Source organism: Desmodus rotundus, chromosome 6, assembly GCF_022682495.2.
Source record: "Desmodus rotundus isolate HL8 chromosome 6, HLdesRot8A.1, whole genome shotgun sequence".
In the NCBI taxonomy this organism is placed as follows: Eukaryota; Metazoa; Chordata; class Mammalia; order Chiroptera; family Phyllostomidae; genus Desmodus; species Desmodus rotundus.
The window spans coordinates 116,826,090-117,109,638 of NC_071392.1; the positions used below are offsets into that span (position 1 = coordinate 116,826,090).

General features: G+C 48.3%; 7 protein-coding genes, 1 long non-coding RNA gene, 6 other non-coding genes and 1 pseudogene across 19 annotated transcripts; 11 read left to right on the forward strand and 4 right to left on the reverse strand.

Moving 5' to 3' along the window:
- Positions 1-35,129: 35,129 nt before the first annotated feature.
- On the forward strand, positions 35,130-63,776 carry TGM6 (transglutaminase 6). Its single transcript, XM_045194779.2, has 13 exons — positions 35,130-35,237; positions 44,345-44,518; positions 45,082-45,324; positions 46,086-46,204; positions 47,751-47,879; positions 48,096-48,273; positions 48,837-48,975; positions 52,454-52,557; positions 52,635-52,877; positions 56,509-56,850; positions 61,328-61,482; positions 61,756-61,889; positions 63,141-63,776. Exons 1-13 carry the CDS (start codon positions 35,231-35,233, stop codon positions 63,292-63,294), a joined length of 2,121 nt encoding a protein of 706 aa, XP_045050714.2. The 5' UTR covers positions 35,130-35,230; the 3' UTR covers positions 63,295-63,776.
- Positions 63,777-63,936: 160 nt separating this feature from the next.
- On the reverse strand, positions 63,937-70,832 carry LOC112303681 (intraflagellar transport protein 57 homolog; annotated as a pseudogene).
- Positions 70,833-77,641: 6,809 nt separating this feature from the next.
- On the reverse strand, positions 77,642-85,903 carry SNRPB (small nuclear ribonucleoprotein polypeptides B and B1). 2 transcript variants are annotated; one of them, XM_024559381.4, is made up of 7 exons: positions 85,786-85,903; positions 83,499-83,650; positions 81,583-81,694; positions 80,213-80,365; positions 79,580-79,718; positions 79,135-79,260; positions 77,642-77,788 (listed from the first exon to the last, which is right to left on the reverse strand). In XM_024559381.4, the coding sequence occupies exons 1-7, from the start codon at positions 85,786-85,788 to the stop codon at positions 77,751-77,753; spliced, it is 723 nt and encodes a 240-aa protein (XP_024415149.1). In that variant the 5' UTR covers positions 85,789-85,903; the 3' UTR covers positions 77,642-77,750. The 2 variants fall into 2 exon arrangements, with proteins under 2 accessions (XP_024415149.1, XP_024415150.1); XM_024559382.4 differs by having other exon boundaries at positions 77,642-77,960.
- An 8,226-nt stretch (positions 85,904-94,129) lies between these two features.
- On the reverse strand, positions 94,130-117,029 carry ZNF343 (zinc finger protein 343). The gene is made up of 7 exons (XM_071221840.1): positions 116,923-117,029; positions 115,173-115,296; positions 107,017-107,265; positions 106,768-106,826; positions 100,149-100,275; positions 95,360-96,681; positions 94,130-95,284 (listed from the first exon to the last, which is right to left on the reverse strand). Exons 3-7 carry the CDS (start codon positions 107,132-107,134, stop codon positions 94,868-94,870), a joined length of 2,043 nt encoding a protein of 680 aa, XP_071077941.1. The 5' UTR covers positions 107,135-107,265; positions 115,173-115,296; positions 116,923-117,029; the 3' UTR covers positions 94,130-94,867.
- A 544-nt stretch (positions 117,030-117,573) lies between these two features.
- On the forward strand, positions 117,574-122,938 carry LOC123479604 (uncharacterized). Its single transcript, XR_006655264.3, has 3 exons — positions 117,574-117,695; positions 118,938-119,006; positions 122,665-122,938. It is a non-coding gene; the product is annotated as an uncharacterized lncRNA (long non-coding RNA).
- An 18,013-nt stretch (positions 122,939-140,951) lies between these two features.
- On the forward strand, positions 140,952-197,301 carry TMC2 (transmembrane channel like 2). Its single transcript, XM_024559413.3, has 20 exons — positions 140,952-140,985; positions 141,604-141,651; positions 148,432-148,750; positions 151,415-151,567; positions 158,756-158,846; positions 161,907-161,988; positions 162,353-162,459; positions 168,250-168,348; positions 169,665-169,807; positions 171,629-171,776; positions 174,291-174,479; positions 176,768-176,947; positions 178,346-178,495; positions 180,550-180,678; positions 182,963-183,030; positions 183,832-184,071; positions 189,956-190,081; positions 193,169-193,247; positions 194,081-194,198; positions 197,084-197,301. Exons 1-20 carry the CDS (start codon positions 140,952-140,954, stop codon positions 197,299-197,301), a joined length of 2,721 nt encoding a protein of 906 aa, XP_024415181.2.
- LOC112304287 (U6 spliceosomal RNA) lies at positions 175,518-175,624 on the forward strand. The gene has a single exon (XR_002974730.2). It is a non-coding gene; the product is annotated as a U6 spliceosomal RNA (small nuclear RNA).
- An 8,101-nt stretch (positions 197,302-205,402) lies between the features above and the next one.
- On the forward strand, positions 205,403-210,567 carry NOP56 (NOP56 ribonucleoprotein). Its single transcript, XM_024559411.3, has 12 exons — positions 205,403-205,507; positions 205,672-205,761; positions 206,091-206,205; positions 206,785-206,946; positions 207,123-207,321; positions 207,652-207,839; positions 207,921-208,072; positions 208,241-208,341; positions 208,700-208,848; positions 209,065-209,186; positions 209,373-209,507; positions 210,133-210,567. The coding sequence occupies exons 1-12, from the start codon at positions 205,505-205,507 to the stop codon at positions 210,505-210,507; spliced, it is 1,791 nt and encodes a 596-aa protein (XP_024415179.2). The 5' UTR covers positions 205,403-205,504; the 3' UTR covers positions 210,508-210,567.
- On the forward strand, positions 206,564-206,631 carry LOC112304264 (small nucleolar RNA SNORD110). The gene has a single exon (XR_002974715.1). It is a non-coding gene; the product is annotated as a small nucleolar RNA SNORD110 (small nucleolar RNA).
- On the forward strand, positions 207,437-207,568 carry LOC112304311 (small nucleolar RNA SNORA51). The gene has a single exon (XR_002974753.2). It is a non-coding gene; the product is annotated as a small nucleolar RNA SNORA51 (small nucleolar RNA).
- On the forward strand, positions 208,404-208,493 carry LOC112304261 (small nucleolar RNA SNORD86). Its single transcript, XR_002974713.1, has one exon. It is a non-coding gene; the product is annotated as a small nucleolar RNA SNORD86 (small nucleolar RNA).
- LOC112304307 (small nucleolar RNA SNORD56) lies at positions 208,904-208,974 on the forward strand. The gene has a single exon (XR_002974750.1). It is a non-coding gene; the product is annotated as a small nucleolar RNA SNORD56 (small nucleolar RNA).
- On the forward strand, positions 209,232-209,302 carry LOC112304306 (small nucleolar RNA SNORD57). Its single transcript, XR_002974749.1, has one exon. It is a non-coding gene; the product is annotated as a small nucleolar RNA SNORD57 (small nucleolar RNA).
- A 1-nt stretch (position 210,568) lies between the features above and the next one.
- On the reverse strand, positions 210,569-215,384 carry IDH3B (isocitrate dehydrogenase (NAD(+)) 3 non-catalytic subunit beta). Of its 3 annotated transcripts, XR_002974688.3 has the most exons (13): positions 215,306-215,384; positions 215,113-215,193; positions 214,883-214,981; positions 214,663-214,783; positions 213,246-213,306; positions 213,036-213,168; positions 212,804-212,937; positions 212,609-212,711; positions 212,367-212,513; positions 212,074-212,168; positions 211,902-211,962; positions 210,783-210,983; positions 210,569-210,684 (listed from the first exon to the last, which is right to left on the reverse strand). XR_002974688.3 is itself a non-coding variant. In XM_045194609.2 (12 exons), the coding sequence occupies exons 1-12, from the start codon at positions 215,339-215,341 to the stop codon at positions 210,586-210,588; spliced, it is 1,170 nt and encodes a 389-aa protein (XP_045050544.1). In that variant the 5' UTR covers positions 215,342-215,384; the 3' UTR covers positions 210,569-210,585. The 3 variants fall into 3 exon arrangements, 2 of the variants coding, with proteins under 2 accessions (XP_045050544.1, XP_024415180.1); XM_045194609.2 differs by lacking the exon at positions 210,783-210,983; XM_024559412.3 differs by having other exon boundaries at positions 210,569-210,983.
- Positions 215,385-230,548: 15,164 nt separating this feature from the next.
- On the forward strand, positions 230,549-277,801 carry EBF4 (EBF family member 4). Of its 3 annotated transcripts, XM_053926528.1 has the most exons (18): positions 230,549-230,839; positions 231,347-231,468; positions 241,701-241,857; positions 242,077-242,140; positions 242,316-242,371; positions 243,998-244,071; positions 245,081-245,149; positions 268,802-268,883; positions 269,711-269,828; positions 269,928-270,061; positions 270,162-270,288; positions 271,573-271,661; positions 271,794-271,859; positions 271,960-272,137; positions 272,213-272,401; positions 275,295-275,492; positions 276,702-276,777; positions 277,000-277,801. In XM_053926528.1, exons 1-17 carry the CDS (start codon positions 230,549-230,551, stop codon positions 276,770-276,772), a joined length of 2,085 nt encoding a protein of 694 aa, XP_053782503.1. In that variant the 3' UTR covers positions 276,773-276,777; positions 277,000-277,801. The 3 variants fall into 3 exon arrangements, 2 of the variants coding, with proteins under 2 accessions (XP_053782503.1, XP_053782504.1); XR_008427097.2 differs by lacking the exon at positions 230,549-230,839 and having other exon boundaries at positions 231,100-231,468; positions 271,573-271,859; positions 275,411-275,492; XM_053926529.2 differs by lacking the exons at positions 230,549-230,839; positions 231,347-231,468 and adding an exon at positions 231,695-231,746 and having other exon boundaries at positions 271,573-271,859.
- The last annotated feature ends 5,748 nt before the right edge of the window (positions 277,802-283,549 follow it).

The window sequence follows — 283,549 nt, forward strand, 5'->3', positions numbered from 1 at the left end:
CCAGCTTCCCACCTCCAGGATGCCCTGGGGGAACAGCCAGCCCAAGAAGCTGAGTCTGTCCTTGCTCCCGGTGTCAAGGATCTCCCACCAGCTCTGATGTGTGGACGCAGCTGAGCCTCGCAGTCTCTGCGGCACAGTAAGCCTGCACGCGTTCTTGGGGCCCTGCCCCTGGACTTGGCCTGGAGACAGGGTGTTCCGTGCTTCCTCAGACCCTCTGTGCCAGTCCCAGCGAGGAGAGTTAGGGTGAAAGAGACAGACTTCTGCTCTGGTTTCTGACAGAAAGAGAGAAATCCAGAGGTTTCATTGCCTGCCATCCATGAGAGGCCTCGCCCGAGACCCTAATTCTCTCAAGCATCAGCCTTGTCAGCAGACATTTCCTGTGTGCTTACTCGGTGCCAGGCTCTGGGCTGAGCATGGGGTCCAAAGAGATTAAAAATCAACAACAGCAGGATTTGCAACTCCGAGGGCGACTCGAAGGTGTGACATTCAAAATCCATGTGGAGTTTTTAGTCAACCCCGGGCACACGCGTCTCTATCCAACGACACTCCTCCACTCCACTTGGGTTCTGAGAAACTTGAGCAATAAAACAAAGAAAACAGCAGACAGAGGCCGCAACACTACACTTACTCCTAGTAGAACGGAAGTGGGGGGCTGCCGCAGAGTGAGAGACGCAAGGGGCCCTGCGGGCGAGCCCCAGTGTAGGTAGCTTTGGTTAGAGTACACGCTCAGATGCCCCCACAGGGAACCCCAGCATGCCAGGGTCCCAAACGAGGCCGTTTTCCACTCTTTCTTGTGTAAGAGCCGCAGGAGGCAGTTCGGGAACCCAGGCGCCTTTGTCTCAAGAGTCTGCCGTCTTCCACTGGTAATTCCGCCTGGTGGGTCCAGGCAGCTATTCCAGCTCAGGCAAAATGCCCACAGTCCGTCCAACAAGAAGGAAATGGATGGGCACCTTTTTCCCACTAAAGGAACAGTCTGACAGCTGAAAGTTAAAATGACGCATTTCACTTCTGCTCACATCCTATTGGCATCTCTTAGGCCACATGTGCCAGGGAAGTTGGGAAAGGCGGTCATTAGCCTGGCGAACATTTACCCAGCTAATAGTCAGGGTTTCTATTACTATAGAAAGAAGGGGACTAGGTGTTAGGGGAGCCAGCAGTCTCCATTACCCTGACCCACCAAGACATGAGCCATGCAGGCGTAAGGTGACAACTATCCTCCATGGTGGCAGAAAACCCAGAGGAGCATGGAAGACCCTTGAGCCAGGAGTAGCAAAGGTGAAGATGAGTCTCACACACACACATACACACTCTTTCCTCTCCTCCCTGACCAGAGAATACATAGTTTAAATCATGCTGGTTGGGGAGATAGAGGACAGAGACCCAATTAACGCCAGTTGTGCTGGCTAACCCCAAGGACGGAGAAGTCAGGGGAACAAATAACAAAAACTCCATGAGAGCCAGACAAAGCCAAGATATAAGTTAAAACAGGAAAGCAGACCAAAGAATAATCCCAACCCTCCACCTGTATGTTCATTTTGATGCATCAGCAATATTTAAATACACCTGGAAAGCTAATGAATATTCTGCTGAGCCCTCCCCTAAGACTCTCACCTGCAGGAGAGAGAATAAAACCCTCAGGACAAAGGCCTGGGCAGCTCGTTCTAGAGCACGCTCTGGCCCCTCCCCAGGCAGGACCTTTTTACTTTCTCCTAGACTCTAAGGGTCCCCACAAGGCTTGCAGCCAGGGGAGCGGTGGGCACTGGGCAATGGCAACCCATCCTGGGCTTACCCCCGATCCTGTCTCCAAGACCATCTTTTCTCTCACTCTCCAGTGAGCTCACAGCAGCCCCCCACCTTGGCTCTCTCCTTTCCTATCACATTTCTAAGGAGCCAAGGCAGAGCACCGCCTGGGCCCTCTCCTGTTGCTTCTTCTACCCTAAGTCCTTCCTTCGTTTCACTGTCTCCAGCTGTAATAACTGCACCCTCAAAATCACCTGTGGAACCTTGCTGACACAAAGTCAAGAACCCACACACTGCTACAGGCTGGCCTGAGGCAAACCCACTCTGAGCTGGTCGCTGTCTGGTAACAAGCATGCTATAGGCAACACACTATAAGGGTCCCAGAGATGCTCCCCTACCCCCATCAGAGGATTATGGTCCATTGGAGGTCTCCAAGGATACACCCACCACTCACTAGGCCAACAGGAATGTGTTGGTGACAGATGCACTGACATCATTAACTCAGTGGTGGCTTTCTCTACATTTAAAGCAAAAGTAATAGCAATGTATTACGGGGCTTATAACATAGAAGTAATGTCATAAGTGTAAGTAATGTTATAAGTATAATGTATGAAAATAATAGCACAATGGCTGGAAGGGGAAATTGAACTATGCTGATATAAATCACTTACACTGTACACGACGTGATCAAACACCCTTTGAAGACAGATCGCTAAGTTAAAGACGTGCGCTATCAACCTAAAGCAGCCATTAAAAAACCAAAACAACAAAACCCCAAATATTTATGATTAATAAGCACCGAAGTGGATACAATGTGAGGAAAGAGTGAAGATGCTACAAATATAAAATGGAGTCATTTTAACCCACCTGCTAAATTATTAACATTGTGAAGTTTGAGACGTGTGGAAACAATTCTTTTTCTTGTCTTGATTAGCCTGGGACTCAAACGTGTGAACTGTCTGGGCCTGCGTCATCGGGAGATACGACAGTTTGTTGGGCATCAGTGCCTGGGGAGATATCAAAGCTGGAGATCACCCTTGGCTACTCTGTAAAGGACATAGGTCCACTTGGCACTCAGCTTCCGATCACCCGGCATCAGTCACCCAGCCTGCCTGGCATCTCACTGACAGCTGTCTTGTTCCAACCCAAGGGCTAGGGATGCAGGACTGCTAAGACTTCATTATAAGGACTCTTAGATTTTCTTTCTTCTCCAGAACTCTCTGGGCGTTGTCTAGTTGTGTTTCCAGTTTGCCGTCTCTAAGACTCTTGAATAAATCTTTGTCATTCATTTCTAACCAAAGTCTCCTGACTCTTTTTGAGTACATTTAACAAATAGTAAAGAATACTCAAATTCATTTAAAAAAGAAGGCAGAAAAAAAGGAAGGGGGGAAAGACTGACAGATGAGACAGATCAAAAAAATAAGTAACAAGATGATAAATTAAAACCCCAGCATGTTAATAATTATTTAATTATTATAATCAATAATGAAATGTAAATGGTCTAAACACCTCAATTAAAAGGCAAATATTGTCAGATTGGATTTCAAAAAGTGAAAAACCAAATATATTCTGCTATAAAATGCAACTTTAAGTATAAAGTAAAAAATAGGTTACATGTGAAAGGATGGGAAATGATATACCATGCAAATAGCAATAAAAGAAAACCAGAGTAGCTACACAAACATCGAACAAAGTAGAGGAAAACTGTCACAGAAAATAACATCTAGAAAAACGTATCTTATAATAATAAATGGTCAATCCATCAAGAAGAACAATTGTAAACAGTCTTAATGTTCTTTGACCACAAAGAAAGTAAATGAAAAGTCAGTAACGTACATCTGTCTGAAAATTCTCAAATATTTAGAAACCTAAGAAAAACCTTCTGAACAACCCATGAGTCAGAGAAGTTAAAAAGTGAATTATAAAATATTTTAAACTGGAAACACAACATGCAAAGACGTGTAGAATGCGGCTAAAGAGATGTTCAGAGGGAAATGTACAGCATCTAAATGCCTGCGTTACGAACAGAGAAAAACATCAATGAATTCAGACTCCACCTTAAAAAACTAAAAAAGCAGGAGGAAATTAAACCCAAAATTAGCAGAAGAAAAGAATGACACAGGGTATAAATCAATAGAACAGACAACAAGAAAACAGAAACAGTACAGCCATGGAACCAAAGGCGGGTTCTTCCAGAAGGAAACACTGACATACCTCCAGCCGGACTGATCAAGAAAAAAGCAGAGAAGACACGCATCACTAATTTCAAGAACAAGGGGCCGTACAGCAGCTATCTGAAGGACAATAAAGGAATGTCATGAACAGCTTTGTGCCAATAAACAGCTTAGATGAAATGGACAAATTCCTTGAATGACACACACTATCAAAATTTCATTCAAGAAAAATAGATACTCAGAATATCCCCATATCTATTAAGGAAACTAAATTTGAAGTAAAGACCAACATAAAACTGTCCAGCTGAGCCCAATCCAAGCCGCCAAGCCACAGAACTAGTTGTTTTGTTACTGCATTTTTGCACGATTTCTTATGCAGCGAGGAATATCAGTAACTATTTTTATTCTTTGTGTCCATGGAAACATTCAATTACTCTTTAGCATCCAGCTCAAATATTCTCTCTTCTAAATAACTCTCCCCACATTCTCCCACCATGCTGCATGCCAAGCACAGTTGGTCCTTTCTCTCTCTGTGCTTCCCTTCACGATGCACACGTCTTTTGAGACAACTTTGGCTTTTAAAACCAGCCGGGCCTGCCTCCCCCCTCCCTGCTCTTAGACTACGTGCTTGTCATAGGCAAAAACCACGTTTCCTTTAGCCCTTCACCCTCTACGCTTAGCACAGTGTCTGGTGTAGATTAAGCATTCATAAATATCCATGAAGGTTAAAGAAATGAATGGGATTGTAGATGAGAAATGAAGTGACGAATTGGAAGGACTGAAAAAATGTAATATCTAACATTCATTGAGAGTCTATAATCTGTTAGTCACTGTTCTAAGTATTTTTTAAAATTTACCGAGTGCCTACTATGTGCCAGATACTGCACTCAATTTTTCACATTCATCGTTTTTACTGAATTCTGTAACATTCCTGAGTAGCAATCAATGTTATTCATATTTTTGTCCTACTTTTTCTTTAAATAGACTTCTTTTTTAGCGTATTTTTAGGTTCACAGCAGAATAGAGCAGATGGTGCATAGATTCCTCATACACTGCTTGCCCCCACACGTGCACAGCCCTGCCCCCCATTATGGACACCCCTTGTTAGAACAGCATACTTGACTCCTTTGGTCAACCTGTGCTGACACATCATTATCCCTGAAATCCATTGTTAACTTAGGCTTCACTCTTGGAGCTGTACATGCTATGGGTTTGGACAGTTTTATGATGACATGTACCCACCATGACAGCATCATACAGACTAGTTTCGCTGCCCTAAGGGTCCTCTGTGCTCTGCCTATTGATCACCCCCCTCTCCTCTAGCCCCCCGAAACTACTGATCCTATTGTCTGCATGGTTTTGCCTTTTTCAGAATGTCATATGGTTGGAACCGTACAGTACACAGTCTTTTCAGCCTGGCTTCTTTCACTTAGTAATATACATTTAAGTTTTTTCTATCTGCCCTGGCTGGTGTGGCTCAGTGGGTTGAGCGCCAGCCTGAGAACCATAAAGGTTGCTGGTTCGATTCCTAGTCTGGGCACATGCCTGGGTTGTGGCAGGTCCCCAGTTGGGGGCGTGTGAGAGGCAACCCTCTCTTTTTCCCTCCCTTCCCCTCTCTCCAAAAATAAAATCTTTTTTTAAAGTTTTCTCTGTCTCTTTTCACAGTTTGATGACTCACTTCTTTTTAGCACTGAATCATATTCATTTGTCTAAATGTGCCACAATTTGTTTATACATCCACCCACTGGAGGACATCTTGGATGCTTCCAATTTGGGGCCATTATGAGTAGGTTGCTATAAATATCCCTGTACATATTTTTTCTGTGGACATAAGTTTTCATCTCTTTTGGGTAAATGCCAAGGAGTGTGACTGCTGGATTGTGTGGTAAGAGAAGGTTTCATTTTGTAAGAAACCACTGAACTATCTTCCTGTGTAGCTGTACCTTTTGCGTCCCCACCAGCCATGAGGGAGAGCCCCCCGTTGCTGCGAGTCCTCCCCAGCACTGGTGGCGTCCGTGTTCTGGACTGCGGCCGTTCTCCTCGATGTGTAATGGGACCTCGCTGTTGTTTTAATTTTCCTTTCTCTGATGACATACGATGCAGAGCATCTTTTCATATGCTTACTTACTATCTAATATATATATATGTATGTGTATGTATGTGTATGTATGTGTGTGTATGTGTGTGTGTGTATATATATGTATGTATATATATGTATGTATTTCTCTGCTTTGGTCTGTTTTTCAATCAGGTTGTGCTCTTCTCGCTGAGCTTTAAGAGTTCTTTGTATATTTTGGATAACGGGTCTTTATCAGGTATGTCACTTGCAAATATTTTCCACTAGTCTGTGACTTAGCTGTCCATTCTCTTGGAAGTGTCTTTTGTAGATGAGGAATTTTTAACCTTGATGAAGTCCAGTTTATTCATTCTTTCACAGATTATGCTTTCGGTGCTGCATCTAAAAAAAGTCCTTGCCAAGCCCAAGGTCATCTAGGTTTTCTTTTATGTTATCTTCCAGAAGTTTTATAGTTTTGCTTTTACATTAGGTCTGTGATTCATTTTGCATTAATTTTTGTGACAGTGTAAGGTCTGTGTCTAGATTCATTTTTTGCGTATAAATGTCCAGTTGTTCCAGCACATTTGTTGAAAATACTCTTTGTTCCCTGTATCGCTTTTACTCCTTCGTCAGAGATCAGTTGGCGATACTTACGTGGGTCTATTTCTGGGCCCTCCGTTCCATCCCACTGATCTATTAGTCTACTTTCTGATGCTGTGTGGTCGGGGTCGTGTAGAGTCAGTCCTCTGATGTTGCTCTTCTCCTCCAACGTCATGTTGGTTATTCCGGGTCTTCGGCTTCTCCGCATACGCTTTGGAACCAGTGTGTTGGTGTCCACAGAGTAACTCCATGGGGTTTTGACTGGGATTGCATTGACTGTAGATGGAGTTGGGAAGAATCGACGTCTTGACAATATCGAGTTTTCCTCTCCAGGAACATGGAGCGTCTGTCCTATATTTAGTGCTTTTTTTTTTTTCCATGAGAGTTTGCAGTGTTCCTTGTGTACAACTTATACATATTTCCTTAGAATTATACCTATTTCATTCTTATGGGTGCTAAAGTAAACAGTTACATCTTTTGTTTCAAAGTCTACTTGTTCATTGTTGGTATATTGGAAAATGATGGCCTTTGTCTATTAACCTTGAATCCTGAAACAGGATTCATCCTTGAGCCTTGCTATAACAGCTTATTAGCTGTGTTTTCCCCTCTCTACATGGAAGGCTAGTGAGGGCTAAAGTTGGCTATTTTCCTCCCCACCGTCAGCTAGGCTCTGACAAAAGCCCAGCGGGTTTGGCTCTAGTGAAATAGTTCTTCTGAAGGCAGGCCTTGGTAAGAGAAACAGGATGCTCTGGAGTATTTTTAAATAGCTGCTTATGCCTTGACCAGTGTGGCTCAGTTGGCTGAGCTTCATCCTGCACACTGAAGGGTCACCGGTTCGATTCCTGGTCAGGGCACATGCCTGGGTTGCAAGTTCCATCTCCAGCTGGGTGCGTACAGAAGGCAACTGATCAATGTTTCTCTCCCTTTCTCCCTCCTTTCACTTCTTTCTAAAAGTAAAAAATAAAATCTTTAAATACCTGCTTACCCTTTACCTGCCTGAAGCAAGAGGGGATTTTTCTCTGATCTTCACTGTGAGAACCAGATAGGGTTCCTGGATGTAAAACTCTCTAAATATGGGAGCTCCTCTATGGCTGGGTCCCCACGGAGTTTCGAACTCTCAGATTTGCCCACACTGAGCCTCCAGCAACTTGTCTATAACAGTTCAGGTCTCCCTGCCCCACCACTGGTCCCCATGGCTATTGCAGCTCATGGGTCTCTGCTCCCCGAAGTAGAGATTCTCTGTATTCACTTGTCAGTCTCTCCGATTTGGGGGGCAGCCCCCAACTCTATGTCCTCACTTCTCCTACAGTTCTAGGAAGTTGTTGATTTCTAAACTCATTCAGCATTTTACTGGCTGTTAGGAGAGAGTGGCAACTTCCAAGCTTCTTAGATCCTGGAAACCAGAAGTCTATTCTACACATTTTATAAGTGTTTATTTATCCTTTCCACAATCCTTGGAGGAAAGGATGAAAATTATCTTTATTTTTCAGACGTGGGAACTGAGGCTTAAGAGAATTAATTAGGTCACAGGAGAGCTAGCAAATGGCAGCATCGGTACCCAGGCAGACTGACTCCAGGGCCTAACCTCTGTGTCATGCAGTACTACCCACACAAATTCTAAAAAGGTACCCAGGGATAAGTGCCATCACAGGTTTGCAAAGAGACAGGAAAGCAAATGATGCAGAAACTCAAGGAATTCTGTCTCTGCTCCGGCGCCCAGCCCTCCAGAGGCATTCATGCACACCGCCCAGCCTGCTTTCCTGCAATAATTAGTGATTGGCTCTCTCGGTTCTGCACTGAGGAAGTGCCATCGGCAGGGAAACTAGGAGTCCTTCTTCCCAGAAGCAGCTGCTTCACGCACCCTGCTTCTGGCTCTAGGCCACCCCTTCTCCCAATCTTGATCACATCTCCCTAGGCGCCAGCCTCCAACAGCTGCACCCCACCAGCCTGTCCTGGAGGTTGCTCAGTAGTAGGGGCTCCTCCTGCCATTATGTCACTTCTCCTTTGAGCCACCTTTGAAGGCAGACACTACTTACCCACCCAGTACCAATGCGGAAATGGAGGCTTAGGGCGGGTTCCCTCCATTTTTTACTTTCATACCAGCTCAAACATACCTTTATAATAATCTCCAGCACTTTCTGCAATCACTTGTTTATCTGTCTGTGAATGCCAATCTACAGGTGGAAACAGGCAAATGTGCATAAAAATGATGTATTGATATCACATTAGAATATAGAATATTTTCAGGGGCATTACATGAGAAGTTCAATGTGTTTGAATTCTTGCACAGCCTAACTTGTGCTGTGCAAATGTGCAGTGAAATTGCAGTGTTAACGCCGTGGTTTCATTAACCCTGCACGCTGCCTCCGATGATCTGTGGCTCCGACTTTCACTGAATAAACCTGCTCCTTCAGCGTGCTGCGGAAGATGAAATCAAGGGGCTTTAATCTGGAACAAAATAAAATAACATCACTCTGTATTCTGACTTTATGGACACCGTGTCGTACATTGGCTTTCCCTCTTATAAAATAAAAAATTCTAAATATATGCAGACACATCTATGAAAATATTTTATACAAATATAGTCACAGTATAAAAATCCCTTAAGTACACAGCATATAAGAGAGTGAAAAAACAGACAGTTCTCCTTTCCCACTTTCCTTGCACTCGCTTTCCCAGAGACACCCAAGTTGTCAGGGACACCCAGTGCTCCCTTCCCAATATTTCTGGGCCCTTGAGGGATGAGAGTCAGGTGCCTCCTACTGTTCCATCATGGGAATTACAAGCTTTTGTAAAATCTTCTGGATAGTGCTTCAGACTGCAGACCTAGCCGTCCGTGCCTGTGGGGGCTGGGGGCTAACTCTACAGAAAGACTGTGGTGTTTTCGTGTGTGACACTGGCAATGCAACTCGCCTGATCCTGGAAGATGTGGCTTCTCAGGGTGACCAAGCCATCAGGCTCCGTGGCCAAGATTTCACTGAATCACACACAATTAATAAGCCCCTACTGTGACCGGACAATCTGTCTGGAAGTCTGTCATCACGGGGCAGGAGAGGTGTGGGGCTGGATGTGGGAAGGGAGATGATAAAATTAATAATGAAATGGAGACCAAATATAGGTCAGGATGGGGTGTGTGCTGGGGAGGGGCTGGGTGGGGCAGGCCCTCTGGCAGGTGATATTTGGGTAGAAACCTAACACGAACGATGAGGGCGAGCCATGTGAAGATCTAAAGGAGTGATTTCCAGGAACGTGGGGCAAGGCCTGAGGTGGGGGTTTCCCGGTGTGCATGTGGACCATAAAGGAAGTGAAGCGGGGAGGGTGAGGATAATCAAAATGAAGACAGAGAGGTGACGGGGCGGGGGGCCACGTCACCGACAGGACCTTGTAGGCTACTGTAAGGACATTAGCTTCTATTTTGCAAGAGATGGGGGGCCTGAGGAGGTTGTGAGCAGAGAGGTGACCACATCTGACTTGTGTTTTAAAAGAAACCTTCTGAATGGAACTTGGAGCAGCCACTACGGATAGCAGTATGGAAGAGGTTCCCTAAAACGCTAAACATAGAGCCACCATATTATCCCGCAATTCCGTTCTGGGCATTTACCCAAAGAAAACAAAAACACTAACTAGGAAAGATATAAGCACCCCTATGTTCACTGCAGCATTATTTACAATTGCTAACACATGGAAACAATCTAAGTGTCTACAGGTGGATAAATGGATAAGACCTTGTGGTATAAATACATGTACAAGGTCTGGCAGGAGTACCGCCTGCTCGAGTGTGGTCGGTAGGGTAATAATATGGGTGTAATAACTTATAGTTTTAATTTGAACATTTCACCTGAAATGTCATATGGTGTGCTTGAGCGTGATATCGTTATATTACAGTATTACATGCTTATGATTTTGTGATAAAGGATTTTGTGATAAAAAAGGGACACTATTTGTGTCAGACCCTGTGTGTGTACAATAGAATATTATTCAGCCATAAAAAATGAAATCTTGTTACCTGAGACAACATGGATGGACCTCAGGGGCATTATGCTAAGTGAAATAAATCAGACAGAGAGAGACACATATCATTTGGTTTCTCTAACATGTAGAATCTAAAAACAAAAAAACAAACAAAAACAAGATCATAGATGCAAAGAACAGATTGGTGGTTGCCAGAGGCAGAGGGTGGTGAGTAGTAGAAATGGGTGAAGGAATAAAAAGGTAAAAAAGAAAAAGGTCAAATTAAAATTAAAGAAAGAAATATCTGGTTCTGGCAGGGAGTCATGTGAGGAGGTAACACCCAGGTGGAGGTAACCACCCAGGTAATCACCCAGGTAGAGGTGAGGGTGACTCGGACCAGGATGGTGGCAGCAGGTCGGGTGAGAAGTGGTGGACAAAGCAGAACCCACCAGACGTCGTGAGTGGGACGTGAAGAAAGGAGTCATCACCTGACCCCAAAATCTGCTAGCCTGAGCAATTTGGTGATTCCAGGTCTCACCGAACACAGCTCTCAGATTCTTCCTCCACCAGGTGAGCCCTGGGGGATGTAAAGTGGGAGCTCTTTATCTCTCCCTCCAGGCTCAGTCCAGCCCCCAACAGCCACCTGTCTGTGTCTGACTCCCTAACTACTGTGTTGGGACCCTGGCTTAAGCCCAGGGAGCATCTTCAGTGGTGGAGGTCCCAGGTTCTCAGGGATCCACACCAGTCCTGCAATGAAGGAGCAGGTTTCAGAGGAAAGGGAGACTTGAGGTCCAGCTGGGAGGCTAGAGCAATCAGGGAGGACTTTCTCAGATGAGCTGGCTTTGAAGGATATTGAGATGTCCTCATTTTAGGGAAGGGGACTTGGACCCTGGCAGAGGGAGACATGAGAAGGGAAGATGCATTACTAAACCTGAGGGACAGCAGGCTGGAGAGGCAGGTGGATGAGGGCTGGGGAAAAGCCAGAGTAAATTTCAAGATGACCCAATAGAACAAGGGAAGGGGCCCTGAGGCAGATTATATTTCCCAAAAATGGCCATAGTAATAGTTCTGATTCCATATGCTCTCCCAGACTCAGTCGAAAGGTGAAATCTAATTTCCTTCCTTCTCAAAGGTTGTCCTTTGAGACTACCTTGATGTACACAGTGCAGCGGAGGTGATGCTGTGTGACTTCCAATAAATCATAGAAGACAACATGGCTTCTGCTTGCCTCGCTGTCCCAGGACACTCGCCTCAGACCCAGCCTCTGGGTTATGAGAAAGCCCAGACCACGTGGAAAAGTCCTGGGAAGTGTACCAGCCGAAAGTCTAGCTAAGATTCCTGCCACCAACCAGGTTCCACCGCCAACCAGCTGAGCAAATGAGCTTCGGGTAGCGTCGGCCCAGACGCTGAGTCACATCAAGCCTTCAAGCTGAGGCCCCAGACATGGTGGAGCAGAGGCAAGCCATCCCACCACGCCCTGTCGGAAATCCTCACTCATAGAAACAGCGAGCGTAGTTTGTTACGAAACAATAGTAACTAGAACAAGCTCCAACACATGTCAGCCTGGTGAATAATGTCCCACCATCATTAATTTCTCCCTATTATTTTCAGGGTTATCGATGTCTAAGTAGGCATTATACACAGGCATTAAAGCCAATTATAGCCTCTTACGTGAATATTATTTTATTGTTGTTCCGCATTGTGCTTGGCTGGTGCCTGTTTTTTGGGGAGGCAGACACTCCACCCAGGGCAGGGACAAGCATCGTGATTCTGTTTAAGAATCAGGTTTTCTCGTCATGATGCTCTCTCCTAGTCAATGATGCACCCGCTCATCTTGAAGGAAGACAAGCGGAGACTCCAGGTGACGCTGGAGGAAGGAATGTGACGGGAGGTAAGGGGTTATCTGTCCATCTGTGACCACCAGGTTAGCCCTGGCCCAACCCAAGCCTCTTTAACCATCCACGCATCTGCCAGTCATCTCTGCATCTATTCAGCCCATCACAATGATCTTGACACCCACTATGTATCAGGCTCTGCTCGGGACACACAAGAACACAGTGGTTCATAGCCTCATGGAGTTTCTAGCCTAAAGGGGAGCCACACAGAAGCAGATAAACAGAGGAAATACTGGCAGGTTGTGGTAAGTGCAATGAAGGAAAGGCTCGGGTGTTGTCCTGGGGAACACAGGCTACCTTTCCCTGTGGCCAGGGCAGCCTCTCTGAGGAGAGAGGGTTATCTATTCACTGGGACCTGAAGGAGCCAAGCACCGTCGACCTATCCGCGAGCAACGGAAACTGACTCTGGCTGGACCAAGGAGAGGAAAAATACTGAAAGGACATCAGGAAACTCATAGACTAAGGAGAGAACTTGGAAGATCAGGCTCGGAAAGTGGGCAGGAGCAAAGGGTAGCCATGCAGCCGGCATCACAGTCAAAACTGCATCGCAGAATCGATAGGGTGAGGTCCCAGCACTGCTTGACCTGAGGGTAATATGGCATCAGAATCCATTATGGCCACCAGAACACCGCCATCGTCCCCCGGAAAGGAGTCCCCATTGTCCCTGCTTCTTCTTGTCACCAGCTCCCAATTTAAAGTTCTAGGTAATGGTGAAGACATTATATAATATACAAATGAGGTTATTATACAATTGTACTTCTGAAACCTATATAATTTTATTAACCAATGTCACCCCAATAAATTCAATTTTAAAGGATTTAACTAAAAAATAAGCCCTGGCTGGTATGGCTCAGTGGATGGAGTGTCGGCCTGAGAACCAAGAAATCACTGGTTCAATTCCCTGTCGGGGCACGTGGCTGCGTTGCAGGACAGGTTCCCCTTTGGGGAGTGCAGGAGGCAACCAACTGATGTTTTTCTCACACGTCAATGTTTCTCTCCCTGTCTTTCTCCCTCCCTTCCCCTCTCTCAGAAAAGAAATACATTAAATATTTTTAAAAATAAAATAAAAAATAAAACCTTCCTCTTGAATGCACTGAAGTTTGTGGAATATGGTGGGATGGTGGCCAACATACCAAGGAAAAGGGTTCTATAGGCTATAGAAATAGTGGGCTATTATATTTATGGCAAAAGGGAGCTGCCTGTTGGAAAGTACCATATTTTTTGGACTATAAGATGCACTGGACCATAAGACACACCTAAGTTTTAGAGGAGGAAAATAGGAAAAAACAAACCCACTCCACTGCCACCCTACCCCCACCCCAGCGAGCCAGGTAAGTTACATTCAGACTATAAGACGCACCCCCATTTTCCTCCCAATGGGGGAGGGGGCAGTGCGTCTTATAGTCTGAAAAATACGGTAAATGCAGTTCCACTCACGTTTCCAGATATTTATTGTTCATATGAATCACTGAAATATAAGCTTATTAAAGGTAAAGATCTTCTCTGCTTTTTTTTTTTTTACTTCTCTAGCTTCACCAGCTAGAACATTGCCTAGAAATGATCAAGGTCACAATCAATATTTTGCATGAACAACACCAAAAAAAAAAAAAAAACCCTTAGGTGAGAACTTGTGCTTGGCTGATCGTAAATCATGGGACTACGCTCTGGCTGCAGCAAAGTCTGGGAACTTTGGACAAGATTCCTGGATCTGCAGCAGCCCTCTTGGGGCCATGAAACCACAAGCTGAAGAAGAAAAGCCAACAGCCAAGGTAGCAGAACAGAAAGCCTGAAAGAACAAGGTCAGGGGTGTCAGATTCACTTTCACCGGGGGCTGCATCAGCCTCGCGGTTGCCTTCAAAGGGCCAAGTGCAATGTTAGGACTGTGTACATGTAACTACTCCTTAACTAGGGGCGAGGAGCTCGGTGCTGCCGCTGGGTAGAAACGAGGCACCAGGCTGGATAAAACAAGGTGGAGACCGGATTCGGCCCGTAGGCGTTGTGTTTGCCACCTGCGAACTAGGCCCTCGATGGCACTGCTGAACTGCTGTGCCAGTCAAGGACCGTCTAATTCTGGGCATTTCACTAAATAAACAGTAAAGTTCTTCAGAATTTTAGCCACTACAGGCCCACCTTGCTTTATTGTACTTCACAGATGTTGTGGGGTTTGTTTTTGTTTTTAACAAATTGAAGGCAGGACCCTCCACTAGCGGAAACATTTTGATTCATTTCGTTGGGATACTCACTTCACTGCAGTGCCCTGGGACCAGACCCACAGTATCACCAAGGTTCGCTCGGGGCAGTTTTCTCCGTGGTGACTGTGCTGTAACGGGGGGGGGGGGGGGGGGGGGGGGCCAGGAAGGCTTTTCTCAAACTGCGCTGTGAGCCAGGGGTGCTTATGAAGATGCAGGTTCTCGAAGCCCATCCTCAAAGATGCTGCCTCAGAATCACGAGGCATGCGGCTTTTTATGGAATCCAAATTCATCCAGGCCGTCTGCTGGACATACTTGATGACCGCTGCCCACACCGGCGGCGCCTGGTTTAGGGGAGGAAAGTCTGCTCCATTCTCCTACTTCTCTCTGAGTCCCAACATCGCGTCTGCAAAGCTAAGTGAGATCGGCAGTGTCAAGCAGTGACCCTGGTCCCGGACATAGAACCAGTGTCAACAACGCTGTTTATTTATTTGTTTGTTTACGTATTTATTTATTTATTTATTTTTAATATCACCTCTGATTGGGGCTTCTATCATCAACCACTAACTCCTGTGCAGCAAAGGGGAGAGAGGATGGGCTATAACACTCAAAGGCAAGGTCATGACTAATCCAGTAAAGGTGTGTAAAAGGTGAATCCAAATCATTATGGTGTCTGTTCTCTAGCCTCTAATTAAATAATATTATACAGTGCACCAGACGGCCTGGGGGTCCCAGCTCTGCCTCTCAACTGACTGTCAGACAGGGTGAATTATGTCAACCCTCCGTGCCTCGGTTTCTTCATTTGTACAAAGCAGACGATCCTAGTGCCCACCTCACAGAGTTGGGCAGATCAGGGAGTTTGTTGTGTTGAGCTCTTAGAACAGAGCCGGGCCGAGGGTACAGGTTCAGTAAAGGGCAGCTTTCATTACTATTGCCGGGGCCAGTCCCTGCTCAAAGCGTCGTCTTCGTCAGAGAGGTTCCCCGCCCCACCTCACCGCACCAGGGTTTGGGGGGTACCAGGGGGCACACTATCATCCTGCCGGGAGGTCATCGGGAGGCCTTTGGAAAACAAGAGATTTGATTTCCCCTTTGGCCAGAAGCGGTTAACCAGGGCTGAGTCTGCAGCAGCAGGGAGAGACCTGGGCTGAGGCTCAGCTCAGCCGTGAGGGTTTGTCTAGAGGGGAGCAGAGGCCCACACCTCTGGGGAGTCACAGGGATAGACACTAAGAGGTGCAGCCTGGAAATTAAGGAAAAGACCCAAGGATGCTGAGGCCTGGACACAGCCTGCCGCAATCTTAAAGATAACCAACAGAGGGAGACCTAGACCAGAACCAGTCTCCAGAATTTAGCAATGAGCAAATGCCAGGCACAGGAAACCAGGTGATTCCAATGGGCACTCAAGACCCAACCAGCACCGCAGAGAGCGCGTTAAAAGCCCCTGAGGACCTTGTTATTACTGCATGTAATAATCCAGCATGGGAGGAGGAGGAGGGTGGAGTAGAACATAGGTGTGTATGGGATACATCAAACTCTCTTGGCCTCACCTGTCACTTGTCCCCATCACTACTGCAGTGACGTGGAGCTGACTCTGGCCTCCGACAGCACCTCCCCCTGTCCCTCCGCTTTAGACTCCTCCCTGTCTTTGACTTTCCCACTCAGGGCCCAGCTCAGCATCCACTGCACTCTGCACTTAATAATAGTTAAAATGGTCAATTTTATTTTATGTGTATTTTACCAACATTTTTTTAAATAAATAATTTTAAGAGACAATAGCATAAAACAATCATTACGACACTATGTTGATGTGTTTATAATGTGTAAAGAGGTCACTTGTATGACCGACAGTAATTACACAAGGGACTGGGGAGGAAGAGGAGCTATGTAGAAGTTGCCTAAAGCCACTCACAGCAAAGTGCTGTTCATTCCAGCTAGACCATTTCAAAGGAAGATGCTAATTGTAACCCCAGGGCAATCACTGAGAAAATAACTTTAAATTGTAGGGAAAGAACAACAAGAAAACTATACAGTTCCACTAAAAAGTATCTATTTAACCCAAAGTCAATAATAGAGGAACAATGATGCAAGACAGAAGACAAATACCAAAACGGCAGAGGCAGATCCTATATTAATGGCAATTACATTACATGTAAATGGGCTAAACTAACCAATTAAAAGGCAGAGGCTGGCAGAATGGATTGTAAAAGAAATGACCAAAGTTTATACTGTCTGCAAGAGACACACTTCAGATCCGAAGACACAAATATGTTGAAAGTAAAAGGGTGGGCAAATACACGCCATGCAAACAGCTACGGACAGAGGGCTGAAGCGGCCATACTAACGTTAGACAAAACAGACTCTGAGACCAAAATTCTCACTAGAGAGAAAATAATGAACGTTCCCTGGGCAGGATCTCTGTAGACAAAGCCACAAATTCATACACGTAACTTTCATTCCAGAAAGTTCTCCTGAACACTAGTGCTTAAGAAACTTTGGTGGGTATAGCAGGGCCAGGAAGGATTAAGTTTGTTCCACGGTTTATTTTTAAAGTGTTTGAATTTATTGTTAACATAAAAATTAGGAGATGGCATAATGGTCAAACTAGCTGCTTCTGGTATAAAGCCCGGCCACAGTGAGCCTGCATTTCTGCCTGATAAACACGGGCTCCACCTGAAACCAGCTTCCTTTCTAGATGGGCCTGTTGTCCAATTCTCCACAGTTCCCACCTGGAAGAGACGTGTTGCTTGACCAAGCCAACACTTTTCTGCACCCTCACCGCCTACTCTCGGTTCGTAGATGGGGAAACAGACCTAGCAAGGCAGGATATTGCCAAGGTCGACACAGGGAGGCTCAGGCAGGAGCAGGTCCTCTGTTCCTGGCCACCACCCCCCTCTCCGCAGCACTAGTCTGTCTCACCACAAAGAAGCAGAAATGCTGCCTTTGAACTCTTACCCATGACCTTGGGCCAATCTGGGCTCCTCCTTCACCCTTCCCTGTTGCCTGGGGTCTGCAGGTTCCTCCTCCCCTATCGCAGCCACTTTTGGAGACCCCCACAGTCACGATAACACTGAGAGGTCTGGTGTGAGTCAAACAAGTGACTAAGATTCCAATGCTGGAATTAGGGGTGTACGCTCAGACGTGTATTGCACAGGGGGCACGTACTGAATCTTCACATTAGTGCTGAATCAGCCTGTAAAGAGAAGTGTCTTTCAAGTGATTCACGTTGTAAAACCCTTTCTTCAAATCAAACAACGAATTGGACTTTAATGTATATAAATCAATCAGGGCAGTCCCATCATTTGGAGGGAGGGGGGCCAGGAGCCAGGTTCACTACACTTCCCCATGCAGTAGACACCTGCTAGACCACGCCTTCCCCTCAGCACAGTACGGCAGGGGGTGGGGGTGGGGTAGAGACCCATGCACCATTGCCGGGCTCCCACAGCAAGTGTATGCTGTGACATGTCTCTGCTCTGCTTTCCCACAGCTTCCTACAGCTGCTGAGCCATGTGCAGACACATTACAGAAGTGGGGGGTGGGGGGACATCTCTACTACCAGAAGAGACTGAAATCAGCCCTACCATCTCTTGGAGGGACAGTTCCAAGGTGTATCCATACCGTTCTTCAGAGAGTGCCCTGCAGGACTAAGCTCCCGTTGCCCATGGTAATCGTCTTAGTCCGTTCAGGCTGCTATAACAAAATACCATACACTGGATGACTTGTAAACAACAGAAATTTATTTCTCACAGTTCTGGAGGTGGGAAGTCTAAGGTCAGGGAGTGAGTAAGGTGAGGCTCTAGTGAGGCCCCTTCCAGGTTGCAGACTCCCGACTTATTATTGTCCTCACAAGGCGGAAAGAGGGAGGGAGCTCTGTGGGGGCTCACGATCGGGTCACCTCCCAGAGGCCCCACTTCCTAATGCCAGCACATCAGGAGCTGAATTTCAACACATGGATTTTGGGTGAGACACAAATATTCAGTCCGTGACAGTCACGTATTACCCACGTATTAACTCACACTTTATTTACATTCTTCCCTCGGCGTCACACTTAACGCTCCTTCCCTTCTGTCTCCTTGGAGCCCCTCCCGAATCAACTATTGGCACCCAAGCTCTTGCCTTTGGTTCTGCTTTCAGGGGAATCCAAATAAGACACCCCTAATCACGGCCCCCGACACGCCTCCCCGACGTGTCCAGGACTGCTGGGCGTGCTTGACAATCACAGCTCTGAGCATCTCCAGACCTCGGGCTTCTTGACGACTGTGGCTTTCCCCCCTTCGCCTCCCAGAAGCCCCCTGGACTCAGGAAGAAGAAGCCAAAAGGAAAATATCAACGCACTTGACTTTGTACATTTTAAATGCTTTATATAAAATTAGACCACAAATAGTCCGTGGTAGCTGGAAGTGGGAGTTGAGCAGATGGGGGGAGAGAAAAAGATTGGTTTGGGGCACACGTTTTTGGTGCCTGAGTGATATCTCTGCGGGGTTTCCTGTAGACATTAGTTACCGTTTCTGGAATTCTGGAGACAGATTTGAAAGACATCGAACTCTAAGTGATACTCAAAGTCGTGCACGCTGATGAGATCACTCAAGGTGAATGTCAAGAGCAGAAATTAAGGTGAAGAATCACTTGTGTAACTTAACCATGGTGACTTCTGAAGGAAGGGGCTTCAGTGGCAACAGAATGAAGGAACTTCTATTTTAACTTTAGACCCGTCTTTTCAGCTTTACTGAGGTGTAATTGGCAAACAAGATTGGGTAGCATTTAAAACGTGCCTTGTGACGACTTCGTACACGTACACACTAGGGAAGGGTTCCCACCATCTGGTTAATTGACACACCCATCACCTCACGTATTTGCCTCTTTTTTGGTGAGAATATTTAAGATCTGTTCTCTCAGCAATTTAAGTTTTGCAACAGTGTCGTCAACTGTAGTCACCACTTTTTACATTAGATTCTCATTCATATTCTATCTGAAAGTGTGTACCCTTTTACCCACCTGTCCCTCTCTTCCCCACTCCTCAGCCTCCTACCACCATTCTACTCTCTGTTTCTACGGGTTTGACTTTCTAATACACCTGTGATGTGTTGTTTTTTTACGTATTTATCCGTAGTAGTGGAGAGTGAGAGAGCCAGAGGTAGGGTCATGACGACCCCATGTGCCTGCTGGATGCTCCTCCTGACACCCTGTCAGCACCTGGGCCAGGGCGGGGGAGGGAACCAACCGCCAACACACGCCCCAGCTCAGGGCAGGTCAGTTCCATCCCCTTGATGCGGACTGTGCCAGGCCTGCCCAGAGCCCCCGACGCTGCACGCTGTGCGGTTTGCTCAAGGAGGCAGAGAGGGTGTATTTGTTCTTTATAGTCACGCCCTGACAGCTGCCAGGACCCCCGGGGCTGTTTCTGAAGGCAGCTCCCCACAACAGGCATCAGTCTGCTCTCCTGCTGAAGAGGGCCACCTATAAAATGCAGGATGGGACGCCAACTCCACCAAAGGCTTTGCCCCCCAGGAAGAGAGGCCCCACCCATGGCGCTGGTGGGCAGCCAGGGCCAGGACACAGAGATGGAGGAGAGCCAGGCAAAGTGGGAGTGAGGTGCACACGGGTCCCCATCCTGCCACGCAACACGGGCTCGGTCCTTGGCCGAAACACCCGCCCTCTGAGTCACAGTTTCTTTGTCTGTAAAATGGACATAATTACACATACATTTCAGCCTCTTTGAACAAAATCACACGAGATGATACATTTGGATTTTTTTTTTAATTGTTATGTGCTGAACACACTGACGAGGGACTGTTGTTGTCACTCTGACTGTTGTCACCAGGCAGTGCCTGCTCCCCACACAGGGATCCCCGGAGTCGCAGACAGGATGGCCCTGAAGGCCACCTACCCAAGAACCCCAAACTTCCGTCAACTGTGAACCGTCTTCACGACTTTCACCTTTCCCTGAGGGGCACTGCTTCTGCCATTTACTTCACGTTTTTCTGTAAATCCAAGGCCCTTCTTTTCAGCAGCATCCTCAGCAAATTAAGAACTTGAGGGGAAGACCTTGACGGCAGAGGAAGCTGGACCGGCCCCGCTGGGACCAGACCTCACCCTGCAGTGAGCACCCTGTCGCCGTCCTTGTGCCTGTCCTAAAAACACGCAAAGAAGAAGTGAAATGGAAATAAATTTCACTTTTCCAAATCTACTCACTAAACGGTGAGACAAGAAAAAGTGCTTTCTCTTTTATTTTATTTTTTTTTATCAGCATTTTATTTACATGCTCATCAGGCCTGCCCCTAGCATTTGCCATCTGGGGCAAGAACAGAAATGGAGGTGCATGCATTATGTATGTAAGTATTTAGAAGTCAGAAATCAAGGTAATAGGCTGCTAAAAAATACACATTTTCTCCTCTAGCCTTGACAAATACGTCTTTGAATGACCTAGAAATATTGTTCGGCCTTAAAAAGGAGGGAAATTCTGACACGTGCTTCAACGTGGATGAGCCTTGAGCATGTTATGCTGAGTGAAATAAGCCAGTCACCAAAAGACAAATACAGAAAGATTCTGCTTCGATGAGGTGCTCAGAGTAGTCAGATTCAGAGGCAGAAGGTAGAAAGGTAGTTGCCAGGGGTTGGGGATGGGCGGCAGGCGGGGCAGAGGCAATGGGGAGTGCCTAATGAACACGGAGTTTCAGTTTTACAAGATGAAAAGTTGTGCAGCTGGATGGCGGTGCTGGTTACACAACAATGGCAACAAACTCGACACCGATGAATTGTACACTTAAGAATGGTTAAGAGGGCCCCTGGCTGCTGTGGCTCAGTGGATTGAGTGCCAGCTGGCAAACCAAAGAGTCACTGGTTCTAATCGCAGTCAGGGCACATGCCTGGGTTGCAGGCCAGGCCACATCTCCAGTAGGGGGCGTGTGAGAGGCAACCACATACTGATATTTCTCTCCCTCTCTCCTTCTCTTCCCCCCTCTCTAAAACTAATAAATAAAATATATTTTTAAATGGTTAAGATGGTATTTTACCACAATTTTTATTTGTTTAAAACAATTACCTAGAAGTCCAGGCATGAATTTTTAATTAAATTTATTGGAGTAACATTGGTTGATAAATTACATAGGTTTCAGTGTGCACTTGTGTGTATGATACAGCCCCTGGCCACAGATCAGCTTCTTCTTCCTTCCCACCCATGGCCCCGCGCCACCCTTCAGAGTGCAAAAGGACAGCCCAGGACTCCCAATCCAATCAAGATGACGTGGACTTGATCTCCCTGCCCGTCCCCGCTCAGTACAACTATAAACTGTAGAAGTGACACAAGAGACAACCAAAGAAGAACCTTCCAGAAGAAAGGGGATAAGAGGAAGGTAAACTGGCTAGAGACCCGAGGGCCAGAGGAACAACACAACACAACAGCAGGATGTCTTACAACTCCCACCCAGCAGAAGAAAGCAACCCAGACCCACCGCAATGTAGCAACTGAAGGTGGCCCAGGTGGGCTCATTCCTCCCGGGACCGAATGCGGAGTCACTCCCACACCACCAGGCAGGTCCCAGCACTGACAAGGGGGACCATCCAGCCCCCAGTGAAAATAGGCAGCCAGGGAGGCACTCCGCTCCCCCCTCCACGCCTGAGACTTTCCTTCCCACCCAGAGACACCAGGCACTGAGTGGGGATTCTGCCCAGATAGATTCACTGGAAAATTCTACCAAACATTAAAGAAGAGTTAACATGAATTTTGTGCTACCTCTTGCAGAAAGTAGGGGGGTGAGGAGGAGTCTTCCCTGATTATATTTTTGTCCTGCCTTTTTCTGGGTTTGGTGCCAGAGTAATACTGACCTCCGAGTTGTGTGCTGTGTCCCAACAGTTCGTTCCTCCTTATTGCTGCGTAGAAGCCCAAGGCATGGATGTACCACAGGTTGCTAAACAATTCACCCACTGAAGGACTAGCTGTTTTCAGCTTTGGAGTGTTTTCAAATAAAACTGCTAAGGACGTTCATGTACACGTTTTTGTGCAAACATAAGTTTTCATTTCTCCGGGATAAATGCCAAAGAGTGTGATTGCTGGGTCAAAGGGGAATCGCATGTTTCATTTTATAAGAAGCTGCCGAACTCTTTCCAGAGCGACTGTGCCGTTCCACAGGGTTGCCTCCCGGATCCTCTGAGCGGTTCGGGTTCTCCACATCCTCGCCGCATTGGGAGCAAACTACTGATGCAAAAAACACCTTGGATTAGTCTCATGGGGATTATGCTGTGTGGGAAAGGGGGTGAAGTCTACCCCAACAGATTACGTACTGTGTGATCCTATTAATACAACAATCTTGAAACAACAGTATTATAGAAATGGAGAACAGCTCAGTAGGTGCCAGGGGTTGGAGATGGGGATCAGGGTGTGAGAGGGAGGTTGTCGTGTTTATAAAAGAGCAATCTTCTTATCACAGCACCCTAACAGTGATGGAAGTGTTCTGTATCTTTGCTGGAGAGGTGGAGTCACAAACTTACACGCAATAAAAATTTGCATAAAGTAAATACACACACATCAATATGAGTAAAATGGGAAATGAGGTGTCACCTTTGAGGGAAACTGGGTACCTGGGATCTCTGTGCGTTAGGTTTCACAACTGCGTGTGATTCTGGAATTACCTCAAATTCCAAGTTTAATGTAAAAATAGTGATCTCGGCCAACACACCCCAGTGCCATCTGCACCCATCTGCCGACAACCAGCCTTGGTCCCTTTGCCAGATTTAGGGCCGCACGCAGCAGTACCCAGTCCTCCAACAGACAGACAAGTCTGGGGAAGGGGCCCACTCAGGATTTAGATGCAGGCCTGGAGATTTTTGATGGGGGCATTCAGTGGTGCCGGAGTACGGTCTACATCAAATACAAGGTCACAGGCTCCATGTGGTCACAGCCTCTTGACCCCACAGAATTCTCTGCCTGTGAGGAGGAACATGGTGCATGGCCCAGGTCTATGAACAAATCCAGTATCTCAACAAGGTTTGTATGAAAATCACCCATTGTCCACTCCCTTCCCTTAATGCCTCCTCTCCAGTGGCCGCTTCCCCGCTTTCTGAGGGAGGCAGAATTCTCAGATGGCCCCTGCGATGATCAGTTTTATGTGTCAACTTGACTGAGCCACAAGGTGCTCAGATATTCGGTCAAACATTATTCTGAGTGTTTCCCCAAAAGTCTTTTTGGATGAGATTAACATCTAAACTGGTAAACTGAGTAAAGCAGATTGCTCCACCCCCCGTGTGTGCGGGCCTTATCCACTCGTCAAGTCCTGAATAGAACAAAAGGGTTGACCCTCCTGTGAGTCAGAGAGACTCCTCCTGCCTGACTCCCTTCCAGCTGGGACACTAGTTTTTCCTGCCTTCAGACTCACACTGAAGCACCGGCTCCTCCTGGGCCTCCAGGTCGCTGACTTTCAGACTGGAACCGCATCATCGTCTTTCCTGGGTCTCAGGCCTTCAGATGTGAACTAGAATTACGCGACTGGCTCTCTGGGTGCCCGGCCTGCCGATTCACTCTGTAGCTCTTGGGACTTGTCGGTCTCCATAATCACAGGAGCCAATTCCTTATAACTAATCTCTTCCTACCTCTGTCTATCTATTTATCTATCTATCTGTCTATCTACCTACCTATGTATCTTATTGGTCTGTTTCTCTGGCGAGCCCTGACTACTCCAACCACTAAAGACACTTGCCTTTATAAAAATCCCCTCTCCTCAGAGTGTGGATAGAAAGTATGAGTCCATCACTTCCATGACGGCGTTACATTATAGGGCAAAAGGGAAATGATTCTGGGTGGGCCTGGCATAACCAGGAGAGTCCTCTGAAAGCAAAGCGTTTTTCCACCTGGTTGCGGCCGGCCGAGGAAATCAGGAAGACCTGCTCTGGCCAGCCTGGAAGAAAGCGAACATTACAAACTGCCTTTGGGGCCACTTGACAAGTGACTGTGAATGGCTTCTAGGAGCTGAGAGCAGGCCCCAGCTACAGCTAGCAAGAAAACAAGGACCACAGTGCCACAGCTGCAGGGCTCAGCTAGGAAGAGGACCCCAAGCCTCCAGTGAGAGAGCAGCGCTGGCCGGCAGCATCTCGGTCACGCGGGGCCTCAGCAGAGAGTCTGGCTAAACTAAACCTAGACCTACAGAAACTGTGAAATAACAGGGGGCGGGGTTTTGTTGTGGTTGCTGTTTTGGTTGTTTTGTTTTTGGGGATTTTTTTTCTTCCAGAAACAGATTTTCCTTTCACATGCACAAGGTCATAATTTTTGGATATTCCTCCCCATGCTGGACAATGCAGACTTGTGGTATTTGCTGACTATTTAAGTTAAGGAGCCCAGAACATTTTCAGAAGGCACTAATAACGCACCCCTTCCTCCATTCTTTAACAGGAAGTGAGATTCTTCAAAAGGAAATGTACTACTCCATATTTTGGAATGGAATTAAATGGGAAAACAGAATGGAACAGCCAAAGAAGGAGGAAGAGGAGAAGGAGGAGGGAGGGAGGGAGGGAATAGGATGAGAAAGGGGGGAGGGGGAGGAGGAGAACGAAAATCATGTCATAATTCCACCTCACGGTAGCTTCTCTTCATCAGGTTAGAGGGCTGTTACACACTAACCCAGAACCACACTATACAATTAGATTATATAGGGCTTTTTTTATTGAAGCAAAATTCACATAAAATTAACCACTTTAAAGCGAACAATTCCATGGCATTTAGTACATTCACAATATTATGCAACCACCAGCTCTGTATAATTCTAAAACATTTCCATCCCCCAAACAAAAACCTCACACCCATTAAGCAGTCCCTCCCGCTCCTCCACCCTCCAGCCCTTGGCGGCCATCTGTCAGCCTTCTGTCTCTCTGGTCACCCATTCTGGATACTTCTCACGGAAGGAGTCGTTACAGTAAGCGACCTTTGGTTGTCCGGCTCCTTCCACTTAGCTCTATGGTTTATTCACATGCAGCCCGCACCAGCGCTGTGTTCCTCGTTATAGCTGAGTAATGTTCCATTGCGCATGTATCTCGCGGTTTGTTCACCCCTTGGTGCCCATCTGGGCCGTGTCCCCCTTTCTGCCACTGTGAGTCAGGCTGCACCAGCGGGGTTACGCATACTCGTCTGAGGACCTGCTTTCCATTCTTTTGAGCAGACAGCTAGGAGGGGACTTGCAGGGTTGTATGGTGATTTTATCTTTAACTTTTTGAGGAGCCGCCAAACTGTTTTCCATGGGTGCTGTTTTAAGCCATTGCCTGTGGTAATTTATTATGCAGAATTATAAAACAAATACACTTTTATGTTACCTGATTCTTTTTAAATGTATATTCATGTCTCCAAATAACATCCTCGGTTCATGTAATTGCTACTTTTTTTATATTTTTCAGAAATACGGTGACAACTGTCCAGCGACTTCCCACCGTGGAAAATGAATGTGAAGTCCCTTTAATTCCCACCACCGTCACCCAAGTGCACCCTCCCCAGCTCCGTCCTTCCGGCTGACTGTGTTGCAGCTTCGGGTAGATTGTTACGTGGCGCTTACGTTATTAATGCCCCATGTAGCTGAGCCTTTTTTTCTTTTCCTGCACAACATTTTGTTTTCCCTGGCATTAATGATTTAAAATCTAGACTTTACATTTGCTTCATTTTCCATATACTTATTACTATTTCAAAAACAAAACACTTTGGCCCTGACTGGTATAGCTCACTTGGTTGGGCATTGTCCTGAAAAGTGGAAGGTTGTGGGTTCGATTCCTGGTCAGGGCACCTGCCTGAGTTATAGGTTCAGTCCCTGGTGGGGGCATAAATGAGAGGCAATTGATCAATATTTCTCTGCCACTCTTTCTCTCTCCTTTCCCCTCTCTCTATAAATAAATAAAATCCTGGTGTGTTGTTTAAAAAACACTTTGCCGATTGTTGAAATAGCCTCTCAAAACTTTCAGACACACCAGGTATCCTATCAGCTCTAACCTGCTGGAGCAGATCCTCTCAGGACCTTCTGACCCCTGCTCCCCGAACTGGTTTCCCCTTTCAGCCGAGGCCCAGCTGGCCTCCTGGGTCTTCCCTTCGGAATCATCCTGGAATTTGCTCTTCTTCTATGTGGGAGCTCTTGTTTCCTATACCACATATATTTTCTCCTTACCTGGCTCACTCCCTTTTATGTGGCAGGGTATTCCCTAGTAAGTTTCCAAGACGTGGCCCCTGGAGGGAAACAAACGTCTTTATTTTAGCATCACACTTGGTATATAGTTTGGCTGGGTAGTGAAATCTAACCTGGAAAGTATTTTCCCTCAGGATTTTCTGCATTCTAGTGTTATTATTGTCTTAGTATTACGTAATGACTGGATTTAAAGACTTTGGTTCAAACAAAAACATGTACGTGAATGTTCAGATCAGCAATATTTACAATAGTCCAAATGGAAACACCTCACTGTCCATCCAATGATGAACAGCTAAACAAAACATGGCACGTCCATACAGTGGAATATTATTTGGCCGTAAAAAAGGAATGGAGTACTGGTACATGCTACCATGTGACAGAAATGTCCTGGAACGAGGCAGTGATGGTCGCACAACATTGTGAATGTACTAAATGCTACTGAACTGTACCCTTGAAAATGACTTAAATAACAGATTTTATGTTATGTGAATTTTATCTCAATTAAATAAAGATTTCGGGACATTTGTTAAAGTTTGGGATGTGGCATTCCAGGGTTACTGTTGAAAACAGTTGAGACCACTTTTGTCTCCAGTCCTTGTGTGGCATCTATTACGTCCCCCTGAAACCCTGGGACTCTCTCTTCGCTCTAGGATTATCTAATTTCGCAAGTCTTGCTGACTGTCCGTACTCACCCGCTATCCATTCTGCTCGGCCTTCAGTGAGTCCTTTCAACCCGAAAGTCATGTCCTTTGATTCCGAATTTTTTTCCTTAAAATATTTCATGGGTAATTTATCTCTATCTCTCTATTTCTTTCTGAAAATTCTATTGATCAGATGTTGGACCTTGTGGACCGGCCTTCGAATGTGCTCTTATCTTTTCCCACTTGTGCATTCTTGCTTGTTTTTCCTTTTACACTACCTACTGAGCAATAGATTCAGCTTTGTTTTCCAAGACTTATGTTCAAAGTTTTCACTTTGGCTATCATATTTGTAGTTTCCTAGAGCTTTTGTTTGTTTGTTTGTTTGTTTAGAACTTTTAAAAAATGTCATACCCTGTTTTTGTTTCATAGTTGTAATATCTTTTCACAGTTCGGAAAAGATCCAGAATAATTTATTTTCCTGGAATGTTTCTCTTCAAATAGGCTGTTTCCTCCAAGGTTCTTGTTTTGGTATGTCTATTTTTCCCTCTTTCTTTCATGTTAGAAGTTTTCTTCAGATGCCTGGTAACTCTTGTCTGTTCGTACTTAAGAGTGGGGCCTGCCAGCATCCTATGTGGAAAGTAAGAGAAGAAAGTAGAGGTGGGCTGGGCCAGCATCCCGACAGCCAGTATGTAAAATCCCCTCAGTACCCCTATTTTTAGGGCCGTACCCCAGTCATCAACTGTGCATGTTGTTATAGTCTTTGTTGTATTCCCTCCAAAGAATAAGGCTTCAGCCTTTCTTGGGTCGGGGGAAAGGAAGTCATTCAGCTCACGGAGTTGGGGAAGGGGCCTGGGACTGGCTCCTTCATAAAAAGACTTTCAACCAATTCTTTTTTTTTAACTTTTAAAAAAAGATTTTATTTATTTATTTTCAGAGAGAAGGGAAGGGAGGAAGAAAGAGAGGGAGAGAAACATCAATGTGTGGTTGCCTCTTACACACCCCTTACTGGGGACCTGGCCCACGACTGAGGCATGTGCCCTGACTGGGAATTGAACCGGTGACCCTTTAGTTCACAGGCCAGCACTCAACCCACAGAGCCACACCAGCCAGGGTTCAACCAATTCTTATTTTATCACTGTAAGCCCCTCTCCCCAACCTCCAGTAACACGGATGTCTGGTGCGTCAGTTCCAGAACTTTGTGGGGATTGGGCAATAACTACCAAGGTGGTTTTCATCACTGTTTGGTTTTCTCCACTGCCAGATTGGAAATAGTTTTTCTCAGATCTACTAGTTATTTGTTATTTTCCCTCTGCCTGGAAGTGTCTATTGACATATCCTCAAGCTCACTGGTTGTTTTCTTAGCCTTGTCCAGTCTGCTAAGAAGCCCATCAAAGGCATTCTTCATTCCTGTTACAGTATTTCTGCCATTTCTTTTTGATTTCCATCCCTCTGCTTACATCACCTATCTGGTTTTGCTTGTGGTCTGCTATTCCCATAAGAGCTCTTAGCATGTCAATCACAGTTCATTTAAATTCCCGGTCTGATAATTCCAACATTCCTGCTATATCTGAGTCAGGTTCTGAGGTTTTCTCTGTCTCTTCAAACTGTGACTTTGACTTTTAGTATGTCTTTTCATTTTTTTTGTTGAAAGCTGGACTGGGTAAAAGGAACTTGAGTAAATAGGCCTTAGTGACACGGTGGTAAGGTATAAGGGAGGGGAAGCATTCTGTAATCCTATGATTAGGTCTCAGTCCTTCAGAAGCACCGAAACCCTTGGCTTCGGTGGGTGGGGAGTCCCAAGGCAACACAATTTACAAGAAACACAGCTGGAAATACTTCAAAAATGCTATCCCCATTACAGAATGAGTAAACTAATATAAACCACGGGGAGGATCTAGAATCGATTTTTATTATCAGGGAGGAAAAAAATTCTCTTTCTACTCATCTTGGTTCTTCTGACTGGTTTAAGAATTGAATTGACACGACTCAGATTAACAGCAGAAAATCGAGTTTAATTTCATTTTGATTTTTCAGGGGACCTAGAGAAATAAGCAAAGCAGGCAGCTTTTATTCGTTTAAACAAAGAAACAATAAACTCATGAAGAACCGACAAGACAAAAAAAACTTAGGCTTGGGTACTACTCTGCGAACAAACTAAGCGGTTATTTACACAGCTTTCTTGGCCCTGAATTTCCTCTCCCTGGTGATGAAGACGTCTCTGCCTGCTGGCACAAGAAGCACACATTTTACATGGGAGACTTATTTCCAGCTATCAGGGAGACGGAGGGGAGGGTCAGGGGTCCTTTCTGCACCAGCTGTTTCTCAAGTGACTTTAATTCAAAATAATCGACACGCCCAGGTGGCACATTTTGCTCCCCCACGATATCTACACACCGATAGAAAGAGTGCGGCAAGTACTGATGTCTCTGTAGGGTCCGCAGTGGCTTGCCCTTTAGAGGGCATAAAGAAATACTTGTTAAATGAATTTCGGAAGGAGCGAATGAATGAAGAATGAATGTGCAAGTAGGTGAGTGGATCGAGAACACGCAAAGTGAGAGAGTACAGTAATCTCGGAATGCTGTAGTTTCACGGTGGCCTCTAGATCCCGATGATGTTGGGTACATGGGTAGATGGATGAACGGGGCAACACTTGGACCCTGGGGACCGCGGGCGGGGCGGGGGGGCCATCTCTAAGCTGCCGGCTTGCCCCACAGCTTCTGGCCTGCAGACAGGGGGCAACGACAAGGTTTGCTGACAATGGTAGAAGGGCCACATGCCTTCTGGCTGGGAGCACCTCCCTCCCAGTTTGAACTCTGACTGCCTGTGTTACTGTTTATTTTTCTGAGTATGAGGTGATGTGGAGATGACTTAGAGCTTCACGAGCTTTTATTAGTTTCCCTGTGACTTCACCCAGGGGTGGAAGGAAGCAGTACCGTCCATTTTACAGCCTGTTGACGGAGACCCAGAGACGGAGAGAGACAGTCTGCCACCAGACCAGTCCAGGTCTAGCTCTGGATGGTCCTTCTGACTCACTGTCCTATGAGGATGAATTTCCAAGACAATGTGAGTGACTCCCAGCCTAAGCACATGCGTGTCTGGCTGGCTGCTCAACCGTGGGATTCGCCCATAGGTGGTAAACCTGCGGCTTCCCTTTGGCCCTTCAATTTTCTGGCCCACTGCCCATTTTACTTGGCCACAGCCCCAGGCCCCTCTCCTGTGGTTTTCAGCTTATGGTTTTCCCTTGAGGGACAGAACTAGAATCCTAAAGGGCAAGCATATTCCGGACCAGCAGTTCTCAGACAGTTTGGTCTCAGGACCCCTTTGCCCTCATAGAAAGTATCAAGATTCCAAAAGAGTGCTTGCTTACGTGGGTCATGTCTACGAATATTTACCAATTTGCAAAGTAACACTGAGACACTTACAAACATGTTATTCATTAACTCATTTAAAAATGAATCAATTCACTGCCTCTTAACACAAGTAACATGTATTTATGAAAAGTATAGCTATATTTGCCAAAACTAAACATAATATTAATAAGAGTGACATTGTTTTACTTTTTTTAAAACAAATATCATCAACTATATAGAAGGCTTACTAGAAAAACAGCTGTATTCTCATATCTGCCTTTGTTGACGGGAGAGACCTGGTTCTTCTTGCTGACGCATGTAAAGAATTACAGAACATTATTGTGGAATCAGTTTATTAGTGACCCGTTCCCATGGAAGAGAACAGGTCTGGGTAGAGTGGGGGGTGAAAGGCAAAGTTTCAGGGCAAAGCAGGGCAGCAAAAGTAAGAGCGGCTAAAGACCAGGGGGCAAGCCCCTGGGCAGCCTGAGGCCGGGTGGCCAGAGGCCCAGTGGCCCGGGAGCCAAGGGCTCCAAGAGTGCGCTGAACCCCAGAGAGAGAGAGAGAGAGAGAGAGAGAGAGAGAGAGAGAGGTCTTTGTTCTGAGGACTTATATCATTGGTGGATGGGAGAGAAAAGTTACATATTGATTAACGGGTAAATGTGGTGCCAGCTTTCCTGGGGGAATGTGACTACCCAGACTTAGGTATGAATGGGGGTCTGTTAGCCCGAATCCTTATCTTGCTCCAGACTCCATTTGTTCATCTGGTTGTGAAACAAATACGTGACAGGAGGCAGTTAATTAAAATTGGGGCACTTTCCAAAGTTATTTATGGGCTCTTTCTGTAAGCATCAGGGACTCTCTCGTAAAACAGATAGTGGCCAGAGGCAGACGATTAACCAAAGTTGTTTTATGGGCTCCTTCTTTGGGCACCGGGGACCCTCTCCCACATTCCAGGCCTTGGGATGGAAACACAGTTTCAAGGCTTTCTTTCTCAGATAGTGGAAACGCTACATAGAATTTCAAGGACTTTTCCTTCTTTCTTGCTAACATAGTGTTTCTTGTGATGTTGGAATACCTGGCGATATTATCAGACCAGGCTCAGGACTGCTGAGTTAGCGTGTGAGACACGTCTCCTTCCTCCTCCCTGCCTCGGTTTACTATTTAATCTACCCAATTGGTGAAAGGCGTTGCCTGGCAACCAGGATGGTAGACGCTGACCAGTAACAGTGGTGCCGTCTCAGAGTTCTTCCTATGCTGTCTCCTGCCTCACTTCCACATTAAATTTTTGCAATATCATATGTCATGTAGCTTCTGGAAGACTCTACTGTACACTCACGAGAGAATGAGTTGAAATAGGCTCCCCCGCCAAAAAATCTTAAGAATATTATGAAAATAATTTTGGCCTCACAGATCCCTTGAGAACCTTAAGGACCTGGACCTCCCTTTGCGAACAGCTGCCCTGGATAGAGCTTCTCAAACTTGAACGTGCATGGGATTTACCTGAGGAGCTGTTAAGATGTGGACTCTGGTCCAGGGGTCTGCCACGGGCCCTGGAATCTGCATTCGTAACAAGCGCTCGCAGATGCGGACGCTGCTGGCCTGTGGACCTCACGCTCACAGATTCACAGCCCAGCCTCTGACACTACCGGGCAGATGCCCCAAGTCCTGTCACAGTGCTCTCCCCATCCCTAAAATTTAACAGGAGTAAATTTGAAATTAAACAAACCCCACAGAGTTCTTATTTTTTCCCAAGGTGATCACTGATTTGTTTTTATTGTAAATTTTTTATTTGTTCTTGGTGCATGTGAGTAATCCTTTACCCGCTGGAAGGGCAAACGCCCTGCCCAGGCCTCCGCTGTTTGCCCTGGAGAAGGCCTCGCCCCTCCTCCACGGCCCCTATTTTTTCTGCATTCACCCCACCAGAAGGGCAGAGCACTTCAGTTTGACCTCCTCTCCACCCCGTTAGGAGTGGGTGCTGGAGAGCAAGTGGGAGGAGGGAGAAGTCTGAAGCCCACAGGAAATCTTCTGTCGAGGAGCCTGAAATGGGAAGTACATGGAAGTACCTGTAAAAACAGCATTACATTTCTCTATAAGGACAAAAACTGGAAACAACCTACATTCCCACTGATTCGAGAAGGGTTAGCCAAATTATCTAAATTCACACAAGATGCCCCCGGGATGACAGAGCCTGTCCCTGCTCTGTGAGCTGAAGCAGCACAATAGGTGATTAGGAAAAAGGTCAAGTTTCAAATCCTCTTCTCCATAGGAAAGGATTTGTTGTGTTAATTGATTTAAATACGCTTATATGCTTTATCTGTGCTGCTTGGCTTTTCTTCCCAAGCATGTATTATCTCTGCAGTCAGAAAAACAATTAAGCTATCTTTAAAGCATCTGTCTGTTCCACAGGCGTGGATTTTAATTTGCGAAGCACCCACTATCTGCCAGGCATCCGTCCAGGCGGCACTGGGGTATACTGATCCAGTCTTTGGATCCTGTCTGCCGTCTCTAGCCTGATTATTTTAGAAGCAGAGAATGTTGGAAGTGGTAACCCACACCCTTATTTCACAGATGAGGGATCCAAGGCCCAGAGAAGGTGACTGACTTGCCGAGGGTCACACAGCCAGTTTGGCCGAGAGATAACAGAGCCCACTTTCCTGGCCTTCATCCCAGGGCTCTGCAGCCAGACTACACAGCTCTCCCCTGAAGCTGAATGTGAATTGCTGTTTGGGTTGTTGCGGGGGGGGGGGGGGGGGGGGGGGGGGGGGCCGGGCGGGAAGGGATGGGCTGGGAGTGCTTTTGAATGGCCCATGTTCTGGGACCCCAAGTTCAGGCAAATCCAAAATGAAAGATAAAAGGTCCCTGAATAAACTGTCATCAGCGGGAAGGCGCCTGACCCTGCACAGAAAAGGCAGAAAAGCAGCGTGAGTAGTGCTCAGGTCTGTCCATTAACGATGTTCGCCCCGCGTCACACTGACAGCCCAGCTCAGCCCCTTTGCCACTTTCTACAAGAAATCCAACCACATCAAACACTTTGGGGTTTTTATACACTTTCCTGAATGCTTGGGTGCTCACAGAGGCCAACAGCACACAGACCACTGCCTGCCCCTCTTGTCAGTCTGTCTCCTCCCATTTCCCCTTTCCCCGGCAGCCCAGCCCAGTTTCCCATGGCCCAGGCCATCCTCTCAAGGCCCTTCCCAGCAAAGAGAAACTTTCCTCCTAGCTCCCATGAAAATAAAATTCTATTTCATTGCTCATAAGACTTTAGAAGCTTTGAAGTCCAGAGTCTCTGAACCCTGGAATCTTAGCCATTGGGCTAGAATGGCCCTGAAGAATACTTTCATTCAGTCCCTCTAGTCTACAGGTGCACAAGCCGGGTTCTGAGAAGAAAGAGGTCTTGCTCAGTCAAGGTCACAGGGCACCTGGGGTTTCGCCGTTGAACCAGAGAACCATTCCTCTCTTTTTCTCATTCACCTCCTCCCAAGAGCCTAGATTCACATCACTCCTGGCAGCTGGGTTGTCATAGGGAGGCCCTGAAAAAGTCCAACTGAGGGTCTCCTCCCAATTTCCAGGGTAGATCTAACCCAGGCAGATGGATAAGATCAGAAATGGTCCGACTCCCCAAGTACAGAGAGGAGGGACAGGCAAGCAAGTTTCCCTAAGCCATGTCCTTGAGCTACCCCAGTCACCCACTTTATGCCCCATAAAGAGAGGCCCCTGTCATTATTTACTAAGGCCGAGGGAGGACCACAGACCTAGCCAGAGTCACAGGTGACCAGGGGTAGGAGCTGGTCTTCATGTCCAAGTCTGTGTGGGTCCAAAGTTTGCTCCTCTGATGTTCAGGGCTCCTCCATGAAGGCTGAGCCTGCTGGTGGGTGTGGCAGGTGTTCAGCAGGCTGTGTCTTTATGGGGGCAGCTCCCTGCAAGAGGAATGTGGGCCTTTGCCCGTCCAGATGCCCCCAGAGCCCACACAGAAGAGAGAAGAGCGGCGGTCCCTGGAACTTTCTCACCTCACCCAGAGAGGGAAGACAGCCCCAGGCTGAATGCCGTGAGACTGGTCCTGGCCCCAGCTCTGCATCTTATGACCATGTACCTTTAGGGTCCCCTCATCCGAGGGTCGTTGTGAGGAGTTAAGAAGGCTGACCATAAACCCAGTTCCATCCTACTTCCCTTTCCTTCCCCCTCTGTTCTTTGCTCAGCTTCTGGTCTTTCTGGGCCTCAGTTTCTCCCATAGAGAATTCGGAAGGCCCCTTGGCTAAAGCCACTCCTACCCTGGACACTTTCGAGGTACAAACCAGGGCAATTATTGGGTGACTAGGTGTCTCGTAGGTGTTGCTGTCAGGGTGAAAAGGACCACACCTCCTCTTGAATTCTGTCGGCTCAGGAGTGTTCCAAGATCTGCCTTGTGAACCTGGGTCTGCTGGCACCTGCGACACGCTACCCTGACAGTCCACACACCGCTGAGCAGAGGAAGCAAGGCGTTGGGCTGGCCCTGGCATGGCAGGTGAGTGGGCAGGGCCTGGGGGGGCCTCCGCGAAGGGGGTGAGTGCTGAATGAAACTTCAGTCATTGATGGTCAGGGTTGTAGAGATGCATGATCCCTCAGCTGTTCCCTCACGTTCTGAGAGCATGGAGGGTCGGAGGTAGAAAGGGCTGACCCCAGACCACCCAGAAGTCTGTGGCAGAGCCTGTCTTGGGCTGGAGCCAGGCCTTCAGTACACGCTTTGTGGGGCCGGAGGAGGCAGAGAGAAGAAAGGGAAGAGTAGAAGAACCACAATCTTCAAACACACCGTGTACATGACAAGGATCAGAAATATTTCTGGGCAGAGCTGGGGATCATAGGCTGTCTGTGGAGATGAAAGAGGCCCCGTGAGCCGCATCCTTTTCTAATTCCCGCCCCAAGGACTCCAGGGCAAGAGCAGTGCTGTGTGAAGCGAAAAGAGCTTTGTGACCCTGAACTCTCAAGGGAACTTGCCCTTGGTGCCTCCATTTTCTCTTCTGGAAAATGGGGATTATAATGCAAATCACCTCACAGGCCTGCTGTGAGGAATTGATGGACCAAGTGTGGGGCTCTGTAGACAGTACACTTAAGAAAATATGCCCCCCCAACGCCCCAATATAGTGAGGGGCAAAGTCCCCTCCCACCATGGGAACTTGTCTGTTAGTTAACAATTACAGATTTCATACCGCCTCTGTGGTAGGAGCTGGGTCCAGGTCTTTAGAGGGTGTTTCTAATTCTATGCTTCCTGTTTTCAGTTGTTCAGTATCCTGTGACAATTATGTGAGTCAACTCTTGTTTGTTTTTTGACTTTCAAAGACAGACATTTTAATTTCCTTGTCATATTTGAATGTCCTCTTCTGAATGTCCCCTGGCAGTTACAAACATTAGTGACATCCTGACCCTTCTGGCTCTTGGGATGGGTCTGCTTCCTGAGGACCAGGCCTCACCACCTCAGCTCACCCCATCCCCGTATTACAGTTTCAAGAGCTGGGGTGGCTTCTCGCTATTAGCCCTGGTTTACAGGGGACTAGCTTTGTTTCTTTCAGGATCTGTTTTTCAGGGCTCATCTAGAAGTCCTCTTCCCTATCAGCCTTAAACTTGACCATGTTTAATTGCTGAGAAAGGATCCTTCTAGGAGAAAAGTCAGTGATAAGTGTTCCAATGTTGGGTCTGTTACTAATTTGCTGGGTGACCATTCCTCTCTCTGAACCTCAATTTCTCCATCTGTAAAACATCAGGCCACTTGGGGGCCTCCATCTCAGAGCAGTAGACCAAGCCTACTATGCAGTCTGAGTAAGGATGACGGACAGCGGAGCCTGGAGGGAAAGTGTGTGGCCTGCGTGCTGCTCTTCCTCTCCCCCTCCCTCACACTGTCCATGCAGACATCACTAGTTGACCCCAGAGCTCTTCCCTATAGGGCCTGGATGGGGCCCAGAATTCTCCTTGACATAGTTCAAGCAGTCCCTACCACTTGATCAGTGTTAGTCATTGAAATGAGACTCTTGTCCTGGCTGGTGTAGCTCAGTGGATTGAGCATGGGCTACGAACCAAAAGTCACTGGTTTGATTCCCGGTCAGGGCACATGCCTGGGTTGCGGGCCAGATCCCCAGTGGGGGCCACATGAGAGGCAACCACACATTGGTGTTTCTCTCCCTCTCTCTTTCCCTTCCCCTCTCTCTGAAAATAAATAAATAAATGAAATCTTAAAAAACAAAAAAAAGAAAAGAAATGAGACTCTTACCATTGTTGAATTATAATAATCTTTTGGCTCAGGAATTCTAAGAATCAAGAATACTCTCACCCTGGCCAGATGGCTCAGTTGGTTGGAACATCATCCCATACACCAAAAAGTTGCAGGTTTGATTTCTGTCAGGGCACATACCTAGGTTGTGGATTTGATCCCCCATCAGGAGACAAATGGGAGGCAACTGATCGATGTTTCTTTTCCACATAGATGTTTCTCTCTCTCTCTCTCTCTCTCTCTCTCTCTCCCTTCCTTCCTCTCTAAAAGCAATAATAACATATCCTTCAGTGAGGATTAAAAAACCGAAAAGAATCCTCTCTGCAAGGGTGGCTCTGGTTGGGGCTGATGGGTCACTGCCTACTGATGAGAGAGAGGCCAGCAGCTTCCGACAGGACCAGGAAGAAACGGGAGACTGGGCTGTGGCTCAAGGCAACTCCCCAGTTAATCATTTAGCTGTGGAAGGCAGGTGCCCGTGATGCACATTAAGGATAGGGTCATAATGGGGCCCATTAAAAACCAATTACCTAGAGTCCAGAATCTGGGAGATGTTGTTGGCCTCAGCAAAGCTTCCTGGGTTCAATCCCACTGGGTGCCATTCCCAGGCTGCAACAGAGATCTGGGGAGGAGAGCATCCTCAGCTCTTCCGTGTCTCTCGGGGCAGGAGGCAGGACAGCTGGAGTGAGCTAAGGCTGGGGGTGGGAGGCAATCTTCTGCACATAGACCCTTCCCTCCAGCTAGGATTCTCTTGGGCTGACCTCTGGGGGCAGTTGAGCAAGTTGAGCTGGAAAGAAGATGAGATTGGAAGGGATTGGGGGCTGGGAGCTTGAATGCCAGACTACTGGTCAGGGGGTTGATGACTCTTGAGCAGGGGAGAGGACACTCCTTCCCTGTGTCTGGCTTTAGGCCTGGGGTCCTTGAGCTCAGGGCTGGGAGCTCACCCCGCATATCCCGAAGGCGGGGGCTCAGGGACTGACAACATGTTATCTATTCTGTCCTCAAGGCCTCAGGCGCTGTCAACCCAGTGTTCCCAGATGGGACACTGCCTCTTCCATCCCTTCCCTGGTGCCCACCAAGGAGCCGAGTGACAACAGAGTCAGTGTACTTTGAAGGGTAGGCAGGTATTGTGGGGAGGGGCTGAGAGGAGTCCTGGGGTATCAGAGGCACTTGACTGGGCAAAACACAGATGACCCAAACCCTAAGAATCCTGGGATATTTCCTAGATAAGAAAACTGAGGCTCAGAGAAGCCACTTAGCCTGAGTCCCACAAGGAGCCAGTGGCAGGTCGGCCTGCCTGGACTCACGCCCACACACTCTGCCCACCTCCAGGACCCAAGGAAGTCAGGAAGAAAGGGAAGATTTCAGAACGTGACAGTCTGAGAGTCAGGGATCATGGGTGGGTGGGGAAGCGTGAGCACTGATCCTTGAGGGTGTGCCCAGACGCTGGTGAGCATCAGCTTCCCTTTTCACACCCTTGTGCCAGCCAAGGGACAGGGAGGGATGTTCATTCATCTGTCCGGTCAATGGTCACTGAGCATCTACTATGCCCTGGGTCCTGAGCCACTTGAGTCAGGCTCTAACAACCCAGAGAGAATGAGACCCAGGCCTCGCCTTCAGGGGGCATACAGTCCAGTGGAGGAGAGAGACATACAAGCAACAAACTATAACTGGGCTTCCTTGATGATTGACTTGGGACAATCGGATAGTCTCAGAGAGCAGAACTCGAGCTGAGCACATGGAGGAGGTGATACTGGGTTTATTTCAGTAGACGGTTTGGACCCTGGCCCTGGGCTGTCCTATGCATCAGCTTCCCTCCTTGGTGCTCACCAGTCTCCATGAGAGCTGGGGAGGACGTGGCTAGGGCAGAATTGGCTGTAATCACCGGAAAGGCTGCTTTGCCCCGAAGGAAGGAAGGTAGGTAGGCAGGATCCTGGCCTGTATACCAGCCCACAAATGCCAGGTCATGGAGGGTGTGATGGTGATGAGCATGACGACTTAGATCACCAAAGGAGCAACTCTGGGGACAGGTCACACAAGGACCAGAATGATGACCTCCTGGGATAAGGCCGGTACAGAGCTGGCGGGGGTGGCAGGTCAGGGTTTCTTGGTAATAGTTCTGCAAAATAGTTCTGTCAAGGGGCAAAAGGAACAGTTGTGTTTCTTCTGTGGCAGAAGGACAGAGGGGGGACATATGGGGACAAATAGAGCAAGAAAAAAGACCTTGGTTTAGCAGAAGGAAGGACTTTTTAAATATCTGGGTGGTGGATGAGCTGTCTCTCAGAGGTACGCAAGCTGCAACCATGATCAAGTATACACTGAGAACTTGGCCCTGGGCACGAAGTTGCAAGGGAGATGGTCTTTGAGATCCAGGGATAATGATGATAATGGCAGGTCTGACTCATCCCTCTCCTCTTATCCCTCTGTGATGAGGCTTCAGATGCCCAGAGGGTGGTGGGGGCTGGTTTTGGCTGTGACAGGGTGAGGGGAAGCCAAGGAGGAATTATCAGGGCATGAACCCGTGGCCCAAGATCCAGGAACCTTCCACACCTGTAAACTTCCCCTACCCCCACCATAAGTGCTCTGGGCTATGCCAGGGCTGAGATAATTATAACCTAATAACTTCATCCCCTGCTCCTGACTCATGCCAGAAAGAGGGGCGGGGGGGGGGGGGGGCGGGGAGAGGGAGAGGGAGAGAGAGAGAGAGAAACTGACAAAGAAAGAAAGAAAGAAAGAGGGAGGGAGGGAGGGAGGGAGGGAGGGAGGGAGGGAGGAAGGAAGGAAGGAAGGAAGGAAGGAAGGAAGGAAGGAAGGAAGGAAGGAAGGAAGGAAGGAAGGAAGGAAAAAATTGCATTCTGTTCCTGCCTATACCAACATAGGTTGTGGCTTGTCTTTGTGGGCTTCAGCTCCAACATGCACTCAGACAAGAAGTCCCTTTCTTGCCCTGGCTGGAGTGGCTTGGTGGATTGAGCGCTGGCCTGTGCAGTGACCAAAGGGTCACTGGTTTGTTTCCCAGTCAGGGCACATGCCTGGGTTGCGGGCCAGGTCCCCAGTAGGGGACACACAAGAAGCAACCACACACTGATGTTTCTCTCCCTCTCTTTCTCCCTACTTTCCCCTCTGTCTAAAAATAAAATAAATAAAATCTTTAAAAAAAATTAAAAAGTCCCTTTCTTCCCAGACTGGGTCTTAGTTTCTGTCAACAAAATAGAGACCTGGGATTCTAATGGTCATTCCGGCCCTGCTGCTATTATTAGGTTAGACAGTTATATGTACAAAGTAAATAGTGTTCCTGCCTGTGTTTTCGGACTAAACAGAGGCCACCTGAAATCGAAGTTCTGAGATTTGAGAAATCTGTTCCTGCCCAAGACCTCAATGGGAAGGTTTCAGCCCTACTCTCGAATGTGAGAATTGGCAAGCCAATGAGGAAGTCCCCTGCCACAAGGGACACTGCTGAACAGGGGTCCTGTACAGTTCTGGCTCACCAACCACAGAGGTGGCTGCTGGAGCTCCCAAGCTTGGGACACACGTGTCAGCTGTGTGAATTCCTATTCATGTGTTCAGTCATTATCCCCAAATCGTGATGCCAGGCTAGCCAGAAGTAGCCTTTTCCAGGAATCTCGGGCCCAGGCACTGAGACTAGCAGCAGCCTGCTCCTCACAAGCAGAGAGCAGTTAGAAGGCTTTTACAGTCTAGACAAGAGAGACATCGGTGCCTTGGTCTGGAGTAGCAGTGGGAACAGAGATGTGGGGTGGATTCGGGGCAGGTTTTGGAGGTGGTACCATGTCAGCTTGATGATGGATTAGACAAGGAATGTGAGAGCAAAGGAGAACCAAAGAAGTTTTCTTGGCTTGTCCCTGGGCCCCAGAACAGATGGGATGCCACCCACCAAGATGGGCGATGGGAAGAGCTGAGACTTGGGGGTGAGCAGGCAAGAAATCAAGAGTTCAGCATGTTAGGTTACATTTGCCTAGAAGACCACCAAATGGAGATTTCGGGTAGATAATTGAACACATTGTTTGAATTTCAAAGGAAAGGTCAAAGTAAAGATGTAAACTTGAGTGATAACAGCAGCAAACCTCCATCAAGACCACCTCATTTTATCAAAAAACTTCCAACAATAGTGAACCTCAAAAAGCAAGAGTTTAGGAGCCCCATTCTTTTCCTCCTGAGATGTTTCTTGAATAAATGTACCCACATCAGAGGATATTGTCTGATCATAGTAAATATTAATATGTTGGCTATTATTCTTCTCATCATAATTGGGGGCAGGGTGGCTTTCACATTACCTGGGACAGCCTTACCCAGCCTCCAAGTCTGAGTTTAAATGTTGCAAAGAAGAGCTGAATGTTATTACTGAAGAAGAGTCCTAAAGATTTATGCAGACATCAGTTCCATGTTAAAAAGTTCAGCACGTGTGAATCAACAGCCCAGACTTGGAGGAGGAAGATGTCTCACATTTGCTGATACTACTTAAATCAAATTAAATCTACCTGTGAGTTCTGACTCCACCGGGCTTGTTGGAAAACTCCACCCCGGTTGTTACTGGGCTCCCTCCCTGTGTCGGTTCTCTCCTGCTGGACAGCAAACCACCCAGCGCGGTGAGACTCCCGACAGCAGCCACCCTCTCACTCAGGGACCTGCCACTTGGGCAGAGTTCAGGGCGGACAGCTTGTCTGTGTCTGGTTTGGTGTCAGGTGGGGCAGTGGCCTCGGGCTGGAGGATTTGCTCGCAAGACGGCTCACTCCTCTGGCTGCCCAGTGAATGGCAGCCGTCTGCTGGGAGCTCAACCAGCAGGCTGCAGGTTGGAGGTCTTGGTCCCTCTCCATGGGGCCTTCTCCACAGGCCATTAGGCTATTTTTCATGGCATGGTACTGTGTTCCAAGATCAACCAATTCAAGGGAACCAAGGAGAAGCTGTGTCAACTTCTATCACTTAGCCTTGAAAATCAACAGAAAATGTCATTCTGTTTTCGCCACAATCCCCGCCCCCCAGATTCACTGGGAGGAGTATCGATGTCATATTATAAGGAAAGTACATAGGATGAGAGCTATTATTGCAACCATCTTTGGAAAATACAACCTGCCACTCCATAACCACAAAGTTATATGAAGGTTCCAGAGTCTTTAAAAAGCCAAACATTTTGGCCAGCTCTGTCCACACACTGGCCAGATGAGCCATCACTCTGACGCACACGGGCCAAGCCCATGTTGTGTTTTTAGAGTCTGGGACTTCTGGGCGTGTGACTCCTGTGGGGTCAGAGGTAATGGCAATGTAGCCTAGAGGTTGCAGACAAACACAGACTCGGGGGCCAGATTCCCAGCTCCGTCACTTACAAGCCATGTGACTCAGAGCCTCCGTTTTCCCACCTGGGAAGTCGGAATAATGATAGTATTCCATTGTATGGTTTATGAAAATTAAATGGGCTAATATTTATAAAATAGTTCAAAAAATGCTGGGTTCATAGGAAGTTGTATTAAATAGTCCAGGCAAGAATTACTGAGCACTTACAATATACTAGGCAACAAATAAAACAGGGCCAAGGGCCCCGTGGCAGGCCCCCTCTGGCAGGGAGTACTTGGTGATATTACTTCATTGGCTCTCAAGTGTGGCAGATTGGACTTCATAGGATGGAGATAAATATATAGTGTCACCTGTTCTTCTTACAAGGTGACATTGACCCATTTTCATCAACAGATGGGGTGTGTTCCCTCCCCTTAAACCTGTGCAGACCTGGGTAACGGCCTTGCCCAATAGCATACGGTAGAAGTGGCAGAGTACAACTTCTGAGGTTAGGCCATAAAAGGCGTCGCAGCCTCCACCTTGGTCTCTTGGATTGCTTGACCAGGGGGAAACCAGGGGCCATGCTGTGAGGATACTTTCCAAAGCTTGCCCTGTGACCTTTGAGATGTATCTGCTCTTCTGCTGGACTGTCAACTTCCTGGGGGCAGGGCTAATGTTTGTTTCACAGCTATGGAGCCTGCAGCACCCAGCACAATGCTGACTCCTGAATGAACGAACCCTGAAGTGGTTGGAAGTGGCTGGAGGGAGAGGATGCTTGGGTTGAGGTTGGATATGCCACCCACCTCTCCCCTGGGGACACCCCATCCACTTCAAGGCCATCTAAATGCCACCTCCCTCCTCAAGCAAGCCTCACTTGTCACTCTGCGGGCCCGGCCAGGCCCCTCTTTTATATTGTCTTTCAGCTCCATGTGCTTCGCCTTGACAGCATGTATCAGAATGATAATTAGTTATTGTTGGACTCGCCTATTTGGGCGGCACCCTTGCTCGTCTGGAATATAATACCCTTGTTCTCAGGGCTCCAAATGATAGGCAGTTGTCCCAGACATTCCCTTCACAACTATTATGATTCCCACTCTACAGAAGGGTCCACTGGAGTACAGAGAGGGCAAGCAGAAGGTAGTGTCGCCAGTAGATGACCAAGTCAGGATGTGAACCCTCGTTCGCTGGCCCCAAAAGCGGTGCTCATGACCACGGAGCCACATGACCGCTGAGCCACACAGCCTCACTGTGTGCCTCTCCAGGGCAAGCCCACATTTACCTGGTTCACCAACATATCCAAGCGCCAGCCTGGCACAGAGAATATATAGTCAATCCCCGTATTTGCAGATTCCATGTTTGCAAATTGGCCTACTCTCTAAAATTTATTTTTAACTCCAAGTCAATATTCTTGGCGCTCCGTGGCCACTCATAGTCACGGGCAGAATGATGAAAAACGGGGTCGCCTAACATGCACGTTCTGCTCTTTCTACGCCTGCTCTCGTACACAAACAAACGTCCTTTTGCAGTCTATTTAATGCCGTGTTTTCTCCAGAGTTTTGTCTTTCTTTTCTTTACTTGGATTTTTTTTTTTTTTTTTTTTTTTTTGGTAATTTTGCTGTTTAAAATGGCCCCAAGCACAGTGCTGAAGTGCTGTCTAGTGCTCCTAGCACAGGAAGGCTGCGACGTGCCTTACGCAGAAAACGTGTTAGATAGGCTTCATTCAGGCATGAATTCTGTGGGTATTGTCCATGAGTTTAGTGTTAATGAATCAATAGTACATTAAATAAGATGCCTTTAAGCAGAAACACACATAAAACGAGGCTATGTAATGATCAATGGTTGGGAAAACTGTGACCAGAGGCTCACAGGGGCCTAGCCCTGCTCTTTCCCTAGAGGCGATGGCTCAGTGCTCACCAATTCAGTGTTCACAGAGCCTTTGCAGAGCGTAGCTACCACACAGAACCAGAACCAACTGCACAGGATAAATGGTGCACGCACGAGCGTGGCTGGCAGGCTAAAGTGGATGGGAGGGCACGGGTGAGAAACGTGCCCAGGGCCTGGCCTCATCTCCCTGTCCTCTCCCTGCTCAGCGATCAGAGTCGCCAAAGTGGACTGGCAGTGGCCAAGGAATGGTGCTGCGCACCACACCCAGGAGTACCCCGGCCCGGAGCTGGTGGTCCGCAGGGGCCAGATGTTCACCTTCATACTGGAGCTGAGCTGTCCCCTGGACAGCGAGGATACCCTCATCTTCACAGTGGAGACAGGTAACCGGCTCACCAGCAACCTCCTCCGCTCCACAGTCAGAAATACTTGCCTTGTGGCCAGTGACCGAGACCCTGTGGTCATCAGCCCAGACTTGGGGGGAAGCAAATCCCTACAGCTGGGCTGAACCCTGAACCCCACAAGCTTCTGATGACAGCTTTCTGGGGGTGGCTGGGAGGTGCTGCCAGCAGGCAGCGGGAGACACGAGATGACGACTCTGGAATCCTGAGGATATTACGGAATCCGCAGCTCTGTGAGGTTACGGGAAACCAGCAGGCACTTGTGGAGCCCAAGTCTTTCTCTCCTGGCCAGACAGAAGGCAGACTTCGGTCCCAAAGGTCCTGTCACTTTCTCTTTCATCCAGGAGGTGGGTGGGAATCAGGACAGCTGAGTGCCCCATTCTGCCACCGGCCCCCTTGTGTCTTGGTCAGGTCCTCCCAGCAGCAGCATCTCAGCAGTTCGGGGGGCGAAGGCAGCACCTCCAGGTGTGCAGCATTTCCTCTTCCCTGGTGCTGGGTTTCCCGGGGAATGGCTGGGTCTCCCGATTCCCTCTCCTCCTCTCCAGGACCCCAGGCTTCCGAGGCTCTGAGCACCAAAGCTGTGCTCCCAATGTCGGAGCCAGAGGTGCAGAATGGCTGGACAGCAGCGAAGGAGGCTCAGGAGGAGAACACAGTGACCATCGGCCTCACCAGCCCTCCCAACGCCGTCATTGGCCGCTACCTGCTGAGCTTCAGGGTGTCCTCTCACCGCAAACGCAGTGACCGGAAGCTGGGCGAGTTCGTTCTCCTCTTCAATCCGTGGTGCTCAGGTAGGAGCTGCCAAGTCCAAGGCAGAGGTTTCTTGGAAGTGGTCCTAGAGGAGAGTCTGCCCTTAGAGGGAGCCTGGGAGGCAGGTTAATGGACAGGGAGGTAAATGCCAAGAGCTTGGTGAGAGCCTGGCCTGGGCAGAGGTGGGCACTGGGCAGAGGAACCTGGTAGCAGGTGCTCCACAGGAGCCAGTGCCAGAGGGGCAAGAATCGGTGGTGTCTGGCGTGCAGAGAGGCCATTGGGCAGGGATGGGGCCTGATGGCAGGAGAGGCCCAGGAGTGGGCAAGAGCTGGGCTTTAGCCATCAGAGAGCCTTGGTTCAGTCCCAGCTCTGCTGTTGATTCCCTCCGTGCATCTCAGTTTTCTCATCTACAGTATGGGAATAACAGTGCCTACCTCTTAGGGTTATGGTGGAAATTCACAGTACTAATGCTTAACATGTACAAAGCACATAGTAAGGGGTACTGGGGTCAGTATTCTTACTAGTATTTAAGAAATGTAAGGCTGCTGTAGGCATCAGTAAGACCACCCAGAGGCATCAGGACTCCTAAAATCCCTCAGTCTGGGGCTGAGTTGGGCTTGGTCCCTGCCTGAGGCACGACTGGCCAGGTGGAATGGGGCTTGGCCTCACGGCAGCCTGGGAGCCCAGCAAGCCCCTCTCAGCCTCCCAGCCCCATCCTGCAGCTGATCCCTGATATAGCCCCTTCTCCAGGCCAGCAAGGCCAGAGCCCCAGCCCACGCTGGGCCTGACAACTGCTTTTCAGAGGATGACGTGTTTCTGGCCTCCGAGGAGGAGAGACAGGAGTATGTGCTCAGTGACAGCGGGATCATCTTCCGCGGCGTGGAGAAGCACATCCGAGCCCAAGGCTGGAACTACGGGCAGGTCTCCAGGGGCACGGGCCAGAAGGGGGGACGTGGGCTGGGGGGTGTGAAATCTCAGCCCAGGAGAACTTTTGTCTGCTCACTTCTTCCCAGGAGGGACAAGCTGTCTGACTCCTAGAGTAAATTCATTCATTTATTCATTGACTCTTAGTTGTGTCAGGGCCTGCGCTGGATCCTCGGGTAGGTAAAAGCTTTGGATGTAATTTGGACACAATGGGCCAGATCCACTATACAAGGATAAACAGCTTAGACCAAGGGTTCTTAATCTCAAGCGTGTACCAGCATCATGTGGAGGGCTCCCTGAAACACACAGATGGCTGAGCCCCACCCCCAGAGTGGCTGATTCAGTAGGTTGTGTGGGAGGAAGGATGCTGAGAATTTGCATTTCTAACAAGTTCCCAGGTGATGCCATGTCTGCTGGTCTGGGGCCACACTGGAGAGCTGCTGGCCTTAGATAAAGTTACAATACAAGGTCCGAGGGCCAGAGGGAAGTCAGGGTAGTAGAGGTAGGAGGAGAAAAAGTTCAGAAGAGCACGAAAGAAAATGCCAGCCCCCTCGGGGATTGTGAAAGTCTTCAGGTATTGGGGCTGGGCATCCAAAGTCAGGTGGGGTCTGGACAGGCAGAAGAAAGAGCAGACAGAGCAGCGTGGAGGTAGGCATTCAGAGGGTAGCTGAGGTCCTGCTGAAGGAGTTCAGTCTGCCTGGGCTCTGGGTACCCAACCAGCAAAAGGCTGGTTGGGCAAGTTAAGCACCTTGACTGACAGCTGAGGAGCGGGAATGGAAAGCATTCGGGGCTCAGGGGCCGAGCAGGGAGGATACACCGGAGAGTTTAGGGTCTACCTAAGGGGTAACCACTTCTCAGCATCCCCCTCTTAGCCCATGTGGAAGGTGAGGGTTCCCAGACCTTGCAAATTTTCAGAGACCAGAAATTTTAATTTGTACGTAAAAGTCTCCCAGGTTTTCAATGAATCCCCCAATTTGACAATTAATTCAAATACAGTTCAAAAAAATCATATAAACCAAATGAGTAGGCCAGTGGGGTCGATATGACTGCAGAGCCACAAGCACACCACAGCGTTTGCTGTGGGTCCTGGGGGGCCATGGGGGCCATGGCGGGGCGGCTATCGAACAGGAGAGGACATGATTAAGGTTGAGCTTCTGGTTTCCGAATGACTGTGTTTTAAAAGATTTTATTTATTTATTTTTAGAGAGAGGGGAGGGAGGGAGAAAGAGAGGGAGAGAAACATCGATGTGTGAGTGGCCTCTCACGTGACCCCATCCGGGCCCTGGCCTGAAACCCAGGAACAGAACCAGCAACCTTTCAGTTCACAGGCTGGAGCTCAACCCACTGAGCCACACCAGCCCGGGCTCCCGATGACTCTTTCAAGAAGGGTTTCTGAGACTTGGGGGTGCTCTGTGGTGACCCTGGTGGGTAAGGGGAGGCAAACTCCCCTGCACAACACAAGCGACTGACTCGGTGAAGGTCATGGGAGGGTCTGGAATATGGTTGAGGCTCCGGCCTTTAAGCGCAGCCTCTCCGGGGACAGTTTGAAGAGGACATCCTGAACATTTGCCTCTCCATCCTGGACCGAAGCCCCAGTCACCAAAAAGACCCAGCCACTGATGTTTCCTGCCGCCATGACCCCATCTACGTCACCAGGGTCATCAGCGCCATGGTAAGGAGCCCACCTTCCCTGCATACACACACGTAATAAATGGTAGCAAAAAGTAGATATTTTAAGACAGTAGGTTACCCGAACTTTCAGACAATTTTAAATCAAGGGGCGACCACACATGACTGGGTGGTCCAAAGTGGGAGGTGGTTTTATAGTGAGGAGGTTGCTGAAAAGGGAGCCCTGCCTGGTGGTGGACCCGTGTCCTCATCTGCCCAGGTGAACAGCAACAACGACCGGGGCGTGGTTCAAGGCCAGTGGCAGGGCCAGTACGGTGGCGGCACCAGCCCACTGCAATGGCGTGGCAGCGTGGCCATCCTGCACAAGTGGTTCAAGGGCAGGTTCAAGCCCGTCAAATATGGCCAGTGCTGGGTCTTCGCTGGAGTCATGTGCACAGGTACCCAGGGAAAGAAGGTCCCCAGTCCTAGGCCTGTTCTCTCATTTGTGTTCATTTGCATATATTTGCATAGGCCTCCTCTCCCTCCAAAAAACCCCAGTCTTTCTTTATTCATGATGGGAAGATAGAAGTCTGGTTAATGAAGAAAGAAACCAGATAGTTCATTTATGAGATTGTTGATCATTTATTTTGCGGAAGGAGTCCCAGCTCCCCCCTGCCTGGAACGTGTTGAGAGCCCTTGGGCGAATCTGGTGGCCCCAGGGCTTCTGGTCCCCTCAGGCTGTTACACGACTGTTACATGGCTCCTAAGGTCCTGCCAAACTTGGAGCCTGTAGCTCCAAAAGGGGGCTGACAGTAGCGTCTCCAGGAGTCCCCTGAGAGAATGCATAGGAGGTGGCAGTGTTTCTGAGAGTGGAGCAGGGAATCTCGGCCCTGACAAAGTAGACAGATAAGCAGGAGCCTGTGGCCAGAAACAAGGGGGCGGCCAGCAGGGGGAGCCAGACCCCTCCCCAGGCCAGGGTCCTGGCCTGCTTCTGGAACCTCACCAGCCTCCTACTCTTCAGTCCTTAGGTGCTTGGGGATCGCAACCCGGGTCGTGTCCAACTTCAACTCTGCCCATGACACGGACAGGAACCTGAGTGTGGACAAATACGTGGACTCCTTCGGGCGGACCCTGGAGGACCTGACGGAAGACAGCATGTGGTGGGTCCCACGGGCTCCCCGAAGCAGACCTGGATCTGGTGCCCGGCTCTACTGAGTGGGAGGGAGAGGCACCCTCTGGGGGAAGGGGCTCCCAAGCAGGGTGACTCTGCTAAGAGAGGCAGGGGTCTTTGGACACGTGACTCAGGGGGGCGGGGCTCAGCGTCTGACTGCCTTCAATCTCAGGTCCCCCTGCCCCACCGCTGTGAGATGAAGCCCTCCCCAGAGTCCTGTGACAAGGAGCCAAGGTTCTTCCCACACAGTTACCTTCTATCACATTCCTGCCTGGGCATGGGCTGCTTATCTCAGGGGGGAAACAACCTTCTCAGCTCAAACAAAACTCTTCGCACAGAGCTTTAAAAAATTAATGTTAATTTTTTTAAATAGGCAGCACATTCTTGTGCTTTCGTATTCCAAAGGCACAAAATGGGTCACAGTGTAAGTCTCCCTCCCACCCAGTTCCAGCCTCCCTGTCCTCTTCCCGAGACTGCACTGTGATTAGCTTTTCCGTCTCTTTCCAGAGAGAGGCTCTGCAGACACAGGAACACACACATACAAAGGCCCCTTGCACCCCTACTTTTTAACACAGGCAGCATTGTGTAATAAGGCGTACCTCGTTTTATTGAGTTTCGCTTTACTGTGCCTCACACGTGTTGCATTTTTGACAAATTGAAAGCAAGACCCTCCATCGGCAAAAAGATTACAACTTACTTGAATGTGATACTTCACTTTACTGCAATGGTCTGGAACCGAACCCACAACATCTTCGAGATATGCCTGTACTGTCCATCTTGCTCATACGTTTAACAATTTCAGATCAGTGTATTCTAGGTTTCCTTGTTTTTTGTAGTGTGTGAAATAATCATATCACACTGGTCTATGCCAGGCCCAGCTCTAAGTACTAGACATATACTAACTCATGCACTCCTCTAAAAAACCTTGTGAGAAAGCTAGTATTGTTATCTCTGCGTTGCCGGTGAGGAGACCAAGCACAGAGAGGCTAAGTAACTTGTCTAAGGCCACACAGCTAGTGAGTGGACGAGCAGGGTTATGAAACTGATTTGTCTTTAAACTGAATGGGGAAAATCATTGTTTATCTAACCATCTGCCATGGATGGACTGGCGGTTGCCTTTTACAAACAAAGCTTCAGTGAGTAACCTTATCTGAAAGTCTGTTTAGTCGTGTGCTAGTTGTCACACAAGTCAACTTTGTAGAGTGCAGGGGAGACTGTGAAGAGCACAGAAGACAGCACACAGGCAGCCCTGGCAACCCTGGCCTTAGAACTAGGCCCTGGCCACCCCCAGGGACTACGCCCTGGAGCCTTCACCCCAGCCTGTCTCAGCCTCATGGCACCTCTCTGCCTCTCTTCTCCCCTTTCCTTCTCTTCTTGCTTCTCTTCACTCGTCAGCCTGCAGGAGCACCACAGAAATTACACTCTTCTTCCCTCAGGCAGAAGAGACAGACACTTCTTTTGGACGATGGGGCCTCTGTCACCATGCAGTTTATCACTCTCCTCCCTTTTACCCCCAGATGCTAATCAAGGTATTTTTCCCAAAGACCATTACCTACCTGACAGGGGTAAAGATGCCGAGTCAGCCAACCAGGGTTTCTCTCTGCTGCTTCCTTACTGTGTCGCCTTTTCTAGTCCCATAGTCTCATCTCCAACATAGGAATTTAAAGCCTGAACTCCTTACCGAGACCCTCAGAGCCCTGCATAATCGGAACCCTACGTGCATCCCATGCTTGCTGTAGCCCAGAGATACTTACACCCTTTCTGTTCCTCGAACACACTGAGCTTTTTCTGGTCTCGAGAGCTTTTGCACACGTTGCTTACATTTAATGTTTGACAGTTCAGTTTCTGGGTGGGATAAAGAATCTTAAGTATCCGTAATGGGACTTTTAAAAGATTTAAAACACATATGCAACCATTTGCTAGGCCAGGATGCTTGGAGCCTAATAGCAGACTGTATTTGGTATGCCTGCTTTGTGTCTTTGGTAGAGCTTATTAGGTGAATCCTCTACAACTTTCCTTCTGCTGGGCCGCAGAGAAGTGGAAGTCCTCAGGACCCCACAGGACTGGTGTACCGCTGCTCCAAGAGATCAGCTGAGTTTCTGCTCCATCACAGTTTTACTGGAAAGCGAGAATTGTCCTAGCTCCTCTTCCATTATTCCAAAGAAATTAAAGCAGGTCCTAATTAAATGGAAACTACTGGGTCATTAATATAATTGAGGTATCATAATTTCAGAATAAACATTTAATGAAAGACAATGAACTCATCAGTTAACACTGTATTTAAAAGAGAATGGGTAACTTGAATGTGTGTGATTATGTAGAACATGTCTGAAATACCCCTGCAAACAGATACGGCCCACCCTATTCTATTTAAATATTTTGCTGTTTTATTGTATAGAAATTATTTTGCTGAATTCACAAATAGAATTTGATTTAAAAGGAAAAAAAAAAATTCCTTCCGCCTGGAGCACTGATCCTTTCATTCTTCCTGTGGCTAATCCTTTCTCCTTTTAGTCCCATCTCAGATGCCTTCCACCTGCAGTCGGCTTCCAGCAGGTATTCTCTGTCTCCGGCCCTCCTTTCCAGGGCGTGTATTGTTACCGTGTTTTGCCGTTTATGATGCGCACTTTTTGCCCAAATTTTTGAGGGAAGAATAATGATGCGCATTATATGTGGGTAGTACTAATTCCATATCTATATACCGTATTTTTTGGACTATAAGACGCCCCCCCCAATTTGGGAGGAAAATGGGGGTGCATCTTATAGTCTGCATGTAGCCTACATTTACATTGGTGAAATATTATGTTATTTATGTTGTTAACTATTTTGCCACATTTTTTTGCTTCAAAATTTTTTTCCCTATTTTCCTCCTCTAAAAACTAGGTGCATCTTATGGCCCGAAAAACACGGGAAATGTTTTTAATTCTTTTATGCGCACGCGTTAAACGTGTACCTCTGAAAAGCAATAACAATATCCATATGCAAAATAATACCGTGGAATACGATCATTGGTTTTGTTTCTACATATAAATAAATTAAAAATTGAGTTAAAAAATTAAAACAGAAGATTTTTTTCCTGAAAATTTGGGCCAAAAACATGGGTGCGCATCATACACGAGAATGCATTATACATGGCAAAATACAGTATTTGCATTTGTTTTGTTTATCTGCTCACTTAATTTTCCCTCTCTCCCGATCTGCCTCCCTTGTTAGAAGGTGAACTGCACGAGGGCAAAAGATCTTCTGTCTTACTTGCAGCGGCATTTCTGGTAACACGAACAGCAGGTTCTTAGCGAGCACACACACAATGCGCTGTCATCGGTACAGCTGAATGAATGGTTCACAAGATTCAGACACAGCGCTCTTGCACACTGCCGGCCCAGGGATGGCTTGCACTAGGAAGTCGCCCTGCCATGGCCCTCTGTGCTCACTGTAGGCCACCCCGCCCCATCCTCTCTCTGTGGCAGGAACTTCCATGTCTGGAATGAGAGCTGGTTTGCCCGGCAGGACCTGGGCCCCTCTTACAATGGCTGGCAAGTTCTGGATGCCACCCCCCAGGAGGAGAGCGAAGGTATGGGCTCAGCCGGGTGGGTCCCAGGCCCCCGCTTTTCCTCACCCATGCTGCTCACGCCCACCCCTCCTGCCCAGGCGTGTTCCAGTGCGGCCCGGCCTCGGTCACTGCCATCCGAGAGGGTGACGTGCACCTGGCCCATGATGGCCCGTTTGTGTTTGCGGAGGTCAATGCAGACTATGTCACCTGGCTCCGGAATAAGGATGAGAGCCGGGAACGTGTGTATTCTGACACGAAGAAGATCGGGAGGTGTATCAGCACAAAGGCGGTGGGGAGCGACTCCCGCGTGGATATCACGAGCCTCTACAAGTATCCCGAAGGTAAGGGCAGCATAGTGGCCTCCATCAGCCTCCTCAGATGAGCCCTCTGCTGCAGAGGGACACTGTGGGCGGCCCAGGCTGGCCCTTTCCCATACGTTCTGGCGGTGATAGCTCTGTTCAGTACTGTCTCTGTGCTTGGAGAGCCGAGTGCCTTTAGCCACCTCTTAATGGTAGAAGTTGCAAAGAAAGTGCGATGGCCATTTTTTCCCCAAGATTTTATTTATTTATTTTTAGCCAGAGGGGAAGGGAGGGAGAAAGAAAAGGAGAGAAACATCAATGTGTGGTTGCTTCTCAGGGATCCCTCACTTGGGACCTGGCCCAGGCACGTGCCCGGACTGGGAATTGAACCGGCGACCCTTTGGTTTGCAGACCGGTGCTCAATTCACTGAGCCACACCAGCCAGGGCATGATGGCCATTTTTAATCTACCACAGCAGCCCAGACTTGTACCTCTGACGAACTGAATCACGGACTCTATAGGGTGTGACCCAGGCATCAGGACTTTTCAAAGGTCTCAGGCAATTCCAATATGAAGCCAGTATTGAGGGTTGGGCCGAGGAGGAGGAGGAGAGAAGAAAGCTCCTGGTTAATTCTGCTTGTGGGGGACAGATGGTGGCTCCATTGCAACCTGTGCCATCAGGACTCCCTCCTGTGCTGTTCCCCCAGGCACTGCGGATTTCTTGAGACAGTTGGCCCCCTCTTTCAGCAGGTCCCTTCCTGCCCCACTGGCAGTTACACAGCTCCCCTGTGATCCATGGCAATTTTGCCCCAGGGCCTGCTGGGGTTTTACAAGGCTGTGGCTCCCACACTCATCTATACTCTGTGCAAAGAGTGGCTCTAAAATTATGAACTTTTAAGAGGAAACATAACAGTTCATCTTTGTAACCTTGGGTTAAACAAAGATGTTTTAGATACAATATCGAGAGCCCAAGTAACAAAAGAAAAACTTGGACTTCCTCAACATTAAAAAAAAACTTGTGCTATAAATTTTACTATCAAGAAAGTGGAAATCCCACAGAATAAGAGAAATATTTGCAATTTTTTTGCAAAAAAATTTTGTCTCTAGTCAGGGACTTATATCCAGAATATACAAAGAATTCTTACAACTCAATAATAAAACATAAGTAATCCAATTTTTTAAATGGGCGAGGGATTTGAATAGATAACTCTCTGAGGATGATATCCAGATGGCCAATAAACACCTGGAAAGATGCTCAACATCATCAGTCCCTGGGGAAATGCAAATGGAAACCGCAACTGGCATACCGCTCCACACCCACTAGGCCCGCTTCCATCAAAAATGCGTGCAGTGAGTGGAGTGGCCGAACACTCACACACTGCTGGCAGCGATGCACAGCGGTGCCACTGCTTTTGGGAAACTGTTGGAAAGTTCAAAAAAGAAAAAGCAAACAAACATGCACACAAAAACTTGTGCATGAACATTCATAGCAACATGTTTCACAAAGCTAAAGAGTGGAACGACCCAGATGTCTACCAATGGATAAATGAAAAGTGGTATATTCATGTAACGGAAGATTACCCAGCAACTAAAAAAACGAAGCACTGAAAACATGCTCCAAACTAGATGACCCTTGAAAACATGTTAAGTGAAAAGACTAGTCCCAAAAGACCACATATTGTGCAACTCCTTTTATGTGAAATGTCCAGAAGAGACAAGTGAGAACTTAGATTAGTGGTTGCCTGGGACTGGGGTCCCGATGAGGAGAAATGGGAAGTGACTGCTAGTGGTTATAGAGCTTTTGGGGGCGATGAAATGTTCCAAAATTAGACTGTGGTGATGGGTGCACTACTCTGTAAATATACAAAAAAACATTGAACGGTATTCCTTAAGTGGGTGAGTCGTATGTTATGCAACTGCATCTGAATAAAGCTGTTTTTAAAAACCAGGTGGTCAGGAAAGGCCTCCCCAAGAAAGGGACAGTGACACTCTTTGGCAGGGAAATGACACATTTTTATAGTAAAACATATCGCGAATACATTATGAAGTAGAATGCAAAATTCACGTACATTTCAAAAATAAAACACGAGATGTTAAAGAACCTTTGGGCCACACGGTTGCTTCAAGCCAAGGCCGCACGGCACTGAGGATACCGGGGGAACGCTAGGAAGGGGCTGTGGGGGAGACTGCACACCATGGGCTTCAGGGAGGGAAGTGGGGCCATTAGGTTTGGGTTTGGGAACAATCAGGATGGAAAAAGGACTCGAGTGGGGGGTGCAGGCTACATTCGCAGGAAGGGATGCAACATTCTTGACCGTTGTACTCAGTGACCAGCCTTGGGCTCTCTTGTCCCCACTTCACAAATGGAAAAGCTGAGGCTCAAAGGTACTAAGCAATAAAAATATATAAAAATCCACAATATCTGGTGATCAACTGACCCGATGATGAGGTGGTCTGGTGGGAGATGAGATGGGAGGAAAGAGCAGATTCTAGAGATCAGAGAAGGTGCTCGGCAGGCCTTGGGGACTGATCAGCTGTGGGCGGCAAGGGTGAGGAAAGAGTCAAGGGCACTCCCACTTTTTGGCTTGTACACTTGGCGAATGGAGGAACTATTTACTGAGTAAATCAGTGGGCGAATGTGGAGCCATTTGTTCAGATAAGGAATGCTGCTGGGGAGAAGGAATGGCGTGTTTGGTTGGATTTGAGGCATCTGTGCGACTTCCTGCCCAGGGGTTGGGGGGAGGGGGCTGTCCAGTTAAGTATATTGGTCTGGGGGCGGGGGGGGGGTGCAAAAACAGGTCTGTGCTAGCAACAGAGAACGTGGGAGAGCAAGGGTCCTAAACTCACATGTTTTCAGGGGCCTTGCAGATGGCACCCCATGAGAGCAGCAGGCCAGTGGGCAGAAACATGGAGAATGAGAGTGCCTTCCGTCCAGCGAGAGCACCCGTTTCTCAGCTCTAGACCGATACTGCCATGTGGGGTGGAAAGGGAGCATGGTTAAGAACATGAAATTGGCCCTGGCTGGTGTGGCTGAGTGGATTGAGCTCTGGCCTGCGAACCACGGGGTCCCGGAGTCTATTCCCAGTCAGGGCATATGCCTGGGTTTCAGTCTGGTCAGGTCCCCAGTGCGGGGCACCAGAGAGGAGGCCAAGCACTGGTGTTTCTCTCCCTCTCTTTCTTCCTCCCTACCCCTCTGTCTAGAATAGATGAATAAAATCTTTAAAAAAAAAAAGAACATGAAATTGGAGCCAGACTGCTTGGTTTCAAACCCTGCCTCCCTTACAAGTTGCTATACTTCTCTGTGCCTTGGGTCCCTTCTCTGTCAGATGGGGACAACAGTACCCACCTCTTGGGGACACAGAGTCAGTCTACGGAAGTGACAGCTATTATTATCACTTGAGACTTCAGACCCAGTTGTTAAAGACGCTGCAAATCTGTATTGTATGAAATTTCCTGATCCAAAGTCGTTGGCAACTGATTAAAAATTTATTTAAATAGTCCCAGAACCAAACACAACGCATATGGCTGAGGTCTGCATCGGTTCTTGGGCTGCCAATTTGAGACTGCAGCCGCCATGGTAAATTAGAGCGGTGAGGGGGTGGGGGGTTGCCTGGAGAAGAGGGGAAATGAGAGAAGGTGGCCGTGGGTCTCAGAGGTGTGTGATGCCCTGCAGGGTCCCGGAAAGAGAGGCAGGTGTACAGGAAGGCCCTGAGGAATCTGTTCGGCATGGAAGCTTCTGGAAGAAGGGCCCGGGTCCGCAGGGGCGGTGGCCGCGGTCTCTGGTGTGAGGACCTCCTAGAACCCACCACCAAGCCCAGCATCACCGGCAAGTTCAAGGTGCTGGAGCCACCCTTGCTGGGCCACGACCTTAAGCTGGCCCTGTGCTTGACCAACCTCATCTCCCGGGCCCAGCGGGTCCGAGTCAATCTGAGCAGTGCCACCATCCTCTACACCCGCAGGCCGGTGGCAGAGATCCTGCAAGAATCCCACACGGTGCGGCTGGGGCCGGAGGCAGGTAGGAACGCCTCCACGGGGCGGGACCTGGAGGGCTGGGGGCGGGGCTTGACTTTCCACAACCCTACTTTCCTTCCCAGGAAAAGAAGAGGGTAATCCTAGCATGTGCTCAGTGCCTTGCCTCTCGCCCGCACTTTCCAGATGAGGAAACTGAGGCTCAGGGGGGCTAAATAATGAGAGTAGTAACAAAAGTCCACAATCATCTGGTGGCAAAACTGACCTAATGGTGAGGTGACTTATGCTCTGTCGAATTAGCATGAGTATTTACGGGCCGAGTAAACACCTGTTGGGAGCATTTCATTATATATGGAATATGCATTGTATTGCCTTTCTAAAATCTAGGTGTTCTGCGTGAGAGGGGTAGATCAGAAAGAGTTGTCCCAGCCCTGGCTGTGTGTCTCAGTGGATTGAGCGCCAGCCTGCGATCCAGGGGGCTGTGGGTTGGATTGTCAGTGCCTGGGTAGCGCTTCATATGTGATTTACTACGTGCATCGCGTCTGATTATTCTTTCTCCTTTTCCTTCCCTCTCTCCCTCTGTCTCTCTCCTTCTCTCTCTCTCACCCTCTCTCCTTCTCTCTCTCTCTCTCTCTCTCCCTCTCTCTCCCTCTCTCTCTCTGTCTTTGCCTGTCTACATGTCTCTATCTCCCTTCCCCACTGGCTCCTCCCTCTCTCTTTATCTATCTCTCCACATACCTTCTGAACTCTAAGGATTCAATTACACAAAGAAATTGTTCCTCTGGTCCAATTTCTGGAGACTGAAACTTGAGTATTTTGACAAGGTGTGAAATATGTGAAGGAGGTGCCATTTAATTTTCACAAAATCTAAGTCACACGTTATAATGAAATATTAATTAACATATACTATCTCTTGGCTTTCAGCAATTTTTTTCATACTGAAAGTAATTCATACTCATTAACAGTTTAGAGCACACAGGAGAACAGACCACCTATGATCCCTGCAACCCACTTACGAATTAACATATTTTCATTCCAAATTTTTAATGCCTGTTTGCTTTTTGAAAAAACACAGCTCTAATTATACTGCAAATACACATTGGTGTCCTACTCTTTTCACTTTACATTATAATTTAAATTTTTTATAAGCCTTTCATTAACATCATTTTAATAGATGTGTGATCTGTAAATAAATATATAGTGATTTATTTTATCTTTCCCCCTCCTCTGGGTAGTTACCAGCTTATTGCTATTTTGAAATATAAACATCTAAAGCAAATATCTTGGTGCAAAACAAAATCCCCTTTTTCTCACCTGAATTTCGGATCGTTTTGTTAGAATAGATTCACGAACATGATATTACTGAGCCATATGGTGTGACTATTAAAGTACATCACTTACTTAAATTTATCATCTTTTAATTAGTAGACATTTTTAGCAGCTTTATCCTCATAGCCCCCTCACCACCTCCCATCTTTCCGTATTATTAACATCCTGCATTAGTGTGGTACATTTGTTACAACCAATGAGCTAATATTGACACGTTATTTATAACTAAAGTCCATAGTCTACATTAAAGTTCACTATGCTGCACGTTCTATGGTTTTAGCAAATGTATAATGACATGCACCCGCCACTGGAATATCATATAGAATAGTTTCACTGCCCTAAAATTCTAGGGTATTTAGGGGGGTTTTTTTACTGATTCATTCCTCCTTCCCTCTCCTCAGACCCTTGGCAGCCACTGATTTTTTTTTACTGTCTCCAGAGTTTTGCCTTTTTGAGAATGTCCTACAGTTGGTATCCTATAGCCTTTTCAAATTGGCTTCTTTCACTTAGAAATACATATTTAAAATTACTCCTTTTTTTTGTGGCTTGGTAGCTAATTTCTTTTTAGGGCTGAATAATATTCCATTATATGGATGTACCACAGTTTATTTATCCATTCACCTACTGAAAGATGTGTTGGTTGCTTCCAAGAGTTGGCAATTAATTATAAAGAAAACTGCTATAAACATCTGTGTGCAGGTTTTGTGAGAACAGTTTTCAACTCATTTGTATAAATACCAAGGAGCATGATTGCTGGATGGTATAAGAGTATGTATAGTTTTCTAAGAAACTGCCAAACTATCTTTCAAAATGTCTGTACCATTTTATATTGCCACCAGCAATGAACAAGAGCTCCTGTTGCTCTACCTCCTCTCCAATTGTTGGTGTTGTCCGTGTTTTGGATTTTTGCCATTCTAATAGGTGTGTACCAGTATCTCACTGCTGTTTTCATCTGCAATGTCTTAATGGTGTAAGCTGTCAAGCATCTTTTCATAAGCATCTGTATAGCTTCTTGGATGAGGCGTCTGTTCCTATCTTTTGCCCATTCTTTAATTGTGTTGTTAATTTTCTTATTGTTGACTTTAAGGGTTCTTTGCATATTTTGGGTAGCAGTCCTTTATCAGATTTGTCTTTTGCAAATACCGTTTCCCAGGCTGTGGCCTGTCTTCTCATTTTCTTGTCAGTGTCTTTCACAAGGCAGAAGCTTTCATTTTAATGAAGTACAACTTGTCAACTTTTTCTCTCATGGATTGTGCCTGTGCTGTTGGATCTAAAAGGTCACCCCGTACCCGAGATCTCTAGGTTTTCTTGTACAAGTTTCATAGTTTTGCATTTTACATTTAGGCTTATGATCCATTTGAGCTCATTTTTGCAAAGGGTATAAATCTGTGACTACGTTTATTTATGCTTGTTTATTTATTTGTATTTGGATGTCCAATTATCCCAGCATTATTTGTTTTAAAAAACTATCATTTCTTCATTTATTTCCTTTGCTCCTTTGTCAAAGACCCATTGACTATATTTGTGTTCTGGGCTCTCTATTTTGTCCCATTGATGTATTTGTCTATTCTTTCACCAATACCACGCTGTTATGATTTCCGTAGCTTTTAGTAAGCCTTGAAGTCAGGTAGTGTCCTTCCTCTGATCTTCTCCTTCGATATTGTGTTGGCAGTTCTAGACCTTTTGCCTCTGCATATAAACTTTAAAATCAGTTCTTCAATATCCATGAAATAACTTGCTGGAAATTTGACAGGGGTGCCTTAAATAGAGGTCAGGGCAGGGAGAACTGATATCTGGATAATACTGAGCCTTCGTATGCATGAACATGGAATATCTCTCCATTTATTTAGTTCTTTGATTGGTTTCATCAGAGTTTTTGTTGTTTTCCTCATATAGATCTTATACTATTTTGTTAGATTGATGCCTAAGTACTTCATTTTGGCAGTGCTAATAGAAATGGTATTGTGTTTTTAATTTCAAATCTCGTTTCACTGCTGGTGTATAGGAAAGTGATGGCTTCTGTGTGTTAATTGTGTATCCCGTGGCCTTGCTGTAATCACTTGCTAGTTCTAGGACTTTTTTGTTGTTTTTTCAGATCTTGCACATAGATGATCATGTCATCTGTGAGCAAAGAGTTCTATTTCTTCCTTCCCAATCTGTATACTTTTATTTCTTTTTCTTGTCTTATTGTCTTAGCTAAAACCTTCCATACAATGTTAAAAAGGAGTGATGAGAGGAGACATCCTTGCCTTGTTCTCAATCTTACTGGGAAAGCTTTGAGTTTCTCATCATTAGGTATGTTGTTAGCTGTAGGATTTTGTAAATGCTCCTAATCAAAGTTCTCGGGGAAGAGTGAGTATGAGCCAAGTTCAAGCCCTTTAAGGACCTTTTCCACAGGTTTAAAACTCAGACGCCTTCAGGGGCAGAAAGGCAATACAAATAAAGCAGTGACAAGGGAGCAGTAGAGGATGGTAGGGCCTGGGACAAACTAAATTTTATCCCGAGTGTGACTGACGGTCAGATATGGTCTGTGGTGATCCTTACTCACAGGAAGAGCATACATAGGCAGGGTGTTTGTGGCTGGTGAGAGAGACAGAGATGTCCAGGACCATAGGAGCTCAGAAGGTAGAGGTCACAAGAACACTGGGTGTGGGTATCGGTGAAGGTTTTTCATAACTGGTGGGGCTGATTGGGACTGGGCCTTAATGGGGAGGGAGGATTTGGAGAACTATGAAGAAATTGGCCTGCTCCCTGGATTGGAAGCTTGAGACAGGTCTTTGGCCTCCCTCTTCTCTGCACCTAGCACACGATTTGTGCTCAGTGAATTCCTAATGAGATTAGTGATTTCCGGAGAGATTTCCATGTGGAACAACTAGGAGAAGTTTAAACACATCTCCAGGAGCTCTTGGAGAGACAACCTGTTGTCATGGTAGCTGACTGGCCTGAATTTGAATCCCATCTCATTTAGCTCCTTAATTTATTTGCCAGGTGATATTCGATGAGGAATTGCCCTCCCTGAGCCTTAGGTTTCTTCATCTGTGAACTGATAATGATAACACCTGTGTCAGTTGGTTGCAAGGACCAGAAAGAGTATAATATAACTATGAATTGAACCTTCCCTTCCTTTTGGAGGGGAAGGTTCTGCTGAAAAAGGACATTGGATCCCCAACTCCCACCTCTGCTTTCCCTTCCAGAGAAAAGGATCCCAATCACAATATCTTACTCTCAATATAAGGAATACCTGACAGAAGACAAGAAGATCCTCCTGGCTGCCATGTGCCTAGTCACCAAAGGAGAGAAGCTCCTGGTAGAAAAGGACATTACCCTGGAGGACTTCATCACCATCAAGGTGACTCCTGCCTGCATCCACGACCCTGTTCCTAGCAGAGCTGAGGGAGGGAATCAGAATCTGGGCCGTTGTGTTTTTAGCTCCAGCTTCAGCGCTCAAAGGTGGGAGAATTGGCATGGATGTGGGGGGCAGGGGAGTGGATATAATGATGGAGCTTGGTAACTGGGGATGTGAAAGCAAGGGGTAGACATGATTTTACCCCATCCTCTGACCCAGCCAGGACCATGGGTTTTCCTGGAGGAATGGAATGACTCATAGATATTGTCCCTCCAGGTACTGGGCCCGGCCATGGTGGGGGCGGCGGTTGTAGTGGAAGTGATGGTGGTCAACCCCCTCTTGGAGAGAGTGGAGGACTGTAAGCTGATGGTGGAGGGCAGTGGCCTTCTCCAGGGACAGCTGAGCATCAAGTAAGTGCCAGCCTGGGGATGCTGGAAGTGGGGGTGTGGCTGCCTTTGTTATAAGATAGGCCGTAGAGAAGCTGCTGGTGGGGCAGTGCAGGAGAGATTCTGGACCCCCAGGATTAGCCCACTGCCTAAACACATCAGCCTTCATTCATTTATTCTTTCCTTCCTTCATTTAATCATTAACTTAATTATGTAACTCATCCACTCACTAGTCACTCATTCATATTCTCATTCATTTACACATTTACTTATGTATTAACTCACTTTTATTCATTTGCTCTCTTCTACTCACTCATTCACTCACTCTTTTTTCCATGTTTTTACTCATTCACTCTTATCCATTTATACTCAGCTGAGTATGGCTGGTTCATTCATCCATTCATTCTTTCTTTAACTCGCTCACTCCTTTACACATTCACTCACCCATTCATTTATGCATTCACTGTCTTATTCACACATGTTCCACTTATTTACACTCATTTATTTACTTATTCATTCTCAATGATTCATGTACTCATTCATTCTGTCACTCATTCACTCACTCATTCATACGGTCCTGACTGTACTGACCTGCTCTGAGCAACATGTCAACTGTTTCAAACACTAAAATGAAAAAATGAGGTTCCTCCTGGAGAAGGGCTTTCAGAGACAGATGCCCCTTTAAATGAAGACACTGTGATTTATGCAGACACATGGCACCTGAAGGCCTGGGGAATCAGAGGCAGCCCTTGAGTGGGGATGAGGTGGGACCATGGTGAAGCCATGATCACAGTAGAGCTGATATTTAATATAAGCCTTAAATGATTAATTCAGGAGATTTTGATTGTCAAGAAGGATGGAGGGCTCCCCAGTCTGAGGTCTCCATGGCTGGTGTAGTCAGGGAAGGTCTCCTGGAGAAGAGAAACTTGATCTTGGCCTTGGGTCTGATTTAAATGGGAAGGGCATCCTAGGGGGGAAGAACAGTGATGAAAAAAAATCCCTGATAGAAGAAGCATAAGATATATTCAGGGCATATATTCAGTGCCCTTCAGGGCACTGGAGGAAATAGCCTGACTGGCTGGGAAGAGTGAGAAGTTGTAGAAGGGAAGATTAAGTTGTAAGTATATTAATGGAGCCTATTAAATTGGAGGCTTGAATGTCAAGCCACAGAGTGTGACCTTGATCTTGAGAGTTCTGGAGAGCTGTGACTGGCAGGCCAGGCTCAGGAATGAGAGAGGTCTGATGGGCTGCCTTTATCCTTTCCCCTTTCCCCAGTGTGCCCAGCCTAGAGCCCCGGGAGAAGGCCTTGGTCCAGTTCAACATCACCCCCTCCAAGAGTGGCCCAAGGCAGCTGCAGGTGGACCTTGTCAGCACCCACTTCTCGGACATCAAGGGCTTTGTGATCATCCACGTGGCCACAGCCAAGTGATGGGCCACAAGAGGATGAGAGGAGAGGAGACGGCTCTCATTCCTCTCCTGTCCACCTCTCTGTCCCTGCCATGTGGGAGCCAGGAGGCCTGGATTCCAGTCCTGATTCAGCTTCTGCCCCATGCTGTGAACTTGGGCACGTCCCTTCCCTGCTTTGGCCTTGGTTTCCCTATTTGTAAAATGAGATGTTACACTCAGTAATCCTTAAACTTTTCCACAATGAAGGATTATGTAGGGAGCCTTTACCACCTTCATCTCCTCACCCTTGTTGCTGGGAGATGGAACATCAGAGTAACCCAACCAACCCAGCACAGCCACCACCTGCCAGCCAGGTCGCCATCACTGATGCTGGCTGACCCCTGGGCCCTTGTTGCTTCTCTCTCGGCTCTTCAATGCTCTGACCACATCCAGACCCAAGGAGCTCCTCCTGGCTCTTACAGAAAACCCACAAGTTTTCACACTAAAACCTAAACATTTCTCAACACTTTCGTTTTACATAAAGTGAAGAGCCTTGACCATGGACTTGTGCTTGCCATTTACACCATCTAAGTTTTACTCCAAAGTCATGTTCCTGAAAGAGCTTTAGATTTAAAGGGATGGGAGGTTTTCCCTCAATGAAGACCCAGGCCCAGCATCTGAGGGGCTACTTCTGCCTGGAAGAAGCCAAACACAGAGGAGGACCCATCAAGACTGGACTATATCTGGGTATGCAGCCCCAAATCTGATCTAGCTATAGTCATAAATGATCTCACACAATCAGCACAGTGTTGATTTACTTCTTTGGAACCAGAATAGTGTTGACTTTGCAGAACATCCCCAGCAGCTCACACTACTCACAATCACACCGTGAGCATCAAACTGGAGACCCCTGAGATGAGGACCGGAGCAGAGACCCCCCGGCTCTAAAGATAACTGCGTCAGACATGAAAATCAGCTCCAAAGTGTTCTAGACAGCCAAAGGAATGACAACTAATCATGTATATGAGGAACAGAGTGAAGGAATAAAATGGAGCCACATAGGAAAGCGACTAAATTATTAAAATTAAGTGGACTGAAGCACAAGAAAATAATTCTATTCTTGTTTTCATTGATTCTGCGAACTTAAACTTTTGAACTTTCTAGTCCTGCATCAATACCTGGACACACGTACTTCAAACCCTCAGATGACCATCTGAACGACCTCAGGAAGAGATGTGTCACTGTCAGATCACCAGACAGCTGAAGATTACGATCTCAGACCACCCCGGGGTCTAAGAATACAGGACTGATTCTGCTCAAGAATGTACTTTCTACTGTCAGAACCCTCAGCCTTTTTCTCCTTCAGAACACTCTGAATGGTCTGAGTTGTGTTTCCAGTTTGCAAATCCTAAGACCCTTGAATAAATCTTCGTTGTTTTATTTCTAGTCAAAGCCTGCTGACTCTTTCTGAGTATGCGTGACATAATTTAAGTAATCTGAACAGAAGCAACAAAGCAGGCTTATCTGCAGTGTGATGCCTCCCAGAGGCAACCTCAAGTGGGAACAATTTACGTCATGGGTCCTTGCAAGAAGGGGGTCAGGCAAACACATGGACAGGGTTCGATGGAGGAGCCTTGTGACCAAGGCCTCAGTGACGGCATTTCTCTGATGACCCTACACAGCATGGGGACAGCTTAGAGAACCCAGAGGAGTGAATGCACTTCATAAGTCAGGCGCTTGAGCTGCCTCAGCTCCAGGACCCCCTTTCCAAACCTAGATTTTGATGCTGATCCTCTAAAGGAAGGGCAGCTGGAGGTTCAGAGCAGGCAGGGTTGAGCAGCGGGAAGGGGCACTGGGGGCTGAAGACAACAGGAGGTGGTCTCCCTCTCTTAGTACAAAAGACAATACTTTCAGCAGGGAGGCTGAGATGGTCTCCCTTGTGGTGGCCCCAGACACCTCATTCTTCCAGCAAACGCCACTTGCCCATCTTCTTCAAGCTCTGCGGTTGCAGGTTAAGCTCCCCAGGAAGCTGACTCTGAGATGGAGTTTAGGGTGCAGGAGGTTGATTGAGAAGTGGCCTGGGGATCAACCCCAACCTCAGACTAAGTTCTTGCCCCAGGCTAAGGTCTCATCCCGACCTCAGACTAAGTCCTGCCTGCAGAATGAACCCTCATCCTGGCTTCAGGCTAAGTCCCGAACCAAGACTGAGCTCTAATCCTGATCTCTGATTGAGCCCAGAACCCAGGCTGTGCCCTGATCCCCAAAAGAACCTGATCCTGGTCTGAGCTCTGACCCCACGCTGAGCCCTGACCAGCCTCACTCTGAGTCCTGACCTCAGTCTGACCCCAGCCAGGTCTGGCTCTAGGCCTTGGCTTGTGTTTCTCATCCACATCTAAGCTTCTCAACTGGGGAGCCACACACCTCTCTGGCGTGCTTGAAGTCACTGGGTAAACACGACCTCTCGTGCTGGACCAGGTTTTGAACTCACCTTCCTCTCCCTTTGAGGTCGTCGGGCAGAAGCATTTGCGAAGTGTGGTGACCCCTGGGTTCCTCAGCTCTGTCATGCTGTGGGAGTCTGCGTTTACAGCCCAGGCCTTCGGAATAAATACAAAAGCTGGATCCGACCAGGGCCCTCTCCACCACACATGTGCACTCATGTCTTCCAAGAGCAAAAGGGACTCAGCTACACACCTGCCACCAGAACAGGAGGCGATATCCCACTCAGAGTGAAGGACGCCCTTTTCAGCAGGGACACTCCACATGTCATCAGAGATGGTCTCCCCTTGCAGCGGCCCCTGGGCTCCGCTTCCTTTCAGCAAACACCAATTGCCCGTCTTCCTCAAGCTCAGCTGTCGCAGGCTGAAGTTAGCAGGAATCTGATTCTGAGATGAAGTTCAGGGTGTGGGACATTTCCTGAGGAATGTCCCAGGGATCAACACCAGAGGAAGCGGGGGAGCAGGGGGAGGGAGGAATCGAACCGTAATGCAGACAGTGCCAGCCTTGGCCCACCTCACGGGAGGCTCTGGAGCTAGAATGACCCATCACGGTCATCGCAGATTGAGCTGATGTAGCCAGACCTGTCTGCGCTTGCATCTGTCACTGATTTGCACCAGAAGTGGGCAAGACGGCTCTCTGCAGTAGGGCCACCCCCGAAGCTGCTGGCAGCTGAGGGTCGCCTGCAGGCAGCCGTCCTAGCAGTTGGGGCAACAAGCCCTCCATTGAAGGAAGGTGTGGGCAGGGCATCCTCACGTCCACCACCCAGCGTTCTGTTCAACCCAAGGACTGAACAGCAACATGGCAAATGCCCTGCGCTCACGGGACTTTCCTTCCTGCTGGCGGAGACAAGTATTCAGTCACAATATTTTAAAAGCTATAAAAAGTAAAGTGAGATCTAAAAGTAAACAAATTCATGGATAAACAAGCAAATTAAATGTAGTGACACGTGCCAAAAAAGAAAGTAAAACTGACCTCCACTCAGCGTTCTACACATCTATTAGTTCACCATACTGGTAGTAGCTGCTTCGAGGTCTCTGCTAAGTCTACCCTCTGGGCGCCTCAGAGATCGTGCACTAACTGCCTCTTATTTTTGAAAGTGGGAATTTTTAATTACTTTATTAAATATTATATTTGTTTTAAAGGTTTTAACCATCCCTAATCATCATGATACAATAGGTGTGTGTAAAAATGCCCATTGGAAATGGGTTAGGAGGTATAACTGTGTTTTGAAATATGTAACCTGAAATATGGTTTGATCTAAAAAGACCAACCAATGAGAAGCAATCAAACAGCATGTTTTAACAAGACCCAATGCAGATTCTGGAATAATTGTTGCATGCATGTACCCAGCCATGTTAGACTTCTTCTTCGTGTGTGTTTTTTTTAAGATTTTAATTATTTTTTAGAGAGAGGGTAAGGGAGGGAGAAAGAGAGGGAGAGAAACATCAAAGCGTGAGACTGGTTGTTGCCTCTTGTCCACCCCCAACCGGGCCGGCATGCACCCTGATCGAGAACCGAACCGGAGAGTTTTTGGTTTGCAGGCCAGTGCTCGACCCACGGAGCCACTCCAGCCAGGGCTCTCCTTCCGTTGTGATTGGAGTGATGTGTCTTCTGTAAGATCAGTTCTAATGTTCATCTGAACAGTGTCTTGCTTCAGTGTGGGTAAGCTCTGCTTATCTTCAGCTAAGGAGCACGTCAGTCACACTGCGACCCTTTCTCTTCCATTTCTTGCTTTACCTTGTCTAGTTCTCCGGTAACCTCAGGACCACAGACCGGTCCTTTCAGCCACTCTGCCCTTTCCTCTCGGGCATCGCTCCCTTGGCTCAGTCAGCAGAGCTTCCGCTGCATGACACTCTTGAGCCAAGTGCTCAGGCTGATTGCTGATGTACTTTTCTTGGCTGCTGACCTTTTCCAGAGACCTACTACTCTCATTGTGGAATTTGTCCAAGGGTCTGTCGGTCTCCTTTAGAGCAGATTCAGTCCCACTTTTGTGCTGGTGCCCTTGGTCAACGAGGGTTCTCCAGTCTCTATCATCTGTCCTGTTAGTGACCTTCAGCTGTGATAGTCCACGTTCCATTTCTGGACTCCCCTCTGCAGCTCCTGCTGTGGACTCTGACACATCTTTTTGTTTGGCAGATTTGCTCATATTTAAGCGATAGACCTGGACTTTTAAAACATTGAGATAAATGGAATTTCCTTCATTATCTCTCCTTCCTCAAATTCTTCATCCACTTTATTTAATGTTAATTCTGCATCATCTGCAACAGTTTATTCTTCTAATTTTTCTGTTGGGTAGAACAGGTAGTAAACTGAGGCAGGGAGGAGGAGGGAGGCATGTCTCACCCATTGACTCAGCAGTGCTGAGCCAGGTCCGATAAGATCACCGGGTGTTCTGAACATCGCCATCAGGGAGGAGGGGGTCCTAGAGACTCTGTGCTGGGAAAGGGGGCCTCTGTAGCAATTTCACTAAGACAGAGAGCCTTTACTAGCCGAGAAAGAAAGCCTTTGTAACTACAGCTGTACATTATTCCCAAGGTTTCGAAGGGGAAGGAGGAGGAACCTAGGAGCTAACTAAGGTGTCTCACCCCTGAACCCCAATAGTCAGTGCACTCAGATTGGCCTAGTGCCCACCTGTAGCCTCAGCTCAAGCATACAGAACAAACTTACTAACAACTTTATTTCCTCTGTATGTGGGGCGTTCAGGTTGGCCGGGTGCCTGCTTGCAGCTTCGTGCTCCTACATGTTTCATAAATAAAGTTGCTCTCTCATTTGTACTATACAGGTCGTCTCTAGCTTGAATTCATCTCTTGCGAGCAAGGCAAGAACCGAGGAACGAGCTGGGGGCTGGGTCCCTGACTTGGATCTCCCCCCAGGAACACTACCACTGGGGATGCTGGTCTTTCCCAGGTGAAGCCAATATATTTTAGTGCTTTTTCAGCTGAGCAGTCGAGACCATAGCACACGTGTCCCCCATAACCTGCCTGCAATTTTGAAGGAGAAAAGCCTGCAGTTCTCCCAGGTGCTCGAAGCTCAGGTCACATGTTAGGAATTGCTGCATTAAGGTCATCATACTCCCGGAGCTGCTCAGAGGGGCCTCCTGCTTTGTTCATCCATCAAGTAGCAAAGTGTGAAACATGTAGAACTGCCGTTGACCAGGGTCGGTGGGCAGCGCAAACTAATGTCTGGACGGAGCTGCAGTTTGTCCTTCCGGGGGGAGTTCCTCCTCCTAGAGGAGCTACTTCAGCTTCTCCACCAGGTCCTCCACCGGCACAAATATGTGCTAGGTTGTGCTGGGCTCTGCTTCAGGAGCCCCTCCCTGGCCCCTTCGCCACAGGACCAAGACACCCCCTCCTCCAAACCCAAGGGCATGACCACTGCCACAGCGGCCACTATCACTGAATGGCCAGAGAGAGCCAGCCTGGCATGGTCCCCAGCCCACAGATTTCGGCGGCCTGTGCTGCTGCAGCAAAGACCGCTGCCACCGGCAACCAGGCAACTGCCAGGCAACCTGTCACCAGGGAAACGGACTGCTTCCTTTCTGGCTTGTGTGTATGCGTGTTCCACTTTATGTTGAAGACTGAGCATTTTATATAATATATCGTTGCAACGCTGAATTCTAATTCCCCCAGGAGGAGCAGTTGTTATTGCTATTTGTTACTTTGTTTGTGTCCTGGATTTGCTTGCCTGGCTTAATTCTATGCAGTCTTTCCCTGGCATCCCTGTGGTATCTGCTTTGGGGGTTTTGTTTGTTTGATTGTTTTTTGATTCTTGTTTTTAATTTTAAGCCTGATGTCCTAGAGGTCACCCCTGGGTTAGCATGTGATTAGTCAGAGGTAGTGCTGAAGCGCGCCTTGAGACAGTACGGCTTCCATCTTTTGCTGATGGATGTACGGGTAGTTTCAGGGATGTATTCAAAGTTCAGGCAATTTACAAGAGGGACTCACCTTTTACATTCTGTGTTTACAAGACCTCATGTTTGGCCAGAGAAGAGGAGCTGGCTGGCATCCTCTCTGGTCTCTTCTTCGGTGTTCTCAGCCTTGGGCACAGCCTTCCGGACCACCAGAGATAAGTGGGGTCTTATCGAGACCCACCTCCCAGACCTCCCTTGTTAGGTTTCCAGCTGGTCTACCTATCTTTTGCTTACTCAGATCCGCATGGAGACCCTAGGCTAGCCCTGCCAGAGGCCTTCTCTGATTGTTTGTCATCGACACACTGATACTGCTGTTGCTTTTGCCATCACCCCTGTGCTACCAAAGCCGAGAGGTAGGCCAGTTGAGGTGCTCTATTCAAGAACAAGACGTGGCTGTTGCAAGGTAGTTTTATTTACGGGCAGCAGATAAAAGACACAGGGCGTTCTGATCCAAAGCGCTGACTCCCGGAAAGGAGGCTTTGCCACTGCTCATATACGCTATTTGGTTAATTATACACTGATTTCTCCTTTGCAGTTGGTGACATTTATCCTGTTGGGTTCCTGTCAAACTCGTCCTGTTTATAGCTGGTCTGCAAAATACTGTGCTACATTTTAACATTTGGCAAGGATAACATTTAGTGATAACATTTAGTAATAACATTTAGAACTGCCCAGACCTGGAGCCCCTTGTCCTGCCTAACACCTGAGCACCTAATCTTTTGCACTCTTCTCCGATAAAGTCAGTCCAGTCATCGGCAGAGCTGAGTCCCCGTGGCAGCCTTGCCCTGGCAGGAGCTGGGGGGGGTGAGGGGGAGCACTCTGGGCTGACGTGCCACAGCCCTCCACAGTTCTCACTTTTCATAAACAAACGAGTCTCGGTTTGTTGCGATTAACTTAATACATCCCTGAATGAATCCCTCAGTCCTGTCCCCTCCCACTGTACATAGAAACTCCTTCCTTCCAGCTGCTAAAGACAAAAACCTTGAGATTATTCTTTATGCCAGTTTTTCTCTCGCACTTCATTAAATCCAACTGCAAATCCTTTCAGTTCTACCTTCAAAAGACCCCCAGACTCCACGTGCCTCTCAACGCCGCCACTGCCCCCACCCAATCCACCACCGTCTTTTGCTTGGACTATTTACAGCAGCCTCCTCACCGGTCTCATCCGCCTTCATCTTCTTCCTCCCCTCGGTCCCTTCTCCTCTAAGCAACCAGAAGGCACCTTTGAAAGGCACATCGTGTCATTCCTTTGCTCAAATCCCCTCCATGGGCACTCCATGTCCCTGAGAGCAAAGCAAGTGTCCTTCAGGGCATCCTAGCTGCCTGTCATCCCCTTTCTTACCCACGTATGAGCCAGACTGACCACTCATTCAGGTCTACTCATGAGACAGACACCATGTGGTAATTCATCTGTACGGAGCAAGTTTAATATAAAGAATTATTGGCCGTGACCAGGGGTTGGAGTAATGCGACCTTTGTTAGTAAGACATAAAGAGAACTCCAAAGCAGGTAGAAGTTTCATATTTAGGGAGTGGCTACTATTCCTGGGGCTGAGCTGGAGAGCCCAGGGAAGAGCCCACTCCCCAGCACGGTTGACAGACAGGCCTTGCTGGGGAGGGCGTGCTAGGCCATACAGCAGCGCCGCCTGCAGAAGCTTGCTGAGAGCACACCGGAACCAGAAAATAAAACCCTCTCTTCTGCAATGTCTCTCCCACGCCCTCTACAGACAAATCTTAACATCGTGCCACAGGACAAAACGTATTGAGTCTAGCTACAGAGCAGGCACAGAAGGGTGGGTTTGGAGCTGAGATGCAACAAATGGGTACTTGGCACGGTGACTAGATTGTCCTGAAAAATAAAGTATACTCCCACCTCAGTGCCTTGGCAATTGCTGTGCCCTCTGCCTGGAATTCTTTTTCTCCATCCCCAACCTCGTCTGCATGGCTTGAAGCAATAGGTTTCTGCTCAGATTGCTCTTTATCAGGAGGTCCTTTTCTGACTGCTCTAATTAAATAGCACTCCGATTTGCATCTCCCTTTTCCTGATTTGCTTTTCTCTACAGCAATTATTACTATTTAGTATAATTTATTTACACGTTTATTATTTGTTGTCCATCTCCTCCTTCTAGAATGTAAGCTCATCAAATACAGAGAATTTTATTTTGTTTATTCCTGTATACCCAGCAGAGCTGAATAAAACACTGGCTGGTGTAGCTCAGTGGATTGAGCATGGGCCTGTGAACCAAAGAGTTGCTGGTTTGATTCCCAGTCAGGGCACATGTCTGGGTTGCAGGCCAGGTCCCCAACAGACACATGAGAAGCAACCACACATCGATGTTTCACTCCCTCTCTTTCTATCTCCCTTCCCCTCTCTCTAAAAATAAGTAAAATATTTTTTAAAAAAAAACAGTGCCTAGTGCATAGTATAAATCAATACTTATTGAATGAATAAAGAAGGAGGAGGGAAACACTAGCCAGAGTCTCATCACCTAGATGCTACTGCAGTTAGCATGGTGGTAAATTTCCTTTTTGATTTTCCCCAATGAGGATTTTTTTTTAATTTTTATAGGGGCTTCACATACATATAGAAATATATTAATATCAAAAGAGAGCAGCTTGCTGAATTTTTACAAGCTGAACTCACTGGGTAAGCAGCACCTGACCAAGAGATAGAACACGACCAGCAACCTAAGACTCCCTTTGTGCCCACGCCCAAGGAAACCATTATGCCAAATAGTAACTTAGTCTGTATGCTCTGTGAGTGACTGCACAGCGTGTGTGCTGCGTCTGGTCTTGGACTCTGTCACCTGACGTTCAGTGGAGAAGATCCATCCCCACTGCCATGTGTCACTGTAGATCTCTTGTGCCCTCGGACGTCCAGTGTCCCAGGTGGATAGGCTGTTTGTCCACTTACTGTTAATGGACAGCTGGGTAGTCTCTGGTTCGGAGCAATGCTGAATCAAACTGCTGTGTACGTGTTTACACATGTCCGTTTGTGAACATACGTCGCTTTTGTTAGGCATGTATCCATTCATGGAATTGCTGGGTCACGGGATGTGCACATGTTCAGTGTTACCAGCCACCCCCCACCCCACTCCCCAGGGCTGTTCTCTCTCATTCCCGGCAGCTAGCATCCCTGACACACACGTGTGAAGTCCCCGGGACTGTGCGTGGCCCTCGGTCTGAGGCGTTCTAGAAGTGGGCGTGTGAGCGCTTTCTTTGACCCCATAGGGAGCACTAAAGCTGGTGCACTGCGAAGAGACGAAGACAAGCCAGGTTGTGTGTAGGAGGAGCTCAGACCCACACCTACAGATATCACTCCTGAAAAAGAGTGTTCGAAAGTTATACGCCAAAGAAAAAACTCCCTTTACAAAGTTAGAATTGAAAGACTTGAGAACAACAGTAATGGCAAATACTTACGGACGGCGTCCTCTGTGCTTAACCACAACAATGTACAGTACTTCATTCGGTCTTCAATGAGACGAGGTTCTATCGGCCTGTAATAAAAAGTCCGACTTCATTTTTTTTTGCTTGTTTTGCTGTTGATGGTTTTCAAGCCCACAGGAAAGCCTGGGGGCTCCCTCCCTGGCACCTGTGGGAAGTTCAAGCCACCCAAGCCCTGGCCCTCTTGCCGGGCCCTCGCCATAGCCCCGTGCCCGAAGCACGACCATGTGGCCAGTCACCACCCCTCGCTCTCCCAAGACATCTTCAGACTTGCTTAGGACCCTGCCCTGCTCACCGCAGAAAGCTTCATTATGTCAGTAATTAATCTTTTTCTGCCCCCTGACACATGTGTCATCCGTCCCAGCTGTCCAATCCAAATCTCGTGGAGGAGTCCATCGGCCTCCCATGAGGCAAGGAGACACACCCTCATCTCACAGATGAGAACACTGGAGCTGGGAAAGTACTCACTCTCTCATTCAACGCTTTGCATGCACAGAGCGACGGAAAAGATGGACAAATCCCCCGCCTGCATTGGAGTGCGGGAAGTGGTCCACAGAGAAATGAATATGAATTGCTTTCAAATATGTGAAAACATAACTAGCATCCCTTAAAACTAAATCGATACATATTAAAGCAAGGAGATTTTTAAAAACTTACCAGGTCAAACAAGATCTAATGATGTCACAACGCACTGTGCTGGCAAGGATGTGGCAAACAGGCACCCGCGTGCTCTGTTTATGGAGTGATGTAATGCAATTGGAGGGCTGTGTGATACACCCATTAACATTTTAAATGTGACCTCCTTCTTCCTCAGAAACTCTACTTTTATGAATTTATACACAGCTAAAGAGGGGCAGGGCTCGACACCTCCTTAAATGATGTGTATTTTAGTTCTGTATAGATCCTTACAGAAAATTAGAACAAAACACAAAGTGAAGAAGAAAAAACCTAATCTGTAATCCCAACACCCATGCACAGAAGCCTGTCTATCCAGTTTGCTGCTCCCTTCTTCCTGACAGAGCAATGCTGCCTCCTAGTGGATTTATCTTTAACTGCATTCATTATTTCACCATTTCTTATCTTTAAAATGTACCATACTTAATTTTTTAAACTAAGTAATGCACTCACATGGCTCAATATTTTTTTAAAGATTTTATTTATTTATTTTTAGAGGGAGGGGAAAAAGAAAGGGAGAGAGACATCGATGTGTGAGAGAAACATCGATAGGTTGCCTCTCGCACTCCCCCAACCGGGATCCTGGTCTACAATCCAGGTATGTGCCGTGACCAGGAATCGAACCAGTGACCTTTCCGTTTGCTGGGCGATGCCCAGCCTACTGAGCCATGCCAGTCTGGGCTTGATATCGTTAAAGTTCTAAGTGGTATACAGTGGTAACCCTCCCTTTCATTCCCGTTCCCCTCAAACTAGGTTTCTTTCCCCACAGACAACCATACTGGCCATTCCTTGTATGTTTTATGCGCACATCAGAATTCAGTCAGTGAGTTTCCTTCTTTCTAGTGCTCGCCTTTGAATCATAAGTAGGGCTCCTAAAAACTTAGAAAATCCAAAGAAAAAATATTTCTACACGAAACATTTATTATTGCCTGATTTGTAATCAAGAAAAATCGGAGATAATATGAATTCCCAAAATCAGAATGACTGAGTTGTTACTCTCGCTAGTTAAACACTAGTAATCATTATGACATGTACTAACATAAAAAAAAAAATCCATCCCCCAAATTTTTAACACAATACACAAAAGAAAGATAAATTTTTTAATCCCTCTTTTGGAATAAGAAGAATACAATGATATACATCATTTTCAGCTGTCAAAGAGAAAAGTAATTTTCTTCTTAATGACAATTATCAATTCTGAGGAGCATGTTATAAAAGGTATAGTTGTGTCTGTTTTGCAACAGGGCAAATCAACTCAAGTTTTAAGAAAGTTAATTAAAATACATCCTTCCACTCAGAAATTCCTTTCTTAGTGATCTAAATATAGAATAATCTCTTATGCAAAATGTGGTCATCACCTTATTTGTGAGTGAAAAAACTAATCTGAATGTCCAACTACACTGCAGGGGTGTCAAACCCATTTTCACTGGGGGCCACATCAGCTTCCCGGTTACCTTCAGAGGGCCAAATGTAATTGTAGGACTGTGTAAATGTAACTACTCCTTAACTAGGGGCAAGGAGCTCGGCGTAGAAACGAGGTGCCAGGCCGGATAAAACAAGGTGGAGGGCCTTGTGTTTGCCACCTGTGAACTACAGAGAATTAGTTAAGTAAATAGTGGTATGTTCACTCAGTGAACATAATGTTTGCAGACAACTGGGATATGTTTTTGAAGTTAAAAGAAAGTTGAGTATGTAGTTAAGATCACTCAATTGAATGCTTGGGGTGTTGGGACTCTGAGTATTTTCTTTCCATTGTCAGTTTTGTTTTGTTTTCTTAAGATTTTATGTACTTTTTAGAGAGAGGGGAAGGGAGGGTGAAAATAGGGAAACGTCAATGTGTGAGAGATACACTGACTGGTTTGCCTCTTGCAAGCCCCCAACTGTGGACCAGCCTGCAACCCAGGCGTGTGCCCTGACTAGGAATCAAACCAGTGACCTTTGGGTTCGCAGGCCAGTGCTCAGTCCATTGAGCCACACCAGCCCGGGCTCCATTGTCATTCTTTAGAGAGCATTTAGATAATATTTTTGCCCTGGCTGGTGAGGCTCAGTGGATAATATTTTTTAAAGAAACAGCAGAGTACATAAACTATGAAATAGTACGCACCTGGGCCTGACCAAGCAGAATTCAGACTTAAATCCAGCAGCAAACCTATAATGCCCTTAGTGGTCACAGCCACAGACCAATCTACTAGCTGAATACTGCAGTATAGGAACTTATGTGAAAACTAGACTGGAATAGTCTAGAAGTCAGTCAATGCACGTTAGCAATCTCCACCCAAACCTCTCACCTCTAGGGACTTAGGGGGTATCTTAAAGACACAGCGGGAATGCCCAGACATCTGATGGCGGACTTCCCTTTTCCTCTCTGAGGCAGTGGCTCTCCAGAGTGACTGCGCCTATTTTCCTGTACAGGGCTATATACACAGAACCGTACGCTTCACTGTTTTAGTCCATTTTCAGGAAGTTTTGAACACCCAGGACTTTTACTCTGCTCACCATCAGGCAATGTGTGTGTCTTCCCTTTGATTTATGCTTGTTATTTGTGTATCGAGTCCCTGCCTTTCCCCACGGCTAGGAGGAGTGCAAAACCCTTTTGGGTCACACCTGGCAGGTGTCAGACCAGGAGGCCTGGCAGAGGGTTGCCTCAGCCCCGCTTTGTAGTCTGTGCTGCTCAGGGTGCAGGTTCCTGAGACTGAGCCAACTACGACACTGGTGACGAGCTGCCGCCGCCACGCTCGCCTTCCTGGTGTCCTACTCCTCAGCCCCCTCTGTGGGGAATATCCTTCCCACGACAAAAAGCCTTGGTAAACTCTTTCTGTGAAAAAACTTTTTTTTAAATTGAGGTCACATTCATATCAATCAACCACTGTAATTCGACCACTAGAACTCAATGGTATTTAGCGTATTTAGTGCATTCAGTGCATTTAGTGTTGCACAACTACCAACTCTGGTACAAAACTTTCCATCGTCACAGACACACCTCGTATCCACTGAGTAATCACCTCCATTTCCTCCAGCCCCGTGCCCTGGCAACTTCTAATCAGCTTTCTGTTTGGTTTTACCTATTCTGTATTACTGCATATAAAAGGAATCAATCACAAATCAATTACGTGACCTTTGGTGCCTGGCTTCTTTCACTTTGCACGATGTTTTCGAGGTTCGTCCACGTGCTAGTATGCACCAATACTTCAGCCCTCTTACGGCTGACATCCCATTGAACATGTACCCCACAATGTGTGCATCCACCCATCCCGATGGGCAGTTGGATGGTTCCCACCCTTTGGTTATTATGAGTAACTCCGCCGCAAACACTCATATCCAAGTTTCCGTACAGACGTGCGTTGTTATCGTTGGGCACGTACCCAGGAGTGGAACTGCTGATCACACAGTAGTTCTGTTTAACACTAGAAACCACCAGGTTTCCCACAGTGGCGGCACCACTTTACCTTCTCACTAGTAACGCATGAGGGTTTCTATTTTCCCACATAGTCTCCAACACTTCCCTTTTCCCCACTGAAGCCATCCTAGGGGCTGGGAAGTGGTACCAGGAAGCTATCTAGATGAGTTCCTTCCAAAGAGGACACCCCAAGTCCCAACCCTCACCAACAGTGTATGAAGTGTTTATTTCAACTGGAATTTGCCAGTTAGATGGGTTATAATGTCTCACTGTAGTTCAGTTCTGTAATTCTCTTGGTATGAGGTAGTATAATACATCTCTGCAAATGTGTAGAAAAAGATTTTTATAAGGCAATCAGCTAAGATTAGGGCCAATTTTTCCAACACATCTCTTCTTGACTCAATTAAGCACTGAATATTATCAAAGATTTTTCCAAAAATGAACAGAAACATCAGGTGCATCCACAAGAGGCTATTAAGAGTTTATTATAAATTTGTTTCACAGGCCACAAGGAAATAAAAGGACTATGTACAGTCTTTCGGTAAACAGGCAGGGAGCTGAGGAGGGCCAAGATGAGTCTAGGGCCTTGGTGGGTGCATTCCCGGGGGAGGGGGGCCTGTAAGGGAAACCAGACAATCCGTAAGAAGTAAGACTTGCAGAATAACGGTGAGACTCCAGAACAACGGCATAACAAACAAACAGGTCTGTGGTAACGTGGCTCCGGGGAACCGGGCCCGGGCCTCTGTGGAGCTACTTTCATAACTCTGTGACCAAGGGTCAAAGAAGGCCTGAAGTAAGAGTAAGAAGTTTAGTCAGTGCCTGCTCTGCAACTCAAACCCCCATCCCTGTCCCGGCCTCCCGCTCCCTGCAGTATCACTCGATCCGAGGGGACATATGTGCTGACCAGAGACTGATGTGGGGCTGACTAGGTTCCTATGCTTATAAAACCCAAAAGCAGAAACCCAGACCAGAGAGAGACACAGGAGTCACCGAGTATGGCTGCGAGACATCTTAGAAGCCACTATGGCTTGGTGAAAAGACTGGTCTGGGAGTCGACACTGAGCTCTCACTGGGACTGTTTCCTTGTCTGTAAAATGAGGGCTGATCTATGCCAGCATTTCTTAAACTGGAGTTAAAAAGAGCCCTGGCTGGTGTGGCTCAGTGGATTGAGCACCGGCCTGCAAACCAAAGAGTCTCTGGTTCGATTCCCAGTCAGGGCACATGCCTGGGCTGCGGGCCAGGTCCCCAGTAGGGGACACGCAAGAGGCAACCACATATTGATGCTTCTCTCCCTCCCTTCCCCTCTCTAAAAATAAATAAAATCTTAAAGAAAAAGAAAAGATATACAGTGGTACCTCAGTAGTTGTCATTCATTCATTCCGGAACTCATAATGAGTGCTGAAACTGATGAGCACCGAACAATGAATCATTTGCTTTTGCGGTGTGGCACCACGCCTCATACAAGTTTTAGCAAGTGTAACAAGTCCCGAGCAAGGGCCAAGTGTCAAAACATTTTTTTCTTCCTCAAAAATGCAGTGAGTACAGGGTTTGCTGAGTTCTGAAGACGACGAGTACCGAGGTACGACTGTACATACTAAACAGCACAGCCAAGCCCAGAGCCCTCTCTTAATCGCTGACCACTGTCAACCCAGAGCGTAGACAAGTCCATGGCCCTCCCTGGGAACCCTGGGAGCCCATCCGTTCTGTGCCCTGAGAACCCTGCCCTGGACGCTGAGAAGTACCTGGGTGCAGGGCTGCTCTAACTGCTCTAAGCAGGAGTTAGGTCAACATAAGAAATGCTGTTTCCCCTTTCCTTTCTGGACTAAGCTGTCTGCTAAAAGTTCACTTCCCTAGGCTTAAGGCCTGCAAGCCCAGAGGGTATGGTCAAAATCTAATCTTCCCTCGCTTCCCATCCAAACAGGCTCTAGGAAGGAAGTCAAAGTGACTGCTGTGGGAACGTACCTCGCATTCCTGGGGGAGGGGGCCGCATTCCTGGAGGGGGCATGCCCATCGGAGTTCCTCGTCCAGGGGGAATCCCCATTGGGGGACCCATGGGAGGCCTCATACCGGGAGGTGGGCCCATCATGCCTGCAAGAGAAAAGTCCCAAAAATACAGCTCAAGTATCTGTCAAAAGTTAGCAGAAAACACACCAAGCTGCCCACCAAGTTCTGAGACAGATGGACCATCCCACCCTCCCAGCATCCCCAAGCAAACGGGGACGTGGGCCAAAGACATGGGCCTCCCAGTGGCTCCTGTTCCACCGTTCCAGGTCGGTAAGGCTGGATTTCAGAGTAATCCTGCTTAACTATAAAAACTCATCATCAGTTTCAGTCAGGGTGTGTCTCATCATAAATCCAGCTCAGGACATTTTCTCAATTAGCAATGGTCTCCTTGTGAGCTTCTCACCTGGAGGGGGTGCCCCTCGGCCTATTGGTGGGGGAGGACCCCCGCGGCCTGGTGGGTACTGGGTTGGGGCCCCTGCAATACTGGCTGTGGCAGCAGCTGCAGCAGCCGCAACAGTGCCTCTTCCCTGTGGGGTCATCACCTAGGAGGACACAAGAAGAGAATTACGCCAAACAGTACATCCCATGCAGCGCCCCACTCTCCCCCCAACTCAGGAAAGAAACAGCAAACACCAGATCTCCTAAGCTACAACTCATGGCATCAGACTTCCTACTCTTATCTTCCAGAGAAGATCAAGTTTGAATGCCCAACTCCAACCTTCTAGCCTGAGCTGAGGATACCCAACGCAAATCAGAGAGAAGAGAGTCTATCTCAAATGTCACCACAGAAACACTTTGCTCCAGTGCAGTTGACTGATACGCCTTTCACGAATCTCTCCACTTTAATACCATCAATGTAACTCACAGTGACAAGTTTTCCTTTCCAACTGATTCCAGGAACACATACACAAAGCCCCGTGCATGAAACACCGATGGTCTGACAGTCACAGGTCGGTCACTCTGGGCTCTTCCCAGATGTGGACCCCCCCCATCCTTTATTTTAACCGGTGGACACTGGTGCCCTTCACCAACTCACCTGTTGGGATGGCCCGCCAACCCCACGAACTGGCCCAGCAAGTCCCGCAGGGGCCTGGGGCATGGGGACGCCAGCTGGGATTCCTCTGCCTGCAGCTCTGCCGATCCCGGGGCCCCCAGCAGCTCCAGCAAGTGGCACTCGGGCAATGCCAGTCTGAAAAATAAAGAAACATGCTAAAATGCCTGTGGCCTGGAGAATCACACGTATACTCTGGAATGCCATTGCCTGGAGGGCCCCTCAGACTTCCAGGGCATCAAAACGACTCTCCAACTATACGTGGCAACACCATCACTCCTTCACCTAAGATTACATGCCTCGTTGTCACCCCTGCAGCAAGCTGGAAGAGCTTAAAGGTAACTTGAGAGAAACGTGCCACAACGCCACCCCCTATACGCATTCCTGTGGGAATTAAACCAAATTCAGAAGGGCCTGGTAGTCAAGAGCACTTGATGACCTGGGGACTGTTTCCTCATCTGCAAATGACAGAGCCACGACGAAAGTGGCCATGGTCATGACGGTGTGCAACGAGCTACGGCAGAGTGGTAAGTTCCACTGGAAACAGATATCAAGACTTATGAATATGCTTGGAACCGAAAAATACGGTAACATCCCTTGCAGGAATTTATATTGGAAAAAGCTTCAACTGCAGTCCAAAAATAAGGAAGTGACTATGATAACTACTTTGTATTCACTTGAGACAATCGTAGTCATTTCATTAACATAGCTTGTAGCAAGCAGAAAAATGTTTACATTAAGTGAAAAGGCAGAACTAAATATTACATGCATATTATGTGTTAAATACTAAAAGCTATATATATAGACAAAAAAAGTGTACTCCTTTGATGAAAAATGTGTCAAAATGAAAAAGGGTAAACAAATTTGGTTAAATTCTCTAGAGCCTGCCCTGTTTTGCAATGTATCGACAGGACGGCATTTATAGAAGCAAGAATGCCTGGGACCAAGGGCCAATGTCATCACTTGCTAGCTGTGATACCCTGAGCAAGTCACTGAAACCCAGTTTTCATTTATAAAGTAGGAGTAATTTATCTGAAAAGACGATCACGAGGATTAAATAAAACACTCGGTGCGCTGCGGCTGGCGGCCCAGCAGCCTGGGCGACGTCGGGCTGCCTGTGGGTCCCTGGTCAGGACGCAGGCTGGGGCTGCGGGCCAGGTCCCCAGTTCATTGTGCGCGAGAGGCAACTAACTGATGTAGCTCTCGCACGTTGATGTTCCTCTCCCTCTCTTTCTCCCTCCCCTCCCATCTCTCTAAAAGTAAGTAAATAAAATCTTCAAAAAAAAAAGCTTAAGTGCTTGGCACACAGCATAAGCTCAATAACAGCCCTGCCCTGGCACCCTGCTCTGACTTACATCTTTGGGGGGCGGCCCCTCTACGGTCATTGAGACCAGGTTCTCCCCTCGAAGAAGCACCAGACCAAGGACTCTCTTCTCTTCTCTCTCTGCTTGTTTTGAGTTCTTTGGCCTGCAGACAGGTTTAGGAGAAGAAACAAAAAAGCAAGTATTAGACAGAGGGTGAAGTTCATGTTCACCTACCTGAAGGCCTCCAAGATTTGTCTTACACTCTTTCTCCTGACAAGCGGTACATGAACTTTCCCTAAGACAGCTCCTCTAGACAGTCCTCACAGGCTGGCCCCAAGTGGTTGTTTCCCATGCCGGGAGGACGCGCAGAACAAGAGGCAGGACAACGGTCCAGAGAGCCCAGGCTGGCTCAATGTCACTCAGCAGCAACCGTCAAGTTACCCTTCCGCAGTATTCTCTGCTATCACTCTGTCCCCTCCCCTTGGCTTATGGTCTTGCCAGTGTCAGAAGGGAACCAAAACAATTCCTCAGGTCAAGTGAACCCCACTCACCCCACTTACAAGTGGGTTCCTTCCAGAAACAATTCAACCCCACAGGCCTACCACTCCGTCCCTCGCTTCACACCAGAAATAGAAACCATAAAGGAAAAGTAAGAGTCGACTACACAGAACTGCACCTGTCCCCAGAGCACAGGCACAAAGACCTCCTAACAGCCACAGCCATAAAAGGGTGAACGAAACATGAGTGCACGCTGGACAAATAAACTACAAGAAGATGGGGAAGGGAAGAAAAACCCAAACCAGTATTCTAAAAACAAAGGAAAGAAAAAAGACCATACCTGAATTTAAAAACGAACTTAAAGGTTTCATTTTAAGGCTATTTTATATTAAAGTAACCAATTTTCTGTGAATGGACATTTTTTCCCCTTTTTGGCTTATCTGTGTTTAATTTTTAAATAAAAGTACATACTGCCCTTTTACAATCTTTAAAAATCCCTTCTGGGCATTTTAACCTTTTTCTCATGTATTTTTCTGTGTTTTTAAAAAGTATACTCTAGTGAACACTTCTTCTATTATCAGACTAAAATTAGTTTCCTTTGTACAACAGAGAGAACCGTCTGGAACGGTTCTACGCCGCTCTGCCGCCCTGCTCCAACGTGCACACCGGGTGCGCAGCCGCCCCAACACACCTTGTGCCCTGTACTTCTAACCTCCTGCCGCAAAGACACCACAGCCTGAGGGAATCAAGGGAATTCACAGCTGCCGACAACGTCTAACATGCAAGGCACGGGGCAAAAGACAACTGGATGAGCATGGAAATCACAGAACCTCTTTGGGCCTCAAGATGCCTTAAATGTAAAAATAGGACAAAAAACTAGACCACATGGTTTAGTAGGCCAAAAACTTAAGATCTGTGAGTCTTAATATAAGGGAGTTATGCAATACTTAGGGAACTGTGGGAAAGTAGAAAAGAAGTCCAACTGTTTCTATGAATGCCAAGAAAAATCACTGGCCCCAAACCCACAGAGGGAGCTGAGCACTTACCCTGAAGAGGGTCAGAGGCTTCTTAAAGCAGTTTCAGACCAGGCTGCAATGGGAGAGCCCTTTAGGCTACAGCTTTACAAATAGGCAATGAGGCCAGAAAATCAAGCTCTCCCCCCTCACACACCTGTGGGGAAAACAGGAGAGCCCTTTACCCCAGTACCCAGGGGCACAAGAAAGTAAGAGAAACAAAAAGCCTAGCAGCCCTCCTTACAACTTGTAACCTGCTAGAACTACAGAGCAAGGCTTGCTGGGCCAAGCAAGGAGATTTCTTAAGAGTCCAATGTCACCATTTAAATCTGCCCTCTACAACAGGGAGAGCAAACCGACAAGAAGCAGCTACCTACATCACCACCTACCACTTGGACCACCCACCCAATCTACTCCTCCCGACCCAAGTCCCTCCCCACACGGCCCACTCCTCACTTGATCTTCCTGAATTCGTCACAATCACACAGAATCAAATTCATGTGCTTGTCGAAAGCCTTGAAGGTGCCGATGAAGATCCGGCCGTCTTGCAGGATGCACCTCATCCTGTAGTCGATGTGCTGCAGCATCTTGCTGCTCTTACCCACAGTCTGCAAGAGATCAGCAGGGAGGAGATTCAGCTCGTGTATAATCACATACCCTTCAGTTCTTCCTAAAAACTTCTGCCGCGGCCTTCTTCCCCATGTGTCTGGCTCAGTACTGCCAGCCCTTTCCCCAGGAATTCTGCCATGTCAGCCTGTGTTCAGCCCTTACCTCCGCCCACTACTGTTTCCCCCGCTTTCCCTTCAAATCATCGCACATTACAACTGCCTTTGTCTAGGCAGGGTACGTTTCAGGGATGAGCTTGTAGGATGTCTCCAAACTAATCCAACCCATCCATCCATAGCAGAGATCAGCCAGCTGCCATCGTGAAGATTACCAGTGGACTCCGGTGCTGTACAACACCCACACCTCGTTAAAGGGACTGAGTAAAGGAGGTGGAATGGGACTGGCACTAAAAAGCCAATCAATCAGAAGCTGATCAGAAAGGAGCTGACGACCCTGGAGGTGAGAGTGTAATCCCCCAATGGAGAACGTGTGAGTGCCTCCAAGGCTGCCTTCCGGAGGGAAACTTGCTTGTGGCCAGGGTGCTCATCAGTTTGAACACACAACGATCTTTAAGAATACATGACTTAATATACTTCTTAATTAACCCAACCACCTCTTCTGCTTCACAGTCTGGCTTGCAATGTGTCTTTGCTCAAACAGACCATGGAGTCAGCACAGTGTGAACTGTCGGGTGCCCTGGGCAGTTACATTTCTCTGTAGAAATAAAGGACCCGGCATTTGGCCTGTGCATCAGCCTCCCATCAATCCGACTGGCGCTCCACTCATCCACTCATCCAAGGGCCTTCTATGGGCCAGACCTGTGTGTGCTGTTCATCTGTGAGCTTGGACAAGAACAGGTTTCTGAACATCCACGTGTGAATCAGAACCTTGAACTGCACCCTGGGACCCAGGTTACGTGGGATGACTCTCAACTGCCTTGTGATCTATCACACAGCTGGCCACACAGACCTCGACCTTCACGGCAACATTTTTTGGTCCACCCAGTAATAGCCAACCCTTACCGGTGTTCACTGTATATGTCATTTAGTTCTCAAAATCAGCTCCCTTATTTTTGCTATTTTACAGATGAGGCCACTGAAGCCAGGAGACATGAAGTAGCTTGCCCTGTCTCAGGGTCAGGAAGCTGTGTTGGAACCTAATCAGCCTGAATCCAATGCCTAGGCTTCTAACCAATTCCCCAAACAATACGTGACTGGTTTACCTGCTTTCACTTCACCCAACACATAGCACCTACAGAACAAAGTGACCTTTCCAAACACAAAGCCCATGTCATTTTGAGGGCTGAAATCCTTCAATGACAGGCCTCATCACCAGCACGATTAAGAAGCATGTAAGGCATTGAGTAACCAGGCTCCTGCCAGTTCTTCCCATCTCGTCTTCCACCTCTTCCTCCCTGTCCCCTTCCAGAACTTTCAATGCTTCGCTCTCGCATCCTTCGGATCTCTACTCCCGAAAGCATTCTTCCCCCACCTCCCTCCGCACCATTACTTTTACTTAATGCTGAATTACAACTCTGAATTATGTCCCCAACTCGAAAGTGAACTCGGTGAATAAAGGACACATTTCATAGGATAACCCCAACTCCTAAAGAGTCAGGCATTCATACAGATATGCTGAAGAAGTTCAACTCTCCCTCCTAACAGTCTCATTCACCCTCCCGCTCCCTCCTCGCCATCTACTAAACCCAAGAATATTCTCCGGTTTTGGCCAGAAGCCCTTCCACCCGGTGCCCCATATCCTTCTTAGGCACTCACCCCCTTCCTTAGTCCTCCTGCGGCTCTAGCGCCTGCTCTCAAAATACAGACACACATTTCTTCTGCAAAAGTTTACGTAGTGGCTACAGGATCCCAAGTACTGCGGCAACAGCAGCGAGGAACCCCACGGTTCCACCCTCGCCCCCACCGAACGACCGGGGCCTCCGTCCCACAGTTCCAGCTTCCCCTCCCCCAACTCGCCGAACCTCAAGGTTCGGGTCTTTCCCGCCGGGACGGAGCGGCCGCAGTGCCGGCCTTCATCGCCACTAGCGGCCAATCACGGCTTCCTCCCCAATCAGTCGCGGCCGCTCCCTCCACAACAGACTAGGAAGCGCCCGCGCCGCCTGTCTAGGTCTTCTCACCATGGTGGCGGTTTTGATGGCTCCGATTCCCGCCGGATTCGCCTGCGCTTAGGCCTAGCCGCCCTCCAGCAGCCCACTTCCCGCGACTGTTGCCGGAAATGCGGCCGCGGGCAAAATGGTGCCGGGTGGAAGCTACTTCCGGTCCCGGAGCCGGGCCGTAGCCTGTTAACTGGTTGTACTCACAGTGGGGCGGGGCTTGGGGGAGGGAGTTAAATCAAACTACAGTTCACCCGAGCTGTTCTTCTTCACTCGCCTTGGGCCCCTACCCGCCCCAGCCCCGGCCTATTAACTCCAGGTCCACAACTCCCGCCACTCCACCCCGGCTCTATCAGGGACAGCCACTGTCCCAGTTTATCGGTGAACTTGCTCGACGTGCTCCTGCCTCAGCAGGTACGCATTTGCTGTTGCCTCTGCCGGGAATTTTAGTCGTCGAGGTCTGTGCACCGCTCTTGCCCTTACCTTCAAGACTCAACATTTTCCCACTGAGGACTTACTTCCCTGGCCATCCTGTTTAAAACTGCAACCTTCCCTTTCTCTTTAACATTAATAGCTAGCATGCTATATGTTTTTGTTATTTTGTTATCCCTCCCCATTAGAATGTAAGTTCCAACAGCTGGATTTTTGTGTATTGTTCATTGCTGTAAGTGTCTAGAAACTGCTTAGCACAAAACAACAGCTTAATAAATATTTGAATGAGTATTTCCCAATCCATCCATCCAGTTCTGTGACTTTTGAATGCTACTACATGCTCAGGTTTTTCAAGTTTATTCCTTTAAACCCTGGGCTTCCTTTAACTTTTGGTTTTAATATCCAGCCGCCTGCGTGAATGGCTACTAGGCATACTAAATTTAACAATGCAAATTAATTTTTTTAATACATGTGATTTTTAAAAATTTTCTATGGATTGATTTTTAGGGGGGAGGGACAGAGAGAGAGAGAGTTTGTTGTTCCACTTATTCATTCATTCCTTGGTTGATTCTTGTGTGTGCCCGACCAGGTATCAAACCCACAACCGTGGTGTATCAAGACAATGTTCTAACCTACTGAGCGACTTGGCCAGGGCAAAACTACATCTTTTATTCTATTCACTCTTCTTCCCAGAACCACTTCTTAGCAGTGTTCCCCATCTCAGAAGTTTCTCAGGTCAAAAATCAAAATGGCAAATTTGGCAGCATCTTTGACCCCTCCCTTTCTCTCCCATGTCACAATCAGCCAGCAAATCCTCACCTTCGAAATGTCTTAGATCTGACTGTTGTCACCTACCCCTCTACTACCGATCTAGGCCCAGCCACGCTCACCTCTATCTTGGATAATTGCATGAGCCCCTCTGTTTGCTTCCTCCCTGGCACTCGCAGCAGCCAGAGGGATCCTTCTACAGTGTGGTGGGTTCATATCAGACGGCGTCATTGCCCTGCTCTCCACTTCTCCATAACTTCCCAGCACCTGTGGAATAAAATCCAGCCCTGCAACCCTTTCCAACCTCATCTCCTTCCCCATTCCCCTCATTCATCCTCCTCCAGTCATACTAGTCTCCTTGTTGCTCCTCAAACCTAGCAAGGAAAGCTTCCACCTCGGGGCTTCGCGATTTCATCCTCACTCTACCCTAAAATGTACGTTATGTCGTCCCATTTCCGTTGATCTGTAGAGGATGAGATGGAGTCTCAAAGAGACAAATTATCTTGCTCGAGGTGGCAAAAACAGGAATACAGTGCCATCTGATTCCTCAGCTGCTCCCAAGTGACCCTGCCTCCTAACAAGTCACTCTTGCACACATTTTAAAATGTATTTAGTACCTAGTAAAGCCATGCACTGTTACTGAGCTACAAACTCCCATCCCTGGAGGAGTTTATGTTCTAGTGAGAAAGACAGACAATAAACCAGATGAATAGGTTAGAAAGTAACAGAGTGATTTGTGGAAGAGAGAAAAAGTAGGGCAGAGGGGCTGGGAGTGACGGGTTGTAACTTTGGCCGGATGATCGCGGAAAGCCTCTCTAAGGAGTGCATGGGAACAAAGACCCGAATGAAGCACATTTGGACATTTCTCACAAAGGAATTCATACAGTACATGGTCTTTAGTGACCGCCTTACTTCACTTAGCATATTTTTAAATTTTTATTTTATTTTATTGTTTTCCCATTACCATTTAAACCCTCATATCCTCTTCCACCTCCACCCACCTACCCCGCCCCCCTCAGTTAGCATGTTTTCAAGGTTCATCCACATTGTGGCACATAGCAGTACTTCATTTCTTTCTTTGTGGCTGAATAATATTTCATTGTATGGATATACCACTCTTGTTTATCCATTCATCAGTGAATAAGACATTAAGTTGTTCCCACCCTTTGGCTATTATGAATAATGCTGCATTAAACATTTGTGTGCAAGTTTTCATGCTGACATAGGCTTTCATTTCTCTCGTGTACATACACACCTAGGAGTGGAATCGCTGGGTTATATGGTAATTCCGTTTAGTTGTTTGAGGAACTGCAGGACCATTTCCACCATCGGTCTGTGAGGGTCCTGATTTCTCCACTTCTTCACTGACCCTAGTTACTAAGTGATCTGGATTGAGCCATCCTAGGGTCTGAACCTGGTATTTATTGCATTGTGGTTTGGATTTGCATTTCCCTGACGACTAATGATGCTGAGCATCTTTGCATGTACTTATTGGCCACCTGTGTATCATCCTTGGGTTATTTGCTTTTCTTACTGAGTTGTAAGAGTTTTTTATGTGTTCTAGATACAAGTCCCATATCAGATACAACTTAAAAACATTTTCTCTCATTCTGTGGGTTGTCTATCAACACAGTGTGAGGATATGCCACCTTCTCGATAGTGTCCTGCACAATGGGTTTTAATTTTGATGAAGTCCAGTTTATCTCCTTTTTTTGCTCATGCTTTTGGTGGCGTATTTAATCCTTTGCCAAACCCAAGAGCATGAAGATGTGGCCCTATGTTTTCTTCTTCTCAGAGTTTTTTTATAGTTTTAGTTTCTTACATTTAGATCACAGGTGGCAAACACAAGGCCTGCAGGCTGAATCCGGCCCTCCACCTTGTTTTATCCAGCCCAGCACCTTGTTTTATCCAGCCCAGCACCTTGTTTCTACCCAGCAGCAGCCCCAAGCTCTCGCTTAAGTGTTAAGGAGTAGTTACATGTATACAGTCCTAAAATTACATTCGGCCCTTTGAAGGCAACTGTGAGACTGATGTGGCCCCTGGTGAAAATGAGTTTGACCCCCCTGATACATTTTTAGTTCATTTTTACAGATGGCATAAGGTAAGGGTTAGACTTTATTCTTTGGCAGGTAAATATCCAGTTGCCCCAGTGCCATTTGTTGAAAAAACTACTCTTTCCCCATTGAATGGTCTTGGCACCCTCGTGGAAATCAGTTGACCATGGACACAAGGTTTTATTTCTGACTTCTCTGTCTTTCCATGGATCTGTACATCTATCCCTCTGTCAGTACCACCGCTTTGTAGTAGCTTTGGAAATCAGAAAATGTGAGTTCCCCTAATTCATTTTTTTTTACAAGATTGTTTTGGCATTCCAGACCCCTTGCAATTTCATATAAATTTTAGAATCACCTTGTCAGTTTCTACAAATACGAAAAAAAAGCGGTCATGAATTCCAGAACACAGGGTTAAGTGGGCTACTCACTGGGCCTTCAGTATAGTGGCCCCAAGGTTCAGTCCAGATCAGCGATTTTCATCCTTTTTCATCCGATGGCACACATAAACTAATTACTAAAATGTTGCTGCTCTGACAAAAATAGGGATAATTTTTGTTCATTCCTACAGGATGGCTATTGTTGTGTTGGCTGTCATCATTTTTTTTTTTAATTTGGCAATCTAAGAGAAAAAGAAGTCAGTGACCCTAAGTAGTCAGATACTGCATGTTTTAAAGCTTCTCATGGCACACAGGTTGCAAATCACTAGTATAGATCAAGGATCGGCCAACTTTTTCTGTTAAGGGTCAGACAGTATTTTAGGGTTTATGGGCCATATGGTCTCTGACTCAGTTACTCAACTCAACCACGGTACCACGAAAGCAGTTATAAACAACACATAACAAATGTGGGGCCGTGTTACAATAAAACTTTACTTATGGACACGGACATGTGTCACAAAACATTCTTCTTTTGACTATTTTCAACCATTTAAAATATAAAAACCATTCTTAGCTTGCAACCTTACAGAAAAACAGGTAACAGGCCAGATTTGGCCTTCAGGCTCTAATTTGCCAGCCCCAAATTTTTAATTTTTTAATGGTCTAATTCTAGACCATTAAATTTTTGTGTTTGGGTTCAGGGCCAGAGCCCCACTAGTGTTAATGATAACTTTGACTAGCATTATTTCTTCGGCTTATGGGTTCACTGAGTAATGCCATCAAAAGTTTGTGTCTTTGCCCTCATATAAAAACTACACGCACAATTCACATCTGCGTCAGTCTAGGTCCAGTGAGGAGACCGAAACCACACAGTAATTCAAATGGGAAATTTAACATAAAGAATTATTATACAGTGATGGGGGAAAAACTACTATTGAAGGAAAACTCTCAGCCAAGGGAGAGTTCCTAAGGAAGAATCAACATGGAAGAAGGGTTCCTTCCCCAAGGATGGGGTTCAGCCCTCATTGGAGGTGTGGTTGCAGCCCACTGATGGTGGAGAAGTTGGGGTGGGGGTGGGGGGTTGCACAGGCCAGAGCTGGCAAGCAGGAATAACCCTCTGGAATGCAGGCCAGCCAAAGGTGGTAGGCAGGTACACAGAGGGAGCTGGATGGGGACAGAGAACCAAGACGTTGCTATTGATACCGAACATGGACCTCGCAGTATCTGCATCCGAAGGGCTGCATGGAGCAAACCTGTGAGGCACAAGTGAGGCGGGGCTGATGGGCAGGTGAGCAGGAAAGTCAGAGCACCACTACAGGCACTGCTGGAAACAGAGCCTGGAAAGCTGCAAGGGCCTAGTGTGCTTTTCTGTGCAGCTTGGGCTGGGGCGGCTAAGGTGGGGCCCTGGTGTGCATGCACGTGGAGCCGAAGACAGGGGCTGGGGAGTTCTGGGCTTCTGCACGCAATGAAAAGTCAGGTGATCTGCTTGTCAAGAAGCCAGTCCAGTGGAGCCCCAGACTGTATGCCCGTCCGTGGAGATGAGGAGAGGGTGCGGACACAGTGGCCTGTGCTGTTTGGGCTCCTGACTAAACCGCCACTGCCTGAGCGGACAGCTGAAGAAAACACAAGACAGCCAGTCAGTGGAGGCAGCTGTGTCCTGCAGGCATTTAGCATGGAGAAACTGCCCTGGCGGAGGAGTTGGGGGAAAAGGGAACTTACTCTTCAGAAGCCTGGTGAAAGAGCCACCTGGACCAGGAAGGAAGACCCTGTCCTCTGCAGTGTTGCTCCAGAGCCCAGTACCGATAAACCTCATGCCAGCTGGCAAAGGATAAGAATTTAAAGGACCACGTTCACAGATCAGGCAACAAAAAGTGCATTTGGATCTGAGACAGTGTATTGACCTCGGTGGGGAAAGAGGATAGCGGTTCAACCTACCCTCCAGAGAAGGAACTCTGCTTGCGATGAACAGGTAAGATGATGCTGGCTTTCTGCTTGGATTCTTGGGGTGATGAGAACTTTTTACCTTTAGCAAATGTTTCTACTGTTGGAAAGCTGTGTCTGTGGGCATCCTTTTAAGTTCTCCTCTACCTTCTACATCCAGGCAATCACTGGTACTTTGGAAACAAGCCCTGCGACACATCTGTCTTCCCAGTCAGTCCACGTTACTGTCTCCAGAACTGTCCTGGATGTTTTGTCTGGGCCACAACCACACTTCTGACTTCCCAAATCTGTCCTGGTCTCAGAGCTGTTCATCACATCTTATCTTTCTCCTAATTCTTCTCTGTTTCCCTGCATCATCTCTTCCAGGTCTTCAACCCCCAGGTAATTCCTGTGCTAATGTGTTGGCAGAAAATCTGAAGTGTTTTCACAATTTTATTAATCAGACACACCTCCAATGCTGCAGTTTATTTACACTAAGATTTTTACAGGTTGGGCCCCTCTCTCAAAAGACGAGTAAGTCTCTGTTCACGGCAGTGTCTCCCAGCTGTAGGGAAAGGCTCGGGCCCTGCTTTTAGTTATTAGGACAGACACTGAACAGAGACAGCTCAGACAAAAACTATTATAAATAGCATTAAAACCCCCAGAGGATGTGAAAGGTCGGGAAAAGGGGAAGTGATGACCAGCAGCAGGGACGGTTTTGCAGACACAAGTCCGCCGTGGCGCCGGTGAGCTGGGACCCATTCCTGTGGTCTCCATCAGCAGCAGTTGAGGGCCAAACCTGTCCCTGAGTGTAACCTGGCTTTGTGAGATTTCCCAGTCCTCAGAGAAGGAATTCTCTTATCCTCTTCAGAACGCTGGTGGATGGAATTCTAGGAATCTTGTTTCTTTTTTTTTTTTTTTTTTTTAAGTATCTAGAATGCCATGTTTCAACCTATCCCAACTAACTCTCTTTAATTAAAGGGCAGTTGTGTGCTTGGTTATTCTCCAAAATGACATCTAGATTAAAATTAACAAAGAGGGTATACCTTTTTGTTTAAAGGAAGGTGCTGGTTATCTTGGCATTTTTCTCTCCCAATAGCAGGACATGGGGAAGGGCCTTGGGCTCGTCTGGAAGGCAAAGGGCCTATCACATCACTCTTCAAACCCTAGAGATTCCATACCCATGTACACTTTCCCTCTGTGGCTTCCAGGTCTGACCAGAAGCAAAGTGTTGATGTTACAGGAGTAGTTCTGGCAAAGGACCGTGAGGGAAAAGGGTGGGGGCCTACGTTATGGTGCTGACACCTTTTCCTCACCCGAGCTGACCCATGACCCACGGGAGAGGTGACTGCAGGGCTGAGGGAGTAGAGGCCTTGGAGCCAGGGACTCCTTCACTGCCCCTCCTTTGACAGGGTGTTAAAACCATGCTGTGTTTTTCCTCATTTTCAAAGCCCGATGTCAAATGTGTGGACCTGGCAAACTCCACCTGAGCAAACAAGCTTGCTAGAGTGCAGGCAGACCCTCTCTCCAGTGAATAGTGATTGGCCCAGAACCTAGAAATCAGAGCCAGGGACTGTGGAGTCGTCCAGTTGGGCAATCTGGGCTCTGAGGGAGTGGGACTAGGAAAGGGTGTGGCCAAAGGGCCGGGTCCCTGAGCGGAAGAACAACAGCTGGTGTATGGCTAGGCTGTCTTGAACTAGTTAGTAGAAGGGTGATGTGGGGTGTCATTAACAGGAACCTTGGACTGGAAGGCTGAGAGGACATGGCATTGAAGCTACATTTAGGGGGTCTTTAGACCTCTGAGTAGCTAAGAGGCCCAAAGCAGTGACTCATGACTGGAGAACAGGGCATGGTTAAAGGACCTGAGCTTAGCATATGGAAGGCAGCAGAGAGAGTGTGCTTAAAGGGTCCCTGAACATGCAGGACATGGATAGGCCATTAAGGAACAGTGATGCTTCGAAGGGGATGAGAAGGATTCAGCTGAGACCTGAGTAGAAATTAGAAGGAACAAAGCCCAGGGAAGGGACCTTCCCAGAAGCCAAAGTGAGTGATCAGTTAGAAGAAGAGGCCTGGAGACCTGGGAAGTTCCCTCCCTTCAGCTGGCAACGTCTCCAGAATCTCGATCCCATGCAAAGGCTCAGATTCCCCAACAAATCTATTAGATTTGTTTGGGACTTATTTTTTCTCAAGGACTGGATGGATGCGTGCAGGAAATCGGGGTTGTGCATGCGAATTCCTTTCCAGATGGATGAGAGACTAAGGTGCGTAGCTTGAGCTTATTAAAAATTCTACTAGAACAAAAGGACAAGAAAACATGGGTCAGAACTGGTATATGAAAAGAAAACAAGTTGGTCATTCTTAGGTTACTTCAATAAAAGCTTTTACTTATTTATTGCATCTGATTACAAAAAGTAGAAGAAAACATGTCTATTTAGTTGCTAGTGCTATCTTCACTCTCATACAAAAGATTGCAGTGGGGGTCAAGACCCCTGACACCCCCTCAAAGGTGCATGAGGTAGAGGTTTGTGGTGGCAAGAACATCCTCTTAGTCTCTGGAGGAGGTACGTCAGGGTCAAGCTCCCCCCACAAACGCTGCCCACACAGGTCTTCTCCCTGAGTGTCCTCGGGCGGAAGCTCAGGTAAAACTGATTGCTAAAGCGTCTCACCGACGCCCTCCCTGTGCATGTAAAGCTTCTCCCGATGTAGCTGTTCTCTGACACATCCTGACGTGTGCTTTTCCTGAGTCTGGGCTCACTCTGCCCACACACGTGGAGCTTCTCTGTACTAGTATGTGCTGGGGCTTGTGAAGGGTCACTTATGGCCACAACCATGCCCACACTGCTTGTCCACTTACCATGTCTTACAGTAGAGTCCCTGGAGAGACAATGAGATGGGGAATTGAGTGGTTTTTTGGTGAATAAGGGCTGACTGGGCAGAGGAAGCTCACGCAGTGTGTTTCCAGCTGAGATCTTACAAGCATCTCTGGATCCAAGATGACCCTTTGGACCCAACTGAGTCAAGGAGTGAGGCTTTGCTCCCCGTATCAATCAGTCATTGGCCAGGAGTGAGTCCTTAGGGAGGTGCAGTTCCCTGGGGCTGAGAGCAGATCCTAGAGAAGAATTGGCTCTTCGGCTCTTCAGCTGCAGGGGTGTTGGTTCTGATAAGGTTATCTGGGCAGAGCTCCACAGTATCCTGGCCCTAGACATAATCCCATTTCACCCCTACATAAGGGATCTCTGTGTGGCAGGAGGTCCCAAGAGCCTTGCCCACAAGGCCTGCAGACGCACAGCTCCTCCCTGAGAGCGCCATCTTGTGCCTGCCCGTAAGCCATTGGATGTTCGGGAAATGTTGACTTCTGCTAACGCCTCACCCACAGTCCCTGCACGCCCAACACTTCCCACCTAAGTGTGTCTTCCTTGTGCAATAAGGGTCGACTTACAGCTGGAGTTGCCCCCACTCCGCATTGTGTAAGCCCCCTCCGCTGAGTGTGTCCTGGAAGCCTGACGAGAGTCAACAAATCTCTGAAGGTTCACTCACTCCGCACACACAGAAGAGCTATTCCCGAGGTGTCTCCGTGGTACACAATGAGGTTTGACTGACTGCTGAAGTCTTGCCCATGGTCTCTGCACACACAAGGCTTGTTCTCTCAGGCTGTCCTCTGGGGTCTGATGACATCTGGCTTGTAGCTAAAGCGCTGTTCATACTCCCTGGGAACATAATGTTTCTCCCTGAGTGTGTCCTCTGGTGAATGAGGAGGAGGGACCTCCGGCTAAAGCCTCGTCCACACTCACCACATACATAAGGCTTCTCCCCCGAGTGTGTCCTTCCGTGTATGATGAGGGTCGATTTATAGAAAAAGCCTCGCCCACACTCACTGCATACATAAGGCTTCACGCCTGAGTGTGTCTTCTGGTGTCTGATCAGATTTGACTTGTAGCTAAAACCTCGTCCACACTCCCCACAAACATACTGCTGCCCTGAGTGTGTCCCCTGGTGAGTAAGGAGGAATGACTTCCGGCTAAAGCCTCGGCCACACTCACCACATACGTAAGGCCTCTCCCCTGAGTGAATCCTCTGGTGTTTTCTGAGGGTTGACTTATCACCAAATCCTCGTCCACACTCCAGGCACACGTAGGGTTTCTCCCCTGAGTGTGTCCTCTGGTGTCTCATGAAGCATGACCTCTCACTGAAGCCGTGCCCACACTCCTGACAAACATAGGGCTTCACCCCTGAGTGAGTCCTCTGGTGTTTTCTGAGGGTTGACTTATCACCAAATCCTCGTCCACACTCCAGGCACACGTAGGGTTTCTCCCCGGAGTGTGTCCTCTGGTGTCTGATAATGGATGACCTCTCACTGAAGCCATGCCCACACTCCTGACAAACATAGGGCTTCACCCCTGAGTGAGTCCTCTGGTGTTTTGTGAGGGTTGACTTATCACCAAATCCTCGTCCACACTCCAGGCACACGTAGGGTTTCTCCCCGGAGTGTGTCCTCTGGTGTCTGATAAAGTACGCCCTTTCGCTGAAGCCGTGCCCACACTCCTGACAGACATAGGGCTTCTCCCCAGAGTGATTCCGCTGATGTCTAACGAGGACTGAGTTACTTCTAAAGCTCTTCCCACACTCCTTGCACAAATAAGGCTTCTCTTCTGAATGTATCGTTGTGTGTCTGTTCAGGTTGGACTTCTGGCTAAAGCTTCGCCCACACTCCTTGCACGTGTATGGCTTCTCTCCTGAGTGTGTCCTCTGGTGATTCACGAGGACTGCCAACAGTCTAAAGCCTCGGCCACACTCACCACACACATAAGGCTTCTCCAGTGAGTGCATCCGATGGTGTCTGACGAGGTTTGACTTATCTTTAAAGCCTCTCCCACACTCCCTGCAAACATAGGGCTTCTCCCCTGAGAGGATTACCTGGTCTGTAATAAGGTTTGATTCCTGGCTACCGTCTAGTTCGCGCTCACTATAGCTGATGGCTCCAGATCTCGGGGTTTCCAATTCCTTCATTCTTTTGTTGGTTTGCACAGGGTTTGCCCTTTGGGATGAGTTGGGCTCTATTTCTACCACTGTGTTGCTTTCTCTAGGACTCACTGACTGTTGTCGGGGTGGGCTGGGGAATGCGCTTGATGGTTTTCTCTCCTCTGTCCTCACAAACAAGGGTCTGAAGCCATGTTCTCTCTCTTGACCTTCTGTGATTTCACTCCAGCAGCTTTGAGAAGAAAACTTCAGCTCCTGATGCCCTGGACCAGAATGCCCTAGACGGAAGTCACGTAAGTCTGAGAAGAGCGGAAGCACATGTTGGCTGAGGAGTGGCTGAGTGGAGAAGGCCAGAAGGCAGGAAGAGCAGGGGTCTGTTTCTGGCTCTGATTCTGCTGGAGAGAGAGTGTTTGTTAGAGAAGCCCTAAGCGGGGCTGTGGGGCTGTTCCATCTTGTCACGGGACAAACAGTGTCTTCCTGCCACCCTGTTATTGACAATATCTGTACAACATGATTTGTTTCCTACCAGTAATTCCTTCATAATCCATTCCTACACATTCCATTTTCTATCGCAATCCAGGAAAACCATACCAGAAACATCTTCTACATGTCATTCGAAATAGGAGCCTTTCAGGCAGGCATTCTGCTTTGTGAACAGCTTCAATACCATCAGCCGTTTCTTTCTAGTAAATCATCCAAGCCAGACACTCGCACTGGTATACTGTTCACAGCTGCTGTACTTGCAGGTAAGAGTCTCTCTGACCTATGTAGAAATCTACGTCTTGACTTTTCTTATTAAAAAGAAAAAAGTTGATACACATAAAAGTCATTTCCTCTGGAGGGCTTCCTAACATAGGAGACAGTATATGAAACAGTGGTTAAAGAGATTGCACATGAAATATATCTGAATTTCAGGTTGCCCAACTTCAAACAAATACTTATTAGAAATTTCTAAGTGCTCGGTGCTCTACTGAGTAGTGTGGATTCTGCAATGGACAAGAAAGGTTTGGCCCATGCCTTCGGGAATCGGACACCTTGTGCCCGAACAATCCCATCACAATGACATGAGACGTGGCCACAGGATTTGCTTGGGCCAATAGAGGTTGGTGAAAAGTGCCACTTTCAAACACACGTTAAGGGCCACAGTGCAGTTCCTCACTGCTCTTTTCCCCTCTTCCTTAAGGATCCCATGACCCAGACGGAGGCTGGTCCTTTTGCCTGGATTCCAGAATCAATAGAGCTGAACCCCACCTGAACTGTTGACAAGAGGTACCGTAAGAAATGGACATTTGCCAGAGTTTGGGGTTGTTTGTTATCACAGCATTACCTAGCCTATACTAACTAAAATATCTCCTATGAAAGCTGTGAGGATTATTTCAGGGGAAACTGGCCCATTTATTTCCAATAGTACACTTGAAGAAGAGACAGTGTTACATGAATATGTGAAGAATTAAAGAGAAAGAGACAGGTTGAGGGGGGGAAATAGTATGATCTCAATTTTTGATAAGTTTGAGAACAAACTTGTGCTCTCTTGCAACCAAACAGAAAAGCACAGGTGAGACAGTGAGAGAGAAAATGGGTTCATCATATTATGCACTGAGCAAAATCACTAAAAGTTCATAAATTATTTAATGTAGACCCAGAAAAAAAGAGCATGTATACACTAGTCTAAAGGAAAGAGAGAGAAAAGCCAAAAAGAGAGACAGACTTAAGAGGCTGGAGGACTGCAGAATATTGTGGTGTCGAGCAAGACAAAGGACACAATTTCAGGAAACCCAGGGTCTCCGCATTGAGACTAACCTGACCCAGATCACTGTGACATTCTTCTCCGAACCCATTCAATGTATTCACATCGAGAAAGAGAACAACATGACCAGCGGGAAATAAAAATAAAAACAAAATCTAGTCAGGTTGACTAGCTAAGGCCAAGTCCAAATGGACAGAACCAGACTGAAATGGATGAAGCCACACTTCCTTAGCTGGAGCACAAACCAGAGGGAATCAGATCAAAAGCTATCAAAGGAGATGAAAAAGGATCAAAGAAAATCAGATTAACTGGTATCAGGGAAACAGGTCATTTGAAGGAGACTCCGAAGAAACTCCTGCCTGAAACTAGTTTGTGTCTCCAAAAATCCAAAAATGCGACTGTCTCCACGTGCTTTATCTAGAAATACGGAGACATCCGGAACCGCATTGTGCCATGTGGTAGCCACTAGCCAGAGGTACATGTTTATGGAGCATCTGAAATGTGGCTAGTCTGAACTTCCTGTGCTCTCAGAGTAAAATACACACAAGACTTTGAACACTTAGCACAAAAATAAGATGTCTAATTAATTTTTACATGGATTACATGTTGAAATAATATTTTGATATAGTGGGTTAAAAAAGATTATTAATTTCACCCATTTATGCCTACTTTTTAAAATGTGGTTACTAGAAAATTTTAAGTTACCCATGTGGCTCTCACTGTATTTCTGCGGCACAGCACTGATCCAGAACAAGGGTGGAAAACCAGCCTATGAGCTACCCCTGCCCTCTGTTTTTATGTAGTCCACAAGCTAAGAATGGTTTTTAAATATTTAAAGAGTTGGAAACAAGTCAAAAGAATAATTGTTCGTAATATATAAAAATCATATGAAATTCAAAACTCTTACTGGAACACAGTCATACTCATTCATTTATATATTGTCTGTGGCTATTCTAGCAGGACAAGGGCAGAGCTGAAAGTAGCTGAGACTGTATCGCCCACAAAACCTAACATAGTTACCATCTGGCCCTTTACGGAAAAAGTGGCCAACCAACTGAATCAGAGTAATGTTGCAATCAAAGCTATCAGCCTAGATTTTAAAAATCAATATATGTTTTTAAATAAAAGAAAAAAATCTGGCTTATGAAACTCAAAAGCCTCACACTCTGACATTTAAATTTTAACTTCTGTCCCAGAAGACATTTCTCACCACTCTCCCCCTCGCAAACTGTGCTTCCAGTCTCACTGGCCCCCTCGCAATTCTTAAACCCAGCAGGCCCAGGCCTTCCTTAGGGTCTCAGCGCCCACAAGTCTCCACCTGGAATGCTGTTACCCTAGGCACCCAGAGTTCTGACTCCCTCACCACATTACGTCTTTGGTCACCGTTACCTCCTCACTGATGCCAAATTCCTGATTTCAAACTTCAGCCAGCTGCCCTCCATACTTCCTCATACCACTTCATTTTATTTTTACTGTTATTTTTTGAATCCTCACCCGAGGATATGCTTATTGATTTTAGAGAGAGAGGAAGGCAGGCAGAGAGAGAGAGAGAAAGAGAAACACCGATGTGAGAGAGGAACATGGACTGGTTGCCTCCCATACGCACCCCTACCAGAGGGGTGGGACCCGCAACCTTTTTGGTGTACGGGATGGCTCTCCAACCGACTGAGCCACCCAGCCAGGGCTTTATTTTATTATTATTTTTACTAGGCAGGGCTTATCACCTTTTAAAATGCCATATCATAATATCCCTGCATATGAAGCCTTTTGCTTCTCGTCTGTTTCCATGCACTAGAAAAAATAAGCCCCTCGGGCAGGGGTGTCAAACTCATTTTCACCGGGGGCCATGTCAGCCTCCTGGTTGCTTTCAAAGGGCCGAATGTAATTTCAACTCCTTAATAGTTAAGGAGTAGTTACATGTATACAGTCCTGAAATTATTTCGGCCCTTTGAAGGCAACCACGAGGCTGATGTGGTCCCTGGTGAAAATGAATTTGACACCCCTGCCCTATGGGGTTACTGTTTCATTTACTAACATGTTCTAAGTATATAGAATATTTCCTGGCACCTACTAGTGGCCAATAAATTAATGAAGGAAAGAACACAGCCTCACCCAATGAGAGCAGATTGCTGTAATTCTCCAGCATCACTTCTTTGTACAGGCTCCGCTGCTCAGCGCTCAGCCGCTTCCATTCTGCCTCTGTGAAGACCACAGCCACGTCCCTGAATGTAACTGGTACCTGTAAACGAGCAACCCGTTCATGAACAGCAAGTCACCAGCAATTTCCCCGTGTGAGGAGTGTATCTAGTGACCATAATGAGTCTGGATGTGAAAGAAGCTGGTCTAGTTCTTTTCAGGGTACACAGTTCTGCATATCAAATTCTCCTGGCCATTACTATAGCTTTGTGTTAAAATCCAAGGGGAGCATCACTGATACATTCAGCACATTCCCGGCCCCCGGCACTTAGGATTTCACCGGAGAAATAACTCGTGAATCAGTTTGAAACATGAAGCAACGCTCAAGAAAGTCACCTTCAGGGTGCATTATGGAGGAATCTTAGGATGGAAGGGTTCAGCCCTGACCAGGGTGGCTCAGCTGGTTGGGTGATGTTTCCCTCTCACATCGCTGTTTCTCTCCCTTCCCCCCCTTTCACTTTCTCCTTAAAAAAAAAGATGGAAGAATTCAGGATGGGCTGGAAAACTCCCATTTAAAAGGAACTTTGTGTCCACAGTGTATCATCCGATAAACAATTCATAACCTATAAAGGGAGGATAAACTTACAATCCAGTGAGATTATAATTTAACATAGCCCCGAAAAGTTGTTTAAATTTTACATACCAGGAAAATTTTAAATTTTACATACCAGGAAAATTTATTTAGACTTTCCCTCATTCTCATGTTCATATAGTTTTTCTTTCTCTCCCTGCCTCTCTCCCTATCTATATAATTTTTTGTTGAATACTGGACATTTTAGGTAAAATATTGTAACAACTTGTATACCAGCCCTTCTCTTTCCCCAGGCTGTTGCTGTGGTCACTTGTTCATGTTTGCTGACTTGTCTGAAATAGTTCAAGAAAGGCTACTTCCCCAGGGGTGTGGCTTATTGTAACGGGGTGCAGCCAGGGGCCCTCAAAGGATTTGAAACGGGGTCCAGAACTCAGGGTGTCCAGAAAATATAAAAATATAGGATATCCTCACCTCCCCCCACCCCAAGTCTGGACTGGGGGATGGGACACATGGAGCAGGGCCATTGAGAGTTATTTTGCATATCAACAGTTGGCCAGCTTCATACCTGCTATGCAAAAATGGTTATTTTGCATATCTGTAACAGCTGGCTAGCTTCATAGATATGTTAAGTAGCTGTGGCCCTGCTTTGAGCCAGGGAGATGCGCTGAACCTAGGAGGCAGCTCCCCCTGGTTACAGCTTGGAGATGGTTTGCTCCATGCCGTGGGGCCACAACTGCCCGGACTTACTGTGGCAGCCAAGAAAGGCCGGAAAAACACTGGCGTGTTGGCAGGTGTAGACGATTGTGGGAGGAGTCGGAAATGGAGCTGCAGAAGATTTGCACTGGGATTTAAACCCAGGCGCGCAGCCATGTGGCGTTTTTTAACCACACGGTTTTGGGGGCGGAGAGGGGGTTCCTTTAACCACGTGTCTTAGGAAGCAGAAAAGGAAGAAGGAGCATCCATGCAGAGCTCTCTCTTAGCAGTTTGGAAGAGTGCAGGAGAGACATTGCGGGAAGGAAAGGGGTGAAAGGCCTCTCTCTGGTGGGCCCTGAGAAGGTGCCACGTGGGTTTGGATTAAGAACTGGAGATCGTGGTGGCGACACAGCTGATTGTGCTGGGAACCGCGGGAGGCCTGCCAGCTGAGCACGGATGACTGAGAGGAACCAGGAGAAGTGAGCTGCAGACTTCTGTGTTTTTCTTCTGGAGGACGGTACTTCTGATTGGCATGTTCTGAGACTGGCCTGCCAGGGCAAAGGGGGAAGGAAGGACTGTGTGTGTGTGGGGGGGGTGTTTTAAGGGACTTTGGGATTTTTTTTTTAAGATTTTATTTTTAGAGAGAGGGGAAAGGAGAAAGAAAGAGAGAGAGAAACATTATTGTGTGGTTGCCCCTCACACGCCCCCTACTGGGGACCTGGCCTGCAATCCAGCATGTGCCCTGACTGGGAATTGAACAGGCGACCCTTTGCTTTACAGTCTAGTGCTCGATCGATCCACTGAGCCACACCAGCCAGGATGGACTTTGGGATTTTAACAAAGACATTAAGTCATCACTCTAAGTCTGTATAACTTTTAAATAAATAGTTCCTTTCCTTTTCACCAAACTCTGGCACTGAGAGCCATAATTCCAATTCCCTGGCAGCAGGCTAAGAATCCACAGTGACAGAGGAACCCCGTAGTCCCTGGGTCCATTCTGTAACATTATCAGTAGGTGAAGCCTTAGACATATAGTCACTCTGACCCTCCCTGTAACAGGGTAGGTCAGAACAGAGGTCCCCTGAAGCAGAGGAACCCCACCATCCCCCCAAATCCTGCAAAAAGGCAGGCAGGGGGAGGGGAAGAATGTCAAGAGTGGAATGCACAGCATTTGAGGCATATTGCATAACAAAGGCAGATAAACAACAAATGCCTTCCTGAAGGGAGAGGCTGCTGAAGGCTGTTTGCAGGGAGCAAATTGTGAACGTGACTGAGAACTAGTGCTAGCAGAGTGAGTCACGACATGAGGGTGGGGGGCATACAGCTCCTACGTAAGCTGCAGGGGGCAGATGTTCACCCTGGATGCCTGTGCGTGGCTGCGAAACTCTTGCCCTGACTAAAGATGGCAACCAAAAGAGGGTCAAAGACACTGGGGAGCTGACAAAAATGGTGGACACTGACGCACAATAGGAAGAGCCGGAAGTTCAGCTGTGCAGGAATTTCTGAGCCAGGTCTTTCAATTGGAGCACACTGAGAAACATGAGGTCATCTGTGGGTTTGTAGGTATGGAGGTCTAGAGGCCCATTTGAAACATCCTCAGCGCCCCTTCTGCACAAAGACAGCAACAGAGCTGGCGGCGCTGCGGGGGGCCTGCCTGGCCCAGCACACAGACACACTGATGAGCTGATGGCTGGAGTAAAGGCAGCTCCAGAAGAGAGAAACAGACAGACTTCTCTGTTTCTGAAGGACAGTACTTTTGAATGGCATGTTCTGAAACTGGCCTGGCTTGGCAGAGGAAGAAGGGCTATTCGTTTTGGGGTGTTTTTAAATGGAGTGGGACTTAACGGCATACCATATGGGGTGTCCAACCTTTTGGTGTCTCTGGGCCACACTGGAAGAAGAGTTGTCTTGGGCCACACATTAAAAACACAAACATTAACGAAAACTGAAGAGCAAAAAAAAAGGTTTTAAGTAAATTTATGATTTTGTGTTGGGCCGCATTCATAGCCATCCTGGGACGCATGCGGCCCACGGGCCACGGGTTGGACACCCCGGGAAACGCTCTCGCCCTGGCTCTCACTCTCTCTCGTGCGCTTAGTATGGAGACGTCGCTCTCCTGGTACAGGGGCTCATGGACTTTGGAGCTTGGTGCAAGCTCTCTCCCTCTGGGCTTTTGGCATTTGGACATTCTGGGCCTCTGGATTGCTCCCCGCATGGATGAGAGCACTTGTGGGACCAGGAGGTGCTGGGCCCCCCAGGGGCTCAGACCCCATAGAGGATGGAAGCCCACTCCTGGAGGCAGGATCCCACGCAGGGATGCATGCCTCTCTGGGCTCCAGCATCTTGGACACTGGGGTCCAGTGCAGCACGGCACACAGTTCCAGGACAGCTAAGTGGAGGCTGAGAACAGTGCACCCCAGATCCTGAAGGAGAGAGCTGCTGCAAGAACTTGGCGACTCTGAAACCTCCAACACACATGCCAGAGAGGACGGAGGTCTGTTTGTGTGACCCACTTAAGGACAGATAAATGGGGAACTGCTGGGCATGGTTTTGGCTTGTAGTCTTTTGGGGAACAAGAGAAGGTCTGGGTCTCGTGGGAGAAAAGGGCTCAGAGCAAGAGTGCTCTCGGCACCCCCCACCCCATTTGGAACCCTGTTAATAAAAGCCTGTTTCCTTCATCACAAATTGTGAGGTCGTATATAAGGGCATCGAGTGGCCGAAACCCAGCTTGCACCGTTATGTCCCCCTCCGGAAATGGCAGTCCTTTCATCGGGCTCTCCTCCTCTCTCTCGCTGATCTCTGTGGCAAGGTCCTGGCTGGCCTGCCTATATTGGTATCACACCCACCCTGCACTGATCACTCGCTGATTGCACTACTGTTTTCAATAAGGTCTTAGGGAATAAATGGCTCCACTGTCTGACTCAGTAAAGTCAGGCCCTTTTACAGGGGTAGTTTTAAGGCCAGTATTTGAGACTCCAGCAGGGCTCTTGTCAGTTCTGTCTTTCCCTGGTTCTCTCCATTAAACCTTTGGCTGATCTGCCATTTTGCTTGTTGCTATCATGCACCTGCCAAGTGCCTCTTAATTGCTTACCACCAAAATCTCCATCACTTTCCAGAGCACCGTTAGGTTTCCACTTTCTTATGCTCTGTTCCAAATAAAGCCAGGGCCCTTAGGGAGTACTGTATTGGTCTCTGTTCTCAGCCTGCCTCTCCCCCTGGGCAGGATCTCTGCACCAGAGCTTAGATTGGGAAGCAGGATCAGCAGCCACTTCTCTCAGTGACGCCCCGGCTCTACCAGCAGGAAACTGAGGGGGTGTGGAGATGGAAGCTCCTTTCTTCTCAGCTTGCCTCTCTTGGCACAGAATCTCTGCCCTCTGAGCAAGCTGGGGAGAAGGCAATCAGGTCCCTACTGATACTTGACCTCCTATGCCTGGGACAGAGCCTCTATCCTACCAACAGGGGCTGGTGCAGAGAGAAAACCCCAGACCTCTCGGCCAGCTTGCCTGCTAACACTGATCTAGGGGGAATGAGAATTGCTGGTGGCCAGCCCCTCTCAGGGAAAAAGTATAGTCCTAGACTGGGAATGGGGAGGGAAAAGAGCCCCATCTTCTTGGCTGTACCCACTCGGAGTAGAGCGTTCATTACGCTGAGCTGAAGTGTGGGCAGACGGAGCAGGTTGTGTGACTAATGCCCCAGACTTCCTGTTTCTGCCCTGACTTAGTAGATTTTCTGAAATAAATGTTTCTCCACTTGCTATATGTCCTTAGGGCAATTTCCAGGGACTTTAAATGGCTGGGTTTAATGGGTTTTTAAACCATTTTGGTTGCTTCCCTGGGGAGAGTGTCTGCAGAGCTCCTACCCCACCACTCCACAAGCACGCCCCTGTGTCCGCCCTGTGAGCTGGACTGTCAGTAAGCTGCGAGTGGCTGGACATTGGGGCAAGAGCTTTACGCCAGCACTTTGTAGTGGCTTTTACTGCACCATTATGTAACCATTTCAACCATTACAGTAAAAAAGACTATTATTGTCATCATTTCTTGGCTTTATACATTACTTTTCCAAAGGACTTGTAGGCTCCTTGAGGATAAGGATGGTCTACTTATGAACCTATTACTTTGGCTTGCAGAATCTCGCACACCCCATTCACATGAAAGAATACACCAGATTCCCGGTAAAGGAGAGAACACAGACAGAGAGGGCGGAATGGGGGTGAAGCACTGTATTTACAGAGAGCATTCTATATATGTCATTCATCAAATAATACAGGCCCATTGCCTAGGACTGGAAAATAATGCTCCCATATTTTTAGACAGGGAATTATGTGGCAAAAAAAAAAGTCCAAAAGGCAACAGAACACATTGGAAGATGCGGGAGCTTGAGAGTCAAAGAAAACGAAGTTCAAATCCCGGCTCTACCACCGGGGAGATGAGTGTAGCCATGCACAAATCGCGAACCCCTCGAAACCATTCTCTCTCTCTCTCTGGAGTAAATAAAATGACCACCACCACAGCCCCCTTACCACTGTTTTTTAAAAATCCTCACCCAAGGATATGTTGATTGATTTGGGGGAGGGAGGAAGGAAGAGAAAGAGAAAATAAATGTGAGAGAGAAACATTGACCAGTTGCCTCCCACACATGGCCTAACCAAGGAATCAAACCCAGAAACTATGTAGGCGCCCGGACTGGGGACCAAACCCGCAACCCTTTGGTATACGGGACCATGCTCCAATCAACGGAGCCACCGGGCCAGGGCCCTCTTATCAATGTTTTTTAAGAATTATGGAGAAAATGTTATAATGTCTGGGACTTGTCTAAAATAATCCAGTGAGAGACACAGGAAGGGGAGAAATCTAACGAGACTGGCCATCGTAAATGACTGTTCAAGCTGGATGGTGGTACCTCAGGCCCTATTATTACTACGCGTCCTACTTCTGTATATGCTCACAAACATCAGCAGTAAAAAAGTAAAAAATGTCCAGAGCGAAAGACATATATCATCAGGTAGTGTGCACGGGAAGTGAAGTTTAATAGTGCATTTAAATTCCTTAGTAACCTCAGGTTTTCAAAACTATCCCTTACGTTTCAAAGTTTCCTAGGCTCTAACGATTAATCTCGGGCATATTTTTCAACCAGGAAAAGAAAACACACGTGTAGGACTCATTACTAACCCAGTACCTGACACAGGCAAGGACCTGCCTCAGTGTCGACTGCCTTTTCCCTTCCCAAGAAAGAGAATATGAGCATGCCTGTTCTCTGGACAACGAGCCAGCATTTCAGGGGGGAAAAAAAAAAAATGTAACCCCAACTCACCAGTATCTTGGGCTTTCCCTCCTTTTCTTGGGGCCAGCCTGTATCGTTAGAAGGCACACCTGTGGGAAGAAAAAGAAGCTAGGAGAGCACAGCCTCCCGTAAAGCTCCCAGAGAAGCACCTCTAGGCCTCGGGAAGGAGGAAGTAGTCTGTTTACTCAGCCGCGGTCAAGAGCCCCTTCTCCCTTCTCCGCTAAACCTGGAGTCTTGCTCCCCCTTTTTCACCTCTCCAGACTCATCCCCGTCTCTCACCTTTTGCCTGATGATTTTCAGTCAATTTCTTCATGGTCTGCGTATCTTCCCTGTCATCCAAAGACAAGATCTCCTCCCAGCCCTGCTCTCCCGAGGCAGAAGGATCAGGCAACGTCATGGCCCCAGAGTCAGCCCAGTGTTTGCCAGAAGGCCAGGTGGAGGTTATTTCACCTCAAGATCGATTTCTGCTGCCTGGGCTTCTCCGAAGTTTATTTGTAAAAGCCCGCCTTGTTTGCACGAAGCCAGGACCTGTGGAGTAGAGAAGCAATTTGGCGTTGCTGAGATCTCTATTGGAGGCCCTGAGCCCACGCCTCCTCAGCGAGGATCCTGTCTCTCACACCCTCCTCGTTCAATAAATACGGAGTTGCAGTCCACGGGGCTCCTCGGACTTTTTTACCTCATTTCTTCCCAGCCTGCAGGCCCTCAAGTCCTCCCCCTGCCACGCTCCCTTATGTGACCAAATTCACAATTCCCTCCTACCCCTGCACCTCAAATACAAACTCCATATCTTGTAACAATCTCGGCCACTTGGAGGCTGAGCGAAAGAGAAGATGCAGCATAACGCCTGTGGAGAGAGTGTCTTGGAATATCTCCTTCCAGACCAATGGGACGTTGAGAACTCAGCTCCTGACCCCTGGCCCACGGTTCCAACTGAGTTCCATCCCATGTCCCTGCACTCTGAGGAGTTTGGGGGGGTCTGAACTAAGCCCTTCTAGGTAGAGCTCCAGATCTCAGTGACTCTACAAAGATAACCCCCCACCTTCTTTTCTGCCACACATCGCTGTACGCCACAGGCCTTACCAGCGATGTGCATTTGTGTCTCCTGATGGGATCTGAAGTCCTCCACTCATGCAGTCCCAAGGAAGTCAGGGGGTGTAAGGAGCTACCCCACCTTCAGAAGCAACTCCGACACCCTGTCCAGGCTCTCAGCCCAAATGACTGTGGTCCTGCTGTTCCCTTCTGAGACTAGCTAGGGTTCCCCTAGAAGCTCTTTTGACTCATCCCATAACATCACAGGCAGAGACGGTCACTCACTCTTCCATCCAAACTGGGCACCCCACCTTAATCACACCATCTTGCAATTTTTCTACTTATACGACTATCTGTATTAGAATGCGAGCTTCCTGAAAGAAGAAATATATGTCAGTGGTTTTGCTTCTCCTAGTGATTAGAATAAAACAGTCCTCTGTGATAGATTTTATCCTTGTTCCCAATTATTTGTTTCTCTGTAAAAAGACTATACTTCTCGCCGTGACGTGAGGTCTTGCCTTAGACAATGGAATGTGAGTGAAAATGACATGCCACATCTACGCACGGCATGATGCCACCATCCCTCATGTTTCTGAGAACAGCATGTTTCCAAGAAGGGCCTTCGTTCTATCATAAAAGGTCACGGTGCTGAGCTACAGCCAACCTACAAAGGAGGAGCAATAAGACTACGTTAGGTTGTTTGTGGTCACGAGATTTGGGAGTCATGGGTCACTGCAGTACAACTTAGCCTAAGCTGATACAGTCCTCTTCCTCCTACTAATGCTAGTATTTATAGGTAGCATTTATAAAACAGGTAGTGTACTAAGAGCAGAGCGCTGTGAATCTTCCCAACACAGAAGAGGCAGACACGGCTATCCTTTCCATCTTACAGAGGAGGAAACTAAGGCATTAGAGGTACATTACTTGTCTTAAGATCACACAGCTACCAAGTGTCAAGGCCAAACCCCAAGTCCAAAATTTCCATTCCAAAGCCCTTTTTCTTCACCGTTGCCTAAAATAACACTGAGTGGACAAATCCCTAAATGTAAAAACCAGAGTGAGCAGACATCCACAGGCTTCAAAGTTCACCCTGAAGAAGACAGGACCCCCAGAGTGAAGTGGAGAAAGGGGTCTGTAAGTCAGGATGGGTCAACTTATTCTGTAGTAGCAAACTACAAACTTACTCTGTAGTCGCCCCCCAAAAAATCTCAGTGACTTAAAGTCATGGAAGTTTAATTCTCTCTCCAGCTCCATGTCCATCATGTGTCGACTGTAGTTGTGCTCAAAGCCACCTTCACTCCAGAACCGAGGCTAACAGTGCAGCCCCTAGTTGGACCATGGCCGGTAGGAGTGGTAGAGGGAAATGAAAGACGGAGAACCATACTCAGGCTCTCAAAAATTCTTCCCAAAGTGACACCCTGATACACCCACATAAGCAAATCAAGTGACACCGTCACTCTTGAGTTCAATACAGTAGGGGCATACACACACTTACGGGGGAGGCCACACAGGGAGATGCCAAGATACCTGATATACAATGACAACTACTACTAGGTCCCAAGCCCATAAATCAATTCTCAGCCAGTCCCAGCGCTCACCATCAGTCGGGACTTGAGTGGGCTAGCATGTGGCTGTGCCTGGGATACAAAAATAAGGGGCGTGGTCTCTACATTCGCCATACCCTCAGAGAACAGGCAGGGATACTGACTAAGGCAAAACCAACTCAGCACAGAAAAATGAGGACTATCGGGGAAGATCCAAAGAAAAGAAAAGAATGCTGCTGTTTAAAGCATAGCATGAAGTCTGCTCATCTATCTGTCTAAGAAGAAACACTCCTGGCAGAGGGGATAGTCCGATCAAGCAGGTGAGCGAGGGACAAGGAGAGAAGAGACAGGGTAGAGAGAAAAGACCAAGAGAAACGGGTAACTTCATGGGAGGAAAAGATTGCCTACAAATCTAGTCCAAAAAAATGAAAAGAAAATAAAAATAAAAACATTCTTAACCAAAGAAAAAATGGAAAGACAATCAAAGGTCTTCTCTTTCAAAAGTATCAGCCTCGGGCAATTTTATTAATAAAATTCTGAGGAGTAGGCCACTTCTAGTAAACTCTGAGGAGTAGGTCATTCCTGCAATGCATTGTAAGTGCCCCAAAGGGTTTTTTAAAAATATCTTCCCAACTCATTCATCAAGGACACCAATAGCAAGCAAGAGCATGACAGAAAAAGAAAACTAGAGGTCATTTTGACACATAAAAGTAGGTGCAAAGATCCTAACTAATGCAGCAGCAAGCAATCCAGCTGCACCTTAAACAACTACCAGTTAGCCTTACCCCTGAGAAATGCAGGACAGTCTAACATCAGAAAGCCTTCTATGGGAGGAAAAGCTTCCAGTCTCCTTTTGGTAACCTGACGATTTAGAATACTTTTGTTAACATAGATAGCTAGCTAATTATTCAATAAAGGGAGCAAAGGGAATTAGACATTGAGTTTAATAAACCGGGGAGCACAGGCCTGCTTACCTAGCAGGAAACTACAGCATTTACAGACTCATTCACACACTCCAGGGGACTGCTGCCAGGAGACTCTACACTAAGAGCACAGGAAATCTCCCCAGATGCACTGTCCACCCTCCGGTACCTCAGCGGGAGCTGCTTGAGCATAGAGGCCTGTCACTCTGGTTATAACCCCCGGGGAACAAAGAAGCACGTGCTCTCTCTCCCCGCCCCATGCTTGTGACACGCACTAGCCCCGCGCGTGCACACATTCTCTCACCCAGCACCACACAACCACGTGGATCTAGCAGCTCCTGGGGCCCACAGCAGGCTGCAGGCACTCCACAGGACTAAGCTTTAATATGAAGCAGAAACTCTGGACCTTGGCCTTTGTTTTGAACTTTCTGAAGGCAAGGTTGGACTTTTCCCAAGACGGCACAGAGGGAGATGGGAAATTGGAAACCCAAGGGCAGATTTCCACCCAAATAAACCATCTTACCACAGCACAATCTCCCATGTGTGGGTCCTTGGAATGCTTCCCTATGAAATCCTATGAAAGAGCCTGATTTCCACCAACAACACTATTACCTGAGAAAATCAAGTTTCTAGTTTATGCCTTACATAAAAATAAATTCCAAGTTGAGTAAGAGCTAAACGTTAGAACCAAAAATATAAACATTTAGAAACACATAAATTATATAATAATATATAATTATATATCCAGAAGCTACTACAGAAGAGGTGTATAAATTTTACTAATATCAATTAAAAACTTCAGTTTAACTAAAGACATCTTTAGGAAAGGTGGAGGACCCTAAATATGTAGGTGTGTATTCAATCTTTGATTGTCTTTTATTTAAAAATCCACTGAAACAATATGTAGAAAATTAATAAAACTGAAAACCTGTGGGAGCCCTGGCTGGTGTGGCCAGTTGGTGGGAGCGCCATCCCAAAACTGAAGGGTGGCAGGTTCGGTTCCCGGTCAGGGCACATGTCTAGGCCGTGGGTTTGGTTGAATTGTTGTTTTGGTTTTTTAACAAGGGAAATGTTGCTGGAGCAAGGATATTGGTTACTTGAATGATGGCACTGGTCTGGGGTGATATTACCTCTAAGGCACTTGCTCATAAATCAGCCCTGGTGTCCTAGGGAAACAAGCAAGGGCTTAAAGCCTCCATTGGGATATTTCAGGACACAAGATATCAAGATGAGCAAAGAAAATTCACCCATGGTTTAGAGAAAAAGAAAACAGCATAAGAATGTGAAAAGCGCATGGTACCCATCCTAGCCCATGTTCTCTTTAGAGCCCACTCTGGGCAGGCAGAGATACAAGAACGTGGACCCAAAGCTGAAACAGGCAGAGTGAACTTCAGGACTATCTCTCAGTCCCAGATACCAGGCTAGCAATCCAAGTTTAAAATGAGGAGTGCTCCTCTTCCTCCAAAAACAAAAGTCTCAGATCTGTCAAGAGAGGAAAGTAGACAGCTTCCGGGAACAGAGTAAAATGTGGGTATCAGAACACAGCCTGTCCCGATGTGCTGCTATTAAGTAGGGAGTGCATCCTTTCTGTGCTGCGGGGGAAGAAGAAACTTTCCTCTACCCTTCTAGGTTCTTCTGGCTGGTCTAATAATTAAATCTATATGAGCCAGATTAGATTAACAAGAGAAAATAATCAAATTTAACTACATACATTAAGTACGGGAACCCTGCAGACACGAGAGAGTCAGAGACACCACATACGTGCGAGGTTCAGAGACAGAAAGAGAAAATGAGGTCTGTGTGGCCCTCTGAGCTCAGGACAAGGTACCTTGGGGCTTCGGAGGGGAGGCAGGTCATTTGCAGGACTGTAAGAAGAGCAGATGTTCAGTAATGACATGTTTGCCCTACAGGTAATCATAACAAGACATCTCTTATTCTGGGAAAGGCCTCAAATTTAAATTCTTTAAGGAACAGGTAATAGTTTCTTGTGAGTCCTCAGGGTCTCAACTGCCTTCAGGTCAAAATAATTCACATGCCAAAGTAGCACATCTGAGGCAGGCCTGTTCTAAACCCCTTCAAGGCCAGCCTCACCTTGAAACTTCCGGAGAATTTTCACATTCCAGAAGTTGGGTTGGCAGGTCGTCCCATGTCTCATTAAACCAGTCTTAGTCTTGAGAATGGGTCAGTTAGTTAAAAAGTTGTGTCTCATTTCAGGAGGCAGATGGGCTCCCAAAGTTAGGCCTATGGTGCAAGCAACGGGGTATTCAATAAGAAACATCTCTACGGAAACAAAAGAAAAACAATGGTTAATGGTTGGAGCAGACTATCACCCCAGGCAGTCGAGATGGTTTCTAGATGTCTGTCCCAAAGCGCCTTCGGGTGGAGTGGAGACAGGCAGGCAGACAGATTTTCCCGGTCTGCGGTTTGAATCACAGGATCTTTCTGCAGTAGACTTGAAGAGTGTCCATGTATGAGCAGTTGTCATGATTTTTCTGAAGTTATTGCGAGTTGTCCCACTTTAGCTTGGATGGCTTTGGGGAAAAGGGTAGTTCTACTGATTCCAAGTCAGAAGGGAGAGAGAAAAAACTGGAAATGGCCATGAGATGGGTAACAAGTTTATCCACTCAGATGGTTAAGATATTAAAACTTGTGGAGAAGACATTTAATATTTGTTTTTGTCCTTAGGAAGGGGGCCTTGGAGCCAGAGTAGCAGTTTGTGCTTTCAAAAGAAACCCTCCCATCCCATTTTTTTCTTCAGTCTTAGGAACTGATGAAGGTAAAGATACGTAGGCTTTGAACTGCTTCTAGAGCTGCCATTTCTGGTTTTGCAAAGATTTCTAAGATACGGACAACTGCGCTCAGTGTCTCAAATGACATCATGGGTCGACCTATGTCCAGCCATATCATTCCTCATTTGTTTCTTTCTATTTTGGGTACACGGTTTTCTTAGAACTTAGGGGAGAGAACCTTTTTAAAAAATTTCTATCAGACTCTGAATATTTAGTTTCCAATTTTTCCAAATTTCTGATCAAAAGGTTATTAAAGCTTTCCAAATATCTCGTCAGGTTTCAGCTGGGCCAAACAGTAACGATTGCTGGCAGCACTGAATGACTCCATGGACTCAAGGGGGTGCGAAGCTCCCTAACTTCCAGAGTGTTCCCTCTGATAGCCAAAGAAAGAACTGACAGCCTGCATGTCCCAGGCAGGGAGAAAGCCCAGCCAAGCCCTTGGGACACAACAATAGCTGTCCTTGGCGAATAAAGGACACAGAACCAATTGGTCTGGATTGGAGAAGTACTGGACAATGTGAAATCCTACTTCCCTTTCTCACTGGGCTCAGGAAGTCATCCATTTACAAAAATTGTTGAGGATCCTCCCTGGGTTTAAGAAATTTTTAAATTATGGTCCTTAGTTTGCCTTAGACCAAGAAGCAAAAGCTATCTGAGGACAATCACCTATAAGAGGTAATGTCAGTTTTGGGGTTTTTTATCCTCACCCAAGGATATATTCATTGATTCTAAAAAGAGATGGGGCGGGGGAGGGAGAGAGAGAGAAACATCAATCAGTGCCCACAACCTGGGCATATGCCCTGACCAGGAATCAAACCCATGGCCTTTCGGTTTATAGGACAATACTCCAACCAGCTGAGCCACACCAGCCAGGGCGTTAAGATCAGTTTTATAGTCTTTTGGTTTATATGCCTTTTATCTCTTTAATTCTTCATTAGCCTGTTACAATAAATCTTTCAATGAAGTTATTTTAGAATTTTTGAAGCCTAATGGAGACTAACACCAGTTAAACACAGTCACCTCATTCTGTGTATTTGATTTGGAAGCACTTGCTTTTAAGTGCACTTTTAAATGACCTAATCTATTGGAATGTTCCTCATAATAGCCATCATAATTTTTTTAGGTTAGAGTTTCCTCGAGGACCAGCAGTAGTTTGGTGGGACCTTAGCTGTCAATGGAGTTTGGCCCACATTTCTGTCTGGCCATATTGTGAAGCTTCCAACCTAACAACTACCAAGATAAGCTCTTAGGACATAAATTTTTAGATTGTCTTTAGTAAGATTTTGCCAGGTTTTACTTTCCTCTCTCTTCTTAACTGCAGAATGATTCCACTTCCAATGTCCTGACTTTTTTTTTTAACAATATCTATAAATGTCGGAAGGCAAACAAGAGGGAATCTGAGTGGACTTTGATTTTTATTCTGATTTCTGCTCTTCTATCTTAACAAGGGATTCTTAAAGGCTAGCCAGTATAGCAATATGAGAGCTCTCTTAAAAAAGCATTGTCTTTCTTTTCAATTTAGAAGTTTTTCCAATTCAAAGGATCCATCAACTGGCCTTGACAAGTAGGAGCTTAACAGCGGCTCACACCCCTAAGCTTTTATATGGCTTAACCAAAGGCCACACGAGAACGTAAAAAAAATGTAGCCCTTAAAAGATCCAGAAAGCCTCAAACGGGACACTGCAGGACACAAATGTCAGGAGGAACACAAAAATTCAGCCGTGGTGTCTGCCTCAATGGGGGCTGTCAGGGGCCCACTTTCCTTCCTACACAGCCCTCTCTGGGCATTGGGGACATGAGAACATGGACCGGGGGATAAAACAGGGAGTGTGAGCTCCAGGACTATCTCTCAGCCCCAGATACCAGGCTAGAAATCACCAAGTTTCAAATCGGGGTGCTCCTCATCCTGTAAAATGTCTCAGATCTGTCCGAGGAGACAGAAGACAGCTTCTGGTGACAGAGTCGAGTGTGGGCACCAGAGCACAGCCTGCCCGGACATGCGGCTATTAAGTAAGGAATCCGTCTTTTTTACTGTGCCGGGGAAGGAAGAAATTTTCCTTTACCCTTCTAGATTCTTCTGTCTGGCCTACATCTTTGTGAGACAGATTAGAGTAACAGGAGAAAGTAAGCAAATTTAATCACATACGTACCTATGGGAACCCACAAGCATGACAGGGACAGAGAACACACACGAGTGGGAAAAGGAGGCAGGTGTGGCCCTGCGAGCTCAGGATGAGGTAAGGCGTCTTGGGACTTCAGAGGGGAGGCGGGTCACTGCAGGATGATCAGAAGAGAGAAGTTCAGAAATTACATGCCTGCCCTGTCCCTTTGGTCATAGAAAGTTTCTTCTGGTGACAACATGTATTGTGGACAAGGCCCCAAATTTAAATTCCTTAAGGGAGAAGTACAAAGTTTCTTACAAGCCCACAGGGTCTCAGCTACCTTCAGGTCAAAATAATTCACATGCCAAAGTAGCACGTTTTGGGGAAGCCTGTTCTGAGTCCTTCAGTGTCGATGGGTCTCAAGTTGTAATATTATTAACAATAATATTAACAATTACTAGAAACTGTTACTATGTACCAGGTATTGTACAACTTCTACCTCCCATAGGCCCCATGAGCCAGGTCTTGGGATACACTGAGGCAGAGTTATGAATCTTGCTCAAGTGGAAGAGCTAGAAAGCGCATAGATTTGAACACTGTCTGTGGAGTGCCGTGTCCTTAACCAGATGTGTCGGTGGTAAGGTGAGCTGCGGCAAACCCCTGTGGGGTGTGTCTAGTCTCAAAGTGTATTCACACATAGGGCTGAGGAGATGTATGTAAACCAAGATTAGCTGTGAATTCATAAATGCTGGATCTGGTAATAGAGCCGTGGGGTTCGCCCACTGAGTAGGTTCAAAATTTGTCCTTACCAAAAATTTAAAAGAAAGTTAAAGTTCTGATACCTGGGCCCCACCAGATGCCAAAAGTGATTTGGATAGTCAGCCAACATCCCTCAGAGGTCCCCACTCTACCTAACTTCCCTAAACCCTAATCCAGAGGTCGGACCCCAACACATGAGGGAAAAGCAGAGGACCAGAGGGACAATCAGTCAAACTTGCCACCGACATTACAATGCAACTGGAATCTTTGCCACAAAGCAGAGTGGGTCCCTGCCTCACGACAAGCCCCAAGACAACAGGTCCCACTGAAGTAGACCCGACCCCGCTCAAAAAACTGCCTAGATGAGGGTTTGGCGGGATACCCCACCGGCAGAGGAAAGATGTGTCCTATGCCAAAACCTCCCCCACCCTCTAAAGTCTCAGGGCCTCTAGACCCAAGATACTTCCCGGCCGCCTACTAGCGCTATTCTGCCCAGTCAAGCTCACCTCTCCCACCCACCTCGAACAAACCTAGGGATGGCAGGTCCTGAGATTCTCCCTCCCTAACCCAGTCCTCACTCAGTCACCACTTGGGCCACACTCAGCCCCACCAAAACAAAACAACAACGACAACAACGATGATGAAAACGCCCGAGCTGGTGTGGCTCAAGTGGTTGGAGGGTCGTCCCATAATCAAAAGGTTGTGGGTTCAATTCCAGATCAGGGCACATGCCCAGGTTGCCATTCCTGGGTCTCGGCGTCTACAATCCCTGGTCCGGTTGCGGAAGGAAGGCAACGAATCTGTATCTCTCGCATCGATGTTTCTCTCTCTCCCTTCCTCTCTCCCTGAAAGCAATGAATTCCTTGCTAAAAACAATGGGTGGGGGACATGATAAGGCCCGATCCGCACCCCCACCCCACCACAGTGGATGTCTATTTTGCCTTGGGTGAACTCGTGCCCACAACCCAAATTAACATTGTGGATACAGAAGTGACGCCACCTCCCTATTCGTTTATTGTAGGGCCCAGAATAATCCCACCTCCTTCAAGAAAGAAATTAAGAGTTCCAGATCACTCGCCGCAGCCGGAGAAGGAAGGTCCGCCAAGTGCCCAGCAACTCAGAGATTTCCAGTTAGCTGAGTTTCACCCCACTTCCCCGCCCTCAAATGCGTGTCTCTCTAGCCACGCCCCTTCTCAAAAAAAAAAAAAAATCCCACAAAACCTCCTGAACTTGCTGGCCTAGCCACTGCACAGCCACACTCCAGCCGGGTCCCTAACCGTACACTAGGGCTCCCCTACCCCTCTCTTCAGTACTGTAAAGGACCGTTGAAACCCTCGCTCCCCAGAGCCAGCGATATAGGTCTATCCAGCCCTCCGCTGCTCAAGTACGCCAGAACTACAGTTCCCAGAATCCCTGCGGGCTCCGCCTCCCACTGGCCACCAAGGGAGCGGCTTCTGGAGCACGAGGTTATTTTACCTGAACAACGTCTGGTATAGTGATAGCTTACCCATCTCTTTTCTTACCCACGCATAAAACAGGCAGTGATTCCGGAGTGAAGTCTGTTCCCTCCACCCGTTCGGAGAAACACTACACTTCCCAGAAACCTCTGCGGCAGCTTCTGCAAAGGGTTCCCTCATCCCACCCCCTCTCCCGGGGGCAAGGTGGCGAAGACCTTTACCGCTGGGTCCAGGCTGCTGGCTGCGTGGCTTTTCTGCACTTTAGCTTGCTTTCGACCACCTCTCGCCTCAAGACCAAGCTAAATTCCCTGGTCTTAGGCTGTATAGCATAAATACCGCCTTTCGTGAAGGCCGTGTAAGTGTGGCTTCGTGCTATCCGTGCACCCCTGTGGGCATCTCCACTTTACTGGCAGGAGAAACAGGGAAGGCAAAGTAGTCTCCCACTTTAACGCTGTGTAGTCGATTTCCTCTTGTCAAGTCCTCAAAGTTAGTGATAATCCTCATCCAGTTTCAGGAGGACAGAAACCTCGCACAGGCTGCAGCTTGACTCAGGCCTTTTACCTGAGTACGCTTGAAGACCTAATTGACTTTACTCAACTGTTGGAGCAGCATCCCATCTAGCAGATAGAAAGGAGCCCTCAGGGGCTATACAAAATAGCAGACTTTTATAGGCAGAAAGGGGTGGGAGGGGGACAAGGAAGCTACTGGCAAAGGGTAGAATGTCTCAAGCAAGGTCACCTTCCTTTAGGGGTCTATGGGCAGATTACCTTACAAGTACTGACCAGGTAATTCCAGACTGACTGGCTTAAGATTTTGTTTCCGGGAGAGGTTGAAACTAAGATATTAGGTCTTGGTTTGGTGGTATGGGCTTAGCACAAGTGACTGTCTGTAACGGGTTCTGCAAAGCAGACCCATGAGGACTGTCCCAAAAAAGTCCAGCCATTGTTAATATAATGAGAACGGTTTGCAGAGACATCGATGTAACCTGGCAGCTAAGGAGAGTGGACTGGAATGTGTATGCGTAAACAATGACAACTTCACTATAATAGTCAGTGGGAGCAGTAGACGCTGTTGAATGAGCATGTGTACTGTGTGGCCATCGCATTCAAAATGAGCAAGTAGAGCAAGGAATCTGCATCAAATTTTGTGTTAGGCTTGAACATTCCTCCATGGAAACTCTTCAGATGATTCAGAGGCTGCAGCTGTGGGCAACCGGCAGCTTCATCACAGCAATGCGCCTGCTCATGCATCTTGTGCAGAGATTTTTTGTGAAACATCCAATTACCCAGGTGACTCAGCCCCCTTATAGTCCAGATTTGGCACCCAGCGACTTCTGGCTTTTCCCAAAACTAAAATCACCTTTGAAAGGGAAGAGCTTTCAGACTATTGATGAGATTCAGGAAAATACAATGGGGCAGCTGATGGCGATTACAGCAAAGGATTTTACAGAGTGTTTTGAACAGTGGAAGAGAGATGCTGGGAGAACTGTGTGAGGTCCCAAGGTGCCTACTTTGAAGAGGACTGAGGCGTCATTGCCCTATGTACAATGTTTCTTATATCTTGTATCTTCTTCAATACCTGTCTCTATTTTTCATAGTACATGGATGGATACCTTCTGGACAGACCTCATATTTCAGCTCATAGGAAGAACATTTAAATAGTAATGGTAAGTGAAATTTAAATTTAGCTTTCACCTTTGCCAAAAAAGGAAATAGATTACTTTCCCCCTCCCTTTTCTTGGAGTGTTTTATTGAGAAATTTATGTGTAAATGTATCATTTTGATATATATGTAAATATTTTTAAAGGCTGAAAAGTATGTTGATCGCTTTATTATCTAGGCATGTTTGTCTTAAAGACCTAAGAGCCATGTCTTTGAAATGTAAACATTAAGGAAGATATTGCCCCTATCTTTATGTCACTCAGAAAGTTTAGCTTAGATGCCTTATTCCAAACTGCAAACTCCTGCTTATCATGGAGATCAGAGAAGTTTTATTTTTCTTTCAAATAAAGGCAATTAACTAGCACAGGTGGCTACCCCAATTACCAGGTGACTTTGGGATGAACTGTGAAAAAAAAAATGTATAGTGAACAATGTTGTAAAATCCTCTTATAAGAGGACAACTTACCGTTAATCTTGAGAATATGTTTGCAATGGGTTACATCTGCTCAACTATATAAAAAGTGGGATCTCTTTTTGTCTTTGCAATCTTATTAGTAGATTGCCTATAATGTGTTTCGCAGTCTGGTTTAATTAATTCAATAATAATAAGAAGAAGCTTTTCTTTTCTCCATTTGTGGAGAGGATTTTCAGGGTTGGTAGGAGATTTTATTTTAATTTTCCCCAAAACCATCTCTCCTTCCACCCTCTCATTTCTCTTCACCTTCCTTATAAAAGCCTGCTGGTTCTTCTCTGTTGCTCACCACTCAGGAGACAGAGAAATGGCCACAAGATCACTGTGAGTCAGGAGAGAGATGCGCTTTTCTGAAATTCTGTCCTGGCTGTCACAGAATGGACTGATTCCCTTCTGTTGTCTTGGAGACTACCATATTAGTACCGGGTATTATAAACCTGCCCTGAATCTGAACAACTCTCTCAGCATCTCTCTATGTTCTATTGTGACTGTTTTGTTATTCAGCGTAAGAACAACGTACAAGGATCAGGTCAAATAAAAATATAACAGAGTGATGTCAATGAAAAGAGGTAGGTAGCTCCGAAGACTTGTCTCTTCACAAAACATGAAAAATTAAGCAAAAACATCAGAATCAGCTTTGTCAGAACACTGGAAAATAGTCAAATGTTTCCAGAAATCAAATGAACTCTGAGTTAAAAAAAAAGTTGATTTACAAATGGTAGGAAAATATGTGCAAAAGACCTATTTAATAAAGAACTGTTATCCAAAATATACAAAGAACTCTTAAAACTAAACAATAAGAAAACGATCTTATTAAAGCCCAATTAAAAACTGGGCAACAGGTATGAACAGATACCTCACCAAAGAAGATACACAGATGGTAAATCAGCATATGAAAAGGTGTCATTAGGAAACGGCAAATTAAAAATCCAAACCGCTGACAACACCAAATGCCAGAGAGGATGTGGAGCAACCGGAACTCTCATTCATTGCTCGTGGAGATGCGAGATGTTGTGGCTGCTTTGGAAGACAGTGTCGCAGTTTCTTACAAAAGTAAACACGGGGTGAGGCAAAGGCAGGTTTGTATTTGTTCACATGGAGAATAACACAGTAGTAAATAATAATGCAAGACTAAACTGTGTTTTGCATACTCACAATTGTAAACCTACTTTTGCCCCCCCTTCTATACTCTTACCATATGACCCAGCCATCATGGTCCTTGGTATTTACCCAGAGGAGTTGAAAACTATGGCCACACAAAAGCCTGTACATGGATGGTTATAATAGCTCTATTCATAATTGCCAAAACTTGGAAGCAACCAAGATGTCCTTCAATAGGTGATGGATAAGTAAACTGTGGTACATCCAAACAATGGAATATTAGTCAGTGTCAAGAAGAAATGAATTATCGAGCCACGAAAAGACGCGGAGTAACCTTAGGTGCATATTAATAAATGAAAGAAGCCCATCTGAAAGGCTGCATACTGTATGATTCCAACCATATGACACTGTAACGGGCACAACTATGGAGACAGAAAAAGGATCGATGGTTGTCAGGTTGAGCGGGGAGGAAGGCGTGAACAGGCAAACACAGTACTTTTACTGCAGTGAAACTATTCTATGTGATACTGTTGGTGGTCACATGTCATACCTTCTTGAAGACCCATAGAATGTACAGCACCAGGAATGAACACTAATGTAAAATATGGACTTTGGGTGATAACGATGTGTCAGTGCAGGTTCACTGATTGTGACAATAATGTGCCCCCCTGGTGCAGGATTTTGATGGGCTGGCAGCAGGTTATGCATCTGTGCTGCAGGGGTATATGGCAAACCTCTGTACCTTCTGCTCAATCTTGCTGCGAACCTAAAACTGCTCTTTATTATTTTTTTAAAGATTTTACTTACTTATTCTTAGAAAAAGGGGAAGGGAGGGAGAAAGAGGGGGAGAGAAATATCATTTGCCTTTCTCATGCTTCCTGACCACAGACTGGGCCCACAGCCCAGCTGTGTGCCCTGACCGGGAGCTGAACTAGAGACCCTTTGCTCCACGGGGTGATGCCCAACGAACTGAGCCACACCAGCCAGGGCCTAAAACCTCTCTCTCTCTCTATTTTTTTTTCTCTTTTTTTTTTTAAGAAAAGCAATGGTAGGAAAGCTTTGCGGCATTTACTTTCCCTTGCCCCATTCCTCTCCCTGGCTTAGTGACCGTCTTGAAGATGGTGATCCCCATTCACAGTGTAGAACCCTGGACCCTGCTTCCAGAGGAAGCAGAGCAGAACATATTCTCAAAGAATTCCATTTTTTTTTTAAAGGGTTCTCTAAGAATTCTTCTCTAACTTGTCTAGAGACTGCTTGAGGACTGACATAAGGCACCTGCCTTTGTTTAGCCTGAGGAACTCACTCGAAACAGAAAAGGAGTTGTTAGCACAGGTTGTGAGATATTAATAATGGAAGGAGGTAAAGGGAATCAGACATTATAATAAACTAGGGAGCTGAATCAAATGGAAAGCCTAATAAACTAGGAAGGTGAATCAGCTATTAGGACAGCATTGCATTCAGCTTACTAGGAAACTATGGCATTTACAGGCTCATTCGCACACTCCAGGGGACTGTGGCTGAGGAGACTTAATCTGCCAAGGCGGCAGGAAAGCCTCCCTGGGGGTGCTGCTAGCCCTGTGCGAGGAGAAGGAGGGGAAGTTCCCCTGCTGAGCACAAGCGCAGCAGAAGTCAAAATAGCACGGGGGAGGTGCTGCTATGAGGCACCCGAAGTAGGTGCCACGGTGGTGATCATCAGGCCTGTCAGTCTAGCCTAGGCAGAGAATGGATTGGCTGGAAGGTGGGCCCAGCACAAGCCCGTGAAAGTTTAGGGAGCTGATTGGCTTTTTTGAAAAAGCAGGTGGTCCTTCCCAAACCTGACATAATATGTATAATCCCAGGGAACAAACCACCCCCCAGTAACGGGTGCCCATCCCATTTATTTGTATGTTCTCTTTGTGGCAACCGTTCGGGTCTAGCAGCCACCAGGGCCCACAGCAGACCCTACGGGCTCCAAAGCACTACTCTTTAATGTGAAATGGAAACTCTGGACACTAGGACAAAATCCCCCCTTCCAGACCCTCCTTCCCAGAGCTGGTTCGACCCCAGAAAGCATGACTGACCCTAACTGTTTTATGAGCCTGTATCCTCAGGACTAGAAAATTACTGGAAGCGCCCTGAAGGCACAGAGGCTCCGGGAACCCATGAAACAGGACAGACCAGACCGCAACGATCCAGGATGTACCAGACTACAGTGACTCAGGACATACCAGACCTCCACACGACCAGACGACCAGACGCTGCACTCCGAGATAACATCGAAACACGTTGCAGCCCAGCTGAGACATCCCGCTCTGCAGCCGCCCCATCCCCCGATGAAAGCTCACAGCCCTGGCCCCTCAGTGCCGGTGCTGGTGCATATCTCTGCCCCCAGCCCTTTCCCTCCCATGGGAAAGTGAAAATAAAACCTTTGCTCTCTGCTCCTTCTTCTCTTTGTGAATTCTTTTACAGCCCGCGTCACCGACCACCCTAACAGACACGGGCCTTTGTTTTGGCCTTGATGTAGACAAGACTGGGTTGTTTCTATGGTGGGACAGATGGAGATGGAACACTGGAAACCCAGGGGCAGCCTTCTATTTCCACCCAAATAAATCTTGCCACAGCACAATCTCCCATGCGTGGGTCCACAGAATACTTTCCTCGCAATCCCATGGCAGAACACGATTCTCACTGGCCGCAGAGTTACGAAGAGAACGTTCCCCCAAGACACTGGAAGGCGAATGAACAACCAGCTGCCATCTGGAGCAGAGACTGCAGGTGAGGCAACAACAGAATGCCAAAAGCCTGGGAGGAGAAGCTGAGGAGAGAATTTCTTTGGGAAATGAGGACGTTAAAAAGCTCCTATAAATACTGCGTAATTTTAAAAACTATGCATGTGCGCAGGACAGGACACATGTTCAGAAAAGACCTGAGCTAGAAGAGAAGAGAAAAGGGAAGAAAAGAAAAAGAAAAAAACAAAACCCCGAGGAAAACACATTTGCCTTTCTATACTTGCTGTGAATGAGACCAAACTGAGTGTAGCTAAGCAGGGCTGATGAAAACGAGCTCGAGTCACAGACTGTTCTCAAAAGGACCTTCAAAAGGATTCGAAAGTACTTGAAAGTCCTCAAACCTTCAAAGATCTCAGGGTTTCTCTTTGGAGAGTGATAAGCAATTAGAATGAACCAAAGCAGTATTTGTGAAAATGGGTTCTTTATCGTGCATGCTCTTAAATAACCTTCCTATTACTAGTGAGGGGAGGCCAAGTTTTCCACCCCACAATGTGCCTTTTGGGATGCCGATCATTTCCAGCTGGTTATTTTTAAGAAACGAAAAAACTCAAAAAGAAATTTTGACCCTTCCCCTTACCCGCCTGAAGGAATTCAGATAGAAAAACCTGCTTAAAGCAAGGGAGCGATCACCTCAGCATTGGAAAATGAACCAAGCGTGACAAATAGGAATCTAACAGGCCTGTCTGTTAGATCCCCTCTGTGCCCCATCGTTTCTGGGTGGCCCAGCAAGAATATTTTAACCACGTGTGTGCTCTTTCTCATCTACCTGTGAATTGTCTCCTTTCCCTTTGAAGTCCCAAATCCCTGCCTCACTTTCCTTAGTCCAGAATAGCATATTAACACTAATCTCCCATTTGTCCTGGGGTCCCATGTTCTTAGGAAACCCCTGTATGTACAAATATAATAAATTTGACCATTTTCTCCTGCGAATCTGTCTCATGTCAATGTAATTATGAAACTAGCCAGGAAAACTTAGAATAGGAAAAGAAAAGTCATTTTTCCTCCCCCACACTAGTCAAATCAGAGCATTGGACGTTGAGGCAGGGTAGTAAGAAGCTAGGAAAGTTCCTAGGCAAGTGCAGTGGGGAAGCCGAGACAAAGTAATTACACAAGGCGAACAAACTGACCAGTTTACAGCCAGCTAGTGAATCACAAGACCTTATCTTTCCTAACCAAGGACACTTGAAAGCACATGGTTTATACCTCTCCTCCCTAACCAGAGAATAAACAATGTAAGTCACACTGGTCAAGGAGAACAAAGACCCAGTGAGTGCCATATGGGCCAGCCAAACCTAAGGACGATGAAGTCAGGGAAACAAATAACAAAAAACTGGTTAGAGCCAGATAGACCCAAGATAAAAGTAGAGCAGTGGAACTAACCAGAGGATAACCCCAAACTCCCCTATATGCTCACTTTGATAAATCAACATAGTGAAGGACACACCTGAAAAATGACTGAGGGCTCGTTAAGTGCCTCCCCTGAGGGCTCCCCTAGGATTTCTACCCATAGAAAAAAGACAAAACCCCTCAAAACAAAGACCCAGCATGGCTTGCTCTGGAGCACCCATGTGCCTTCCCAGACATGAAATTTTTACTTTCTTTCTCCTAAACTCTAAAGGTCCCCACAAGAGTTGCAACCAGGGAAGCAGCAGGCAGCAGCAGCTCGTCCTGGACTGACCCCTGAACTTGTCTCCAAAGCCCCCTTTTCTCTGACTTGCCAGTGAGCTAACAGCCTTGGTTCACTCCTTTCCTATCACAGTTCTAGGGGGCCAAAGCAGAGCACTGCCTAGGCCCTCCTGTTGCTTCTTCTACCCTAAATCCTTCCTTTGTTTCACTGTCCCCAGCTGTAAGAAACTTACTCTCGAAATCACCTGGAATCATGTTGCGAAATCTTTCCTGCGCAAAGTCAAGAACCCGCACACTGCAGGCTGGCCTGAGGCAGACCAGTGCCTGGCTGTGTCCCCATCGGATGACAGTAGGAATCCAGTCAGTATTTGAAAAAAATAAGCAGTCTAATGTAAAGAAGCTTATATTGTTTAAAGAAGCAGTGTTAGTAAACACAAGCACAGTCATTAGACTTAGTTTCTTTCTTTTTCTTTTTTTATCTCACTCCTGGACATTTTTTCATTGCTTTCAGAGAGAGAGGAAAGGAGAGAGAGAAACATCGATGTGAGAGAGAAGCACTGATTGGTTGCCTGCCTGTATGTGCTGGGACAGGGGAGCATAGTGCCTGGACCAGGCATCAAACCCACAGCCTAGGTATGTGCCCTAACCAGGAATGAACCTATGGTCTTTCGGTTATGGGACGATGTTCCAACCAACTGAGCCACACCAGCCAGGGCTAGTCTCAATTTCTTATTGCTAGTTACAATAAAATTAGATTTATGTAATTTTTATTTAAAGAAACCAGGTGAGAAACGTACATACATCACAAGTGTACTTTCTTACAAATCACATATTGTTCTTTTTAAAAATATATTTTTTTCATTTATTTTCAGAGAGAGGGAAAGAGAGGGAGAGAAACATCCATTGTTCACCTCTCACACATCCCCACCTGGGGACCTGACCCACAACCAGGCATGCGCCCCGACCGGAACTGAACTGGTGACCTTTTGCTTTGCAGAATGATGCCCAACCCACTGAGCCACACCGGTCAGGTGCATATTGTTCTTAATACCTTTTCAAAGGTAGTCAAAAGCACTCAAAAGATTTCTTACTGTGATATGGGGGAATCATAATGAATGAAAGCGAGATTTGTGTAAACAACCCAATAATCACACACTACTTTTAAGACCCTTTTTATTGAGAGTTACAGTGAACTTAAAACCTAAGAGTACTTATGAAATCAACTCAGAATCAGTTATTATTCTCCAAAGAACATTCAAAATTCTCCAAAATACACAAGTATTCAAAAGCACTCAAACTGACTTTTTTAAATTCTCTTTAGAATTACTGCTAAGTAACCACGTAAATAGTGACAATCTGAGACACATGTATGTTCTAGAACTTCTCATTTATATGTTCTGAATCTATTCTAATTATGTCTAGTTATCTAGCTATTCTGGGTTCTCTCATTATCTCTACTAGTCACTCTTTCTCACTAGTTATATTAACAAGTGTTAAGTTATAGTTAATGAAATGTATGCTGAACCTGTAACTTGACTTTGACCTTGGATATGGACTTCAATCTCAGATTGTGAGGGTCAACACGAGGCTAAGAAACAGGATCAGGTGTTAGAGTGAGCATCACATACTCATCAAGAGAATCCATACCTGGATCTTAGTGTTAGCGCAGGCGGTTAAATACTAGCCAAGAAAGAGAGCAAAGGGAATCAGACATTATTAAGCATAATCAACTAAGGAGCATAGGCTTGCTTCACTAGGAAATGGCAGCTTCACACACTCCCCAAGGCATCCTCCACCCTAGGGACCTAGTTCCCCAAAGCAGTCATTACTGAGGGAAGAATAAAAGCAGCGAGAGAAATGCCTCTGCAATAGGAGCCAGGGTGTCAATCATAGAGGACTGTCAGTCTTGGCTGGGAAAAGGATCAAACTGGGTAACGGAGGGACACATGAACCCCAGAAGGTCTAGGAAATGGATTGGTAGGAGGACAAGCCTAGTGCACGCCCACAAAAGCTTGGGAAGTTGATTTTTTTTTATCCTCACCCAAGGATAAGTAATTTATTGACTTTAGAGAGAGAGGGAGGAGAAGAGAGAAAGAGAAAGAAACATCGACGTGAGAGAGAAACAACAATCAGTTGCCCCCCCTACATGCCCTGACTAGGGATTGAACCTGCAACCTAGGTAGGTGCCCCGACCGGGAATTGAACCTACAGTAATTTGGTGTACAAAATGATGCTCCAGCCGTGCCAGGGCTGATGGGTTATTTTGAAAAAGCACCTTTTCTTTCCCAAGTCTGAGGTAATGTAATCAGCCTAACAAAGAATCAATCTCTCTTTCTCTTTCTGTGTGTGTGTGACGGGTGCTCACCCCGTTCACTCACGAGTTCTGTCTCCATAGACATGTCACCCTAGCAGCTTCCTGGGGCTCACAGCAGACAGCGTGGCCTGGCGCGGTGCCATGCAGCAGCAGACTAAGCCGGCCAGGGACAGAGACGTGGGCTGCACCAGTGGCACAGAACGCCTGGATACGGGCCCTATTTCTGGGCCTGATGAAAGTAAGATTGGACTTCTCCCACTGCGGGGCAGACAGAGATGGGACATCGGGACCCGGGCCATGGCCTTCTATTTCCATCCAAATAAATCTTACCGCACCACAGTGTCCCATACGCGGGTCCCTGGAATGCTCTCCTTACAATCCCATGCAAGGGCCCCACTTCTGCTAGCAGAATGGTGAGGGTTAGCGTAAGGGTGTCAGGATCAGTGATGTCCTTTACACTTTCAACTTCCTGTGCTCTTACCCACCCTAATCATATTTCATCAAGAAGAATGCACTTGAACTTGCAGAACTCTAACAATACATTAAAAGCTTCATTTGTAATGTACGAGTGGTATTAGTTTGATTTCACATAATCTGCCTAGTATGAACTCCATTTGTTCTCCCTATAAAAAGTTGGTTTGGGGAAATATGGAGCCATAGGCAGACATGGCTCGCCTCTCTGCACAACCACATCAAAATTACAACTACAGTGTAGAACAACCATCACTCAGAAACATCAGAAATCAAGTCGAATGGAAGTCTGACAACTACAGAATTGAAGAAATTACATCCATCCAGACTGGTAGGAGGGGTGCAGACACAGAATGGGCTGGTCCCACATCCACGTGGATAAAAATTTGGGAGGGATATCTCAGGCGCCAGGAGTCCCAGGCCCACACAAGGCCCCCCCCCACCCTGGATTCCAGTGCCAGGAAAATGTTTCCACAACTTCTGGCTGCAAAAATAAGCAGGGATTGAGTCGGTGGAGGAGGCTGCTGGAGCCCCAAGTGATTCCTTTAGGGGAACCCACACATGGACTCACCTACTCAGACTCACTCCCTCTTAGCTCCAGTACCAGGGTGGCAGTTTGAAGGACACCAATTGTATACAGGGAGAGACTGAATAGTCTGGCATTGAAGTGAGCAGAGGCCATTGTCTCTATCTATGTTGAGCCCTCCCCCCACAGAGCCAGTAGGCTGGTGCCATACCTGAGACTCCATCAACCGGGCTAACACTTGGACCCACCTTGGAGATCCACATAGGCTCTACCCCACCCAGCTTACGAGCCTACCCAAGCTGCCTTTCCATAAAATGGCTGATCTTTACTCCTAAATCCTATCAAACAAGCAACAGTTGGCTTCAGTGAACCCTAGTGGCAGCCAGATTAGAGTCACAGTTTGGCTTCACCTGCGATTCTCCAAGGCCAGCACAAACAGCAGTCACCTCAGCTGTAATTGCTTTACAGCTCAGGCAGGGTGCCCCAGGCAAAACACAGGTGGGGGCTGACCTTCGCCTGCACCACCCGGGAAACCTGAGGGCCAATCCATTCAGTGGACAGCTACAGACCACATCAGAGCACCATCACCCTTCACCTGCATGGCTGACCCTCCATGGAGGGTGGAGGTTGGTGGTCAGTGGTCACAGACAGTCCTTGCAGCTGACTGGCTTAGGTAAATCCCTCCCATTGATCTGCCAGTAGCAACCAAGGCTCAACTATAAGAGAAGGGTGTACTCAGCCCACACAAAGGGCACACCTCGAGTACCCAGCCAGCTTGGGCGATAGGGGAGGCTATGCCACTGAACCATACAGGACACCTACTACGTTAGGCCACACTACCAGACACAGAGTCAAAGCAGATGCAGAGTTCAAAACACTGGTTATAAGGATGCTCCAGAAACTTAGGGAGGACCTCAGCAGCGTAAAAAAGACCCAGTCAGAAACTAAAGATACACTAACTGAAATATAGAACAATTTACAGGGGAACAACAGTAGAATGGATGAAGCTGAGAATCAAATCAATGATTTGGAAAATAAGGAAGCAAAAACCAACAACATAGAACAACAAGAAGAAAAAGGAATCCAAAACAGTGAGGATAGTATAAACAGCCTCTGTGACAACTTTAAGAATTCCAACATTCACAACATAGGGGTGCCCGAAGGAGAAAAGAAAAAACAAGAAATTGGAAATCTATCTGAAAAAATAGTGAAAGAAAACTTCCCTAATTTGGTGAAGGAAATAGACATGCAAGTCCAGGAAGTGCAGAGAGTCCCAGTTATGATGGATTCAAAGAGGACCACTCCAAGACACATCATTATTAAAAGCCAAATGTTAAAGATAAAGAGAGACTCTTAATTAAAAGCAAAAGAAAAGAAGTTAGTTACTGGAAGATTGCCAGATGAGAGGGAAGAGGAGAGGAATGGGTGAAGAGGTGAGGGGATGAAGAAGTACAAATAGAGGCCCTGGCTGGTGTGGCTCAGTGGACTGAGTGCCAGCCTGTGAACTAAAGGGTCACGGGTTCAATTCCCAGTCAGAACACACGCATGGGTTGCAGGCCAGATCCCCAGTGGGCAGGGCGCATGAGAGGCAACCACACATTGATGTTTCTTTCCCTCTCTTTCTCAATCTTCAAAAAAAAAAAGAAGTACTAATAGGTAGTTACAGAAAAGTCGTGGGGATATAAAGTACAGTGCAGGAAACAGAGCAGCCAAAGAACTTATACTCATGACCCATGGACATGAACAATGGTGGAGGGATTGACCGAGGGAGTTGGGGGCGCTGGGTGGAGGGGGACAAAAGGGGGATAATCAGGACAACTGTAATAGCATAATCAATAAAATATAATTTTTTTTAATTTAAAAAGTTAGTTTTGGGAAGTGTGGTAGTTACTGTTAATCTTGGAGTGTGTTTTTTGGATGAGGTTAACATTTAAATCAATGAACTTAGAGTAAGCAGATTGCCTTTCAAACTTCTTTAGTGAAAGGTTTTTGAAACAAGCCCTGTCCATTGTTCGCGTGCATCTGGGTTCACACACCTTGAAAAAATGCCAGAAGTAATAGCACTCGAAGGCATAACCACCCTTAGAGAGAGAGCATAACCTTAACTATTTTTTATCCCAATCCTCGCCTCCAAGTTTCCTTATGTTCCCTTCCTCATTTCAAATGCATTTAAAAAAAAAAAAAAAAAACCTACGAAACTGTTATTCTCCAGAGCATTTGGGATCTTGCTTCTCGACAATCGTCATCGGTTTGGAATCAAATTCTTTTTAAAATTCTCTATGAGTTTGGGTGTTTTTTTATGTCAACAGTTATAAGTCAAAAGAACAAGGAAATTTAGAGAACAGTGTGATTGTAAGCTTATTTTCTCTACACCTGCTTTGACTGGTATAATTTGACTCCAACGCACCTGTATTAGCTCCACCTCACCATTTCGCAGTTCTCAAGAGGAAAATATCTGGTTCTTAACTCGTCTACAAACGTACTGCTTCATTGTACATATTGCATTTTTATTTCCACTAACTCAACATAATAAAATACATTTTAGAATAGTGTGTGCTTCTGAGCTAGGTTTACTAATACTGTTTAGATTCACCTTAATCTGTTGTAATTTCCAATTGTGTGTTTGTGTTGTATATGTGTTTCTAAGCTAGACTGTATATATAAAGTCTATCTATTACTTCTGAAGCTTCAAAATTGTATGGATAATGGAGACTATTTTGAGCTTGGTTTCACATATACCAATTTAGCCATACCCTAAGTCTCCCTAAGATGTTGTAGTTACTTTTGAGAAGGATGTCTCATTCTGAGCTTATTAATATACAGCTTAATTTTGACTAGAAACACTCTAATTCACCTTAAAGAGAAGGAGAACCAGCAGGAATCTGGGCTGGGAATATCGCCTGTCAGGTCTGGTCCCAGCAATTTGGTCAGCACCCCCCAAAAAGCACTTGTGAGCACGGAGACCTGTCTGCTGTGAGGAAAAGAGGGGACTTGGAGACTGGGCAGGCGGCAGAAGCGTGGCCTCTGGAGCAGGTTAGAGGGGACAGACACTAGCAGCACAGGTTGGCTCTCTGACTCTGGAGCTGAAATGGGGACTCTACCTCTGGAAGGGGGACAAGGACTTAGGCTCTAGGGCCAGCAACGGGTTCTTATCCTCCGGAGAGAGAAGCAGAGATGTAGCCTCTGGGGTGAGAGGAAGGGACTTCTTATGAAGCCAAGATCCAGCCCCAGCCTCTGGAGGGGAAGTGGGAGCACAGCTGCCGCTGGGCTCCTGAAAATCATTCTGTCTCCGCCAGGCCTGACGCACTCCCCCTGGCAAGCGATGGAAGCAGGAAATGCAGAGATGAATGTGTGTTTCTGAGCTTGTTCGCACACTTAAACTTTACAAAGGACTTCGGAAGCTTGTAAGAAGTGTTTGACGTGAAGGAGTGATTTCCAGTTTGGTTTCACATAAACTCTTAGATACACTTACCATTGAGAATGCTTGAGCCTCGTTCTGTATCAGCTGTTCCATATGAATTATTTCTAAGGAGCCGTAAGAAGTTTCCTTTAAAATAACGAGTGTGCCCTGGCCAGTGTGGCTCACTTAGTTGGAGCGTCCTCCCATACACCAAAATACTGGAGGTTTGGTTCCCAGTCAGGGCACTTGCCTAGGTTGTGGGTTCGGTCCCCTGTTGGGGCACATATAACGCAACCAGTTGATGTTTCTGTCTCACATCGATATTTCTCTCTCTCTCTCTCTCTAAAGTCAACAAACATAAATTTTAAATTTTTCTTAAATAAAATAAATGAGTGATTTTGAGCTTTAACTCTAATTCCTCATAACAAGGTAGGTTAAGGAGTAATGACATTACTCCTCGCTACTGCTTAGATTTACCTAAGTTAGTTGCAATTCATTTTTATTTGCTTTTTCTCACCACTAGAAGTGTTCTTAAATGTGTGGTTCTTCGCTTGTTTGCAAACATACTGCTTGTGTGTACACATAGTTTCATTTCATCTTCATTTTCACGAACTCAACATAACAGGGCACTTTCAATTTAGCTTACATATACATTGCCTTTACTTAATCTACTTCCTTTGCTCGAATTTGCACTGAGATAGTACATTTGAGGTGACTGGGTTTCTGAGCCTGTTCGCCATGAAAATTTTCGATATCGCGTTAAAGCTCATACATCTTATTTTAAAGGAGTGAGGTAGAGCTTGATTTCACATAAACTCGATTTGTTCTAATTTCTCACGTGAAGTTATGTTTAGTACCACTACTTAGGTTTATCTTAATTTGCTCTAACTTGCAGTAAGACATTTAGATGTGTGGATGTGTCTTCCTGAGGTAATTTAACTTGCCTTTCCGAACTAATGTGCTCTCGCTCGCCATAAGAAGTCAATAGAGCTTAGTTTTCATCTTGACGTAAACAGCGTAGTTACATTTATATTCCGCTCTAACTCACAATACATTACTTTTGAGATTAAAGATCTGAGCCTCTTTTAATTACACTGCTTAGATTCATGTAAGGTTGCCCTAAATCACAGCAAATACTTACTTTGGCAAAGGAAGTGTGATTTGTTTTTCTGTTTTGTCGCGTTGCGTTGTGTTACGTTTTTTCCACTTCAGTCAGTCTCCTCTGGCCACCTAAAGGCTGTTCCTGGCTTTGGCTCCAGAGTCTCTCCCCAGGTTTGCCGCAAGGGCCAAGTCATGATTTGGCCGACAGGGGGCGCCCCACAGAACTGCGAGCTCCCCCCGCCCAATTTCTCTGTTGTTGGGGAGGGGTGGGGGGGAGTTATGGGGTGATGAGGGAGACAGTGACAGGAACTGCTGGGGATCCCCCAGGGTCTTTCAGACAGGAAGCCCCGGGTCCTGCCGAAGGCATCCAGCCTGTGCCCTCTGTGGTCACCTGGTCTCTTCCTTGTCCCTGTTCTACAGCCTCAAGGATGGAGAGTGCTAGGTCTGACCTGCAAACCTCCGGGGGCATCTGCAGAGCGGGCGGCCTTTTATTCGGGACCCTACGCACAGCTGGCCCAGAGGCCAAGGTTCCATTCTCAATTCAAAAACTGAGTCCCTCCCTCAGAGTCTACCTAGATCCCCGATGACCACACCGGTTGCTTAGCTCCCCTCCCCATCCAGAGGCTAAGGCCCTACTGTTCCCTCAGGAGTCCCGAATTGTCCGCCCCAGAAGCTGAATCTGGAATTTTTGACCCAAGGTCCAAGTCCAGACTTTGGTTCCAGAGACTAAGATCAAGGAGGCGCAGACAATAAAAATAAACACCGAAAGAGTGAGGACTCTCCAAAGAGGACCTACAGATGGCCGACAGCCATGTGCACCCAAAAACAGCCAAACAGTCCAAGACCGAGGACTGAACGAGAGTTGACCCAAATGGCTGAGGGAGGTAAAAATTGTCCATTACAGACATGCATGTCTCAGTAAGTGAAGTCCCCCTGAGTCTTTTCCAGCTCCCTTTGCCGTGGTCCAAGCAGGTGGTTTCCTGGGGGTCTTAAAACAGGGGGAGTCTACAGTGAGTTAAGGTCTCTTTCTCCACCACAAACTGCACGCGATTACCCTGATATTCCAGTTTATCACGTGATTAGTGTCTTGCTGGGAAGCATGAGTACTAGAAACAAAGTGGCAGGTGGAATTATAAACAGTTGGGGAGAGGGAGTGGCAGTTCCTCCGGTGGCAGAAATGGCCAAGAAACTGATACAACCACACTGGATTACCGCAAACCATGGGTGGCAAGTGATTGCACACCATTGCCTGGGCTTAGTGCAGCACCATGGCATGGAGTAGAAGCTACTCCCCTCCTACAGCCAAATGGTCCCCAGAGAGGACGGCAGAGGTCAAAGGTGGGGCAACAGCACGGCGAGTGTGACCCCCGGCCACCATGTGGCCACACTGTGAAGAAGTGGTCACACACTGCAGAGAGCTTCGCGGCAGGTGTGTGGAGGATGAGAGGCAAAGGGGCTGGTCTGTGCCCTGCTGAAAGTGGGGCTTGAGATGCAGCCCAGGTCCAAGTACCAGGACTGTGGGCGAAGTGGTAGTGAGCAGGGATTCCACAGAGACCCCTCTGAACTTTTCAGGCCTTTGGGGTGTTCTGGTTACAGCCATGTTCTTCCACTCGGTTCCCCAGGACCCTTGTAGGAGCGAGAGCAGAATTACCTCCACCAAAGAGATGAAAACACGAAGGCATAGAAGTCTTCAGTGTCTTGCTTATAGCCCATGCAGAGTGGAGGACTGAAGAGGGGACTTGTCACCTGTGGTTCAGGTGACATCTATAAATGCAGTTTGGCTTTACTCATTTGACACATTTGCTCGGGAGGAGCGTTCCCGTTACTAATTGTCCTTCTCCGCTGCGGGAAGAAGTAACAGACTGCTGCCCCGCAGCTCTTTTCCCCAGAGTCTGCCTCCCAGCCGCTGGTTTCCTCCTGGGCTGTGTAGGGCGTGCCCAGCCAGCCCCCTCGGTCTGTCTGGCTTATCTCTAGCAGGAATCGTCCCCTGCCCTGGTGGTCATGCTCCCTTGGATCCTGAATACCTGGGTGTAGGTCTCCCATCCTAAGAGCCCAAATAGCAGAGAAAACGTCAGCAGTTCCTTCCAAACAAGTCCCCTCTGCTCCACCTTCAATGACGACTTGAAGCAAAGTCAAGGAACTAAGACACTACCCCAAAAGGAGCCTCAGAAACACCCTGCTCATCATACACAACCCCGAGGCTCACAGGGACACGTGGCTGCCATCCAGATCTCTATGGGCCCTCTGCTGCCCTGCACCACAAACTGCCCTAGCAGGGGGCTCTTTGGCGTGGGTGGTAGGTAAAAGGCAGGGGCCTGGTCACAGCACCAACTCACGTTAGCCCAGCGGAGGTGTTAACCTCCTGTCACCGGATCCTCTCCACTGTGCTGGTTTACAAGGTTCTGTGAGCCGCACTGGATGTTTTGTAAGCAGATACCCATAGCTAATTATGCATTTGCATTTTTAATTGGAGAGATAAATTAACAAGGTGGCCTGAGATGCTTTCCCACTAGCGAGGGGTTTTGAGACAAAAGCACCCTTGCATTTGGACACCCTGTGACTTTTGGTTGAAATCGCACATGTTATTTTGTCATTGTCTTATAAAATGTTGGGGTTTTATTTTCTCAGATCAAAGCCACACCCCCGAAAGAGAATGACTGCAGCACTTACCCCTCCTCAACCCAGCGAGAGAGACGTTCATCATCCCGATAAAATATTAAAGAGCTCACCACTCCACTATTATCACTCTTCGAACCAATGTTTACTTATGTTGAATAAATGCCCAATAAATGTAACTCAGGTACGAATTAGCCAAAGCCTGGGTTAAGCAGAATAAAAACAAGACTATTTTATGAAAAGTTAAAAGGCATGTTTTTGTGCCACCTGACTTGGTTTCACTGTCCTCAAACGAGATGATGCCTCTTAAAACTTGCAAATGTGCAAAGCCAAGAGGTTTCGCGTTACAGACGTGGTGAAATCAGCACAAAGAAAAGGCAAATCTTGATGAGGCAAAATTCCAAAGCAAAGCAGAGAAGGAATTGTCTCACAGGCGTGATTGATCTCCTCGATACCAGACCCTGCCTGACAATTTGGGGGGCACCGTTTATTCTGAGAGATGAACTCCTGATCTTGCTGCCTCTCCCCCAAATAAGGAGCAGAGCTTGTCTTCTAACAGGAAGTCTCTCCATGGTCTCTGGGGCACCACTTCCTCATCCTCTGAAAGGAATCCACCACGTGGCCCAGGGGAAGTGGCATGTCCGAGTCCTTGTGTGTCCCCGCCCCCCACCTCCACCTGGAGCAGGCAGCAATGATGCAAAGAGAATGTAAGCCCAGACCAGACGTTTGTCAAAGTGCTCACTTTATCCCCAGTGGGCCACAGGAGAGAAGTGTAACAAATAGGGGCCTCACTCTTAACTGTGATACCCAAGCCTGCCAGCTGGAAAGATCTTCCACAGCTGCCCCACCGGCCCTGGACCCGCCAGCGGCCACAGGCAGGCAGCGGTTCTCTCTCACTGGTAGCTGTAGTTGGATATTGTTTACTGACTCTCCATATCCAATGGCTGGTGGTCCTGAACGACGGCAAAACCTTCAGGATTCAATGATGCAGCAGCACCGAGGGTATGACTCACCTGCTTCTAACCCTCTGTTAGTTTGAGACCCGTTTTGCCCTGGATCAAAACCCTTCTGAGTTTTGTATCCTTGAAGATGTGTGTCCTTCAAGGATCAAGGGTGCTACCTGGTGTACCCTCAAAAGACAGTTGCAAGTGTCCTCCACAGTCTTCCCGGCCGGCCCATTGGTATCACCTCAGACTCACCCACCAGCAACACCAAGGGACACACGGAGGACTTCTTGCCCTGTTCCTGCTGTTACCTCAGCCCAAGAAGTCCTCCCCTGGCCTCTTCGCATCTGTTAAATCTCAACTCAGCACACTGCTTTCTGGACATCTCCTCTGATCCCTCCCCACAGACAAGACTGGGCACCCCTTTTTTCTGGCATTGTGGAGGGTCAAGACCAGTTTCATACTTGAGGGAACACGGGGGAGGGATTTAAGTTGCCAAGTGCAGTCAACCCAATCAAAGAGGCATGGAAAGTGGGCGGGGGCTGGTTTGGGTTCCCTGAATCCAAACAACCAAACCCCGTGTATGTGCCTGGCGACCAGGGATGAGAGCTCTGGGTGCTGCCATTGATGAGTTTTCTCTGCTTGTGAATCTTTCATAAGTAGGCACCAGAATGAACCATCCCAAAAACCCAAGTGCATGTGTCAGTGGAAGGAACAGGTTGAAGAGGGAGTAAGTGCCCCAACCCCGGAGGTACTGGACTCATACTGGTGGGACCCCTCAGTCCTCTGGTAGGAAGTGACAAGGCGAAGTCAACACAGTGTGGAGGGTGTGCAGCCAGTGCAGCAAGAGAAGCAGGAGGTGAGACTGCGGATGACCCTGACATTCCCTTGTGTGGTTGTTCCCCTCAGACGACAGTCTCCTCTGGTTGGGGAGGATGTTGCCCAAAGCCCTAAAAAATATCACTTCAGAGTAGAAAAGCCAGTCTGAATGGGCTCAGCTGCCCAGCCGCAGCTTTTCTGGAAGAGCTGTTCTTGCACCCTGGCTTGGGTTGTGTCCAGGTGCTTCCCTGCTGACGGGCAGGCATAGGTCCTTAGCTGGCACAGCACTGGCCTTGGGGTCTTCCTGTGACAAAGAAGAGACAAGGCCTCTTTGCATGGCTACCACAGACACACAGAGGCATGAATGGGGAATGTGGAGTGAGGGGAGATAAACAAGGTCCTGGGGTACCCAAAGTATGCAGCTGGCACCCCCCCACCACCAAGGGCGGGCAATGTGACATGCTTTCCATTTACTGGAGTTTTCTGGCCTGTGCAGTCTCCTTTACCTCCCTTCATATGTTTATCCTTCACAGGTCCCTGAATGGATCCTCTTATCTCCATTTTCCAGAAGAGGAAACAGAGGCTCAGGAAGAATAAATAACATGCATAAGGTCATGCAAAACTGGACTCTGATTTCCAAGTTCATGTTATAAATCGCTTCCATAGGCTGCTTACTGGGCATCCAGAAAACTCGAGAAACATCTTCACAGGACATATTTTTAAATGTTGACTCTCCAGGCCCTGGCCTGGTGGTTCAGTGGGTTGGAGTGCCATCCCATACACCAAAAGTTTATGGGTTTGACCCCCTGTCCAGGCATGTACAGGAGGCAGCCGATCAACGTTTCTCTCTTACATCTATGTTTCTCTCTCTTTCTCTCATCAGTAAAAACATATCCTTAGGTGAGGATTAAAAAAATTTAAAAAAATGAATATTGTCTGTCCACTGCACCCAAGTCCAGAGGCAGCATCCTTCTGAGCTGTGCCCCAAAGAGGACAACAGAAGCAAAAGCAAAGGAAAACAATAGCACCCGAGTGAGTGGGCGGGTTGCACCAGCAGGTTGGAAGGGCTGGACTGAAGCAGAGAAGCAAAGCGGGGCTGAAGAGGCCTGGAGCCCTCCGGGGCCTCCGAAGCCACAGTAGAGATTCCGAGGTTCTCGGGAAGGGCTTTCGGTAGAGGATGGATGAGGTCAGACTTCTGCTTTAGGGGCTCCCTGGGCGGCTGTGTGGGACAAGGCCTGAAGGGGCAGGACCAGCAGCCAGGTGCCCAGGTGGGAGGCCATGTCGAGGTGCAGATTTTTCCTGAGAGGTCAGGGGAGTGTAGAGGAAAAGCCTGGGCCCTGGAGTTTAAGCAGCCAACAGGGCGGTTGCCGTCTCTGGGGGCTGTGGAGACCTCGATTAATCTCAGCCTCAGCTCCCCCGTGTGTGAAAGCAAAAATAGGTAACGAGACTGTTATGTTTGCCCAGAGCTCTCCAGTGTTTGTCGTGATGAGTGATTAAGCCACTTCAATGCCTTGACCAGTGGCCGGCAGGAAGGACGGAGGTCTCCCGGAGAGCTCCTGGGCAGGCCCTCGCACGGGGCGGTGCACAGTGCGCATGCAATGCAGATGAGAGTTCTAAAATATCGATGTCGTCGTCCTCTCGTTCTCACCCCTTGACAAGTGGCTCAAATGCATGTCCCTGTGCCTTGTGAGAGCCTGCCTGCTTCCCCATCCATGGCTGCCGCCCAGAAACCCCATGGATGGCTCCTGCAGAGATGAGGACAGACGCGCCTTCCTCCCCGTTCAGACACCTTCCCGCTCTCCCCTGAATGTGCCCGTGCCTCAGCGAGCATGGGAATCGATAGAAATGGTGTGCAACAAATAAAGCAAATTCTCCGTGTTCAGCGTTTTCGCTCCCAAACGTGATTTTGAATCCCATAGCAATAACCGTCACAGGCTCTGTTATGACAGAGAAGAAATTTCTAAATACCCACATCTCCCCCTTCAGGCCACGCAGACTAAACTTAGCTGCTGTAGAAGGCGGAACCCCATCAGGGTCCCCTGCTCTCCTCACAGAGGGATCCCCAGTGCCTGGAATGGGCTCCAGCCCTGTGGCTGCTCCTTATTCTCCATGGAAAGCAGAGAAGTGGTGTATTCCATTGTGCAGACAGGGCTGGTGCTGGAACACGATCCTCCAGAGATGAAGGTGAAGGAGGAAGCCTTCCTCCTTTGACAAGGGAGAACCAGGCAGGGCAGGGCCAAGAGCTGCCGAGGGTCCTCACTCACTGGGGACAGGAGGGCTGGGAGCGCCCTCTGTCAGACGCTGCTCCTCCTTCCTCTGGGCAGGCAGCCTGTTGCTGCCCCATCAGGGGCCCTGCGGTGGGATTGTCCAGCTGGGACAGGGGCTAGCTGCAGGCACCCCAGGGTCCCAATTATACAGCATGAGGACGGAGAAAGGGAGTCACCTAGCTGTCCTTGAACCCTGGGGCAGGAACTATCAGATCAGAGAGAAAGGCAAGGTGACAAAGAAGAAGATTTAAAGCCTCCAGGTCATGTGTGTGTGTCAGAGGCCACCACCCGCCAGTGGTGGTCCCCTTGCCCTTTCCCTTTGCCGAGGGCACCAGAGGGCCCCAGGCTAGGTCTGTCTGCGACACCCACTTAAAGACTTGTCTGGGACCAGGTTCTTAATCCCACGACGTCACAGAATCCTGGTGAGATCCATAGACCCGCTTCTTGGAACATTGATCCTAAACCCATAAGATAAAATGCTAAGATTATAAAGGAGACCAGTGATGCCGAAACAGGCATCAAAACAGTTCTAAAAATCCGTCAGATAATGACACGTGTGCTTCCTAGTAATTAAATAGCAAAGTCTAGTGGCAGGTCTATGACTATCATAATTTCAAAGCAGTGATGAGCATAAATGATATTTTAAGATGGCCCCGACAGCTTAATATGCTATGAATAGATCTGTGACTTCGGCTGGGGACAAAATCATACATTCTTAGGGAAATGGTTAATCTCAGTTAAAGGCTAGGAAAAATAAAAATGTAATGTTTTCCCGCATCCCTGTTTACAGAGCCCAAAAGTCCTATGCACGACTCTCAGAGCTCCAGGGACCCGGGTTAAGAACCCGCACTCCAGACCCCATGGCTGTCTTGTGGGGGGGTCTACTCTGAAGCTCTAGTCACGGTTCCCAAAGCAGGCGAAGCTGCCCTGTTTGCAGCTGGGCCGCCCTGCGCAGAACTGCCAATCAGTAAGCAGGAGGGCGGAGTGGGAACAGCTCAGCTCAGGATTCAGAGTGCAGAGCCCTGCCTAGACCTCCTGATTCAATCCCCAGTGGTAGTCCTGGGAATCTGCATTTTAAACAGAGCCCTGGTGATAACTTTCACAAACATCCTTGAACTTCCCCGGTGCCTTGTCCCAAACAGGAACAAGGTAGAGGGAAAGGGCCCTGGGATGTTCCCCACACCTCCCCTGCGGCCAAGTGCAAGTGGAGATGAGCAGCCACTCCAGGCCCCCTGGCCAATCTGTTGTAAGTGATGCCTGAAAGGTGAGGCCACACCGCCTCCCTCCAGGGAAACCGGAGCTGAGGAGTGTGTGGCCGGATTGAAGGGCTGGGCACCCAGCACCTCTCCTCCTTCCTGCCTCTCTCCCACACTTCTCCTACCTCCACAGTCAGTCTCAATCTAGCCACGGAGCCCTGGCTGCCCTTGGGCCTGGGAAGGGAGGTCAGCCACCATGACGACAGGAAATCACCCCAGGCTAAAGGTGCGTGTGGACCAGCAAACCCCCTGAGCCAGCCCTGCTGACCATGAGCCACCAGCCAAAGGGCCTGTGGGAGGAAGGTGAGTCTATCCCCATCTCTGTGGGGCCGGCCTGATGGTTCCTGGGCAGCAGCAGGGGACAAAGCAGAAAGGGTCTTTCAAGACACAGGGACCTGGGTTTGAGTCCAGGGCCTGCCACCTGCTTGCTGAGCGACCTCAGTCTAGTTATCCAGCCTCTCCCTCCTCATCCGTGAGATAAAGGCAGCCACCGGTCCTTGCAGGTCCATTGGAGGGATTTAAAATACGTGCAAAGCACTGTGCACAACCCCTGTGTAAACACCGAGCAAGCGGCATAGGCAGAACCCGCCAGGGTCTTTCCGTCTCCTGCTGCCTTGGTTAGAATCGCCTTTTCTTAGCAATCCCCTCAGGCAATTCCGCTGCCTGTCTGTCTGTCTGTCTGGCTGGCTGGCTGATTGCCTGGGGCAGGGGCTTGTGGGTATGTTCTGACCTCCTGATTTTTCCAGGGTGTCAGAGAAATGTCAAGACCAGGATTCTGGAGCTCGTTAGTAAAATAACGGGAGCCAGGTTCCAGGCCAAGGCAGCTGTAAACCAGCAGAAGGTTCCCGTGATGAAATGGGGGTGGCCCAGGGAGGGGGCCTTTCCGGAGGTCAGCCATTCATCCCTGTCCATTTCTTACAGCGGGAGGTGGAGCCAGAGGGAGGTTGAGGAGCGGCTCTCCAGGCACAGGTGAGATGGAGGGAGATTCAGTCCTGGGGAGCCTGCAGTGCTCACTCAGCCTGGCAGTCCAGCCACCAGCTCTTTCATCCTCCTCCTTCCCTCCCTCCCTTCCCCTCCCTCTCTCTCTTGGTAAGAAACCCTCCCAAGCAGGAGGTTTCATTGGAGAGGAGGCAGATGCTGCACAGGGAGGGCCTGCCCCAGCCCCATGTGTCAGGGGAGACGCCCAGAGTTACTGACACTTTGAGCTGAGTCCTGGGAAGCGGTGAACCCTCACCAGCCGGAGGGAAGGGAAGTCCACTGCAGGCGGCTGGCGGGTGGTGGAGCCAGGACTCGAACCCAGGCCAGCTGGCTCCTGCAGGCACATTCTTTCTGTTTTTATTTTTAATTTAATCCTTATTGTATTTTTTTCCCATTACCTCTTAGTCCCCTTATATTCCCTTCCCACAGCCAGCACACTCTTAGCCTCCACAAAGTACCAGCAGTACTGGGTGTTCATCCCCCTTCCCATCCAGAATGTGGCCCTGGCTTTTCTGTGAGCCAGTGAGGGCTTCGCCCAGAAGGGGTGACCTCTCTAGAAAAAGCCAGAGGACATCACAGTCTGGGGAGAAGACCCTCCACTGCCGTTAGGAGGGCGGAAGCCACAGCCACAGGGCACGGGTCCTACACTTCGTACCGTGAGATGTATTGCTGATATGATGCCATTTTCTCCTCCTCCCATCCCAAGCAGAATCTTGGGGAGTGGTGGACTTGGGGATGGGAGAGATCTCCTCACCCCACTTTGAGGGGAAGGGACTTGTCCTGGCCCCAACCCTGACACACAATCCGTGGAGTAAGTGACCCCGATGTCTACCTCACCTGCCTCCTCTGTCAAGCCCTTCCCTCCTGTCGCCCATTGCTCCCCCACTGCCAGGGGCCTGAGTCCTTGGTGAGGCAGCTCTGTGACAAGGGGGTGCAGGGAAGCCAGGGCTCTGGGCAGCAGGGAGGAGGTGTGGAAGTAGCGCTGGCATCTCGACACTTCAGCTGCCCCTCGGTCACTGTCCCTCCTCCTTACTCCCACCTGCCTCCCCATCCAGTCCTTACCTCCCTCCAGAGACGTGACAGCGAGCCCCAGAAAGGTGCCTCGGGTGGGCGGAGCAGAAAGGCGGGCCAGCCCCATTGGCGATGGTTGCCTACAGGATGCTTGGGCCTGGTTCTCCACGTGCCGTTCCCCTGTGGTCCTCCAGTCCCTGCCCTTCTGCACCCATCCTGCTCCCCTGCTCCCCAGCTGAGAGGGCCAGCCTTGTGGGGGTCGCTTGTGGGCAGATGGTCCTTGGGAAGGACTGAAATGGAAAGTTATTTTGCCTGAAGCACATACATTTTCCTACGGAAGCAGGCCACACAGGCACACACCTCCTTTTCCCCTTTCTCCTAGAAAAGAAAAGGAAATGGTCAGAATTTTTGCTTCAGGGATCCAAATGGTCAGGGGACACAGTGAAGTTAAATAATGGGAATCCGTTAAATGAGCTGAAACCCAGTTACACAAAGATTCCAATTAAAGTCTCCTCTGGAGTCCTCTCTGAGGGGACCTGATATCCTGTTCCTTCAGCTTATCCTCCTTCTTCCTACAAACAATCTCTGAGTAGGCGAAGGTCTTTTCACAAAATAATTATAATTCGTTACTCCGTTAGTGGAGAAGGAGGGCCCGTGCTCCCCTCCGCCCGCCTCACTGCTGAACGTGCTAACTGTTAAGATCACGGAGCCGCACCTCCCAGCTTCTCCTCAGCCTGCGTTCGCTCCTCTGACGCGAGTCAGGTACATACACACACATGAGGAGGCCTCTTACATGTAAGGAGTGTGTGCTGGGCTTGGAGGTCTTCCCAATGTGGCAGCTGTCTTTCCAGTTACTAAATTATGCCTTATGTGGAGTCCATTGAAAACCATGGGAACAAAAACTAAAAAAAAGCATCTTGATTTCTGCGTAGAAGAGGTTGGGGAAGATGGAAGGGCAAATTCAGGCTCGCATTCTGCATCCCTCATGAATTTCATTCTGTTGGGAAATGAGATTGCAGCTGAAATTGTAGCTTGTAAAAAAAAATGTATGAATTCCCCAACCCCACCGTTATCTGTACAGCTAACTGTACCCAGAATACTTGGTACAGTTTGTTACCAAAAAGAAAACCATTTATTAGATGATGGAGGACAGTGGAGGTCAGAAGAGGAAAGTCAAACATGTGTCGACTTTCTTATCCATTCCTTTCCAGCAATATAGAGCCCATCTTGGATGAGGGCCCAGGAGACCCTTCTCCTTACTCCCTGGCCCACTCCGAGAATCTGTCTCAGTCCTAGGGCTCTCCTGGGGGTCACAGCTGCGTGACACGCACTGTCTCACACTCGCTCCCGCGTCTTTGGAGGGAGTGGATTTGTTTCTGGCTCTGTCTCCCCTCCAAGAGGGGCCGAGCCTCCCAGAGCCGTGGAAGAGCATCTGCAAGACAAGCCCGTCGCTCCCTGGCTGCTACTGACCAGCTTGCTAACTCGGGTGAATTATTGTTATGTTCAAATAATCCTTCTTCACATCGTCTTACCAAAACCCCTTTTCCCGCAGGAGGTGAGGAGAAGGGAGGTGTTAGGGCAGGACTGGGCGAAGGAACCCTGTCCCCCCCCCCCCCCACACGCACACACACGAGGACCTGCCTTTGAATCTGTACAATAGCACTCAAGACTTTTTTTTTAAACAGAATATTCTTCTATTTATTTATTTACTTTTAGAGAGAGGGGAAGGGAGGGAGAAAGAGGGAGAGAATCATTGATGTGTGAGAGAGATATTGATCGGTTGCCTCTCTCGCACCCCCATCTGGGAACCTGGTCTGCAGTCCAGGCATGTGCCCTGACTGGGAATCGAATCAGCAACCTTTCAGTTTGTAGGCTGGCACTCAGTCCACGAGCCACACCAGCCAGGGCTCAATACCTTTCAGTGTGCTTATTTACACCAGTTATTTCATTGGCCCCTGCAGTAACAGCAGCAATTGGAAACCGTGTCCCAAAGACATGGAGATATTTAGTGGTGGAGTCAGACCCTTGCTGAATGCCTCCTCTTGCCTTCACAACGAGTGAAGCCGCCACAGCAGACGTGCTCACAGGCACTGCCCTCCAGGGACCAGGGGCCAGTGTCCCCGCCCCACAGCAGTCTCCTCAGCGCTGCTGGCACGATCCGTCCATGCCCGCCACACCCTGCAAAACACTCTCTAATACCACAGCCTCACCCTCCAGATTCCGACCCAACTCCCCACCAGCATGCACTGTTTTCTGGGTAACCGTTCTCTGCACGCTTCCCATCCCAGCACCGGATCTTACCTGAGACCCAGCTCTGCACCGGTCACCCATGCCAGACCCCTCAGCATTTCCACTGGGGTCCTTTGATCCCCTGTTTCCCTTGCTCGCAATCTCTCTGACCTTGTGACCACTGCCTCCTCTCTCCCTCTCCCCCTTTCTTCTCTTGGCAAACTCCTGTTCATCCTTCAAGATGGAAATGCCACTGTGAGGCATTTTCAACCATCCCTATTACAATCCATCACTCTCTCTTTCCATGGCCTTTTTCTTTAGCTCGCCATTTATTATGCAACATATGTTTATCTAATTTAGTGTCAAAAGCTGGCTCCCTAAATATCAAGAACACAATCTGTTGATATGACAAAGCTGATTTATTGCTTACACCCAAAGCTGATTGATTGTTTACAGGCAAAGCTTTGGCAGGTCTCAGAGAGGGGAAAGTAAGGTCAGAATTGATTGAGAATTGAAAATTTGATTGAAAGCAGGTCTTTCAAAGTAGGGGCTTGGTCTGGATTGGGTAAGAATCACAATATCACCATCCACAAAATACAGCAAGGCCAGGATTTTGAGGCAAAACATTAAAAAAAAAAGTCTTAAGGTGTAAATTGTCTGTGATGCTTTTCACTGAGGTGTTGATGCATCCGTGGGAAAATCCTGTAACGAGACATGTGTCCGGGCAGCAGATTCCTGGAAAAATAAAGTCGTGCCAGTGAAGACAGGCACAGCACAAAGTCATTTTATACAGATACTGAAGTGTAGTTTGGGTTCTCTGTGTCCAGGCCGAGCATGGGATAGATGGTTTCAATCCTCACTGTGTCCTTGCGGTCATTCTTCAGCCTGAGCTGAACAGTTTCGGATGTCCAGAAAATTCCACAGAAATGCAGAGAGTTCCCATATACAGTGTTCTTTCTCTCCCTCCCCCCTCCCCCAGATTCCACTATTATTAACATCTTACATTAGTGTGGTACATTTGTTATAACTGGTGAACCAACATGAATACACTATTGTTAGCTGAAGTCCACAGTTTACATTAAAGGCCACTCTTTGTGTTGTCTGTACGAGTTTTGACAGGTGCATAATGTCATGCACCCACCATACAGTATCATACAGACTAGTATGTCCTAAAAAAAGTGCCCTGTGCTCCACCTACCGCCCCTCCCCCTCTCCCCCTCCTCTCCGGGCAACTGCTGACCTTCCCACTGTCTCTGCAGTTTTGCCTTTCCCAGGATGCATATGGCTGCAATCAGGCAGTTTGTAGTCCTTTCAGATTGTCTTCTTTCTCCTAGAAATATGCATTTAAGTCTCCTCCATGTCTTTTGATGGCCTAATAGCGCATGTTGTTCATTGAATAATGTTCCATCGTTTGGATGTTCCACATTTATTTATTAATTCACCTGTTGAGGGGCACCTGGATGGCCTCTGATTTTTGACAATTATAAATAAAGCTGATATAAACATTTGTGTGAGGGTTTTTATGTGGACGTAATTTTTCAATCCATTTGTGTAAACACCTACAAGTGTGATTGCTGAAGTCCATGGTAAACCTACATTTAGCATTGTAAGAATCTGCCAAACTCTCCAAAGTAGCTGTAACATTGTGCATACCTGCTAGCAAGCAATGAGAGCTTCTTTGCTCCACATCGGAAGTTGATGCCGTTGGTCTATCAGATTGAGTCATGCTGATAAGTATGTAGTAGAATCTTCTTGCTTTAATTTGCAGTTCCCTCATGACATATAATGTTCGTTTCTTTTTATATGCTAATCTGCCATCTTTATATTTCTTTGGGGAGGTACTTGTTCAAATCTGTTGCCCATTTTTAAATTGTTTTCTTTTTTTAATTGTATTTATTTATTATTAGAGAGAGGGGAAGGGAGGAAGACAGAGAGGAAGAGAAACATCAGTGCGAGAGATCAGTTGCCTCTAGCACGCCCCCATCTGGGGACCTGGCCTGCAACCCAGGCATGTGCCCTGACTGGGAATTGAACTGGTGACCTTTTGGTTTGCAAGCCAGCACTCAGTCCACTGAGCCATGCCAGCCAGGGCTAAATTGAGTTGCTTGCTTTTTTTTTTTTTTTTTTTAAGATTTTCTTTATTTTTAGAGAGAGGGGAAAGGAGGGAGAAAGAGAGGCAGAGAACCATCTGACATGTGAGAGACACATTAATTGGTTGCCTCTAGCCTGCTCCCAACTGGGAACCTGGCCAGCAACCCAGGCATGTGCCCTGACTGGGAATTGAACCAGTGACCTTTTGGTTCATAGGCCGGCGCTCAATCCATTGAGCCACACCAGCCAGGGCAGTTGTTTTCTTATCGTTGAGTTTTAATAGTTCTTTGTATTCTTTGGATACAAATCCTTTGCCAGATATGTGTTTTGCAAATGTTTTCTTCCAGCCTGTGGCTTGTCTTTTCATTTTCTTTACAGTGACATTTGCAGAGCAGAACTTTTTAATTTTAATGAAGGCCAATTTATCAAGTTTTTCTTTCATGAACTATGTTTTACGTGTCATATTCAAAATTTCTCTGCAAACCCAAGATCGCCTAGATTTCTTCTTATGTTCCTTTCAGGAGTTTTGTATGCTGCATTTTACATTTAGATCCATTTTGAGCTAATTTTTGTGAAAGGTACGAGGTCCGTGTGCAGGTTATTATTGTTTTGCATGTGACGCGATGTCCAGTTTATCCATTACCATTTGGTGAAATGTACCGTCTCTGCTGAGCTGTTTTGGCTCCTTTGTCAAGGCTCAGGTGGCCATATTTATGTGACTCTATTTCTGGGCTCTCTCTTCCAGTCTATTGGTGTATTTGTCTATCCTTTCACTGATGACACACTGTCTTGATTATTGGAGCTTTATAGTAAATCTTGATGTTGGATAGTGTCTTTGAACATTATGTAGGCTATTCTGAGTCCTTTTGAAAGTATTCAAACCAGCCAACCCTATCCCTGCTTACTCTACCTCGCCCAATGCTTCCCTCGGAAAGTACAACAAAGGCTCTTGCCCACATTTCCCCTCTCTTCCTCTGCCCCCCTTGACTGAAACTGTGGCCCCACATGGCCAGCTGTGTTGAGGATCAGGACCTTAACTGACTGCTGCTCTCACCTCCTATCCTTTCCCTCATGCCAGGCAGGGGCACATGAGGGGGGAAACCCTTGGAGGATGCAGCCAGCTGGGCCCTTCCCATCTCAATGGTCCAGTCTTACCAAACAGAGGCCCAGACTTGGCCTTGACCCTGGGGGTCAGGAGATGGTTCAGCTCTGACTCCAAAGGACTGTGCACCCAAGAAGAAGAAAGGCATGTGTCTAGTTCTCTGCCCGAGGATCGACAAGAGTATGTAGGAGTGCCAACCTGTTAAAAGAGGGAGATGCTAATCCTCACCCCAGAACAGAGGCTCCAAAAGAGGCCTTTGGAGCCAACAAGCTCTAGGAAGCATCTTGAATATCTGATCTCTCACAGCTGGGGGCACTGTCCATTTCCTGCCCCTGCAGGTGACAGGTCAGGAAGGAGACCCTCCAGGAAGCAGGCTCCCAAAGCTGAGGGTGCTGCAGGCAGGCGTGGAGGCCCTCCTGGCCAGAAGGAGCGGGCCAGGGTCAGCCCCAGGCCAGAGTCCCCCCGGAGGAAGCAGGCGGAGCACAGGAGACACCAGGAGAAGCTGAGGGAACAGGAGCGGCGCACGACCCAAAGGACCCTCAAGGGGAAAAGGAAGAGGGATGGGAGGGCTTCCCTCAAGGAGCAGAGAACACCTTCAAAGAAAGGAAAGGAGGCGTCAAAAAAGGAGGAGATGTGGAAGCAACTGAAGAAACACAGGTGTGTTGTGGCTCTGATTCAGGTGTGTTTTCAATCATGTTTCCTTTCTCCGGCTGGTCTTCCCCCTTTTCTCATGAGGGTCTGATGTCCCCCCCACACTGGGGATAAGCAGCCCCTGCTCTTTGCTCCGATTTCTATTTGCCCCGTCCACCTCTCCACATCTGGGGCAGAACCTGGGGGAGGATCACGGCCATCCGGGTGGAGTGGTCACTGGGCACTCTCCACTCAACACCTCATGTCACACCAGAGCAAGTGGCAGCTCCGAGTGGGGAGGTGGCATGGCAGCAGGGTGGGACAGGATTCCAATTCTCCTGAACGCCGGCGGGTGACTCACCACAGCTCTCGCAGAGGACCTGAGATTAGTGAACAAAATTGGATTTAGGACTCGCTGGAGGGCTTTAAGGGCACCCTTTCCCCAGTCTGGACCTGCGTGCTCTCCTGTGACCTGCGGCACTGATCTAAAAGGCCCTCGAGGGCCCCACCAGCTCTGAAGTTCTAGGGGCAGGGGTTTGTTCTGTTCTGTTTCCTTGTTCACTTGCACTAGCACAGGTGGGTTAGGGAAGGGAACCAGCTTACAGAATCAGCAAGTCAGACCTTTAGTCCCATGTTTTGCTCCCAGTTTTGATGGGACAATTCCCTCTCTTCATCTCCCTCTTCTGCTTTCCTCACTTCTCAGGATATTTGAAGAATTCCTGTTGGTAGTGGGTGGGGAGGCTTTTGAAACACTCAGAGGTAGGAGGAGCACTGTGAAATTGACACCCCTTCCCCCTGGGTTCAAACCAACCCTCTCCGCCCACACCCTCAGTCCTTGTCCATGGTACCTGTCCACCTCTACAGAGGTAGACCTCAGGCTCTCAAACGGGGCCACTGATTTCTTCCGTCACCATGTCACCCTCCTTGGCTCAGTTAGGCCTTTTGTCTACTGTCTGGTTGTCCCTGGACATGAGCATGAACAGGGCAAAGAATTCATAGTGCCCTTCACGACTTGGAAGAACTTGAATGCATCGTGAATGGGCCCTGGAGTGTCCTGAACTTTAGAGAGGCTGCACCATCCCAACAGACCACCAGTGTCTAGATGGCAGGTACAAAGTAAGGGGTACAGACAAGAGCTCATTCATGCCCATGGCAGGGCACTGAGAGATGAAAAAGACTCAGCTCCGCTCCCCAGATGCTGATGGACTTGCAGGGGAGACAGGACGTGGGCATCAGTCACCATAAGACTAAGCAGAAAGCAACATGCACATTAGAAATGATGTGATTGGGGCTGAGGCACCAGGGGTCCTCCTTGGAGAAGATACGCATATCAATAAGGCCTTTCGAAGCAAAGATGGAACTGGAACAAGCAACGACTGAGTGCCCCCCAGACTGAGGGCACACCCAATGCAAAGACCCAAAGGCAGAAATCACAGAGTGTGCAGGAGGTGCGCTCTAGGCTTTCTGGTTTCAAGGCCCAGGGCCCCGCCCTCTGCACCTCCCTCCTCCGACTTCTCTGTTGCTCCTCTGGAGTTCATCACGAGCTAAAACTCATCTGACTGCTGCAGACTGGCCTCTAAAGCCTGTCGGAGTCACAGCCCACATCCTGGTATTTCCATGAATGAACCTAGCTGAGAAGGCTGCCCTGGCAGAACTCTGGCCCAGCCCCTCCCTTACCTGGCCCCTGTCAACTCACCTGAGAGCCACTGTTCTTATGGCGGAAGGAAACTGTGAGGAGCACGCGCAAGAATTTGGAATTTTGTGGCGGCTGGAAGTTCTCTGCAACTGTGTTGTCCAATACAATGGCCACCAGCCCCAAATATGGCTAGTGTGACTGAATTTCCTATTGAATGTAATTTTAACTTGATGTTAATACAGAGTTGTTGCAAGAGTTAGCAAATTTACTTAATTTGGACCGGCAGATGTACTTTTGAAATCAGGTTCACTTTGAAGCCAAAGCATTTCTCTTAAAAATAAAAAGAGGCAAACTAATTTTGTCCATGCGGATGCAAATGTCAGAAGAAAATGATATTCTGTTGCTTGATTCATTTATCAGGAAACTTTTAACGTATGTCTCAAAAATTTGGGCACGTGAACCTACTTTTTCAATTATAAATTTCATGAAATTCAAATACAGATCAAACATGCTTAATGAAAATTTAATGTCTGGCTTGACAGGCACTGTGAGTGCAAGATGAGCACCAAACTTTAAAGAGAGTATAAAAAGAATGTAAAACATCTCATTAATAATTTTTCTATAGATTGCACGTTGAAATTATAATTTTTAATATATTGGATTAAAAGAAAGGCATTATTAAAATCAATTTTACCTATTTCTTTTTACCATTTTAATGTGGCCACTAAAACATTTAAAGTTACAGTAGGTAGCTCGCTTTATATTTCTATGGGGCAGCACTGTGCTAGAGTGTGGTATGTGGGGAGGGTTCAGAGAAATAGAATTTGGGGAGGCTTCCCTCCCAGCGCCTTGGGCTGCAGGACAGAGTCCTGGACCCTTCAGACAGGTGGTAGGAGCCACTGAGGGCTTTGGAGCCGGGGCAGGCCTGCCAGGGGCGGTCAGAGCCAGGAGTGTCGGGCTCATAGCCCATCTGTCTTGCTGCGGGCTCCTCTAATTCCACCCCCCACCCCCGTCTCCTTTTCGCTCTCCTCTGCTCCGCCCTGGCTCTCCTCCAGATCGTCCTCCTTGGCCTCCAGCACCTCCGGCGGGGAGTCTCTGTCTGAGGAGGAACTGGCCCGGATCCTGGAGCAGGTGGAAGACAAGAAGAAGCTCATTGCCACCATGCGCAACAAGCCCTGGCCCATGGCGAAGAAGCTCACGGAGCTCAGGTGAGCAGCTGGTGGTCAGGCAGGGCCTCTCGATGTCCAAAAGCCTCCACTCCTGATGCGCACAGTAGTCCCTTCATCCTCTCTGCCCCAAGGGGATTTGGCAAGAAGGAGGATTCACCCTCCCACCCTGCTTTGGTCCCCAGCACAAGCACAGTGCTGAGGGGGGTTGCCGTTATAGCCGGGACAAGCGTGGGCTGTGACTGTGGACAGAGGCCCTGCTGTTTGGCCAGCACTGAGCAGGGCCCGGCTAGAGAGACAGAATCAGTGCTCCAGTCCACGCCCAGCCCTGCCGCTGCCTGGCTGCGCCCTCTGTCTCACCCCCACCTTATGTGGTGGCTTCTGCGCTTGCCTCACAACCCAGCACAGACCCGCCTTCGGGGGTGGGGGCGGCTTTCTATGACCCCCCCCCCCACGTGAACAGGTTCAGACCGTTCTTGTAGCACATGCCACACACTTGTGGGGAGCAGGGAGGGGGGTCTGCCTTGGGTCCTTGCATGTCCTGAGTGGCGAACACAGGGCTAAGCTTACAGTGGTGCCCTGCCAACACTGTGCCAGCCTCGTGCCCATGTCCCCCAGTCCTGGTTTCAACTCAGCCACCTCTCTGGCTTCCAGTGACAGCTGGCACACCAAGCATGTTATGTCTCAACTGCAGTTTTGAGATAAGAGCAGGAGTCACATTGCTTAACTTCTGGTTTTCCACTAAAAAAAAAAAATCCCATCCAACATCACCATTTCCCCCAAGTCTTTCCTCTGTGTTTCTGCTGCAGTCGGGGTGACACTCCCTTACCCCTTTCCTCTCTATGAAGCCATTTTCCCTGGCTCCTCTCAGAGCTGAGTGTTCTCACGGCTCAAGCCAACTGCCTCCCATTTTATTAGGTAGAAAAATTTGGCGGTTTTCTCTTAAATCCTCACCTGAAGACCTGTTCATTGATTTTAAAGAAAGAGGAAGGGAGAGACACACAGAGAGAAACATCAGCATGAGGGAGAAACATCAATCGGGGTATTGAACCGGCAACCTAAGTATGTGCCCTGACTGGGCATCGAACCTGCAACATTTTGGAGTGCGGATATGACGCTCCAACCAGCTGAGCCACCGGCCCAGGGCTGGCGGTTTAATTTTAACTGTTTGTGCCCAAGAGCATGGCAAAGACGCCGGCTGCACAAACGCGGTGCAGACCCTGACAAGGGGCCTGGCAGAGCTTACTCCGCTGTCCGCGAGTTACCACGTTGCCTCCTCCGCAGCTGCAGGAAGAAGGGCCTCCCTGGGGGCCTGCAGGCCGGCGCTGACCCGCGGAGCTTTCCGGTGTGACCGCAAGGCTCTAACTCTGCACTCACAAAGTGGCCACGTGTGTCTGTTGAGCCCTTGAAAAGCAGTTAGTGTGACTGAGAAACCGATTTTTTTTTGTCTTATATTAATTTACTTACATTTAAATCACCACACGTGGTGCAAGACAAACAGCAGATTTTGAAGACAGAGCAAAAAGAATGCAAAATATCTCATTAATACTTTTTATATTGATGACAAGTGGACATTATGTTTTACTGTATCAGATTAAATGGCTACGATTTGGGCTGTAGGCACCACTCGGGGCAGTGGCTGTCTTCGTGTGTCTGAGTCCCCTCCCTGCTGCCTCGGGGCCTCTGCTTCACCCGTTTGCCAGAGCACCACGGCCATCTGTTACTCCTTCAGAACCTCCTCCCGCTCAGGTGTCACCGAACACATCTTTTATTAACAGTGGAAAAAGAGCAAGCCCGATGCTTATGGAAATGAGATCTCCAGCTGGCTGGAAGTCTCGAGGACCACGAAAATCCCCCAGAGCCATTCAGCTGCCCAGAGGGGAAGTCTGACATACCTCCTGTTCCCCGCAAAAGGCACGAGGGAGAGATCCTGCCCTTCGTGGGGGTGAGAAGCGCCTGAGGCCTGAAAAGCTGGAAAGAATCGTCTCTCTCACTTTCTCACTGGGGCAGGTCACCCCAGCAAACAGAAGTCTCCTCCCTCCAGATCTCCCTCCTTCCTCTTCCTTCCGGCAAGACTCCTTATCCCGGACTCAAGTCTGAGGCTCTCCAGCCTCTGGGGCTCTATCTACTCCAGCCAGTGCCTCTTCCTAGAAGGTTTCTGCTTTCTACCAGCCCACCTGGCTACTTCCTTCACACCCGTAGGACTCAGACAAGTGTCTCCTCTGCGGCAAAGCCCTTACTGCCCCTCTCTGCATTCAGGCGGAGTGATTTTCTGCCCCTCTGACCCCCATGCACTTCCCCCTCGTGACTGGATGCTCATGTTTGAAGGGCATGTCTTATTCATCTTCCAATGTTCTTTCTTTTACATACACAGCCAACATGTGCTGGGCGCTCCCTATGTGCCAGGCACTGGTCTGGGTGCCGTATGCTTAACAATTCATCTAATCTTCATAACCACCCTGTGAGGTAGGAGGCTATCGTCATTGTCCCCATTTTACTGATGAGCAAACTGAGACACAGAACAATTGAGTAATTTTCCCAAGGTCACGCAGTGAGTTAAGTGGCCTGGTCAGGATTTGAACTCAGGAATCCTGGCTCTAGAACTTGCATTCTTGATTTGTAATAACCTCTCCAGGGTTATTAGACACCCTAGAATGTACTCCTTGGCCTCCTGTGTGATTTCCTCTTCAGGCGGTAAAGTCTTCAACAGCCGATAGCATTCCCAGGCTACGTTCGCTTTTTCAGCAGCAATGGTGTTGGGGCCCCGGTCTCTGGCCCACTCAGGCAGCTGGCTGAACTGGGCACAGTTGTTGTAGACGATCAAAAGAAGATGGTGTCCTGGGTGGGTGGCCCAGCTGATTGAAGTGTTGTCCCATCCACCAAAGGGTTGTGGGTTCAATCTCGATCAGGGCACATACCTAAGTTGTGGATTCAATCCCTGCTCAGGGCACCTATGGGAGTCAACCTATCGATGTGTGTTTCTCTCACATCGATATTTCTCTCTCTCTCTCTCTCTTTCTCTCTCTCTCTCTCTCTCTCTCTCCCTTCCTCTCTCTCTCTCTCAAATCAATAAACATATCCTCGGATGAGGATTACAAATACGCCATGGCAAGGCATAAGGAGCAATAAGTGACGTGGGGCAGCTTGCACGCACACCTCTGCCACATCCGGGTGGCTTCGTCTGGCTATTCAATCCCCCTGAGTCTGCGTTCCTTCCCTCAACCTCTCTGAGCCTTACACCCCTCATCTGTACAATAGGAACAGTAACATCTACCTCATAGAGTTGTTCTGACGAATTCAGACTATTTGTATTAAGTGCCCGGCACATAATATGCAGTTAATGAATAGTAGTTATTATCATTATTAAAGCTTGAACGTCTCCGCGCCAGACACTATGCTGAGCCCTGAGAGACGAGGCTGGGAACAGAGATGGATCAGGAGAGGCGTTGTTAGCGGGCACCACTAAGGGTGACAGGAGGCGGGCTGTGAGGTCAGCAGAAGGGCACCCAGTGCCCACAAGTCGGGGGGGGTGCGCTTTAATCGCAGAGTTAATCGGATATGTCCCTCAGCTTTGTCAGTAGCCTGGTCATTAGAAAAGTATCCAAACTGCTTGCTTTCTTCTGAGAGGTGAAGAATTCCACTTCTGGGAAGACGGAGGAGACATACTCACCGAGTACGACTGAAGCCTCGGACATTCACATGTAAACCGAACTTAAGAGACTCTAAGGCGGAGAGGTGAAAGCAGACCGACGAAGGACCTCAGGAGCAGAGAAATGACAGTGCGTTGAGTTCCGGGATTTCTGTCTTTCTTTTTGCCTCTGGATCCCAGGCTGGAGAAAGAAGCTGGCAACTCAGAAACACCAACAAACACAGACATAAAATTCCTAGAGAAAAGTCTGCTCTCTCTGGCCAAAGGACCAGGAAAGGGGCAAGACAGAAGATGTTTAGACGGTAACAACCCTATTCCAGCCAAACCCCACACATAAAAGAAGCTGCCCCACCCCCACCGCTAGCCACAAAAATCACGTGGGGAAGCCTAGATGTCCTTCCTTGCCAGGTTATAGCATGGTGCCCCAACACCCCCACCAGGGCAGCAGGGACATCCCCACTGGTCAGTGATGCACCCTCTCCCCACCCCGTGGAGGCTCCATGAAGGGAATGGACCCTTACCACCACCCGCAGTCACGAGGGGTCCCTCTTAGTTAGGATGCTGTGCGTGGAAACCTGGCCGGGAGCCCGAACTCCCACTGCTGCTCAGCATAACAAGGAGCTCCCACCCAGCCCTGGGTGCTGGGAGGCCAGTGAAGAACCTGGACTTGCACCTGGGAGTAGCCAGGCAGCACCCCTGACCTCCGGGTGTCAGAGGATGTCTGCTGCAACGCACAATTCGAATGAGATTCAGTCTCCTACGTGATACACCGAATGTCCGGCCTCCCTGGAAACCACGCCTCACAGCAAGAACCAGGGAGCTCAGAGCCAATTGTGAAAGACTATCAACAGATGCTAATACCAACGTGACGTGGATGTTAGAATTATCCGACAAAAACTTTAAAGAAACCGTTATATCATGAACACGTGAAGCAAATGAAATAGGAAAGTCTCAGAAAAAGAAATAGAAGGCATAAAGAACAGCTAGAAATTTGAAAAGTAAGAAATAAAACTGAAATTTCTAATAACTCAACAGTTGGGCTCAGCATCAGAATGAAGAGAACAAAGTCAACTAACAATGGAGTGGAAGGCAGAGCAGGAGAAACCGCCCCATCTGGACAACAAAGAGAACAGAGTCCAGGGCGGGGGGGGGGGGGGGGGGGGGGGAGGGGAGGGGACCGGTGGGACCATCACGAATGAGCTAACCTTAGTGTGTTCTCCAAATCCCTTGCCCTGGATGTCAGGCGGGAAATTGTGGGTCCCAGGGGAAGGGAAGAAAGAGGGTGGGACTGAAACTCTTCAAGGAATAATGACTGAAAATCTCTCAAATGTGGGTGTCGTCCTTGGTTGGGAAGGACACTGCTGACCGGGGTGGGGGCAGCATTTGCAGCAGTTGGGACGCACAGGACAGGGGCCAGTGTTTCCTCAGCCAAAGACCATCTCTGCTGAGGAAAAGTAGGGTCCTTTGTGTCACAGGGGATGTGCCTGAAGGAGTTTGCTGTGAAAATGTTAGCTTGCAGTGTCCATCAAAATTCCTTTTATTTTATTTGGCAAGAGGAAATAGCCAAATGTAATACATTCCTGTGTATAGGAACCACGCACATAGAAGAGAGTCAGAGTCCCCACATGCACGAGAGGTTCCTCCATCAAAATCCTTAAGTCAGGCGGGGTCTTCACAGTGCTGGTCCTCAGGGCTTGTGCCCAGGGCTGACACCTCTTCTCCCCAGGGCTCTCTGGGGATCCAGACAGAGAGAAAGCATTTGCTGCTGTGCTCCGTGATTCAGGCACAAGGGCTGGCTTTTACCTTTGAGAGTTCTCACCCGAAGTCCCCAAATCTTAAAAGGTGACACACTGAAACTCAAAACTCTAAGTGCTTACAAGTCTCCGCCCACTCATAAGACACAAGAAGAGGACAAAAATACAAATTTCAGGAAAACATTCTTTGGTGTCTCAGCAATGCTATTACAGGTAAGTCACAGCCAGGATTTGTCCTGCCTCGAGGGGGCACAGGTTGCTAATCTCATCATGGAGCCTTAATCCCTCACAGCCCAGTTTTTGACCCTGGGCTCAGGAGCTGGACAGCCAGCCTTATTAATATTGATACATCGTGAGCCCTGGCTGGTGTGTCTCTGTAGATTGAGCGCCGGCCTGCGGCGAACCGAAGGGTCGTGGTTCGAATCCCCATCAGGGCACATGCCTGGGTTGCAGGCCAGGTCCCCAGTAGGGGGTGTGCGAGAGGCAACCACACACTGATGTTTCTCTCCTCTCTCCCTCCCTTCACCACTCTAAAAATAAATAAAATCTTTTTTTTTTAGAGTTGACACATTTCAAAAAATACATATATTGATGCATTGTGGACACATCCTAATACAACCAGCCTGACAACCAGCCTTGGGATTAATCCCAGGTTAGAATGCGACTTTGACACGTGTCAATGGCCCGCACTTGCACTTGGGAGGTGGCGGAGGTTCTGTGTATGGAGCAGTGGGAGCTGTAGCCGTAGCAGTAAGACACACAGCTCCACAGAGCCTCCAGCATCCACCCCGAGAAGGGGCTGCGTTCTTCATCCGCTTGTTTGGGTTTATCCAGGAGCTGCTGGTACATTGGTTCTCCGGGGGATGGGATGGGGGCGCCCTGCTTTTGTGGCATTTGCAGATTTCCATGGTCTAAATGCTCCCACCATGGCCAATTTCAAGGTACCAACGTTTCAACAAATGGTCAGCCACGTTCCTGAATAGTTAACAATAGGTTCTCAGGAGCCAGTCCTCACCAGCTCCAGCAACCACCCCAGAATAGTTCATTGATCCATGTATTTCTCATCCAACCTTCCTTGTTCACTCACTTATTCCTTTAACATTCATGCAGTCAGCGAACATCTGCTGAATGCTGTGTTCCTTTTCTATTGCTGCTGTAACAAATCACAAGCTTAACATTTTCAGACAGCACTCACTGGTTTGCTCGCAGTTCTGCATGGCTGGAGTCTCTGCTCAGGATCTCACCGGGCTAAAACCAAAGTATCAGCAGGGCTGCAGTTCCCAGCTGAGGCTCTGAGTTCTCTTCGAAGCTCACTGGCTTGGGGCAGAATTCATTTTCTTCTCTTGCTTTCCACGTGGGGCCCGCCAATAGAGCCTCAGAAATTGTCCTGCTTCTGATTTCCTTGACTTTCCCTTCCTCTGCCTCTCTCTCTCTTTGATTCTTCTGCTGTCCTCCTCTGTTTTTAAGAGCTCATGCGATTACAAGGGTCCCTTCCACATGATCCAAAGTCACGTCCCTATTTTAAAGTCTGTAATGTTATATCTGCACAATCCCTTTTGCCATTCATGAGTGTACCACCAGGGGCGAAGATCACTGGGGCCAAAATTCTGTCTACAGGTGCTTACCCTGCAACAAGCACTATGCTTACATTTGGGAATGTGGGGACAGAACAGACAAAATGCCCTTCCTTCGTGGAATTTACATTACACTCAACTAGGAGTGTAAACACACGACTTTCAGCCTCATAGGCACATGCATTATTCAGATTTCTTTTGGCTGGGTGTTAATTGAATTCCTGCCCCACCCCCACCCCTTTTTTCTAACCAGGGAGGCCCAGGAATTTGTGGAGAAGTATGAAGGAGCCTTGGGAAAGGGAAAAGGCAAGCGACTCTACGCCTATAAGATGCTGATGGCTAAGGTGTGTGGTGCGGAGGCTGCAGACTTCCGAATCTGGGTGACTATGGCAGGCACCTCCCAGCCTCACCGCTCGTGTCCAGCTGCCCCAGAATCCTGAGCGTGAGGTCCAGTGGACCATTCCAATTCATCCAGGAAAGGCAACCAGCTGTATGCTGTCAGTTTCTCTACACTTACACGTGAGGGTTCCAACATATTTGAAACTTGTTTCTTCTCCAGTGAAGACCTAAACTCATAAAATTAACGATGTTAAAACCACCGGGATCTTATTTTTCCAAACCCTACATGTTGTTTAATGAATCATCCATTTTTATAGACTAACTTGATGATTTTTTAGGTATTCCCTGGTTATTGGTGTACTCAAGTTTTAACTTTTTCTTGGGGCCATTTTGATATTTATATTCTTCCCCAAACTAGATCATTTTATAAGATCTTCATATGTATTACCAGAGAGCTGCCGATGGTTGTCCCATATTTTTGGTAATTATTTTTGGTAATTATATATATATTGGGTTTGAATTTTTTTGTTCCCAATGTTATTTTTTCTCCTTTCTCAGTTTTGATTTCCCAACAACTATCTCTGGGTCGTTTTGTTAATTTTATCTAGAAACTACCACCTACCAACTGCACGCTCAGATCTTTCCTTTCCCGCTGAGGAGTGTGCTCTTCGCCCACACCTTTGATAAACGATTTCGTTCGATCGTGTTTCTATTCAAACAGTTCTGCCTTCTTCCCCAGAAAAGGGTTTCTGCCCATCCTCTGTCCTCTGTATTTACCTTCCCTCATTGCTATTAATTCTCTGCTTGCTCTCTCTGTCTCTCTCTCTGCATTCACTGAAATTTCTCAGGTTTATTCTCAAGATCATTTAACCAATTTTCTTCCATCTCAATTATAATATAATGTTTGTTTTCATCCTGTTACTGAACTTTTTGCTACCTTGTAAGCCTTCCACTCTTCACCTATAGTCTTCTTCATCTCAGATTTGCATCCTTTACTCTAGAAGCCACATTTCTTGTGTCCTAATAAGAATGCTGAATCGTTTCTCAAAATGTGTTATTGTGTCCTAGAGGAAACGCTTCCCAAAAGTTTCAAAGAGCAGTGTCCCTTTTCCCTTGTTCTGCAGTACGATTTCTCGGGCCTCCTTGGTTGTTCTAGTCATTCGGATTTCCTTCACAGACAGGATGCATAGCTCACCTGTGCCTCATCTAGTCCCTGTTTGAAACATTTTGTCCTGTATAGCTGGAGAGCCAGATGACAGGCACAACCATCATAATAAGCCCATCCTGCGGCAGCAGCTACCACCTCCCTGAGCTCTGAGCAAGGGCGTGGGTGGGGGTGTACTCCCGCCCACACTCAGGCCCAGTTTTCTGATTCTCTGAGCCAATGAAGGGTAAGAGCTTCAATGTGAAGCTTCTCTCAGGCCTCCTTCTGCTTCTGTTCCCCCTCCAGGGCATTGCTTTTCAGGAGGAGATACCTACCGCCCTGAGGGGCTGTCAGATGGTTGCCAAGTGACCAAGTGGCAGGTTGTGCCTCCAGGGGCCTCACTCAGCAGGTTCATTAGCCCCACTGGCCTCAGCCTTGCCAGCCTACAGTTTGCACTGATTTTATCAGCAGCCTGATAGGAGATCCCTCTGGGGGGAAGACTCACATTAATAAAACTTATGAAACTGATATATAAGACCAGATGCTGGTTATTAATCTATAAGGAGAAATAAGTGCCACCAGAACTGGGAAATTGGAAGTCCAGGTCAGCAATGCCTTTTATTTTTAGTAGAGTTAGTTATATGGAAAGCTAAACTATAATCCCAATTCCAATCTACTAATTTGCAATGAAAAATCAGTGCCATAGAAACCAAAATACTCAGAGCCCCGGTGATGGGCAAATGCTTTCCTTGTACACAGACCTACACAGGAAGCCAAATAAGCCAAAGAGGACTTTTGAGCAGAGAATCAGAGCTGAGAAAAGTAGATGAAGCAATGGGACTGAGGTGCCCAATGACCACCCCCTGCCATTCCCCACATCCTTCTCTTCCTGCCTGAGAAATATCTTTGCGTTATTATTAACCAGTCTTTTCCTTCAGGGCACCTCTTCTCCTTTGCCTCTGTGACCATTTCCCTCTCCTGACAAGTGATTTCCTTCTTTACTTAGCAGTGGCCCAATTAGGACATGGTGAAAGCCTTCAGGGCCGGAAGCCTGCCTGATTCCTTCAGACAAATTTTCCCTTTCATCCTTAGTGCATGTACAAGGGAAAAAATCTCATTTCCTTCCTGCACAAGTTCTTAGGAGACATTTGTAATGATAGAAACTGAGCTTAGGATCTTCTGCCTACTACCCCTTTGCTGTTTTCTATGAATTTTCAAAATTCCAAATGGATTTATCACCAGGGGATGGGGGGGTTGTTGGAGAGCAGCCCCCTTGTTGAAGAGTTGGCAAATGTCCACCCAGCCCGCAGACAGGCAAACTCTGAGTGTTGGAGGTGGGAAAAGACTGTGGAAAGGGGCATGATGTCTTCTTAATGTATTTTTCAGTAAAACAAAACAAAACAGGCTATTGTTTCACCGGGAGAAGAATAGGAAGAAGCCCTGGGCTGACGCCTCTACCAGTTCTATCAGCATGGTGGTTTAGCAACAATTCCTATCAGATTTAGGCACTTGGCTGTCTGCCAAATGTGGGTGTGAAAGTTGTGAGGTGTTTTTTTTTCCCCTGAATTTTTGTTTTAAGGTAAAAGAAGTTGTATCACAGGTTGCTAACCCATTTGATCCCCCAAACTATACACAAAATTTCTAAATTCATATATAAATTGTCTAACCGAGAAATTTTATCAGCCCTGTAGACGGAGGCAAGGTATTGTGTTGCCCTGGCTCATCTCTCACTCCGCACCCAACTTAAAGTGAAGATTTAATGTCCACCTCTGGCAGCCTGGGCTCATCGACTCCAGGATGGCAGCCTCACCCACAGGTCACCTCATGTTGACATGTCAACATCAACCGGCCCCTCCACAGGCCCCTCCAGGCCCCAAGGCTCCATGTTAATGCACTGATGGTATTACCTATTTAATTTCAGAAATGGGTCAAGTTTAAGAGAGACTTTGCTAATTTCAAGACTCAATGTATACCCTGGGAAATGAAGATCAAAGACATTGAAAGTGAGTATTTTAGTGTCCCTGTTTTTAGCTGGTTTACTGAAGAGTTTTTCAAGGGCTGGGATTGTGAGCTTGACCAGCTGATTCGATTATTTTGGAGGTCTTGCTGTATCAGGAAAAAGAATGGGCTCTGGACTAGCTAGACAAATACTTACATTGTGTTTCTTCACTTTCTGATCATGGGAACTTAGGCAGATCCGTTAAGCCCGTAGAGCCTCAGGCTATTTATCTGGAAAAAGAAAATGGAGATCCGCATGTCCACGCCAGACTCCTGTGCAGATTAGATCCGTCACACACAGCAAGTGCTCCGTGGCATTCCCTTCCTCCTCCTGCAGCACTTAAGTGCCACCGTCTTTTCTCCCTCCAGGTCACTTTGGTTCATCCGTGGCATCGTATTTCATCTTTCTGCGATGGATGTATGGCGTTAACCTTGTTCTTTTTGGCTTAATATTTGGACTAGTCATAATCCCAGAGGTAAGAAGAGAACCCCTTACATCTTTGGGCCGTGTTGAGGCTTATCGTGACTACCGTCTTCATTTATAATAAATCTCTGTTTTACAAAGACTCAGTCATTCACTATGGATTCTATACTCACATCCATTGCCCAGTTAGCTCAGTATCCACCCCCCCAAAGATGGAACCAAAAATATTTGTGTTTCTGAATTAAGAGGTGGACCCTACATTTTTCTACCTCTCGTTTTACCTTAAGATCAGTGGAGAATTACTATCTCAGTGACTTTTTTTCTCTTTTATCCTAAAAAAGAGAGAGAGGCATAGAATGTATTATATCACAAAGTATTACCTAAAACATTGAATTTAAATAGCACCCTCGCTATTTTTTCAAGTGTAATCTTATTGTAGATATAGGTAGATCCTTACCTATAAATGAGCAATTGAGAGATAAAAAAGGAATAAGTGACTTGTGCAAAGTTACACAGTAAATTTGTGCGAATGAGCTCCCGAGTCTTCAGAATGGTGGCCTAGCATCTTCTCCAACGGCGCCCCTGCTCCGTTAAGCACTGAGCACACGCCTTGCAATATCCTGCCTGAGCTGCTTGGCGCTGGGCGCACAGCTGGATTTACTTCATGGCAACAATATGTCTGTATTGAGTATTTTCTTCCTTCCAGGTTTATTAACTGGTTCTATGATAGTTTACCGATCCCTGGTTTATTATCAATGGTTCCGTGAGTATACTGGAGTCAATTCTCTCTGTAGTCACAATCCTGAGAAACTTTTCTGCAAGTACGTGTTTTAGAAAATTAAAAGGACTTCCATGTAATGTGAATGAGATCAGATTAGCTGGAGGAGGTTGATGGTGTATTATAATAGCGCTTGGGAGCAAACACATGTTCCATTGTAAAACCACAGAATTCTTTTCTGCATGACTTAAAAATTGTAGTGACAAGTATGTCATTAACTGGCCTTCCTACCCCCTTATAGACATCGCTGGAAATCCAGGGTTATAAGTCCACTTAGTCCTGTGTCCTGGGGCCACTACCACTCTCCCACCGAGAGAGAAGGGTTACCTTCCAGCAAGTGTGTGCCAAAGCTCTTCCACCGAGCCCGGTGCTCCCCACAGGGGAAGTATTGTCGGAGACCACTGGGGAAATTTCCCTTCACAGAGCCTTTGTTTTCTTTCCGGGAGTGTTTATTCCAAATGAATTTATCCCCATGAGAAGAGAGCTCGTTTAAATTCTGCAGGCCTAGGAGACATCACTGGAATATTGCTATCCAGTGGTTCAGAGAGGCAGTCTTTTGGGGAAGTTGAATATTTTTAAGGGACACTTTTTTTCCCTAAAAGGAAACATTAAATATTATGTAGTTTATGTAAGTTGGTATAATTGAGAAGTATTTCATATCAAAGGGATTGTTTGTTTGGAACAATGAAAACTTAGTGATTGGTGTATTCCAATGAAGCAGCCGCAGCCAGAACTGTCCACGCAAAAGTGCCTTGACTTGATTGGATGCTGATCAGGGAAAGTGACGTGAGAGTAGGTGGGGCAAAGGAGAGAGGGGCGGGGCTGGCTGGAAAGCGGAGCCCAGGGCAGGGAGGAGGGACAGCTAGTAGAGATGGAGAGAGGCAAAGACAAATCAAGAGCCTGATACTAAATACCTCAGTCCCGGGTCAGGGTATTAGCAATGGGAATGGATTAAAAGAAAGGAATTAGAAGAAGAACAGGCAGAGACTTGTTGAGAGTTCGGATAACAGCGGTTGAGGATGTCGGGTGTCCCAAGGTGCCTTCTTAGTTAAGAAATGGGAAATTAGCCACATGGGAATCACACACATCCAAACTCACTGCAAATTGCCCTGTTGGTCAAAGACACGGATAACTTCAGGGCCCAAGGGTTTGCAGCCTAAGCCTGATGATCAGCTATTCCCATGGCTAGCGGATGTCTTAAGGCTAACCTCGGTGAATCAGAGGGTCTGGGAGTAAGAATACTAGAAGTGCTCAAATGTTAGACAACTTTAACAGAATTTCTCCTCGCACTTATATTTCTTTGCCACAAATTATTAATACCACTTTAATGGAATTAAACAGCTCTCAATGCCAGAACGAATCCTGTTCAGCTTTAATGACAATTGCCTGCAGAGCCTAGGATGTCTTCACGATCCCCGGGGAAGTTATGCTGCAGAAGCTGGCTGTCAGGGCCCTGCCGGGTGACATGCTCACGTACTTCTTGTCTCAACATTGGCTGGCTGTGGAAATGATGTGTGGAGTTTGGAAAAAACTACCAGGTCCTGGGCCCACACCCATTAATTCAGATTAATTGAATGTGACTCCCTGAGATTCTGGTTGTGGCATCTTTATTTTAAAAGCTCCTGTGGTAGGCAGATACCTGAAATTGTCCCCAATCATCCCCACCTCCTGGTATCGAGCCCTTATATAATTCCCTCCCATTGAGTATGGGCTAGACTAGTGACTTGCTTTTAATAGACTATCGCCAAAGGCTGTCACTTACATGACTCAGTTATAGAAGACTGTGACGTCCCCTTCGCTGGCATTCTCTTTTGATTCCCTTCTTGGCTTGCATGCCTTGATGAAGCAGCCTGCCAGACTGAAGAGGCCCACCTGACAAGCAACTGAGCGTGGCCTTCAGACAGCCAGCAAGGAACAGAAGCCCTCAGTCCACCACCCCATGAGGAATTAAACCTTGCCAACAACCACATGAGTGCATTTGGAACTAGATCCTTCCCCAGCCAGACCTTCAGAGGAGACCCCAGCCCCGGCAGATACCTGACTGCAGCCTGTGAGAGACCCTGAGCAGAGAACCCAGCTAAGCCACGCCCAGATTCCTGACCCACAGAAACTTGGAGATACAAATGTGCTTGTTTCAAGTTTTTAAGTGTTAGGGTAAGTTGATATAAAACGTTAGATGACTCATACAACTCCTCAAGTGGTTCTAAGATGCAGCAAAAGTTGATAATTGCTGGTTACATTAATTAATTAAATGATGCCTTCAAAATACTTCGTAAGCTCTGTTCTAGGGATCACATAGACAGCATTCAGTCAGTAAGCCTGATATTGATACTTCCTTTAAGAATAACTATTAAAATATTTCAGACATGTGGAAAGAAATAAAGAAGGAGCCTATTTGTCTAATTTTAAACATAAAAAAATTTTGTATACACTGAAGTCCTCTATTTCTCCCAATTATATTATCTCCATAACCCTCACATATAATCACTCTCCTGAACTTGCCCTTCAACTTATATATATTTTTAAATGTACTGGCTTAAAGTTAAATAGTTTCTTGGGTTTTTTTTTTCAAATCATTTATGTATCTGAAGTTACAGCCCCTTTTGCATTACAGTGTAATTTTTTCTCATTTACATCAAAGTTTTGTCTCTCAATTATTTTATTAAATGAACAACTTTAGTCCTGGCTGGTGTGGCTCAGAGGATTGAGCCTGGCCAGCAAACTTAAAGGTCAGTGGTTCGATTCCCAGTCAGGACACATGCCTGGGTTGCAGGCCAGGTCCATGGTTGAGGGCATGAGAGAAGCAACCAATCGATGTTTCTCTCACATATCAATGTTCCTTTCTCTCTCATTGTCCCTTCCTTTCCTTCTCGCTAAAAATAAATTAAAAAGGAAATCTTTTTTGGAAAAAGCACCTTTATTTTTTTAAAAGAGGAACGACTTTGGATCTGTTGATCCTCTTTTTAATTTTTATCTATTGATTTTTAGGGAGGGAGGGACGGTAAGTAGAATCATGCAGAGTGCAGTTATTTTGTGTCTGGCCTCTTTCACTTAGCACAGTCGTTTTGAGATTCACCCGTGTCACTGCATGTATCAATAGTTCCTTTATTGCTGAGTAGTGTTCCATGGTATGGCTGTACCATAGTTTGTTGTCTGTTCACCCAGACTATGTCTAAACCCAGTTGTGGACATTTGGGTTGTCCCCCATTTGGGGCTATTATAAATACAGCTACTGTAAATATTCACATTTAGGTCTTTGTCTTATGTATCTTTATTTTCTATGTCATTAATTTATACTCTTATTATTTCTTTGCTAATATTTGGGTTTGTATTAGTTATCTATGTCTATGTAACAAAAAGAACCCAAAAGTTTTTGCTGAAAACAACAAGCATTTATTATCTCACAGTTTCGGTGGATCAGGGAGGGCATTCCCAGGGTGTTATAAAGGCTTAGTGATGCTCTATTTCTTAAACCAGGTAGTGGATAAACAATAGTTAATTTTCTTTTTGTTATGAACAAGTATACATATATATATACTATTTTATATACAATATATTTCCCAATGAGAATATACATTTAAAACAAACAAAAAATATAGAGATTACCTAGAAATGATGAACCTAATAAAAAACAAAGTAATGTTACATTAGTGAAATACTAAAGCCTGTTACTGAAAATCAAGAGCAACACTGGAGGCTCCATCCAAACTACTTTTCAACATTATTTTGAAATTTCTACCCGATCCAGTAAGTCAAGGAAATTAAATTTATGCGTTCTGTAGAAAAAAATAGAAAATTACTTCATTTTGCAGGTGATATTATTGTATACCCCCCAAATCCCAATGAGTCTACCAAAAGTTACTTGACTTAACGGAAGAGCATATTGAGTTGGCCAGATCATTTTCAATATGCAAACATCAGCAGCATTTCCTATACTCTCAATAATCCAGCGTGAAATTAAATTTAAAATTCTCACACTCACAATAGTAGTAAACCTATGAGATAACTGTTAACAAATGTAACAAGTTAGAAGATTTTCTCTGAGGAACATTATAAAGCACTACAGGATAAATGTACAACTACATTAATGGGAGGATGCATTCTTAGAATAGAAAACTGAGTGTCATAAAAAAGTCAATCCTTCCTAAATCAACATCTACACTTAATATAATTGTGATTTTTATAATTAATGATGCAAATACAGGCATATATGCAAAGGTATTAATAACAGAATTGCATGCACATGAAGAACTAGAATTACTCTAATATCCCAAAATAAGGATTTGTTAAATGTATGCTACATACGTGTGGTTAGATATTCTGAAGTCATTGTATTTTGAGAATGCCATATGATATAGGGAACTGGTCATCAAATAATAGTAAGCTAGTGTGGTGTGGCTCAGTGGATAGTGAACCAAAGAGTCATCAGTTCAATTTCTGGTTAGGGCACGTGACTGGGTTGCAGACCAGGTCCCCAGTAGGGGGCGCGTGAGTGGCAACCACATATTGATGTTTCTCTCCCTCTCTTTCTCCCTCCCTTACCCTTTGTCTAAAAAATAAATAAAATTTTAAAATAATAATATTAAGCTAAATAACCAGACTGAACTATGTATAAAATTCAAAAACAACTGAAAGGAAACATGTGACTACCTAATAGTCATTATCTTTGAGATGGGAGACGGCAGGTCATTTTTAAGTGCTTTCTGTACTTTTTCACATATTCTTTATGCTTTGTTCTATTTTTATTGAATGTATTGGGGTGGCATTGGTTAATACGGTTAATATGGGTTCCAGGTGTACAATTCTGTAACACACCATCCGTGTATTGTGTTGTGGGCTCGGCAACCCGAGCCCAGTCTCCTTCCACCACCGTTGATCCCCCTTTGCCCTCCTTGTACAATACCTCCCACATTTCTACCGTAAGTGTGTCACTTGTAGAATCAGGAACACGATAAATGTCATTTAAAGAAGAAAGCGAGTGGGTCCCATTCTGAGAAGGAAAGTGTCCGTGTGTTGTGTTTTCTCCATGTATAATTGTGTCATTGTCATTCTGTCCCGGCACAGGTACTGATGGGCATGCCCTATGGAAGCATACCCAGGAAGACAGTGCCTCGGGCCGAGGAAGAAAAAGCCATGGATTTTTCCGTTCTCTGGGATTTCGAGGTACCATTGCCAACATTCCAATGCACTTTCATTTTGCGATTGGGAGGTCTAAAAAATTGCATGGATACGTGAGACAGGTTGCATTTAATTATTGAAAAGCCAGTGCTTTAATGAAACAAAATTCCAATACTATGCAAAACGAGTCAGCCCACTCTGCCCTCCTCGGCCCCCTTCATAGGTCCCTCTCTCCAGGCACACACTCTGATGAATGTGAGTCCCCGTGAGAACACTGCCCCCCTCATTCTGTCAGATCAGTGTAAGCTGACCTTAGAGTATGGTTTTTCCTCCCTGTACCCATATGAAGACCTCAAGTCTATTATTGCTACTCCATCCTTCCCCCAAGTGTCACATGGCACCTTCAAGTGAGTGTCCTACTGCTCCATAAATTCTAACGTCTGTTTAACCAAACCCACATCTCTTCCCCATCTCCTTCACTGGAACCAAAATTCATCCAATCATCCAAGTCTGAAACCTGAAGGTCATCCTACACTTCTCCCTCTTACCCACCCCACCCCACCCCCCACACCCAATCAATCACTAAATCTGAGACTACTACATATTTCTAGAATTGGTCCCCTTGTCTCTATCCCCCCTTACCCCTCCTTTGGATAACACTCCAATATACCAGGACTGTTGTCAGAATCTTTCACCTCTGCTCCCTGCCTTGGCTTGGCTCCTGCAATCTCTGTGCCCTCTGCTGCCAGAGCGATCTTTGCACAATGCAGACCTGACCTTGTCATCCCCTACCTCTGATATTCACTTGTTCCCATTCCCAAATGGAATGAAATCCAGTGCTCTGAGTTGGGTTTACAAAAGAACTATTCTTGACCTGGCTGTTCCCTACTCCTTCAGTCCCTTGTCTATCTAAGCCCCCAATGGTATCAAGTTTGGGGGAAGTCCCTGAATGCATCACACACCTTCCGTGCCTCCCTGCCTTTGCTCAGCGTCCTATGCTCAGGGTAAAAATTTGAAGCTATTTGTGCATGTGCACGCACACACACACACACACACACACACCCCTTATCCTTAGTTTTATCCCCAACGTTAACAACACTCTCCTCTCCATCCTGTATTTGTCCGCGCTCTGTATACTGGAGAAACAGGGAATGAAGAAAGGAAAGAAGGGGAGATGTGGAGACATGGACACATTTGGGAGCAATTGAGGGAGGTGAAGGGGAGAACAGGGCCCAGAACTCTTCCTTCCTCCCCTCAGACTCCCGCTAAACCCCCGAGAAAGAAATGCCTGGTAGAATGGAAGTGTCTGACGGCCGCGCCGAGCTTCCAAACCCAGAGCATTTGGATTTGCTGTCCCACAGGGCTACATTAAATACTCTGCTCTCTTCTACGGCTACTACAACGACCAGAGGACCATCGGGTGGCTGAGGTACAGACTGCCCATGGCTTACTTTATGGTGGGGGTCAGCGTATTCGGCTACAGCCTGATGATTGTCATTAGATCGTAAGTATGACCGCTGTGTACAGGCTTTTCACTTTGTGCATGCAGACATCCCACTCCCACGGCCACTCTCTAACTCTGCACCTTCTTGTGGGGGATTGAGAGAGAAAACAACAAAAAGCCCCACAAATAAGCAAAGCAAATGAGATTCTCATATGCGGTATAAAAGACAAACAGGGCAATGTGGGGAGTTCTGGGAAATAGGGTAGAAACTCCTTCAGGTGAGGCTGAGAATTGCCAGCCATGCTGCAAGTTTGAGACATTTTAGACAAAAGAGGAGCATGTGCAAAGGCCCTGAGGTAGGAAATATCCTAGTAAGTACCAAAAACTGTCAAAAGGCCAATGCGGCTTGAGGGGAAGCATGGTACCTGGTAAGGTAAGGCTAGAGAGGTTTGCAAGACCTGTTTTGGCTTTCCCCAGAGTTCAACTTTCTTAGAAAAGCTCTTCTGTTCCTCTTTAACTCTGCTTGCATGTGAGAACCCAGCCCAGCACTTATGGTGATATAAACAATAAGCCTAAATGAACATATGTGGCTCTGATTAACCACTGGCCCGACTGGTATCCTCACTGGCCCCAACTCTACCTGTCTCAGTGGTCAGAAATGGACTTGGTTCTTAATTGTGTCGTAATTATGTCTTTGGTTCTTAATTCATGCTCTCTAAAGAAAAACTTGACCCATCCCATGAATTGCCTTCTTCTAAGTCAGGGACCCCAATCAACAAAGGCTGGTGCAGGGTGGGGTGGCACAGTCTCCTGCACACACCTGACCGCCAAGGCTCACCAGCCTTCAGCGGGGCCACAAGGGGTCACTTCTCCCAGAAAAGCAGGGGTAGCTGTGTCTGCAGGAGAGGCGCAGAGAACTCTTGAAGCCTGATTAGAACCCCTGAAGGGCCACGTGCGGGCCCAGCGGGGCTTTCTATTGCATCATGTCAGGGGAAATGCTGCTCTTCGTGGGGACCTGCCCAGCACACAACAGTGACCATGAGGTGATACGTGAATGCCCTACTCCATCAAGCAACAGGGAAAACACCAAGGAGACAAACGGGTTTATTCTTAGTCTCGTGTTGTTATGTTTTTCTCTGCTATTATCCCAGATACGTCTAAGGATATGGAATGTTTCCCCGATGAATCAAAGAGCTAACTAAGCCAATCAAGCCCCTGGAACACGAATAGCAAAAGCCAACAGAGTTAGAGTTAGAGAGGAGCACACTCCCCCCTCCACACACACACACACACACACACACACACACCACACACACACACAGTGTCTGATAGAGCCCCTGCTTGGAATTGTGGGATTGCCCCAGAGCAGACCTCCAGAGAGAAAACTCCGCAAAGAGAGGTTGAGGATAGGTAGAATGAAACGCACAGGTAACCTGGCAGGTCCAAGGTGCTTTCAACCAAACTTGCTTAAGAAAAGTACCAACTATCTCAAGGCTTATTGGATTTTATATCAGAATACATTTTCTATCCAAGAAAATAGGTAAGTTAGAAGGGAATGTTCCTCTGTGAGAATAAAGAGTTCTCAAGCACTTGGAGGCAAGTCAAGCCCCAGGAAATCAGACATCGGGGTAGAAAACACAGTTAAGTGTCCCATATCCTGCCGGCTTGCTACACAGATGACACCATGTGTGCTTGCAGGGGACTCTGAATTTGGGAAGAAAGTGCTCTGAATCAAATCTGTCTTGTCCGGTGTCCCTGCGTGGTCCACTCCCTTTATTGGATGTCTGCTACCTGGGCCCAGTATTGGCTCAGGCCAGGGTTCCCCTGGGCTGACGCAGCCAAATCAGGGCAGTTAACTCAACAGTGCTGGGTACCCTACAGGATGGCCAGCAACAGCCAGGGCAGCACGAGTGAGGGGGAGAGTGATAACTTCACGTTCAGCTTCAAGATGTTCACCAGCTGGGACTACCTCATCGGGAATTCAGAGACGGCCGACAACAAATACGCCTCCATCACCACCAGCTTCAAGGTAGCCGCCCAGGGTGGTTCCCACTTCCTGGGGGAGCTCTGGGTGCCTCTGGTCATTGGGAGACTTCTCCCAGCTGAGTCATAGGAAGTAAGATCGCCAAAATAATCTGTGGAAAGAACTTCATTTGAAGCAGGAGCCCAGCTTTCAAACCTTTAAGCAAAAAATGTTCACAGCTGGTACCCACCATTGGTTTCTTAGTAAGTCAGAGAATCATGGATGTTGGGACCTGGCCCTGCCTATTGCCTTGTGGAACTGTTTTCTGCGGAGGGACATGAAAGGATGCCTTTGGGGTAGATGTTCTCAACCTTTTATCATATGTTTGAATCACCTCAGGGGCTTTAAAAATCTTCTGCGTCCCACCCCCAGAGAATATGGGGTAATTGGTCTTAGGCAGGGTCCTGACACTGGATTTTTTTTTTTTTAAAGCTCCTCTCAAGTGATTAGAAGTCCCAGAAAAAGTTGAGAGCTCTGGTTTGGGGGTATAGGAATGAAGGAATTAATTATGTGCTCAATTCCACACTTAATTATCTCATCAACTGGTTCCCAAAGGAGATGTGAGATGACCTACATGCCTCTCTCTATTAAGCAAACCCGAAGGTAACCAAATTGGTGGAGGCGGAAGCTGTAACACTGAAGCTCTGCACATCTTGGTTTTTTCCTCCATGACTGTAAAAACCATTCAGAGTTATCGGTAGTTCAATATTTCTCCTGTCCGATCAGCCAGACTTTCCCCCAGGACCCAGAAATGTCTGCAGATTTCTAACACAACTGTGCTTGGTTTTCTTGTCTTTTTCCCTCTCCTCTCTCCTGGCCCTTCCTGGGAGAAGTGAGCTGCTACCCATTGATCGATACCTGCAGATGGCAGATGGCAGGTACATCCACCAGAAGCAGGGCTTGGGCTCAGCAACTCATTTACATGGGTTTCGTGAGCCCCAGAGTCCTGTGAGCATGGCAGTGGGTGGAGCAGGCAGCTGACCCAGTTCTCCTCCCTTCTTCTCACAGCAATGGGGAGCCTCTGATGGGGCATGCAAAGACAGGGTAGGGGTCGATGAGGGCTTTGTCTCTTCCTCCAGGCCTACCAAGAGACAAAAAAGGTCAATGCCTATGAAGCACTTTGAACCTCTGGGAAGGGGAAGGCTTCTCCTCTGAGTCCATTCAAAACCAAGATAACACACTTGCATAACGGGGCGCATGTTGTGAGAACTGTGTTCATGTATGTTAACTGCCTGATGAGTTAGCTACACCTGAATGTGAATGCGGCAACTGTTAACTGATTGGCACAATCTCCTACTGTGTACTTCTGTATCCAAGAGACCTCGTTTCCATCCTGGTCTGACATATACTAATCGTGCCTTCATAGAGTCACTGATGCAGAAGACAAGGTTAATGATAAAAAAAAATCTACTGTATTTTTATACACTAGCAGCGAACAATTAGAAAATAATTTTGAACTCCATTTACAATAATATTACATAAACTATCAAAAAAATTCTAGGAATTGCCCTGGTCAGGGAACTCAGTTGGTTGCAGCATTGTCCCGATCGATATGCCAAGGTTGCAGGTTCGATCTCCCATCAGAACACATCCAGGAACCAACCAATGAATGCATACAAAGTAGAACAACAAATCAATGTTTCTCTATCTCTTTCTCCCTTCCTCTCTTTTTCTCTCCTTACCTCTCTCTCTCTCAAATCAATTTTTTGAAAAATTTAATTTAAAAATTCCTCGTGATACATTTAACCAAAAATATGAAGATTGCTACACTAAAAGTACAAAATATTGCTGAAAGAGATTTAAAAACTCTAAATAAACGGAGAGATACACCATGCTCGTGGATTAGAACAAGGTCACCAAACTATGGCCCAGGGTTCAAATCCAGTCTGCTGCCTATATTTGTAAATAAGATTTTATTGAAACAAAGTCATGCCCATATATTTATGCCTTCACTAGGGTTGCTTCCAGGCTACAACGGCATAGCTGAGTAGCTGTGAGAGAGACCCCATGGCCTGCAAAGCCAAAAAGATTTACTATTGAGCTGTTTATAGCAAAAGTTGGGCCAGAAGTTTTTTATAGAAAAACCAGCCTCTGGATTAGAAGACTCAATAATAATCATCATCAGTTTTAATCTATTTGCTTTAAAACAATCCCAAACAGTTACTGAAATTTCTCAGGTCCTTAGTATCTGTGATATGGGTAATAATAGTGGTCACTCTGTTGGTTTGTTGTTGGGATTAAAAGGGGAAATGCATGGGAAGTGTTTGGCTCCACGTCTGGTACACAGCTATTACTTAATAAATCTAAGCTTTTGTCACTCCGTGGGCCAGAATAACAGTAACGACAAAATATGTTTTCTAAAAGGAAAGAACTAGTTCTCCACAGGCAACGGTGCTTCATATCACCCCTCTGTATCATTTCATTTATGGAAATACAGAAAGTAGTCATCTCAGAAACCCAACGATGGTTCCTGGCGGCTCCTGGCCTCACATTATTCACATCTCATTTCCACACACTAAGGAATCAATAGTGGATGAACAAGAGAGTAATAAAGAGGAAAATATCCACCTGACGAGATTCCTCCGTGTCCTGGCCAACTTTCTCATCATCTGCTGCTTGTGTGGGAGTGGGTACCTCATTTACTTTGTGGTGAAGCGATCCCAGGAATTCTCCAAAATGCAGAACGTCAGCTGGTATGAAAGGAATGAGGTAAGGAGGGCATCTGTGGAAGGGAATATCAGGGGCGAACACTGAAATCGCACTGGTTCCTAGGCCATTCAGCTGGATTAGTGAAAGTCTGGATTACAGGAATTGTTTTAAAAAGTGAAATTGTATCTCTTTCCAATCTAGTAGTATAAACATCCTCAATGAAGAGTCACCCATTATTAAGCTTTTGTGGCAGATGTAGTTGGTTTTAGTCAGCATGTCAGTGCACACCAGGTATTAACGAGGAGATCCTTTCCTCACAGTTCTGCGGGGCTGTATACCATAAGTCAAGTGCTTATTAATGCACGCCTGTGGTCTGGCTCCCTTCTCTGCTCCACTGGTTTACTTGTCTATTCCTGCACTGATAACACACTCATAAACAATGGCTTTATAGTATGTGTTGATATCTGGTAGAGTGATTTTCTCATGGAGATCCACAATAAAGCACATTAATGTTTTATTGTGATAATGTTGAATCCATAAATCTATGTTGGGAATTTGACATCTGTGGCAGTTGGCAAAATGGCTACAAATCCTGCCCACTCTTGTATGCATATTTCTTTGCAATGTGACTTTCTAGCTCTTCCCATCACGAGGTGGAATGTGTTTCCTCATCCCTTGAATCCAGCTGAGGTTGGCCGTGTGACTTGCTTTAGCCAATGGGACAGTAGCTACCATGATATAAGCAGACTTGAAAAGTGCTTGTGTATTGGATGTTGCTTTCTTGGGAACCCTGAGACCTCCATGACTTGAACAATTCCAGGCTAGCCTACTGAATGATAAGAGCCCAGGGCCCAGTTATCTCATCACCCCAGGTGATAGCCAATCAACCAGCAGACACCTGAATGAAGCCATCAGCCATCAGTTGACCATAGATTCTGAGGGAAACCAGGTGAGACCCGCAGAACCACCTAGCCAAGCCCAGAAACAAATATTGGCCCACAGAATCATAAGCTAAACACATGAAATAAGAAGAAGAAAATCTGTCTACCTCCACATGGCAAGAAGGGGCAGAAAAAGAAATACGAAACTGGTAGGGCAGTGCTCGCTTCGGCAGCACATACACTAAAATTGGAACGATACAGAGAAGATCAGCGTGGCCCCTGCGCAAGGATGACACTGGTAGGACAGACATAAAGCAAACATTAGACAGATTTAAATCTAAATATAGCAGCAGCTACAATAAATGTAAATGGATTGAAGTTACACCTTAAAGGCAATAATAATGAGATTGAATTTTTAAAGGGTTCATGCTATTTACAACGAACTCATCTAAAACACCAGGTCCGTAAGCTGTGTGGGAGTGCGAAAGATGCCCAGCATGGATCCTGCTCTTCAGCGGGTTACAACTTCCTTAGGAAGCAGGCTGGACAAGAACAAGCCAAAGCACAAACAGCAGTAGGTGGGGTAACGTGATCGGGAATAACGTGATCGGGATTTTGAGGCAAAGGCAGGAGTTAGGCGGAGCATTAGACAAACACGTACAGAAAGGCAGTGGTGGTAGAACTAAGCAGGTACGGAGAAGATGGGAAGCCAAGCCAATGGTCAGTGGGAGAGTGAGGGAGTCTGGAGCAGCCCAGAAGTGCTGACCAACCTGCAGTTTGGTCAGCGGCTCAGGACTTTACCCTCCCCTGGGTGAGCAGTTTTAGTTGCAGAGAGAATATTCTGCTGTGGTCAGGTTCAGTTACGGAGTTGGGATTCTCCCAAAACTGGAAGCAAAATTGAGAGCTTACCACTCACCATCTACTGTCTCTTCTGCTTCTCACAAGAACTGCCATCACTATTTTACACACGAAGAAATAAGGAGCTCAGAGAAGTTGGGTAACTTTTCCTAAGTTACAAAACCAGCAAGGGATAGAGCTGGGGCTCAAACCCAGAGCCCTGTGACTCCACAGTCTCCACCCCATCCCCCTACTGATAAACCCCTTCTGTGATCTGAGCTTCCTGTCTCCTGCGCTCCTCAGATGAGGGCTGCCCAGTGACTCTTACCTAGTTCACAGCTTTGCAGAACACGAAGCACTGTCCCATGGGCTGATCATTTACTTCTCAAAGAAAGTTTGCTGTTTTATCGGTACTAAGAGCAACGATTATGATAGCAACCAGTCACAGAGCAATTATGATGTGTGCCTTTGCCAGGGTCACATGGCAAGTTGTGGAGACCCCAGGGCATCTCCAGACACAGAGGAGAGGGCAACAAGGAGATGGAGATGCGTGGCCCTGCGGGTACAGAGCTGATGGCCAGCCAAGAGCTATTGACGGAGTGAGTAACCCAGGCTTTCCCAATCTCTCAGGTGGAAATTGTGATGTCTCTGCTTGGGATGTTCTGTCCCCCTCTGTTTGAAACGATCGCTGCCCTGGAGAATTACCACCCACGCATCGGACTGAAGTGGCAGCTGGGACGCATCTTTGCACTCTTCCTGGGGAACCTCTACACGTTTCTCTTGGCCCTGATGGATGATGTCCACCTCAAGGTAAAGCCCACAAACTCCCCCCAGTCTCTGGTGGCCACCAAATTTCCTTTCTAAAATATCATAACCTCCTAATGCCTATTCATATTAATTAAATACATTTTGGCAAGTTCAGAAAAGTTAAATGAAGAAACAAATACCCCCAGGATACGCCCAAAGGCAGCGATTGTTACCATTTGCTGCAGTTCTTCGCTGCTTTTTCTTAGGTTGTCTTTTTTCACATCATACACACATCCATTGAAACTCTCCATACTTTATGTGCAGCCTTCCCCCTATTGTTTCATAGCGGCCATAAACGTTTCCCAGCCCAGTAAGTGTCCCCTGAGCTCTCTCATCACTGCTCAGCAGATGGTTGTGGAGCACCCACTCCGTCAGGCCCTCGAGGTACACAGAGAGCTGAACTCAGTCCTGTTCCAAGGGTGTTCACGCTCTGGGCCAGGACACTCATTCAGTACTGCATACTACAGGGTGTGCTTCAGTGGGGGCAAGCCCAGGGCAGCAGTGCAGAGTGGAGGGGCTCCAGAACCCCCTGAGGAACCCTAGCAGAGACTGGAAAAAGCGGAGGGGGCAGCTGGTGCAAACAGAGAACTGCAGGATTGCTGAAAAACACAGCAGAGGGAAGAAGTGAAAAAATGAAAAGTGGGGAAGGCCCAGACGACGATGCTCCTCTTCCTCACCCCTCCCTCCTCATTATGGAGCTTCATGAACTTTTCCTGAAGTTCACAGGAAAGCTACTAGAAGGTTCTATGCATAGAAATTATTGGATCTGGCCCTTGCTTCCCGCTCCTTCCTCATCTCTGGCTTCCCTCCTACCCCAGTAGACTGGTCCACCCTCCTAAGCCTCACATTTCCTCCACGGGGCAAAATTCTCTCCTGCCTTTCTGTCCACTCTTCTCCCCATGTTTGACTAATCCTCCCTGAGGTTTTGACTGAGGTGCCTCATCCCCCAGAAAGTCTTCTGTGGCCCCCATTGTCTGATGTGAATTTCCTCGATCCCCAAAGAAAATTTCCCACTGCTCTTATCACTTACTCTGCAATGGTCTGCTCATCTCTGTCCGCTCCTAGGCTGAGAACTTTCTGAGGAGTGCCCATCTCGTGTTCGCTCCTGGTCACCACTGCCTTGTATGCTCAGAACTGACCCTGATAAATTATTCTCAAAAGAAGAATGAGTGATTGGCTGGATGGACAGATGAACAGGTGGACAGGTGGACAATGGGTGGGTGGATGGAAGATAACTTCATGGAAAAGACCCAAGGACACTTTGGGGGAGACTCTGTTGAGGGGTAGGGCAGAGATGAGGTGGTAAGGTTGTGGCATGTGCTGGCTTTAAGTGATGTTCCTGTGGAAATGGTAGGATCACCCCTGGTTCCTTTCAACCCTCATCACCATCTTCTGTTCCAGCTTTCTAATGAAGAGACAATAAAGAACATCACTCACTGGACTCTGTTTAACTATTACAACTCCTCGAGCTGGAATGAGAGTTTCCCCCGGCCACCCCTGCACCCTGCCGATGTGCCCCGGGGCTCCTGCTGGGAGACAGCCGTAGGCATTGTGAGTAGCCCCGCTCTCCTGAAAAGGTCTTCCTCGTTCTCAATTCTTATTTCTTCTTTGACGTTTCCACTTTTAAGCCACCAAAATATCCAGCCAGTATTCCTTAGGAAAGTGTTACTTTTTCACTTTCCCATTTTTCTCAGTGTCCCACATATTCCCCTATATGTTTCATTCACCAATCTAATATCACTTGAATTTATTTAGAGTTTCACTGTAGCTCTTGCTGAAAGCCTCAGGTTCTCCACCTGGAAGCCATGAATAAATACTCCTAAAAATTGGAGGCAGGACTTTTTGTGTATGTGCATCTGTTCATTTTGCTGTAAAGAGAATTAGTGGTTTTTATTAGAGTCTCAAAAATGAACAGCTACTATTTCCCCTTACCACTTTTACCACCGTTCCCGGAACTTGCGCAGGGTGGATGGACCTCAAAGCCTAGTGTTCTTGGCCTTCATAGGCAGAAACTTGAAGGATTCACAGGTAACACAGGGATCAGCTGCCTTCTCTTCCTCACCTCCATTTCTCTGCATGGGGTTTCTATTCATCAGTGACCCCACTGAGATGCAGAGTTTACGAATTTTTCATGGGTCCCCTGAAGAATTCACTCACAGAGCATCAGACAACAGTGTGTTTAACGGAGGACAACAGAGTACAACAGAGGAAGGAATTACATCGCACATGCCATTGAATGCCACCTGGAGGTTCCCCACCAGCCAGTCCTGCAGGGAAAAATATCTGTTCTTTCCCATGGGATCCTAAGGGCCTTTTCTCCCCACTTCCTTCATGCAGGGTTCAGACTCACCATTTCTTGCCTCCCCCAGTCCAAATTCCCCACGCTCTTCAAATCCTCCTTGTCCTCAGTGTGCAGAGCCACTGAGCTTCCTCAGCTCCTGCGTTCAACCCATCACAATGTGTAACAGAGAATGAATCTTCAAGTCAATAAAACCCAACCTCTTTAGAAGGCCAAAAAGAGTTCATTACCTACTGATTCTTTTGGATTATTCTGCTATAGAATCTCTCATTTGCTGCCTCACATTTTGGGGAGGCATCCTTCTTGCCCTCCTCCCTGATGCCCATCGCTGTTCCCATCACTGACGAAAGCTTGTTTCCTTCTGAGCTCGTTGCTAATGATGGGTTGGTGGCGTGATGTCCTGCTCACTGGTGTCCTCCACTGCCTTCACCCCAGGCCTCAAAGCATCACGTTGCGCAGAGTGGGGACCTGACACACGCCGGGTTGTCTGTGAAAATGCTTAGGAGCATTAACCTGAATTCTTACTGAGGAGTAACCCTAAACACTCATCAGCTGTTCATCCCGCAGAAATTTATTAATCCTCTCGGAGGATACAAGAGTGAATAAAGCGGACCCTGTACCCCCTAGGAATTCCAAATCTACTAGATGTCTTTAGGTTGTAATGACATTTGGTAGTTCTTTAAACTCCCCCCCCCAAAAGTAATAAATTATATACACACTACAAAGAAGAACAATCTTCCTTCCTTTGTTTTTGCCTCTTCTGCTATGTGCCTCTGTGAAAAACCTACATTATTTTCTCTATGTAATAAGGAAAAAATCCAATTAGCCAGAAGTAAAGAGCCAGCGGTTGTCCCAGTGACAATGACCAGATTCAATCTTAGCTGGGGCAGCCGGTGTTCCAGAGCAGGGGGCGGGGGGGGGGCCGGAGTAAGGGGTGAGCCTTCAGATCCTGTATCTGTGAAAAAGTGCTGACAACTACCAAGCACTGGGCATTGCCAGCATGCCAGGCAATTTGCATACATAATCACTAAGGTGCCTATTAACCCTGCAAGGTTAATATTAACTTCAAGACGTTTAGAGACTGGCAAAGCAATACAACTAGTAATCATAGAGGTGAGACCTATATGAATGTTTTCCAAAGCCTGGGTCCGTGCTCTGCACCACCACCACCCTGCCCCCCAAGAACCGGAAGTTCACAGAGAAGAATGTGGGTGGGTGGAGGAGGGCTTGCCTGGCTGCAGTCAGTTGGGAGAAGTGGGCAAGGTCCAGCCCTGACCACCCCCTTTCTCTGTGCTCCTCCTTGCAGGAATTCATGAGGCTGACGGTGTCTGATATGCTGGTAACATACATCACCATCCTGGTGGGGGACTTCCTGCGGGCCTGCTTTGTCCGCTTCATGAACTACTGCTGGTGCTGGGACCTGGAGGCTGGGTTTGTAGGTCACCGTCTCACAGACTTTCCGCAGAAAGTTGTTTGAACCATCCTGTGGGACAGAGACAGATGCATTCTTGTGCATTTCTACAGATGCTTAATGCCAGTCTCGGCTCTGTGAAGTAGAAAAGTATTTAATGTGTACTACCTTTAAGTGTCTTAAGTGACCTATCTGCCTTTTCTTAATGCAATTAACAACGTGACCTTCTTATCTGGGAAAAGGAGGCATTTGGCCTTGGGAAGGGTAGACCACACACTTGATTGCTGAGCAGATGGCTGGTAGAGAAATGCTGAAGCAGCACCCCCTCTCCTTATGGAAGGCAAAGGACCCTAGGCTGCCACGTCCACACTGTGCAAGCCACAGGAACAGTGAAAGCGATAAGGGGAAATGGTAGCTCCTAATTTTTGAAGCGCTAATGAAATCCTGGGGTGGGGTAGGGCAGATGTGGATATGAATGTTTCAGAAATTCCTGGAACACACCAAGAACATAGTAACCATTGGTTCTGTCTTCTGCATTGTGCTTTGACAAACCTCTACTCTTACTCTCTCTACCTGGGCTACTCCTCTTCCCCACCTACCTGGGAAGCTGCTCATTCTGACTGTGTCCTTTCCTCTCCATAGTGGCCTTCCATGATCTGGCAGAACCTCTGGCCTCGTCTCTCCCATGAGTGCCTCTCCCAAAACACCTCACTCACCCACGCAGTGATCACTGGTGCTGGGAGGGACCCCCCTTAACTGAGCTCTGTATCTTCTTTACTATGTCATCCTCACCTGGCCTGCAGCAGGGTACCTGGCCCAGGTAAGGGCCCAAGTATAGGTCTCTGTCATATTATTTTTTCTTTTAGCCACCAGCCACAGTTTTACACAGGCCTACTCAACTCCTCCTTAACCGGGGGGGGGGGGGGGGGGGGTAGACTTCATAATCTTACCTGAGAACAAGGGCGCAGAACCCCCTTCTCAAAGAAGATGGGATCTTTATGTCATGGCATTGCTATGCTGTCATCGCCCTCGAATTAATTTATAAGTTCAACAAGATCCCAAAATAATACTAAAGTTTATTTAAAAAATAAGCATATGGAAATGGCCAGTAAATATTTTAAACCTGCCAAATGAAAGGGACTAGACCTACCGCTATATTCAAACACACTATGAAGCTATAGTAACTATAACTGGCCCTACAGAATAAACAAACTTGGCAATGAATGGGACAGAAAGGTACAATCTGTATGGGAATTTAAGTTGCGATAAAGGGAGTCGTTCATGCCAGAGGGGAGATGAAGGATGTGTAACAAACGGGTGAGACCACCGGTCAACCATTGGAAGGGGAGCTCTCTCTCCCACCCACGTCACCTAAGTTAAAAAATTGTAAGTGAACAAAAGTTTCAAACATCCAAAAATGAAATCATACATTTTTAAAAGAAAGCATATGTAATATGAAACATATAATCTTGGGGTGAGGCAGATTTTTCTAAGCAAGATACGAAACCCAGTAGATAAAGGGTTTTAAAAAATATTTTAAATTATTAAATTTTAAATTGTTAAATTTTAAACTGCCAGGACTGAACCTCCCTGTGTTTAGATTATGCTGCTTCCTCCTTTGATTCCCGTGTGCCTGACCTTCCTTATTCTCTCTCCCAACTTCCCATCCCTCCTTGTCTCATTCCTCTAACCTCTGATCTCCATTCCTGGAAGACAAATGGGAAAATAGGTTTAAACAAGTTCCACATGGACCCCTGACCCTTCAGCGCTCACAAATTTGTGTTCTTTCAAATGCCTCACAAATCTCCCAAACAGAGTTAGACTGAAAATACTCGTCTGTCAGAGCTCTTCTTCTCCGTGAATGCTCTCAGACCAGAGGCGGATGAGAAGGGGAAAAGACAGCAGTGATCTATTTATTTTTGTTTGTTTTTTAAGCTTTCGTTTGACTTCTCATTTCATTATTTGCACTTCATCACTTATTAGAGTTACTCCTAGATTATAATTTCAGGGTACATTTCCGACAAGAGCATTGATAAAATGTTCTCTTGGGGACCAGGCCACTCCCAAGAGCTCACAGTCCGCCAACAGGCCCTAAAAGATAAAAACTTAGTTTTTTCCTTGAAAAAAGTTTCAACTTTGAGAACTTCAAAATGTTTCTTTAAAACTTGAAACTATGTTAAAGAAGCGAAACGCTGAATCTAAAGTTTCCCTCCGGCCACCAGAGCAGGCCCTTAGGGACGTGGCCAGTCGGCTGGTAGCAGGGTCTGGGTGACACCATCTAACATGTCTTTTCTCTCTATTTCTCGAGCCTTCATATGCTGAGTTTGACATCAGTGGGAACGTGCTCGGTTTGATCTTTAACCAAGGAATGATCTGGTGAGTTATCCAGGGTGTCTGGCATCACCTCATTCGGGGAGTCACAAAGTTGGAATCCCAGGTGTGGCCTCTCAACTACGTGGGGAGAGGCTGGAAAAAATCATCTGGCCTGTCCAAGCTCCCTTCCTTCAAAGGAAAAGTAGACGGCAGGACGAGACGAGAACCAGGACAGTGTCTGCCCCACCCCTGCACTACCGTGGCCAGAGGGAGGGAAGGAAAGGAGAGGTAAAGGCGAGGAAAACAGAAAGAAGAGGGAAGACAGAGGGAGGAGGAGAGAGGGAAACAGGAAGAAAGGAAAAAGGAGGGAGGAATGGAAAGGAAAGAAAGAAGGAGGGAGGGAGAAAAAAAAGGAGAGATGATGAAAGACAAACGAACTAAGGGACTTCCTCCTTTGAGAAGGGAGTTCGAGGGGTCGCACGACTTCAGCCGAAACTTTCAAGATGCCAACAGCTGGGTGCAAGTCAATATTCACCTCTTTTAATTTAAGAACATTTCAAATACTTTTCTGGGCAGTAACGTTATTTTAGGGAAACCATGGAGAAACCGGCAGGAGGCCATGGAACTTGCTGGATGCCTGGTGGTGAGGCAGTAATGCTCAGAGTGTCTCCTTCTCCTGAGGAGTGAATATCTATGGTTTGGTGATAAATGTCCTGGCTCAGTGGGAAGCCCCTTCCCTTGGGACCTGCAGAGAAAGCAGTGACGCCTCATGCCCCTAACCCATCAATCCCAGTTCCCCCTGTCATCCTTCTCTCGCCTCTCCTACTGCCCGGCCAACCAGGTGTGTGGTTTCTGCCCCTCCAGGATGGGCTCCTTTTATGCCCCGGGACTGGTGGGCATCAACGTGCTGCGCCTGCTGACCTCCATGTACTTCCAGTGCTGGGCAGTGATGAGCAGTAACGTTCCCCACGAACGTGTGTTCAAAGCCTCGCGATCCAACAACTTCTACATGGGCCTCCTGCTGCTGGTGCTCTTCCTCAGCCTCCTGCCAGTGGCCTACTCCATCATGTCTCTGCCGCCCTCCTTTGACTGCGGGCCATTCAGGTGCATTAGAGACGCTTCTCCTCCCCACCCCCTCCCAGCAGTCTTCTCAGAGAGCCAGAGCTCAGAATTCCGGTTCTGGTGTCACATCAGCCTGTGAAAGGCCATGGAGCTTTGGGCAAATCATTAGTGCTGCTTGGCAGCTTTCTGCAGGACGGAAATGCAGGGTCCGGCAGAAGTAACGCCACTGAGTGTGGTGGGGAGGGTACGTGAATGTCTCGCACGAGATGGGCAGCAATTTGAACATTCCATCTAAAATGTCATATGGTGTGCTTGAGTGTGATATTGTTATGTTACAGAATGCTTATGATTTTGTAATAAAAAGGGGCATTCGTTGTGCTGGCCCCTGTATTCTATGCGTGCATGATCCAATATGGCAGCCACCAGCCACATAGTTGTTGGCTACTTGAAATGAGGACTGAGGAATTGACTTTCTAATTTTCTTTCATTTGAATTAATTTTAATTTAAATAACTCCATGGGGATAATGGCTGCCATATTGGACAGCACAGTTCTAACCTTTCAGCATAGAGAGAGTCTACTCCCCTGGATTACCTTCCCATAGGATGCGCAATGTAAAGGGGGGGGGGTATTCTGAAGCTAAAATGACCATATATCGACAAATGCCATTCAAATGTGAGGCAGCTACTGAGACTCTTGACTGGGTCCCCACAATCTCTGGAGAATTCATCAGCACTGTAGTTTCAGGGTGTAAGTCAGACTCGTTTAGGAGACTGGACATTGTATAAAGAGATAATTTTTAAGGAGGTAGATTGAGAGGTAATGCGCATCTACTGCTCTCTTTCCAAATGTGAGACCGTCTGGAAACAAAGCCCTTTCTCGACTCCATAAATTCCGTTCTTGCTACAACAACAGAACTGGGCACTTCCAAGAGACATCTTCTGGCTCACAAAACCTAAAATCTTTATCATCTAGCCCTTTTCAAAAAAAAATTGCCAACCCTCTGATTTAGAGCATAGGCTCTAGAGCCAGCTCTGTCATTTGCCAGCTGGGTCATCTGGAGCAAGTTACTTAGATTCCTAAACCACAAGTTCATTGCTATAAGATGGAAATAATGGCACGGCCTGCCTCACAGGATTGTCTTGAGGATTTAGTGTTATTATTCATAAAGTACTTAGAGGAGGGTGCCAGTCCATAGTAAGGCACATATACAAGTTTGTTAAGCCTGAGCCCAGCCTAAGTTGGGGGTAGCTGGTACTCCTAACAGTGCTGTGTGGTGGGAGGTATTATCTACAGCAGGGATCAGCTGACCTTTTCGGAGAAAAGCCTGATAGTAAATAATTTAGGCTTTGGGGATCAAGAGACAAAAACAGACTATCATGTAGATACTTATATAACAAGAAAGAAACAAATGAACACAAAGTTTTCATTGACAAAATGGAAATTATGATAATAATAGAGTATAATTTTTTGGAAGACAGGCCTACCAATGAAAGAATGGCACTGTTTTTGAAGGGAGGAGGTGATAATATTTCAACTGATAGAGGTTCAAAGTTACTGTTACTTATCATCAAAGGTTAAGTTCATGGCCCAGATCGCCGTCTTTGCTACCTGGACCCATCACTGTACCAGATGTGGCAACACATCTACCACCATAGAAAGAAAATGCCAGAGACCCTTACTACTTACTGCTCAGCCGCTGAACTGCTGAGTAATGACAAGTCAAGATGTCCAGCTTTTATTGTAACAAACATTTACAGATATGAAAATCATTAGGTCATGAGAGCAAATGAAGTCCGCAGTTGACACTGTTGGTTCAGTGGCACATGGCAGATGCAGATATTTTCTGCAAACTCCCGGCGGATGAATACAACAATGAATAACCACAGTCCGACACACCTAAAATTCCACAAGCTTTGTAAATTTGCCCAGCTAGGCCTCCTTCTTTTCGCCATGTATTTTGTCGTCATTTTTATTACATTTTTTACTTTGCTGATTAGAGCTGACATGCAGTATATTTTATATGAGTTTCAGGTGCACAGCATAGTGGTTTGTCTACATGTCTTTTGACCACTATCAGCTGTAGCGCATCATAGGCGATTCCACTTCATTCAGTTGTCCTGAACTCGTGTTTTCTCAGTTTCTTTGAGAAAATTTCACCCATTTTTGTTGCACGCAGAATATTCACAGAAGGTAAGTCTCCATTCACTTCACACTTGGCATTAACTCCTCAAGTAGACACCTGAGCGGCTTCAGCACCATCTATTGGCTCATCAAAAACCAAGGGAAACCACTTGAAGTCATTTGCCTCGTTTCTGAGTAGGACGTTGCTCTCACTGACCTCAACTCCTCACGCACCTGTTCTTGCTGGAAACTCTGAAAGTCTTAAACACATTTATTTTCTCTGGATACATTTCTTTAGCTCCTGCCACCAAACACAATTTAATTTCTTCACCAGTGGTCAATGAGGAGCATGACTTTGGAAACTGGAGAGGGGGTCTTTGTTATAGAGAGACAGAACACCTAGATGAATATATCCTACAGTTCTATGGAAAGCGGAAGCTCTAAATGGTGAACTTGGCTATCTCACTGAGGAGATTTCTGAGCCAAGTATTGAAGGTGCAGTCTTGTTTCTTGCTGTTTATACTAAAATGTGAGAAGAAAGAGATGCATTGAAGAAAGAATTGGTAAGCAAAAAGGAATCAGGACCAAACACAGACTCACTGGAAGGAACACATGCTCTAAAAAGAAAGCTGAAGGGGGTGCTGCACAACTTGTGCTCATGCTTCTGAGGAATCAGAAGATCTGAAGATTCGTTCGCACAGAGGGTTCTTTTAAGCATGTGACTCAGACCCTCTCGGTCGTCTCAGCAGAAGCCAGAAACAGAGATAGATTCATCCAGGACAGATCTATGTAGGACCTTCTTGTCTAACGGAGTGAATTCCCATGACTTTCATGGAAGACCCACCAGGCATTTGAGAATGATATACAAGCAGTAACACTACCAGCGTGGGCTGAAAGGGATGGAGAGAGAGGAAGTAAAGGAAATCTGTTGGACTCTAAATTTTTTTCAGGCAGTTAACAGGCTGATAAAATCTATTTGCCTAAAACGAATGCTACTCTTCAAGAAAAAGGAAGGATGACTCTGAGGCAGAGTCCTGGTCCTGGAGGCAGAGCCACAGGTACAGAGGGTGAGCCAAGAGCCCAGAGGGTTATTCTTAGACCTTTGAAACCTAATAGAATTTCAAAACTGTTGGGAACTGGTGATTCCTTTCTCCCTCCCATTTTTTCCCTTTTGGAAGGAGAGCATCTCTAACCATTATCTCTTGGCTGGCCCACCATTCTATTTTGGGAGTAAATAATTCATTTTCTAGTTTCACAGGTCCACAGATAGAGAGAAATTTTGCCCCAAGGTGGATCCTACCGAGTCTCAGCTATACCTGATTTAGATGATGAGATCTGGGACTTGCAGGCTGATGGTATTTAGATGAGATTTTGGACTTTGCATAGGTGGGTCAAGACTTTGGGGATGTGGGGATGGTGGTGAATGTATTTTACAGGCACGATGAATCCTTGGGGGCCACAGAGCAGATGTGGGGTCTGAATAATGGCTCCCCAGGTCCTAATCCATGGAACCTGCGGTGTTACCCTCATAAAGCACAAATGCTTCCGTCAGTGTGATTCAGTTAAGGATCTTGAGATAGGGAGATTGTCCAGGTGAGCCCTAAATCACAAGTGTCCTTGTAAGTGTCCTTAAAATGAAAAACGATGTGGTTGTGGAAGAGAGATTCGAAGACTGTATGCTGCTGGCTTTGCAGATGCAGGAAGGGAGGAGCTGTAAATCGAGGAATGCGAGGGATGAAGCTCTGGAAGCTGAAGAAAGGCGAGGAAACAGAATCTTCCCTAGAGCCTCCCTCAGGAGGGGGAACAGCCCTGCCGACACCTTGGTTTAGGCCCATCGCAACCATTTCAGACTTTTGGTCTCTGGAACTGCAAGAGGATAAATTCTTATTGTTTTAAACCACCAATGCAGTCATTCGTGATAGCAGGCACTAAAAACTAATACATCATCTAATATATCATAATCCGATGGCAAAATAATCTACACTCAACTGTGACTTAAAAGCATAATATCTGAGGTCCACTTTACTTGTCTTTACATGGTGGGTATGCACTGGCAATTAAGAAATGATAATCAAATGTCATATGAGGGTGATGCACAGTATGTGAAATGCAGTCATGTTGTAACTGCATCACTGAAGCACGTACCGTGCCTCCCAGCCGTGCTGAGCACTGCAGTGGTCTCGGACACGACTGTCCCTGTCTGCTTGCTGGCGGAGCACAAAAGCAGCCCCAGACAATGCGCAAATGAATGGTCGTGGCTGTGCCCCAAGAACACTTTATTTACTGGCACTGAATTTGAATTTCATACTTCTATTTTTATGTGTCACAAAAATATGATCCTTCTTTTGATATCTTTCCAACCATTTAAAAAACACAAAAGCCATTCTGAGCCCTCACACCATATAAAAGCAGGCAGCAAGCCAAATGTGGTCCATGGGCCATTATTTGCCAACCCTCTTTACAGAACATAAACATGAAGCTTCTAGCTGTGACATTTTGGAGGGCACCTACAATTTGACAGGGCTCATACTCAATGTTTTATAGGAATTTATAACAATCTTTTTAGGACTACGCTATTATTATAATACCATATTATACAGATGTGGAAATGAAGACCTAGAGGTTTTCAGTATCTTGCCCGAAGATATCAAACCTCTAGAGGCAGCACTGTCCAAGACAGTTTTCTATAATGAAACAAGTCCACATCTGCTCTTTAAACAGAGTAGCTACTAGTAACATGGCTGTTGAGCACTTGAAATGTGTGACTAAGAAATGGAATTGTATTTAGTTTTAAATAATTTTAATTGCATTTTTAAAGATTTTATTTATTTAGTCTTAGAGAAAGGAGAAGGGAGGGATAGAGGGAGAGAAACATCAATGTGTGGCTGCCTCCTGTGCATCCCCAACCAGGGGACCCAGCCCACAACCCAAACATGTGCCCTGACTGGGAATCGAACCAGTGACCCCTTGGTTCGCAGGCAGGCGCTCAATCTACTAAGCTACACCAGCCAGGGCTAATTGCATTTTTAATAGCCGCTTTGGATAGTACAGCTTTTAGTGGGAAGAGTAAGGGTATGAATATAGGCCAGAAAGAAAATAAGTAAATTGTCCATGGTGTTTCACAGTTAATAAATGGAGGAGCAAATATTTAAACCAGTAATTTTAAACCCTGAAATCCACTTTTTGGTGCCAAAACTACCAGCCAAAAGCCAGCAGTGGGCAGCCATCTCTGGGCAAGCATTTGTGGAAGTCAGCAGTGTGGGACTGTCAAATTAGGAGTGCCCTCCAAAATGTTACAGCTAGAAGCTTCATTTTTCTCTTCTGTAAAGTGTGGATCCAGGGTTCGCCGTCCTATCTCCTTGAATTGTAATCTGAAGACTAATTACAGTTGTGTTTGAGAGGCACCATGAGGTTGTCCATCACATCAGCCTCTGGAGAACTATTTCCGTGCAGGGGAAGCTCTGTGCCAGCTCAGAGCTGTATCAGTCTCCCGTGAGAGTACAGGCGAAGCCCGTAAGATGTCAGACACAGAAGAACAATGAAGCCTGAGAAGTTGTGAGGTACTAAGGGCGAGCAGCTGGCGAGCCAGGGAGCCGACCCAGCTACAATTCCCAGACAAAATGGCGGCACCCTGTGGGGCAATTTTCTCTTGCCCTCCATTTGGACCAGAGCTCTGGTTCTTCCAAAGCAGTGGTGAAAGGCAGCTTTGGACCTGCTGGAGGGGGCGAGGGAAGGGGGGCGTGCACACAGTCACGTGCCATGTGAGCTTTGCAGCATGCCAGAATGTGTCTTCTTCTTTCCAGTGGGAAAAACAGAATGTATGATGTCATCCAAGAGACCGTTGAAAACGACTTCCCAACCTTCCTGGGCAAGATCTTTGCGTTCCTGGCCAACCCAGGCCTGATCATTCCGGCCATCCTGCTGATGTTGTAAGTTGGCCAAGGCTCATGGCTCTGCCTCGTGGAAACCTCCCCTTTGCAGTTCAGACCTTCTTAGCAGGCCCGTCTTTCCTACCCTCTTAGTGGATTTCCCAGAAGCAGATCCTGAGACAAAGATTCAAACGCAAGTAGCTTTTTGGGAAAGGGGTAGGGAAGACAGGCAGAAGGGACAGGAAGCTGCTTTATTATCACTTTAGATGACTTTAGACCTGCTGGAGAACTCTGGAAAACATTGTGCTTCAGACTAATTCCACTCAAGAGTGAGGGATACGGGGCCTTTGTGTACCAGCTCCCATCAGTCCCCGGCTGAGTGCTGCTGGGAGTCACAGGAGGAGAACCGTGCAGGTTCACTGCAGGGCAACATGGGTCAGCTGTGTTCCTGGGTAGAACGGTTTCTATGGAGGGGGCTGCAGGGGAAGCTTCAGCACAGAGGTAAAGGTACTAGCGGTTGCAAGTCTTTCGGGGAGCACACTGGAAGATAGGGACCAAGGAATATGAGTGAGTGCTGATAGTGTCTGCAACACCCTCCTAACCAGTCACAAGAATTATCAAAGACCTCTGGGCTCTTAGTCTCTGAGAAAGCTAAGGGGCTGATTCAGCCTGTCCCTGGCAGGGCCCATGGGGCTTCTCCACACAGCACCCTATGCCCTAAAACATCTAGTTCATTCTTTCATCATTATCCCTCTCAAAGACTGAGAAACCCCTGAGGGCAGTGGGTGGGTCTGATGATTTCTGTATGCCCACGCCAGCCCCAAGCCTAGGGCACAGGAGGCAAACAAGGAATGCTCGAGAAAGGACCAGGGGAAGAAAGAAAAAAAGAGGGCGGGAAGCTAGAGCCCTGGATTTGAATTACCATCATCAAAAATAGCCCTGGCCAGTGTGGCTCGGTCAGAGCGTCATCCCATAAACTGAAAGGTTGCGGGTTCAATTCCAGGTCAGGGCACATGCCTAGGTTTTGGGGTTGTTGTACGGAGGCATGTTTTTCTCCCTCTCTCTCTCCCTCCCTTTCCCTCTCTCTCTGAAAGTCAATGAGCATGTCCTCAGGTGAGGATTACAAAAAAATACTAGTGAAAATATTAGTTTTTTTCTTTATAAATACCTATTTTCAGCATAATCTTTTAAAATTCTAAAATACGCCTAACAAAAAAGTACGACCACAGACAAGATCACGAGATTAGATGTTAACATTTAGCAATTTTGCTTCAGATCTGTCTCTCTATTTAAGAGAAATAAAATGTCACCAATATGCTGCAAGCGCTACCCAATTCTTCTCTCTTCCTCTCTCTCCAAAAGTAACCCCTATTTTGATTAGTTTTCATCATTTCCGTACTTATTTTGGTACTTTTTGTCACATGTGTATGTACCATTGTTTTCTGAGTTTAAAATGTTTTCATGAATGGGTCACACCACATAGCTCTTTCACTCAACATTATGTTTAGGGGACTTACCCATGTGGGTACGTGAGCACGGATTTTAACATCTCTATTACGTTCCATTGTACGAATGAATAAACCACAGTTTATTCATTTCTCTGCAGACATAGTTTGGTCATTTACCCTTTTTTGCCATTGCAAATGTGCCTCTTGTATATGTCTCCCTGTGAGGGTTTCTCTGAGATAGACCGCCAGAAGTGCTGGGCTGGGTCCAGGGCTGGGTCACAGGAACGCATTTCTTTGTTCTTTTAGATAGTGCTGAATTGCTCTCCAAAATGGGTATATTTCCTCACATCCTCAATTTCAAACATCCTCTACCTCTAGCCCTGCATGAGGGAGGGCTGACCTGATATGACAACCTGGACTGCCCTGTGTCCCCCTGAGAAAATTCTGGAACTCAGGCACCAAATCTGACCCTTATAGGCAGCCTCAGGAGGAATATAGCTACACACGAGCCCTCATGCCTCTCTGACCTCCAGTTCCTCCCTAACAAATGGGTTGTTAAAGGAGAAAGGGCAAGGCCTGGTGGAGACAAGTGCTGAAACAGACAGTGGTCCCTTCTCGCCCTCCCCACTCTCCTTTTGCTTCGGGAAGCTCACATGGCAGCCCCCGACCTACTCGTACATTCTGCTCCGAGGGCAGCGTGGCTCCTCTTCTCTGCATGGGGAGAGCTTGTTGCAGACTCTGTGAAGTGGCTACTGGGGGCCCCGCCCTGAAGGGAAGGTTCAGAAGACCCAAGCTAGAGTAGCTAAGGCTTGAAATGCATGGAGAAACGTGACAATTGGGGTAAACCTAAAAAGCTCCCAAGCAACAGGCTGGCTGAGCATCCAACCTAGGTGGTCCCTCTGTTCCCAGGGGGTACAGTCCAGGCCACAGCCCCCAGCAGGTCCTGTGAAAGGGAAGCCCCAGGCTACAGCTTCCAAGGACACCGAGTCCTGAAGTCAGCCAGTAGGAGCTGGGGGCTGAAAACCAGCAGCCCAGGACACACATTCCCTTTGGTGCACCCTGAGCAGGGCCCACCAGGGCATCTGCAGTTGTGTTTCTGGGCAAACTTGGAGCAGGTACTCAGCAGCTCTGCCTGTCTCCGTACTTGAAGAATGTGCAAAGAGCTGTGGCTTCAAATGTGGGCTCTGAGGAGTACTAATAGATGGGCTGAACTTGAGCAAAGAACTTCGCCTCTCTGAGTTCCGGGATCCTCTTTAAAGCTGAGAGTCATCCTTTCTGCCTCATGGAGTTTTGTCAAAACCAGTGAGATGTGGGGTGGGGTGCACATGGCACAGGGCAGGGGCCCAGAAAACACAGAAGCTTCTTTTGCAGACACGAAACCCTGCCCCTCTCCCACCTTTTCAGATTTCCCAAAAGAGGGATGATTCCTTTAGCCAGCTTGTACTGAGCACTCTGGAGGTAGAAATGTGTAGGTCATTTCCACGTTCCATCAAATAGAGAGAGAGCAGAGATCTCCAGGACCTTTTTTCCATGTTAAGGGGGTTACTGAGGATGGTAGGACCTCCCTCCACCCTCCCTGCCCAGAGGCAAAGCCTGAGCACCTGTTCCAGGAAGCCTGCCCTGATTCCTTGGGAAAGGCGTCCAGCTCTTGCCACTTTCCAGGATAGCAGTACCACAGGAGCATGCTCTTCTCTTACAGCCTGGCCATCTACTACCTGAACTCAGTGTCCAAGAGCCTTTCCCGAGCTAACGCCCAGCTAAGGAAGAAAATCCAAGCGGTGAGTCTGTCCCAAGTTTCCTTCTGCCACACGTTTCATTCTGGAAGGTTAAAAATGAAGCCCTGTTTTTGTTTAAACCAAAGCCAAAAGTATCTGTGTGACAGGCAGAAGCCTGTGAGATTCAACAGCATGCATTGATATTCTGCGGATATCTGGGTATACGTAACAATAATTATTTAAATGTAGAGAGGCTGAAGAACAGCTGAAATTCAGCAGATGCAACCAATGTTTGTACATAATAAAACCAGTACACACAGTAATTCCTGGAGATTAAAAATAATGCTATAAATAAGGAAGAAAACAGTGCGGTCAAAACCACACGTTGTCTGTGACCCATGGCCTAAGAGTTTTTGTAAGTTCCCTCCACACACCGGCTGGCAGCGTCTCTCAACGTCAGCTGACTTCTGACCACTCTCTTCTACTCTCCCAGCCCCCACCCCCACCGCCTGTGGACGGTAAACCCTCTCTCTAAGGCTAGTCCTCCTCGATTCCGCGATTCCTCACCGCCTCTGGTGGAACTAATCTCATCGGCCTCGCAGCGGGTTCCCCTCCCTATCCCCACTTACTGGACTCCTGCCCCGATAAAGGAAACCACTGAACTAGAGGATTGGAGGGCTTCCACCCTCCACTGGCCTGGCGCTCCAGCAAATGCCCGCAAACCGGAGTCTCGGCTGCCCTCTGCAGTCAGTCGTTGAGGACGCAGAACAGGCAATTTAAGGTGGTTCCCAAGAACTGAAGAGCGAACCCTCGTCCCGTAGAATTCACCATCCTGGGCTCTGAGACGCAAACGCCCGTTTCCCTGGCTCAGATCAACCATTAGTTTTTTCCTGCAGCTCCGTGAGGTTGAGAAGAGCCACAAATCTGTCAAAGGTAGGGCCACAGCCAGAGATTCAGAGGACACGGCTAAAGACAGCTCCAAAAATGCCACCCAGCTCCAACTCACCAAAGCAGGTAAGTTGTGCTTCGTGATTGGTTACTTTTTACAAGGCCACATGGAAAGGTGTAAAGAGCGTATGTTGTGAAACCAGATCCATCTGGGATTGAAGTCGGAATGTGGCCGATCACTAGCTGTGTGAAGTTGGGCCAGTGAACATACACCTGGATAAATTATGGTGCCGACCTCATGCGGTGGTGAAAATGAGATGGAGCACGGGGTAAGTAAATGTGCTTTACAGAACCCCGGCACAGAGAAAGGCCCCACGAAGGCGAGCTGGTAGGAGGTACAGGTGTCTCTGTGAAATGGGGAAGTGGCACCGCTTGTCTTGCAGGGTTGTCTCACTGATTTCTATCCTCCCAGTCTCTCGTGACATCTTCTAGGGTGACTTTTTCCTCTCGCTGTTCCTCGTAATTCAGTTGTCACTTCTGAAATGATTTTCTTCTTCGGTTTCTCTCCTGAATCTGGTAGTTCCCATGTCCTATCCTCTGGATGTCTGGCTACTTAACCCAACATGGTTGGTGTCCCATGACACCCCTTTAAGATGCTCGGTGTCCGCTGACATGGGTCGCAGCTGCCTGAGTATGGGGGATGTGTTTGTTTTTATGTTTTGAATGGTTTCTTCAGGAGAAGGAATAGGGAGATTTGCATCTAGCAGCTGCTATATTTGTATTCTCTTTAAAAAGAAAAACACTAGAACGTTTAGAATAAAGGGATAAGAAATGGCCACATATGTCCCAAAGAAAGTGTCACAGGGCTTCAGAGGGGACTAATTAGAAACCATGTCCACCTTGGGAGGAAGAAAAGGTCCAACTGAAAAAGACCATCTCTGAGGTGATCCCATTTTTCAAAGATTGTCCCTGTTTTGAAATTAAACAGTGTCAGAATGCTGTGATTTTGGCCTTTGGTGTGAGAACTGAGTAAGAGGCACAAGAAACGACTGGTAGTTTAGGGGTTATAATTTTTAGTGCAGAAATTATCATTTATTTCATGCATTTAGAACACATAGGCAGGACTATGAGCAAAAGAAACAAGAATTTAAGCACATATAGTGGTATTTCCCTGCGAGATGAAACCCCATCAGTTTAGTTTCCGTTCTCCAGGCCCACAGGAGCGCCGAGTGACTGCGGAAACAGGTCAGGAGAAGCGGGGCACCCACGTACTTCCCTAGGGAACGTTCTGTGGGTGTTAGAGCTGCAGCAAGCATTCTAGTGCCCAGCGTTGGTGTTGGAATGGTAACAAGTTACTGTTGACTAGACACCTCTAACAAGTAAACAAGTGGAGGCTGGAAAAAGAGGACAAGAAGTCTGTGTCAACATAGAACCCATCCCTCGTGAGTGCCCCCCAAATCAATGGAGGACTTTTCGAAGCTGCAGACCTTCTCGTAAGGTCAGCTGCCAGTCCATCATGGACGCAGGGATTGGCTCCGAGATGAATGGCAGAAGAGGGCCTGACCAGAAGCTCATTCTTGTGAAGTTGGGGAAAATATTTGAAATCACCTCATTTGTCCACATAGGTTAGGAGATGGAGTAAATGTGATACTATGTTGTAACATCACCAACAAAACAAAAAATGAAGCAGGTGTATTTGGACACTGATGGACTTAAGCATGGAAGGAAAAAATAAGTGTACAAAATGCTTCCATGAGAAACCAAGAAGCAGTGCTCAATTCATGTCCCCAGAATCCCAACGTGCCTGCCCACCGCACCCACTCCTTTACGCTCCTTTCTGTACTGGCTATTGTTTTAAAGTTTGCCCTTCTTCAAATTTTAATTTTTTATTGAATATATTGGGGTGCATTGGTTAATAAAAGTATATAGGTTTCACACGTACGGTTCTATAGCACATCATCTGTACACTGCACTGTGTGTTCACCTCCCCAGTCACGTCTCTGTCCATTCCCACTTATCCCCCTTTATCCTCTCTTGCCTCCCCTCACCCCATTTCCTGCTGGTAATGACCGTACTGTTGTCTATGAGGCTTTTTTGTTTACTTTTTCCTCCTTCAATTTTATATTGATGAAGTCACTGCTGTAGAATTTGATTTTTTTTTTTTTAAGAGAAAATGTTATCTGAACCTATCCATTGGAGCTTAGGAAGAGAGTCAGCCTTTAGTCTGGGAATTCCAATAGCCTCGCTGCCGCCCTCGCTCAGCTTCTGTTCTCAAAGAGTTCACTGGAATGATCTCAGCTGCTGTAGCAAACACTAATGGCTCAAACACAGTACGAGTGTATTTCTCACTTGGCTTAACGTCCAAATTGGGTGTTTCTGTTTGACGGCCACCTTCTTCCCAAGTGATGATGCAGGGACCCTGGCTCCTTCCATCCTGTCGCTCTGCCTGTGTCAAGCCAGCACAAGGGAAGACACACCTGGAAGGGGTGCACATTGAAGCCTGGACTTCAGTCCCAGGCCACCCCCATCTGTCATGGAAACTTGGTCCATTTCTCTGTCCCAGACACTGGGTTTGGTGAAGAATGAGCCAGTAATTGCCCCTAACTCAGAGTTAAGGGAAGGGAAGGAAACAAGCAAAAGAGCTGAGCTGGAAACTGGATTTGATTCCAGTTTACACAACCCCTTCTGTCACACACAGCCACCTGTGAGGCTGTTGTTATCGTTGTCCCAATTGTATACTCAAGAAAACGCAGGTCAGAGTCTGGCCCAGGGCCAGCATTCAAAATCAAGTTCTCCAGCCAGCAGACCATATTCCTCCAGCAGATCTGTTCATGCAAAGGCTAGGCCAAGGTGCCCCCAGATGGCTGGGGGTGAGCTGACCTTTCTCAAATCACCAAATAGGACTGAAATCTACATACAGAGCAGGACAGCTCCAGAGGGCTCCAATTCGATACCAAAAAACCGTAGCGAAATCTCTCATATCCTCATTCTTGTCTTGGTTCTTTTTCCAGGCACCACGCCTCACTCTGCCAGCCAAAACCAGACCCTGGACAGGAAGGCACAGGGCCCTGGGGCCTCCAGTTCTGCCGGTGGGACCATGCTGCCTGCCTCCAGCCACCTCCCTGTATCTCGGCCTCCCGGCCTCAGACCAGATTCTGGCCAAGCCCGGCCTCAGACTCACCCTGGGAGGTCAGCCTCTAAAAAGAGAGCTCAGAGACCTCCCCACTGACAGCTGGGACTCACAGGACCCCATCCTGGGGCTGAACCTTGAACCCCACCAGCTCACACGCCCAAATTGGTGTTCTCTCTCCTCTTACTGAATGTGGGGCCTTTGCTTACTTAGTCTTAGGCCCCTGTCGGCTCCCAAAACTGGAGGACAATGGCTCCATCTGCCCTCAGGGGAGCTGAGCCTCCTGCCTCCCCATAACCACCCTTCCCAGTATCTTGGTTCAGGCAGCTCTGGGCCTTGCGCTCATGGTGGTTCCCTTGGCTCCAGACTTTGGGAGGAGAAGGCAGGGCTGTGACCACCATCCCAGACTTTTTTCATGGAGCCCACGCTGGGAGCAGGTTTCTGCCAGCTCCACCAACTGGGAGGAGGGTGCAGAGGGGTCCATATTCCTGACCATCACTTCTGTCTGAAGCAGGTAAGATAGATAAAATAAAAGGCACAAGGAGCCAATAAAAGTAAATAAACCGAAGTTCAGCCATGGTGAGTGAGTCGATAATGACCCAGAACCCAGTCTGAGGAGAGCTGCAGCCAGTAAGCACCAAAAATGCACTGGAGCCTCCTAGCAGCAAGGCAGGGAGGGAACACAGTCCTTCTTATCTGACTGAAGGCTGCTCGGGGCAGAAAAATATTTTTCATGCACCAAATTCTAAAAGGAATTTGATAGCCTGTTTATTATATAAGAGAAGCTGGAACCCCTGGCTGGTGTGGCTCAGTGGACTGAGCATCGGCCTGTGAAACAAAGTGTCGCCAGTTCGATTCCCAGTCAGGGCACGTGCCTGGGTTGTGGGCCACGTCCCCAGCTGGGGGCACATGAGAGGCAACCACACAGTGCTGTTTCTCTCCCTCCCTTTCTCTCTCTCTGAAAAAATAAGTACATTAAATCTTTAAAAAAGAGAGAGAGAAGCTGGGGATGATTTCTTCGAGGAGGTTTGCAGAGGGCGCAATACTGAGCCTTGACTCCAGCGACCCTGTGTTCGCCTAGTGCCACGGGGCTCCACAAACAGTGTCTCCCAGGCAGCACAAGCTGGGAGGCCAGACTGTCAGGAAGGCCTTGCCAGCAAGGGCAAAGGCACAGCACCACCTCGGTCCAACACTTTTAGACAGCCCAGGTGGGCGGTTCCCTCCTTTTCTCCTACCTGGTGCTCCAGACCCAGGTGAGCACGTGGCTTCAGGTTCAAGGGACCGTCTCACTCCATGTCTGAGTGTTCTGAAAGGAGTCCTTGGCCACTACCCAATCATGTCCCTAGGGGTTCTCAGGAGACTCTCCCATACCCTGAAAGTCAACCAAGTCCTGGTGGTGATTTTAGAGATTTCATAAGCTATGCAATTAAAGTAATTTCCAACTTCCCTCCTAATTCCTTCCCCTTCCCAATCGAGCTCCCAAATGTCACCACCCGGGATGGAGTGGGAATGAGGACACATGACCAGGAGAAATTATAAGTCCTGTCACCCCAGTGCATCTCCAGGCAAGGCTAAATAAGATATGGCCAATGGCTTATCTCCATGGAACCAGGACCCAATCCCCAAATCCAAAAACGTTTGTGCATCATGTGCCTTCTTCTGAAGGGTACACCCTGGCTCAGAACTAACCTACCTGAGACCTTGACACAAGAATCCACAGATCTAACCCACCCGACCAGGACTGGGGGACCCAGCGAGACCCAGCGATGGCTGCCACACTGGCACCCAGCCTTCAAGTCATCTTGTCTGGGATAATGCCAGTCCCTGAGGAAGGGAACAGGAGAGGCCTCAGTCATGAGCCTCCCAGCAATCACTGTCAGGCTTCTGGTGGCTTTCAATGTCCCTAAACACCACTATAAACAACAAGTTAGCCTGTTCTGATGTGAGGGGATAGCTGCTATCTACTGCTGCACAACGAATTGTTCCCAAAGTCCAACAGCTTAAAACAATAAACATTTATTATCTCAAACCGTTTCTATGGATCAAAAATTGGGAGTGATAGTCAATAATATTGTAATAACAATGCAGGTTTTCCGTTGGGTACTTGAATTATCGGGGGGATTCCTTCATAAATTATATAAGTGTGTAACCACTGTGCTGCACAGCTGAAACTAATATAATATTGAATGTCAAGTGTAAGTGAAAAATAAAATTTTAAAAATAGTTCGGGAATGGCTTCTCTGGGCAGCCGCGGTTCTGCATATTGCGGGCAGGACCTCAGGCAGGGCTGCAGCCATTGGAGGACCTGACCGGGGCGGCAAGACCTGTTCACAAGACGTGTTCACAGCTCTTGGCAAACGGCTTCAGTTCCTTGCTGGCTATTAACAGGAAACTTTGATCACTCCCCACGCAGACCTCTTCACAGGGCTGATGGGGTGTCCTCACAACATAGCAGCTGGTGTTCCCAGAGCAAGTAATCCGAGAGTGAGCATGGGAGAAGCCACAGTATAATACCTTCTTGACCTAGTCTCAGAAGTTACCCCATCAATCCTACCACTTCCTGTTCATTAGGACTGAGTCTCTAAGTCTAGCCCCAGCTCAAAGGGGAGGAGACTAGCTGGGTATCTTGAAAGGGGCAGTTATCAAAGAATTTTTGGACATATATTAACAGGAGGCTTCCTAATTCAAATTGTTACAAGAACTCTATCGAGAAAACTCTAACGCTTTTTCTGAAAGACACCCATTAGTGAATTAGATACTGGTGGCTCCCAGGACCCTGGAGCAACAGGAAACTTCCAGTTGGCTAGAGAGATGGGTAGAGGAAGAAGGCACAGGTGTTGATGTGGGTGTTGAGAGTGTTGATGTGGTGTGGCTTTATAGCCGGGACATGTTATTAGAGAACAACATAAAGATTGTTATAATCTCTGCATTCCTGGCTTTGACTTCCAGCTCATTCTATCTTAAACCTTCACTATTCGGCCTGTCCAGGGGCCATCAGGCACGAAGACTCCTTTCCTTCTTTCCTTGCTTCCTTTCCCCTTTCTTTACTCTCTCCCTCCATCACCCTCCTTCTCTTTTTCTTTCTTTCTCCAGACCACCTAAGAATGATTTGAATTAGAAAATCCACTTAACAATTTATCCAGAGAATTGTAACTGGTGTCTGCCTGATATTAGCCTAGTCTGTCTGTGTATTCCTTACTGGGGAAAATGAAAGACAATGAAATCTGTCCGAAGCTATTTCTGCAGACAGACCCTTTCATTTCTAATGATCTACAGGCTCGAGGTCCATAAAGAGCTCCATTTCACACAGAATCATGTAAGTAGGAACACATTTTTGGTGAAGATCAAGGTGGACAACTGATCACCCTTGACCAGCACACTCACGGGAACTGGGGAGTGATGCACCAGCCACTAAGGGGACCTGGGCAGAGCGCCGACAGCATCCACTACACTGGTGATCCTCAGTTCAGTAAAGTCACCCCCAGTTTGCCCTGCAGAACCGCACCCAGAGCTGGGGCCCCAAAGTCCCTCAGGCTCTGTAAGGGACAGTAAGAAATAAACCCGCCATGCAGAAAGGAACATTTTTCTCTCTTGATCTTGCAGAAGTGGAGGAGAAAAAGGTTCCCTTGAGAACTTGACAATTTATATCCACAAAGCAGCCCTCACGCAGAGAATCTAAATTCCTATAACAACTGTGTATCCCAAAAAACTCAAGTGGCAAATTTTCAAGTTATCTTAGGTTACAGATGCCAGGTTACTTAGGTTAGGTTCTTTCCAAGAAAGAGGGTGGAGGAGGCAAAGACACAGGGACCAAAAAATAACACCAAATAGAAAGCATATTAAGAGGATAAAAATAAAAACATATCAGGAATGAAAATAAATGCTAATGGACTAAACGCTCCAGAGAGAAGACAGGGGTTATCAAATAAACATCATAAACCCCATGCATTGTTTCCAAGAGATGCCTTCAAAATCTGAGACTCGAGCAAGCGGGCTGTTTACCCCTTTTGGTTCCTAGGAAAGCAAAATTGAAATACAACTTTCAAGGGCCAAGTCACCAGGTGAGTGAGCACCACTGAATTTTGTGAGCTGGACCCGTTTTTCAGCGCTGATGATTTCTATCGAGGACAGCTCTGTGTAGCACTATGCCAATAATTTACTCCTCAACGAAGTATTGGTTTGAAACATGTAAAGACAGACCCAGGCTCATGGCTGGGGCACATAAGGTATGTACAGGTATCTCCATCACCAAACCATGCCTGGAAAATGGGCAATATAAACCCAAATTCTGTTACGAAGATTCAACAAGTTGACACGTGTAAGACTAGGTGCAAAGTATTAAGCGAACTGATCAATAACTAACAGATATTATCACAGGTACAGATAAGATGAAATATCCTCAGGCTCAGGTTACGAACACAAACACCATCCACTGAACAACTTTTACCCTATAATTCTAATCAACTCTGGGCCTCAGAAGCTGCACCCAAAGACACGGAACTCTGGGCTAGACGGTCTTCCTCAGGCGCTTTTCGTTCTCCTGTGCCTGTGGAAAGAAACGCTGCATATATAGGTAACTCTTTACCAAAGACTTCTACAGGGTTTCTTTCCACATTTGAGGAAAGAGCTAAGGAATTGCTAGAAGCCTTTCAACAGTTGATGGGGTTTCTCATTTGAGAAATGAGTGTAAATGCCGCCATCTTATGGTTGTTTCATGCAATTTCCTTTCCTGAAGCTCTCCTAGTCCATGGAATTGAAAGTCATGCTCAGTTTAACCTTGGGGATAGTTCTGAGTAATGCCTCGTTAAGCAATTTGTCACTGTGCAAACATCCCAGAGCATACTTAACACAAACCTAGGTGGCACAGCCTACTACGCACCTAGGCTCTCTGGTATACTACCCTCGTGTATAAGGTCAGTCCTTATGTGGCACAGAACTAGCACATTCCATTTCCAGAGGTCCCCAGTAACATTGCCCTAAGCAAAAACTCTGGGTTAATTTACACCAAAATGACACAGTGAGCCACAGACTGGGCTAAATTAAAAAGTTGTAGATGTTACAGTGTATATATAGTCCTTCCCAATGGGTGAACAGTCCCATCTACCCAAATAAAAGACCCCAGATGACACATGGTTTAAAGCTTGGGACTGGACTGCGCCCGGGAAACCCACAGCTCCCCCTCAGACCTGCTGCCCATGAAGCGCATTTTCTCAGCTGGAACTTTCTGGGAAATCTGCCTTGCAAATCACCTCCAAATTAATCTCCAATCAAACACTGTGTAGTGGAGAAGAGTCTCCATTAAACCAAGCCATTCATCCTGACCTTCATTCAAGGCTTGTTTTAGATTTTACATGCTACCAGGGGTGTCAAACTCATTTTCACTGGGGGCCACATCAGCCTCGTGGTTGCCTTCAAAGGGCCAAATGTAATTTTAGGACTGTACAAATGTAACTACTCCTTAACTAGGGGCAAGGAGCTCGGCGCTGCCGCCAGGTAGAAACAAGGTGCCGAGCCGGATAAAACAAGGTGGAGGCCGGATTCGGCCCACGGGCCTTGTTCGCCACCTGTACGCTAGACCCTTCAGTCTCTGTCCAACTACCACCCAGGATGAATCTTATACCTCTAGCAGGTTCTTCTCCTGTTTCAAGCTTTTGCTTCCACTCTCCCTTCTTCATCTCTTAAGGACCTAAACATTCTTCTATAAATACCTAAAGCCCTGGCCAGGTAGCGCAGTTGGTTAGAGTTGAAGGCATCCCAATGTGCCAAGGATGCAGGTTCAATCCCGTCAGGGCACATAGAGGAATCAACCAATGAATGCATAAATAAGTGAAACAGCACATGGATGATGTTCCTCTCCCTTCCTCTCTCTAAAATCAATAAATGGACAAATAAATACATAAGTACCTAAAACCCCTTCCTCAGGGGCACTAGCCCCTCCAGTGTTCTAGCCAGTCTCCTACACTACTGCATTCAGCACTTGGCTATGTACATTCTCCCATATAAAGTCTCTCAGGTCGGAAGTCAACGGTTATGTTTTTCTCTCCCAGACGTGCTCCCTTGCTTAAGATCTCTGCCCAAATGTCACCTCTTCCCTGAGGGCCTCTACAAAACAATGCAATATTCCTTAGCACTTATCAACATATTCACTTGACGTTCAGTCTCCCCGTGGGATGTAAACTTCATGACGGCACTGACTTGGTTTGCTTACTACTGTATCCTGCATCTGGGGAGATACCTGGCATGCAACAGCACTGAACTGGTGGTGAACCGGCCCTCCCAGATGCGGATGGCATTTCAAGTGCCAGAACAGAACAAAAGGTGAAGGAAGAGCAAATCGCAGCGGTACATCGGTACTTGTCGTCGTTAATTCGTTCTGCAACCTGTGAGAAGTGTCAAAACCAACGAGTACCAAACAATGAAGCATTTTCTCCCGTGCTGTGACTCATACAAATTCTGGCAAGTGCAACGAGCCCTGAGCAAGTGCTGAGTGCTGAAACATTTTTTTCTTGTCAAAATGTGATGAGGACAGGGTTAGACAAGTTCTGAAGCCAATGAGTACTGAGGTATGACTAGTTCTATCTCTGCTTGAGCTAAGACATCCATCTTCTCCTTCCCTTGGACATCGGTGCTCCTGGCTCGAATGCTTTCAGACTCGGGTGTAGATTTATCTGTCCAAAATATGACTGTGGATAGCTTTTAGCTCCGAAACTCTCAGGCTTTTGTATTTAATGCACAAAAACAAATAAATATATATACACATGTGTATTTGTGTACATATGTACTTCTACATGTATATATTACATATATTTAATCATAACATGTATGTTTAGCTGAGACAAGTTTTACAGATAAATATCCTTTACTCTATGTGACATACTATTATTTCCTATTCTCTTTCATTCTGTTTCTAAATTAATTCTGCAATCCATTAGTGGATTCTGACGTCTTTGAAAATCCCTACCTTAGCAGATAAGCACCTGTAACCCCGGGAATATTTAGAATTAAGTATACAAGTAATGAACTAAATCAAAGTCATAGCATTAATATTCTCCATTACATTTTGAAACCATCTATTTAATCTGTTTTTTTTAACACTTAAGAGAATTTAACAGTATAGATTAATTTGCAATTCTATTTTAAAATGTGAAATGGAATAACTGATTTAGACTCGTGATTGTAAGTGGATATATGTAACAAACGTTTGCAAGCAATGTTGGGATTATGAAATTTTAAGATTTACCAACCATATTTTTAAGTTTAATATAACAGGCCTTAAGAGTGAGCTCAGTACTTGGATTTTGCCAAGTAATGGAACTGCTTAAGAAAAAGATAAAACAAACTTAAAATGTTATTTTTAAAAAACGCTTAAAATGAGTTTTCAAAAATTTACCGGCATATATACTACTTTAGGATAGCCAAGTTTTAATATCAACTATTAAAGCAAGTCGCCTGCGTGTCCAAAGGCCACCCTCGTGCGCGTGGCCGCAGCTCCAGTTCTCTCGGAGCTAACTGGGCGTTAACATTTAAGGGCTCTTCCTCGGGGGAAGCAACACGTGTTCCCGCAAAAGGAGCTCAAGGGGAAGGAGCACCCTACCTAGGAAAAGGTGGGGTCGTCTTTCTTGTCTACTTTATCGCCTGCCACGCTCATTTTAGCAAAGGAAATACCTAAAATACAATTTGAAAGCACAAAACCATCCACCAGGAGTGACGTTCCCTCAGGGTCTGCGCCAGCTTGCTCCAGGCCACGCTTCCAGGAAAGACGAAGGGGTGCGCGGCTCCGGACTCCGGGGGAGGGTCTGCCCCTAGCGGGAGGCCGGGACCAAGGGGTCCTAGGGGCGGAGGTCGGACGCAAGAGTCACCGGCGCTGCGTGAAGCGGACTCGACCACCACTTCCGGCCTGGGGATGGTCACCTCAGCCCGTGCAGGGCCTCCCGGCTGGTTTTCGCCGAACTCTGTGACCCGTAACTTGTATGATGAGCACATGAGGACCTGGACTATTTTACTCAGAAAAGCACTTTTCCAAACCGCCCCGCGGCCAGCAGAACTCGGCCCCGGCCCGCGTAGCCCCGCAACCAGGCGTGTCCACGCCGCGGCACAGACCGGAAAAGGCTGGCCCGCCGGCGCTCGCTCCACCCCCACAGCCCGCCGGGCGGTACCACGCCGCAGACCCTTCCGAAGGCTCAGAGAGGTATCGTCCCCGATCTCTGATTGGCCGACGGCGCGGAGGGCGTGGCCTCCGGTGTCACGGTCTGCGCGCCAGAGCCCGCTAACCGCATTGCGAGCTGGGCCGGGAGCGGGCGCCATGGTGAGGAAAGATTGTGGGGTGCGAGCTAGGCCAAAGCTGGAGTTGGGCCTGGGTTCGGGCCGCAGCCCTGACCGGAGCCGGAGCCGGAGCCGGGCCCGCCCTGGGAGTGGGGCCGGGCAAAGGCCGGGACCGCGCTGACTCTGGTGCCCTGGCTCCCTTTCCAGGTGCTGCTGCACGTGCTGTTCGAGCACGCGGTCGGCTACGCTCTGCTGGCGCTGAAGGAGGTGGAGGAGATCAGCCTGCTGCAGCCGCAGGTGGGTGGAAGTGGTGGTCTTGCCGGTCGCACCGGCCCCAGCATGCATCGCGCGCTCCCACGTGGCCGGCTTCACGCGTTGGGCTGTGCGCTGGACCCAGAAACTCCAGAGCAGGGGGTCCTTACCTACATTTACGATTAGGATCGTGTTAGGATCATTTAGAAGCCTCCCGGCCGGCGAATCAGAACCGAGATTTAGGGCCCATTATAGGTTCATTCTTAGCGTTCAGTTTGTTGTTAAGTGTGCCCAGGGCTGAGAACCGCTGCTTTACTGCGTCCTAGAGGCAAAAGCGAGGGAAGAAAGACACTTACCTCTTTTCCGCCCCCTAGGTGGAGGAGTGTGTGCTCAACCTCGGCAAGTTCCACAACATTGTTCGTCTCGTGGCCTTTTGTCCCTTTGCCTCATCCCAGGTTGCCTTGGAAAATGCCAACTCTGTGTCTGAAGGTGAGTAGGCCACCTCTAAGTATTTCAGGAAGATAAGCCGTTATATTTAAACCACGCAGTCCATCATGCAACCTTACCTTGTGGGCACAAGTGATAAAGTTGTGAATCAATGAAAACTGATAGGAGGGACTGGTTCAGTGCTAAACCCAATCACATGCGGTTCTCTGCTACTTGGTTCAGTTGATTGGAAAGAGCGATATTGATACATAAAAACGAAGAAAAAGGTTTGGCCCCAGGAGGCAAACCGGGTGGTAAATATTTTCATAGTGCTCAAGGTTATGCTTTAAGCTTTTAATTATGCATTCCATGCTTGTTATATTGGACCTGAGAGCTGTTTCTCCCGTGATTAATGCAGGCTTTGCAGTGATGACTTGAGTCTGTCAATCCCCTGAGTGCAGTCACTGATGTCTCCATGTCTCTGAGCAAAGCCTGAGGGGGGCGGGGGTCTAGGCATGCCATCCCAGCATGCTCTGCTGGACCAGTTGGTCTGTGCCATCATCAGCAGTTGAAGGGACAGAATCCCTTTTACGATGTGAGCATCCTTCAATCTGTTAGTGGGAGCTGTTTTTTTGTCCTGAGGTGTTGTTCATGAGGACCTCCGCCTGTTCTTGGAGACTCACCTGCCAGCCAAAAAGAAGAAAGTACTCTTGGGGGTTGGGGACCCCAAGATTGGTGCTGCTATACAGGAGGAATTAGGGTACAATTGCCAGACTGGAGGCGTGATAGCTGAGATTCTTCGAGGTGAGATCACCGCCTGTTAACTAACATTTATGCCATTCTTGGCATCTTTTAGGAGGGTTGTGGGAACATTAGGATGCTTAAGATTGCTTCTGGGGAGCTGTCCTGCTTATTTGGTGCCCGTGGGTGCAGGAGCGAGCTCAGAGCCTTTCCTTGCTCATAGTCTTACCCTCCTCCAGGAGTTCGTGTGCACTTCCACAACTTGGTGAAGGGCCTAACCGATCTGTCTGCTTGTAAAGCCCAACTGGGGCTGGGACACAGTTACTCTCGGGCCAAAGTTAAGTTCAATGTGAACCGGGTGGACAATATGATTATACAGTCCATTAGCCTCCTGGACCAGCTGGATAAGGACATCAATACCTTCTCTATGCGTGTCAGGTAAAGTGCGGGGGCAACCCTTGAGAATGGGTTCTGTGGCCTGTGGGTTAGCTAATTTTGAGTCCTGGGATAATGACTGGCTCCTGTGGGTAGCGCGGGGTGACAGTGGGGACTGGGCCTCCCAGTGCTTACCACAGGCTGTGTTCTTACACTACCTGTACAGAAAGAGAAGGCAGAGTAAACCCACCCCATATACACCTCAGCCCAGGCCATTTGCCTGGTCTGTATTGTGAATGGGGGGACATGGAGTTGAGGTGGTGTGGGGAGGGCTGAGGCTGTAGCTTTGAGACATGGCAGTGAGGCCAGGGAGTCACTGTGGACTCTTTGCAGGGAGTGGTATGGGTATCACTTTCCCGAGCTGGTGAAGATCATCAATGACAATGCTACATACTGCCGCCTTGCTCAGTTCATTGGAAACCGAAGGGAGCTGAATGAAGAAAAGTTGGAGAAGCTGGAGGAGCTGACAATGGATGGGGCCAAGGCTAAGGCTATTCTGGATGCCTCACGGGCCTCCATGGGTCAGTACAGTGCCTAGCAGCCAAAATAAGGTGCCAGACTCTGAATATCTGGCTCCCACATTCATATTCTGTGTCTTTCAGGCATGGACATATCGGCCATTGACCTGATAAACATTGAGAGCTTCTCCAGCCGGGTGGTGTCTTTGTCAGAGTACCGCCAGAGCCTGCACACTTACCTGCGGTCCAAGATGAGCCAGGTGGCCCCCAGCCTGTCGGCCCTGATTGGGGAAGCGGTGCGTCATGGGAAACACGAAACTGGGGGAGTAAGGAATGGTACCGTGTATTTCCTGACCTACTACGCTTTCCCCACATGCACTTGATGGGGAGAGGTGAGCAGGATTATGCGGTTGGTGGGTTGGCGAATCGAGTTTCTGTGACTAATTCCTTGAATCATTCTCTAGGTAGGTGCACGTCTCATTGCTCATGCTGGCAGCCTCACCAACCTGGCCAAGTATCCAGCATCCACAGTGCAGATCCTTGGGGCTGAAAAGGCCCTGTTCAGGTACCAGTGAGGGCACCTGCCCACACTCAGGTACCATTTCTGGTGCCCACTGCTTGTTTGGGGATCACAGTGATGGCTGACCAGGGCATCCTGACCTATACATACAGGCCTCTGCTATGGGGGTGATGGCCAGCCCTGGTGTCTGAGTGATTCCCAGGGCCCAGCAAAGGGACCAAGTTTCCAGGTCAGCGACATTGGATGCCTTCCCTCTGCTTCTGGGAGCTGTGGGTTGGCATGAGATGGGACAGAGACCCAACCCAGCCTGAGGCTCACTCTGGAGACGGGTTGGGGAGGAGTTGCCTTGGCTAATAGGGTTGAAGTTTCTGATCTTAAACTTTCCACTGAATATTTCTCCCAGAGCCTTGAAGACAAGGGGTAACACCCCAAAATACGGACTTATTTTCCACTCCACTTTCATTGGCCGAGCAGCTGCTAAGAACAAAGGCCGCATCTCCCGTTACCTGGCAAACAAATGCAGTATTGCCTCACGAATTGATTGCTTCTCTGGTATGGCTAGGGGAGTTGGCGTTTGGGAGTGGGGGGCTGAATGCCTTAGCAGCTTCTACAATGATGGTAACATTTTTCGTCAACAGCAGTTCACCTAGTGAGTGTTGAGACTTTGGGTCTGAGTGAAGCTGAGGGCAGAGGAAACCCTGGGGGTGGAGGAGTACTTTGTCCCTTTAGGAGCTGACAGGCTTTGTTTGCCCACACACACACATCCAGAGGTACCCACAAGTGTATTTGGGGAGAAGCTTCGAGAACAAGTGGAGGAGCGGCTATCGTTCTATGAGACTGGAATGATTCCACGAAAAAATCTGGAGGTCATGAAGGAGGCAATGGTTCAGGTCAGTTTGGGTTTTGCTGGGGAAGGGGAAACCATAGCTGAGCGTTGGAGGTGATGAACTGTCTCAGCCTGACCTTGTAGAGTGGAGGCAAAAAACTGATTTAATGAGCCTGATCCAATAAAGCCAGGAGAGAGGCTTGGAAGGCAAGGGGTCTTCAGAGCGTTTTCAGCACTTTTCTTTGGCCAGGCAGAGGAAGCGGCTGCTGAGATTTCTAGGAAGCTGGAGAAACAGGAGAGAAAACGCTTGAAGAAGGAAAAGAAACGGCTGGCTGCAATTGCCCTTGCATCTTCAGAAAACAGCAGTGCACCGGACGAGTGTGAGGTCAGTAGGCAGATGGGCCCAAAGTGGAGATCCTGGGCTGTAGGAGTTTCCAACAGCAGGACAAAGGATGTGAGTCCAGGCCTTTGCACTGAAACAAGGACCTGCAGCCTCTCAAACTGCCTCTTGATTCTGTAGGAAGGAGGTAGGTGCTGAGAGAACTGGTCCAAGAGCCCAGAGAGCTGGTTGTAGCACACACCGGTTCCCAGGGCAAGTGTGTTGTATCCTCGGCTGCCTCCCGGGATTCTGCAACGGGGGGCAGTGTGAATCCCTGCTGTCCTTGGGCCGTGCGTCTGGAGATGGTAGCTTTTTATAGTGGGGGTGGGAGCAGGGAAGTCTCTGACCTGTTAGGTTAAAATCTTCCCTGGGGGTTTTGTAGTGCCTGGTTTGTCACCTGGTGTGTCAAGGCACCCTCTGGCACTCCAGGTGGTGGCTCTATTGTGACCAGCATGGTGGGTTTTTCTCTTTTAAGTTACTTAACAGTTACATACCATCCCAGAAACAGGTAAATCAACAGCATTTCCAGCAGTCTTTCTGCCCTACTTTATTGCTGGAATTTTGTGGGGTGGTTGTGGGGGGTTGCTCATACAGTAGGTGACAACACTGTTTCATGCCCATTTCCCTTTAGGAGACTAGTGAGAAACCCAAAAAGAAGAAAAAGCAAAAGCTCCAGGAGGTTCCTCAGGAGAATGGAATGGAAGACTCACCTGTCCCTTTACCCAAACCCAAGAAAAAGAAATCTTTTTCCAAGGAGAAGCTGGTTAGTAGTGATCTTGAGGAGACAACTGGCAGTGGGCATCTCCCCAAGAGGAAGAAATCCCTCTCCAAGGAGGAACCAGTTAGTGATCTTGAAGAGGCAGGGAACAGGAGTATCCCCAAGAAAAAGAGGAAATTTTCTTCCAAAGAGGAGCCAGTCAGCAGTGGACCCGAAGAAGCTGCTGGTAGCAAGAGCAGCAGCTCCAAGAAAAAGAAAAAGCTCCAAAAGCTCTCCCAGGAAGATTAGAATGGACAGTATCCTCCAGTGACCCACCCCTTATATCCCAATAAAAACACGTTCGCAAGACTGGATGCACATGTTTTATTAGACACCTTTATGTGGCTGTGGGTGGGACAGGGCATCAATGACAGCCTCAGTGAAGTCTCGGCAGGTGGCATAGCCACCCATGTCAGGAGTTCGAACCTGCAGGGGAGAACTGTCGTCATCCCTGTGACCTGGGCCCGTCCCTAGCCCTCCCCACACCCCATACAGTTCCCTAAGGAAGCCAGCCCCGGGACAACCTAGGCTCTGCCCACAAGTGGTTATGGTCTAGAGGTTTAAGGGCTCTTCTCTGGTCCACTGTACGGAAGGGGAGTGTAGGTAGTATGGTCCTCATGAGGTTGGAATAAAGGGCTCTAGGCCCCATATGGGTGCAGGTGGCCGATGACAGACTTGATGAAGTCCGTTGTGGTGCTGTAGCCGCCCATGTCTCGTGTCCGCACCTACATCCACCACAGGCAACGGCCGTGGGGAAGAAGAGAAGAGAGCCCATGAAGGGGGGCAGGGCGCTGTGATAGAAATGGGAGTACCAGAAGGGGTGACAAGGCCAGAAAGAAGACATGCAGCAGAGATACAAGGAGGTGGCCAGGTTTGGAAGAACGTGGACTCTCCCACTCAGGTCTTCTGAGGGCCAGAGCCACTATTAAAGCTATGCTACAGCCTGGACAGAATGAATGGGAAACTGGACAGGAAGTAAGATGGGAAATGCAGGCTGGAGACAGGATGAAGATGCCCTGAGGAAATAAGGAGACACACCAAATGGGGGGAAAGACAAAGGCAGAATGCAAATGAGGATGGGATGGAAGGTGGAGAAGGACACCGACACCCCTGCCTTGTCCTGCCTGCCATTTCCCTCTGCTCCTCCTTCCCTCATGCTGTCCCCCCAGATAGAGTTGCAAGTTTAGCATTAAGATGGCCCATGAAAGCGCCAACAGATCACAGGTGGCAAACACAAGGCCCGCAGGCTGACCTTGTTTTATCTGGCTCGGCACCTTGTTTCTACCCGGCGGCAGCGCCGAGCTCCTTGCCCCTAGTTAAGGAGTAGTTACATTTATACAGTCCTAAATTACATTCGGCCCTTTGAAGGCAACTGCGAGGCTGATGTGGACCCCGGTGAAAATGAGTTTGACACCCCTGAAGTAGATGAAGCAGGAAAGAAGGAATAGCAGATGGGAACTAAAAGGCAAAAGAGATCAAGAGGATGAAACAGCCAAGAGAAGGGAGGCGAAGAGCAGCCCTGAGAGGGACAGGCAAGATCAGAGAGCCGCTGTTCTGGGAGCCTAGAGGGAAAGGAGACCCCAGTTCAGGTTTCCCAGACAGCAGTGCTGAGGCCTTGAACCCCACAGCCTTTCTAAACTCACCTTGCCAACTTTGATCACCTTCTTTACCGCCTCTGCAATCATGTTGGAGTGATATTCTAGACTGTCAATGTGGACAAGAAAGAAACTGAGATTCCCTCCGCCTTGGCCCCAATTCCCCACCTGCGCTCCCCTCACAACACCCAGCCTCCTCCCCGAGGCCACCACAACCTACTTCAGGTGCCGCAGCATGTTGGAAGCTGAGAGAAGCATGGCTGTGGGGTTGGCTATATTCCTGCCCACTGCCTGGGCGAATGGGTGCCGGGCACCCTGTGGAGAGAGGGGCAGGCCAGAGTCACTGGGAGCAGACGTTATGCAGAAACTAAGATCAGGGGCGGGCATCAGGGAAGAGAGGTCAGGATAGGAACACTGAGAAGAGGCACTGGGGGGGAGGGGGGAAGCTATCAAGGGGCCTGAGGTCAGAAGAAGGGCACGCAGAGGACTAAGAGAGGAGGTGACCTCACTCACCATCTCAAAAACCGCGTACTCTGCGCTGTAGCTCTCACCAGGCACCACACCAGCTCCCCCAACCAGGCCGGCAGCCAGATTGTCAATAATGTTCCCATAGAGATTGGGCATCACCAGCACATCAAACTGGTAAGGATTCTGCACCAGCTGGAAGGGAAAACGTGGGCACGGAGGAGAGAAGTAAATTCCACCCCCCAGCCTCCCTCAGCACTGTGAGAGTGCAGACGTGGGGAGGGCCTTACCTGCATGCAGCAGTTGTCTATGATCATCGTCTCAAACTTGATTTTGGGGTACAGTTCAGCAACTTCCTCACAGCACTGCAGGAACAACCCATCCCCAAGTTTCCTGTCCATGAGCCAAAGGAAACAGGTTCAGCCAAGAGAGTACAGAGAACTATCTTCACAGGGACCTACCCCACGCAAAGCCATGGTCCTCACATGATGTTAGCCTTGTGGACAGCTGTGACCTTGTTCCGTCCCTTCTTAGTGGCATAGTCGAAGGCGAACTTTGCAATCCGCTGAGACTTGGTCCGAGTGACAATCTTTAAGCACTCAATCACGCCCCTCGCACTCTGGGTGAGAAGAGAGAAACAGCTGAGTGACACTGGAAAGAGGAGGAGCTCTGCCTCTTTCCCACCTTCACCCCCCACCCCAATTTCTAGGGCATCACCTCATGTTCCAGAGAGCTGTACTCCCCTTCTGTCTGCTCTCGAATGATCACCAGATCTAGATTGTTGTGTCGAGTCATGTACCCAGGAAGTGACTTCACGTGGACTACATTGGCAAATAAGTCCAACTTACGCCTGGGGGTGGGGGAGAGCCATCAGCACTGTGCCCCGAGCCCCAGTACTCCCTCTGACCCACGGTCCCCGCCACCTACCTCAGCCGCATATCATAGGAGGCTAGTTCCCCCTTATACTCCATTGGGGTGTGAATCTTTCCTGCATAAACAAAGTTGCGGGAGCGGAAAATGTCAGGCACAAGCCAAGCCCAAGGGAACCCAGATCAGTGTCCAATCCCCTCAGTGACATCACATAACCCAGTCTCCCATAGCCCACTCCCAGTCAGTGACCCTTAAACTCCTCTAGAGGCAAGGGGCAAAGGAGAACAGTGCCGTAAAAACCAGGAACATTTTGTCTACTGTTTCATTTTCAGTCACCATATTTATGGTGAAACCTCGAAATGACCTAAAAGGAGGACAGAAGATTTTGTCGTGTTATCAAAGAGCCTGGGTTTAATATGTTGAGGAACAATGCTAGTGAATCTTTGACCTTTCCTGATGTTTCTGTGTCTACCTATTTGAGATTTTTTTTCAACCAAAAAAAAATTATAGGATCCAGTGTTTGCTGATATAATTAAGGATCCTGAGATGAAATCAAGCTGGATTAGGGTGGGCCCAAACTCCAACGGCAAGCCCTCATTCGAGAAAAGCAGCAGAAACAGATACACGGGCACAGAGAGGAGAAAGGCGTATGAAAACGGGGGACAGAGACTGGAGTGATGCAGCTACAAGCCAAAGAACGCCTGCAGCCGCCAGGTGCCACTGGGATCTGGAACAGCCAAGGAAGGTCTCTCCCCAAAGCCTTCGGAGGGAACCTTGCCAAGACCTTACTTCTGGAATTCTGGCCTCCAGAACACTGAAAGAATAAATTTCTGTTATTTTAAAGCACCGGCTGTGTGGTCATTGGTTATGACACCCCTAGGAAACTAATGCAGTGAGTGAGGAGGATTTTGACAGACAGCATCAGAACATTCTGGGCAGAAGAAACAGTGTAATTGAAGACAGTACCTGTCTTTGGAAACTAACACAGCCTCGTGTGACCGCAGCACAGAATAAGTGCTGTGGAAGTGAAGGCCGAAAAGCTAAGAGTCACTGTATAAAGAACCAATTGTCCTGTGCTAAGACAGGGCATGGCGAGGTCATCCCAGGAGAAGAGATGGAGAAGATGGACTGCAGGGACAGAACCGGAAGCCAAAAACATCTAATGAGAGGAGTTAAGTAGGGAAGCGGAGGGAGGAGAGAAAAGAGGTGGCTAGAAGTGGCATCCTAGAAACACAATTAACAAGACTTGGGGACCCATGGCGAAGACTCATGACAAAGTGGCAGTTCTTGGAGGCTTCCTGCACAAACAGTGCATGTGACCTCTCAATTCCTGTGCTCCCAACTGGTGGGAACAAGTGGCCACGAGTCTGGTAGGAGCTCAGGGGAATTCATGCATTAGTATGCGCAGAGGGAAACTTAACGAACATTTGTTCATTCGATTTAAAATGGCACGTCGGCAAGGGGGCGCACATACCAATGAGGGCCACCTTGTTCTCTTTCATGGAACTCAGAACTTGCTCCAGCTTCTCCTCAGAAGCCATATTCTGCACCTCGCTCAGGTAATGCTCCTGGAACTCCACTGGGACACAGGCAGCCTTCAGGGACAGGTCCCAAAAATTACAGAGTCACGATGGAGTAAGTTCTTTCCAACCCACCCCACGGTCCCTGCCGGCTGATTCCCCCCGGCCACTCGCCTTGAACACCTCCTTGACAGCATGCATCAGTTCAGGCCCCACGCCGTCTCCTGGCACCATGGTCACGGGAAAGGCGCCCTCCACCCTCACGTCCTCGGCCTGCAACCGGGGCCATCAGAACTAGAGCTGGAGTGCGAGCAGGAGTCGGGGCGGGGGGTGGAGGGTGGAGGTAGAGGCTGGGCAGGAGGGGTGGGGGGAATGGGCGAGACCCGAGCGGGCCTTGCTCTTACCTGGGTGCGCGAGGTGGCGTGCGCCACAGCAGAGCTGCACAGGCCCCTCCATGCCCCGGGGGTCGGGGCGGCGACCAGCGCCTGCGACAGACACACACAAGCCTGTGAGGTAGGGTCTGGAGTCCTGCAGTGAGCCAAGTAGAACTCCCCCGAATCCCAGCCCGCCCTCGCGCGACCTGCTCCCGGGCCTCACTCGGGTCAGCCAGCGGGCACAACCGAGAGCCGCCATGTTCCTTGCTGGAAGTCGCGAGGGAAGTGACGCCGGAAGCCTGCGCGGCCTTGGCACCCTGACTTCCGGTCTGTCCTAGGACCCTGAATTGTTCTCTCTTGCTCCACCCAACACCCTCGCCCGTCCTCTCCATCCCTCTCTTATCCTTTTGTACTTACCCCTCCCTTGGAGGCTGACACACAACCACTCTGTTTATTGCTTTATTTTCAGTCACCATATTTATGTTGAAACGTCAAAATAACATTAAAGAAGAACATTCTTTTACAAGGAAAGACGCCCCCGCCCAGAAGCCGGGATTAATTTATTAAAATTTGTGCATTTATTTTTACATATTTAAACTTCAATCACCTTTGAAGTATTCTCCATTTGATGCAATATTCCTGAAACCAAAAAAGCCGATGTTCTTGCTCCCTGTCACCACCAGGGAACTCATGGATTCTGATGCCTTTTAGTGCTTCTGCTGGTTTTTGTTTCACCTCTTCCACATCTGCACGATGTTTCCCTGTGAGGACTTTTTTCATCTGGGGAAACAAAACAAAAGTTGCTCAGGGTGAGATCTGTTGAATAGGGAGGGTGAGGCATGGGGGGTCACACTGGTTTTGGTCAAAATCTGCTGAATACTCAGCACAGTGTGGGGAGGTGTGCTCATAAATCACCCATCATGAAATGTGCAAATGCATTGACAGAGCCTTCAAAAAAATTTACTGAAGCTGATTGCAGCCTCTCACAATAATGCCAGCTGGTACACTAATACAGATGAGTTCCTAGAACACTAACCTAGCTGGGGAAGCCTGTACTACAAGGGTCTCACCCTCCAGAAGATAATTCTGGGTTTCTGGGGTACCCTCTTATAGAGTGTTTATCAAACAAAGACCTGAATTGAGTAACAAGTTGAGAACCAATACTGGGGAATCTGTCTTAATGTGTCTACCTGTTTGTTATTCTTTTAACCAATACTTGCTGAACATTCATACGGCAGGCACTAGAGGCATAAATGAACACAACACAATCCAGAGGAGAAAGTGTGTGTGTCTGGTTTGTCCTTCAATCTTAGTCTGCCCTGTTACTTGGCATTAATCAATTCTCCTCATTGGTTGGTTGGTTTGTTTTATTCCCCCCTGTGTGGTCTTGTTCTTTGCTCAGAGAGTTGTTTCTTTAAGAGTGTGTCCCAAGCCTTAACTCCCCTGAGCAGCACTGTAAGTGGAGACAGAACTTACTTTAAGCATGTAAGTGTGACTAAAGGGAAATTTCAGACTGATTTATAAAATTCTAGTCACGTGCATTTTACAAGTGACATTCCTAAAAACAAAATGACAGAAGGATTTGTCCCCCAAAGCACCTGTGCCCATGTGTACGTTTCAGTTATGAATGTGTTCTGGTTCAATAAACAGAAAAATCATTAAAAAGGTAAGGGTCGGTGGGGGTTTTCTCTTTGCTTCTGAAGGTAAGGAGTTCCTGGGGTTGTCTTAGCTGCTTGGAGATGTCCCCTGAGATCTACGCTCTCTAACTTTTCACTTTTTCAGCCTAGTGTCTTGTCTGAGATGCTTGTCCTTGGTGCCTCATACTAATTTCAGTCACCATATAGCTGCTGCAGCTCTGGACATTGCTTCTGCATTCAGAGCTGGAAAGGGGGAGAAAGAACAGTCCCAGCCATATCTGCTTCTTCTGTTTTTTTTTAAAGAGAAAATTTTTTTGAAGATTTCATTTACTTATTTTTAGAGAGAGGGGAAGGGAGGGAGAAAGAGAGGGAGAGAAACATCAATGCGTGGTTGCCTCTCACATGCCCCCCATTGGGGATCTGGCCTGAAACCCAGGCATGTACCCTGACTGGGAATCGAACCAGTGACCCTTTGGTTCACAGGCTGGCACTCAATGAGTGAGCCATACCTGCCAGGGCAAGTATACTCGTTTTTTTGATCAGCTAATACCTGTTTAAGTAGTTTGCATCCATGATCTTAAAAGAGTTTGGATTTCTCTTTTCTTTGTTTTTTCCTGCCATCATTTACTTTGGGCATCAGGACTGAGACACAGGACTTTGAAAGAGGAGTTGGACATGACCCAGAAGTGCTCATGGAATAGGAACTATTGGGAAAGGCAATTGGCCACGGGCCCTGAGTGTCCTTGCACATTGTTTCTGGGTATGCTAAGAGCAAGGTCCTAACTGCTCTGTGCCCACTCCATTTCTCTGACTTGTATTTGTGGTTAGCAACCTTGAGAGATGAACTAATATCTCTCTCTAGCCCTAAGAGCAAGCTTGCTTATTTCCTGCTATAAGAGAAGTAGGTTCCCCAAACTCTATGTTCCTCAGAAGCAACACAAACCCACTGCATGCGCAGCATCTACTGGGCCCTCCACGTTGCCCCTGTGGGACTTGGGGGAAAGGAAGACAAGGTAAACATTATGCTGTGTTGCTTGCTGTGCCATAAATAATAAAGTCCTTTGTCTCTGACCCAGGCATCTCATCTTGGCCAGCATCCATGAAATAGTAAGAGAATAATTATTTCACTTATCAGCACAGATAACTCAAATGCCAGACCCTGGCAATTTGGCAGTGAGGATGTGCTTCTGACAGAGATGTGCTTTCTGGAACAGTGAAGACAGGGCCCTGTGGATATCTCAGATCAGGAGATATGAAAAGACCCCTGGCACATGTTAGTGAATCTTCCAAATGGTGGGCAGCAGGCCAAGAGTGGCTAGAGAGAGGGTCTCACACTGTTCTACCTGTTAATGAGGCCAAACAATGAGAAGTAAAATGCAAATACACCACCTGAATGGTGCTTTGTTCCTGCTCACTCCTTCATGGTGGAAGTGGAGGGAATACTATGAGAACGGGGCAGCAAGCCCCACACACAGCCCCACCCAAAATGCAATAGGGATGTGGCTGCTGAATCAAAGAGTCCTGAAAGCCGAAATAAAATGGTATTAGTCAGGGTGTTTGAAATAGAGCTTTAGGTAAACCCAAAACATTGCCACTTTATTTGCTTGAGCCCTACAAGTCACCATTCAAACCCAAAGTGAACAAAAGTCGTGCTCATTTGCACAGACCTATTCTCTCCCTCTGTGCTCTCCCATCTCTCTCCCCACACTATCCCACCCTCTGCTGCTTTGAAGAAAAAGTGGCGTATGTCGGGATTTTTCATGCAGGTGAAGGCCTCGAATGTTCATAGCTCTGTAGGACCCAAGTACCCATGTCACTCTCTTACCCAGCAGGCAGGGGTGGCTGAAAGCACCAAGGAATGAAGTGGGGGTGGGGTGGGGCAGGGCGGGGTGGGTGATGGTCTTGGGGTGGGTTCTCTCTGTACTGAAGCTGGAGGGGGACGGGGAGAATGCAGTGGTGTACCAATCCTGAAGCCAGAGGCCAAGAGGAAATAAAAGCCTCCCAGCTGCCCCCTCCCCACACCCACCGGCCTTCCCTGGGGCTAGCCTCCCGGACTCAGAGCTCCCTGCTTTCCCTTCTGGAATAGCCTGATCTGTAGCTGTTGCCATAGCTCCTGATCTGTACTCACTGAACTCCTTGGTTTGTTTTCCCATAAGGTTAAAAAAAAAATCACCCAATTTCAACTGATGGGCTTTGAGCAAATTTCTCAGTAGGAAAGGGAAATTAAAGTGGCACTGTAAGTGGGTCCTCCAGACCAATTCCGTGTCATTGGGGCCCCCACAGCTGAAAGCATAACTGGTATTGATGCTTGTCCAGGCCTGTAGTGTAGACGTCCATAAGTGTCAGAGGGGGTTGGCCCATTCAGAGACTGCTGCGTGTACAGAGGTGATTCCTGAAACCCCTGGGATTGTCCAGAAGAAACCAAATAGGCTTCCAAGAGGAGAAACAGACTGAAGGACTCCAATTACTGAGGCCATTTTCAGTACAACAGCGCCACCTGCCGGACATAATCCCTTTTTAAAAAAGGTTTTATTTGTTTACCTATTTATTTTTAGAGAAAGGGGAAGGGGAGGAGGAAAACCGTCGCTGTGCGAGAGACACGTTGATAGGCTGCCCCCACCCGGCACACCCCCAACTGGGGACCCGGCCGCAACCCAGGCATGTGGACATAGTCCCTTTTAAAAAGGGAACGTAACCTGCCCTGGCTGGTGTGGCTCAGAGGATTGAGTGCTGGCCTGTTGACCAAAGCATCCCTGGTTGGACTCCCAGTCAGGGCACATGCCTGGGTTGCAGGCCAGATCCCCATTTGGAGGCGTGTGAGAGGCAACCACACGTCGATGTTTCCCTCTCTCTCTCTCCCTCCTTTCCCCTCTCTCTAAAAATAAATTAATAATTTTTTTTTAAAAAACAAAAAGGAACATAACCTATTACTGACCCATAGCAGTCCTGTGACACTCCAACCTGACACCCCCATCCATCCACAAATGGGGATGATAAAAATCAACTTGGATTTGGCGGTTATCAAGGGGAGGGCACAAAAAGCCTTACTAGTCACATATTCAAGAGCACAGTGGGCCTAGCCCTAACATTAGCTGTGTTTCACTAGAAAGAGTGGCGGCAATTCCTTTGGGGAAAACTTCATTCCCCTCCATCACCTGAAGCAAATCTGCTCAAGGAAGCCCTCCATTCACAGAGGGTCCCCCGAAGTGTTGCCTGGTTCACTGGTGATTCGGCTGTGCTGACACCCAATGGGGTCCGCATTCAACCTCAGCACAGCTGCGCAGAAGTTAAAAAGCAGGCGTGATCATTCTGTTCGATAGAACTCACGGCAGTGCTAATAGTCCTGGCCAACACCCTCCCTGATGAAGCCTGATACACTTTTACTGCCCTTTGTGCTGTTGCCAAAGGCCTAGCTGCCTTGTCTGCAAGATTGGCAGATTAAAGACATTCTTCTTCAGAGCTGCAGACTGTGGAAACTAATTCAGCTGCTAATCAGACAGCTGGGGTCATTCACGGAGATGCCTGTGGTGCGCGGGTTTAATACGACCAACTGGAATCAAGCTGCCGGTGCAGCCTGCACTGCCCATTCAGCCGCCGCCGCCTGGATCATTGCGCCGACCCCAGCCGCACATCCGCCACCACGCACTGGGCACGCAGCAAAGAATCTACGTTTCCGATGCAGAACCCCTGCTACTTACCAGACTCATCACACCTCCCAACAGTCTTGCAGTAAAGAGGACACGTTGCACAGGCGCGGCTCCCACCTGCGTCTGGATAACTGACCACCTCAGACCTTCCAGCCCCTCTCTGTCCTCACTGTCATTGGTGCCTCTCTGCTGGGAGCACATTTTCAGAGTACAGTGCTGCTGTTCTAGTCCGATCAGGAGACTCCGGCCGTACCAATGTTGCGGCCAGGGTCTAGTGTTTGGCTTTTCAAACCATCTCCAGTCTGACAGTGATGCAGCCTTGGTCGCAAAAGCCGCCCAACAACAAGCCAATAGTCAAGGTATTCGATGGCCACGCCCTGCTCCCTACCATCGGCGGGCATCCCACGTTATGAGCACTGGAATGGCTTCTTCAAAAATAAACTCAAACAGCTTCTGACTGCCTCCCTATCTCCTTCTGAGCCCACACCTGAGACTGTGGGACTGTGTAGCCACTGAAGGCAGCTGTCCCCAGACAAGAATCACCTCCTCCCAACCATTTCCTGGGTCATTATCAGGACAAATGGATGGAAGGCGATATAGACCGATTTTGAAGATTTTGAGGTTTGGGCTCTTTCCGGGCATGGTGCCCCCTCCCCAACAGTAACCACAGGCCAGCCCAGTCGGTGCACCCTCCGGTGGTCTCTGCCTGGCCAAAGGAGGCCTGGGGGGCCCAAATGTCATTCTGGTTCACCACCTAGATTCTCCTGACGGATTTACATGAGTCATAAAAGTGGTGACAACTTGGTTGGCTGCTTGCCAAGTCCCCCTACACTGGCCCACACAGGCCAAGGTGGGAGGAGATACCACAGGTCTCTGTAAATTTTGTCAGTTTTGTCTCGCTCACACCTGGCCCTTTCAGGTGAAAGGTCAGGGTACACGCAGGGAATGACAGGAAAAAAGATGAAGTTGTAGCTACTGGAATGGGACACACGGCTTTTGTGGCTATGGAGGCCTGGTGAGAAGACAGCTTAGATGCCAGCTGGTGCGGGGACCGAAGATGGTTAACGTCTTCTTTGTCCCCTAGATCCAGCACAGCAGCCCACACCGCAGCTGGCAACCTGACCCCTCTGGGTTTGTCGTCCTGTCCTCACTCCATAGAAACGGATGGCCTCCTACGCACACGGTCATTCCAAAACTATTTGTGTGCTTCGCCATCAGTGGCATTCCTGAATACGGAACCTCCCCCACCTCCATACTGTACAAACACTTGTTTCAAGTGGACCAGGTCAAGTGCACGTACTTTTCCTTCACCACACGGCCTTGGTTCATATATGGCGACCAAGGCTGCTCCTATTTGGTAACACTGCCCGTGTGGCCTAACCAAACCAGTGAAAAGGTGATGCAAATCAGATTTCACACTAACTCTTGAACTAGAGTTACGTGTGCATATTCCTATGTGACCCTTCAGAACGTACATTTAGATGTGGGCCATGGGATGTCTCTCCATTAGGGTTGGGGATTGCTTTTGGGGCCAGCCACCTTCTCCTGTAATTATTGGCAATGACATCGAAAATCAGCAGGTTAGTCTCCAACTCACTTGTGAGCATTCTACTAGATAACGACCTGGCTTTACGCTATAACCTGGTGGTCGGGAATGAGACGTGCCAAGCCCCTTCGGACTTATTCACAGCTGACCGAGTGTGGGACCCCGAGTGGCACGGCTGAAGCCCACACTTCAGTTTGGCCTCATTTTTCTGCTTGGCGTTGCACTGATAGTAGCCTTAATTAAATTCTGTAGGAGACAGGTTGGACAGAGCTGGGCCCAGACTCTGCTGATCAGATTAACCAGTGGCGGGAGGAGTAGCACCCTCGTGTGACGGTTCGCATCCAGCCAACAGTGTGCAGGGCCGGCTGCTCAGGGAGGCAGCTGCCGTAGCTCTGCGCATGACTGCTCATTTTCACTGGGTGTGCCAAGAATGTAAGGCTCTGGCCACTCTGCCTGGATTATTTCCTTTCTTTCATAATTCTTTTTATTTTTAAATTACAGCTGACATACCATATTATATTAGTTTCAGGTGTACAACGTAGTGATTAGATATTTGTACAACTTAGAAAGCGATCACCTTAGTAAGTCCAGCACCCACCTGGCACCACACATGGTCATCACGACATTACTGACTCTACTCCCCATGCTGTACTTTACATCCCCATGGTCGTTTTTATAACTGCCAGTTGGTACTTCCTAACCCCTCTGCCTTTTTCACCCAGGCCCCTAACCTGCCTCCCACCTGGCAACCATCAGAATGTTCTCTGTGTCTGTGAGAGCCTTTCTGTGTTGTTTGCTGCATGGACTATTTCTCAGGGTTGTGTTTGCAGCAAGCAACCTTGAAGAATGAAGTAATTTCTGTCTCCGGGACAGACAGCATGCTGTTGCCTTCTATAAGAGAGGGGACTCACCATGCTCACATTCCTCAGATGCAGCACAAACCCACAGGGCGCCCCCACGCTGCCCCTGTGGGACTTGGGGGACAAGAAGAACTGACACAAACATGCTGCTTTCACAACCTGCTGTGCTTCTCTGTTTCTGATGCAGGAATTTCATGCCTTCTGTCCACATCCATAGAACAGTAACAGGTTAACTTATTAGCTTGAAGGTAGGGCAACATCAAACCCCGAATACTTACATGCAGTGGGGTGAGAGAGAATAGACGGTAGCTGCTAGAAAAGCCCTCACCTTAGGAGAAAGTGTATCCCTGGGTGTTGTCTCAGTCTGCTCAGGCTGCCATAGCAAAATACCACAGACTGAGTGGCTTAAACAATAAACATTTATTTTCTAATAGTGCTGGAGGTGGGGAAGTCGAAGATCAAGGTGTCAGCTGGTTCAGTTCCTGATGAGAACTCTCTTCCCAGCTTGCAGATGGCCGCCTTCTCTCTGTGCCCTCCCATGGTGGAGAGCAAGCGCTGCTCTATCTTTGTCTTCTTATAAGAAAGAGCACTAGCCCTATCAGATTAGGGCTCCATTCTTATGATCTCGTTTAACCTTTAGCACCTCTTCACAGGCCTTATCTGCATATACAGTCACCATGGAGGTTAGGGATTCAACACATAAATTTCAGGGGGACGTAAACATTCAGTCCATAGCAGGTGTCACTCAGGTATCAGTGAAGGCTGGAGGTGAGCGGAACCCTTAAAAGAAATGGTGAGGATGTGAGGATGCTGGCTAGCAATGGAGAAGGGTTTCCGGAAGTATGACAGATGTTTTGGGAAGTGAAGCAGTGGTGGAGGATGAGTCAGAGCCAAGGAGAAACAGAGCATTATGGGACAGAGTATGTGGCCAGAAGGGCCAAATTACAGGACCCACAGTTTCATAAGTGAGTGACAAGAATAGGCATGAGAAGCACAAAAAAAAAATCTTACTAAGTTAAGGTTATTAAAAGTATGCACTAGGGCCCTGACCAGTGTGGCTGAGTTGGTTGGGCATTGTCCCACAAGGCGAAAGGTCACCAGTTCGATTCCCAGTCGGGCGTGCCTGGGTTGCAGCTTGTCCCAGTTGGGGCTCCTGTGAGAGGTGGCCGATCAATGTTTCTCTCCCTTGCTTTCTCCCTTTCTTCCCCTCTCTCTAAAATAAATAAATAAAATCTTTTCAATAAAGTATGTAGTAGAAACACTGCACAAATGAAAATAAATGAACTACTCTTAACCACATGGATAAATCTCACAGATATAATGATTCGAGAAACTACACAGTACGCGACACCATTTACATGAACTCCAAGAACGGGACAAATCAGCTTACCGTGCTAGAAGTCAGCAGAGGAGCTTCCTCTGAGGGGCCTGCGTGGGCTGGGAGGAGGTGCCAGAGATGGGATGTTGCAAATGGCTTGTATCTTAATCTGGGCAGTGGTTATATGCATACACGTGTAAAAATTTATTAAGGTATTCGTGTGCAATACTGTGTTATGCCATAATTTAAAAATTAAATAACTTTTCTTTGAAAAGTCAAAAAAAGTAGAAGTTGTGCATGGGGTCTAATTGATCATCCACATATGTTTCACGCACATGAAATGGTCTTACCAGTGGAAAGAAATCCCGCACACAGCCTGGCACGGAGTATGAGGCCCCGTGGCCCACCACTCTCTTTCAAATAAGGGGAGACTTCTGTCAGTGGGACCCACACTGAGGCGTGGTGGAGTCGGCTGGCATGGGCTCCGGAGAACCCATTGTGCGCATCTTTCCCAACATGCTCAGGAGCATCGGTAGTTCGAAACCAGCCCAGTGGGAACATATACAACATGAAAACTGGCAAATGCTACAAGTCAGGTTTAGTTTTTCAGAGGCAATTATTGAACACTTACCATCATACCACTGGGTCCTTAGTACCCAGGCTTATGCAGGAAGTAACTGAAGCTGAGGAGAATTAGATGAGTATATTTAATTATATTAAATATTATAACCAGACAATAATATTGCCTACTTAAGTCTCCAGACCCCAAATCCTTTTCACCATGCACTGCATTCCAAGGACCTGGCTCCAACTGACCACATGGCCATTGGAGGTTAAGAGGGAGAGACCTGGACGTCCTCTGTCCCAGGAGTGGGACTGAGTAACAGGGCAGAGCAGGGCTAGGTGACGGGCAACAGGTGTCTGAGCCCATCTATTTGGGGCACCCTGTGGGACCCCACATGCCCAATTGGCCTGAGTCCCTGACCTCTCCCTCTCAGACAAGTACTAATTCCACAGATATCTGTGTGCTAGGCACTGTTCTGAGTGTTATGGATACATAGAGAAGGAATGAAAACCACCATCTCTAAGAGCTGCAGGCCAGGAAGGGATAACTCTTCTCTGTTAAGTTATATCTTTCTGTTCCCCGTCCTGCCTTAATTTAGGTCTTTATTGTCTCTTACTTGGACTGTTCCTACCCAACTCAGGTCCTACTGGAAGAGCTAGGTTTGGGGGTCCTGAAGCTTCTACAGTAGGGGTGGACTTTTTAAGAAGAAAAATATGTTGTGAATACATTATAAAAATATTAAAACATTATGAATAGACAATTATATGTAACCATGAGAACACACTGCAAGGAGCTCCTGAAGAGCCTTGGAAGGGTATGGATGAGGGTTCTTGAAGCTTCAGCCTCCTGGAGAATTGGCCTCTGCCAGGCGCTCTCCCCACTTTACCCAGGACAAAGTGAACAGCAGCCCCCTCCCACTTACTCCTTTCCCTGCCCTCACCCCCACCCCTCACCTGCTTTACCTCGGAGGTGATGGCTTCCTTTGTTATTGATTCCACAGCACTCAGAAAAAGTGGATATTGCCCATGAGTAAAAAAATATACATATAATTTGATTTCAGGTTTTCTGCCACTGCCTGTGGGTCACTAAGGAGCAGCGCTCCAGGATAGTGTCGGGTGCTGTTACAGCTTTTGGTTAGAAACCTGCAGGTCCTGGACCCTCTCTTCCAGCCGGAAGGCGAACAAAGGGGTCAACCCAGTGAAGATCTTGCTTTTCCAGGAAAAATGGTTCCCTTTCTCTTCCACCGTGGGGATTCAGTCTGGTTGTCTCTGAGGTGGTTTGTACAGCCAGGAATATCGAGGGGACACGCAGCCTTTGCTCCAGTCCAGAGACTGAAGAGGCAGCTCATCTTCCCTGCCGAAGTACCCACCACAGCAGCTCTCATTGTGCTATTATTCAGGATGGAATAACTCAGCCTAGGTGCGTGGAATGGGATGGATCCTGAGGCAAAACCTTCACCTGTAGTGCAGGTTTTTCCTGAAGCAGTTGAAAGGACCTCAGGAGTCCACGGGAAGGCTGAGCTGGGTATACCCACCAGGAAAGCTCTGGGATGACCCTAGTCGATTTGTTTTCTTCATGGAATTACTCGAACAGCCATATTTAATGCATGCTTTAATTTTTATTATTCTTCCTATAGTTTAATTCCCATCAGGAGTGGATCCACGTGCCGACCTGACACACTAGGACCTCCAGGGGGCGCTACAGCCCAGCGTCTGCTGAACGCGTCAGTTTTCTACCGTGTTGCATCCCCTTCTGGAGAAAGAGAGGGCGAGACGGAAGAGTTTTACCAATTTTTTTTTTAAAGATTTTTATTGAATCCGTGGGGGTGACATTGGTTAACAAAATTACATAGGTTTCAGGCGTACAATTCTATATGTCTATTTTAAAACTGCTGTTTTTTTAAGGCCAGGCCTACAGGAAAAATTCCAGGCTCCTCAGTGTGACATCCTCGGCACCACCATGCTGCAGGTACTACAAGCTTCCACTCTGACGCAAGTGCAGCAAACCCAGTCATTGAGCCCTCCTAGTCTCACCTGTGCCGGCCCTTCTGCCCAAAACCCCCTCCGCCCCTTCCTGGGCTCAGGTCCTCCCATGCCGGTGCCATCCTTGCCCCTCCTTCTTTAACAGCCAGATCACTCTGCAGGGACAGTGTTTGTCCCACACCACCACACTGGTGTGTGTGAGGACAGAGCCCGTGTTCTAGTCTTTGCTTATTCTCTCGCCCTGGGCACATGACACGAGCCCTTCCGGGGGATGGGAGCACGAATGTTCAGGACCGGGAAGGGTGAGGTCACAGGCCCTGGGCTGCTGGTCTGGGGTGAGCCTCTGCCTGGGCCAGAAAGGATTGGCATTCTCTGTGGGCTTGGACCCAGCTCCTCTGCCGGTCACCACCACCCCTCCAGTTCTGTGACCACAGCCACAGCAGGCCCCCAAATGCCTTCCTCGTGGAGAAGCTGCAGCAGTGTGAGGGGAGAAATTTGCAAAATAAAAACACACATAAAGTTCCAAGAAACAGACTTGCTGGATCTAAAGCAGAGATGATTACTTTGACCCCAAAGGCTGACCCAGAATTTGCTCACTGGCCTTCCACCTGCCGAGTCTGGTTGGCATCTTCATCACCCTACCCCTTGGTCCAGCAGTTCTAACCCAAAAGCCTCAACCACCACCCTGCTTGGTTTCTTTTCTAGTCCATACGGTTAGACTAGAATAGAAATCCATATAAGTCAGGAGCCCATCCAGACTGGCCTTAGCCCAGTACCACTTTTCCTGGGTTGAGAGACTCCCTATTGTGCCCCAGGTTACTATTGAGCAACTATTCCCAAATCTACCTTGGCAAGAGTTTTCTAGAACCATGAAGATTTACAACACCAAGGCCCTTCAACATTATGAAAAGGAACGTGGACCCTGTTACCCCTCAGAGAAGAAAGGTGTGGCAACGGTGAGGGCCCTGCAGGTAGATCGGACAGCCAGAGTAAAGGCAGGGAGCTGAGTGAGCAATCTGCGCGTCAGACACAGTAAGGTTGTCAGGCAAGAGACTCCCACAGCAAGGGAATGGCAAGAAGGCTGGCAAGAGACATTTGGATCAGGCATCAAAAGGCCCGGAATATCCCTAAATGTCTCCTTGGGGAGCCATGGCAGACATTTGGAAGCTTCTAAGCAGGTGATGGCATGCTTTTAAAGAACTGAGGCGGGAGGATGGAGGGTGATTGGGGAGGGGTGGGCGGCTGGGGAAGGGGAGATTGCTGAGGAGGCTGTCGTTAGACTGGGGCAGATTTCTCAGCCAAGCCAGGGTGGGGTGCAGGGGAGGACAAGCAAGTTTATTGTTAAAGATATTCACTGGGGACCCTAGGGAGGACACGGAGGGAGAATCCTCAAGATCTGACATCAGAGGTGAGCATCAGAGGTGAGTGCCTGGGCCCCAGGCCATGCAGGCACCAGGAGGAAGTGTCATCAGCAGACATAGGGGAGCCAGGAGGAGGAGCTGCTTTGTGGGGAATGGGCAGTGTGGCCTGGGCATATGGAGGTGGAGCAGCCCGGCCCAGGGGCAGAGCTATCATGATAGGGACCCTGGGTGGAGGCAGGGGCCCCCCTCACCCCCCAAGCGTCAAGCTCAGCTCTGTCCTCACCAGCTGACGTTCAGGACTGAGAGAAGCAGGAGGGAGGCCCACACTAGATCATTTTCCCAAAGTGGCCTCAGGGACCATGGGGGAGCACAGGTGTCTGAGGGAGAAGGGCACAGGCAGAGTGGCTGAAGCGGTCAGAGGGGTGAGAGGAGAGACAGAGCGCTCTGGTCATCAGGATGGCTTGGGGGTGGGCAGGGGGGAGCCCAATACTGCAGAGAGGTCAGAGGCCTGAGACCCAGAGAAGAGCAAACAGCTGCAGAGCTGGGAGGGGGCCAGACCACCAGGGCTCTGGAGTGGCTTGCTGGGGAGCAGCTCACTGGGAGCTGGCAAGGAAGGCATCGTTTGGGGGACTGGGCCTGTGGGCTTTCTCAGAAACAGGAGGGAGACAAGTTGGAGGAGAAGGTGGGGACAAAGGGAGGGTTCTTGGAAGAATGGGGAGTTCTGAGCAGAGGAAAGGAGGAGGAGCAAGACACAAACAGACATCAGGAGATGCAAAAGATGGGACTGAGCAAAGAGGTCCACGGTATTTACTTTTCCAAGTGCAGGGAGAGGAGAGAATGGATGAAGAAACTAAGAAAGGATGAAAGGGGGGGCAGCTGAGAGACAGCAGGATCCTGTCAAGATTCCCTGTACCCTCTCCATGTAGTAACAGACAGGGAAGGTGGGAAGGCTGGAGAAAGGGGTGGAGAATGTATGGCACAGCTTTGGGGGGCTTCTCTAGGGCAATGCTGCTGCTCAAACGTCGTGTGCATGCAAATCACCTGGGCTCTTGTTAAAAGGCAGGTTCTGATTCAGCAGGTCTGGGCAGGGTCTAAGATTCTGCATTTGTAACAAGCTCCCATGTAATAATGCCCAGGCTGCTGACTCCGGGAGGAGCAAGGATTAAAGGAGCCAGATAAGGAGATGGAGAAAGAAATTGACCTAAGAATCCACTGGAAGAAGAGAACTACCTTTGATAATCTCACCTGGGTAAAAACTGAGGCCTGGATTAGTCTGGGAGGCAGTGACAAGCCCTGCAGGTGTCAGGGAAATGGGCAGGAAGAGGGAGGGATGGTAAAGAAGACAGAGGTCCAGAGAAGGTGGGGGGAACTCTGAGGTGGTAAGAGGCCCAGCTGTGCCCCTGGGGCCCCTCATCTGGGTCCATGTAGGGCAGACCACTAACTGCACACTTGGAGGTCCCCCAAAAGAGGACGGGAGTCCACTGGGACAGGAAATGGTGCCTGAGAGTGACAGAGCAGGCAGGGCAGGCCACCCTCATGCTGTTCTGCAGGAAAGTGCTGGGCTCATTCTGGGCTTGTGCCAAGCCTGCCCAAGACACTCCAGGACAGAATCTGGGGAGAGGGGCAGCAATGGCCCAGCCCCAGAAGCAAGGGCAAGATGAGTTCTGGGCCAGCAATGAAATCTGTGAGGGAAGATTCTCTGGCTGGGGAAAAAGACGAAGGGAGTTGGCTCTCAGTCCTAACTCCAAGCCCTAAATTTCCAACTTACAATAAAAAAAAAACCAAGAGGTTTCTGAAAGGCAGAGGTTGGAAAGAAAATGCCTTTAGGTTTAGGCAACAGGAACTAGGGGTGATGTGGTGGGGGGGAGGTGTGTGCCCCTGGGATTCAGCTCATGGCCCCGTGGTCCAGTCTAAGAGACAGAGGTTTGAGTCCTGCGCTGAGGTTAAACCGAGGTCAGGTCCACCAGGAAAATGCGGGAAGGGCAGTCGAGCGAGCAAAGAACATCAACACCAAAAGCTTGGAGGCGTCAAAATGAGCAGCAAGGACAGGACCAGGACGTCGCGGTGAAGAGCGGCGGGTACTTAGGGGATGAAGATGAGGCTGACAAGAGGCGGGAGGAATGTCCTGGGGCGACCCCGAGGTGGTGGCAGTTCCTGAGCGATGCGTGGCACGTTTCTCCGCCTCTGGCCTGGCTCCCCGCCGCACAGCCCCGTCGGCTCACAGCCCGTCTGCTCGCTGCCCCGCCCCCGTCCCCGGGACCCCGGCCCCACATATCCCTCCGGTCTTTTCTGCAGCCTCCGCCAGGCCGCAGCCCCCGGCCCCGGAGGCAGACTCTCCAGGGTCCGCCCCGCCGCGGCGGCCCGGGCCCGGCCGCTCCTCCCCCGATGATGTCACGTCCCCGGCCGCCCCTCGGCCAGCCGCGCCGCCGCCCCGCCCCCGCCTCCCCCGGCCCCAGTCCCCTGGGCCCGCCCGCTCCCGCCATCCCTCCTCCCGCCGCGCTCCCTCCCTTCGGCTCCCGCTCCCCCGGGAGCGGCGGCGGCGGCGGCGGGATGGCCCGGGCCCGCGGCCAGGCCCTGGGGAGCGGCGGTCGGCGGCGCCCGCGGCGGGGCGGCGCGGGAACCGGGGCCCGGGGGGAGTCGGCCGGGCTGCTGCTGCTGCTGCTCCAGGTGCTGCCGCCTGGGGCTGCGGCGGGGCCGGGGCGCCGGGGCACGCGGGGCGCTGGCGGCGGCGTCTGCTGGCCCGGCGCTGTCCCTGCCTTTCCCCGGGACGCGAGGCTGCTGCTGCTCCTTCCTCCGCTGCCGCCACCGAGCTCCGCGCCCGCAGCCTCCGCCTCCCGGATGGTAATCAGCGCCCCGCGCCGGCGCCGCGGGCGGGCTGTGGGGGCGGCGGGGGTGAAAGGGCGGGCAGCCGCGCGCCCCCTCCTCGCCGGAGGCAGCTCCCGGGGCGCTCGGGCCCCCCCCCTCCGACGACCGCGGCCCTGGGCAGCCGCCAGAGCGCGCCTCTGGGGCGCCTCCGCGCGGACCGGGTGCCGGCTGCGCTCCCGCTCTCCCCGCCCCGCTCGCAGTCCGCCCGCCGGCGCTCAGGCCGCGGGGGAATCCCTCCATCTCCCCGCCCCGCGCCCCGGGAGGGGAGGGGACAGCGCTGGCGCTGGCGGACCCGCTTTCTCCGAGGGAGCGCCCCAGAGGCTAGTGCGCACTGAGCCGCCGGGACTCAGTGTTGCGCTGCGCTCTTAGAGGCGTCCGGTGCCGTCGGGTCCGGGGGAGCTGAAACGCCCGCAGCCTCAGGGGGAGCGGATCCCCGGCGGCGGGGGCGCCCACCCACTGCGCGCCCTTATGTTCCCTGCGCAGGACGCTCTGCCCCGCGGCGGGCTGAACCTGAAGGAAGAGCCGCTGCTGCCTGCCGGCCTGGGCTCCGTGCGCTCCTGGATGCAGGGCGCGGGCATCCTGGACGCCAGCACCGCGGCGCAGAGGTAAGCGCTCAGACGTGACCCAGCGCGCAGGGGTCGGACGGCTCCGCGTCGCCTTCGCCCAGCCGGCTGACCTGCCGAGGCAAGGGCTGGAGGGAGTCCTAACCCTGGACAGTCCCAGCAAGCTCTTCCGCCCACCCTACCCTGAGCGTCTGTGCTTCTTCCTGAGGCTGTGGGGCGGGCCGGGCGGGGCGGGGCTTCTGCCTCCACTCCCGGCTGTCCCGGCTCCGACTTCTGGCTGTCGCAGGCGGGCCCAGACATCCACGGCTCTAGCGGAAGAGGTATGCCCGAAAGCCACCAGCCGTCAAGGAATGGCCAACCCCTCCTTCCTGGGCAGTGCTAGTACCTTTCCTGGAGAGGTCCAATTCCGTGGCTCTCTACCAGGAAAGATACGAAACCCAGCCCCTTTCTGCTTTCCCACGCCCCTCAGAGTTGGAGGATGGGTGTGCAGGACTGGAGAAGCATCTGGGGCCTGATGAGTTGGGAAAGATGAGGTGGGCAGTCAGCTTGGCTAGAGCGATTGGGACTGAGAATGGGGCAGAGCCCTTCAGGTCCCACCTCTGGTCAAGGTGTTTTTCTAGTGGGTCCTACGGGAGGCGGCGTGTCCCTGTGAGCCCAGCACCCACGCCCATCTCCTCTGACTCCTTTGCAGGAGCCTCTGCAGGGAGGCGGGATGGGGGATGTACTCCTGGGTCTGGAAAGGAAGTTTGAAGATTTGTTGACCTGCTCCCTACAACACGTTGGTCCCCAGATTTTTGTATCTCTAGTTGTGAGCATGGAGAGGGATTAGGGAGGTGCTGCCTCTGCAGACAGCTGGGGCGTGTGAAAGCTGGTCCCCCCAGAGTTCTGAGCCGCTGCTTGTCCAGCAGCCTGAAGGGATTCTGGTGGGGGGTTGCCCGGGCAGACTAGGTCGGGCACGCAGGCCATACACTCCCATCCCCAGTCCTGTCGGGGAGACACCACCCATAGCCCAGCCCCAACCTCACCCTTTAATGTACGCACACCTGTTTCATGCTGCAGCCGAGCCAGTGAATCTGCCCTCCTGTCCTTCCCTGGCTGTTAGGAGGGAGCAGGGGGCTCTCTCTGGGGCTCATTTCTTCAGAAAGGGAAAGGTCTTGCGTATGATTAATTCATTCGTGATATAACTGTACTCCAGAAAATTGAGAAGTAGAAAACAAATTCCCACCTTTCTAATACAACTACTGTCAACGTGTTAGTGTATTTCCTTCCCACCTTTGTTCTCATTACCCTTTTTTTTCCTGTGCTATGCGTGCAATTCTGTATCCTGCCTGTTTTTCTGTTGGTTCTTTTTTTTTTTTTTTTTAATTTAACTTGACATGGTTACTTTCTTAATGCGACCCCATCTTTTTCTCTGGCTATGTGGTGAGAGCTCCTTATAAGAGTGGATAGGGAGTCCCAGTAGGGGCCTCTGGGGTTGAAGGTTCCCATTTCCCTCCGACACTCCCCTGTGCCGCAGCCCCAGGCGGCAGGTTGGGTGAGGGGAAGGAGGCAGTGCCCTTGCAGCCTGTGTGGGTGCAGAAGTGTGGGGATGAGGCTCTTCCATGGATCAGGCCACCAGCAGTGCCGTCTGCGCATAGGGATCTTGACTGGTGTTTGCGGATCAACTCTTTGAGTCCCCAGGGCCACACTGCTGGGACTCAGAAGGCTTCCCCAATTTGAAAAGGGGCGTTTCATCAGGCCTGGGCTGCTTATCTCCAATTCCAGAGACTTGGCTTAGGACACAGTTTAGGAGGCCCCTTCCTCCACCACTGAGTGACTCTGGGCCACCTCCTTCTGGTCTGGAGCAGGCTAATCCTCTCTCCTCATTCTTCCTGAGGTAGCCCGGCCTCTCCTGTTTGTATCTCAGTCCCCGATGGCCCTGCCCTGTGCTCAGGTCTTCCCCTCCTAAAACAGCAACAACAAAACTTTCTTTTCCATCCCCGGCCTCCGTCTTCCACTTCTGCCTGGTTCCTCTGTCTCCTCTCTGCGAAACTTGCCAAGGAGCACTCCCCCCCGCAGTTTGCTTGGGATCTGACAGCTGTCTTTGATGCTCTCTTTTCCCCCCCACTGCCACCTGGTTGTCAAGGCTTCTGGAAGTTCCCTCTGTGTTTTACTCCTCATCTCAGTGCCCACAGCCGACTTTTAACGATGATGCGCCCTGGCCCTCCACCACTCGCCTCCCTGGCTGGAGGTTAACAAACACAGGTTTCCCACAACTACCCACCCCAGCCTCTCAGCATTCCCCCAACCCAGCTGCCACACACCGGGGACCAAAGCAGTATTTCCAAAGGACTTTTCTCTAATCGTGTCCCTCTTCAGTTACACATTTCAGCGACCCCCACTTCCTCCCAGATGTTCAGCATTCAAGACCCAACACAGACTGACCCCAGATTTCCTCACAGCCTCCATACGATTCTTGTCACCCAGCAATGTTTCTTGACACAGTTCCCCTGCCCCCAGCACCCACGGGCCTACCAAACAGTCTTACCCAGTATCTTCTCTACTGGGTGTGGTGCGCTCCTGCTCAGCCCAGGGGAATGGTTCTCAAGTGCTGCCCGAGGCTGCTCGCCACAGGCCAGAGCCAGCTGTGCCCCGCTTCTCCCAACCTTCCTTGGCCTGCCAGTCTCTTCCTTCCCTTAGAGCGAGGGTGGTGGCTTGTCCATCCTTGTGTCCACAGCACAAGGTCAGGCTGGAGCGGTCGGGGATGGGGGTGTGGGGTGGGCAATGAGCATCTGTTGAAGGAAGGAAGCAGGAGTACCTTTTTGGAGGTTCCCAATCCCTTTCTGTTGGGCTCCCCTCTCCCTGCTCGTGGTCTCCAGGATCTCCCTGACCCCAGGAGCCAGGTCGTGGAGCAGCTGCTGCTCTCCAGCTTTACAAAGCCAAGGTTTTACAGAGCTAGAGGTGGGGGAGAAGACCTGGAGCAGAGCCTGAGAACAGTGAGGGAGGCTCTGCCAACAGGAAGGAGGTTCTTAGCAAAAGAGGGATAGGGGGGAAAGAGGGGCTGCATACCCTCACCCCGGAGACGGCTGCTGAGGACTGGCAGGGTCTTCCAAGTGGGGAACACTGCACAGGACCCCGGCTGTTGCCACAACTGTCCCTGCTCTGAGCCAAAAGGACTTTATCTCCGAGACCCATATCCCAGCTCAAGCCCCCTTCCCCGGACTCCCCTTCAGACCGGCATCCTCTTGTTGGAGTGCTCAGCACAGAAGCAGCTATCCCCTCGTCCTGATGTGATGCCCAGCCTGGGGAGACCCCCGGAGGACCTCAGCCCTCCGCCCTGAGCTGGTTCCATGGCACTTACAAGGGCCCTGAGAGAGAAGCCAGCTGGGGCTGCCTTTCCTGTAAGCAGCTGCAGGCCAGCCTCCCTGCTAGGAAATGCTTTTGTTTGCTTTAATAATTAATAACCGCTCCTCAGCCTGGGACCTGGCAGACAGGCCTGTGGGTGGGTGGCGAAGGAGTGGGCAGAGAGGAGCAGGGTGGGCAGTCCTTTCCCCCCTTGCTTATGGACTTCAGTGGCTGAGGCAATTTCCCGGGGCAGGTGATCAGAGAGAGCCGCTGCCGGGGCAATGGGAATAGGGGATATGAAGCAGCCCCCAAAGCCTCCTCTCCTTCCTGTAGGCCCTCCTGGACATAGGTTCTGAACAGCTGCCTCTAGCCACCAGGGCCTTCTCACTGCATGGTTGAGGTGGGTGTGCCCCAGCGAGCTGCTGCTTTTATCCTCCCTGGTCTGTGGCACAGCCAGGCTCTGGGCATGTCGAGCTGGGCAGGGCCAGGCCAATAGACCTTGGCTGGGGCCAGGAATGCCAGGCCCAGTTTGATGGTTACCAGCAGTCTCAGGGGCCGAGAGGATGCCTGCAGGGAGGGTGGGGACCGGTGGGACGCTGGGAGGAATCGAGGATGCTGAGGAAAGGAAGGGGGGCACTTAGGGAACCATGCCAGGATAGGGAAAGGAAGAGCAGGATTTAGCAGAGACTTTAGGGAAATCTGAGACGAGGGATGAAATGCAGGAGATACACACTTTTTGCTCCTTCCACCTTGGGGAGGGGGAGGTCAAAAAGGAGCCTCTCCCCATTGCTGATGACCTCAGGGCTTGTCCCACTTCACCATAGTCCCAGACTCCAAGGCAGATAGGACCCAAGCCAAGGCACTGTTCAGAACCTCGGGTTGTCAAGGTGGGTAAGAGGGAGGTTTGGGGGTGGAATGGAGAGAGGAAGAGGCCTGAGGGTGCCTCTAGGGGGGGAGCCAAAGCTTTAGCCACTTGTCCTCTGTGGTTTGAGATGCTTGTTTTAAATTGCTAGTGTTTATAATAACCATGTCGTCAAGGATGCGAGGAACCACAAGTGGTGTTCTGCACACAGAGCAGAGTCCATGAGGGAGGTGTCGTCTGTATGGCACAGTCATGGCCAAGTCCAGCAGCTTCTGCAAGAAGGACCCTGGAGCATCCTGCTCAACCTCAGAAAGCAGTGCCTCCAGGGACCGCTGGGTGGCCTGAGCAATAGCAGCCAGACCACTCGACAGTCCCCAGCATGTCCCCATATGCACCCCTCCGTACTCTGGAGCACAGCTCACCTGAATGACCCAGGCTGTGAAGGTCAGGTTGACCTTGGTGTCGACTTGAACATGGACTCCCAGCACAGTACTCGGGTGCACACACTACAAGGCTGGTATCCTCCCGTTAAAAAGTTGCTGTGCGAACCAAAGCTTTTCTGTCACGTTCGCCTTTAACTTTCGGGCTATTTCAGAACCGAAGATAGGAAGGGAGTGAGCGAGCCATGGTGGAAGTATGAAAATGAGCCCTTTCTTCTCCCACATCCTGGCTCCTTGGTGCAGGAGCAAATGGCCCACCAGCTCAGCACACTCCGGAGCTGATAGGAGAGTGTTTGGAACATTTTGTTGAAAACAATCTTTTTAAGAAAGCGAGATGTGTAATTTGTTTTGGAGTCTTATAAAAAGTGGTTAATGTGGCTGTTTTCATCACTCAGCTGCATTTATCTGAAAAAGGTGCTTATGTGGCAGGCTTTGTGCACTAATGATCCTAAGTGAATGAGCTGTTTCTGAATTATAGGCCCCAGCAGCACATGTACCAGGTGAGGCAGTTCTTGTGCCTGTTTGCCAGGCTGCACTCAGGCCCCTGGGCTGTAGCTTTGCTGGCTTCCACCACACTGCTGGTAGTTGGTACCTCACCCATACTCCCTCAGAGCCTTGTAAAGGGTCTGCTTCCCCTGCCAGTATCTGCTTCCTAAGACTTAGGCTCCCAGAACCTGCTCTGTCCACTTGCGCATCAGGCCAGAAGTACCTGAGAAGTAGCCCTGAACCAGTGACTAGCCGGAGCTGATGGATAAACACCCCAGCTCCCTTCTCCCGCCTTCTGGCACAGAAACTCCAAAGCACGTGTCCTCGACTGTTTCCAGAGCTCCCGGGGGACTGCGCTGCCGTTGCCCACAGTGGCAACTTTTCAATAATGCGCCCTTTAGAAACTGCCTTTCCTTTTCTCTCACTCCCTGTCCACATCAGTTACTTCCCAGACTCGTCTCCCACACAAACCTGGTATTTGAGGGTGCTACATTCTGAGGAAACTCAAATAAAACACCTGCCTCTCCAGACTTCAGGGGCTCTCCTCCTGCCTCCCTTCTTTTAGATAAAGGATTCATATCGATAAACGTCCTCGCAGTTTCTCCCCGCACTCCACAACTTGGGCAACCTCACTTTGGTGACCACAGAATCAGAGACGTTGGCCTTCCTCCACATCTGTCCGTCTGTGAGCTGGTGGGAGAGCGGACCGTGGTCCCGGCTCCCACCTGTGCCCCACGCGTCTGCACCCAGCAGGGCAGTCAGACCTCTCCACCTGCCCTGTGTCTCTCTTCTGAGTTGGAGTGTACCTCTATGTTGCTTTCTTTCTGCTCTTTAATCATGGTTTGTTTTCTTATTACAAGATCACCAGCTATTCCCAAGGGGAGAAAAGCAAAAGTCCCTCCTTTCCCTCAGCCTGCTCCCTTTGGGGCTTATAATTCCATTCAGGGATGGTGACGGGTCACCTACTGCACTGTGGGGGTGGAGGTGCCTCGGGCAACCAGGAGAAGAAAGGCACAGTCCCGCCCGCCTCTGGTGCTCTCACTGATGTGCTGACCCCTTATGTCAGTCTCTGTCTCTGGGTCTTCGGAACACTAGGATGTCTTTGAAGCAAAACCTTTTCTATCTCGCCTCGATCTTCTCCCAGGTCCGGCAGGGGTGTGGACAGGGTAAACGGGAAACATCCACAGACCAGGAGCAGCCCTGGGTGTGCCCAGCAGACAGCTGGCCCCATCCCGCTGTCTTCTCCCGGTCTGCAGGGCGGGGGCTCTCGCCTTGTGCTGTTGCTCAGGACAGCATCCTCTCGGAGCCGTGCACTAGCCACCTCCGTCTCACTGCTTCGTGTGGCTGAGAGGGAGCCCAGGAGGATGATTGCTCCTCGGACCCACGAAACAACGTGGGGAAGAGAGGCTGATGCCACTGGCTGTCACTTCACCTGACCCCACCGTGGGGTAGGGCACCGTGGTGCAGCCTCTCCCCAGCAGGCAGCACCAGTGTCCCCAGGCAAGGGTACCTGACCTCTCCCCAAGAATCCCCTCCGATGGCCAGGGTGGGCCCTGTGAAGGGAGCTTGGCTGGGGGCTTAGGTCAGGCTTCCCTTGTCTGGTTCTTAGGAGCCAGCAGGCAACTAGGACCCAGGGCTGACTGATATTTGCCAGGAGAGATGGATGGGAGAGGAAGCTCGGGCCAGCATCACTGATTTACTCTTCGCCTGGGAAGTACAAAGGTGCCTGTGTAGAAAGGGTGGGTTGAGTGGTCTAGGAGATTGTGTTACTTACTACTCAGCATCCACCCTCCTCTCTTAAGACCTTTTCTCCCTCTGTGTCCTCACTCCCTGCTGTCTGAAAGCTTTCCCGTGCCTTTCCTGGGCGAGATGACAGCAGAAAGAGCAGAGGGATCTGGGACGGCTCCACAAGCCCGCCCCCTTCTGGCCCTCTCTCCCGCCAGCTGGTCCTGGAACCTGTCCCTGGGAGCTTTTCTCCCCTTAGGTGGTCCTGGGGACAGGAGGGAGGAGTCTGTGTTGCTGTCTCATTAGCATATTCATTAACAGTAATCAGGGCCCTGCTGTGATCAAAGCCCTCTTCGGGCTTCCCTGACTCTTGGTAAATGGGAAGTTGGAGGGTCAAGGGCTGGACTTGAAAGGACTGTAGCCTGAGGGAGAAGTGGGGGGGGGGGGGGCAGGAAGGAGGAGGAAGGACAAAATGAGAAGGATGTCCCTAGGGAAAGGAACAAGTGTAGAAAAAACCTTTGCCTGGGAAGAGTTTTCCTTACCCCTCATCTCCATATAAACAAACAAGACTCATCACTTCTTTTTTTCTTTTTAGATTTTTTGTTTCTTTTGTTTTAAATATTTTATGTGTTTATTTTTAGAGAGATGGGAAGGGAAGGAGAAAGAGAGAGAAACATTAATATGTGGTTGCCTCTTGTGCATCCCCCACTGGGGACCTGGCCCAAAACCCAGGCATGTGTCCTGACTGGGAATTGAACCAGCAACCCTTGGGTTCGCAGGCCAGCATTCAATCCACTGAGCCACACCGGCCAGGGCTGAACCCATCACTTCTGTCTCTGAAGCCATTTCACATGGACCACTGAGACTCCCAAGCAGGCGTTCAAGAGGAGGAACAATTTTCATTTGGTTATGTGTTTACTGTAATCTATGAGTGAAAAGGTGACAAGCCTCTCAAGCCCATGGCATCCCAGATATTATGGGTTCACGTGAAGCTGAGTAAGTTGATTTTAAATTATATGAAGAAAAATCTTTTTTTGAAAGATTTTATTTATTTATTTTCAGAGAGAGGGGAAGGGAAAGAGAAAGAAAGGGAGAGAAACAGCTGTTGATTGTCTCTCGCATGATCCTACTGGGTACGTGGCCCGCAATCCAGGCATGTGCCCTGACTGGGAATCGAACAGGCGACCTTTCAGTTCACAGGCTGGCGCTCAAGCCACTGAGCCACACCACCCAGGGTGGAACAAAAGTAGTGATGCATATGGCAGCCACTGTCATGGTGGCATGTCCATGGGGAGACTCTGTCCAAATGGCTCTCAAGGCAGCCCCACCATGCCCCTCCTCCTCCGCGTCCCTGCAGCAGCCTCTCACTTTTGTGCCACACTCACCACCAACCCCATTTCCCACCCCCATCCCCTCACCCCCCCCCCCCCCCCCCCCCCCGCCATCCTGCCACCTGCAACACCGTCTAAGCCCTGCCTGGCTTCAGAATTTTCTGGTGTCCTTGAGTCGTGTTTCCTAAACCATATCCCTCAACAAAAATGCTCCGTAGTCAGGTAAGTGTGGTGTGTTAGTTGTCTACTGCCACATAAAAAACTGCCAAAACTGAGCAGCATAAGACAACACATATTTACCATCTCACACAGTTTCAGAGAGTCAGACATCAGGGAGCAGCATAGGTGAGTGGTTCGGGCTCAGGGTTTCTTACGAGGCTGCAGTCATCTGAAGGCTTGAATGGGGCTGGTGGATCTCCTCCCTAGCATCACTCAAGTTAGAGCCGCCTGTGGACCAGAGGCCTCAGTTCGTCTCCACTGGGCCTTCCATAGGGCTGCTGGAATGTCCTCACAACATGGCAGCCAGCTTCCCCCTGAGTGACTGACCCAAGAGAGAGGATGAGGCAGAAGCCACAGTGTCTTTCAGGACCTAACGTTGGACATCATATGCTGTCACTTGTGCTATACTCTGTCAGCCACACAGACCAGTCCTGATACAGTGTGTGAGGGGACCGACAGCACGGCATGAATCCCAGGAGGCTGGGGGTCCTGGGGGGCCATCCTGGAGGCTGGGTGCTGCATACCGGGAGTACCAGCCTGAGCCAGGCCAAGTGGGGTCCATTCCTGGAGGGTGTCCCTGGGCCCCCCACATATACAAGTAAATACTACGAAGCCACATTTTCCAGGATTGTGGCCATAGCGCCCTTTTGTAGAGGAAGGATCTGGAGCTATGAGACTTCTAAGGAATACACTGTGGAAGACCTTAACCCAGAAAAGAAAGTCAGAACTCTGTTTATTTGTGACCCCGCGTAGCCTAACACTTGGTGTACAGCCTTTTTCTCTCATCGCTTCGCTTTTTGACTTCTGTAATCCAGTGACACTAACCCTTATACATACAGCCATTTCTCAGGCTGTTTGGTCTGCTCTTTTGCCTGGTGTACCTGTCAAACTCGTATTCATCCCTCAAGGTCCAGGTAAAAAGCAACCATGTCCATGAAGTCTTTTCCCTCATCTTTCACAGAAAGAATTCCTTTCTTCTTCCTTTGCTTCTATAGTTTTTGATATAGCAACTTCTTTTGGAGGGCACCTACCCCTTGTTCTGGTGTTAAAGCTGTCCGTCACCCGTCCCCATCCAGGCTTTTAACTCCAGCCCTACTTGGTGCCATGTGTTCAATGCGTGGTGCATCGTGGGAGTTCAGGAAGTATTTGATGAAATGGGTCTTGGTCCTTCTCCTCCTCCTGCTCTTGCCCTGGTGGTGCTTTTGGGAGTAGTTTCTGACACGTGAGGAGAAAGCCCTTGGCAAGGCCAGACCAAAAGAGCCCGCTGCCCAAGGGAGCCAGGGGCAGTCTTTCCCAAAGCACCGGGGCAGGCCTTCCACACCTGGAGAGGTTGTCCCCTGCCTTCAGGCGTAGCCCAGGGTCCAGGCCCCGCAGGCTAATGGCCCTGAGCCCGTTTGATGTCTCTGAGAGTCTGGTGGATGTCGTCATCTCCCAGGCAGTGCTTCAGGCTCGGGTACACGGCCATGGACTGGGGTGCAGTGGAGTATTTGTCCCAGAACGTCCTAACTGCCCCCTTGATGCCGTGAAGGGCAGGCACAGGGGCCTCTGCTCAGTAAAATGGATTGTCCAGTTGCCCATGCACTTGGTTTTGGACATCAGCCTTTCAAAATGGGGGGCCCAGGGAAAATCCTGGGAGAGCCTGGCAGGGACACCTCCATGCCACTGCCTGTTCCCAAGGGAGCAGGCTGGGCTGACCTCAGGGCTGAGAGGCCTCTGGAACTGAGATGACCCTGCCAAGGGTGGAACAGGCCCATCTAAGTTATTCCTTGCCCAAACTCTTGTCATGTCAGGGCAAAATCCTGGCCAGCCAGGCTACCTGGCCAGGGACAAGGGGTCCTTCTCTCCGAGGGTACTTCTGGTGGTCTCCCAGCTCCTTTCCTCCCACAGTGGCGTGGGCCTGGCACGAGCACACTTTGAGAAGCAGCCTCCCTCCAACCTCAGGAAATCCAACTTCTTCCACTTCGTGCTGGCCATGTATGACCGGCAGGGGCAGCCCGTGGAGGTGGAGCGCACAGCCTTCATCAACTTCGTGGAAAAGGACCTAGTGAGAGGCTCGTGGGCTCGGCTGGGACAGAGCATGGGATGGTGGGGGCGGGAGGGCTTCAGGGACACCCCTCTCACAGGGGTAGATGAGTAGATAGATGGTGGAGGAGTGGAGAAGAGAAGGTGAATGGATGGGAGGGAGGGAAAGAGGGTGGGTTTAGAGAGGAGGGCTGGGGGAGGGGGACCCCCTGGGAGCATCCTCCCCATCTTGGCCCTGTAGGAACCCGGGGCAGAAAAGACGAACAACGGGATCCATTACCGCCTCCGGCTGGTGTATAACAATGGTGAGTGAAGCCCACTGCACACTGGGTACCAGAGCCCCATGCAACACATAATACCCTGTTGTCAGGGCTGAGGAGGCCCCTGCCTCCCGGTGGGGAGAGCATGGAGCATGCTCCAGTCATCAGCGGCCACAGATGCTCCCCATGCAGCAAGCCCTCTCCGCCTTTCCACCCTTAGGACTTCGGACAGAGCAGGACCTCTACGTGCGCCTCATTGACTCCATGTCCAAGCAGGTGAGCCAGCCTGAGGTGCTCTGGCCTTCTCAGACCCCATCTCCCATGGTGCGAGTGAGCATCCCTGCCCTCGCCTCCCCACCCCCCACCCCCCACTGGTCTGGCCACCTCAGTTCTTACCCAGCCTGTGCAGCCCTCACCCTCTAGTCCAGAAAAAGGCAATGTTTGTGCAAAGACCCCATCCAGGGTCATGTTCCCTAGAAGCCCAGCTTAGACACAGGGATTCAGGTACACAAGGTTTGTTGGGGAAGCAGACAGGGGGGTCTCAGTGGAAGGGAGGGAGGGAAGCTGGATAGGGCAGGGGATGCTCAGCAAGGATGGGGTCTCGGCTGGAACCCAACCTCAGCCTGATCCACAGGGAGCTGCAGAGATGTCACACCAGAGTTGTCCCCACCTTGAGGCAAGAGGCCAGGGTTCGGTACCATGTATGAGTCAGTCGTTGGCTGGGGAGCACCCCCAGGGGAACGTGTAACCTTCCAGACACTCTTGGGCGAGGCAGTGCCTATCTGCTGAGAGCCATTCTCAGGAGAAAGCACTTAGCAGCCAACACCAACTGCAACTGGGGGTCGGTGCACTGGTTCAGGGAAGGGGATAGAGTGGGGCCCCAGAGCTTTTGCAGACCCTCAGCACCCTGCTGACGCAAAAGGTCACAGGAAGGAGGCTCAGGGGCCCATGTCCTCAGAAGCTGGGGAAGACTGATACCTGAATGAGCCCTGATGGGCTGCTCTTGCTGTGGCAGGGCTCATAATTTGGGGGAGAAATCGTGTGCACTGGCAAAGAGGGAGTGGAGCTCAAATGGGCCAATTAGTGGGCCTGAATGCAAGGTGGACACTTGGGCTTTCCCACACAGGCAGGGTATTCCAGTAGCTTCAACCCAATCCCAGGGCAGAGGAAGAACTGGTTTCTTTCTAGAAACCCTGTGGTCTGTGGTCGCGGTGGTGAGGGAGGCAGACCAGGCAGGCAGTGGCAAAGTGAGACTGCTGGGGGAGGGTGTAGAAGGTTCTGGGGAGTCGGGAGAGAGAAGGACCCAGGAGTCCTGCTCACTGAAGGATGGCCTCGAGGCTCAGGTCAGGGGTTATAAAGTGGGAAGCTAGATTCAAAATTTAGGAAGCTACTCCTTGCTTGGGGCGGAGGGTGGAAGCTGGGGGTGGGGGGTGCAGTGAGGAGGCTGATCCAATGGTCCGAGGGAGAAACGCAGGCCTGGGGGCGGGGGTGGAGACTGATGAACCAGCTGGGATGGCCTAGAGGACAAGGTTTGTGAGCAGCAGCAGAGGCCCACTAGGGCCATGGGAAGAGTCGGGATAGGAGTGTCTACTCCCATCCCAGCCTGACCTTGGTGCTCAGCCTGGAGTCCTCCCTGGTTCCAAGCAGAGCTGGACCTGGAAAGAGCTGCCTGTGCACAAACAGAAGCAATAGACTTTATGCCACTGTTGCTCACCCTAGTGGTGATCCTGGGTTGGGGAGCAGCCAGGCTCCCAGCTCCCCCTTCGCACTCCTAGGCCCCCCAGAGTGACTTGGAGGGTATGATCTTCCCAGGGGGCGGGCCTTTCCCCTCTTCCCCCTGCACTTGGACAGAAGAGGAGCCAATTACTTCCCCTTGAGCCTGTGCTCTTCCTCCCTCCCCAGGCCATCATCTATGAGGGTCAGGACAAGAACCCTGAAATGTGCCGTGTGCTGCTCACCCATGAGATCATGTGCAGGTGAGAATGGCTGGGTAGCTCGCATCTTGACCCTCGCCAAATGTTGCCTAGGACTCCCACCTAGCCCTGCCACCACCCTCCTCCCCACCGCTCCCTGGGGAAGCCTGGTGGGAGGAGGCGGTGAGAGAAGAGGGAGGCCCCTGGGCTCAGTGCTGGCTGAGGAGAGGGTCCTTGAGGCCCCATTAGCCTGGCCTGTTTATGTGGCTTCTCCAAGTGTTTTTGTAAGAGAGGCCTCCTGCCCCTGCTGGGAAGCTTAACTAATGAAGCTCTGGGGAGGGCTGTCTACAGACGTGGGGGCAGGGCCTGGGCCTCCTGGATTCGCTCCAGAGCAGGAGGGAGGAAACTATGCTGCCTCCTGTGTAACCCTCGGGGCACTTCCCTGGTTAGGGGTGGGGTGTGGAACACAGCTCTAGGTTCCCCTGCCCCATTACTTCAGGGCTTGGCATTTCTGGGCAAGGTCTCCCCAGGAGATGCCAATCAGACAGGGTCCTAGGAGGCAGTTCCTCATACAAGGAAAAGAGAGCCCAGTGTTCAAAAATCTGGTTGGGATGGTGGCTACCCCTGGGAAGAGCAGTGGCAAGGAGAGGGCACGAGGGGGCTTCTGGGCCACTGGGCACATGTGCGGTATCTCTTGTCTGGATGCTGGTTACACGGTGGGTTCACTTTGTGATAATTCATGAGCCACACGCTTACAATCTGAGCTCATCTCCATGTGGATAAAATGTGTACACACAGAGAGGGTGAGAGGCCCTGTAGGTGGCCGGCAGCCTGCCCTTTCCTACATCCTCCAGGAGCAGCGCACCTTGGGGACAAGGGTTTCCTGGCCAACCTCATCCCCAGGGCTGGGCTCTCCAGGTCCCTGTGACAGGACCCTCGCTGCCTTTCTCCCCCAGGCCCCAGAGACTGGACATCAGCGTCCTTGCCGCACACACACACGCACACACACTCACTGTAATCTCCCTCCCCCTCACGGCTTTTCTCCTTCCCTCCCTCCTCATCTCTCCATCAGCCGGTGCTGTGACCGGAAGAGCTGTGGTAACCGGAATGAGACGCCCTCAGACCCCGTCATTATTGACAGGTACAGGCTGGAGGAGGGGGCCTGGGAGCTGCAAGGCCTGGGCAGGCTGGGCTCAGTCACAGAGCACAGTGGTGGCTCCAGGGAGGGACAGAGCTGCCCACCCCTACTTTCCGCCCCCATGTTGGTGGCTCTCAGCAGAGGAAAACTGTCAGACACCGGGGAGCCACCAGCCATGGCCCCCTGAGTGAAGCCTTGGCAAATGTTCTGGGGCTGGGCTTTGGAGTTGTGTTCCTTGATGAGCCTGGGAAGGGCAGGGAATGGGGGACGGGGTAGGCAGTGAACTTGCCTCAGGAGAAAAGCTGGGAGGATGGAGGGACTGGAGTGGGCCCGGCAGGGAAAGCTGGGTTCTTCTAGTCCAGGTGCCGCCTCTGTACTGTTTGACTTGACTTCCCTGAATGTCCATTTCCCTCGTTGGAAAACTGGAGAGACACTTAACAGGTCACAGTGCCACATATAAACATTTTTTCTCCCACCATGACTTTTAAAAATGATTTTATTTTTTAATAGGAAATACATATAGAAGGTACAAAATTCAAAAGGTACGAGAGTAAATTAATGAAAAGGAAGTTTGCCCCACTGCTATGTACAGCATTGGACGCACACTCCTTTGTACTTTACCTTTTCTAAAAAAAATTGTAATATATATATGCATATACGCACACATACACATACAGGGTGGACAAAGTTCATTCTTGTGCTATTTATTAATTATTGTATTCTTTTCCATACAAACAACTCTAAACCTACTTTTGCCACACTTTTTATATCTTAGAGGTCATTCCATATTGGAACACAAACCCTGCCTTGTTCTTCTTTTAATAAATAAAACATTCAAATTTAAAAGGGTCTATAGCACGTCTCCTACCTCTTCCTGACCCGTCCATTTGCCCTCCGAAATTAGCAGTCCTTCCTGAAATAGTCTGTGCATATACAAGAAAATGCAGATATACATTGGTTTTGCACCTTTCCCTTTATTTGATTAAAAAGGTGGCATTTACATGTGTTTTCAGCACCTTTCTGAAAGGTGGGTACACACGTAGTATATATATCTAGGAGCTTATAGCATGACACAAGAGGCCCCCTTATTCTTTTTTGCCACTGTAAACAGTCCCTTGTATGGATAAACTGTAGCCTCTTTCAATGGTCTCTGGTGCCGAACAGTTTAGCTGTTTCCGTTCTTTTTCAGGGATAAGATACACTGCAGAGAATGACTCGGCCCATGTGCCATCTTGCACGAGTGTGAATTTTGTGGGCGGCACTGCAATACTAGAAGTGGAATTGCTGAGTCAAAGACGTGTGCACTTGTCATGCTGATGGTTGTTGCCAGTTTACCAACAATTTTGAGAATGCCTGTTCGCCACACTCTGGCCAGTTATGCGTGTTGTTTATTCAACAACTAATTTGTTAACATCTACTCTGTGCCAGGGTCTCTTCCATATGCCGTGGGTTAAGCAGTGACCAAAACAGACAAAAAGCTTTGTGTTCATGGGCTTCCGATCTCACAGGGGAGATAGACGTGCCCTGAGCGGATAAGATGTGCGGCAGGTTAGGTGGCGATAACAGCTAAGGAGGAAAAAGAGCCATCAGGAGAGGCTCAGAGAGTGCCCAGGAAGGGGTCTTGCAGTTTTTAGATTATGTAAGGAAGTCCTCACTCCAAAGATGACATTTGAGCCAAGACTTGAAGGAAGTGAGGGAGTGAGCCATGTATGAATCTGGGGGAAAATATTCTTGGCAGGAGTGTCCCTGATGTGTTTAAGGAACAGCAAGATGCCCCAGGTGACTGGAGGAGGTGACGTCAGAGAGTTCACAATGGGGCAGGATGGAGGCCAGACCAGGCAAGGCCTTGTAGGCCGTTGTGAGGACTTTGGCTTTTATTCTGAATGGCATGGAAGCCATTGGGGGCGTTTGAGAAGAATGATATGACTTGATTTGTATTTCGGCAAGATTACTCTGGCTTCTGCATTGAAGGTGACCTGTAAGAGGCAAGGGTGGAAGCAGGGAGATGAGTTAGGAGCCATCACAGGTGAGACACGATGGAGAACAAGGCGAGGGACGTTCCAACAGGAAGTGGTAAGAAGTGGTTAGGTGTGGGACACATCCCACAGGCAGAGCTGATGAGCTTTGTTATGGAAGGAGAGACAACATGGCACAGAAGTCAGAGATGTCTCAGGGTTTCTGATGTGTGCAGCTTAGAAAGAGCTTCCGTTTACTGAGAAGGGGGAGATTTGCGGGGAGCAGGTTTGGGAGGAGGAAGATCAGGAGTTTGTTTTTGGACGTGTTGTGTTTAAGATGGGAATAGTGAAAAGCAGCTAACAAACAGAGGTATGGCTCTCAAGGGAAAGGTCTAAGCTGCAGATAGAAATTTGAATGAATGAAATCATTGAGGGAATGATACTGATAGAAAACAGAACAGGTTCAAGACCCTACTCTTGAGGTGTCCAGTGTTTGGAGGTCACAGGCACATGGAACCAGCAAAGAAGAAGGAGAAGGGGCAGCCAGTGAAGTCAGAGAGAACTCAAGGGAGTGGAGTGTCCTGGCGGCCTAGGTGAGAAAATTCCGAAAAGGAAGCAGTGGTCAACAGCATCACATGCTGCTTGTGGCTATGATAAGAAACCCAAGAATTGCCCGTTGGATTTAGCAACATGGGGGACATCGGTGCCCTCAACAGGAGCTATTTCAGTGGAGTGGAGAAGCAGAAATCTGACACAGGTAGGATTAAGAAAAAATGGGAGAAGGGAGATTAGAAACAAGGACTGGAGAAATTCTTTTGAGTTTTGCTGTACAGGGATCAAAGAAATGGGGTGGTGGCTGAAGTACAATGTAAGCCCCCACCCCCCCACCCCCCCCCCGCCCAAAAAGTGCCGTGGTTGGTGTATCTCAGTGGGTTGAGCACCTGGTCTGTGAACCGAAGGTCGCCTGTTCGATTCCCAGTCAGGGCACATACCTGGGGTCCCCAGTTAGGGGCGTGTGAGAGTCAACTGATCGATGCGACTGTCACACATTGATGTTTCTCTCCCTCTCTCCCTCCTTCCCCTTTCTCGAAAAGTAAATAAATAAAATCTTTTAAAATATATAGCTTGTTCGTATGCTGATGAGAAAAACTCAGTAGGAAAGGGGAAAATGATGCAAGAAGGGGAAGGGAGAATTGCTAACGCCATGTATTGAAGTTGGCGAAGGGCATAGGACCCTGTGCACAGGACTGGTTTCAGCTGGCAGCCAGTCAGTTATCCCCAGAAACAGCAGTGAAGACAGAAAACCTAGGCACAGGAACGGGGAAGTGAGCCTATGCAATGCGGGAGCTTGCAGACGGTCTCTCCTGATTGCTTTGTTTTCTCAGTGACATAGGAAGCAAGGTCAACAGTCGAGGGTGAGGGTGGGAAGGGAGACACTAGGGCATGAAGTAGCTTTCCAGGGAAGTGATGGACCAAGGAAATGTATGATTGCCAAGCAGCACTAAGGACGCACCTGAGGTGTGTAGCCATAACTTAAAGTGAGAACTTTTTCCAGCCATGCAAAGCTGCACAAATGCAGATACAGAGCAGGTGAGTGGTGGTGTATAACCAGTTAGGGCTTTGCCAGGTGAGTACAATGAAACATGAGGGGGCAAGAGAGTGAAAGTGTATGCAAGGGGTGTTTACAAAAGTGGGACATGGGTTTTAAGCTGGGTAAGGAGAGGAGTGTGGGAGAGTGAAGAGAAGGCAGGATGAATGGAACGTGGGTTCTGATGGAGCCAAAGAGTTATTGGAGTTGAGGTACTGGAGGGGGTTAGAGAGTGGGATGCCTGTAGGTGGGATTATTTGGGGATTGCATTTATCATTGATGCGTGACCTGGGGAGACTGGAGACAAGGACGTCGCAGGAGAGATGCAGGAATGGAGAGGAGAATGTGTTGGACGAATTACATATCTATTGATATGAAATCACCAAGACTTATGACAGGACCGATGTTCAAGAGCATATATAGTGATCCAGGAATAAAATCTTCAAGGAATGGAGGCAAGTGATCTCAGGGCTAAGAAATGACTGCAGTGAGCTGTGGTTCCCGTAATTTCTTTTTCCATCTTTCTCCTTCGTGTGAGGCTACTGTGATATTTCAGTGCATTCCATTTCTCTTACCCTGAGGTTGAGCACATTTCATATATTGAAAGTCTATTTCTATTTCCTTTTCTGTGAACTATCAGTTCATACCCTTTATTTTTCTGTAAAGGATTGGCTTCTGTTACTGATTTGTAGAAGTGTATGTTAAGGAAATTAGCCCTTTGTCATAAATGGCATGTATTTTTTGTCTAGTTAATTGTTGTCTTTTAACTTTTTTATGGTGAAATTTACCTAACTCCTCAATCTTTTAAATCCTCTGGATCTTTATCATATTTAGAAAGGCCTTTTATCATGGCACGATAATTTCAAAAAATTTATCCTGTGATTTCTCCTAGTACTTTTATGGTTTCATTGCTTACATTTAAATGTTTGATCCATTTGAAAAAAAATTTAAGTTATTATGTCCTAGATGATGCACAGAAAAGAAAAATATAACAAAATAAAAATTAGGAAGCATAGTAATAAATATACAATTGTGAACCTACCAACAAACTTAAACTCCGAACATTGAAACCACCATTGGCGCTGCCAGCGTCTCCCTTCCCTTCACATACCACTGCCTGCCGCCTCGTAAAGGTAGTGAGTGGAGGTTTGGGTTTATCATGACCTTGCACTTTAAAAAGTAAATTATCACAGATTGTGTAATATTAAACAACATGTTGTTAGTTGCACTTGTGTTTAACTGTAAAACTGATGTTATTTTATATATAATACTCTTCTAAACATGTTATTTTTAAATTTAGCATTTTATTTCTAAGATTTTTCTGTTGCCAGATTTAGCTGTAGTTTGTTGTATTTCTTTTTTTTGTTTGTTTCAAGTGTGTTGGGGGTTTTTTTAGTGTATTTTATTGATTGTGCTATTACAGTTGTCCCATTTTTTCTCCCCTTTATTCCCCTCTGCTCTGTACCCCCCACCCACCAGCATTCCCCCACCTTAGTTCATGTCCATGGGTCGTACATGTAAGTTCTTTGGCTTCTCCATTTCCCATACTATTCTTAACCTCCTGCTGTCTATTCTGTACCTACCATTTATGCTTCTTACTCCCCATACCTTTGCCCCATTCTCCCCCCACCCCTCCCCACTGATAACTCTCCATGTGGTCTCCATTTCTGTGATTCTGTTCCTGTTCTAGTTGTATGCTTAATTTGTTTTTGTTTTAGGTTCAGTTGTTGATAGTTGTGAGTTTGTTGTCATTTTACTGTTCATAGTTTTGATCTTCTTTTTCTTAGATAAGTCCCTTTAACATTTCATATAATAAGGGCTTGGGTGGTAATGAACTCCTTTAACTTGATCTTATCTGGGAAGCACTTTATCTGCCCTTCCATTCTAAATGATAGCTTTGCTGGATAGAGTATTCTTGGATGTAGGTCCTTGCCTTTCATGACTTGGAATATTTCTTTCCAGCCTCTTCTTGCCTGTAAGGTTTCTTTTGAGAAATCAGCTGATAGTCTTATGGGAACTCCTTTGTAGGTAACTGTCTCCTTTTCTCTTGCTGCTTTGAAGATTCTCTCCTTTTCTTTAATTTTGGGTAATGGAATTATGATGTGCCTTGGTGTGTGCTTCCTTGGATCCAACTTCTTTGGGACACTCTGAGCTTGCTGGACTTGCTGGAAGTCTATTTCCTTTGCCAGATTGGGGAAGTTCTTCTTTAGTATTTTTTCAAAGTTTTCAATTTTTTGCTCTTCCTCTTCTCATCCTGGACCCCTATGATTCAGATGCTGGAACGTTTAAAGTTGTCCTGGGGGTTCCTTAGCCTCTTCTCATTTTTTTGAATTCTTGTTTCTTCATTCTGTTCTGGTTGAATGTTTCTTTCTTCCTTCTGTTCCAAATCATTGATTTGAGTCCTGGTTTTCTTACCGTCATTGTTGGCTCCCTGTACATTTTCCTTGATTTCACTTTGCATAGCCTTCACTTCTTCCTCTATTTTGCGACCATAGTCAACCAGTTCTGAGAGCATCCTGATTACCAGTGTTTCGAACTCTGCATCTAATAGGTTGGCTATCTCTTCATTGCTTAGTTCTGTTTTTGGAGTTTTGATCTATTCTTTCATTTGGGCCATGTAGTTTTTGTCTCAGTGCACCTGTTATGTAGCAAGGGGCAGAGCCTTAGGTGTTTTCCAGGATGGGGCAATCCACATTCCTCTGTTGTGGCACTGTGTGTGGGGAGGAGTCAGAGAGGGAATAATGCCACTTGCTCGGCTCTGGGCTGGCTCTCAGTCACTTCCCCTGCTATCCACAAGCAAACTGGGCCCTTCTGGTGCTGATTCCCAGGTGGGTGGGTTTGTATGTTCTTGAACCCAGTGTGTCTCTCCAACAAACTCTCCTGTGAGGCTGGGAGTTTCTCCTGTCATCTCAACGCCCACAGGTATTTACAGTCAGAGGTTTTGAGGCTTTATTTCCCCCACTGGAACCCTGGGTTGTGCAGTCTGTCTTGCTCCACAGCTGTTCCTCCTGGTTTATCTGCACGCAAATGCGGGACCTCCCTGTCCACCAGCTGCCACCTTGCTACAAGTCCTCTCCCTGCCTCCCTCCGGCTGCCCATCTCCACCCCTCCTACTGGTCTAGATGAATGTTTCTTCTTTGACTCCTTGGTTGTCGGGCATCCATACATTTGATTTTGTGGCAGTTCTGGTTATTATTTGTTGTCCTTCTTTTGATTGTGTGAGAGAGCAAAATGTATCTACCTACACCTCCATCTTGGCTGGAAGTCCCTGCCTTTTGATTCTAAATGATAGCTTTGCTGGGTAAAACAATCATGGCTGTAGGTCCCTGCTTTTCATGACTTCGAATAATTCTTGCCACTCCCTTCTAGCCTGCAAAGTTTCTTCAGTGAAATCCACTGACAGTCTTATGGGAACTGCCCTGTTAGCAACTAACTTTTCTCTTGATGCTTTTAAGATTCTCTCATTATTTTTGACCTTTGACATTTTAATTATGATGTGTCTTGCAGGGGGCCTCTTTGCATCCATCTTGTTTGGGACTCTCTGTGCTTCTTGTACTTGTGTGTCTATTTCCTTCACCAAATTAGGGAAGTTTTCTTTCACTATATTTTCAAATAGATTTCTAATTTCTTGCTCTTTCTCTTCTTCTTGCACCCCTATGATGTGAATGTTGGAATGCATGAAGTTGTCCCAGAGGCTGCTTATACTGTCCTCATTATTTTGGATTCTTTTTCCCTCTTGTTGTTCTGATTGGTTGTTTTTTTTTTCTTCATTATGTTCCAAATCATTGATTTGATTTTCAGCTTCATCCACTCTACTGTTGTTTCTCTGTAAATTGTTCTTTATTTCAATTAGTGTATCTTTCATTTCTGACTGGGTCTTTTTTATGCTGCTGAGGTCCTCAATAAGATCCTTGAGCATCCTTATAACCAGTGTTTTGAACTCTGCATCTGATAGATTGCTCATCTCCATTTCATTTAGCTCTTTTTCTGAAGTTTTGATCTGTTCTTTCATTTGAGCCATATTTCTTTGTCTCCTCATTTTGGTAGCCTCCCTGTGTTTGTTTCTATGTATTAGGTAGAGCTGCTTTGAGTCAGTGTCTTAATAGTGTGTCCTAATGTAGTAAGTGTCCTATAGGATCCAGTGGCACAGCCTCTCCTATCACCCAAACTGAGTACTTGAGGTGCACCCTTTGTGTGGGCTCAGTACACCCTCTTCTTGTAGTTGATCCTTGGTTGCTGTTGCCAGGTCAATGGGAGGGATTTACCCAGGCCAGTCAGCTGCAAGAACTGGCTGTGACCACTGACCACCAACCTCCACCCTCCATGGAGGATGAGCTGTGCAGGGATAAAGTGGTGGTGTTCTGACATGGTCTGTAGCTGTCCACTGAGTGCTCTGGCCCTAGGATTTCCCAAGTGGTGCATGCCAAGGTCAGCCCCGACCTGTGTGTTACCCGGGACCACCCTGCCTGAGGTATAAAGCATTCTGAGATGGCTGCTACTTGTTCTGGGCTTGGAGATTGCAGGCAAAGTCAAGCTATGAATCTAGACTGGCTGCTGGTAGTGCTGGGCTGGGGGTCACTGAGGCCAGCTGTTGCTTATTTGATAAGATTTAGGAAATTGTGAAGCATGAGCCAAGACCATCCATTCATATGGAAAAGCAGCTTAGATGGGCCTGTAAGTTTAGATGAGGAGGAGTCTCCCGGGATCTCCAAGGTAGGTCAAACAGTGTTAGCCAGGTTGATGGAGTCTCCGATATGGCACCAGCTTTCGGGGTCTATTGGGGGAGGGTTTAGAAAAGGGACAATGGACTCTGCTCACCTTGATGCCAGACACTTCAGTCTCTCCCTGTATACCACTGGTGCCTTTCAAGCTGCTACCCTGGTGCTGGAACTCAGAGGGAGTGAGTCTGAGTAGGTGAGTCCGTGTGGGGTTCTTTAAGAGGAATTACTTGGGGCTCCAGAATTTTCTTCCACTGACTTAATCCCCTCTTGTTTTTGTAGCCAGAAGTTGTGGGGACTTATCTTCCTGGCACTGGAACCCTGGGCTGGGGGACCTGGTGTGGGGCTGAGACTCCTCACTCCTGAGATATCCCTCCCGAATTTTTATCTACCATGTGTGGGTGAGGGACAAGCCTGTTCCACATCTCCGCCCCTCCTACCAGTCTGGATGTATGTGGATTCTTTAATTCCATAGTTGTCAGACTTCCATTCAACTCGATTTCTGATGGGGTTCTGAGTTGTTTTATATTTTAGTTGCAATTCTGAAGTGGTTGTGTGAAGAGGTGAGCCATGTGTGCCTACGTTGCCATCTTGACCAGAAGTCTTATAATTATTTTAAAACTCCACACATTATTATTTTTATTATATAAACATTTTTTTTAGATTTACCAAATTTTTGCTCATCTTTTCTTGCTTCTCAAACCACTTTTTGTGGTGTCATTTTCTGAAGTATACCTAGAAATTCCTCATTTAGTGAAGGTCTGCTGATGGTAAATCATTCTCACTTTTGTTTAACTGTAAATGTCTTGACATCACTCTCTTTCTTGAAAGATGGTTTCCCTGGGAACACAATTCTAGATTGACAGTTATGTTTAATTAGCACTTTGAAAATATTTCCATTGTTGTTATTAAAAAGTATGACATGGTAATCATTCTTTTGTGGGTAAACTCTCTTTTCACTCCACCTGTGTGTAAGAGCTTCTCATTGTCTTTAGAGTTCCTTAATGGATGGATTATTCAGTGATTTCTCTTAGGACAACTGCCAGCTACCAGAAAAAAATACAGTTGGATGGAATAATCCATCTTCCCCCACAAATTGTAAATATCACCCCTGCTGTATTCTAAATATAATTGTGTGTATTCCCGGACTTTCCAGTCCATTTCATTATTTCACCTACTTCTTTATGTGAAAATATAATGCTGCTTTTTGAAGATTTATAACATGTTTTAGTAACTGGTAGATCTAACATTCCTTCACCATTAATCTTATATTTTAGAATTTTCCCAACTCTTCTTGATTATATTTTTTCATATTAACGTTCAATTAGATTGTTTAGGTTACTGCAAAATTATTTCCTGGTTAATTTTTAAAATCCTGGTAAAGAAACACATAGCATAGCGTTTTTAAATGTACAGTTCAGTCACGTTAAGTATGTTCACCTCGCTGTACAACAGATCTCCAGACATTTTCCTTCTTGCAAAACTGAAGCTCTGTGCCCATTAAACTACGGCTCCACATTTCTCCCTCTCCCCAGTCTACTTTCTGTTTCTATGCATTTGGCTACTTTAAATACCTCATATAAGAGGAATCATACAGCATTTGTCACTTGTTATTTTCCTTTTTTATATAGTAGCCATCCTAATGGGTGTGAGATGATATCTGATTGTGGTTTTGATTTGCATTTCTCTAATGATAAGTGACGATGAGCATCTTTTCAGATGCTTTTGGGCCATTTGTACATCATCTTTAGAGAAATGAGGTCCTTTGCCCGTGTCTTAATTGGGTTGTTTGGTTTCTTGTTATTGTTGAGTTGTGGGAATTCTTCGTATAGTCTTAACTCACCTCCCTCTCCATTGGCCGAGGGTGACAGAGGCCATCTCTTGTCTGTTTAGAACAGCTCTCTCCCATCTCTCAGGACCGACTGACTCACCTTCAACTGTGTATGGTCTTGATGTTCACTGCTTATCGGATAGATAATTTGCAAATATTCTCTCCCATTTTATAGTTCTCTTTCCATTCTGTTGATTGTGGGTCATTTTTATTGACATTGTGTTTAATTCAGATAAACCCGGGTGGAAGTGAAATCTTTACGATAGTAATTATTGAAAGTGCTATGTACAAATGTAACTCATTTATTGTGTGAGATGCTAAGAGAGGGTTGCTCAGGCCTTTTATTTCCTTGTTGATCTTCTGCCTAGTAGTTCTGCCCATTATTAAAAGTAGGACATTGAATCTCCAACTATTATTGTTGAATTATCTATTTTTTCCTTCAAGTCTATTGTTTTTTCTTCATGTATTTCAGAGCTCTATTATCAGGTACACATAGCTTTATATCTGTTATTCTTTCTGATAGATTGACACTTTTATCATTATAAAATGTCTTCATCTCAACAGTTTTGGCTATTTTGTGTGATATCAATAAAACTGCTCCAGCTCTGTTGGTTAGAATTTGCTTGTTATATCTTTTCCATCCCCTTTTCATTTTCAACCTATTACTATCTTTGAATCTAAACTATGTTTCACATAGATAGCATATAGTTAGATTATATTTTTTAAATCCATTTGGGCAATCTCTGCCTTTTAATTCTAGTGTTTAATCCAATTACATTTAATGTAATTATTAATAAAGTAGGATGTATGTCTGCCATTTTGCTTTGTGTTGCTTGTCTCTTTTTTTTTTGGAACTTAAAACAACAGAAATTTATTTTCTCATACCAACTAACTGAACTATACCTGCCAGGGCTGTCTTTTAAATTAGGTAGGAAACAAAATAATATAGACAAAAATACATATATAATGTCTTTTACATTTAATTATGCAGTTACTTTTACAAGTACTATTTATTTCTTCCTGTGAATTCAAATTACTCTCTTGTGTCCTTTCATTTCAGACTGAAGGATTCCTGTTAGTATTCCTTGGAGGAAAGACCTGTTGGTGATTAATTCCCTCAGTTCTTGTTTATCTGGAAATATCTTTAATCATCCTTTAAATTTATTTAATTTTAATTTATACTTAATGTTTGAAGGATAGTTTCACTGGAATTTTTGGTTGACAACTGTTTTCATTCAGCACTTATTATATGTCATTTTCATTGTCATCCAACCTCCATAGCTTTTAATGAGAAGTCAACTGTTAATCTTACTGAGGAGCCCTTGTCAATAATGGGTTGCTTCTCTCGGTTGTTGTTTCCCAGATTCTTTCTTTGTCTTTGTCTTTTAACAGTTTAAGTATTTGTCCATGTGCATCTCTTTGGGTTCATACTGCTTGGAGTTCATTAAGCTTCTCGGATATGCAGAATAAGGTTTTTCATCAAATTTGAGAAGTTTTGGGCACTATTTCTTCAAACTTTCTTTCTGCCCCTTTCCTTTTCATGTTTCCTGCTGGGACTCCAATTATGTGTATGTTGATATGCTTAATACTGTCCTACAACATCTTAGGCACAGTTCATTTTTTGTCATTCTTTTTTCTTCCTGCTCCAGAACTTAATCATCTTAATTGACTTGTCTTCAAGATTACTGATTTCTTTTTCTTCCGTCAACTCAAAATGCTGTTCAGTTCCTCTAGAGATTCTTTGTTTCAGTTGTTTCCTTCAACTCCAGAATTTAAATTTGGATACAGTTTTTACTATTTGTATCTCTTTATTGAAGTTTTCTATTTGGTGAGCCATCATTCTCATACTTTTATTCTTTAGACATGATTTCTTTAGTTCTTTAAATATATTTATAATAGCCAATTTAAAGTCTTTGTTTAGTAAGTCTAATGGGTGGGCTTCCTCAAGGACAGTTCCTATTAACTGCTTTATTTCTCATGTATGGGCCATAGTTTCTTGTTCCTTTTCATGTTTGATAATTAATTGTTGACAACTGAACATTTTAATAATATAATGTGGTTACTCAGATCCCCCATTCCAGTGTTTGCTGTTGCTGCTGTTTGTTTAGTTCCTTTCCTGGACTGATTCTATAGAGTCTGTATTCCTTGTCACGTGTGGCCACTAAAGTTTCTTCTGTTCATTCAACTTAGTGGTCTCCTCATGATTGGACAGGGACTTTCTTAATTGGATTGGACCAATAAGTCTTCAACCCTTTGCCAAAAGGTTGTGGGGCAGCTCTGACTTTACACTCACTTTCTGCTTATGCAAGGCTTCAGGGTCAACCAGAGATGAGAGACTAGGAAGAGCTTTTTGATGGATTTCCTGGGCATGTGCTCTTTCTTGCATACGCACATGGCCTTCTAAATCTCCAAGAATATGTAAGAGCTTTTCAGAGCCCCTATGAACATCTCATTTCCACCTTTTCCAGACTCCTGTTTGCCCTACCTAGTACCACTGCCTCCAGCAACAGCAATGTTAAAAAGTTACCACTGGTTGTTTTGAAGAAACACCCTGAGGATAGGGCTTTTCCCACTAAGCAAGCTCTGAGGTCAAATAACAAGTACTGAAAATGGGGAGGTTAGGGAGCTGCCAGGTAGATCAATAGCTGGAAATACAGACTTGAGAAGTTCCAAACCCAATCTATCCTTTCTAGTGGCTACTAGACTGCTAGTTTTCACAACTGCCATGGTTTCAAGGCTGCTGGTTTTTAAGGCTACCAGAGAGCTGAGGAGAGGGGGATGGGATAGGGCAAGTTAAAACACTGTAAAGCTCTGTTCTCACTAAGATTCAACCGTGTTTTTAAATAAATACTCCTTGGATCATTGCAAACCTTTTGTTAATTTTCAGAATTCTGAAAAAGTTAATTCTGACAGTTTTTTGCCTCTGTTCCTGTTGCTTTATGGAGAAAAGGGAGAAGTTTTAACCATGATTCCTGCCCTCTGAGAGCTTACAGAGCTGTTGAGATAAAACATAATTATGTAAGGTTTTCCATAATAGTAAGAGAAAATAGAAAACAATGTAAGGCTTTCAGACACTATCCAGTTGAACTTTCTGTGGTGATGGAAATGGTGTACACTGACCAATATGGTTGCCAATAGCCACAGGTACCTACTGGGCACTTGAAATGTAACTGCTCTGACTGAGGAACTGAATGTTTGATTTTATTTAGCTTTGACTAAAATTTAAATAACCACATTAAAATGGCTATCTTATTAAATATCACAGCCCCAAGATTAGTAGCTGCTTGATTGACCCTGGTGCAGGAATGGGGGGAGGGGGCGAAGATTTCCTCTCGTGAGAGGCCGACAGCTCTCCTCCTCTGGCTCCTGGGTGTGGCAGGAGCTGTGGGCTGTGGACACACTCCAGCATGTAGTTGTACCTGATGTTCAGTGGGTGCCATTGAATGATACTATTGAAACAGGTCATGTCTGAACCACCTGGCCGAGGTAAGTTCTCATCTATTTTGTGGGTGGCAAACTTAGACCCAATTCCCTAGATCAAATAGAACCTGACAAATGCAGTTTGATGAGCAGGGGATGTGGGAACTGTGAAAAAATACATCCCCCTTCCTAATCCAGTGGTCAGTGGAATATTCCCTGTTTTCTTCTGCAGCCACAAAACAAGCCCATGAGAGCATCTGTTTCCTTCCTCCCTTTCCAGCAGGCTCTTTTCTGCCACACTGATGCTGCATGCACAGGCTTCCATCTAGGGTCCATCTGGCAATTCCCCTTGAGGCTCCAGAATCTCCCTGCTGGGTCAGTGCTAAAGCGGGGCTGAATTTTTTTTCTTGCCTGCAGAATAAACTGCACTTCCTTCTCCTGATCCCCTTTCAGAGCTGGGAGCATTTGAGGGAGGGAGAAGCAGAGAGGGTTCATTAGAGATTCTCCCATGTGCCCTGGGGATCATGTGGGCTGGGATACCAATCATAAAGGCAAGGGTCCCCAAGCCATCCCTAATCCAGGGACTTAAGACATTTGGGCAGCTGAAATCAAGCTTGAGATCCGAGGGACCCCCATGCTGAGGTTAGAGTGGAGCTGTGGACGCTGCCCCCAGAGGATATTGGTAGAGAGTACAAGCATAGGCAGGACAAGACCTGGGGACCATAATATGTAAAGTGGAAAGTAGCTAGTGGATGCGCTGTCTGCAATTTGAGTGATAAATTCCACCATAAAGCTAAGGACTACTCAGGGTTGCGGGGCTCAAGCCAACCCAGAATGTCTGGCCATGTGACTTGGAACAAGGTTTCCCCTTTCTCAGGCCCAATTTCCTCATTTGTAAAATGGAGCTGACTCGTAACCCCAGCTGGTAGGGATGTTGTGAAGTTAAATAAGAAGTATTTACACAGTGTCCAACACAATGCCTGCCACAATATCGTTTCTTTTTTTTAAAAGATTTTATTTATATATTTTTTTTAGATAGAGGGGAAGGGAGGGAGAAAGAGAGGGAGAAAAACATCAATGTGTGATTGCCTTTTGCACACCCCTCACCAGGGACTTGGCCTGCAACCTAGGCATATGCCCTGACTGGGAATCGAACCGGCGATGCTTTAGTTCACAGGTGGTACTAAATCCACTGAACCATACCAGCCAGGGCCACAATATCATTTCTTACCCTACCCCACCCTCACCTCAACTGACCATCTTATTATAGCAGGTGAGTGCAACTGAGCCTAGACAGCAACAAGAAAGTCAGTCAGAGGCAGAGAGGAACTTCCTGACTGACCACAGTCAGAGATGAGCGGGAGAAGAGTTGAGCCTCTGCCAATGTCCAGGCTGGGAATGAGTCTGTCTCTTAATAGGAAGGGGGCAACCCTCAGCCTTCTGCATGTTCTTTCTGCCCTGAGTCACTTGGTGTATTCCAGAAAGTACTAGGCCTTGCCAGCCCCCCACCTCTGCCTCTCTCATGGTTCGTAAATAAAAGATCCAAGATCCCTGGCTTTGGAGCCTGGCTCACCCACCCAAGGCCAGAGGAACATACAATTTCTTCCCTTCAGTCTCAGGACCCCTATCTTCCCCTTATGTCCCCAAAGTACCCACGAGCACACCTTTCCCCTCTGTGGCTTCCCTCTGCCCATCCATCCTCAGATTCCCATTCATCCCACTTTTTCTCCATCCCTCCTCTTCTTCTGTTCTTCCCATCCTGCATTCACAGAAGACTCCCTGGGCCAGGGGTACATGCAGGGGACGTGTGCGTCTCTGTCCACAGGGACACAATGTGCTTCATGCTCAGGTGACCCACTGTAATCATGCTGTGGTCTGTCCCTGCCACTCCACATGGGGCGCCCAGAGGCCTCCCATTAGCAACCTCTCCATCGCTCCGCTCAGGCCCCATTAAGGGAAAGTGGAGTCACCACCACTCTTCATGGGCAGCTGGGGACCGCTTAGCAGTCTCTCCACCTTCTCTCCTCCTCTCCTCAGGCCCCATGCCCAGCCCTGAGTTTTGGAGAGCCTAGTAAGTGCCCTATCAACATGTTAATCAAATTACTTAGGAGCTAAAATTGACACTGTTCATTAATTATACAAGATTATGCTAATTGTGCATGCAAATGCATGCAGGGGAACAGAAGGTGTTCAGGCGCATGGTGGGCCATTAGCATAGAGGATGGGGTTCGGGTGCATTGGCATGCTAATGTATGCACCCTGGCTATTTATAGTCCCCCAGCCCATCTGCACTGCAGCCACCTCTGCCCCAGTGAGGATCATGGTGGGGAGGCCAGGTCCAGGCCTGGCAGGTGGCTGTGGCCCTGGGGACACTGGGCCTTGGCTGCTGTCCCAGGCCAAGATCAGGAAGTAGCATGGCTGCCCCATTGGGGCCACTGCCACCAGGGCCTGAACTACCCCTCACACCAGCCTCCTCACTGACCAGCCCTTCTCTAGACTAGGCCCTTTGGTGTCTGCTTCTCCCTCCATGCAAAATGACTCTTCCAAATGGCCCGGCCCATAAGGCACCCCTGGCTGACTTCCCATCACGCACAGGGTCCCAATCCCACATGTTTTGGTGCCAATTCCCCCCACCCCCACCCCCAGGCCCTGGTCCACAGCTGCCCTCCTCAGCCTTGTCAGGCACCACTGGGAAAGTGTGCCATGCATCCCACCTGCCCTTTGGCAGGGCTGTTACTCCCTTTGCCTGGGGGCCCCTCCTTCCTACTTTCTTCCAGGGAAATGTCTCTGGTCCTGCAAGACCTCAAATGCCCAAGATCACATGTGACCTGAAGAAGGACCCCTTCCACTTCTCCCAGGCAGAGTGGCTGCTACAGATTACACTTGGCCAGTTACCCTGCCATGCCCACCGCTCCATCCTGCTGGCTGTACTTTCAGTTTCTCTCTGTCCTGCTGGATTGTAATTTTCTTAAGATCTTGTTTATCTCTAGATTCCACCGTCTAACACATGGGAGGTGTTTAATACATCTTTTTAAATGGGCATATTGAATGGATGCGGGAATGAATGGTCCTGTCCTTGAGCGGAGGGCAGGGGGCAGCAGATGAGAAAACCAGTGCTGAGCACAGGCGCTGCCCCGGAAGATGTTCTGTTTTTCCTGAGGCTCGGGAGCTCACAGGCAAACTTTAGGAGTGAAAATTAGTGGAGGATTGCACTCCACCCCCATTCTCTCACCCTGCTTTTCCTCATCCCTAGCTACGGTGCCATCTTCGGTCTGGGAAATATCTAATTTTATTCTACTCTTTGCTCCCAATCTGCATTCTTTAACAAGGCCTTCACATTACAGTTTTAAACACCCTGCCCCAACACACGTATCCATTCATAGCACTTTCCTTTTTTTTTTAAGATTTTATTTGTTTGTTTTTTTAGAGAGAGGGGAAGGGAGGGAGAAAGAGAGAGAGGAAGCATTGACTGGCTGCCTCTCAAACACGCCTTGACTGGGGGACCAAACCCATAACCCAGGCATGTGCCTTGACTGGGAATCAAACCAGTGACCTCTCGCTTTGCAGGAAGACACCCAACCAACTGAGCCACACCAGTCAGGGCTTTTCACAGCACTTTTCCTTTCTAGATCTGCAGTCTGATATGTAGCCACAAGCCACATGTGACTATTTAAATTTAAATTAATTGAGATTTTAGTTTCTCAATCACACTAGCCACATTTCATGTGCTCAGTAGCCACATGTGGCTGGTGGATGTCATTCTGGGAGAAGTTCCGGTAGAAAGCACTCATAATCTAGACATTCATCTCCTTGCTCCTGGCAGTCCCGTGATTGCAGGCACCCTTGGGCTCAGTTACTAACAGATTTCTCTTTGGAAGTGGGAACATAATTTCAGCTCCAAGTAAGCATCTCACAGGGATGTAGGAAGAAAGTGGTAAAAAGCTCTGTGACCTAGTTCTTAGGATGATATTCCTAGAAGCAGGGATGGAGACTGGGATTCTTGTGAAATTCTATCGGAGGAGAGCTCTGGGGAGACGAGGAGTGAGGGAGGCAGGACTGGGCAGGAAAAGGAGTTTGTTAGCGAGAAATGGTCTCAGCGGGAGGCCAGTATCAGACTGATCCTTTGGGGTGTTTGGGGGCGACAATCGCAGCACTATAGTTGATCATTCTTGCGATGTCAGTATGTTTTGGCTGTGGGCTGCTGGTGGGGACCATGCTTCTGGCTGAGGATAATTCACAGGTAGTGGGGGCAGCTGTGAGCTCTTTAACAGCCAACACTCACAGAAGCTGGGGTGAGGGAATCCAGGCAGGGACCAACTCACCACGTGATACCTTGACACTACCTTCCAAAGAGCAGCTCCATCCCAGTCTGCTCTCCCGCCCCTGAGAAGCCAAAGTTTAACAGTGGAGTCATACCAACCACCTCCATGTTTTCCTTATCTCTTGTCTCCTGAGTAAAGCACTGTGCTGGGGGCGTTTCCTTACGCTGTGGTGTCGCCCCGGAGAAGTTACAAATAAGTCAACTGTTTGCGTTTGAGTCCTAGTGAATCCCGCATCTGCTTCTTTGATAGGGAACATTTCATTGGCTAGGGAGGTTCATTTTAATTTCATCCTGAGTTGTTTTTACAGACAGGAATAAAAAGCATTTATAGAAATGATTAAGACGGCTAAACTGAGTTCAGGTGTGTGAGTGAACTGCTCTGCTCTTAGGTTTCATTTAAATCTTAGGCATCCAGAGTGATGATGCCTGACTACCACCTTCGGTTGCTTTATTAGTCGGATGACTGCTGTCCACGGCTCTTCATCTGGTCCTTTTTTTTAATCCTCAGGATATTGATTTTAGAGAGAGAAAGGGAGTGGGGGAGAGAGAGAGAGAAACATTGATGGGAAAGAGAAACATTGACTGGTTGCCTCCTGTACACACCCTCACTGGGGATCAAACCGCGACCCAGGCATGTGCCCTGCCTGGGAGTCAAACCTGTGACCTTTCGGTGCACGGGACAACGCTCCAACCCACGGAGCCACCCGGCCGGGGCACAGCTCTTCATCTGGTCTTTCATTCAACTTTATGGAGAATGTTGAAGATAGAGACAAAATAGAACGATGAAGCCATGTGTACCCTTCACTGAACTGCAATACTAATCACCTTTTGGCTCATCTTGGGCAACTGGCCTCTAATCCTAAACATCTTCTGACTGAGAGCAGTAGCGACAACAACCAAAGGCTTAAAACCAGGGATAAGGAGACCCGAGGCTCCCTTGCAGCCCTGATGAGTGTGTAACCCTGAGGAAATCCTCAGCCCAGGGCTACCCTGTTGCCTGCTAGGCCCGCCTCTTTTAAAGGACGGCTTCCTGCACAGTCCTGCAGGGGCAGCCTCGTGGCTGGGGCTAAGTTGGACTCTGAGAACCCCCCTTAGAGGGACTTCTGCATGATTCTTATCAATCAGTGGCGCATGAAGTGTCAAGTTCATTTGGCATTCACTGTGACTTTGCAGCTTATTCTTGCTTACCCTCGGTGTTCCCGTCGGTAAAGTGGACGTGATTGCAGAGATACCTCCACCACCCCAGGACTGTAAGAAAACTAAACGAGATAATGCAAGGGAGGACTCAGCAGAGTTCCAGGCTGTGGCTAAGTGCTTGATAAATCTGACCGGGATACTTTTTAAATTTCTTTTTGCAGTTTTGCATTTTATCTGTAACTCACGGTGTTTTCTTCTAGTAATTTCAATGGCAGCTCCTGGGACTTGACCTTTCTCTTACCACCCTTTCTGTGGGATCATGCCCCCAAATAGCATCATGGCCGCAGTAGGGATGGCCCTGGGCACAGGTCCTGCCTAATCCAGGAGGCATCCTAAAACACTCACCCTCTGTAGGGGCACTCAACTCAGCCAGGGCGAGTGTGGGCTTGGCCCTGCCCAGCCAGGTAGAAGTGGCTTCCCCAGGCTCTCTGCAAGCCCTATGAGGTGGCGAAACTTTTCAGGAACATCCTTCTCCTGTCCTCCCATCCTCCCCCACCCCTGGCATCATCCAGGCTTGGGAGGGAGGGGCTTCCATGACAACAAAGCAGAACTTCACAGCCCCTAGGAACTAAGTCCACATCCCTTCCTGCCTTAGGTCCCTGCGGGATGGCCCTGGCCCCAGAGCAGGATGGTTCAATCCTCACTTACCCAGACCCTGCCAGGCTCTCTTCTTTCCAGGGGAGTATATAGTTACAGAGAGGGGTGGAGGGAGGGAGGGCAGATGGGAGAAGAAAGGTGATATGTGAAAAATACTGGAATAAGGTTGCCAAGTTAGATAGGAAGCTAGTTAATGTCCATAGGACAATAAATAAAATTGTAACCTTCAGAGCTAATTTCTCTACCAAGCAGAAATTATTTACTTTTCCCAACAAAAATCACTTGCATCTTACCAGTTTTCTGTAGATTAGCACCTAATTTTAAGTGGTCGGAGCCCCAGTCAATAGCGAATATGAGTCAAAGTTACTTCCCCGGGAGAATCAGCTAACTCTAGATGGCTTTGTTAACATAGTACTCTACATTGTACTACCTAGTACTCTACATTGTACTACATAGTACTCTCAGCAACATTGTCAATATAAGTATAATGCAAGCCACTCATGTAATTTTAAATTTTCTAGTAGCCACACTTTTAAAAAAAGAAGTAACTGGTAACATTCATTGTGACAATATTTTTATTTTATTTTATTTATTTTTAGTAAGAGGGGAAGGAAGGAAGAAACAGGGAAACATCGGTTAGTTGACTCTCATATGCTCCCTGGCCAGAGACCAAACCTGCAACCTGGGCATGTGTCCTGACCAGGAATCAAACCTGCGACCTTTCATTTTGCGGGACAACACCCAATAAGTTGAGCTACATCATTCAGGGCTGTTCAATACATTTTATTTAACCAAATATATCCAAAATTGTTATCATTGCAATATGTACTCAATACCAAAAAATTCACTGATGAGGTCCTTTACATTCTTTTTTTTCTGACTAAGCAGTGGAAACCTGAGAGGAATTGTATACTGACAGCACATCTCAGTTCCAACTAACTGCCTTTGAAGTGCTCGATGTCACACAGGGCTAGTGGCCATTGTACGGGGTGGCGCAGCTCTAGGGCAGTGCTTCACAAACCTTCGGAAGCATCGGAATCACCTGGAGGAATGATGAAAACACAGATGGCCTGCCCCACCCCCAGGAGTTTCTGATTCCGCGTGTCTGAGGGGAGGCCTGAGATTTCTGCATTTCCAGCCAGTTCCCAGATGCTGCTGCTGCTGCTGCTGGTCTGGGTACCACACTTTGAAAACCACTGTTCCAGGAAGACTTTGGAAGGACTCACAGTCATCTTTTTGCTTTATTTGCAAGTTGTGGATAATTTTTCTTAACAGCCCTGAGGCTGGCAAGGAGGGTCAGGCGTGCGCTGCTGCAGCCACGGCTCTCTGGAGAGTGTGTGCCTTGACGTGCCTCGGACCGGGTGGGAGAGGGAGTTCCCCCAGAGGGAGCCAGGACCCTGCAGGAGACAGCAGCCTAAGGCATTGGCACTGAGGAGGTGGGAAATAAAGGATGTCCGGGAGGCAGGACTGGAGGTGCCTTGGCAGCCCTCAGTTGCTGCTTTCCTGGTTCCTGGATCAGGATGCCTGCCAGAGAGGCAGGACTCACAGCGAGTCAGTGCCTGGGCCAGAGCCTCCCTCTCCGGCCCCGACCCAGGAGCCCTTCCTCTGGATTGTGTGGTTGGGGAGTGGGGTTGCATGCAGTGGGCACGTGTGAGCATGTAAGGGAAGCGTGTGTCATCTTCAGGGCACTCCCGCACTTGTTGAATTATCAGTGACATCCAAGGGTCAGCATTTATCCCCTTCGGGACGGGGACTATGTCCTATCCTGCTCTTTTGCCCTCCTCAGTTCAGCACCTTGTAAAGGACTGAGTGTATTAACACAGAATGTAAATAAACTGGTCTGCACTGCATGTGATTAGGGTGTCAACACTCTGTCCTATAAACGTGGGACATGCACTAGATGACTGCTGTGGGCGTAGAGGTGTCTACACCCTGGGGTGTCTTATACGGGTCTAGGGAGTCTTTACAATGGTGATATAAATGAAGCGTCTGCTCTGCGCAGGTATACTGTTTGGGAGCATTTGAGGTGCCTGCACCCTGGGGGACCTACTGAATTACATATGGCATCTACACTTGGTGACTACCGTTTGGTGACACAAGAGCTGTGTGTACGGCAGGGTACCCTGCAGGGGTGGGTGAAGTAGACACATGATGGGTGTGCACGATTTAGGGTCACATGACGTGTCTGCACCTCAGAGTGTTCTGCAGGGCGTATAGAAGGTCTGCACTATGTGAAAGTATTTTGGGGGTGTTCCCTGAGGATGGAAATATGTGCCGATGTGATGTGTGTATAGAAAGGGAACTCAAGGGGGCTCCCAGAGGGGCACCCATTGTGCAGGGGGAACTGACAGGTATCTGAGGGGTCAGCAGTGGGACAGAGGCAGGGCCTGGGATGCGGTACATCTCCAGGAAAGTGACTAGCGCCAGCACCCAATGAGGCTTCCCCGGGACACCTCTGTCCCAGAGGTGGTACCCACCACTCCCAGCACTTGGCGAACTCCTCTCTTGGGACTTGTTTTCAGAGCCTGTATCAGATCGTTCTCTGAACGCGAATGTCATGTTTGTAGACTTTGAGGGCAACTCTGATGAGTTAAAATGTTCAGATTCGGAGTTCAAAACTAGGGGGTGCTGATAAAATGAGGGAGCTGACCGGAGGAGCTCATAGAGCAGCCCAGGAGGCAGCGCCACATGCCAGGACCCCCGCACGCTTCAGTTTGCACAGGGCATCTCCCCAGATGCTCACAGAGTCCCACAGGGACTAAGGCCGATAGTGATAGCATTCCAAATTTACCGAGAGTCCAAAACCAGAAGACTATGCGTGGTTACCTCACTGGTGGGTGGCGGGGCTAAGGCCCCACCATCTCAGCCAGCTGCCTGGAAGGATGGAAGACCAGGTGCTCGTGTGTTTGTCTAAAAAGCAGCCTCATCACTGCATATGCCGTCCTCTTTTCCAATGACTGTATGTGAAAAGGAAGGTATTCCCTGTGTCTGTACTGTGTGTCTGACAGGCACTGGATGCATATATGATGGGTATTGGTGTGAGTAGGTTTTTGCTGTGTATAATGGATACAGAGTGTGTGAGGAAGATCTCTTTGGGGGTGCTTGGGCAGGGGGGTCTGCTATGTGTGAGCGAGATCTGTGTGTGAGGGGGATTCATTGGGATCTGCTGTGAAGGAGGAAGGGGGACCTGCTTGCTACATGTGATGACTGTACAGTACTTGTGATAACTATAGTTTGAGTAATCATATCCAACATCAAATGGTATATTAACGCATGTACTGCTCTGTTCTTTCTGTGCTTATATGCTGTGTAGGATGAGCATACACTGCGTGCAGTGGGTACAGACCATGTGTAATTCGTGTATCACATGTGTGTGATAAGTACAGGCTGTATGTGGAGTACACATTGCACAGGCTTCAGTGAAGGGTATGTCCTGAGTGGGGTGGGTATACACTGCGTGGTGGCTGTGTTGTAATAGTGTGTAAGGCATATACAGTGTGTAGAGAGGATGTACAGTTTATGACAGTGTACACTGCGCAGGTGGTGGGTACACTCTGGGGGGTGGGCATGCTATGTGATATGGATGCTTATATACTATGGGCATATACTATGACAAATATACATGGAGTGGGACAAGTTTACAGGTGTGAGTACCGGCTACAAATGAAGTATAAATTGTGTGGTGGGCATAACGCACAGGTCGTAGGTACATACGGTATATATAATGGACACAATACACTTTGGGTAAGTGTGATGAGTATATACTTTGTGGGACAAATAGGCACCGCGTGATCCTACGCTGTGGGGATAGTCTGTGTACGAAGCAGTCGTTGGGACCAGCCTACTCTGTGGACATCAGGCATCCCATGTGTGCAGCTTGTGATGGGATCGTGGGGTGGGGTGTGTGCCTGCACGTGAGCAGACAGAAGGGTCACTCAGCTGGGAGGAGGCGTGGCAGGAAGCAGTTGGGTCTTCATCTGTTTCCAGAACTCCCAGACCCTTGAGCCCACTGACTACACTTGTTTCAGGTTCTTCCTCAAGTTCTTCCTCAAATGCAACCAGAACTGCCTGAAGAATGCAGGGAATCCCCGAGACATGCGCCGCTTCCAGGTGGGTCTGGGGAGAGGGTCCGCCCTGTAAATCTGCCCTTTCCTGACAGTGGGAGCTGGGGGGAGGCTAAAGCCCTGTCACCCTAGGAAAGGCCTGGAGGGTAGATCCCTGCCCAGCCCAGCGCTGTGCTTCAGGGTCTGGTGCCTGCTGGGGGTGGAGTGGCTCCATCTCAACTTATGCTGGCTGCCAAGGGAGGCTTCATTAGAGTCCCACTTAAGGAGATGCTAATTGTGACATTTTTACATGATTAACGACCCAGCTAATTTGCATAGCGTGAAGCAGAGAGCAGCTGCCCTTAGCACATCCCCAACCTGCACACCCGTCCCAGTGAAGGAGGGGCGAAGAAGGCAGCCCCAATTTCCTCCCAAGGGTGGGGGCTCCTGCTGACAGGTTCTGAAGCTGATGCTGCACCTCCGCCCCCATCAAAACTCTCACTCCCACTTACCTAAGACCCATTCCTGCCTTGGAGCCCCAGGGATGCAGCCTGGGCTACTATGTATGTGCAAAAGCATTAGCCACTCCACCCAAGGAGACAGGTTTTTTGTTTTTTGTTTTTGTTTTTTCCAGAGCTCTTGATTTTTCTAGCTCCTGGGGGTCAGTTTTCCCTGGGCAGCCAGAGATTGTGCTTCTGGGGTGTCACCTGACCCAGCTGGCTCCCCTTGCACCAGCTCAGCCCCTGAGGCGCTGAAGCTCTTCCCCATGCCAGAAACCCTGAATGCTAGCATCCAGCCACCAGCCTCAAGTTGCTGGTCCTCCACAACAGTTCCCTCCTGGGAGCCTCCCTCTCTCCAGGGCTCCAGCCAGGCTGGCCTCGGCTCTCCCTGCAGGTGGTGGTGTCCACGACCGTGAGCGTGGACGGACACGTGCTGGCCGTGTCTGACAACATGTTTGTGCACAACAACTCCAAGCACGGCCGCAGGGCACGCCGCCTGGACCCCTCCGAAGGTCAGGACTCCCCAACCTGTCCCACTGCCGCAGGCCCAGCCAACCTCCAGGCCCTACCTTGGGGCCAGGACCTGACCTGGCTCCTCTCCTGCCTCCCAGCTGCCACCCCTTGCATAAAGGCCATCAGCCCCGGAGAGGGCTGGACCACGGGCGGCGCCACCGTCATTGTCATCGGGGACAACTTCTTCGATGGGTTGCAGGTCGTGTTCGGGAACGTGCTCGTGTGGAGCGAGGTGGGCCACCCCTGCCAGACTCCTTCCGGGCCTTGGGGCTGGACCGTCGCCCCTCCCCTCATAGAGTCGGAATTTGCAGGCTTCCTCTCTCCGTTTACAGCTCATCACGCCCCACGCCATTCGGGTGCAGACACCTCCGAGGCACATTCCCGGGGTGGTGGAGGTGACCCTGTCCTACAAGTCCAAGCAGTTTTGCAAGGGAGCCCCCGGCCGCTTTGTCTACACAGGTAAGGAGTCAGGCGTGGGAGGGGAGGCCGAGGGTGGGTGGAAGGAGCTCTGTCCTGCTTACAGTGCTGAACACTGGTCTCCAGTTACCCAAAGTCTGCGGTTTGGCCACGCCCCCTAGCGGCTGCTTTCCTTCCTATCCGGGCCACCCACCTGTACTCTATGACCCCTCCTCCTTCGACTTTCTTTCCCTGTGCTTCTCTTTCCCTGGCATCTGGCTCTTCAGGCTCCTCCCGTGCGTGGAGTCTCTGCCTCCTCGACATTCTCTCTGCCCTGGGACTTCTCGCCAGAGTGTCTAGAACATCCCACTCCCCGGAGTCTCGAACATCTCCACGGGGATGTTTATTTCACAGGTGCCCCCAAATAAACCCACTGCTCCCTGAATCCTCCCTGGGTCTCTTGGTTTCTCCAAGCCTCACTCTGCATGCGTACAAACACACACACACACACAGAGACACACACACACACACACACACACACACACCTTGCAGGAAGCCAGGGCAAGAAGTTAGCTAACACATGACCTAAGTGAAAGCCACCCCCTGAAGATGCAGGGTAAAATTTGGCCATTGGCCAGAATCCTCTCCACCTCCGCCCCAGCCCAAGCCACCCATTTCTCCCCATCTCTCCCACCCTACCCAACAGATATTCCACGAGCCCTTTGCGGGGCTCCCACCACTTGGTAGCGACCCTACTTACTGTCAGGGAGGTTAGGCGGTGCACACAGGGGCTGGCAGCCAGGGAATTCCTCCTCGAGCGAGTGCCTGAGTGCGGGCTAAACTGGGACTGGAGGGAGGAGTGAGGAGGTGGAGGTAGGAAGGAAAGTCCGGGGAGAGGGGAGGAGGTATGCACGTGCAAAGACCTGGAGTGTTTTATGCCTTGGTGTAAGCTAAAGAACATCTCTAAATCTGACGTTGGAGGTGAAGGTAGATAAGGCTTTGACGCGGGCGAGTTAAGTTGGGGTGAGGGATAAATGGAGATTGTTGGGGGGCCGGTTTCTGTTTTATAACAAATAATTCACGCCTGATAAGACCAAATGTAGACAGAAAACCCCCCCTCCAGTTCTGCAGAAGCTAATATGTACATACAGTTTCCCTTTGGGTGGTAAGAAAGGAACTGAGGAAACTTCGAACCTCACTGACTCCTTGTGCCCGGAGTTTCCGGGAGGTTTGGGCTGGACTTGGTGGAGGGGTCTGCAGCGAGGCTCCCCAACTGGTGGCTGGTGGGCGGGGCCCTGCACTTGGCACTGGGACGGGGCGTCCTGCAAACGTGGCCGCTTTCCCCAGCCCTGAATGAACCCACCATTGACTACGGATTCCAGAGGCTACAAAAAGTCATTCCCAGACACCCCGGAGATCCCGAGAGGCTGCCCAAGGTACTCAGGGGGGCGCGGCAGGGCAGGGATGAGGGCGTTCTGTGGCTTAGGGGGAGAGAACAGGGTGCCCGGCTGCTCCGTCGCTCCCCGGGGACTGCTCCTTGGTCCCGCTGTGTCCTCCCCTGCCCCCAGGAAGTGCTGTTGAAGCGGGCGGCGGACTTGGCGGAGGCCCTGTACGGAGTGCCCAGCAGTAACCAGGTATGGCGCCTCCCGCCGCCTCCCAGCGCCGCGGAGCCCGGGGCGGACCCCATCCCGGCGCCCGCGGCTGCCCCGACGTGCCCTGCTCGTGTCTCCACAGGAGCTGCTGCTGAAGCGCGCAGCGGACGTCGCCGAGGCTCTGTACAGCGCCCCCCGCGCGCCCGCGCCCCTCGGGCCCCTGGCCCCCGGCCACCCGCACCCCACCGTCGTGGGCATCAACGCCTTCAGCAGCCCGCTGGCTGTCGCAGTCGGGGAAGCCACGCCGGGCCCGGAGCCGGGTGCGTCCCGCAGTTCCCGGCGCGCCCACGGCCCCTTCCTGGCCGCACTGCCAGCCTGACCGCGCTCTCTCACAGGCTACGCCCGCAGCTGCAGCAGCGCGTCCCCGCGCGGGTTCGCGCCCAGCCCCGGCTCGCAGCAGAGCAGCTACGGCAGCGGCCTCGGAGCGGGCCTCGGCGGCTACGGGACTCCGGGAGTGGCTGGCCTCGGCGTGCCCGGGTCCCCTAGCTTCCTCAATGGCTCCACGGCCACCTCACCCTTCGCCAGTGAGTGCCCCCTACCCAAGAAGGGAAGAACCAGGACCCCAGGGAGCAAAGTGATGCTCAGCCCTGGGGGGCGGGGGGGCGGTGAGGGGGCCCTTCCGGCACCCGTCCTGTGAGGACTGACACTGGCCTTTCCACTGAATGCCAGGCTGGCCTGCGTGCGACCTCTCTCTCTCTGAAGCTGGGGGCGGGCCACTCAACTCGACTCCTCGGCTTCACATCCCAGGCCCAGGGCCTGGGGCAGTTCTTGTATCTTTAGCTCTTTTTGCTGACTCCGTACACATCGCACCTAGTACTTGTGCCCGCTCGAAATGGGGTTTTAACTAGGGGACCCGGCTGAAACCTGGCTACCGCCTCCTTTCCATCTTTTACTAGGACTTTGGGAGGAGGATAGCTCCCCCTGCCGGAAGCCTGGGGGAACTCTGGGCTCAAGATAAGTGGGCTTCCACCTGGCCCCACACTCCGCTGTAGCATTGTTCTGATAGGCCCGGGGTGGAAGCGGGGAAGACGTGGCTCCCTGCCGTGGGACCGCGTAGAGCGAGCGAATCAGACAGCTGGATTCAGAGTTTGGGTGTTCAAATCGGGAGCTATCTGTCATTCGGCGTGTTATTCACTTTGAACGTCAGTTTCTTCACTGTGAAATAGAACCATTGCCACCCCCTGCCTAGGGTTGTTCTCAGATCTGAACGTGTCACTGGCCACTAATCATCCTCTGTCTGGCTTCTGGGGGTGGGGCAGTTCAAAGCTAGGTGGATGTGCAACAAGACATTTATGTTTTTACCATTTGCACGGGCCTCAAGTCCCTCTTTCAAACACCAAGTTCCAGAGCAGCTTGTTTTCAGCTCCTTATAGCTTAGCTATTGGACAGACATTTGTAAAGCACCTACTGTGTGCAAGGCATCTCCCTACCAACTGTAAGAGAGACTGTACCTCAAGTCCTGGAGGATGTGCTGAGCCAGAAGGCTGCCCGAGGAGAAGCTGGTTGTGTGGCTTTTCCTGTGGTTTCCTCACCTGTTTTCCTGCCGTATGTTTGCTGCTGCTGAGGATCCAAATATCTGGCCACCTGCCTAGCCGTCCTTGCCAGGGCTCTGCATCCTGGGTACCGCCTTTTCTGGCTGTGGGTTTGAGTCTGCCACTCTCCTCCCTTCCTGGACTCAATCTCTGGAACCGTAGGCTCCAGATACACGGGCCACAACCTTCTGGTATCCCTCCCAAGACCTCTGTCTCTCCTGGCCATTTGCTCAGGCCAGTCTTCACTGCTCTCGCTTTTCTTCAGTTCTGGGGCAGTACTTTTAACACCTCTCTTTGGGTGCCCCTTGGATTTGAAGCTGATGGAATCTGAACCAGCAACCTCCCTCCCCCCACTATACACACAGTGCCGTAGCCAGTGGAGGAACACACGGCCTCAGTGGGCAGAAATCAGGCCCCCTGGGGTCTCCCTAGTCATCCAGAGGATCGAGAATTCTAGAGCTGCTTATACCCTAACCTCCAGCATCAGCTGGGGACACCCTGGACTTGCCCAAGAGCCAGTCCCATCTCATAACACCATCTTGACTAGTGCTTGCCCAGGTCCCATCCACTTCTCATGTGCAGAATACTTTGTGGTATAGCCTCAGGGGCCGTCATTTCCACTGAGTGTGCCAAGATGTGCCTAGGGTGCCATCCAGAACTATCCCGGACAAAGGGTCTGGGGCTGTTTAGGCTGCTGCTTGGTCTTCTACTTTGGCCACCAGCAGCCCTGGACTGACCCACAACTCCTGGTTATACCCAACCTACACAGCATGGCTGTGAGCCCCTGGCCTTGAGAGAGAAAGTGAATTTGCCTCAAGCCCTCCGTGGAGCTCTTGGCCTCATCAGCTGGCAGTGAGCATTGTTTTAAAGGAGATGACCATCCATGGCCTGAGGACGTTTGGAAGGGGGTGGGGGGAACACTGTACTGATGTGTGTGTAGGGGGGGAGTGTTTTGATGCCGAAGGCAGCTAGCCTTCTCAGGCTATTGGTTTCTTCCAGAAAGCCCAGCCTCCACCCGATAGCCAGCTGTTCAAACAACACTGAAATCACAGCCTGATTGATCTTTAGGAAATGTAGGGAATTGGGTTTAGATGAGGATATAGAAAGAGGGATTTGGACATGCCCTGGGCAGGATCCCAGGAGAGGAGGTTAGGGGGTTGGAAGACAGGGAAATCTGAAAATGTGGATGCCTACGCCTTTCTTTAAAATTGACCGGCTGGAAGAGGGTGATACAGGCCCCAGGCTGGATATGACAAGGACCTGTATTAAGCCGGTAGAGAACAAAGTGCCCGGGGTGAGGGGTGATTGGTAAGGGGGACGTATTTGTGGAGGAAGTTAAAGTGCTTGCTCTGAGCTCTGCCCCTGGACAGAGAGGCCTTGTAACAGGAGCCTTTGTATATTCCCCAAGCTTCATCCCTGCCTACTTGCCCCATCTTTGCTGTGAACCCCGATCTTTGGCTCTAACTTTGGTACTCCAGGGCCCCCAAACATTTCCCAGCACTTCATACTCCCAGTGGTTTTCGGCAGGAATCCTAACTTGTTCCATCTCTTGCTCATCCCTCATCTTTGGGGCCACGTCCCAGTATTTGATTTTGTTCGATGTTCTAGTGCTGCTTTTATTTTTACCTAGTCTGACTCTGTCACCTCAAGCCCTGACAAAGGGTCTCCAGAACCCCCCAGAAGGCGAGTGTTGACCCAGGACCTCAGAGGCTCCCAGCCTGCCTCCAGGTCCTGCCCTGCACTGGTCTCTCCAGGACCCTCACAGCCCCCAGTGAGGCCCGGGCCTGCGGTCAGCAGCCCACGCCGCTCACTCTGGTGCTGTCTCCCTGTTGTGTCTCCCACTGCCTTCCCTGATGCGCCTGCCCCTCCCCGCCCCGCCCCGGAGTCATGCCCTCTAGCCCCCCGCTGGCCGCTGCCTCCTCCATGTCCCTCCCGGCTGCTGCCCCCACCACCAGCATCTTCTCCTTCTCGCCTGTCAACATGATCTCCGCTGTCAAACAGAGGAGCGCCTTCGCCCCCGTGCTGCGCCCACCCAGCTCCCCACCCCAGGCCTGCCCCAGAGCCCACGGAGAGGGGCTTCCAGGTGAGTGGTCCAGTCTGCCTCACTGTGACCTGGAGGAGCAGCTGGGGCCCATGCGATCCACATCCCCCCCAGAGCATCAAGCCGGGTGACCATTTCTCCCTGGAGGGTACAGAGCAAGGAGCTCTGCAGGGGCCCCAGGGGGTCCATCTGGACCCCACTTCCCTGGGCCGCATAGTTTGGAATGGTCACCACTGGCCACTTGACCAAGGGAAAAGGGACTCAGATTCCAGCTGGAGAGGTCTGAGAGTTACCCCAAGGCCCCATCCCCACCCAGCTGAGCCCAGAGCAGAGAGACTCGGAGCTGGAGGAACCCCACGTGGGCTGCATGCTTTTGACCTGTGCGTCCACTGGAGGGTAGCACACACCACTGTGAGGGACTGGGTCACTCACTGGCTGGAAGGGGACTGGCTTTGGACAAGGTTTGGCCCAGCTTCCCCTCCCCCATTTCACAGATAAAACGTTGAGATCATGTCACCCTTCCACATCCCATGTGAACAGTGGTTGTCATTTGCCATTTATCAATTTCCTCCCACTTAAGGAAGCCCGAGTCCTAACCAATAGTGTGTGGCTAGTCAAAAAATGTCCCATCCCCTAGAGGAAGATGTCTTGTAGGGTGGGCTTGTCGGATAATGCTCTAGGACGATTTGAAAGGGCAGCCATTTTTTGCCTTGTTTTTCTTAACCTAAGGGTGTCTAGAGCTTAAAATGTAAGGGGTGGGGATGACAGGGGGCCATCAATTTATCCTGCCAACGAAGAGAAGCATGGGAGGTCGTTAGGCAGGGGCGAGGGGTGATGGAAGTAACACCCTCATGGAGCTATGGGAGGAGGACATGACTCTGAGGCTGTCTCAGTGGGTATCAGCGCTCCTGGAGGCAGGCCTTCTTTCTGTCCTGTCCTGGTCCCTGGCCGTCTGCTTCCTGTCCTTGAACCAGGCCCTCTGGGGGAGGTTGGCCAGGGAAAAGGGGTCCAGAATCATCTCTCAATTGAGGAAGCTAGGGCAGGAAAGGTTAGGTGAGGGGCATGCCTCCCCTGATTCTGCGATGCTGATTCCAGGCCCGGGATGGGGTGGCTGACTACCTTCAAGGCTCTCCATATCTCTGTACTCAGGAAGTGTTATATGCCCTGCATACTGTCCCCAGCCCAGAGAGGCAGGCAGATACGATCCCCAAACTACACATAGCTCATAGCCTCTCCCCTTGATTACTGCAGACCAGCCTTTTGAGGATTCTGAGAAGTTCCACTCTCCAGCCCGGGGGCTTCAGGGCCTGGCATACTCCTAATTACGGTAGGTCTCTGGCTGGCCTTGCCTCCTTCCCCGGCCCTGGGTGGGCTGTGGCTTCAAAAGGCTGTAGCAGGGATGGGGAGCTGGGGTCCAGGTCTCCCTCTTTAGGGCCCATCTAGCCACGTGGCCCACACAGTGGCCCAAACTGAACAAGTGTAGAGAAGTGGCTTCCTGTCCCCACACAGCCAGCTGTCCTCCAGGACCTTCTCTCCATCTCCCAACCAGGTCTGCAGGTCTGGACCCTGCTGGCCCAGACGGGAGGTCTCTCCGGAATTCACACCCACACCCTGGATGGCAACACAGACAGATGCAGGGCCAGGGCTGCGGACAGACCTCAACCCATGGGCCTGAGTGGGGAGAGGACTTCCTCCCCATGTTCAAGGCCCCTCCAGCCCTACAGGCTTCTCTCACCTCCCTTCCTTGGGGGCTGGTTGGAAGCCCCAGCACTGTGCTGATGCTCTTGGCAGGGAAGCATCCCAGGGAGGTGCTGGAATGCAGGACTTCACTCTCTGGGTCGGTTCCTCTAAAAGACATGGACTTTGTGCAGACCTGGAATATTGGTTGACAGGAGCATGGGAAGGGGACAGTGGGAGAGGACAGCTCAGGGAGAGGTGGCCTGGGAAGGTTCCATTTGTGTCTGGCCCATCTTACTGGCCCAGCATCCCGACTTCTCTCTAGGTCAAGGGAGATGCCCAGCAGCCTCAGGAGGCCTGCCCAGGCTCCCATGGAGCTTCCAACGGCCTCTTGACCCCATGGCTGCCTCGCTCCCACTGCAGCCTGCACACTCATGCTTACCACATCATGAATCCCAGTGGGGGCTTTGGGCCTGGCAGTGCGGAAGAGGGGGTGCCAGGCCCCCTGAATAGTGGGTTTTCCTCCCAATAGATGTCTTACGGACTCTGGCTGGTCCATAGAACCATGGAATGGGCCCAGCTACCCCTGGCCTCACACTCTGCTCTGCTAGGGTTGGAGAACACAGAACAATAAACACAGATGCAGGTGGCCACCTGGCCTCTCCTGCCTGCTTCCTTGACGTGGGTCTGCTTTTCTTGGTGGTTCTGCAGTTCTCAAGGAGGTTCTGCACCTGAGCAGCCTTCTTGCACCTTGGGCTTTTTCAACAGCCCCAGAGTTCAGCGGAGCAAGTATTCCCTGCCCAGGTCTCCTCTCAGGTACTGTGGGGGTTATGGGGGCAGGCTAGCAGGCTGGAGGACCCAGAACACGGGATCGGCCCTGAGAGCTCCAGCTGGGAGCACAGTCTGGCCATGGAGGACTCTGTCCCCCAGCAGTCTGGCCACGACCAAGTCAGGGATTGTCTTCCCCCAAGGTGGGGGTTGCTGGGAACCGGAACAAAGCAAACTAAACACTACCTAGTGTGCACAGGCCCAGAAGTAAGGTCCTTCCTGACGGAAGGCCGCAGGGCCTCACCCAGGCTGGTGGGGGGGTGCGGGGTGGTTAGGCTTTGGCACCCAAGGTGCTATCTGAGCAAGTCCTGACCCTCAGGTCTAGGCACTTTCTGGCTCTCCTGTTTTGGAGGGAGGGTAGTAAAGAAGTAAGATTCCTGGGTTCATTTACCCCCTCTCCTGGGAAGAATCCCTGTTGTTCCCCTGAGACATGCCCCCTAGACCCCAAAGGTCTACCTGTCCGACCCTAGGAGCCACTTTTTTGACCTACTGTCCAGGAAGCCCAGTGTCCAGGCCCACGCCTCAGCTTTTCTTCTCACTCCTGGCAGCCCTCCGGCTCTGGCCTCTGGAAACCCTGTCCTTCCCCGACCCATGCGCCCATGCCCTGCAGCCCTCTGGACAAATGCCCCTGCTGAGGCAGATGGGCCAGTCCTGCCACTTCCTTCTCTTGTGTTCCTGGCCAGTACCTGGGACCCATGACAGGCAGTCTTCTGGTCATCCTCCCCTATTCTCAGTGCTTGCCTGGTCTGCCCCCCAGTTCCTGCCTCCAGCCTGTGCACAGAGCCTGGAAGCTAGCCATCCCACACCCTGCCCCCCAGACCTGAGCAGCTCCTGCAGAACTCTGGTCTGTACTGGACGGTGGTCACATTCTGGTTCCTGAGATGGGTCAGGCACCGTGGTTGATGTGATATCTGTCCTCAAAAGTCTCTCAACTGTTCTCAAGCCACCATCTGAGCCAACACTGCCCACCCCCTGGTGCAGAACAGGGAGAGCTAATGAATACGATGTTTGCTATGGACGGAATTGTGTCCTCCCCATATTCACACATTGAAGCCCTAACTCTTCCCCCATGTGACTGTGTTTGGAGATAGAGCCTTTAAGGAGGTGATTAAGGTTAAATAAGGCCATGAGAGGGGGGCCCTAATCTGGCAGAACTGGTGTTCCTATAAGAAGAGACCCCAGACCTCTCTTGAGGACATGGTGACAAGGTAGTCATCTACAAGCCGGGAAGAGCCCTCGCCAGGAACCAAATCAGCTGGCATCTCGGTCGCTGGTGCTTCCAGCTTCTCTCCTGGCAGCACACGTGTTGTTAGGACCACCCTGGCTGACTCGTACGATTTTCTTTCCCACATGTCTTAGTTTGGGTTCCTCGAGAAACAGGGCCTGAGACGTGTCCTGCTGGAGAACTCGGGTAGACAGGGCAGAATACACCTCAGAGTCTTTCTGCCTGAGGAGCAAGGGAGCTGGAGTGTTCATACAACAAGTTTTATCAATCCGTGGTTGAGGGTTTCTGGGGTGGTGGTGGGGAAAGGGGGTGTGGGAGGCACTACCTTCCTGGCACTTCCAGTCAGCCCGTAGGTGGTTAAACGGGTCCCAGAAACTAGAAAAAGTTCTCAGGCAAAAAAAAATCAGGTATTAGCAGCCCTGACTGGTGTGGTTCAGGGGGTTGGGCATTGTCCCACAAACTATAAAGGGTCACCAGTTCAACTCCCAGTCCAGGGCACATGGCTGGGTTGCTGGCCAGGTCCCCAGTTGGGGTGTACAAGAGGCAACCGCCAATCAACGTTTCTCATGCATATCGCTGTTTCTTCCTCCCTCCCCCACTCTCTAAGAATAAGTAAGTCTTGCAGATGGAGTCAGATGGGTGTACACAGAAGAGGTAAAGGTGAGCGGACATGGGTGGGCACAACAGTATCTGCCCTGGAGGTGGTCCCTGGCAGTCAACCTGTGGAAAAGGGAGCTTCCACAGGTTGGGGGGGTGGGGTTGTACTCAAAATAAGTTCAGAGTGGGCGCATTATTCCTTTATCTTAAGGTCCCAGCTCTCCTGACATCATGTGACAGAAACTCTGCCCAGGTTGTTTCTAGATGCCAAGTGACAAAGAGACCCTTCTCAGCATCGGCCTACCCACAGGATTTTTCCCCCACGGGGTCAATTGGGGTGGGTGTAGGATGGAGGTAAGACACTTGGTTACCCTATCTTCAGAGAGAGAACATCTCCCAGAATCCTCTGCTTTCTCATGTTTCCCAGCAGAGCCAGGCTGCCATGTTCTGCATCCTACACTGGGGATCAGGCAGCCTCCGAGACTGCATTTGGCTCAGCTGGGGTCCACTGTGGACTGGCCTCGATAAGTCAAGGGCAGCCAGGCAGCAACTGGGGTCAGCCCTTCTGCTGGCTATTCTGCAAAACGCCCTTCTCCCCGTCCCCACCCATATTGGTGGGGAACTTAGCTTCTCCCAAAGACAGAAGTCTCCCAGAAAAATGGAAACTGCCGCACAGTTTAGAAAGGATGGTTTTTCAATAAATGGCGTTGGGTCAGTTGTATATTCATACGAAAAAATTTAATTTAACCTCTGTGTCATGTCATGCACCAAAATCAGTTCCAGGCGGATTGTGGGTCTCGAGGTGAAGACTAAACCAAGAAGCTTCATGCCCTTGGAGATAGGCTGCAGGCCACTTCACCACCACACAGTCAACTTTGGGATGAGGCGGTCATTGAACACGTTTGCGCTGGTTCCGACGGACCCCAAAATCTCCTCTCTTCCCCAGAATAACTTCTCCAAATGGCAGAAAGTTTACAGATCCTGCTGTCACAGGTAGTGATTCTCTGAAGCTCCTAGCTCCTGAGCCTAAGGTGGCCCTTTCCCCTCCCATCCACACCTTTGCACTTACACCCTGGAGCTTCCTTCCTCTGCTCCCACCTCAGCGTCAGTAACCACAGTAACAGTCGTTAAGATGATGGAAAGGAAGGAGCTGCCTCCTGGAAGCCACAAGCTTGAAGTCCGATGTTTACCGTAAGCCCCGCCCCCCCCCTGAGGTCCTGGTGGGTGCAGGGTATCGACCATTCCTGTGGACTCAGGCCCCCCCATCACTGCATTAATACTCCCCTCTCTTCACTCTCATAGGATCTTTGATGACTAGAACTTCTTAACTGAATGTCATCTAAGTTTTCAACCTTTTCTTTACAGTTAGTGCTACATTTATCCTTTAAAAAAAAATCCTTACCTATCCTAAAATCAAGATGGTATTTTGATGGTGGTGTGTAGTATAAGGCAGGAATCAATTTAATTTTTTCCATATGGATCACCAATTGACTCAGCACCATTCACTGAAATGACCTTTTCCTCCCTGCACTGTAGTGGCAACTTCATCACATATCGACTGCCCATACAAGGGGGTGTCCAAAAACCCCTAAAATTATCTCCTGGAGGGCGGGCCCCTTGTAGCACAGGCTTCCCCCGCTAGGTGGGTGTTCTAGGAACCCATCCGTATCAGGGCACCAGCTGGCTTGTTGTGAGAGGCTGCATTGGGCTTCAGGGGATTTTTTCTGAAAACTTGGCCTGCCCATGTCGTGATGGGTGATTTATGAGCGCGCCTACCCACACCGCACTGAGTGCTCAGCCGTTTTTGACCAAAAACAGCTTGACCCCCGTGCCCACCCTCCCTGTTCACCCAATCTCACCCCAAGTAACTTTTTCCCCTCTTGATGAAAAAGGTCCTCAAAGGGAGACCTTTTGCCGATGTGGAAGAGATGAAACAAAAAATGGCAGAAGCACCGGAAAGCATCAAAATCAATAAAGTCAAAGCTGTTCTGAGTAGTGGAAAAAACATCTCGATGGGTGTATTGCATCAAATAGAGAGGACTTTGATGGTGACTTAAATTTGAACATGTAAGGATAAATGCACATTTTTAATGAATAAATTCCGGTTTTGGGGGGGTAACAGCAAGTCATCCAACTTAGTTATCCGTGACTCTCCTGGCTATGTTTAGTCCTTAGCATTTCCGTATAAATTTTATAATCAATTTATTAATTTCTATTTTCTTAAAAACCTGAATTTTCTTTGGGATTGCATTAAGTTCATCTATCAGCTAATGGGGGATTGACACCTTAGATATATTGAGTATTTCAATCTATGGATATTGACACCTTTTAAAATGTTCTTAATAGGGTTTTATAGCCCTCTGTTTGGATGTCTTACACATCCTTCATTTATTCCTCGGTATTTGATTATGTTATGCTATTATAAATGTCATTTTCTTAACCTCAGCTCCTGTTTGTTGCGGGCAGATAGAAATGCAGTTGATTGTGTACAATGACCTTGCATCCAGCAACCTCACTTCGCTCACTTATAGTAATACTTTACGCACAGGTTATCTTGAATTTTCTTAAATACGTAATTATACCACCTGCAAAGGACACTTTTATTTCTTCATTTCCAGTCTTTCTTTCTTTTCTTTTCTTGCCTAAATATTTTGTTTGAAATCTCCGCTAAATGTTGAATGAAAGTAGCGCTAACGGACATCCTTGTTTTGTTCCTGATGACGGAAGGCAAACTTTGAGCATTTCACCGTTAAGTATCATGTTTGGTTTTATAGATAACCTTCTACTCTTAATTTGCTTTAAAAACTTTTAAATTATAAATAGATGCCAAATTTTATGAAATGCTTTTCTGCATGTTGAGATAATCATGATGTGACTTTCATCACTATTTTGTTAATGTGCTAAATTACCTTCATTCTCTGTCTACTGTTAAACCATTGCATTAACTCTCTAATTACGTTTAATGGTGAACTTCTATGTATTGTTCGCCCAGGGTAGACCAACTGTTCACACGTAGCCCCGCTTCCCATGCCCCTCTTTCTCTCTCCCTTTGCATTACTCTCAGAAGGCACCCATCGGCCCTTACCTTCCCCGCTTCTCCTCAGGAAGCTAGGCTTCTGAGAAACAAAATACAGAAATCTATTTACAGGTCCCCTCGGTACTTCGCCCGCTATGTCATCTTCTGCTGCCTTCTTGGAGTAGGGCAGGGAAAAACACAAGAACAAACAGAAGTTAATCTCTCACTGAGTCATTCTACCCCTCTCTAACTGTCTCTTCCTAGCTGGACTCTTAACTCTGGGTCCCCCTCATGGGCAGTCTGTCCAGGAGCCCCTGCCTCCACTCCCTGGAGCAGACGGTGTGCAAACCTCCCCACCTTGCCTCAGCCTTGGTGGGGAACACAGACTGACAGCCCCCAAGGGGGTGAGGATTCTGCGTTTAGAGCTGCAGGGATTGACAGTGAGAATGGGTGCAGGGGGCACTTCTGAGTACAAAGACCCCACCAGATACAGGATGGAAGAGACTTCATGGCTCTAAGGATGTAGAAGAGGATTCCTAGCAGGGCAGTAACAGAAACAAGACCATTTTAATTTTATTCCTGGAGAAAAAAGGAGCCAAGTGTTTAAAAGAAAAAGGAAAAAAATGCCGTCAAGTATTAGGTCTGCTGCTCCTTGGGGCCCAGCATCTCTGCATCTTGGTTCTCCAAAACCTTTCCTTCCGCATCGCCTGCCAGCCTGGGAATGAAAGCTTCTCCTGATGCACCCTTGGCTGGGCA

Bases quoted from the DNA above. Each gene is read 5' to 3' on its own strand.
- NOP56 (XM_024559411.3), top strand. The intron at 205,762-206,090 runs GTGGGTGGAAGT...TCCGCCCCCTAG, and splicing joins TCAGCCTGCTGCAGCCGCAG to GTGGAGGAGTGTGTGCTCAA. The intron at 207,840-207,920 runs GTCAGTACAGTG...TGTGTCTTTCAG, and splicing joins TGCCTCACGGGCCTCCATGG to GCATGGACATATCGGCCATT.
- TMC2 (XM_024559413.3), top strand. From the start codon at position 140,952: ATGAGCCACCAGCCAAAGGGCCTGTGGGAGGAAG. The intron at 184,072-189,955 runs GTGCATTAGAGA...TCTTCTTTCCAG, and splicing joins TTTGACTGCGGGCCATTCAG to TGGGAAAAACAGAATGTATG. The intron at 193,248-194,080 runs GTGAGTCTGTCC...TTTTTCCTGCAG, and splicing joins TAAGGAAGAAAATCCAAGCG to CTCCGTGAGGTTGAGAAGAG.
- TGM6 (XM_045194779.2), top strand. The intron at 45,325-46,085 runs GTAGGAGCTGCC...ACTGCTTTTCAG, and splicing joins CTTCAATCCGTGGTGCTCAG to AGGATGACGTGTTTCTGGCC. The intron at 47,880-48,095 runs GTAAGGAGCCCA...TCATCTGCCCAG, and splicing joins CCAGGGTCATCAGCGCCATG to GTGAACAGCAACAACGACCG.
- SNRPB (XM_024559381.4), bottom strand. The intron at 81,695-83,498 runs GTGAGGAGTGGG...ACCTGTCTGCAG, and splicing joins GACGAATTCAGGAAGATCAA to GCCAAAGAACTCAAAACAAG. The intron at 80,366-81,582 runs GTAAGTCAGAGC...TTTATTTTTCAG, and splicing joins AGGGGCCGCCCCCCAAAGAT to ACTGGCATTGCCCGAGTGCC.
- IDH3B (XM_045194609.2), bottom strand. From the start codon at position 215,341: ATGGCGGCTCTCGGTTGTGCCCGCTGGCTGACCCGA. The intron at 213,169-213,245 runs GTAGGTGGCGGG...CCCCACCCCCAG, and splicing joins TCCTATGATATGCGGCTGAG to GCGTAAGTTGGACTTATTTG. The intron at 212,169-212,366 runs GTGAGTGAGGTC...CTCTCTCCACAG, and splicing joins AGTACGCGGTTTTTGAGATG to GGTGCCCGGCACCCATTCGC.
- EBF4 (XM_053926528.1), top strand. From the start codon at position 230,549: ATGGCCCGGGCCCGCGGCCAGGCCCTGGGGAGCGGCGGTCGGCGGCGC. The intron at 244,072-245,080 runs GTGAGAATGGCT...TCTCTCCATCAG, and splicing joins ACCCATGAGATCATGTGCAG to CCGGTGCTGTGACCGGAAGA. The intron at 270,289-271,572 runs GTAAGGAGTCAG...CGCTTTCCCCAG, and splicing joins CGGCCGCTTTGTCTACACAG to CCCTGAATGAACCCACCATT.
- ZNF343 (XM_071221840.1), bottom strand. From the start codon at position 107,134: ATGACGTTGCCTGATCCTTCTGCCTCGGGAGAGCAGGGCTGGGAGGAG. The intron at 96,682-100,148 runs GTGAGGCTGTGT...TCTCTCCAGCAG, and splicing joins CAGCAATCTGCTCTCATTGG to AATCAGAGCCAGAAACAGAC. The intron at 95,285-95,359 runs GTATGTGGTGAG...CACTCAGGGCAG, and splicing joins ACTCAGGGGAGAGGCCTTAC to CAGTATGTTTGTGGGGAGTG.